The sequence below is a fragment of the Ixodes scapularis genome, unplaced genomic scaffold, assembly GCF_016920785.2.
Source record: "Ixodes scapularis isolate PalLabHiFi unplaced genomic scaffold, ASM1692078v2 PGA_scaffold7__128_contigs__length_106722199, whole genome shotgun sequence".
Lineage (NCBI taxonomy): Eukaryota > Metazoa > Arthropoda > Arachnida > Ixodida > Ixodidae > Ixodes > Ixodes scapularis.
This window is the reverse complement of record NW_024609882.1, coordinates 38,581,209-38,864,280: the sequence shown is the minus strand read 5'-3', so window position 1 is coordinate 38,864,280 and position 283,072 is coordinate 38,581,209. Positions and strand designations below refer to the sequence as shown.

At 45.3% G+C, this 283,072-nt stretch overlaps 9 protein-coding genes across 20 annotated transcripts; 2 read left to right on the top strand and 7 right to left on the bottom strand.

Annotated features, from left to right (window-relative positions):
• Nucleotides 1-7,166: 7,166 nt before the first annotated feature.
• Nucleotides 7,167-25,862, bottom strand: LOC115319537 (alpha-tocopherol transfer protein-like). The gene is made up of 6 exons (XM_040218175.3): nucleotides 25,843-25,862; nucleotides 16,727-16,850; nucleotides 15,470-15,565; nucleotides 11,965-12,158; nucleotides 10,492-10,602; nucleotides 7,167-7,370 (listed from the first exon to the last, which is right to left on the bottom strand). The coding sequence occupies exons 1-6, from the start codon at nucleotides 25,846-25,848 to the stop codon at nucleotides 7,167-7,169; spliced, it is 735 nt and encodes a 244-aa protein (XP_040074109.1). The 5' UTR covers nucleotides 25,849-25,862.
• Nucleotides 25,863-63,837: 37,975 nt separating this feature from the next.
• Nucleotides 63,838-86,648, bottom strand: LOC8028398 (alpha-tocopherol transfer protein-like). The gene is made up of 6 exons (XM_042286545.1): nucleotides 86,466-86,648; nucleotides 75,552-75,675; nucleotides 74,358-74,453; nucleotides 68,504-68,697; nucleotides 66,803-66,913; nucleotides 63,838-64,041 (listed from the first exon to the last, which is right to left on the bottom strand). The coding sequence occupies exons 2-6, from the start codon at nucleotides 75,655-75,657 to the stop codon at nucleotides 63,838-63,840; spliced, it is 711 nt and encodes a 236-aa protein (XP_042142479.1). The 5' UTR covers nucleotides 75,658-75,675; nucleotides 86,466-86,648.
• On the bottom strand, nucleotides 84,230-85,225 carry LOC121833113. The gene has a single exon (XM_042286211.1). It carries the CDS (start codon nucleotides 85,223-85,225, stop codon nucleotides 84,230-84,232), a length of 996 nt encoding a protein of 331 aa, XP_042142145.1.
• A 7,343-nt stretch (nucleotides 86,649-93,991) lies between the features above and the next one.
• Nucleotides 93,992-125,916, top strand: LOC115319534 (alpha-tocopherol transfer protein-like). Of its 4 annotated transcripts, none has more exons than XM_042286542.1 (7): nucleotides 93,992-94,361; nucleotides 108,859-108,960; nucleotides 111,504-111,639; nucleotides 113,332-113,583; nucleotides 116,526-116,719; nucleotides 123,738-123,848; nucleotides 125,595-125,916. In XM_042286542.1, the coding sequence occupies exons 3-7, from the start codon at nucleotides 111,534-111,536 to the stop codon at nucleotides 125,826-125,828; spliced, it is 897 nt and encodes a 298-aa protein (XP_042142476.1). In that variant the 5' UTR covers nucleotides 93,992-94,361; nucleotides 108,859-108,960; nucleotides 111,504-111,533; the 3' UTR covers nucleotides 125,829-125,916. The 4 variants fall into 4 exon arrangements, with proteins under 4 accessions (XP_042142476.1, XP_042142478.1, XP_029835424.3 ...); XM_042286544.1 differs by lacking the exon at nucleotides 108,859-108,960 and adding an exon at nucleotides 118,165-118,252 and having other exon boundaries at nucleotides 125,595-125,734; XM_029979564.3 differs by lacking the exon at nucleotides 108,859-108,960.
• A 4,916-nt stretch (nucleotides 125,917-130,832) lies between these two features.
• Nucleotides 130,833-146,817, bottom strand: LOC115319540 (alpha-tocopherol transfer protein-like). 2 transcript variants are annotated; one of them, XM_042286541.1, is made up of 5 exons: nucleotides 146,712-146,817; nucleotides 145,517-145,612; nucleotides 141,639-141,832; nucleotides 139,933-140,043; nucleotides 130,833-131,036 (listed from the first exon to the last, which is right to left on the bottom strand). In XM_042286541.1, exons 1-5 carry the CDS (start codon nucleotides 146,815-146,817, stop codon nucleotides 130,833-130,835), a joined length of 711 nt encoding a protein of 236 aa, XP_042142475.1. The 2 variants fall into 2 exon arrangements, 1 of the variants encoding a protein (XP_042142475.1); XR_006076642.1 differs by lacking the exons at nucleotides 141,639-141,832; nucleotides 146,712-146,817 and having other exon boundaries at nucleotides 130,918-131,036; nucleotides 145,361-145,571.
• An 11,942-nt stretch (nucleotides 146,818-158,759) lies between these two features.
• Nucleotides 158,760-183,890, top strand: LOC8027330 (alpha-tocopherol transfer protein-like). Its single transcript, XM_040218099.2, has 6 exons — nucleotides 158,760-159,116; nucleotides 169,257-169,392; nucleotides 171,519-171,770; nucleotides 174,688-174,881; nucleotides 181,708-181,818; nucleotides 183,572-183,890. Exons 2-6 carry the CDS (start codon nucleotides 169,287-169,289, stop codon nucleotides 183,803-183,805), a joined length of 897 nt encoding a protein of 298 aa, XP_040074033.2. The 5' UTR covers nucleotides 158,760-159,116; nucleotides 169,257-169,286; the 3' UTR covers nucleotides 183,806-183,890.
• An 11,343-nt stretch (nucleotides 183,891-195,233) lies between these two features.
• On the bottom strand, nucleotides 195,234-231,943 carry LOC8027329 (alpha-tocopherol transfer protein-like). 3 transcript variants are annotated; one of them, XM_040218187.3, is made up of 6 exons: nucleotides 231,457-231,943; nucleotides 213,157-213,292; nucleotides 211,358-211,609; nucleotides 199,484-199,677; nucleotides 198,193-198,303; nucleotides 195,234-195,552 (listed from the first exon to the last, which is right to left on the bottom strand). In XM_040218187.3, exons 1-6 carry the CDS (start codon nucleotides 231,565-231,567, stop codon nucleotides 195,382-195,384), a joined length of 975 nt encoding a protein of 324 aa, XP_040074121.1. In that variant the 5' UTR covers nucleotides 231,568-231,943; the 3' UTR covers nucleotides 195,234-195,381. The 3 variants fall into 3 exon arrangements, with proteins under 3 accessions (XP_040074121.1, XP_029835418.2, XP_040074128.1); XM_029979558.3 differs by lacking the exon at nucleotides 231,457-231,943 and adding an exon at nucleotides 224,689-224,826; XM_040218194.3 differs by lacking the exon at nucleotides 198,193-198,303.
• Nucleotides 231,944-232,065: 122 nt separating this feature from the next.
• Nucleotides 232,066-243,581, bottom strand: LOC120846439 (alpha-tocopherol transfer protein-like). Of its 2 annotated transcripts, XM_040218204.3 has the most exons (5): nucleotides 243,416-243,581; nucleotides 242,337-242,588; nucleotides 234,269-234,462; nucleotides 233,626-233,736; nucleotides 232,066-232,499 (listed from the first exon to the last, which is right to left on the bottom strand). In XM_040218204.3, exons 1-5 carry the CDS (start codon nucleotides 243,564-243,566, stop codon nucleotides 232,317-232,319), a joined length of 891 nt encoding a protein of 296 aa, XP_040074138.1. In that variant the 5' UTR covers nucleotides 243,567-243,581; the 3' UTR covers nucleotides 232,066-232,316. The 2 variants fall into 2 exon arrangements, with proteins under 2 accessions (XP_040074138.1, XP_040074142.1); XM_040218208.3 differs by lacking the exon at nucleotides 233,626-233,736.
• Nucleotides 243,582-253,812: 10,231 nt separating this feature from the next.
• LOC8027332 (alpha-tocopherol transfer protein-like) lies at nucleotides 253,813-282,298 on the bottom strand. 5 transcript variants are annotated; one of them, XM_040218219.2, is made up of 6 exons: nucleotides 282,231-282,298; nucleotides 266,008-266,143; nucleotides 265,036-265,287; nucleotides 264,291-264,484; nucleotides 254,183-254,293; nucleotides 253,813-254,118 (listed from the first exon to the last, which is right to left on the bottom strand). In XM_040218219.2, exons 2-6 carry the CDS (start codon nucleotides 266,111-266,113, stop codon nucleotides 253,912-253,914), a joined length of 870 nt encoding a protein of 289 aa, XP_040074153.1. In that variant the 5' UTR covers nucleotides 266,114-266,143; nucleotides 282,231-282,298; the 3' UTR covers nucleotides 253,813-253,911. The 5 variants fall into 5 exon arrangements, with proteins under 5 accessions (XP_040074153.1, XP_040074147.1, XP_040074152.1 ...); XM_040218213.2 differs by lacking the exon at nucleotides 282,231-282,298 and adding an exon at nucleotides 279,403-279,512; XM_040218218.3 differs by lacking the exon at nucleotides 282,231-282,298 and adding an exon at nucleotides 277,629-277,763.
• Between the last annotated feature and the right edge of the window lie 774 nt (nucleotides 282,299-283,072).

Here is a 283,072-nt window from a genome sequence, read left to right as displayed (position 1 = left end):
TGAACGAATGGAGATATCAACTAGACTACAAAGGTTGCCGCCCGGCGTCGCTAGGAGCACGGTTACCATGGCAACCTTCCAGGCCCAAAATGGAGATCACTATCAGCGCTTCTGACGTCGTGCATCTAGATAATTTTGCGTCGTGTCGCTACTCTGGCAGCTACGCTGCCATATAGAGTGGTTCTACCTAGGACCAAACTCAGTATCAAGAAAAAGAAGAAAAAAAGAGTAGGGGGTTCTGAGTTGCCATCCCATCTTTCTTCTTAAAAAAAGGAAAAAGAAGAAAACCACACATTCTCCTCCTGACATTAATGAAAACGGCACCATCAGCACTACGTAGGACCAACTCAGTATCAAGAAAAAGAAGAAAAAAAAGAGTAGGGGGTTCTGAGTTGCCATCCCATCTGTCTTCTTAAAAAAAGGAAAAAGAAGAAAACCACACATTCTCCTCCTGACATTAATGAAAACGGCACCATCAGTACTACCTATGACCAAAATCAGTATCATCAGCACCACCCGAGCTTCGCCCCAATCAACATCATTCACCACGTGGAGATGCGGTAATTTTTTCGCTAGAACCTCTCCGAGGCCCGTAAATCACCTGAAGGAGAAACGCGGACGCTGTCAATTGCCGCTCGACTTTGCTATGACGTCTGAACTTCGAGGAGGAGCGAGCTTTTGGAGGTGTTTTTGGCGGATTCCGTATCCGAGCCAGAGTCGAAAAAAAAAAAAAAACCGTATCTCCACGTGGTGAATGATGTCGATTGGGGCGAAGCTCTGGTGGTGGTTGTCTGCGTAGACGCTGAGCCGCAGCATGCCGAGCCTTTCGTTCGTTTTGATCCATGTCACGCTGCGGTCAAATGCTCAAATGCGTATATAACCACGTTCCATACCACACATTCTCTTTCTGACATGGATGATAACGAACGAAAGGCTCGTCATGCTGCGGCTCACCGTCTACGCAGACAAGCACCACCAGGGGTGCTATGTTGCGCTTTTTGGAGTCCCAGGAGACTTGGAAGAAGGAAGTGACGTCAACGACTAGAGCAAACGCAGATTGGATGTTGGCAGAAGAAAACAAAATCAACATACAATCTGCATTTCCTGCGTTTTTGACGTCACTTCCTTCTTCCAAGTCTCCTGGGAGTCCAAAAGGAGCAAAATGGCACCCCAGAGCTTCGCCCCAATTAACATAATTCACCACGTGGAGATGCAGTTTTTTGTTTGTTTTTTTTTGCCCTACACGAGCACGGGAGCACGTGCTCACGTGCTCGTGAGCACGAGCACCCGACGCCGGACATCGGACGGACATACGGACATGGCTAGCCCCTAAGGAGCTTCGCCCCTAAAGAAAGCAAACATGGCGACCGACAAGCGCCGAAGCGATGCGTACGGGCGACGAGTCCTGTTCCTACTCGGTTGCAGGTGTGTGAACGGCGCTTTAACAGTACAGGTTGGTGGCGCGGTGCAGATTCATCAACAGTCGCGACGAATGCAAGCACAGCATTTATAACAAAAATGTCCGAAATTCTTCGAAATCATCCGCCTAATCTTTGACGTTTGCGGGCTTTCCCGGGTTTGGCAGGACTTGTAAACCCAGAGAGCCGAATCTGACGAAGTTTATGGCCTGGCATTAATAAAATAGACTGTCTCTTCAACCTGTGCGTGCTTCATATCATTTTGATGCGAAACGCTCGGTATTCCCGGTGCAGATGACAGGGTTTGGCAAAATTCTCGTGAGTCAATACGTCACATGTTTCGCGCGTCAAGCTCTACGTTTGAACAGGCCGATTTCGCGAAATCTCGGTTTCGCTAAACTGTGGCGAGTTGAAAATATGCATCGTGTGAATAAGTCTTCATACACTCCGTAGAATGCACTGAGGTTGGGATAGGACTAAAATTGTGACCTCACGCCATCTGGCGCTGTGACGTCACGTGGCACAGCGACGTCCATGACGTCACGTCACATCGTGACCTCATGCGGTCAGAGCAACACTGGCAACGAATATCTGTCGAGAGTTCCCATACAAGGTGATATATTCGTCTGAAAAAACCTTAAGCGTAAAGTTCAAGACCCATTCGTTCAACTCTGACAATTTCAGAGACGCTAGAATTTGCGGGAATAGCAGGCATAGTAAAAGATCATATTCAGTATTGAATTATCTGAGGGATTACCTTTCTCGAAGTGTCCGAGTGCAGCACACACGCCGATCCTGTCGTAAATATTTCCAGCCAAGCGTAGTGCGGTGAAGCCACTCCGCTGCGATACTCGACGACACCTCTAGCACATACTTATCGCACGGTCTTCAGGTGCCGCGAGAAGCCTCACTGGGAATAATCGAAGCAACGTTATTGTATTGAAGTTAGAACGCATCTAGGAAAAGTCAGACATTGACAGCTCTACGATCGGACGCGCTGTCCTTCGCAGTTTCACCAACAGGTAGCTTCCTCAAACAGATCACGTTTAGAAGCGTAGGACGCCAAGTGCCTTGCATATGAAGATATCCTTCCCTCCCTCGGGGATAAGTAATGGACGACTCCAACGTCTATGTGCTTGAGAGGTTGTGGTTGGCGGTATCGCGTGACGCTCGACAGTCGCAGACAGGCGCGTGCTCCCGATGTTGTTTTTGTTTGACATCTAGCGTTCGCGATACAAGCATGGCCTCCAAGATTTATGGCACGCATAGCTCCTCCCCGTCCTCTCCAAATGCTCGGCTTCCCAGCAAAAGGTGCATTTAGCAGCGCGAAATGCTCCTCTTGCTCTGCGAGGTTGGGGCCACACCAACATAACAACTGTAAACTTTGTGCACGCGACAAAGAAAAAAACAAACGAAAAAATGGAAAAAAGAACACTTTGCAAAATATTTATAGGTCAGTAGCGGCGTGGCATCTGGACTCGGGTGTAAAGAGCTGGCGCGCGCTGGCTTATTCTACTTTACAACTTTCCCGGTTTTAAGAAAACAACCCTAGGACTTCAAACAACCACTTTCTCGGAAAAGTAATGTGTCAATTGCGATGTGAAGCAACAAATAATTATAATAATAATAATAATAATAATACATACATACATACATACATACATACATACATAATACATACATACATACATACATACATACACACATACATACATACATGCATACGTACATACGTACATAGATTCTATTGACTCAGTGGGACTATTAAAGACGGATATGTTTACGGGCACATCAAAGCCACAGCGAAGGGCTTGTGGGATGACTCCCTAAACAAATGAGAAAAGTCAGCTTAAATGCTAAGGTAACGACATTACATTCCAAATGAGAACTCAAATATAATAGAACTCTCCCCACCCCCTTTCTCCGCCCATTCCCCTCCCCCTTTTTCGATTGTAGCTCAGAATACTAATTACGACAAGAAACAGCCTACGGAAGCAATTTACAAATGAATGTAACAATGTAAATAAAATTAACACTTACAAACGCGAGTCCAAAATAAATTGTAACACAAAGCACTGAAAACGAAAAATTAAATTGGAAAAGGAGAGGTAAGATTCAGAATCTGCGGTAGCTATAGCAACTAGCACATCAGGATCGCCATAAACACACACGGAGCAGGCACTGAGTATTATCAAGGTTAAGGTACTAGAGTTCTTTTTTCTAGAGTCTTCAGTGATGTGATTTCATAAATATACTCTGGGAGGGCGTCGAAGACACATGGAACATAAAATTCCCGCGAGCGTTTACCATACCGGGTAAAACAACGTGGCACTACAAAACAAAAAATGTGCGGAACGAATGTAGTGGTGTTTTGTAATCACTGCTCCAAGAATTCCGAAGGAGCACGGTCTCATTAAAAAGTGAGTGGAAATTCAGGAGTTGAAGGCTTTCAAAAGTGTCGGCAGTGGCAGAAAGAGGCGTATTGTAGAGGATGGTGGTCACTACGTCTTTTAATAAAGTGCTAACTTTTGCCTGCCAGCGGCCTGAACAAATACCAAACACTGTAATGCCGTACCGAAGCACACTGTAGGCAAGCCCGTGGACTATCAAAAACCGAACATAGACGGGCATAGACGCCCGTGTGTATAGAGCATGCAAGATACAGTTTGTAGTTTACCGCATAAGAAGGACATATGAGTGTTCCAGGACATGTCGAAATCAAAATGAACACCCAAATATTTCACGTGTTTAACAGAATTGATCGGGTCACAGTTACATGGATGGCAGCTTGACGAGTGGAGTAGAAACCTGAAAGTAGCGTGGTATCTTTTAAGGGGATTGTGGAAGCAAACAAGCTTTGTTTTGGAGCTGTTGATGTCAAGAAGATTATCCGCAAACCAGTCCATTAGATAGGTGACATTCATCTGGAGACGGTTGACTGCACAAGGGAAAATAATATGACGTGATGTAAGAAAGAAGAGAGCTCCTAAATTTCCCAATTAAGACAAATTGAGGACGATTGGTTAGAAAATTAGAAAATAATATAATAATAATTTTACTTCACGTCTTCATTGCAATAATAAAGAGAGCGGGTCTGTCAAAAGCCAATAGTAGTTTGTGGGACTGGACCCGGCAGTGGCGTAGAAAATACCAAAGCTATTTACATGAAAAAAAAAATTATTATTTGAAATACAAGAAAGAAGAAAAAATTAATGAAATCTGAAGGAATAAGAATACAAGCGTAGAAAACCGAACACCAAGAAGGATCTGTTACAAAAAAAGACAACTATAACACTGAAAGACCAACTATAACACTATAACACTGAAGAATACAAATAGAGAAAACTGCACATCATCTAGAATGTCTTTCAGAGCTACAAAGACAGGGTCAATCAAAACAGCAAAAACGCGACAAAAAGAAAAATAGCGTTTGACAGCCACTTGAAGGAGTTAATGTATAGGACAAAAATGAAAATATGAAAATTCAGCATATTGTTTTTAGTTGTCTCTGTAATGGCGTTTCGAGTTCAGCTGTCAAAAAGGATTAAGGTAAGCCATTAAAAAGCGAGGCACATAAAACGAGCGTAATCGTTTTCCGTACTTGGTATAAACACGAGGCACGATAAAGCGTTCACCTTATCTTAGAATACGCTGAGAAACGCGGGGGTCTTAAAGGTGCTAATTCAGTAATGCTTCATAATGACACTTAATTGTTTTAAATAAGAGCTGCAAAACGCGGTAGGCGCAAAGATAAAGATTCTTCACTCGGGGTATTAAGAGGAGCGAAAGCTAGTCCCTTTAGAATTCCCTTTGCTATACTATCAATTTTGTTCTGCCAAATCATCAAACAGTTCGCATAGACTGTGATACCGTAACGTAAAACACTGTAGGCTAAAGAGTTGACCAACATATTTTGAACAGAAAATGGAAGAAATGATTTTGCAGAATATACCATATATGATACACTTCGCGGAGCCTTTTAGCAACATGGCTAAGATGCGAGTTCCAGGATAAGTCACCATCAAAATATAACCCGAAGTATTTGCCTGCGTAAACATATTCAATAGGGGAGCAGCTGCAGCAAGTACAGTTTGATATGTGGAGCACAAATGAAAAATCAAAGCATTTGCGTTTTAATGAACTGCAGAAACACATAAGTTTTGTTTTTCAAAGTTGATTTTTATAAGACTTGTTTGAAACCAGTCCATTACCTTCGTAGCATTAACTTGTAAGATATTAAGTGCAATGCGCAAATTTATATGGCGGGAAAGTAACAACGTATCACCTGCGTATCATCTGCGAAAACTGGCGTGGTCTTGCGTCTGAAATGTGAAACCAAAGAAAGGGTATTGAACGCACACCGTTGGAGTTGCGAATAATACCTATGCCTTTAAACGCGTTGCGGCAACTCGATAGCAGTTGTCGCGATCCTAAGTAACCTTTCCCACGTAAAGATGAACCGAGCAGAAGGCGTACGGAATACCCTTGGTGTAAAATTCTGCGTTTGCGCAAATTTCTCATGCGTGATCGGAACTTAGGCATGTGGAGAGTATCATAATTCGCAAGAACATGCCTAATATGTCAGCCATCTTAGGGAAATTCCAAACGCTTATTCCGAGCAGTTTGTAGCAAAATTGTACGGCAACCTCAAGTGACATGGCTTCTGCAACGAACAGAAACTCGAAGCATGACGTTAATTTCATAAATGGATCGTTTAAGTAGCGACAAGTTAAAGTTTGATCAGTAAATCCTCGAGTTATCCGGCATGTGCTATTTATTTACTGAGCGTTCAATAGCTACGCAAGATTTTATTTCCACGTCAAAATACGCTGAAGAATGGTGGTAAAACATGATAAAATATTCGCAACCGATATACGCGTAAAAGTCTCAGTGTCCACTTTTCTGTAACCCGCCCGAAGACTTGCGTGCATCCCCTGATGTCAAGCGATGGCTGCCATTGGTGTCGTTACCAGCGTAATCAGCAATTCAGCTTTCTGTAATGGAAATTAGCGCTATCCAGCGCCGCTTTCTTGCTGCACTATGGCCAGGATCGTGGCGATCAGGAGCAGTACGCAGCTATTACGTGAGCAGCGATACATATCAAGGGATGCATTTAAAGACTCCGTAAACACACCAGTTGGTTTTCTATGCACCATATAAGATAACAGTGCCGTAGACGCTTCGGCATTTATTTATTGGATAAATTGGGGGATGTCTTTTTTGTTTATTCCTTTTTCAAGTATTGGTATTTTTTGCTCATCTGCTTCGGTCTGACGATAAAAAACAGTGAGTATAGATGGCGAAAAGATGTGACGAGAAACAAAGATTGCAGGTCCAGGGGGTGAGGGTTTTGACAGAAACAATCCCAGCAGGAGGAAATATTTCCGTATATTGGTGTTTTTTGGTTTTAACCCTTTTTTTTAATTTTTGACACCAAACGGTTTTTTAACGGTGTTTTTCGGTTAAAACCGATTTTCCATTTTTGCCACCCCCGGATGTCTATGGGTGTTTCAGGTTAAAGCCGAAAAGTTTACTACTTACACATGAAGGAAGCTGATCCCCCATATATTCGACTGTAATATCTAGATGAATGGACAGTAGCGATCGAAAGGTATAAAAATTACAAAGCCAGTGAAAGACAAAAAAAAATGGTGTCCACATCTTTATTTTCTCAATCAACTTTAATTTTATCACTCTCACACACGTTCAGAGATTTTTTTCTTGTAGTATTCAAGGGAACTGACTCGTTTAGAGTCCAGTCGACTCTTTCTGCGCTTTCTCCTCCCGGTAGCCATGTTTGCCGAGCTCCACAAAAAATGGATCGGTGCTAAGCAAGGCCCGCTCAAACTTGTCGTAGTCGTAGTTGTCCAGGGTGCCACCGTATTCTTCGGGCAGTAGTTCGCGGGGAACGAGTTCATGAAGCTGGTCGTAGTCGCGTCCAATAAACTGAATCTGAAATGAAAGGATACGACCCTTCATATCTAAAATCAGACCTACAGAAAAAAGAAATTACGGCTCAGAAAAAAGGGTTGCATTTTTCAATATCCTCCCAATGTCGAGTCAACTTGCCTCCTGTGTTTTGCAGTTTGTAACATGAATAAATGGCTAATGATGGCAAGGCCCTATGTCGTGCTACATTTTTGGCCTCACCTAAAAAGTGTCAACGCAGGACACAGATTGGAGACGAGGGCTGTGTTCAGCGTTCGGCTAAAGCGCGTGCCCTCATTAGGGAGTTTTAGTATGGTGCCTGGATCGCGTCTTCGACTGGCGTGTTTAGCGTCCTATCCCGCCCATACATCAAAAGTGGTCCCCAAGTGGCAACAAATGACGTCACAGAAGCCGGAGTGTCATGCTGTTGCCTGTCGCGATCCTGGCGGTTGGCTGTAGAAATACTGGCGGAAAGCTCGAGCGAACGCGAGTGTCGCTGTCGTCACGGCGTCCCAGGGGTCCCAACTTCCGGCTGCTATAGCTTCCGTGAACTGTCACAGTGGAGAGCGACCTGCAGCAGAACAGGCGTCTGCCATTTATACCACAACTGTTGGGACGCCGCCAGGGTTGCGACCGGCGACAGCATGACACTTCTATGTCGTCATCAGGCGGAAATCGAGGGACCACTTTTTTGGCCGCGGTAAACACACCAGTCGGAGACGCGTTCCAGGCACCATAGTTTTAGGAAACCACTTTTGTACGTCTGACATGGTACGATGGGCCCTCCGGTATGAACTCGCATGCGCTACAGCAGAAAGCTGGCATATGCAGACTTCGTATCGGAGGGTCCATCGTACTGCATCTGAAGTGCAAACACTCTTATATTAAACTCTCTACTGATTGAATATGAGTCCCATACCGAACGCTGACCCAGCCGAGTCCTGTAGCACTAGTGTTGAAGGCATTACAGAAAAAAAAGTAACAAAATTCGTTACTGGTTACTTGTAAATAATCGGAACACGTAACAGACCTACATGAGCTCAAAATAAAAATAAAGCGTTACCGTTACCAATAATAACGTAAGGCACGTTACATTTGTTCGTTACTTTTTATTTGCGATTTCAAACGTTTCACTGTTCAGACGTTGCTGATGTGCTCAGCGCCATATTTGTAGAAAGTGGTAGGGTTTGCGTGGAAAAAAGAGACGGAAAATAATGAAGGTACGTGGGATGAGAGCAAGAACCTATACAACTTTGCCCCTCGAAACATGAAAAAAAAAATTGAAGCGTAATTATTTAAGCATTAGGAAAGAAGAGGTGACGGTTAATGTAACTAGGTTATTCGTTACTCGAAATAAGTAACACATGCTATTCGGTACTGCTTTGAAAAAAAGCAAGAAGAACGTTACTGCAACACCGGAAACTAACGCGATACCGGTAAAGCCGTTACTTGAAACGCGTTACTACCAACAGTGTGCACCATTCGTGGTCAATCCGTGTCAGCGTTGACTTCCTTTAGGTGACACCGGAAATTATCGCTACGGCCGTGCTGTCTCAGAGGTGTTCAAGGAAGTCGCGAGTTGAGGGTTAACAGGTCATGGTATTGCGACTGAGCTCAGACTCCGAAGAGAAACGATAAAAGTGGGTACGTACGTGTAAACAATTTTCGTCTCTGCTGCCATATCTCTAAAATGCTCTACGCGTGCTCACTGGACGCCGAAGTACCATCGGAGGTAGAAAGTTGACGCGTGAGGCAGAGTTTCTACCCAATTCTTGAGCAAAAACTGCAAGAAATCTTTAATCGCCAATTTATGAAGAACTATTGTTCACAGGGTTTCCCCGACAGAACATCACAATGTTTGTTTCACCGCGAAACTAAACTACGCGACGTCGAACAGTCAGCTTTCACCCAAATATAGCATTAACGTTCTGGACCATGTGCAAAAGTTTCAGGACCAACCTTTATCTTGTTCAAAGGTTGTAGGGGATTTTCAGAAACTTTCAATGAAAAAGTAGTATTCAACGAAGCCCACGAATATATGAGGATGCATGGCGTCAGCTACCGGGAACGGCCCCCATTTTCCCATTTATACTTTCAGAAAATTACTTAGATTGTGATTCAGAAAGTGCTTTGTTCTGAAACATTGACATCTCCATATTGTGAATAACCATTCAGCCCTGATTTGTTATGGAACCTCTCAGCCCTTCACACCCCTTCAGCCCATCAAACCCCTAAGCATTTAAAGAAATATTCAGACTCTTCAGCCTCTCAGACTCCTTCACGTAAACTGAAGACCAAGTATTGACATACCTTTCCATCATGCCGAGATGAATCACGACTCATTCAAGGTCATTAACAGACCTGAAGTGTGGCTTGATGGTTGCATTTTTCACCCGTTCTTTGGAAGGCTGGACGTTTCACGTATGAGCAGAACTGATAATGGTCATATCCAGATGAATGATTGAGACACGTAATGCGACCCCCCAGGAGGGTGGAAGGAAAGAAAACTAGGCACTCAAGCGCTTGGAACGACGACAAAGAGAAGGCGGTGCGGTGCGAGCGTAGAAAGTAGCGTCAAATACGCCAGTGCACGAAGCCCGTGTCTCGAGCGGCCCTTGGAAGCCAATGGCGGCGCAGCACTGAAATGAACGGCCATCGGGAGCGAATGGCGGCGGAACACCCGCTCGTGGCACATGTCTCGCGCGTTTCCACTAAAATGGTTGGCGTTACTCGTAAGCGTGAATATTATCAATGGACGTTAAGCTCTCCTCTTATTCGTTGTCTGCCGCTCAACCTTTTCAATTTCAACGGCCGCTTCTCGTGGCGAACTGCCAGGGTTTGTCAGTATAGAGGAGGCTATGGCAGCAGAAACTGTTCTAAAACAAAAGCCTAAAACAAATGGCATCTTGCACGCGCGTTCGTCAACGCTTTATTTTGATTATTTACTTCTAATCTTTTATATGGCGAAGACGCGTGTGTGCGGCGCGTGCGGCGGTGCGAGCGTAAAGTTTTTAGTCACTGCACATGAAAAATCCAAGGAACCCTAGTCATATACAGCATCGCTGTAAAATTATGTACGAGGCTCGGTACGCCGTGTCGCCAACATGTCTTGCGTCGGCAGACAGTTGTCTCCAAAAATCCTTACCCTTTTGATGATCTTCGCGTTCAGAAACAACTTGACGACTGCGTACATGAGCTGAAATACTTGAGGATTGTTCACGATGTAGATACCCTTGATCCTGAGTGGGTAGCATTCCTGTAATATGAATGGCGACAATTTGATTAAGACTTGTTTGAAGTTGCCTGTAGTTTCGTTTGTCATTCTTGCGTTCATGTCAATCAAAACACTCCGTTTCCCCCTCTTCTCTTTTCTTTCTTTCTCGGCTATGTGCAATGAGGACAAAGAACCTAGAATATCTCAGAACCAGTGAGATATCTGCGGCATAACTTCATTATGAAATATATTAAAATCCTTCAATCATCATTTTCATGACTACCACACTTTGGTTTGAAGAAAACTGGAACATGCCGTCACGTGGAGTGAAACACGAAACAAGCTTTAATGCTATGAACTACTTTTTTACGGGAATACACCTCACAGCGCGATAGAATCTCAGTGAATCGAAGAGCATAAACATACGTTCAGACCTAGAAAACAGTTGTCACGTTGGTATATTGAGCAAGGCGAAATATATTATGATTGGTGCCACAGCACAGACTCTTCCTTTTTAGGCGCAATCATATTTGCAGCGTCGTCATTGGCGGAGCTCCCTTCCTAGATAGCAGCGATTGGCTCTTCTAAGAGCTTCTTGGGAAAGTAGTGTTTCAAATTGCTTATAGTGAGGAGAGTACATGTAATGGGGAGGGGGGGGGGGGGGCTCCGTTTCACTTTAAATTCGATCGCAGCCGGTGCTATAGGATCCGAATTAGCCAATGAAGCAGTACCAGAAGTGCATCGTCACTGTCCTCGTGGTATACACTCTAAAAAAGGTTTGTGCGTCTACTTTCACGCACAGCACTTGGAGAGACTGCGTTTTTTGGTCTAAACATATGTTTCGGCATTGTCATTCACTAAGCTGCCTCCGTAAGTTGCGGTGATTGGCTCTTCAAGTGTTGTGCGGGAAAGCAGACTCACGGGCTTTTTTTAGAGTGTATATGTGCGTTTGCTATCACGGACTGATTAAATCACGCACAGCAAATGCGCCGTGATCCTGCGCTTTGCATGTGTGTGATTGGTTGAGCCAGTGATGGCAAATCTATGAAGACGACAGGTGTCGCGGCGAGACACTCTTGGTGCTGTTTGATTGGCTCCATCGGATCTGCGGTTGTACTTGGAGAGATACGTAGTTAAAGGTGGACCTCAGCGCCTATCACACGGGCGAAAAATGTTGAGTCACTGAGCAGTGGACGCATGTGCAGCGTTTCATATACCGCGCAATAGAGCTACAGCGCATGCTCAGGAGGCGTTTCGCTGCCCTGCAGACAAAGACGGCAGCGCCCAGAAGGCGATATTCGGAGAGGTCTACACATAGTTGAGCGTGCGTTCATCGGTAACGTGGCCGTATTTACAGCGTACGGCGTTAGAATCCCCAAAGAAAAGTAGGCTACGAAGATATACCTGGCCCAGCTTGATAGTCTTCCTGATTTCCTTCGGCGTGTAGTGGAGAAGGTGAGAAAAGTTGAGTCCCACCAGGTCAACCACCGCCACGACGCCTGCAATTTGGAATCGCTGATCCAGCAGACAGTATTCCGCTCCAACGATGACAGCTCTAAAGAACTCGTTTAGTGAGCATACACCTGGGTTCCAGACACCTGCAAGGTCACGGAGGAAACACGTTTTGATTGCGGTGCGTGTTCCTGTAGAATGCGGGAAGTTAGTTAGCTCCAATGGGCGTCTGGTGTCTCGGCTGTAGGGAAGAAATTTAACCAGTGCGGTACGACAGCTAGCCTGGGGCCTTTAACGTGCATCACGCAATATAATGATACACGACCGCACGCCTTTACGATGCTCATTCAGGTCGAAACGAGCAGGGTTTGAGATTGAACACAGGCCCTGGGTTCCTCAGCGCGAGCTTTCTCTCACCATGCTCTGAACTGCGGTGCTTTAACAGACTCGGTGACCGATCCCCCAAGACGGTTTGACGGTAGGGTATGTTGATAATTTTATTTTTAATGCTGCAAATGCCAATGTGGGGGCATGTGGCTTTGTCAAGCTGGTCTTGTGACCACTTTTTCCACAAGCCTCCAGTATTATGTAGTCTGTATTTGATGCAAATAAAAATCAACAACAACAACAACAAAAGAGAATGTTCGAATGGGGAGTGGTGATTAGCGAGGAGGTGGAACTAGACAGGACGCCTTGTCCAGCTTGGTTTCCACGGAGCTCAGTGTTTAGTTAATACAAGGCGTGTGACCTGGATTCGTTTAGTCATCTTCCTCCATCAAATGCGGGGCTCAGATTGAGCACGAAGTTTGCGTCAGCGTTAGGGTGGGTCTCATGTTCACTGAGTGCATTACTGGTTGAACGCGAGTTTTGAGCCGAACGTTGACGTAGAGTCTGACTACGTCAGCTAAGCCTTTTGTCAGAAACACGAGAACAAATAACATGCTGTACTTCCAATGGCTTTAGTTCTAAACTTAGCCCATAAGGACGTCACGGTTGGGTCTCCTGCCATATACAGTCTCTTTTTACAAGAACACGGTATTACCGTAAAATACCGAGCAAGCACCCCCTGCAAATTGAAAGATTATCCAATCAAAACAGAGAAGGGTCCCTTAGTCGGTTTGGGAATAACATTTAAGATTGCGGCCACCAAAATATTAAATTTTCATAAAATAGGAGGGGGCGCTTACACGAGGCGGGGGGGGGGGGGGGAGAGAGAGAGAGGAACATGCTCGGTATTTTACGGTAGTCAACTTGGTGACACAAGTGCATCTCCTTGCCCTTTTGTGTATATTCTGCTTAGTCGAATTTCCAAATCGGTCAAACGTGTTCGCTGGATTTTTTTTTTAATATATATATATATTTTGGAAGGGGGTGCTAAACGGGATTTTTATCTTTGAACATGCTGGGAAAAATCATCTAAAAATACCCGGACTACGACGAAGAAAACACACGACCGAACAATGCTGTACAGCATTATCCTCTCGTGTTAGTTCTCCTTTGTAGTCCGCGTGTTCTGAGCTGTGTATCTACATAATCAGGAGTTTCCCCAAGAAATAATATTAGGGGGAGTGTCTGAATTTCCAGGGGTCTGGAGCGGGGGGGAGTAGGCACAAGGAAGCAAATTTTTTTTTTCCACTTCTTTTTTCAGCGTGTGTACACAGATGCAAGCGTGCTGCTCCGCAGAGGTTTTCGAACTCTACATTCAAAGTCACAGTTTAAACATTTAATGAAGAATGCGTAGTTTCCTTAAGAAAGTACAACCTAGAGCAAGAAGCAGCGTCAGAAAATATCAGTCACGGTATCACTCCTGTGATACCGCAATGAATGTCAATAACGAATATATATTCAACGGGCAAACCTCTCTTCTGTTCTCCTTCACGGCAATTGGAGGAGGAGCCGAGAGCTATAAGCAGCGCGGAGGAGAGGCGACGAAACGGCTATTGCTGCGATGCCACTCTGACGTTAGCTCCATATTGGGCAGGAGATCAAACTATATGGGGCGCTTTATCGAGCTTGTTGTCCCCGCAGCCCGGTGTTTAACACGGCATAATAGAGAAATTGAACCTCGCCTAGCACGATCTATAAGCACGTGCGCGTCGCTTTGACCAGTGCTTTGGTCGCATGAGGAACGGCCTTCGAATCGTCATCATCGATTTCTCGGATCGAAAACAAACAAGAAAATGCGGTTTGTTGTCACCACAGTGGAAGCGAACTGCTACAGGCGTGACTGTTCGATCTCCTCCCCGATAGGAACCACTTTGAGCTAGCGCGCTCAAGAAAACGAATGTTTCGTGCAAAATACATATTACTTTTTTTTCTTTTATTTTTTTAGTGAATGATTTTTTTAGGGGCTGCCTTCAGACAAACAAGGGGGGGGGGGGGGGGGGTACACCCCCTGGGGGTGGGTAGGGGAATTACTGCACATTATGTATACCGTCAAACAACTGGCCCAGTACAACACCTTATTACTTTTTTTTAACATTCCAAACCGGTGTGATGCATATCGGATTTCTTTTTTTTTTCTTGCTTTTAGTTGATTTTTCTATTTTTCAAAACTGGAAACGAGTTCTGTTGTATAACCTATTTTTAGACACACACAAATAAAAACGACCCGTAATAGATGTATGATAGTTGACGAAACTTCGGAATTTCAGCCAAGAATCCACAGCCGAAGTCATAATTTACGTGTGAACAGTTCCTAGTTGCCCATTTTTTATTTCTTTATTTACGTCTCATTATTGTCATTTGGCATTAGAGGAAATGTAACAAAGATAATACAGGTCTTGAAGCATTCTAATTTTAACGCACGCAAAAACGTGTCCATTGATTGGATGGTCAGCAGGGGGTATGACGGAATGCGGTTTTCATTTCGCGCAGTTTCTTCAACGGCAATATTGTAATTGGAGGCAGTTTATAGCTAACTTTTACCTGCCATGACAAAATTGTAATCTCTGAAGCTGAACTGCCGAATACTAGAAAAACATAGTCGATTTCACAAGTTTCCGTTTTAAAAGTTTATCACATTGTTATACCTACACTAGAAATATGCCACCTGAACAAAAATAACATACGTAAGCAAAAAGAGGAGGAATAGAGACATATAACGATCAGAAAACCACAATGAAGGCACACCATGTTTAACCGATAGATTTGGCAGCTGAGTCACGTATTTATTCGCTGCTCGCGTAAAACCCCCAACTTGTGGAATCAAAAACTGTATGCACCACTCTTCTATATTTTCTTCGCTTCACACTTTGCTAATTGAAGGCCATAAACTTTTCCCGTGGAGTCTCTGACTTACCCAGCTTGAAAAGGATTATTCGTCTCCCCAGAGAATCAGGTTTCTTGAGAACAGTCAGCAGCTTGTGTTGGCGGAATATCGCATCAAACATGATGAGTGATGGCAGTAGATTATCGAAAATGTCCGTGTATTCCAACCGGACGCGGAAATACTTACGGATGATCTCGAAGGCTTCTTCCACGCGGTACTTGCGGCCGCGCAGGAACTTCACCAGGAACTCTTCGTCCAGGGGGCACTGCAGCGCCGGCTCCTCTGCCAAGAATGTATACACGGAGAGCAAATGAAGGAGAAAAGGAGATGAGAGCGTGCGGTGGATGTCAGAGCGCTGAGCTCTGATTATAATGATAGTGGATAGAAGGAAAGTCAAACTGCTCCTGTGTCTCCCGCGATCTCCCTCCAATTAATGAGAGCGAAAACCTCGTCTGCTCTTGGCGTAGGGTTTGGCATTCGCGCCGCCTGACCATCCGAGCGCCACCATCTTGGCGCGCATCTCTTTTGGCGCGGTTATTGCCGTGTGCCGCCGTATTTAGAGTGCACGCGGTTTTGTTTCCGTAACCAAAACCTCTGTTTATCGCCGATATCGCCAGCTATCCTATCGCCAGCGTTAATACGTCATGAAAGATCGCATCAGCGCGGCATTCGCAGATTTTCGCTCTTCGTGACTTATGGTACGCTGCTCAGTGACGCGCGTACCATCGTTTTAACGCCGCCTTGGCGGTTTTCTTTAACTGCCACAAGTCTCGCGAGCCGTCTCATTCTCAAATAGCGCTGAAGGGTCGCCCCAAACCGGTGCTACCGAAAGAGAGAGAAGTTCAAATAGGCCGTTCAGGGCCCCAGGATTTCCTCTCCTGATGGTAATTCACGCGGAAATTTCAAATATACGTCCCCCTTTGAACTGAAGCTAACACAAACTTTTGTCGACACGCTAGAGAAAATTATTAGTCTTGTAAGAAGTCCCATATTATTGTGTCTTGGCACTGCTTATCGTCGAAGCGGTAAATGTCTTACGTTTGGTCAAAGTAAGACCCTCCTTTGAGACCTCATGCGTATCGTTCTTGCCACATTTCTTCTCTAACGGGTGTGTACCAACACCTCCTACGGGTAGTAGGGCCGTAAGGAAGATTTTTCAGCTTCTCATTAAAAACGACAACGCGATGCACATATTGTTCGCGAGCCCTGCGACAGCGTTCTGCAAGGACTGGTGTTCGGTTATAGAGAACACTTGTTCAATTTATTGAGAACACGCGATCGGTTAGTGAGAACACGTGTTCTGTTAGTGAGTCGCAGCGCTCATACCCAAACTGTGTACCACGATGGCCCCTTGGAGGGGACGCCAATTTAGTCAGCCCTATTGCTTTGTTATCAAGGACTAGGGATGTTAAGCTGTGCACCGTCTTCGTCCTCTCCACTTACCCCCAACAAGCGTCCGTAATCGTGCCACAGCGTCCCTCCTCCCTTGCGGCGTTTCCCCAAGCTCTTGTTTAGCCACGAGCTTCAGGTCGGGGGGAAGCCCTTCCATGATGGAAATGGGCAGGCTCTGTAAATGTCAAAACTATGTGAAAATATTGAGCGAGACATAAGGCAGGAATACGAAAAATTCAAAAGCTCAATTGAGAGGGAGTTCCGAGTACAACTAAAAGAGGTGAAAGTAGGCATGGACTCCATTATCAAGACGTTTGAAGATTTGAGGGACCAACTGAACACCCCAATGAAGAAAATAGGGAGCTTAAGGCAGACAGCAATGAAGTTTGATCAGAATGCAAATAACTACATCAGCGAGTCATAGAATATGAAATTCTGCTTTAAATGGCGAACCCTAAAGCCGCAATCGAAACATCGAAATTAGAGGGAGCCCACCCCAACAAAATGAAAGCATTCTAGAAATTGTTAAAAACGCAAGAGCGGCCATTGACGTGCCACTACGGGAAACCTATGTCGAAGTGCGCCACCGAGTGCCTGTTCCGAACGGCACGCCCAAGAACATTATTGCGCATTTCACGTGCAAAAACAGGCAGGATTGTTTCCTAGGACATGCCAGGAAACGGCGAATCACTTGCGATGGCACTGGCATGAGGTCGGGGGCTTCGGTTTTTGTGAACGAACTTCTCTTCACCGCTCTAAAAACATTGCTATGAATAACTGTTGCCAAGAAAAAAAAATGAAACTGGAAGTCTTTCTGGGTGTGAAACGGTAACATTTTTGCACGCAAGGCCGGGAAAACGCCAACTCTGAAGGTGACATGTGTTGATGACGTTTGCAACATAACGGCAACTATTATTTTTTATTGCCTGTTTTTCTTTTCTTCCTTGTGAAGTTTTTTTTAGTAAAGTACATGCGAAACAGTAGAATATCACGATTTCGAGCAGACCTATCGCCTCCAACTATCCTGCCAGTCACGAATCTCTCTTCTGCACCTTAACCCTCGTTCCGCTAACAAGAAAGAAGATGAGATAACATACTTTCTGAACCAATGTACTTCTTCTATTGGTGTTATAATGCTGAATGAAACATGGTTTAACAAATATAGCACGATGATTAGCCTCCACGGGTACAGGAATTGTTTCATTAACCGGCCGTACCGGCGAGGAGGCGGCGGTACCATTTATGTTAAAAATGGTCGCAGATAGAATGATTCCTAAATTTTTCAGGTAACCGATGATTATGAAACATTAACACTGATAAACTACTCTTAAATCGTATCTGTGGTATACAGGGCTTCTAACGGGAATGTCTCGCATCTTATAAATTCCCTCGAAATGTATTTGGAATATGTCAGTAGAAACAACTTTCGCCTCATTTGTGGTTCACTCCGCTTGTTTCATGAATCTAATAAAGTCACCAACACGCGTTTCGCCGACTAATTCTTCCTGTCTTGATCTACTAATTTCAAGTACTGAAACTATCATCTCTCACGCTGGTACTATCATATCAGATATCAGCGATCATTGTCCTGTTTTTATGTTTACTTAAGTGAAAATGAGAAAAAAAAAATAAATAACCGTCCAGAAAAAGCCAGTTACCGTACAGTGCGTAACTGATAACTGAGGGCTTGAAATTCTTCGAAAATGAGATCGTACACAACTGGTCCTCTTTATTTGTCATTCCTGATCCAGATATTGCATACTCTAATTTTATTACAGGGTTTACACAAACCTACGCCGTGCGTTTCCCTTTCAGAAAGATTAAACAGTCGAAAAAAAAAAGCAGAAAACCTTGTCTCACGACAGTACATACGAAATTGATAGAAGGCAAATATAAGCTCTATCACGCTTTTTTGCACACGCGGTCATTCGAAAAACTATCAATATTAAAAAAGTAAAGAGACAAGGAAAAATTTGAATATATTATCAGCAACAATTTTCTGACATCACACGAAAAAAAACTCGACGCCACCTGGAAACTGATAAACGATGTCCTGGGCCGTGGTCGGAAAAGCACGTCGATCAAACATATAATGCTATAGATGGTCATGAACTATCAGAAGCGGCGCTCGCTGACTGTTTTAAGTCATTCAACAAACATTGATGTGCCGTCGAGTGAATTTCCGTTTATAGAGTCATCTCTGAACACGTCCCCTGATAGCGTTTTCCTAAAACACACAAACGAATCAGCGGGTAAAGCGAATGTGTGTGTGAGTCACGTGATACCAAGTCATGTGACGTTCTTTTCCCAATATAAATTGAGCGAATAAATTCGCGTCCGGTCGCGTGTCAATTTTCCCGCTAAATTTACGAGGAAAACCGAATTTGTCTGTGGGTCACGTGACATCAAAACATGTGACGTCATTTTTTCACTCTAAATCTAGCGGAGAAATTCGCGGCCGGTCACGTGTCAATTTTCCCGCTAAATTTAGCGTGAAAACTGATTTAGTGTGTAGGTCACCTGACATCAAGTCATGTCACGTCATTTTCCTTGCTACGTTTTGCGGGAAAATTCGCGGTTACGCTTTTTGTAACTTCACTTCATCTCAAAACCTAGCCAATAAACGTTTCACGTTAAAATATTAGCTTAATGTCCTATCCGGAAAATGAGGTAACGGCTGTAGCCTTGGTGTTCTCCGATTATGTACGTAGTTAGGTGACACGGAAGGCGAAGCACTCGTGAAGATGCGCAAACCATTTTGCCCTCGTGAACATCAAACCTTGGGTTTGAATCTAATACAACAACAACAACAACAACAACAATAATAATAATAATAATAATAATAATAATAATAATAATAATAATAATAATAATAATAATAATAATAATAATTTTATTGCACAAATATAAATACAATATATACAAATGCGGGTCCGTCAAAAGCCAATAGCGGCTTGTGGGACTGGACCCGGCAGCGGCGTAGAAAATACCAAAACTATTCACATGAAAGCCAAACAAAAGCCATGAATTAATTGAAATGCAAAAAGGAAAAAAAAAATATTGAAGAATCTGAAAAAAAAAATAAGAATACAAGCGAAGAAAACCGAACACCAAGAAGGATCTCTTAAAAAGAAACAAGGTCACTATAACACTGAAAGAACAACTATAACACTACAATACTGAATGATACAAATAAAGAAAACCGTACATCATCTAGAATGTCTTAGAGCTACAAAGACAAGGTCAATCAAAAAAGCAAAAACACGACAAAAAAAGGTATTTAACAGTCACTTGAAGGCGCTAATGTAGGGGCAAAAATAAGTATTTAAAAGTTTAGCATATTGTTTTTAGCTGTCTCTTTAACTGACGTTTTGAGTTCAACTCTAGAAAGGAATCGGGTAGGGCATTAAAAAGTTCAGGCACATAAAACGAGCGTAATCGTTTTCCATACTTGGTATAAACACGAGGAATGATAAAGCGTTCACAGTTCCTTAGAATACGCTCGGAAACACGGGGGGTCTTAAAGGTGGTAATCCAATAATGCTTCATAATGACACTTCTTTTAAAAAGAGCTGAAAAACGCGGCAAGCACAAAGATAAAAACAGTTCGTCACTTGGAGTATCGAGAGGAGCGTAAGCTACGCCCCTCAGAATTCCCCTCAATATGCTATCAATTTTATTTTGCCAAATCATCGAACAGTTTGCGTAGACTGTGATACCGTAACGTAAAACACCATAGGCTAAAGAGTTGACCACCATCTTTCGAACAGAAAAAGGAAGAAAGGACTTTGTGGAATATAACATGCATGATACACTTCGGAGCCTTTTAGCAACATAGCTAAGATGCGAGTTCCAGGACATGTCACTATCAAAATATAACCCCAAGTATTTCGCTGTGAAAACATATTCAATAGGTGAGCAGCTGCAGCTAGCACACTTTGACGTGTGGAGCACAAATGGAAAATCAAGGCATTTATGTTTCAATGGACTGCAGAAACACATCAGTTTTGTTTTTTGAACGTTAATTTTGATAAGATTCGTTTGAAACCAGTCCATTACCTTTGTAGCGTTAACTTGTAACAGGTTAAGTGCACTGCGCAAATTTATATGGCGGGAAAGTAACAAAGTATCATCTGCGTATTGAAAGATGTCACCACCTGACATCGCCTTAGCAAGATCGTTCACATACAGATTAAACAGTAGAGGGGACAACACAGAACCTTGAGGAACTCCGGCTTTAAGAAATACTTTGGCGCTCTGGGTATTGTTAACAGAAACCCGCTGTGTCCGGTTCGTCAGAAAGTCTTCAAGTATATTAAAGAAAGGACCCCTAAACCCGTAGTCAAATAACTTTTTGATTAATATTTTGTGACTAATGGAATCGAACGCCTTAGAAACATCTAAAAAAAGAGCGCAGGCATATTTGTTGTTTTCCAAAGTGTCGTGTAGCTTATCCACAAAATCTTCGAGAAGTGAATCCGTGCCACGTCCCGGGATAAAACCGTGCTGAGACGGCGAAAAAAGATCAAACTTTTCCAGGAACGCCGTCATTGCTTTTAAAATGTGCTTCTCAAGTATCAAAGATAAACACGAGAGAATAGATATTGGTCTGTAACTTTCTACGCTATCATGCTTTCCTCCTTTGTAAAGCGGTCTGACATTGGCACTTTTTAGCCCAACTGGAATGACCCCTGAGCCGATAGTCCCATTCATTACGTAAAGCAGAATACGAGACAAAACGTCGAAATTTCGCCGTAAGTCGCTGATGCGAATATTATCTGCTCCGGGAGCCTTGTTAAGCTTAAAACTAAATACAAGATTACGCAGGTCCTGTGGTGTCATGCTTGGCAAGAACGCTGAGGCCGAGCAAGAGCGGTTCAAGTTAATAGGAGTGATATTTTCGTCGTTTGACACACCTGACACGGAAGCAAAGAAGCAATTAAAAGTGCCAGTAACCGATTGTAAGTCGGTTCCGAAATGCTTGGTAATTGCGTCATCTATCGAAGACTTGTTTGAAACTCCTTTAACCTCATTTACCAAAGCCCAGGTTTTATAAATATCAAAACGTGATCTATAAAACTTATTTTGAAAGTGCTGACGTTTTTTGCAGCGAATTATGGCGTTTACACGATTTCTACAACTTTGGTATTGCAAACGCAATTCTTTATCGTTCGGGAAACGGCGACATCGTGCCCATAACATATCTTTCTCTTTGATCGCAGATAAGACGTCTGTGGTAAGCCAAGGTTGATTCTGCCTGCGTTTTCTTACAGTTATTGTTTTTACGCTCATTGATTTGAAATCCGAAAAAATATCAATTAGCTTAAGATACGCATCCTGGTGATTAAAATTTTCAATAAGTATATTCCAATTATAAGAAGAAATTAATCTATCAAACTGACGGGAATCCACGATTGTTGTTTCTTTTTGCTGTTGTATAGGTTTTTCTGAAATACCACAAAAGTTAATGCGACACGCTACGAAGTAATGGTCCGCCAATTTTCGCAAGATTACTGCCGATGTTACAGGTATACCAGAGTTTCTAACGTTTATATGATCAAGGCAAGACGAAACCAATTTATCGGACAGGTGTTCCTCTCGTGTCGGTACATTTATTATGCATTCGATGCCGTAGTTAGCGAGAATATTTAAATAGTCACATACGAATGATCTTGAAGGCTTCATTACGTCAATATTTAGGTCACCCACGATGCAAAGTTTACTGGTAGACGCTATACTTTCTAAATTAGTATTTAACTCCTCTAGAAATTTGTTCACATTTTCTGAAGGTGGCCTATAAACCGAAAATAGAAATATTTCGAAATTATTTTTATTTAACTTCAGCGAGAGACACTCGGCATGATTAAAAGAGACCGCTAAATCTACTACTGACCATGTTTTGTTTACATACACTGCTATTCCTCCTCCCCTCCCTGCGTCACGCGTCAAAAAGAAGCTGTCAAATCCCGGTAAAGAAAACTGATCCTGTGAAACGAAAACCTCCCGAACATTTATTTCGGTTAAAACGAAAACGTCGACAGAATTCTCGACTGCTCGAGCAATCAACTGAAATTCATCCCAATATTTTCTAATGCTTCTTAGGTTAACATGAAGTACAGTGAGCGCACTAGCACTAGGCGGGAAAAGGTCAAGAAACGAAGGAAAGCCAGAAAGTAGTACTGGGTTTTCCATTATCATACTATTTTTTGTAAATCCCTAGTGCTAGAGATGCGCACTGCCGTCGAGTTTTCGTCCTTTTTTGCAAAGATAGTAGCGTTCTTTACCCAAACAAATTTGTAGGATTTGTCCCTGCCTTTGGTTCTGGCTTGCCAGAACAGGTCCTTGTTTGTTCTTGTCAAGTTGTCGTTGAAATAAATCTTTGAACGGAACTCTGACCGAGGTAGCGTTGCCAACTTCTTACGCGCATTCATCCAGCGGTCCTTCGTGGGAACCGAGGTGAACTGAACCAGTATGGGAGGGGCCCCCTCGCGCCTAGAGCGCAAGCGGTGACAGACTACCACATCGGCGGGGTTAAAATCCGCGATGTTCAGTTTGTGTGCAAGGTCGGTGATGGTGGCCCCCAAGTCTTCCTCATTCACGTAAGAAATACCATGTATTTCCATATTGCATCGTCGGCTATACTGTTCCGTCGAGTTTATGTTTGTTTGTAGTTGATCGATCATAACGGTTTGCTCAGACACGGTGGCCTGTAGTGCTCCAACTTCGGTTCTCAGTAGTTTAACTTCTTTATCATTTTCTGTCACAAGTTTCATGGTAGATTCATACTTCTTCACAGATTCTTGGAGGCTCCTGATTGTTTCTTTCATCGCATCTACTGATGGCTTCATGTAATAATAATAATGGCTTCATAATAATAATAATAATAATAATAATAATAATAATAATGGCATCAGATTATGAAACAAATATAAGGCATTGCATAATTACTGAGCTAAATAAAAATACACACAACCACAGGGTTCTTGCATCTACCAACCAAGAATGTAGCCAAAAAGTTAAAAATGCAGCGATAATATGTGAATTTTAGATATTTTTTTTTTAAGTTCTAAACATTGAGACACCCAAAGGCTACTTTCATGGAATCGACACGATGGGATGTTTCTCCACACACTCTGTAACTTTTGTATTAAAGGGTTGGTCGCACAATTTAATATTAAAAATGTTAGCTAATTATTCTGTAATAATTAGCCAGTTCGCACATCAAAAACGTTAATTGACTCGCTCACAACCGGAATGTGAAAATTACTGTTATGAGTCGACACGTGTGGCGTACACCAGCTTTTTCTAAGTCTTGACACAGAGTAACTGAAACACCCTGTATAGTGCGATCTTTTTTACTTTTTCAGTCGAAGACTTCTTGCCTTTTTTCGCATTTCTTTTTTTGCGCCTTAGATCTTTTTGACAGAAATATATCGCTGAAAACAAATCGCTAGCTTACCATTTCCTGAACGTTCCCTTTCACTGCATTCTGGGTATAACCGGAACGTTCGCGATCTATGCAAATAGCAGATACCGCACTTCCGCGGCGTAGTATCCTGAGCTGGCAGCGAGACGGCAAGCTCGGACGGTCTGATGCGGAGCCAACTCCAGAGGCAACAACAAAACACGTAAGCAAGGTCGGCTCGGATAAACGAGCAAAACACGTGGCTGAACGAGTGATGAATGTGTAATCGGCGCAACCGGCGGCGTTCGACGCTGCCTGACCGCCTAGACGCCAAAATGGAACATGATGCCGTATTTCTTGACGTAGGGGCCGGACCAGGATGAATCACGCGCTGGCTCCCGGCAGCCCTCGCACGAGAAGCGCGGCGAATACGAGCAGTCCGGAGAACAAGTCGTCTGCTTCTTGCGCAAGAGTTACGGTGACGTCAGAAAGACGACGAGCTCTGATTGGCTCTGACTGAAGGATAGCGGGTAGACCTCAAAGCAAGCAAACCAATAAGAGTTCGGCGTTCTGACGTCACCACAACCGATTCAAAAGAAGCAGACGAGCTTACGGTCCGCATAGCAGACGACGGGAGCACAACTCCGTGTAGTGTCACGCTTGAAATATCGGACTGGGTCGTCGAGAAGCTAGCTGATTGAGGGAATTCATTTTTAGCCGTGTGTCTACGACACGAGGAAGCTTGAGTACCGTGACAGGGACAGGAAAGGGAATGCTTGGGAGGCCATCCGTGAGCGTTGCTGTCTCCCCACAGGTGAGCTATTCCGTTGCTCTGCACATCTCGTCTGTGCTTATCGCGGTGCAGTGTTCCGCTCCTGCAGCAGGCGCGATCATGTTTTGTAACTTGTTTTAAAAGGGAAGCATTGAAAGCCCTTCCCTGACTTACCGTGTTTGTCATGGCGGTTGTGGCCGGATAAAACGAGACAAGGGCAAAGACGGGCAACGGAGTTTCTTGGTTAGGGATAATGCCTCGTGGTAGCTGAGGGCAGGGTGAGCGGGGGCAGCGGCTTTGCGCGATCCATTTGTATTTATATAGATTGAAAACATGTAATGTGCCCCCCCCCCCCCCCCCCCCCAAGGAAAAAAAAAGTGTAGAGACGAGGAAAAGCTTGCGCGTAAGCGGCGACGGGCAGACGACGAGCGAGCCCGGCTTGGACGTGCACCGACAGTGCTTTCGCACCTTAGTGGAGCATTTAACTCATTGCCCTAATCTAGACAATTTGTTTCGATTTTTGGTCGGAGGCTACCAGAAATAATGGAAGAGGTTGCTTGACCGCTACGCGCGCGAAACAAGGGCCCTGGAACTCACCAAGCGAAGCGGCAGCGGGTTCGTCGCCAGGCGAACGTGGGAATTCTTGCAGGCCATATAATTTTATAAAACAATTGTAACCGTTCTACAAAGTGAGCTTTTGACACATTGTCAAGCCATGGTTTAAGGAACGTAAGCGTTGAAACAGACACAAAATGTATAACTTTAGTTACACATTTTGATCACAGTCATGTGATCCCAGCCCCTACCACTGGCAGCAGTGGCGGCGCGGAAACCAGCAGCAATCTAAGACGTGTCTTGCTTCACTGCAGGAAGGGAAAAGCAAACAGAATCACCTGGTAACGACATCAGCTGAGTCAGCGACCGGCAGCCCGCACTGTCATCATCTGGACTACCGAATCGCTGTGTCGCCCACCTGGAGCCCATACGTACCGTCATCTGGATTGTCGCCACTCCTTCAGCTGGCGCTCTCGACTAGATCAACACCGCCCCTACCACTGGCGCTCTCGTCGCTGGGCCAAGTTATATAAAGACGCAACCGGGCTCGGACACTTCACCATAGAGTAATATACACAAGGTAAAGAGCGGACACTGCCATAGGCCCCAGCGGCCCAGATAGACCTGTGACAGGTAGCGCTCCTAGCGGGCGGTATTAAGCATGATCTAATTCCGTTTCCGGTCAAGTGAGTTTCGGTTTCGGTTTGGGCGTTTCTGCTCCGGTTCTCCGGTACCCCTCTCTCTTTCCTCCCCGCCTCGCTCGGCTCTCGGGACTCCCGAAGCCGCTGCTTTTTTTTTTTTTAATACTGACGCATTTTTGCTTTATTTTTTACGATATAGTCCGTGCAAAATGTGTCAAACAATATTTTACTTCACAAAGCAGAAGTATATATATTTCTTGTTCTTTTTTTATTGTACAGCATTGAAGTTACACAATCACCGCATTGACTCCTGACTGGTGGAGCATTTTGCGGTCAACAACAGTAAGTGGTTCGAACACATTTTATTGGACCACATTCATGTATACAAGATCTACTTCAGGAGCTCTGTATGTTTTATACGAAAGAGATCGATACTCACAAAAATAAATGAATATGAAGGACTTCAGCATATCGTACACTTCGTAATAGATTCTTAGCGGAACCAAGTTAACAAAACCTTTCCACGGAGAACATGCTGTATGATACATTCACTTTCACGCCGACTCGGGTACGGGAAGTACGGGTACGGGAAGGAAGTGCAAAAATAAATAAGACATCGCTATCATTACCAGTCATAAAAGTATAATAACAGTGCGAAGCACACGCCGGATAGTACAAATTCCCGATTTCCGGCAAATATAAAAAAAACACCAATTTGCATAGCCTCAAACTCACTGCGGGCGAGCCATTACCAAACAATGAGAACTCTATTTGAAATCCGACAAGATTCAACGTCCCTAAACATCCCCCGAAATTGTTCAGAAAAGAAATATGGCTTCAGAAAAAAGCGGCTAAAAAACTATGGACAGTGGATACAAAAGTGGATACATTTTCTTTCAAATATTTTTAGCCTCTATACACAATTTTCTGTCGAAATTTTGTAGAAAGTGGACAAATATTTTTGTTAGGGAGCCGTGATACACATTCGCTGGAAAAAGGGGAAACAAATGTTTGGAGAGCAAGCTGCAGCGCCCACTTAATAAGCGCCTTTTGTTTTTGGTTTGGCAACCGCCTCTGTTAATACACTATTAACAGTTAAACCTGTCTCGTTGCTTACTAGCCACCGAAGAGAGCAACCGAACTTTGTCCAAATTCCGGTTAAGAAATCAAACATGTCAACACAAGCGTAATCTGCAAAACAATTTTAAAAACCTTTTGTGGTACTCCTCTGGGCAAAGGATAAAACCACCCAGACCTCAAAGTGTGCTATACAAGGCGGCACACACTCCTCGAACATGTGTCACACTGAAGTGATTTTCTAGTTGCTGAATGAAATGAAAGGCAGCCTGTGATGGTACTACTAAGTCTCCGAAGAATTTTCCAGGCACGTGGTATGCTTTAGGAACAAGACAGTATTGGTGAGGCTTGTTCAAGTTGTTAGACTCATCCGATAGCAGCTGAGAACAGCCATAGCTGTAAGTTGTCTGTTCAAGCAAAAGCTTTATCAAATAGCCCCAAACGTAATAAAAAAGTGGACGAGTCATCAATTATGTTAGACCTGATGTCTGATGCCAGCTCAGAAATATTCTCTAGTGGCGGGAAGTTATCAATTGGAAGACATTCCACAATGTCTGAAATTAAACTTTCATGGTGCGAAGATATTTGCAACTCCTTTAGAAGGTCAGCCTTGTCATCATCTGCGTTTTCATTGTCCGACAGTTTGAACAGTTTCTTTATCGAGAGGTGTTTTAGTCCTGAGGTGAACTGATGCACATTTGGGTTTGCGTTGCAGCCCAGCATTTGTCGTATATAGCTCCAAAAACGTTCTCAAGTGTGTCTTGCTGCAGGCGTCGTGTAAGTAAGTCATGGCTGCTTGAAAGCAGTAGTGTAAGTCATGGCTGCTTGAAAGCTCATCCCAGAGCATGAGGACACTTTTTATAGTAACTTGCCACCCAATGATGGCTTATGGCTGCCTCCTACTTTGGAACTGCCATGCTGAAATCCATCCGAGTTACTGGTGGAGAAAATCAAGTATTTCAGATTCTCCCTTCAGAATGGCATGACGCAACTTCTGCCCTGTCTTCTTGAATTTTTTAGCTATTTAGACAATCAAAAAGTATGCATATCCTATCACAGAAATAGGCTGTAACCATGGCTGCCTCAGGAAGTTCCTTGGCATAAACAAGGGATATGATTGCAAGAAAGAGTGAGGCACTCAGTACCTATGGGGCACAATTTTCTTCCATGTTACAGAAAGGTTCTTGAAACAATGTGTCTCTCAGTAAGTTTCGGAGCCAATTGCAAGCTCATCTCATGAATAGAACAATAAAGTTCAACAATTGAAGACCACTCAATGACTTCATTTCCAATGCAAAGTTTGTGGGCTTGGAGATTTCTCTTGGTTTTTTTAGGGAAGGTGCGAAACATCAAAGACAAAGTAAACGTGTTCGTTGTCAACTTCAAAAAATGGCTTATCAACACACACACCAAGCTTACGTTTGAAGCCCCCTAACCACAGACCACAGCCTTTACTGTGAAGCAAACAGTCTTAAGCTCCCGAATGAGAGAAATGAGGAGACTGCGTTAAACAGAAGACGATGTTGGAGTGTGCACAACAGTGTATGCAAGGGGCTAAACGCACCTCCTGGAACTTTCAGACAGCATAACAACCACGGCTCTATCTGCAATGTTAGAGGTTCGTTCAATACCGCCATCTGTAAACCCATGGACAATGCCGTGTGCAGGGTCGTTAGTTAAATTTTTTTTTCTTAAACAATCTCATCGAAAATCAACATGCACACACGTTCAAGTGCAGCCAGACAGCCCGGCAGAAACAACAGCGCGAGAAGCTCGAACCGATCGGCTCCACGAATTCACGCCGAGCATGCGAGACGCGGGCGGTCATGCGTCACCTTGATTGATGCAAAGTCGACCGAACATGATGTAGCAGAAAGCACAGATGGACGGCACGCATGGCACAGACGAATGACGCAGGGACGAGCAGAGGCCATGCAGAATGATGCAGAGGCGACAGCGTGCAGGCAGGCAGGCCATGGCAGGCGCCATTCATCACGTGGTTTTGTGACGTATTTGATTTAAACTATTTAGTCGTTTTAAATACTTTAAATAATTTTAAAGCATTGCTATTTAAAAAATAAATACTTTTCACAGAAAGAGTTTTAATTAATTTTAACCAAATTGCAGAAAAGCGCCACGTAGCGGAGGGTATTAAACGCACTATCTGGGCCGCGAATCGGCTCCTGTGTCCTCTCTTTACGTTTACTATATTACTCTATGACTTCACTAGCAGCGGTGGCGGCGCGGAAACCAGCAGCAATCTAAGACGTGTCTTGCTTCACTGCAGGTCAGTTTTTCGCCTGTTTCTTACAACACAAAATTACTCTCTTTGCTATTGCTGCTGCTGCTGCCAAAGTGTGATTCGAAGTGTGGTTTGAGTGCGATTATGGGTCTGGATGAACAGTGTGCTGTGTGCAATGAAGTTTTCGCTATGTCAGATCGGCCAATCACGTGCAGTGATTGTGGATCTGGATACCACACTGGAAAATGCGCAGGGATCACAAAGAACACTGTTAAAACAAAGGGCAAACGTTATTGCAAAGCGTGGCGTTGTGCGACATGCCGACGTTCTAAGTCACAGTCAACACTATCTCAAAAACCAGCCGATGAACCGGAAGTGCAGGATATACGGATATGGCTGAAAACTATCAACGACAAGCTGGATCAGCTACTTCCTCTAAAGGAAACGGTTGAGAGTATGGAGGATTCCATTCAGTTCATGAGTGAAAAGTTCGATGACCTTAAACGAACGGAAAATAACCAGCGGGATGTCCTGGATCTAAAACGGAGAGAAGAAATGATTGAGAGGCGGGAGGGTGAAACTGCCGAAACTAAGCAGCGAAGTCGATAATCTTGGGTGGATGAGCCGACGGCTGAATCTTGAATTTCATGGAATTCAACGAACGGCAAGGAAAGACTTGCTAGGAAAAATAAATGAAATAGCAGCGCATATCGAACTTCCACAACTTGTGGAAAGTGACATTGTAGCAATTCACCGTCTGCCGTCTCGGAAGGATAAGATACCGGTCGTAATCTGTCGTTTCGCGACGCAAGCTAAACGGTGGCAGGACAAAAATAAAATCCGCAGTTCCAGTGATCATTCATACGTACTGGAAAATCTTAACACAAAGAACGCGTGATTTGTTGTTTGAGAAAAAAAACTGGGCCAAGGTAAATAACTTCAAATATGTGTGGTACAGCAACGGAAGGGTTCTTGTGCGCAAGATTGGCGGGGAACGACCACTGGTGATCTCTTCTGTTTACGACCTTGAGAAGCTGTAATTAAAAAGGGACAAAGAAAAAACTAGTAAACATGAGGTGTACGCACAATGAATCCTACGTGCTGCCGCACAATTTCGAGAAATATGTAGGTAAAGCGTATTTAAAATCTTTCAAATCTTTTCATTTGAACGTAAGGTCAGTGAAAAATAAGGAATCGGATATCTTTCTTTTCTTTGAACAGTTAGGTCAGGAATTTGACGTAATAATGTTAACCGAAACATGGTCCACGGATGAAACAAATATTTTCCGTCTTCCTTCATACGATACTTTTTATTTAAATCGCAGTAGCGGTCGAGGTGGTGGCATATGTACTGTCGTGAGCAAAAGTCTGGATAACACGGGAGCGCCGACCGAATTGCATCGCCGCGCTCCCTGTCGGCGCGGACCCTGGTGCCGAAACCCGCGCAATGCGCACGCGCGTCCTTTCTTATCTGCTGGCCCACTCGTTCGCTCGCTTCAACGCGATGCGCTCCTGAGCGATTAAATGGGCGCTAGGTGCCGCCCCGGGAACCAAGATTCCGAGAGCCTCGCTCACCGCTCGGGACGAGCTCGCGTGGTCCGCGGCCACGCGCCGTTCGCGCATATCTTTCCCGCGACTCGGCGACGCGTTAAAAACTGTCGCTTCCCTTCATTCGTTATTTTTAAGCTTCCCCCTATATTTGCCCCGGCTACGATGCAAACAGCTGCTGCTCAATTTATTATGCACACGTTGTAAAGGGTCAAAAAGTCAAGAAAACAACGAGAAAAAAAAACAACAAAAAAACATGGTACTGGCGACAAATTCTCAGCATGGTTTTCACGAAGTGACCTTAAAATGTTCAGTTTGACATCAGCTGTGATGACTTGTACCGGAAGTCATAAAATGAAGCGGCTATGCAACGATTTCCGGACAATGGCAAAATAATTATAGGAGTTGTTCTCCGACACTTCTAAAGTAAAGAACAGAAAAGTGATTTAGTCTGTGTGCCCTAATTATAATTTTAAACAATAGCAAAGATTCAAGTTTCCGGCACCCCTCAACTCTCTAAATGACGTGCTCAGTGACGTCGACGTGAGGATGCACCGGATTCCGTGCGCTCTCCTCAAGGCTGTTTACTCTTTCTCTCTCGACTGCTCTTCGTGAGGCGTTGAGCTGCAGCGATCCCCGCGTCACCGTCACGGCGCGTTTCCCATGGCGCCGAGCACGGCTGCAGAGGGGGAAATATTTCCACTTCTGCTTTGCGATTACACAATAGAATTGCAAAATTTTGCAGGAAGGTGATGCTCTTTCGATTCTTTCTGACGCTATCAACAATATAAAAATGACAAGTCACCCAAACTGAACCAGCGCCTCTTTTTCTTTCCGTTTTCTTTCTTGTTTTTTTCTTGGGAGGGGGGTTGAATAGATATTTATTTGGCGTTTTCTTTTTGCTCGTCATTCACCACTTTACCGCGCGTGCATGATCACTCGGAAGGAAGCCCAAGGCTGCCTCGAGTACGCGAATACAAGTTCTACCATTCATTGCGGCTGCATCAACATAAGCGACAGTTTTTAACGCGTCGCCGAGTCGCGGGAAAGATGTGCGCGAACGGCGCGTGCCACGGAGCACGCGAGCTCGTCCCGAGCGGTGAGCGAGGCTTTCGGAATCTTGGTTCCCGGGCGGCACCTAGCGCCCATTTAATCGCTCAAGAGCGCATCGCGTTGAAGCGAGCGAACGAGTGGGCCAGCAGATAAGAAAGGACGCGCGTGCGCATTGCGCGGGTCTCGGCACCAGGCGCCCCGCCGCCAGGGAGCGCGGCGATGCAACTCGGTCGGCGCTCCCGTGTTATCTAGACTTTTGCTCACGACAGTATATTAGTGAAAAAGGCTTCGAATTGTGCACTAATACAAACTTTGTGCCATTACAAGTGATTACGAGTTTCTGGCACTCGAATTGCAAAATACGACACTTGCTGTTTGTTATCGCCCCCTGAACGGTGCTGTTCCACAATACGCGAACAACTTACATTAGGGGGAGATTATACGCAGCCAGCGGGACCTTCGCAGCGACTTAGGCTTCGACGGCCCGCGGCTGAGCCCTGCTTCTTCCCGGTCGGCGGGCCCCCCCTTTGATGACTTGCAGCTGCGAGCCAGACGCTCTGGCGGCGGAGGGGGCCCGCTGAAGAGGAGCCGGGGGGAAGTGGGGAGACAGGTTTCGGGACGGGACGGCTTAGGCGAGTGTCTGTGTGTGTGGGGGGATATGAGTGCGTGGGTCAGTGGAACGAAGGAACTCGAAGGGACAAGATCGCGGCGACGCCAACCTGAACAATGACTGTATATACGTGTATTTTTGTAATCGAGTTAATGTAATATAGTTGTTTTTGTTTATTTGTGAATTCCTTTTAATCAGTATAGAACCGCTCACAGCTTCTGTCACAGGTGCTATCACGCCCTTCTTAGATTACTTGGAAACATTTTTTTTTGTTATGTGAATAAAAATAATTTCGATATGATTTGTGGATCAGATGTCAACATAAACATGCTAGCAAATGACTCTTCAAAAATGAGGCTGGATGTTTTGTTGAATTACCATGGTCTTCTTAACGTGATCAATCTTCCTACAAGAGTAACACACAATTCAGCATCTCTAATTGATAATTTGTTTACAAATATAAGCTCGGACCGAACTAAATCGGGAGTATTTGCCTATAACTTAAGTGACCATTTACCTATATTTGTATGCACAAAAGTACATGCACGTAGAAAAATTGAAGAGTTGACACGCTTAATCCGACAAATTAAGAAAAAAAAATCTCAGCACATTTTGTGAAAAAATTGCCGAGGTTTCTTGGGATTCCGTTTTCAGATCAAATAATGGAAACGACGCTTATAAAGAATTTCTTAATATCTTGAAGCCCATATATGCATCTAGTTTCCCCCTCGTACATGTAAAACAAAATACAAAAACACGAAAGCCCTGGGTAACTGCGGAGCTTTCAGCAAGAATAAGAAAGAAAAACATTCTATTCAACGTTTTTATTAAGACTAAAGATCCAAAAACGCTTTAGGAGTTCAAGTCATATCGAAACCGCTTAGATATAGATTTAAAAAAAGCGAGGCGTGATCATTTTTCAACTTTATTGGTTCTGCTTCTGGGTGTATTGATCAGATGTGGAGAAGACTGAATTCTGTTTTGAATTATAAGACTTCCCGTGACTCTCTCCATAAGATGAAACTAAATGGTATTGAAGTATCCGGTAAACCGCTTGCAGATGGATTTAATAATTATTTTGTAAACGTTGTGGATCAACTGACGTTTGCGGGCATCTTCCAGCTCCGAATCCCACAAACCCTGTCTCCGGATGAATATGACACTTCAATGCTTCGCTCTCGGCAAAAGGGTTTATTCACTCACTCATTGCCTTGGGGGGTTTCGGGATCGGGGGACGGTCATCAGCGAGGCCGGGGGAGAGTCCGCTGCCACAGCAGCTTCTCCGAGTCCCAGCGGTGGTCGTCCACACCGCGTCATGGGGACGCCGTCGTCCAGGGTCGCTGTCCGGTTCGTTTGTCGAGTCCGCCACTTGACGTAGTGCCCGCACTCCCTGCGCCAGCGTCCAGCGCCGTCCGAGCTCGCCTCCATGACCGGTCCCCTGTGAAGTCGGCAGCTCCAAGCCCTCTTCCTTTGTCTCCGTTCCCCTCTTAAGACCTTGCCAAGTCCTTGTCCCGCCGACCGTCCAATCAAGAACCTTGCTGCGAGCCGACCCTCCGACGTCAGCGCTGGGTGAGGGGGCGCTTGCCCCGTTCCTCCCGGAGAGCTCGGAGGTTCCGGGACAGGACGGCGACGGGAAACGGGAAGGTCACGGGGAACGAAGGAGCGCCCGACAGTACGGCGGCAGGGAGCGGCAAGGTCACGGAGAGCGGAGGAGCCAGGGAGAGGGTCCCCACACGTTAAACACCGACCTTAGACATGTTTCACACAATGATAGCTCACTTTTTCTTGAACCGGTAAGTGAAGGGGAAGTCGTCAATATATTTAGAAATTTAAAAAATAGTAATGCTGAAGATATTGATAGTATGCAGGTAAAGCCATTTAAACATGCTCTTTTCTCTCTTGCACCATGCATAGCGCATATTTTTAATCTTTGCCTTAGTCAGGCGATCTTTCCGATAAAAATGCAGGTTGCTCGGGTCACAGTGCTTTCTAAGAAAGGTGACAGTAATGACATGGGAAACTACAGACCAGTATCAATTCTACCAGTACTTTCAAAGGCATTCGAAAAAGTTATTCTTAAACGCTTTAATAAATTTGAAACAAAACATCACCTGCTAATTGACTCCCAGTATTGTTTTCGTACAAACCTCAGTACAGAGCTTGCTCTACTTGCGCAGAAAGAGCACGTTCTCTCCGAATTAGAAAAAGGAAATCTAGTCTTAGGTCTGTTTATAGACTTCACAAAAGCCTTCGACCATATTAATCACGAACTTCTCATAAAAAAACTAGAGCGATATGGTATTCGGGGAATAGCAGCATCTCTTATTCGATCCTATTTACAACATCGTAGCCAAATCGTTTGCTTGGGTGACTCTCTTGCAGACCCTCTACAAGTTTCTTATGGCGTACCACAGGGCAGCATTTTGGGCCCCTTTCTTTTCAATATGTACGTAACTGATATCGTAAGTATTTCTTCTAGTGCCAAATTTATTAATTATGCGGACGATACCAGCATACTTTTAGCCGGAAAATTACCCGATGAAATAATTGACCTTGCGAATTCGACTCTACTTAGGCTAGAAGACTGGACAAAAGGTAATGGTTTAAAAATAAATGTTGAAAAGACGAAATCAGTTATATTTCGTGGTAAAAACAAGAATATAATCATAAACGAAACAATTACCTTAAAATCTGCTCCTGTCGAGATTGTGCCCCTTTTCAAGACATTAGGCGACATATTTCAGGAAACATTGTCTCGGGACAACCATATAAATTCAGTGATGATTAAACTCTCGCAAATCCTCGGCGTGACATATCGGAATAGGTATATACTCCCACGTAACATTATGATCTTAATATATAATTCACTATTTTCTGCGAGACTCAACTATTGTCATTTAGTCTGAGCTTCGTCCACGCAAGAAAATGTTCTGAAAATACATACATTACAAAAAAGGTTACTGAGAATCATCGTCATCATCATCATTTATTTTCCTTGAGGGCCCCAGGGGGCATTATACAAGGGAGTGAACACAATAAAAACATCAACAAAAATAGTTAATAAAAAACACGCTGTAACCTATACTTGTATTTCAGAAAGAAAGAGGTTAACGGCTGCAGCAAACTTGTTAGTGTCTGTCATGTTTACAATAAGGTCAGGTAATGAGTTCCAATCGTCAATAGCAGATGATAAAGTCGACATTTTATAAGAGACAGATGACGAAGTAATTGAGCGAAGTTTACATGAGTGGTCAAAACGAGGGAAAATACGGTAGGGAGGTGATAGTAGAGAATCTTTTAGATGGTTGTTGTGGTAAAAGATTTTGTGAAGAAGAGTGAGACGTGACACCCTTCGACGTAAAGAAAGTAAGTCAAGGTTAACTGATTTGCGTAATCCGGATATGCTAGTGTATGGGGAATAGTCAGAGTAAATAAAACGAAGACCTCTGTTTTGAACGGATTCAAGGTTGTTAGTTAGATATGATTGCCATGGTGACCATATGGATGAAGCAAATTCAAGTTTAGATCTGACCAAGGTCGTATAAGCTAGTAGTTTTACTGAAGGTGTAGCTAGTCTGAGGTTACGGCGAAGAAATCCGAGAGTACGGTTAGCATCGGCAGTGACAGCATTTATGTGAGTAGTCCATGACAGATCAGAGGTCAGGTGAACGCCTAGGTATTTATATGAGGAACAGGTAGCTACTGGGATAGTGGAAAGGTGATAAGAAAAGGATGAAACATGTGAACTGCGGGTGAATGATAGAGATTTACATTTATTAAAGTTTAAAGTCATTTGCCATTTGTGGCACCACTGAGTTATAAGTGCGAGGTCATTCTGCAAAATTTGATTATCGTGGTTTGAATTAATAGGTCTATAAATTACACAGTCGTCGGCGAACAGACGTATTGAAGAGGAGATGTTGAGGTAGAGATCATTAATGTATATTAAAAATAGAAGGGGGCCAAGAACGGTTCCCTGGGGGACGCCGGAGGTTACAGTGCAGGTGGTAGATTTGGTGTTGTTAATAGATGAATACTGTGTGCGATTTGTAAGGAATTCGGAGATCCATTTGACGACTGAGGGATGGATATTAATATTTCTAAGTTTCTGTAAGAGACGTTGATGAGGGACCCTGTCAAATGCCTTGGAGAAATCAATAAATATGGCGTCAGTTTACTTATTAGAATCAAAGTTCGAGTAAACGTCAGTAAGAAAAGCTGTTAGTTGCGTTTCGCATGAGTATGACTTTCGAAAGCCGTGCTGATGCTCGAAAAGAAGGTTGTGGGAGTCTAGAAAGTTTATTATGTTAGAATAGAGTATATGCTCTAAGAGTTTAGACGACACACTGGTGAGCGAGATGGGGCGATAGTTGTTGATTAGTTGGCGATCACCTGCTTTGTAAACGGGGATGACGTTAGCGATTTTCCAATCGCATGGAATTTCAGAAAGTTGAAGAGACTGCGAGAAAATGTCGCAGAGGAAAGTTGAAGAGACGTGTTTAGTATTTATTAATATTTTCGAGTTTATTTGGTCGTCGCCAGAGCTAGAAGACACCTTCAGCTGATCAATGGCCTTTAGTACACCAGAGTGGTCGATCATGATAGGATTCATAGGAGGATGAAGGGGTTGGCACAAGTTGGGCACACTTGACAAGTCTTCATTGGTAAAGATCGAGCTAAAAAATTTGTTAGTTTCAAGAGCACTATGTTCGTCAGAAAGTGGAAGGCCGTACTCGGCAACGAATTGTAATGGAAGAGAGAGTGCTGGGTTAATTACTTTCCAAAACTTTTTAGGTTTATTGGTTAAAGTGTTGGGGAGGTCATGAGTATAAAATTTTGATTTGGCATCATGAATCGCGGATTTGTAGGCCCTAGCGCATTCGTGATAGGCGTTCCAAGATGCGTTAGTGTTATGAGCCTTTGCCCTCGTATAAGCTCTTTTTTTCCTGTTGGAGTGACAATGAACTGTTTTATCGTACCAAAGGTTAGTGTTATCGGATATAATTCGAGTGAGTGGAACGAAACGTTTGATTAGGGATGTTAGTCTATCTTTGAAAAGAATCCAGCTTTCATTGACCGTCCTTTCTGCGAAGTTAACTGAGAATATGTGATAAAATTCTTCGAGGTTGGTGTTGATAGATGCGTAGTCGGCTCTCGCGTAATCGTGAATGAATTTGCAATAACGTGACTTCTTAGGAGTAGTGATGGAGAATTTTAGCTCAATGACGAGATGGTCGCTAATGCTGGGTAAGTATGTGACGTTGCTGAAGAGTGAAAGGTCATTGCTTAAACATAGGTCAAGTACGTTGCTGCAGCGATTGGTAATTCTAGTGGGTCGAGTGATAACATTAGATAGGCTAAAATCTAAACAAAGGTCAATAAACTCTTGAGAAAATGCACAGTTAGAACAAATAGTAGACCAGTCAATATTTGGGTAATTGAAATCACCAAAAAGGGTAACTAAAGCGTTAGGATATTTACATGCGAGTTCAGAAAGGAATTTATACAACTCAATAACAAAATCTCTTTTATTATCCGGGGGCCTGTAACACACACCCATTATTACGGAAGGCGTTGTGCAAAGATACACCCAAACAACTTCTAGGTCAGTGGTAAGCGGTATTAGCCGAGATGGTATATGGTCTTTTATGGCGAAAAGTACGCCCCCTCCTTTTCTAGTTTTTCTATCAGACCTATACACTCGAAAGTTTAGGTGCGAAGGAAATAGCTCAACGTTAGATATATCAGGGCTTAGCCACGTCTCTGTAAGTACAACAAAAGCGGCATTACACGTTTCAATTACTGAAATTATTTCGTCTCTCTTTGGTATTAGGCTTCTAATGTTAGTAAATAGGATAGAATGACTTGAAGATTTGTTAGTGATAACATGGTGCTTTGCCGGTCGACTCCTAGAGGGCGACGAGAAGAAGCGCTGGCGTGGCTATGTGTCTTTTTCTTTAACGGCGCCAAGAGCGGCATCGAATACGTAGCACTTATCATTTATAAAAAAGTTTATCATGACGCAGTCTGTAGGGGGTGCCTTTTGGCCTTGCAAAATCAAGAAGGTGACGGCGTGCGAGCCGTACAGAAATTGGGAAGTCTTCGCTGATGGCTACGCGAGTTTCTTTAAGCTTGTGGGCTGATGAAAGAACGCTATCTTTATCTTTAAACGAAGAAAACTTTACTATTATTGGGCGACATTTCTGAGGGTCAAATGCTCCTAGGCGATGCGCCCTTTCAATCCTAGATGATTCAACTTGCACGTTTAGTTTTTCGGAGCACAAGCTAGTGACCAAGCACTCTGACTGAGCCCACGTTTCCTTGTCTGCGTCGGTGATGCCAAAAAATAAAAGATTACAGCGACGGGATCGGCCCTCTGCATCATCCCAACGTGTTTTTAGCTGAGATAGTTCGTTTAAGGCTGCAGTAAGCTGGGGTTCAGTAGTTGCGGCGCTACTAGTATCCTTCTGCTTTAGTGCGTCGAGTTCACTCGCGAGTTTGTTAAGTCGCTCTTCAAGTGTTGAAACTGTCTGTTCACTTTGTTTTTGTTTTTCTTTTAGGAGGTTTACTTCTTGTTGAAGTATAGCATGACTGTTCTTAAGTTTATCGACTGTTTCTTGTAAGCTAAGTAATTGTTCTTCTTGGGGTTTTGACATGGGACCAGGGTTCCGCTCAACATCACCAGACAACAACAGCAGCAGAACTCTAAAAGACTCAATACAAGCTTCGGGGCATGGAAGCATAACAAGGCAAACATTGTCTGATTTAAAACAATGGCAAGGTTTTTGTTTACTAACCTGCGGGAGGACGAAAAACATAAGCAACTTCATGGCTGCAGAGCCTCCATGCCCACTGGCGCGCTGTCGCAAGGGGAGCTCCTTTATAGCTGCCGCTGTCGATGTCCCTGCTGATGACGTGGTGTGAACGAGGTTCTCGATGAACTTGATACCAAGACAGGACGGTGCTGTCGACCAGTGATTGGCAGGTTAAAGATTGTCGTCCGGATGCCGGAAGAAAACCGCGCCGTCATCGTGACTCCAGTTAGTTGGGGACCCACGCGCCGACACGCTCAGGAACTGCGGGAGGACGAAAAACATAAGCAACTTCATGGCTGCAGAGCCTCCATGCCCACTCAATGGTAGAAAAGGTGCCTAATCATTATCGCACACGATCCCTATTTACAAAATATAATGCAATGCCTATAACAAGAATGTATGATTTCCGCCTCTGTAAGCAATATAAACAAGAAACAAGAAATAACTTTGCCTTTTAAGTACACAACACGCGAAAAAATGAGCCTTGGAAAATAGACACCTGTAGAACGAGATACGGCTTAGAAATGATACAAAACCAATTCCCAAGATTATTAAATAAATTATACCATAAAAATATTCAGCCAGAACATATTTCTATTAAAGAACTGCGTAGCTTTTTCAAAATGCTTTAAACCCTTATACTGAAAAACAGAGGGGGGGGGGGGGGTAGGTGATTTGTTTCCAGGAACTTCTATTGTTTCATTTTTTGTTGATCTTTTTTTGTGTGTGTGTGAATCAAACGACTTGTCACTATATGATAATTTTATATCTATGATGTACACTTTATTATATTTTGTGTGTAAGCAGATTCACCATTGCGTGTCCATTTTTATTTGTATTTCTAATATGTATAGATTATTATCTTTCTTTTGTATTTTTATCTTTTTGTGTGAAAAGATTTGTCACAATGTTTCCACTTTTATTTCTATAGTTTATTATCTTATCTTGCCCCGACTCTGCCAGTATGGGGGCCTTCAGCTTTGTCAAGCTGTCGATGTGACAGTTTTTTCTGCAGGCCTCCTGCATCATGTATTTTTGGTGCAAAATAAAACATTATTATTATTATTATTATTTTCACGGGAATTTATATATTGGCCAGACCAGAGATGCGATGCATTTACGTTGCACGCTGCAGGCCGCGCCTGTGTGCAACGTGGCTGAGACAGGCAGGCTTTTTAGTGAGTGAGCTCTCCAGCACTGCTGAGAGTTTTGTTTCGAGTGTGTAAAGAAGATAAATATGAAAACGGTCCTTCTTCATTGCCTTCTTTATATGTTCACCCGGCATCGCCCCACACAACCAAAATATTGAACAAAACAATTGGGAAAATAGTTCCCATGGCTTGAAGCAAGCTTGGCACGGTCTGCAGAATAATTTGTAGCATTGTGATGTTAAATGATGAACACATTTAATGCTAGCTAGGTCCCTATAAATTGGTCACACGCGAACCTTTTTGATGGTTTGCACTTGTCAGACCGCATGTCTCCTGATTGAAGCATATGGTAGCATGTTTTGCAGAAATGCCTCAGTGGTACTTATAGCTAGGGCTCCGTGTTTAAAATACCCGCCGGAAATATTTTGGTCAATCCGGATTTATACGATAAACTCAGAATATTTATGTGTCAATGACACTCCCCCCACGCCGCCCCCCCCCCCCCCCCCGATAAAAAAGTAAGACTTTTTTTGTTCTGTTCTTTGTTTACAGTTTGATCAGCACAGAGCCAATGGTCCTGTGAAAATTCCACCATAATTATCTTTTAAATCTTGGACCGTTGTCAAAAGGGTTTTTTTCCGCTTGTCTCTTCAAGGTTGATTCAGGGCAACAGGTCGTTCGTTGTACATTCGGGTCACGACAAAAGCCACTCTTTTGGCTTCTAGTAGTCTTGGGTAAGTTACTTTTAAAAAGTAATTCGTTACAGTTACAGTCACTTTCAGAAAAAGTAGCGAAGTTACCGTTACAGTTACCGCAACAAAAGAGTAACTCGTTACAGTTACAGTTACTTTTAAAAAGTAAAAGCGTTACTTTTCAGTTACTTTTCTATAGCACAAAAAATGAGAAAAAACTAGAAAATGCCCCTCACAACGTTTTATTGCATAAAATTAAAAAAAGTATGCTTTTTACTTCATATTGTAACTTAGCAGCAGTTGCTTCTTGAAGTTAGTGTTTGAAAGTTTCCACGCCAGAGTAGTGGCGCAAATCAAAATACGAAACATCCGCAGTGCGGAGTAGTGGCGCTAATGAAAATACGAGACATGCGCAGTGCCCTCCACGGGTATTGTTGTTTCACGTTTGATTCACCCGATTAAAAAGCGTTCGCACAGACAAAAGAAAAACCACAACATAGATAGTGCTTCAAGACACTAAGATGTAAGTGTTCGGTCACAAAGTACAAGCGCGTGCTTAAAGATTACTAGATATTTTTTCATCAAATCTACATGTGGTTATATTAGAAAGAACGTATTCACAACGTTGTGCAAGGCCAACTTGACACTCGAAATGTCGGAATAGACGGTTTGAAAAGTGCAAGGAATGGCTAAATTGCACTCTTTCAGTGATATATTATTCATAAAACACTGGAAAGTAACGACAAAAGTAACGTCGTTACTTTCATCGTTACCTCAGAAAAAAATCATAGAACTACAGTTACAAGTTACATTTTTTAAAAGTAACTCGTTACAGTTACAAGTCACCAAAAAAGTAACAAAGTTACAGTAACGCGTAACTATTCAAGACTGGTTTCCAGTTTGGGCTATGCGATTTGTGATTTAGAGAAAGGAAAGGGTATATTGTAGTAACAGTGAAAGCTATGGACCATAAGGATTGTATAAAATTAGGAGAGGGGCAGTTCAAACTTTCTATTACCTCCTTAACCACTCCACCTCGCGTGGCCGCGGGCTAGATTGATGAAATAGGATGGGATGACTACGAGCTTCCTAGCGACTACCTCCAGTAGTTTATTGATTTTAAGATATCGGCGTCTATCAAATCGCCGCTTGTGTGTGTCTTTTGTCGTGGATAAATTAGTCTTACCAATGGCAATGGCACCAGTGCCAAATTCAGCTGAAAATATTTCACTTCATACAAGCGCGTTTTTATTTTTTATCTGGCGTACGTTTACATTCGGATATTATTTATATATTTATTTTTAATAGGAAGCCCAGCGAAATTAAACTAAATTTTGGAAAGTTAGGAATAAAAAAATATAAACTCCGATTCTTCGGCAAAAATATATAAGGTGCACGAAGCGGCTCGTAATTTCTTGAAAATATAGAAGAAGTGAAAGTTCCGTGACAGATCGCAATCAAAATAAAGTCCTAGGTATTTCGTACTGTTCACATATACAATTGGCGCACATTCGCAAGAAACACAGTCTGACGTATGAAGAAAAATTGGCTTGTCTAAAAAAGTCCGTATTAGTGGACTTCGAAAACACACTAGTTGTGTTTTTTCGCGTTTACTCTAATGACATTGGCTGAAAAACAGTCCATGAGCCGTAATACATCTGCCTGTAGTAGATCAACACCCTCATAGTAGCGTACATGACTCGACAACAGGACAGTATCGTCCGCGTATTGAAATACTGTGCAGAAGTTGACCGCCTTCGGAAGATCATTGACATAGATGTTAAAACAAGAGGCGATAGTATCGAGCCCTGTGGAACACCGACCTTTAGGGACATTTTCAAACTCCGTGCTCCACATTTTGTAACGAGCTGTGTACGACTTGACAGAAAGTTTTCTAGCAGTGTATAAAAAGGGCCTCTGAAGCCGTGGCTGAACAGCTTATTTAAAAGTTATATATGTAAATAATAATAATAATAATAATAATAATCAATCAATCAATCAATCAATCAATGTTTTTATTGAAGTGCCCAGGAACAACCTAGCGGTCTTGGTACGGGCGCACTCAGGAAACATGAAAAACATAACAGTACACAGAACATACAAACAGTAAACAATAAAAACACCTAAAACAGATCACTTATGTCACATAAACTCTCTACGGTATACCACCACGATAGCGAAAGAAAAGGAAAGCGAGAGTATAAAATTTGGTTCTCAGCTACTTAATCAAATGCAAAAAATGGTGAGCAAAAGTTAGGTGAGGACCTTTAGCGCTCTGATGAACTCCGGTGTGTTATTGTTAAATATATCAATAGTGTCGGTAAAAGATGAATTGTAGGTGTGCCCAATCTTGACACGGGGTTGTGAAGATTAGTTATGCGAGAATCGTAGAAACGATGCATTTTGCCGTGCAGTTTTTACGGGAATATTTCAACATACATTTGAGATCAATGACGTGCAGTCAGTGATGCCATGAATAAGTTTGTACAGAAATAGGATATCGGCATGTTCTCTCCTACGTTGCAGAGTGGCAAATGCCAAGCTATGTTGGACTGGGACTTCTGGATCATCGTTTGACGTAGACGCATTGCACGACGAGAAACGATGTCTGTAGATACGTAAAAACTTATTCTGAACATGTTCGATCCTATCCGAGTTTGTCGCGCAAATTCCGTTCAATACAACAGAGGCATACTCGACGTCTGGTCGACATAAAGCACTGTACAGTGTGACAAAAGTACTAGGGTTATTAAACTCTTTAGTAATGCGGCACGTAATACCAAGCATGCGTAAAGCTGAGCTCACAATGTGGTCAACATGACTCAAAAAGCGTAATGTTCTATCAAATACAACTCCAAGGTCTTTGATTTCATTCACACGTGCCAAAAGAACTGACTGAATGTCATAAGAGAATATAATATTATGTGTCTTCCGGGTGTAGGACATGACTTTAGTTTTAGAACTGTTTAGTTTTAGGGCATTCTGACTGCACCAGTTTTCGAAAGCATATACATCATTTTGTACCACAACACAGTCGCGTTTGTCTCATACCCCCATAAACATCTTAATGTCATCTGCATATTGTAGAAAGGATGAGTGACGGATCACAGCCAAAACATCATTCACAAAAACTGAAAACAGAAGGGGGCCGAGAACGAAACCTTGAGGTACACCCGTCGTAACCTGATAAACAGCAGACGAATTACCATTCGAGCTGACAAAACACATTCTATCACGCAAGTAACTTTTGAGCAATAAAAGTAACGAACTGTGGGCATCAAGCTTTGATAGCTTTGCTAGCAACATGTCGCGATTTAGAAGATCCGACACTTTGCTTAAGACAACGTAAATTACATCAAGTTGGCCTCTATTAGAGACGACCTGAGCAGCAGTTGACATGAAACAAGTGAGGTTAGTCGTGCACATGGTTGAGCGACCCGCCATAAAACCATGTTGGCTAGGGATGAGAGAATGTTTGAGCTTAAACGACAATATTTTGTGCAAAGCTGTTTCGAAGAGTTTTGAAAATGTACAAACAAGATATATAGGCCTGTAATTTGAGACGCTTGTTCTTGAACCGGACTTATGTAAGGGTACAACAAGTGCTGTATTCCACAAGACGGGAAACACTTAAGTTTTTACGCAGTTGTTGAAAATGTGCACCAAAATAGGGATAAATATTGCACTATAGGCCTTCAATATGACCGACGGAATGCCGTCATGGCCAGAGGACAAAGTCGGCTCCATCATATTTACACACTCATGTAATAGCTCTTCATCAAAAAACGCAATACAGGTTGCATTACTAGAGGCAGCTGGCGCGGCGTTAATGGGAGAGTTCGGTTGATGCCTAAATACGGACTGAAAATGGTGGTCAAAAATTTCGCAAACATTTGTGGTCGAGTTTTCCTGTGAGTTCAGCAATGTGGTCTCCCTCCAACATTTTGTCTTTGATCGAGCCCGAACATATTTCCAAAATTTCATGGGATTCTGAGTTAAATGCAACTCAACAGAATTAACGCACGTCTGACGATCACGCCTCATAACTTCCTTGCATGAAGACCTTAATCGCCTAAATTCTGACTTTCATCCAGGGAGACTGTTCTTTTTAAATTTTCGGTGAGCGTGCACCTTCTTATTCATTAATTTGCGTAATTCATGTGAGAATCAAAAGGGAAACATAGAACCTGCGGTTCTTCGTAACAGGATAAACTGGTGCATCCCTTCTCGAACGATGCGTGTGAACTCATGAACCTGTTCATCAACATCAATGCATCGAATGATCGATGACCAATCGTAATCAGCAAAATGGTTATATAAACCTACGTAATCTCCAGCGGAAAAATTGTGACTAGACACATTAGAATGGCTCCGTAAACAACGCTTCATGCCCTCTCGAAGAGCTACCACGATCTCCAGAGGGGGGTGATATCTGTCAGGTGGAACTAAACTTGAGACACACTCAGTTATACACCGACACGCGAGCCTGACGTCACGGAGGTGCGGCGGCGCTGCGATCGCACGGGAGCCGGGGGGTGTGGGCAAAAGCGCGCACGTTTCGCATGGGCGTCATAGCATTTCAGCATGCCGCGAAGCTGTGTTTCCGTTAATTGCACCGAAATGTACAAGAAAAGCAGCGGAATGACTTTCCACAAGTTCCCGGCAGACTTTGAAAGGCATAGAAGGCGGATAATATCGGTGGATCGAAAAGAATGGTCGCCTCGCGAGAACGACCGTTTGTGCGGCGAACACTTTCTTGAAGGCAAGTGCGGCTTCCCTTTCAATCTCCGTCCCGAGGTTTGCATATGTGCAGGGAAACCGTTGTCTGATCGATACCACCCGGATTTTGTTCCCATGGTGTTCGCGCACAAAGCACCGGCCAAGCGCTCGTCGGAGGCTCGCTACGCCGGTGCTACCAAGCAGAAGGGAATCGGCGACAGAACGGCAGTGTTGTAGGCGTTACCGAAAAAAGTAACGAAGTACGTTACTCGTTACTTGCAAATAAAAGGTACGCGTTACTGAGCTATGTTACCTCAAAATAAAAAGAACGCGTTACCGCTACCGATAAAAAGTAACGCACCTTACTTCTGCGTTACTTTTTTGAAATTATGATTTAACACATTTTTCGGTTTTAAAGATACAGGTTATATATCAAGAAACATTATGTTTATACAGAAACTGAACATAATTACTTTATCTCTTTTTACGGTTTCACCTAAATGCTTACCAGATAAAACGCAAAGAGAAACATGGCTTGACGCCTGAAACACGGAAAAAATTTAAGTGTAATTTCTTTAAGACTTGGGAAGTAGTAACGAGTAACGTAACTACGTTACTTGATATAGTAACATAAGTACGTTACCCGTTACTGTGTCGAAAACGTAACGGGTGGGTTACTACGTTACTGAAAAAAGTAACGCGTTACCAACAACGCCGTTACTTGTAACCTGTTACCGCCAAGACTGCAGAACGGACAAAGCGTTACTGCTTGTCATGCCTTGTAGTCACGAGGGTAGGAAAAATATCATACCTTGATTTGAAGACGCTGTGTGTATTTAATCAATTAATGAATACACACACTTCCGCAGACCGACAGTCTGCTGATCCCGCCGGCAGTGCGGAGACCGACACGAAGTAATAGTAGACCTCGAGAGACTTCTACGCCTGCACAGTGTCCGCCATGAACTGCCTTGGCGAAAAATCTAAATAAACAACGACGTGAGCCGTCGACTTCCGTGGCGGCAACTTTACGTCGAAAGTCCAGCAGGCCTTGTTTACGGCGTACGGATCCTCGTAGGCAACGCGGTCCACGCACAGTTTGTTTCGATACTGCTGCCGTTCAGGCTCGGGCAACGAGCTCAAATAGTCGGGTATAGCATACGACATACGTTGTGAGAAAATATGACGCAGAAATAAAGATACAAGTGTCCCTACAACGTCAACAATGAGCGCACGCCATAGAACGCAATGGCGAAAACACGGAGAGCCGGGCTGCTTTTGCCCACATAGCTACCGCGCATGCGCGGCCTTCCGGCCGTGTTGGTAAACAGAGCCGCTCCGCGTGTTGGTCTATACGTATACCATCTAAATCTGAGAAACACAAATCAAGAATGTTTCCCTGGCAATTGGGGATACAATTGTGTTGCTTTAAATTCGTAAATGATGCAAAGTAAGAACGTAGATTTCTGAGCAAGGTAGTAATTATTAGAAGACGCTGTGGCTGTTTCACAGCTTATATTGAGGACATTAAAATCACCAAGAACAATAAATTTGAAATTGTCTAGGGCACCACTGGTATAAGTGGTGCCCTAGACCTATAAACCGAAAATAGAAATATTTCAAAATTGTTCTTATTTAACTTCACCGAGAGACACTCGGCATGTTTAAGGAGACCACTAAATTGACTACTGACCATGTTTTGTTTACATACACGGCTATTTCTCTTCCTCTCGCTGCGTCACGCCTCAAAAGAAGCAGTCAAATGCTGGCAAAGAAAACGGATCCTGTAAAACAAGAACCTCCTGAACATTTATTAAGTTAACACAAAAACGTCGACAGTGTTCTCAACTGCTCCAGCAATACTGAAATTAATCCCAACATTTTCTAATGACTCCAAAACTTCCTCGAGGAGACGGAGCAATTCCCACATAACATGATTGGCTTCCGCCGACACTTTAGTACTCAAGACGTCCTCCTCCAACTAAAAGAGGACGTATTCGACAAGACCACCCGGGACACCCAGAGACACATATTGGCACTGGAACTCAAAGGAGCGTTTGATAACGTGCTTCACGATGGGATCCTCTCTACCCTCAACGACACCGACGACGGCGAGCACGCCTACAACTACATTCGATCCTTCTTGACCGGATGCACAGCACAATCAAGATAGGTGACTTGGAGTCGGATACTTTCCAGACCAGTGACAGGGGTACCCCACAAGGGCCAGTCATCTCTCCACTCCTCTTTAATCTCACTCTTTTCCACCTACCGCATAAACTGCAACACATCCCAAATCTCAAGGTCGGCTTCTACGCAGACGACATTACCTTATGAACCCTCAAACCGGACTCCCTGGGCAAGCTCCAAGATACACTCCAGGAAGCCGCGGACATCATTACCAAACATGTGCACACCATGGGCCTCAGATGTGCACCTCATGAGACAGAACTACTCTTTATGAAGAGAGGCAACTCTTAAGACCCGACAGTCTAACAACTCTACCTCGCCATAGAAGGCCAAAATATATACCCGATAGACAAGCCAGTCCGACACCTGGGTTTCCACACACAAGCCAGCAACAAATGGACTCATCAAATCCACCTGCTCAAGCAACAATTGGATGAACTAGGCCATATGATTCAAAGAGTGACCACTGGACATAGAGGAATGAGAGGAGCAGACACCCTTCGCCTGGTGCAAGCCTTCGCCATATCCCGCATAGTCTACGTGGCCCCTACAGATGAATCCCCTCAAAACGGAACAAGCCCGATTGGAAACTACCATCCGAAAAGTCACCAAAACGGCCCTACATCTTCCAGCCTTGTCATCTACGCAGAGAATCATGCAGATGGGCACCCACAACACAATCACAGGATTGGTTGAGGACCGCCGCGTCAACCAACTCTTCATACTCGGCAAAACATCTCCAGGAAAGGCCATCCTCTCCGAACTCAATCTCACCCCAATCCATGTTGAAAAAGAGTCTAGGAAAACACCACCCACTTGGAGGTCCCTTATCGACGTCCGCCCACTTCCCAAGAACATGCACCCCACGCAGCACAAGCAAAGGGAAGGAGCACATGCAAAAGCGCTCAACAAGATGCTTCAAAACAAAACCCCTGACAGCGTAGCATACACAGACGCAGCCCTAGTTAGCGCCGGTGAAGTGGTAGCCGTGGCATGCAATGATCAAGATGCCCCACAAGTTACAGCTCTACACACAACTATAGGAGACGAACTCACGATAGGAGAGCAGGTGGCTATTGCTCTGGCCATTACCCAGCACCCAGGTTACATAATCACGGAGTCTCAAGACGCCTGCCGGGCATACCTATGGGATCTCATTTGCCCGGAGGCACACCAGATCCTCGACACCCACCAACCACGTAAAGGGAAGCGCACCATCAGCATCATCCGGAGTCCGTCCCATGCTGAGACCGAAGTGAGGGGTAAAGCCCGAGCCCATCACTTGGCACGCGAAGAAGCTGACGCCCGTGCCATGGTTTCAGGGGACGAACACGCAGGGCAGCAACCGGACCCACCCACCCCACTCAACACCTACAAGAACATCATCGCTTACTATCGGGAGCAACGGCGCACTCTACCACCACCTCATCATGGACCTGACAAAGGGGAACAGGTCTTCAAGTGGCTCCTGCTCCAAACCAATACTTGCCCAACGCCATCCAGGCTCAACCTGCTTTACCCCCAGCTCTACCCCTCACCCACATGCCCAACTGTCAACAGGACCGAGGAACCATCTACCAGATGGTCCTGGCATGCCCGAAACATCCAAAATTACAAGACGCAGCGCGGCTTCAACACCGCCTCAACTCCCGGGAGACGGCTATCAGCCTCGGACGCGGAAGAGCAGCGCCAGCTGGTTATCCTAGCCGATGAGGCGAGCAAGGCCAATGGAACCCCGGACATAAGGATCACCCCAGAGTGAACACCCGAAGTCATCCTCGATGACCTCAATAAAGTATATTTTCTGTTTATCTCTCTCTCTCTTAGGTTAACATCTACTACAGTGAGCGCACTGGCAGTAGGCGGAAGAAGGTCAAGAAACGAAGGAAAGTCAGAAAGTACTACTGGATTTTCAGTTATCATACTAGTTTTTGTAAATCCCTAGTGCTAAAGATGCGCACTGTCGTCGAGTTTTCGTCCCTTTTCGAAAAGATAGTAGCGTTCTTTATCCACACAAATTTGAAGGATTTGTCCCTGCCTTTGGTTCTGGCTTGCCAGAACAGGTCCTTGTTTGTTCTTGTCAAGTTGTCATTGAAACAAATATTCGACCGAGTTTCTGACCGAGGCAGCGTAACCAACTTCTTACGTGCATTCATCCAGCGGTCCTTCTTGGGAACCGGGGTGAACTGAATCAAAATGGGAAGGGCCCCCTTGCGCCTAGAGCGCGAACGGTGACAAACTACACTCTAAGAAAAAAATCGAGGAAAAAAACGTAGCAACGGCGCGTCTTCCTCCCTTCTACTGACGCGCCCCCAAGCGGAGACGAGAAAAGGGGAAGAACGAAACGTTTTTCTCCTCCAGGCAGACGGGAGAAAGTTTTCGCCCTCCCGACTCATCTTCTTTCGGTTTCGTTTTTCGAGCAGGTCGCGCACGTTGTTTAACAAATAGCTGTTGAGTTGATTGAGCTTCAGCGGCAGCGAAGGTCGCCTGTAATTCCGTCTTCTAGTCTAAACGTACAGAGCATTTCGGTTGCATTGACGTTTTTATCACTAATTTTATCAAACGAGCAAACGAAGCCGCTATAAACAGCGAAGTTCCGGAGCAGTGGCAGCAGCGCCACGAACACTGGGTAAGATGGCCGTCTCCGGATCGCGCAGGGGGGTAAAGGTGGGTGAGGAGGAGTGGCAAATACCGTGCGCCGACATCCTGGGTCCCGAGTGAACGAACGCAAAAGAGAGCGACAGAACACGAGAGAAAGAAAGCAACGTTGCCATGGTAACGCGAAGAGTGAAAACTCTTAGCAATATAAACAGTGATAATTTAATGTTGTAAACTAAATTATGAGCTATTCTAACGCTTATAAAAAGCAATAAACTCATTACGCTGCATTAACTTCCCTTCTGTCGAAATCTCGGAAATCTGGTGGTTGCGCAGTTTCGTATTCCTCAACCGCGCCCAGCCGCGCCCCACTGGCGAAGCCGGGTATATGGTTTAGTTTAGCGTTAACGCGAGGCCGTACATCTGCGCGCTTTTCAAAAAGAAAGCTTCGAAAGGAACGTGAATATCTTTCCACCGGTAAGTTCGTGAATTGTTGAAGTTCACGAAACTGCTCTGATGATGTAACCGTGTTTGGGACCCAGAAGGTCTGCCTGCATGATCCGCCGCTTGCGGCAGCCAGAATGTATGGGAAAATGGCGGACCTTTTCCTCTAGAGTTAGTATGTATGATCTCTATGGGATCGCGGGACTCACGCGGCACGGAACTACAGTAGTGGCGAAACCACGCGGAACTGTGTCGACGTTTTCGACGTTATGGAAATCGCAGGAACTGCGTCCAAGACAGGCAGGTTTTGCTGCCGGCTGCCTGGGTGCCTTCCGTGCTGAGTTCTGTTCTGTTTTCCGATGCCGAGTGCAACCGGCGTTCAACGTGGTTCTGTATTTGTGCGTGTCAACAACATAGCAGCAACATCGTGGTGGCAGTGTTGTGGGTTGTGAACAGAAGACTGGAATTATTTCCGATGTGACTGTGTGTTCGCGTATCAGTGGTGTAACAACAAGATGAGATCGTAAACCGTCGGGCATTGATGCCGCTGGTTGGGCCGCGATCGGAGGGGGCGGAGTGTCGCAGGTTGACATTCCGCTTTACAGTAAAAAGTTTAATACCACTTGAGGGATTAGGTGCAGTCGATCGACGTGCGGATAGTCATGTTGGAACGCTGGTCTGAACAGTAAGCTCCTATCGTACAGTGGTCAATGTGACTGTCGGTTGTCTCGTCCCCGAGGGCGATTGCGCTCTGTGGAAAGGACAACACTACGAAATCTGGACAGAAAGTACGTATATTTACACTGGGGAATTTTAGCATTAAAAAACAATAGTAGGTAAAACCGAAAATAAAAAAGCTACCCTTTATTTTCCTGTTTAAATATACTACGGTTCCTGGAGAAACTGCCAGCCAAGTGGCGCACTGGGTTGAGCGCTACAACTTTTCGAGCTCGTTACGGCGTAGCTCCGTACACTTAACACCTGCCGCAAGTCGCGGCTTTGACTGCATTCAAATTGATCGAAAAGCGATTTCTCAGCCCATGAATAATCACTTCCAGCTAAGTGAATATCCGCTCTACGGAGATTAATTCAAGACGGCAATTGCAGCTTTGCGCGAACAGCACAAATAGAAAAACAAACACTACAAGAGAAATGCAGGCTACGTGCCGTGCGGGGAACGGCACGTCGTACCCTGCGGGGAAACAAACTCATGGCTTCGAACGGCATTGGAGCGGCTTGATTTATTGGCTTTCAAATAATTACGGCATGATCGAGCGTTTGCGTTTTAATAAGAGATTCATCCCCTGAGCCATTCAAAATATTCTCAGAGGTATGACATTGCTGAAAAAAATCAACATGCTGGGAATATTTTTTATTGCCCATTCAGTCACCGAGAAATTCCGTACGTTCAAACGACCAGTATAAAAGACGGAAACGCAGAGTACAGGTGTAGGGGGAGGAAGTGGCCGAGTGGGCTAACGCGTCTGAGCTCGGAGCGTGGAGCGTGGAGCGAAAGCTTCCGCTGGGAACCTCCTGGGTTCGATCCCCGCCGCCGTTTCGATCTGGATGAGTTTCGTACCGGCACGCGTTCGTGTGATCCCCCCGGAGTGGCGGAGTTGCCACTCCGGAGTTGGAATGATTTCGGAATAATTCCGCATTTTCACGACCCCGGAATGGAATGGAATGGGAATGGGATGGCGGCAATGCCGAGGGGAATGGAATGGGAATGAAATTAGGTGCCTTTTGCCCGGAATGAAATGGAATGGGCACAATTCTTCTTTTTTTTTTTTTCAGTGTTTACGGTCAGCTGAACTGAGCCAGTCAGCGAGTCAATTGCTCAGAAATCAAATGAGCGGGAAACTGCTAGCCCGCGTTCGGAGTTTTGTTCGGAGTCTGACTGTACGCATGGGGGCACTTTACGTACGGAGGCTGTACGACTGTACTTATGGGAGTACAAGGCTGTCAAACTGCAAGCTGCAATGTGCTTTATTCTGAAATCCTTTTTTTTTTCCTGGGGAAACGCGGAAAGGGGCGAAAAAAAGGGGGGGGGGGGTGTCACCTTAAAGGGGCACTGACACATCAAAATCATATTTTTTTTTATTATCCGAAACGATTGAAAACGATGCCGGGACATTACCCTCAAAATTTGAGATTTGGGAATTCAGTATTCGTGAAGTAAAAAAACAATTTCCAAATGCCGAATTCGAAGTTCCCGCGCGATCGGCGCCGGTGCCTTGACGTCAAAAATCGCGGAGACCTGAGAGTCGACTTCCTTTCACCTCTCCCTGCTGTTGCCATGGCGACCCAAAGCGAGGAGGAAAGGAGCGAGCGCCCGGCGTTGCGGCGGACCGGTTTTGAGCGGTGTCGCCTGTTTTCCGTTGGAGGATACAAATCCAGGAGACGGCACCACAACGAACTCCCGATTTTTGGTATTTCAAAAAGAAGGGCCGTAGTGCGTTCGCAATTGCGTTAAAAAACATGTTTTAGGATTGCCGTAATTAAATGTTATGGAGATGTCGCCTACAAAGCTTCTAAATTTCCTGATTTTTGACGTCACCGATCAAAAGAAGCGAGGAGGCGAGACGCGGGAAAATTAAACGCCAAAAATAAAAAGGCGCGCGCGCGCGCGGGAAAATTTTTTTTCGCGATGCGGTTTTTTTTGCGTGTCTATGACTGCAACGTGCATCGTTTTAGACAATAAAAATAAATACGACCTTTGGGGTGTCAGTGCCCCTTTAACGAGGGATCCGCGCGCCGCACTTCGACCAGCAAAGAGTCGCATGCGGCTCGCGAGCCGCGGTTTGGCCACCCCTGGATACGGTCCCTCGTGCTGCGCCGCAGAGGTTGCATTTTGTCAGAGGATGTGTTCTTGTCCCTGTGCATGGTGTCGCTTCCAGCAGTGTACTAGTCGTGTTGCTGTGCAGGTATTTAAAGAATACAGTAATATAGCTTATTTCTGCGCTCTTATCAAACAAACACGCTGGCCGTACGTGTATGTCCTAGAAGACAAATGCCAAAAAGTTTGCCAAAAAAATTAGTGTATTTAAGTTTTGCTGTTTGTTACGAGCTACCTGGTCGCGAGACTGATGTTTTAAACAAGCATCGACATATCAAGGGGCTTTCTCGATGTTTGCAGTACATTTTCAATAAACACTTTCTGCCACCAGCGGTCCGCTTTGTAAAAATCGGTGGTTTTTTGAGGAATTTAGCTTTTTTTTTTTTTTTTGGCAATTGTTTCTGCATTTGATAATGTCAGCTTTATGCCGCTTATGCCGGCAACAAAATGTAGCTGTCAAGTGCCAATTTTTACGTTTAGGAATTGAAGGAATGGAATGCAACGATTCAGCCATTCCAGGAGTGGGAATGGGCTCAGTGTCTCCATTCCTAGGAATTGAAAGGAATTGAATTATCGAAAACTCTAATTCCCCGGAATGGAATTGGAATAGAATGGGGGTGCCCATTCCGCAACACTGATCACTACTGCGTGATACACGTTAAAAACCCCAGGTTAGCGGTTGTACTGCAGTGGCTAAATTTCTCATCTACAGCTAAGAGACCGATTACCCGTTGAGGCGCATCTCCATCGAGGCTGTATGAACATAAAGAGCAAACCAATTTTTTACACGTGTAGTGTTCCGGTTAGTGTGGTGTGCCGTTGTACTGATGTTTGTATGTGCCATGTATGTGTATGTGCTCAATGTATGTTCACCTGATGTTTGTACTATGAGTAATAGTAGAGGATCCCCAGGCGCAATAGTGGCCTGAGGAAATACAAGTATCTTTTGTAGAATATGAATTGGGCGGTACCTAGCGCCACCTAGCCTAGCTACTTGCAATTACTCTGCTTGACCCTGCCATCTGGTGGCCAGCGATTTAACCTTCTTTCACGCTACTCGATGAGCAGCGGCTTCGAGTTTGTTCTTTCGAGAGCGGCTTTTGCTTTCGCGGATTGAGTTTTCCATTTTCGTGATGTGCGGTTGACGAAGGAATTGTGACTCGAGGAACATCAAATGTAAAAACTGTGAGTGCGGAAGCAAGCTGGTGGATGTTGATCGTAATGTAGAAAACCCGAGACTGTGGTAAAAGCAAGGAAACGGAGTCGAAGAAGAAAGACAGGGGAAAAGAACGTCTCAAACTCCCCCCACAGGGACAGAGCTGAGTTTGAGACGTTCTTTTCCTTTGTCTTTCTTCTTCGACTCCGTTTCCCTGCTTTTACCACAGTCTCGGGTTTTCTACATTATGACCAAAGGTAAGACGCAAAGTGCGCGAAGTAACTGGGTATCGGTTGTCTCCGTTTAACATCGCAGTGCTGTCGACGAGACAACTGAGTAACTGCTTTCGAAACGCAAGTTTCTGTACCTGTGGGGGGAATCTGGCTTCGGAAATAAACACAGTTCCCGAAAAGCTCGTGTTACGCTTTTATTTGCTGCTCCTCTCGTCCCGTACAAGAGACGTAGCGTTCTCGTTAAGCGTTATTGAGCTCGATTTGCTCGATTCGGGGCCGCCATATTGAGATGCAGGCGACGGAGGAACTAGTTGCTCCCCTGCTTCAGGGACGAAAGTTTCTCCCTTTCTAAAGGAACATAGGTTACAAGACCGTTCCTTCCCTAAGGGAGGACTATCCATACCCTTTTTTCTAAGAGTGTACCACCTCGGCGGGGTTAAAATCCGCGATGTTTAGTCTGTGTGCAAGGTCGCTGACGGCGGCCCCCAAGTCTTCCTAATTCGCGTAAGAAATGCCATGTATTTCTATATTGCACCGTGGGCAATACTGTTCCGTCGAGTTGATGTTGGTTTGTAGTTGCTTGATTATAACGGTTTGCTCAGACACGGTGGCCGGGAGTGCTCCAACTTTGGCTCTCAGTAGTTTAACTTCTTTATCATTTTCTGTTACAAGTTTCATGGTAGATTCATACTTCTTCACCGACTTTTGAAGGCTTCTAATTGTTTCTTTTATCGCATCTACTGATGGCTTTAGGAAAAAGAGCTCTTCTACCTTGGCAGAAAGATCTGGGAGTCGATCAGGCGTTTGCCTTCAGTGAATGGAGTATTTCGACCTTGGTGTTTATTTCGTCTAGTGCCGTAGGGCCAATTTCGCTAACAGTTGGTGTCAAAAGTTCTCTGGAACCTCCGGCACTCATCTTGCATTCACGATTCCTGCACGTACGGCAGTTCCATTTTTCGCGTGGCGGAGCAAATTGATTTGAAAATTCTGTCCGCAATTCCGGAGCATGCCTCAAGGTGGTAAACATAATTGCAGGAATTGCATTTCAAGAAACTTCCATCACTCGGCACTGATTTAAAGCACACAGTACAATCAGTGTCGTCTCACTCAGATACGACTTGTTCAGTTGCAATATTTAAAAACACAAACATAAAGATACAACGATTCAAACGCACTTGTTGCAGTGGACGGCAAAGTTGAAAATGCAAACCAATAAAGCATGGTTACAAATACAGATTCTCTCCTGCCAAAAACGACACAGTTAGTACCGAGGCGATGACGGACCGCCGACTGCGCCGATGAAGCCGTGGGAGCAGTTCTTGTAGTGACGGATTCGGTTTCCCGGATGACGGTTCACCACGTGGCAGCAACAGCGTAGTCGCCGAAAAGCTGCGTCAGGTCCACTTTTTCTGGTGTTGTCCGGGTGCGAAGGTGACGCACCCGAAGACCAGGACACGCGGAACTGCTTTGCCCAGCCGAAAACGACACAGCTAGTACCGAGCCGATGGTGGGCCACCGACTGCGCCGAAGGAAGCTTTGACGACCAAGCTGTCGTACAGATTAGTTTAATTAAGTAAAGGAAAGGTTACATGGTCGGACGTGTAGTCTCTCGAACATCGGGCTGGCACGTGAATGAGGTCGATGATGTATCTCGCGATGTGGATGCTCTCATCACATCTCCCTCTTTTTGCACATTCGTACAACTGGCTTGACTGTACGGCCTGATCTTGTGGTGGCGTGCCTTGATTGGTTCTGCACTGATAGAGTATTTCAACTTGAGGCCTTCGGGTCTTGTGTTAGGCTTGAAACACATGTTCGTGGAGGTTCCCATTCTGCTTGTGTTGAACGAATAAAGGAAGTGTTTCGTCGGTATTGTCCACTTCTTGTTCGAACCCAGTAAGACCTAGGCGTGGATGCACTCTTTACGATAACTCCGGGAGTCCAGTGGCGATTGTCCTCCCACATCCGAACTTTGTCACTTCCGTCTTCGGTACACTTCTTCAGTATATTCTTGACAACTTGCACGGCACGTTCAGCCAAGCCGTTGGATTTCGGATACCTCGGGCCGGAAGTAACCTCGGGCAGGAAGTAACGTGGTCAAATCTCCACTTGCTCTTGAAGTTTTGGAATTCGCGTGCAACGAAGCATGTTCCATTGTCAGATTCAACAATCCTTGGGATGCCGTGAGTTGAAAACCATCGCTTCAGAGATGTGATGACTTCACTTGATGAGGCATTTCGTAACACACTGTAGTCAATGAAGCCAGAGTAACTGCCCACGATAGCTATGTTTGTCTTCCCCTTGAAGTCAAACAGGTCAATAGCAACCCTTTCCTTGAAAGCTTGGAACGTCGCCTTCCATCATCAGAGATTCGCTCGGTTATTTCCTCCGTTTGGACTCACAGATGGGACAGGGAAGAACCAGGTGTTTGATATCTTCTGACATGCCCGGCCAGTAGATTGATTCTCTTGCTCGTTTCAGACAGCTAGAAATTCCCAGGTGTCGGTTACGAACCTGTTCCAGGACTCTCTTGCGCCATGTCTTTGGTATGACGATTCTCTCGCTTCGACAGAATCGTCATACCAATTTAGCGTACGGCATGCCTGCCGTCCACTAGATTTATTCACTTTTGAAAACTACATATGTTGCTTCTCACCATCTTTAAAATATGGGAATTCCGAAAGTATTGGAATCACGTAAACGTAGGGGTAGCCAGTGCGCAGCACGACAAATATCGTCTAATGGGGAGGTGGCGCCCTGGGCGGTGGTTGCGTGAAGCAGGCGCAACTGCGCCAACGTATAGGGAAGTCAGTTATTGGGCAGGAGTTAACAGTATAAAGGAGGCTAGGGGTGTGTATTTGTAATAGAACCCTATGCTAAGACACACACATGCTTTACGTCTGGAAAAAGTCTGTCTTCGGACAAGCTGGGTAGGTTCCCTCTTTTGCTAGAAAGGCAATGTTTATCCGAACTCAAACAATAATGTGGGGTTAAAAAGGCCAAAAAATGGTTCTGTTAGTTTTACTAGATGCTGCCCAGATTGAATTATTAACGTCCACTAGAACTACAAAATGCGCACGCATTTTCTTTTACAACCGCGTGGCTGTACTTGTGTCACTCTTGCTTCAATATGGTTGCTTGAAGTAAGTTAAGATTCAAACTTAACATCGATCCATGGCCCCTTTAGTCTCGCAGTGCTTGCAGCTTTCATTGTGGTGCTCACGTTTTGGTGTAATAAAGCGCGTAATCTCTTATACTCCAGGCGAATCGTTTTTTCCTCTACATTGACATCCATTTTAATTTTACTGCGTTCCAACTTGGATAATTGTGCGAACTGTACCGGCATGCGGGCTCGGTATCGCTACTGCGTGATGCACGTTAAAAGCCACAGACCAGCAGTGGTATTGCACTGTCTAAATATCTCATCTACAGCGGAGACGCAAGACGCCCACTCAGACGGACACGCCACTGTCTAAACATAGACACGACACACTTATAGTGGCCCCAATGAGTTAATAAAGTGTCTGAGTGGGGCACGTGACAATAGACCGCCGGAGTGAACACCTGTAGTGCGATGACCTTTTTCGTCAGTGCACCTTTCGTCGTTTTTTAAGTTCATTCGAAATAAAGTACAGAGTCTAACAGAAAACGGATGTAGTTCGGACCTCGGATGTCCAATGCTTTTAACTTCACTCGCAGCGCAAATAAAATAAGCCTTTCCCTCCCCCATCTCCATGTCAAGTGTTCGCAGCAACCCTTCGTTGCCCATTCACGATCTGGGTTACACGTTATCTTTGGCGACTTGATTCCGTTCACCGAGACTCCGATGCGTAGTGAACACACCCACTGACTGCCTTTCAAAAATTGTAAGCACGTCTTTGATCATGTCTCATACAATTTGAAGACCCACAGAATGTCTTGCAAATAAGCTGGGCACACGACGTGTGAGTGTGACCTCATAAGATCACATGACGTCACCGTTACGTGAACTCATGGCGTAACGTGGCACTGTTAAGATGACATGACAACCGAACTTGAGGTCAAGTCACGTGACTGCAAGGTGTGACGTAAATCAAAGAGTAACATGAAATCACGTTGTCATGTGACGTCAGGGTAATGCGCGACACTCTGACGTCGAACTCATGTAAGCGCTATACCTCCTACGAGTCTATATTGCTCATATGACCTTGACATCTGTGTCGGTCGAGCGTAACGCTGGAGCGTAAGGTGTCGCTTTTATCACAATACCCAGCTTCATAACGCATTCTGTGTTGAAAAGGACAAGAGGCCATAAACCACGGGCGTAAATAATAAATAATATTGTTGTGTGTAAGTTTATGCAGCCGGAAGTTAGTCAGCCACAATGGGCGTCTAGAATGTCAGCTGTAGATGAGAAATTTAGCCAGTGCAGTACAACCGCTAGCCTGGTGCCTTTGACGTCCATCAAGCAGTAGCGATGCACGGGTGCGCTAGCTCACTCGGCCACCGATCCCCCTGCTAATACCGTGCATGGGCACAGATTCCTAAATTATCTTTTGGATAGCCCCGCCTGGGCCCTGGAAACGACACTGTTCACTTGCTCTGTCCATGTACAGTCCTCGGCAAGTATAACACCTAAATATTTATAATATGGTTCCATTCTAATGTTTTCATTCTTAATGGACTACTGATGAGTCAATTTATTATGCTTTATTGTGAAGCACACATGAACACACATCATATTGTTACAACACTATGATTCAATTCTTTTAAGATCTCTCATAAGCTATGTAGAATCGGTTTTACCAGACACCGCACAGTCACAATCATCGGCAAATAGACGTATTTTCGATTCGATTCTTCGGGAAATATCACTAATATAAATGAAAAAGAGAAGCGGTCCTAACACAGACCATTTTATCACGCCAGATGTGCTTCACCAAGGGACTGCGGGATAGTACGACCGTCCCACAGCACGTAGTGCACAGCCCCCTGCTGCGTACTTGAAAATGGTGGGCGACACACGGCATGGCAACGGCGCTCACGCCGGATTGGCTGCCCTGCCAAGGACGCTGTGTCATCACACATAGCAACCCGAGGTTGCTGAGCCGGCCAGCCGGCCGGCGTTGCGTGTGTATCACTGGGACGCGTTTCAAACTACTCCAGCCCCCCCCCCCCCCCCCCCCCTTCCCCTCCTCGTTCACGCCGTTACGCGGCGACGTTGCGCGTGTATCACAGGGGCGCGTGAACGGGAAGAGGGGGGGGGGGGGTTAAAACGCGCCACAGTGATATACGCGCAATTCCCACTGCCGGCAGGCGCAGCGCCCGCGCGTTGCTATGTGTCAGGGCTGCGCAGAGATACTCCAAAAAGTGTTCGGGAATACAAGTACTGAGATACATGTGTTTTAAGGCCCAAAATACAGATACTGAAATACATTGGTCTTTCATGCAACGGGATATCCCTAAGATACATCTGTAAAGCCGGCGAAAAAGTATTCCGGAAGACAGATGCAGACACTTATAGAAATGCATTTGTTCCTGAACGGTGCTAGGTGGGGAGGATGTAGTTCGTGGCGAATACGAATGGTAATTTATGCTTTTGCTCTTTTTTTGTGTCATTTTATGCTGTTCCTGTTACCTCGAAATCTTTATTTATCATTAACGCCGCTAAAGAAAACATGTCACCCCCTTTGAACCACATAGTTACAGAAGGGTAAACACTGTTTGACATGCTTGACAAACTGTCGTATTATAAGCTTCTCAGTTATTCATAGTGTGGGCAGACTGGACAACTGAACCGTGCTTTTTCTTCGCTCAACTGCTTTACAGCGCTCTCTCTGCTAAATGGGAAAGAGTGGAGGGCTTTGTGAGAGCTGATTTTGTTATTCTTGCCCATAACCTTTTTTAAATCACAGTTGTTTTTTTTTAATGTCGGTGGCTGAGATGAATTATGTCATAGGGCGTGTTCATATCAAAACTTGCGAAGCAATTTGCACCAAACAGATGTTTTTTTTATCTTTTAACTTCATCTAAAAAAGGACAGCAAATATAACGAGATACCTAAGTGTGGCAAAGTATTGCTATAGAAGCGATACATGTTAAATGTATTTCACTACTGAAATACAAACAACGCTTTTCAAGTGCACCTCTATACGGAGATACAGATACTCAAAAGTATGTCTAAGATACTATCGCGATACATTTGCGTCGCGATATTGCCCAGCGCTGTTATGTGTGACATCGCAGCGTCCTCCTCGAGGAGCAGCCTATCCCGTGTGTCGTGTGTCGCCCGTCGTTCACAAATACGCCTGCCCCTATATGATTGGTAAGAAGACAGCCTTCTCGAGGCTTCATATCAGCAGTGATGCAGGAAGCTTGAGCTATAATATAGAGGAAACAGCTAGGTCACGAATTCTGACTTTTAGCTCTTCAATGAAAGACTCACCCAAGTCACGTGGTTCCCAAGGTTGTCTTGATTGCTTTGTTGGCAAAAATCAAAAGTTATTACTTTAGGGATCATATCCCCAGCTTCGAGAGATTCGACGACACAGTCGGTAAAGGTGCGGATTCGACGCCAGGCCACGCCAATTTTTCTGCAAAAACTGGCGTGGTCTTGCGTCTGAAATGTGGAACCAAACAAAGGGTATTTAACGCACACCGTTGGAGTTGCGAATAATATCTATGCTTTTAAACGCGTTGCGGCAACTCGATAGTTGTTGTCGCGATCCTAAGTAACCTTTTCCACGTAAAGATGAACCGAGCAGGAGGCGTACGGAATACCTTTGGTGTAAAATTCTGCGTGTGCGCGAATTTCTCATGTGTAATCGGAACTTAGGCGTGTGGAGAGTATCATAATTCGCAAGGACATGCCTAATATGTCAGCCATCTTAGGGACATTTCAAACGCTTATTCCGAGCAGTTTGTAGCAAAATTTTACGGCAACCTCAAGTGACATGGCTTCTGCAACGAACAGAAACGTTAATTTCATAAATGGATCGTTTAAGTAGCGACAAGTTAAAGTTTGGTCAGTACATCCGCGAGCTATCCGGCATGTGCCTTTTATTTACTGAGCGTTCAATAGCTTCGCAAGATTTTATTTCGATGGCCAAATACGCCGAAGAATAGTGGTAAAACATGATAAAATATTCGCAACCATTATACGCGTAGAAGTCTCAGTGTCCACTTTTTTGTAACCCGCCTGAAGACTTGCATACATCCCCTGATGACAAGCGATGGCTCCCATTGGTGTCGTTACCAGCTTAATCAGCAATTCAGCTTTCTGTAATGGAAATTAGCGCTATCCAGCGCCGCTTTATTGCTGCACTATCGCCAGGATCGTGGCGATCAGCAGCAGTACACAGCTGTTATGTCAGCAGCGATACATCAAGGGATGCATTTAAAAACTCCGTAAACACACCTGTTGGTTTCCTATGCACCTTATAAGATAAAAGTGCCGTAGACGCTTCGGTGTTTATTTATTGGATAAATTGGGGGATGTAGTTTGTGTTTATTCCTTTTTCAAGTATTGGTATTTTTTGCTGATCTGCTTCGGACGGACGCTAAAACAGTGAGTTGAGATGGCGAAAAGATGTGACGAGAAACTAAGATTGCAGGTCTAGGGGATGAGGGCTTTGACAAGAACAGTCCTCGCTGGAGGAAACATTTCCATATATTGGTGTTTTAGAGCGCACCTCTTAGGGACCCGTTTCCGGCTTGAGCGGCGTCGCCGTCGGCGTCGCCGTAGTCGTAACCGCGAGGTCACGTGACCCCCGAAGTCACGTGACCCCCCTTGAGGTACCGTGACCGCCTGAGGCCACGTGACCCCCTAAGGTCACGTGACCCCTGAGGTTACGTGACCCCCCGAGGCCACGTGATCCCCCGGAAGTCACGTGATCCCCCGGAAGTCACATGACTCCCTGAGGTCACGTGACCCCCTTCCCCCGTGGTCACGTGACCCTCTGAAGTCACACGACCCCCTGAGGTCACGTGACCTCAAGGAGTCACCCATCCCTCAGTACGCTTCCATCCTCCTTCTCAAGAGCTGCGCTCCAACCGGCGTTACAGGTAATTGTAAACAGCTTTCATTTTTTTGGTTCTAACCAATTTTTTTTTTGACAGCAAACGGCTGTTTAATGGTGTTTTTCGGTTAAAACCGATTTTCAATTTTTGCCACCCCCGGACGTGTCTTAGGTTAACTTAGGTTAAAGCCGAAAAATTTCCTACTTACACTTAAAGGAAACTGATCCCCCATATATTTGACTATAATATGTAGATGAATGAACAGTAGTGATCGAAAGGTATAAAGATTACAAAGCCAGTGAAAGACAAAACAAAAACAAAAACTGGTGTCCACATTTTTATTTCCTCAATCAACTTTAATTCTATCCTTTTCGCACACGTTCAGAGATTTTTGTTTTTCTTGCAGTATTTAAGGGAACTGACTCGTTTAGAGCCCAGTCGACTCTTTCTGCGCTTTCCCCTCCCGGTAGCCATGTTTGCCGAGCTCCACAAAAAATGTCCCGGTGTTAAGCAAGGCCCGCTCAAACTCGTCGTAGTCGTAGTTGCCCAGGGTACCACCGTATTCTTCGGGCAGCAGTTCGCGGGGAACGAATTTATGAAGCTGGTCGTAGTCGCGTCCAATAAAGTGAACCTGAAATGAAAAAAATACGACCCTTCATATCTAAATCAGATCTACAGGAAAAAAAAAAAATGACGGCATAGAAAAAAGGGTTGCATTTTTCAATATCCTCCCAATGTCGAGTCAGCTTGCGTCCTGAGTTCGGCAGTTTGTAATATGAATAAATGCCTAATAATGGCAAGGCCCCATGCCGTGATATATGTTTGGCCTCACCTAAAAAGTGTCAACGCAGGACACAGGTTAGAGACGATTACTGTGTCATCGTTCGGCTAGAGCATGCGCCCTCACTAGGGAGTGTCAGGGAACCGCTTTTGTTCATCCGACATGCTACGATGGGCCCTCCGGTAAGAACTGAGCATGCGCTACAGCAGAAAGCTGGCATATGCACAGTTCGTATCGGAGGGTCCATGATACCGTACTTGACGTGCAAAAACTGTTCCATTAAACTCTCTACTGACTGAGTATGAGTCCCATACCGAACGCTGACCCAGCCGAGCCCTGTAGTACTAGTGTTGAAGGCATTACAGTAAACAAAAGTAACCAAATTCGTTACTGGTTACTTGTAAATAATGAGAACACGTAACAGACCTACATGAGCTCTAAATAAAAAGAAAGCGCTACCGTTACCAATAATAACGTAAGGCACGTTGCATGTTTTCGTTACTTTTTATTTACGATTTCAAAAGTTTTACTGCTCCAACGTTGCTGATGTGCTTAGCGCCATATTTGTAGAAAGTGGTAGGGTTTGCGTGGAAAAAAGAGATGCAAAATAATGAAGGCATGTGGGATGAGAGCCAGAACCTATACAACTTTGCCCCTAGAAACACGAAAAACAAAATTGAAGCGTAATTATTTAAGCATTGGAAAGAAGAGGTAACGGGCAATATAACTAGGTTATCCGTTACTCGAAATGAGTAACATATGTTATTCGGTACTGCTTTGAAAAATGCCAGAAAAACATTGCTACGGCACCGGAAACTAACGCGATACCGGTAAAGCCGTTACTTGAAACGCGTTACCACCAACACTGCGCACCACTCGTGGTCAATCCGTGTCAGCGTTGAGTTCCTTTAGATGAGCCCGACAATTCATCGCTAGGGCCGTGCTGTCTCAGAGGTGTTAAAAAAAGTCGCGAATAGAGGGTTAACAGCTCATGGTATCGCGACTGAGCTCAGACTCCGAAGAAAAACGACAAAAGTGGGTACGTACGCGTAAGCAATTTTCGTCTCTGCTGCCATGTCTCTAAAAATGCTCAAGGTAAACACCCTCAACGTGCTCGTTGCCTTCTGAACTGCTTTCTCTACGCGTGTTCACTGGACGCCGAAGTACCATTGGAGGCAGAAAGCTGGCGTCTGAGGCGCACTTTCTACCCAATTCTTGAGCAAAAACTCCAGGAATTCTTTAATCGCCAATTTATGAAGAACTATTGTACACAGGGTTTTCCCGACAGAACATCACAATGTTTTTCTTTCACCGCGAATTTAAACTACGCAACGTCGAACAGTCAGCATACGTCCAAATATAGCATTAACGTTCTGGACCATGTGCAAAAGTTTCAGGGCCAACCTTTATCTTATTCAAAAAGTTATTGGGAATTTTTAGAAACTTTCAATAAAAAAATAGTGGCCGACGAAGCCCACGAATATATGAGGACGGATGGCGTCAACTACCGGTAACGGCTCCCATTTTCCCATTTAAAGTTTCAGAAAATTACTTAGATTGTGAATCAGAAAGTGCTTTGTTCTGAAACATTGACATCTTCCTATTGTAAATAACCATTCAGCCCTGGTTTGTTATGGACCCTCTCAGCCCTTCACACCCCTTCAGCCCATCAAACCCCTCAGCATTTCAAAAATATTCAGACCCTTTAGCGTCTCAGACCGCTTCACATAAACTGAAGACCAAGTATGTGACAAACCCTTCCTTCCATGTCGAGAAGAATCACGACTCATTCGAGATCATTAACAGGCCTGAGGTGTGGCATGGTGGTTGTACTTTTTACCCGTTCTTTGGAAGGCTGGACGTTTCATGTATGAGCAGAACTGATAATAATCATATCCAGATGAATGATTGAGACACTTAATGCGTCACCCCAAGGTGGGCAGAACAAAAGGAAACTAGAACAAATGGAAACGCTTGGAACGACGCCAAAGATAGGGCGGTGGGGTGCGAGCATAGTAAGTAGCGTCAAATACACTAGTGCACGAGGCCCGTGTCTTGAGCGGCCCTTGGAAGCAAATGGCGGCGCAGCACTGAAATGAACGGCCCTTGGAAGCGCATGGCGGCGGAACATCCGCTCGTGGCAGATGTCTCGCGCGTTTCCACAACAATGGTTGGCGGTACTTGTAAACGCGAATATTATCAATGGACTTTAAGCTCTCCTCTTATCCGTTGTTCTGCCGCTCAACCTGTTCAATTTCAACGGCCGCTTCTCGTGGCGAACTGCCAGGCTTTGTCATCATAGAGGAGGCTATGGCAGCAAAAACTGTTCCAAAACATAAGCCTAAAACATGTGGCATCTTGCACGCGCGTTCATCAACACTTCATTTTGGTTATTCACTTCTAATCTTTTATATGGGGAAGACCCGTGTGTGCGGCGCGTGCGGCGGTGCGAGCGTAGAGTTTTAGTCAGTGCACGCGAAAAATGCAAGGAACCCTAGCCATTTACAGCATCGCTGTAGAATTATGCACGCAGCTGGTTTGTACGAGGCTCAATACGCCATGACGCCAACGTGTCTTGCGTCAGCAGACAGTTGTGTGCAAAAATCCTTACCCTTTTGATGATCTTCGCGTTCAGAAACAACTTGACGACTGCGTACAGGAGCTGAAATACTTCAGGATTGTTCACTAAGTAGATACCCTTGATCCTGAGTGGGTAGCATTCCTGTAATATGAATGGCGACAATTTGATTAAGACTTGTTTGAGGTTGTCATTAGTTTCGTTTGTCATTGCGTTCATGTCAATCGAGACACTCAGTTTCTTCCTCTTCTCTTTTTTTTTTTCTTTCTCGGTTAAGTGCAATGAGGACGTCGACGAAGAACCTAGAATATTTCAGAACCAGTGAGATATCTGCGGCATACCTTCGTTATGAAATATATTAGAATCCTTCAATCATCATTTTCATGACTACCACACTTTGGTTTGAAGAAAACTGCAACATAACGTCACGTGGAGTGAAACAAGCTATAATGCTATGAACTACTTTTTTACGGGAATACACCTCTCTGCGCGATAGAATCTCAGTGAATCGAGGAGCATAAGCCTAGTAAGCAGCTTGCACGTTGACATATTTAGCAAGGCGAAATATATTATGATGGTGCCACAGCGCAGACTCTTCCTTTTTAGGCCTAATCATATTCGCAGCCTCGTCATTGGCGGAGCTCCCGATAGCAGCGACTGGCTCTTCTAAGAGCTTCGTGGGGAAGTAGCGTTTTAAAATGCTTATATACTTCGTTTCATTTTAGGTCCGAGCGCGGTCGATGTAATAAGTCGAAGGGCCAATAAAAAAGCGAAAAAGGCAAACGTCATGGCGTGTTCTCTGCCCCTAAGAGGACCAGCCGTTGTTCGCCGTCTCTCTGTGCGTGCTCGTCCGCCGGCTAGTCCTATCAAGCGAAAGGAGCACGTCATGACGTTGCGCTTTTTCCGCCGTTTGATGGGCCCTTCCGCTCATAACATCGGCCGCGCTCGGACCTAAGGTGAAACGGACTAATAAATCGCAGCAAATGCGCCGTGATCCTGCCCTTTGTTTGTCTGTGATTGGTTGAGCCAGTGATGGCAATTCCACGAAGACGACAGGCAAATTCACGAAGACGACAGGTACCGTGACGAGACACTCTTGGTGTTGTTTGATTGGCTCCATCGGATCAGCAGTTGTACTCGGAGAGATACGTAGTTAAAGGTAGACCTCAGCACCTACACTCTAAAAAAGTCTGTGCGTCTACTTTCACGCACGAAACTCGGAGAGCCAATCACCGCAACTTACGGAGTCAGCTCAGCGAATCACGATGCCCAAATATATGTTAGACCAAAAAACGCAGTCTCAGTTGTTACATTAAGCAATGCAAAACGTCACGCTTGCATTGCTTAATGTCACAACTCGGACTGCGTTTTTGGGTCTAAACATATGTTTCGCCGTTGTCATTCGCTGAGCTGTATGCTTCCGTAAGTTGCGCTCATTGGTTCTCCGAGTGTTGTGCGTGAAAGTAGACGCACAGACTTTTTTTAGAGTGTATCACCCGGGCGAAAAATGTTGAGTCACCGAGCGTTGGACACATGTGCAGCGTCTCATATACCGCGCAATAGAGCTACAGCGCATGCTCAGAAGGCGTTTCGCTGCCCTGCAGACAAAGACGGCAGCGCTCAGAAGGCGATATTTGGAGAGGTTTATACATAGTTGAGCGTGCGTTCATCGGTAACATGGCCGTACTACAGCGTACGGCGTTATAATCCTCAAAGTAGGCTATGAAGATACACCTGGCCCAGCTTGACAGTCTTCCTGAGTTCCTTCGGCGTGTAGTGGAGAAGGTGAGAAAAGTTGAGTCCCTCCAGGTCAACCACCGCCACGACGCCTGCAATTTGGAATCGCTGATCCAGCAGACAGTATTCCGCTCCAACGATGACAGCTCTATAGAACTCGTTTAGTGAGCATACACTTGGGTTCCAGACACCTGCAAGGTCACGGAGGAAACACGTTTTGATTGCGGTGCGTGTTCGTGCAGACAGCCGGAAGTTAGTTAGCTCCAATGGGTGTCTGGTGTCTCGGCTGTAGGGAAGAAATTTGACGAGTGCGGTACGACAGCTAGCCTGGGGCTTTTAACGTGCATCACGGTATATAATAATACACGACCGCACGCCTTTACGACGCTCATTCAGGTCAAAACGAGCATGGTTTGTGATTGAACACAGGCCCTGGGTTCCTCCAGCGCGAGCTTTCTCTCACCAGGCTCTGAACTGAGGTGCTTGAACAGATTCGGTGACCGATCCCCCAAGACGGTTTCGGTATAAGAGAATGTTCAAATGAAAAGCGGTGATTGGCGAGGAGGTGGAATTAGAGAGGACGCCTTGTCCAGCTTGGCTTCCACGGAGCTCAGTGTTGAGTCAATACAAAGCGTATGAACTGGATTCGTTTTGTCGTTCATTTTTTTGTCATTTTTAGTTTTGTCGTGCATTCGTTTTGTTCGTTTTTGAAATTGCTCAGGAATCACCTGCTGTAAAGGGGGTCAGGACCTCCGTCAAGCTGCTGCAGCAGCTTTTTGTCTTGGTACCCCGTTTCAGGGATGAAACAAAATAAAAATTTATTATTATTATTATTATTATTATTATCTTCCGCCATCAAATGTGGGGCTCAAATTGAGCACGAAGTTTGCCTCAACGTTAGGCTGGGTCTCATTTTCACTGAGTGCATTACTGGTTGAACGAGAGTTTGACAAGGTGCCTAGCGATCGGGAAAACCGGGAAAATCGAGAATTGTCAAGAAAATTTTAATTACCGAGAAAAATCAGGAAATTGTCGGGGATATTGTTAAAAATCGAGCCCAGTCAGGTAAAACCAGCGGAAACGCCATCGAGTGCCCAGAGCAAAGACTTGAGGACTTGGGTGCAGAAAAATAGGCAATAATTTCTGCTTAGAGTGGAGCGTAGGCTCTGCTCACCCGATGTAGAGTGCTACCCGATGCAAAGAGAACAGCCGACAAACCCAGCCCAAGCCTTGGATTGGATTGGATTGGATCTAGGGCGCAGAACTAGGCTAAATCCAGTTAGAGCTACTAGATTTAGTAATAATTGAGAAAGCCGCAGAACCCAATCCATTCCAAGCCGAAAGTATCCGAAAGTGTCCATTTGGCGGCCATGCTGCCATTCGGTTGTTAACAATGCGTTTGTGGTCTTGCGTCACGTTGTCATCGTGTTCTGGAAGTGGTCTCTTCACTGACGATGTCGGCAGCAAGAAAGGGCCCATTTAATCCGGACTGAACGAACCCCAATATTTTGGAACATGAAAGTTGGATTAAGCCCGTGCCAAATAATCCTCGCACTGCTCAATGCTCAGTGCCTTGTTGTAATGATCTTATATACTTAACCGCCTCTACAGTGGTCAGGGAATTTCACCTGAAATTGTCAGGGAAAACCTGGAAAAGTCAGAGAATTCCAAAACAATAATTTGCCAGACACCCTGGTTTGAGCCGACTGTTGACGTAGAGTTTGACTAGGTCAGCGAAGCCTTTTGTCGAAAACACGAGAACAAATAACATGCTGTACTCCCTATGGGCTTAGTTCGAAACTTAGCCCATAAAAACGTCACGGTTGGGCCTCCTGGCATATACAGACTTTTTTTTACAAGAACACGGTATGACCGTAAAATACCGAGCAAGCGCCCTCTCCAAATTCAGAGATTATCCAATCAAAACAGGGAAGGGTCCCTTACTCGGTTTGGGAATAACATTTAAGATTGCGGACACCAAAATATTAAATTTTCATAAAATGGGAGGGGGCGCTTGAGGCTCATGCTCGGTATTTTACGGTAGTCAACTTGGTGACACAGGTGCATCTCCTTGCCCTTCGGTGTAAATTCCGCTTAGTCGATTTTCCAAATCGGTCAAACGTGTTTGCTGGATTTTTTTTTTTTTTTTTTTTGAGGAGGTGCTAAAAGGAGTTTTTATCTTTGAACATGCTGGAGAAAATCAGCTCAGAAAACCCGGACAACGACGAAGAACAAACACGACCGAACAATGCTGTACAGCATTATCCTGTCGTGCTAGTTCTTTTTTGTAGTTCGCGTGTTCTGAGGTGTGTTTTCACATAATGAGGAGTTTCCCAAGAAATGAAATTAGGGGGAGTGTCTGAATTTCCAGGGGTCTGGAAAGGGGGGGGGGGGTGGGCACAAGGAGGCAAGTTTTTTTCCACTTCCTTTTTCAGCGTGTGTACACAGATGCAAGTGTGTTACTCGACAGAGGTTTTCGAGCTCTACATTCAACGTCACAGTTTAAACATTTAATGAAGAATGCGTAGTTTGTTTAAGAAAGTACAAAGTAGAGTAAGAAGCAGCGTCAGGAAATATCCGTCAGGGTATCACTCTCCTTCACGGTAATAGGAGGAGGAGCCGAGAGCTAAGCAGCGCGGAGGAGAGGCGACGAAACGGCTAGTGCTCCGATGCCACTCTGTCGTTATCTACATATTGGGCAGAAGATCGAACTACAGTGAGCGCTTTATCGAGCTTGTTGTCCTCGCAGCCCGGTGTTTAACACAGCATAACAGAGAAATTGAACCTCGCCTAGCACGATGTAGGCACGTGCGCGTCGCATTGACCAGTGCTTTGATCGCATGAGGAAAGGTCATTGAATCGTAATCTTCGATTTCTTGGATAAAAAAGTAACAAGAAAATGCGGTTTGTTGTCACCACAGCGGAAGCGTACTGCTGCAGGCGTGACTGTTCCATCTCCTTCCCAACAGGGACCGCTTTGAGCTAGCGCGCTCAAGAAAATAAATGGTTGGTGCAAAATAAATATTACTCTATTTTTCCTTTTTTTTTAGCGAATGATTTTTTGGGGGCTGCCTTCAGACAAACAAGGGGGGGGGGGGGGGAAGGGGTAGGAAAATTACTGCAAATCATGTCTAACGTCAAGCAACTGGTCCCAGTTCACCACCTTATTACTTTTTACTTTTTTTTTAACATTCCAAATTGGTATAATACCATATCGGACTGTCTTCTATTTTCTTTTCTTTTTTTTGGGGGGGGGGGGGGGGGGAGGGGGGTTTTTTGGTTGATTTTTGTATTTTCAAAAATGGAAACAAGTTTGGGTTCTTGTAGAATCTATTTGTGGACACACAGAAATAAAAACGAGCCGTAATAAATGGACGATACTTGATGAAACTTCGGAATTTCAGCCAAGAATTTGCAGCCGAAGTCATAATTTACGTCTGAACAGTTCCTAGTTGCCCATTCTTTATTTATTTTTTTTTATTTACGCCCCATCTTGCCATTTGGCATTAGAGGAAATGTAACAAAAATAATACAGGCCGCGAAGCGTTCTAATTTTAACGCACGCAAAAACGTGTCCATTGATTGGATGGTGAGCAGGGGGTATGACGGAATGCGGTTTTCATTTCGCACAGTTTCTTCAACAGCAATACTGTATTTGCAGGCAGTTTACAAGCTAACTTTTACCTGCTACGAAAAACATGTAATCTCTAAAGCTGAGCTGCCGAATTCTAGAACAACATAGTCGATTTCCAGAAGTTTCCGTTTTAAAAGTTTATCACATTGTTATACCTACCCTAGAAATAATCACCTGAACAAAAATGACATAGGTAAGCCAAAGAGGCGGAATAGAGACATATAACGATCAGAAAACCGCAATGAGTGCACAACCGATCCTTTTGGCAGCTGAATCACGTATTTATTTGCTGCTCGCGTATTAGCCCCGAGAGCGAACACAAGCGTCGCTGCGGTCGCCGCGCCCTGATTGGGTGAGGTGTACCGTGACGTCAGGGGGGGGACTCCGCTCCGCGATCTCGCATCGGCTCGCTTCCCAGCGCCGGTTTCCTGGTTTGGCGTTGTGTGCCGCAAGCTCTTCGAGGAGTTGGACTTCATTTACCCGGTGTACAAGACGTCGGGTTAGGCCGATATTGACGTGCCTCCGTACATTTTATAAGTTTGCTTGTCCCTTTTACTTTTAAAATTGGGTTACAAATCCCGAAAGCAATCGGCGGAGGCAATTCCGCCAATGAACCTCCCCGTCCGTCCACACGACACAAGGCAATCTTGCGAGGGGTCGGTGAAGCGGAGGCGCAAGTATTTCAGACGATGGAATTCTGTTCCTTGCATGTTCATGATTTAGGACGATATTACATCCTGCTTTCAAGGCATTTGAAGTGGCATTTAGATCATGGGCCTTTGGGTGGTCGGCAAATTAGCTCGCGACTCCGACTTTGCGCTGCCACTCTGCATGCGCTGGTTCGCAGATCTTTTAAAGGCCCCGTGTCCGATTAGCTTTGAAGTACTCGTGGAACAGGGCTGTTTTACATAAATGTAGTTTCTTTATGAATTATTTATATATATATACGTATGCAGGCATATTTCTTAGAAGATGCCTAATTACTGGAAATTATTTTGTATGGTAGCAGCAAAAACGGCCGAATCGCGCCCAGTTGCCTGTATGATATGTATTGAACTGCCCAAAATATGCACAGCAATAGTGCCGTAATTTAGAATGTTTATACTTTTTTCCGGAAATTCTTTATTCAAGTCTTGGGTATCCGGAAAATACACCGTTTAGTCTGAATCGTCATTTACAATTAAAAGAGACACTGCTGCATGTTCCCAAAAGCTTCCTCAGCCTCCAAACTCCCTACACCTGGACCCTATGACAACAGAGAAAAACAGGAGTAAAAGCAAGCATTCGAACGTTTGTCCAGTGGTAGATGCAGCACTAGTAGCAGAAAATGTGGAACCTGTGAAGTGCGACAGTTCTCTTGAGAAAAGCTTCTGGTATTTTAGCTTTAGGACAATTCGATTTAAGTAAAATATCAATTTTAGAGCCCAAGGGACTAATAACGAGCTAGACACCTTCGCTTACGTTTGTTATACTTTAGTTGACAGTTGATATACCCTCAACTAATCGCCGAAGCAAGATTGCCGAAGCAGCTTTTCTGCTTCGGCGATCATGTTTAAAAACGAAGATACAAAAAAATAGTATACACAACCTGCCACTTCATTCAGACCATCAGGAGCATTTATTGTGCGAGATGTAAATCTACAGTGATGTTCCTGCAATTGTGGCCATACTTTATTTTCATATGCGTTGCCGCCCTGTCAACCATGCTTAAAATGTTGCTTGAAGTTTCGTTTGTAGCTACAGGCCATACCTCAATAAAGGCACATAAAAAAATTTACACTTCCTGCGAAAAACACGCCTAAAAAAATAAATAGAAACGAGCGCGCCGACAGCTAGCGTCGTCACAGCCTCCACAGGGCGAGCGGGGCGAGCCGGGGAAAAATTCTCTCCTCGCAGTGACGTCACCCCGGTTCGCCGTAAGGGGGCGCCACGCGAACTTTTCGGGGCTAATAGCCCTCAACTTGTGGAATCAAAAACTGTATGCACCGCTCCTCTATATTTTCTTCGCTTCACACTTTGCTGATTCAAGGCAATAAACTTTTCCCGTGGAGTCTGACTTACCCAGCTTGAAAAGGGTTATTCGCCTCCCCTGAGGATCGGGTTTCTTGAGAAGAGTCAGCAGCTTGTGTTGGCGGAATATCGCATCAAACATGATGCGTGATGGCAGTAGATTATCGAAAATGTCCGTGTATTCCAACCGGACCCGGAAATACTTGCGGATGATCTCGAAGGCTTCTTCCACGCGGTACTTGCGGCCGCGCAGGAACTTCACCAGGAACTCTTCGTCCAGGGGGCACTGCAGCGCCGGCTCCTCTGTCAGGAATGTATACACGGAGAGCAAATGAAGGAGAAAAGGAGATGAGAGCGTGCGGTGGATGTCAGAGCGCTGAGCTCTGATTGTAATGATAGTGAATAGAAGGAAAGTCAAACTGCTCTTGTGTCTTCCGCTGTCTCCCTCCAATTACTGAGAGCGAAAACTTCGTCTACTCTTCGCGTAGGGTTTGGCATTCGCGCCGCCAGACGGTCCGAGCGCTACCATTTTGGCGTGCACCTCTTTTGGCGCGGTTATTGCCGTGTGCCGCCGTATTTAGAGTGCACGCGGTGTTGTTTCCGTAGCCAAAAGCTCTGTTTATCGCCGATATCGCCAGCTATCGTATCACCAGCGTTGATACGTCATGAAAGATCGCATCAGCGTGGCATTCGCTGATTTTCGCTCTTCGTGGCTTATGGTACGCTCCTCGGTGACGCGCGTACCATCGTTTCAACGCCGCCTTGGTGGTTTTCTCTAATTGCCACAAGCCTCGCGAGCCGTCTCATTCTCAAATAGCTCTAAAGGGTCACCGCAATCTGGGGCTACCGAAAGAGGGAGAAGTTCAAATTGTCCGTTCTGGGCTCCGGAATTTCCTCTCCTCATGGTAAATCATGTGGAAATACCAAATATACGACCTCCTTTGAACTGAAGCTAACACAAACTTTTGTCGTCACGCTAGAGAAAATGAATCATGCGTATTAGTCTTGTAAGAAGTCTCATATCCTTGCGTCTTGGCACTCGTTCTTGCCGCCTTTCTTCTCTAACGGGTGTGTACCAACACCTCCTACGGGTAGTAGGGCCGTAAGGAAGATTTTTCAGCTTTTCATTCAAGGCGACAACGCGATGCACATATTGTTCGCGAGCCCTGCGCCAGCGTTCTGCAGGGATTCGTGTTCGGTTATAGAGAACACCTGTTCAATTTATTGAGGACACGCGATCGGTTAGTGAGAACACGTGTTCAGTTAGTGAGTCGCAGCGCTCGTACCCAAGCTGTGTACCACGATGCCCCTTAGAGGGGACGCCAATTTAGTCAGCCCTTTTGCTTTGTTATCAAGGACTAGGGATGTTAAGCTGTGCACCGTTTCTTCCTCTTTACTTACCCTGGACAAGCGTCCGTAATCGTGCCACAGCATCCCTCCTCCTTTGCGGCGTTTCCCCAAGCTCTTGTTTAGCCACGAGCTTTAGGTCGGGGGGAAGCCCTTCCATGATGGAAGTTGGCAGGCTCTGTAAATGTCAAAACTCTGTGAAGATATTGAGCGAGACATAAGGCAGGAACACGAAAAATTTAAAAGCTCAATTGAGAGAAAGTTCAGAAAAGAACTATAAGAGGTGAATGTAGGCATGGAATCAATTATCAAGACATTTGAGGATACGAGGGACCAGCTGAACACCACAATGAAGGAAAATAAGGAGCTTAAAGGGGCCCTGCAATCATATTTAAGCGTCTACCTTTTCTGCGGTCTTCACGTCTCCTGAAGTTCGGGCTAGCCAGCGGGTACGGAGAGAGTAACTAAATATCAGTGGGTCATATTTTAACCGGACGACGCGGAAACCTCCTCCACCGACGAGGGCGACCCGCTGTACCGAAAGCGCGCAAAATATGACGTCTTTGGTCCCGGGCTTACTACTGGTCAGAGCCTCTAAAAGCTTCTATTTAGTCGAAATACAAAACATAAGTGGCGCGAACCGTATCAATTATTTATAAAAGTAGTCTTTTCTTCAGTAGTTTAGATCACAAAAGAAACGAATGCAGTTTGTAAAGTAAGGAAAAAAGAAATGACCTGCCGACATGCCCGCCACCAAGCGGTGGAAAAGGCGGCGCGTACTAGAAAGGAGTAGTGGGATTAGGCGCCGATACGGAAAGGTCCCGGACATACGCGGCGGCGCTGCGGTCGTATCGACAGGAGGATCCGACCGGCACCGAGCGTTCCGAAGGCCTTCGGTACCTTCGGCGAGAAGCTTTTTCTTGCGGTTTGGCCGTTTCGCGGTATGACAGCGCCAAATGGCTTCCATTCTGAACTGATCTTTACGTTGTGTTTGCTGTGGCTTATGGTCAATGAAGTGTCATGCCGAATTTGTGTCTAAACGCGCAGCAAATGCAATGAGAGCCCCTCTGGCTGCCCGCTGCATACAGCCTATCCGGAACATGCTTTAGTGGCGCCCTCTCGCGCCGTCGACACGGAGTGTGGCATCCGTGAGCGCTCGCGATTAGCCCACTACCCCTCCTCTAGTTCACGGCCACCCAAGCAACTAAGGACGTCATGAGGGAGGTTATTTTTTGCTTGTTTTTGTAATTTTAATTTGCCTATAACTTTTAAAATAAAGCGAATTTCGAGAAAAGAAAAGTTTCACTAAGTTACTACGTTCAGTGCGCTCAGGTTCGGTGCAAATTAAAAACCAATAAAAAAATCCTTGCAGGGCCCCTTTAAGGCAGATAACAATGAACTTTGATCAGAATTCTCATAACTACATGAGCGAGTCAGAGAATATGAAATTCTGCTTGTAAATGGCGAACAATACAGCCGCAATCGAAACATCGAAATTAGAGGGAGCCCACTCCAACAAAATGAAAGCGTTCTAGAAATTGTTAAAAACGCAAGAGTGGCCATTGACGTGCCACTACTGGAAACCGATCTGGAAGTGTGCCACCTGTTCCCAACGGCACGCCCAAGAACATTATTGTGCATTTCACGCGCAAAAACAGGCAGGATTATTTCCTAGGACATGCCAGGAAACGGCGAATCACTTGCGATGACACTGGCATGAGGTCGGAGGCTTCGGTTTTTGTGAGCCGAACTGCTCTTCCCCACTCTAAAACAAAATTGCTATGAATAACTGTTGCCAAGAATAAAGAATGAAACTGGAAGTCTCTCTGGGTGCGAAACGGTAACATATTTGCACGCAAGGCCGGGAAAACGCCAACTGTAAAGGTGACATATCTTGATGGCGTTTGCAACATAACGGCAACTATTCTTTTTTATTCCCGGTTTTCCTTTCTTCCTTGTGAAGTTTTTTGTTTAGAAAGTAGATCCCGAATCGGTGAAATATCCCGATTTTGTGCAGCCCTATCACCTCCAGCTATCCTGCCAGTCACGCATCTCTCTTCTGCACCTTAACCCTCGTTCCGTTAGTAAGAAAGAAGATGAGATACTCTCTGAACCAATGTACTTCTTCTTTTGATGTTATAATGCTGAACGAAACATGGTTTAATAATAATAGCAATACGATCAGCCTCCACGGATACAGAAATTGTTTCATTAACCAGCCGGACCGGCGAGAAGGCGGCGGTGCCATTTATGTTAAAAATGGTCGCAGATAGAATATGATTCATAAGGTTTTCATGGTAACCGATGGTTATAAAACATTCACACTGATAAACGACTCTTAAATCGTATCTGTGGTATACAGGGCTTCTAACGGGAATGTCTCGCATCTTATAAATTTCCTTGAACTGTATGTGGAGTATCTCAAGAGAAGCAACTTTCGCCTCATTTGTAGTCTACTCCGCTTGTTTCATGTATCTATTCCAGTCACCAACACGTGTTACGCCGACTACTTATTCCTGTCTTGATCTACAAATTGCAAATACTGAAACTATCATCTCTCACGCTGGCACTATCATATCAGATATCAGTGATCATTGTCCTGTTTATATGTTTACTCAAGTGGAAATGGAAAAAAATAATCGTCCTAAAAATAATCGTCCAGAAAAGGCCAGTTACCGTACAGTGCATATCTGATATGCACTGTACGGTAACTGAGGCCTTGAAACCCTTCGAAAATGAGAGCGTACACAACTGGTCCTCTTTGTCATTCCTGATCCAGATATTGCATACTCTAATTTTATTACAGGGTTTACACAAACATATATGCCGTGCGTTTCCTTCTCAGAAAGATTAAACGGTCGAAAAAAAGCAGAAAACCTTCGCTCACGACAGTACATAAGAAGTTGATAGAAGACAAATATAAGCGCTATCACGCTTTTTCGCACACAATATTAAAAAAGTACAAAAAGAAAAACAAAAAAAACAAGGAACAATTTGAACGCGGAAGTTAGAACTGCCAAGAAAATATATTATCGGCAACAATTTTCTCACTTCACACGAAAAAAACCCGACGCCACCTGGAAACTGATGGACAATGTCCTGGGCCGTGGTCGGAAAGGCACGTCGATCAAACATATAATGCTATAGTATAGATGGTCATGAACTATCAGAAGCTGCGCTCGCTGATTGTTTTAAGGCATTCAACAAACATTGATGTACCGTCCAGTGAATTTCCGTTTATGGAGACATTTCTGGAACACGTCCCCTGGTAGCCTTATCCTAAACCCACGAACGAATCAGCGGGTAAAACGAATTTGTGCGTGGGTCATGTGACATCAAGCCATGTGACGTTTTTTCCCCAATCTAAATTCAGCGGGTAAACTCGCGTCCGGTCACGTGCCAATTTCCCCGCTAAATTTAGCGGGAAAACTGATTTAGTGTGTAGATCACCTGACATCAAGTCATGTCACGTCATTTTCCTTGCTAGTTTTGCGGGGAAATTCGCGGTTACGCTTTTCGTACCTTCACTTCATCTTAAAACCTAGCCAATAAACGTTTCACGTTAAAATATTAGCTTATTGTCCTATCCGTTAAATGAGGTAACGGCTGTAGCTTTGGTGTTCTCAGATTATGTATGTAGTTAGGCGACACAGAAGGGCGAAGCACTCGTAATGATGCGCAAACCATTTTGCCCTCGTGAACATCAAACCTTGGGTTTGAATCACATACAACAACAACAACAATAATAATAATAATAATAATAATAATAACATAATAATAATAATAATAATGTTTATTTACGCGTGTAGTTCACTTCATAGTGAGGCGGGTCTGTCCAGAAGGACAAGACCCTACAGTTTGTGAAAAAAAGAGCGTCCGTAAGCTTCCACATACGCAAGCTTCCAAGCTCAACATACATCACAATATAAACGATGATGGTCACACAAACACATGCACATACACAGCACAGTTAAAAACTTGCGCTTTTAGATCGGAGCATTTGCTTCAGTTTGTTTAGTGAGTCCACAGTGTAAACATCGTCCGGTAGGCTATTAAATATATAGGGAACATAAAAATTCCGAATTTTTTTTCCGTATTTTGTCACTACAAAAGGCATTTCATAGCGCTCGGTGTGTCGAAGCGATCTAGATACGACATGAGGTACTCTGAAATTATCACACCAAAAGTGTTTCAATACAACGGTCTGAACCAATAAGGAGTGGAACAATGGCAAGCCCAAGACTGCTGTGATCTCTCCTTCAGTTTACGATATGGAACCATAAACCATGCTTTTAAATATTCCTTTTAAGACTGAGTTTATTTTTCGACCCCATCGTCCCGGGGCTGTGACCAAAAATAGTTATTCCGTAACGCAAAACACTGTATGCCAAAGCGTGAGCTATTGACTTTTTCGTTGAATAAGGTATTAAAGATCTGGTATTGTACAGTAAACAAGATACATTTCTCAGTCGTTTACAAAGTTTTGACAGATGAGAATTCCACGACAAATCACTTTCGAATTGAATTCCTAAATATTTAACTTGATCTACATAAGATGTGGGACAACTGCAAGATGTACAAAGAGAGGTATGCATATATATAGGATGATTGGGCGTTAACATCTTAAGAGGATTACGAAAGCAGACTAGCTGAGCTTTAGATGCATTTATCGTAAGACAATTCGTCTTACACCAGTCATTCAGTTGACAAGTGTCCTCTTGGAGTAATGCGATGGCTACAGGATAATCAAGATGTTTTGAAAGCAACACTGTGTCATCCGCATATTGGAACAATTTACATGTTTAAACTCAGACGTATCGTTCACAAAAATGTTAAAAAGAAGAGGTGACAAAAGAGAACCTTGGAAACCCCAGCCTTTAAGGTAACTCGGGAGCTTCGACTATTACCTATAGAAACTAGCTGTGTCCTCTCAGTTAAAAAATTCCGGAGAAGAGAAAGGAATGGGCCGCGGAATCCAATGTTTCGCAATTTTGTTAGCAAAATATTGTGACTCACTAAATCGAACGCCTTTGCTATATCAATAAAGAGTGCGCAAGCAATCTGATGCCTCTCGAAGGCTAGGTGCATTTCATCTGCAAAAACTTCCAAAAATGGCTGTGTCCCACGTCCGTTGACAAACCCGTATTGACTGGGCGACAGAATATTAAAGTGATCAAGAAAGGCCGTCATAGTTTGAAAAATATGTTTTTTTAAGATTTGAACAATACAGGGCAAAATGGCAATTGGTCGATAATTGTCAAGTTTTTTATGCTCTCCCCCCTTGAATACGGGCTTTACTAGCGCACTTTTCAAATCAACCGGGATCATCCCGGAGGAAATGAAACAATTTAACATCTGAAGGAGCACAAGTTTTATAGAATCATAATTTCGGCGCAGATCATTTGCACTGACACCATCGATACCGGGCGCCTTGTTAGTTTTGAAACTAAAAAGCTAAGTGCGTAGATCAAGTTCGAACATTTCGGGAAGGAATGCCGAGGAAACATTTGAATCAAGAAAATCTGCTGTGAACATAGTATCATCCCGAGCTACCCCAGAAAATGTAGCGAAAAACTTATTGAAATCCTCTACTAGTTTTGTTGTATTGTTACCAAACACTTTCTCTAGGGAGGCATCTATCGATCTCTTTACACCCGTGCCTCGTAATTGATTTATCAAACTCCAAGTCATTGAAATATTTGACCTTGCTTTAAAAAATGTATCTCGAAAGTATTTTCTTTTTGCTGATCGAATAAGCGCGGTTACACGGTTTCGCATACTACGGAATTCTTTTTTCAAGTTTGTATTGGTCGGAGATGGCCGACATCTAGCCCAAAGAACATCTTTACAGCGGATAGCTGACAAAATGTCACTCGTTAACCATTCTTGTTCGCTACGACGCCGCCTCGGAGTGACAACCTTTTTAGATTTGTCCTTGAAGTAGTCAAATATATCTCTAAACCTACAGTACACTTCATCAAAGTCTTGAATAGAGAGTAAACTATTCCAATCATAGGTTTTAACCAAGTTATAAAATCTAATTTTATCAGTTATTTCCAGTGTTTTTGTTATCGCTATTGTTGATTTCATCGTGAGTTGGGATGCAACTTGACACGCCACAAAGTAGTGGTCGGCTAATTTTTGCTCTATTACGGCCGATTTTGCAACAACATTCGGAGCGCGTATGCTTATATTATCCAGACACGAGGCCACAAGGTGATTATCCAAGAGTTCTTCTCGAGTTGGAGCTAAAATCAGGTCCTCCAGACCAAAATGCGCTGAAAGATTCAGATAGTCACGTACAATAGACTTGGCGGGTTGAAGCGTATCAATGTTGAAATCACCTACTAAACAGATGTCGAGAGACTGAAAATTGCCAAGTGTATTTTTTAGTTATTCTAAAAATCTTAAAGGATTAACTGAAGGAGGTCTGTAAAAAGCTAATAAAATCAAGGACCACCTATCATTCCATAGCCTCATAGAGAAAGACTCGCAATGGCAAAACCCTACATCAAGTGTTTCAGTACACCACAACAGTGTTGCGGAATGGGCACCCCCATTCCATTCCGATTCCATTCCGGGGAACCAGAGTTTGCGATAATTCAATTCCTTTCAACTCCTAGGAATGGGGACACCGGACCCATTCTCACTCCTGGAATGACTGAATCGTTCAATTCCATTCCTCTGATTCCTAAACATAAAAATTGGAACTTGATAGCTACATTGTGTTGCCGGCATAAGCACCATAAAGCTGACATTATCCAACGGATAGACAATTGCAAAAAAATGCGAAATGCCTAAAAAAAAAAGCACTGATTTTACTAAGCGGGGCGCTGGTGGCAGAAAGTGTTTGTTTACACTGTACTGGAAACATTGAGAAAGCCCCTTGATATGACGATGCTTGTTTAAAACATTGGTCTTTCGACCACGTGGCCCGCAACAAACAGCAAAACTTAAATCCACTAACTTTTTTGCATTTGTCCTCTAGGACATACGCCGCCAACGTGTTTGTTTGATAAGACCATAAACATATCCAGTTCGTGCGTGGCGCAGAAATAAGCTATATTACTGTATTCTTCAAATACCTGCACAGCAATACGGCTAGTACGCTGCTGGAGGCGACTCCATGTACAGTGGCAAGAACACATCCTCTGACAAAGTGCAACCTCTACGGCGCAGCACGAGAGACTGTATGTACTATGTCACGAAACTGTCTTTGTGCAGGTCTAGTCAGTTCGGTCACGCGACAAGAGCGGTGGCGACAATCTACTTCACCTCACGATGGACCGCAACAGACAGCAAGAGAGCCATCGAAACCAATCCAGTGCCTTCTGTTCTTAGTGTCGCAGGTGTCGCATGACCCTGGGGCACAGCAACGCGCCGTGCGTGTAGTCCCCCTCACGGTGCTGGATTGCCTAGGGTGACTCGTAGCGTACGCAGCGGTCCATCACAAGGTGAAACACAGTAAGCAGAGACTAAAGTGAAAGGAAATGAGCGGGAATCCGGTAGCTTGCTTGTAACCCTAACCCACTTGAATGTAAAACATATAACACAGAAAACAAGCATCGGAACAAAGACCAAGTAAAAGGCGGACCTACACGTAAAAATGCAGTATAAAAAGACAAGCGTCGGAGCAAAGTGCAAAGGAAGAGGAAAGTGAATCTCGCTTTGTTTTAATGCCGAAGCAAACCTAGATTTCGCACTTCAAACGAGTGCGCGCGAATGAACGTGGAAGGCAACAGGCCGCCTGCTAAACAACGCTCCTCGAACTATAAGAAAACAATAACTGATCATCTTTCGGCGGCGCGCGAGTCAACGAGATATCAGAGCTCTGCGAGGTATGAGTCGTCCCCCGCTCCCAGGTCTCCGTCTGTGCGCGCGTGTATTCTCCATGCCTTCGTTACTTTTGCTTGGTGCTTGGTTTCTTGTTTCGCTCGCTCTCGTGTAACGCCAGTAAACCCCGTCGCCTGCGCGAAAGGCGCCACCGCCAGCCCCACCCCCCTCCCCCTCCCCCTCCCTCCCTTTCTGCTCTTTGCTTTGACGCTTTTTTTTTTGTATTGCATTTTTTGCGCATAAGTCTGTTAGAGCTCCAAGCGGGTTAGCTGTTTTCCGCCCCCTCATTTTATTTCTGAGAAACTGGCTCGCTGACTGGCACAAGTTCACTGACCGTAAACACTAAAACAAAAAATATACATATAGAAGAACCGGGCCCATTCCATTCCCATTCCATTCCGGGCAAAAGACATTTAATTCCATTCCCATTCTATTCCCCTCAACGTTTCCGCCATTCCATTCCCATTCCATTCCGGGTTCGCGAAAATTCGGAATGATTCCGGAATCATTACAACTCCGGAGCGGCAACTCCGCAACCCTGCACCACAAGTCCTTAGCAAATATCGCAATTCCTCCTCCTCGTCCAATCGGCCGTGTAAGAAAGAATGATTTATATCCCGGTATCCGGAACTCCCCACAGAAATCGTCTTTAACATTGATCTCTGTTAGCACAAAAACATCAAACAGTGGTGACATATTGTTTACAGTTATTACAAGCTGGTTCCAATATTTACGAATACTTCGAATATTTACATGTAAAAACCCAAGAGTACTATCACTAGCTGGTTCCGAGAAACGTTGAAATGAAGAAAAATCTGAACATTGACGAAACTGTACTTCCATTATTCGACGCAGTTGTTATCCACTGGTATTTTTAAGCCGTTTAGAAACAAAAAGAGTTACACAATCAATTCCAGGTCGGCCAACCGGTGGATGCGAACCAGTGACGAGGTTCCTAACTTTTTTGCAAATGGCTTCTTATTTTTCACCCTAGTGAATTGGTACTGCTTGAATCTTGCTTTCTCCCGTACCATCCAAAAGAGTTCCCTGTTCTTTCGCGTTAGGTTCTCGTTGAGGAAGAGTTTGGGCAACGAACCCTCTGCAGCCAGAGTCCTCAGCTTACCTCGTGTGGCGAGCCATTGTTCTCTTAGCGACACTGAAGCCAATTTAACCAAGATAACTGGAGGGCCGTCGCGCCGAGATGGCAGACGATGCACCGCCAGTATGTCCCTTGGCTGAAAGTTTTCGAGGCCTTGCTTGCCAGCCAACTCGCCCACAACGGAGACTAAGTTTTCACTTGGGGCATGAGGGAGTCCATGTATCTCAAGGTTTGAGAGACAACTGGTATCGTTCAGCTCTTCTTTCAGGTGCTCAATGGTCTGAGACTGCTCTGTCACCACGCTTCTTAGCAATGTCGTTTCCTTACGGAGCTCTGTTGTCGCGGTTGAGTTGGTAGTGGCTGTAAACAGCAGAGAGTCGTACCGAGCCGACAGAAAGTCTACGTCCTTCTGAACCTCCGTTACTGCGGATTTCAGGCTCTCGACTACCGGCTTCAATGTCAGGAGTTGATTCATCTGAGTTGGTAAGTCGAGGAGGGTGTCAACATTGGCCTTCAGCAAGGTGAGACACTCCAGTTTAGCTTCCAGCGACCGAAGATGTTCCGTACCAGCAGGAGACGCGCACTGTGACGAGCTGGCTTCACTTCGAGACTCATTCCCGCTATGTCGTTGTCGGCACACACGGCAGCGCCAGACCTCTCGTTTTCCAACACCCATGGCATCGAATGTACTTTCCGCAACACCGGAGCAAAGATTCCCTAGATGATACGATGTTCTACACTCGGCGCGGGACATGTGCCGACCATCGTTCACAATCTTCTCGTAGGGTGCCTGCATGTCTGTCTGTCTCAGGGTGAAGACATCCATTGTTGACCCGAATGTGACAGCGCGTGACGCTCTCGCGCACTCGGTGCTAGACTTGGGCTGTAAAATGGCGTCTATGCATTAGCCAAAGCTACGCGCTCGAGCTGAGTGACACCGTATTGCGTGCACTTCAAAATGCATAAAAAACGATTGGGCGGAAAAATGGCTGAGATGTCACCACTCAAGCAAAAGCGCGCGTGTGTATGAAGGCACTCTATCTTCTCGTGGCATTGAGCGCACTTGAGTGGAGAAGACATGGCACACGCGCAGGAGGGAAAGATGTGAAGTGCTGTACCCCCGTGGTCACGTGCGTCGCCTTGATGTGTTGGGCAGGCTTGCGCGAGATGCTTTGCTCACTGTGGAGATCGTCGTGCCAGGCAAGCTCGCGCACAACGGGCGTTAGCCGAGCCGGCCGAAGAGGCAAAGTCACTTAGGCCTACCCGGTGGAATGCTGTCAGTGAAGACGTTGGGGACCCGATCTTGAGCAAAGTCAGTTCCCACCACAGCGCAGAGGAATCGTCCGAGTCACAAAAAGCTCGTTGGCGTCGGATGTTCCGATCGAAAGCGATTACGAGTGAAAACTCGCAGAGCAGTAAAAAGGGGCGACGCTTCCTGGGGACTTCTTGATGATGATAAATAATAATAATGATAATAATAATAATTACATCAGATTATAAAACAAAATATAACGCATTCCATAATTACTGTGCAGAATAAAGATACACACAGCCACGGGGTTCTTGCATCTACCAACCAAGAATGAAGCCAAAAGGTAAAATGCAGCGAGAGTTTGTCAATTTTAAAGATTTTTTTTAAAGTCCTAAGCAATGAGACACCCAAAGTCTACCTTCATAGAATCCACACGATGGGATGTTTCTCCACAGACTCCGCCACTTTTGTATTAAAGGGTTGGTCGCACAATTTAATACTAAAAAAGTTAGCTAATTATTTTGTAATAATTAGCCAGTTCGCACATCAAAAAAAGTAAATTGACTCGCTCACAACGGGAATGTGAAAATTACTGTTATGAGTCGACACCTGTGGCGTACACCAGCTTTTTCTAAGTCTTGACGCAAAGTAGCCGAAGCACCCTGAATAGTGCGATCTTATTTCTCTTTTTCAGTCGCAAGACTTCTTGCCTTTTTTAGCTTTTGTTTTGCGCCTTAGATTTTTTCGACAGAAATATATCGCTGAAAGCCAATCGCTAGCTTACCGTTTCTTCAACGTTCCTCTTCACTGCACCCTGGGTATAACCGGAGCGTTCACGATCTGTTTAAATCGCAGACACCACACTTCCGTGGCGTTGTATCTCGAGCCGGCAGCGAGGCGGCAAGCTCTGACGGTGGAGCGGAGCCAACTCCAGAGGCAACAGACAAGACACGTAAACAAGGTCGGCGCGGATAAACTCGCACATCACGTGGCTGAACGAGTGATGAATGTAATCGGCGCGACCGGCGGCGTTCGACGCTGCCTGACCACCTAGACGCCAAAATGAACATGATGCCGAATTCCGCGACGTAGGGGCCGGACCAGGATGCATCACGCGCTGGCTCCCGGCAGCCCTCGCGCGAGAAGCGCGGCGAATACGAGCAGTCCGGAGAACTAGTCGTCTGCTTTTTGCGCAAGAGTTGCAGTGACGTCAGAAAGACGACGAGCTCTGATTGGCTGTGACTGAAGGATAGCGGGTAGACCTCAAAGCAAGCAAACCAATAAGAGTTCGGCGCTCTGACGTCACCACAACCATTCAAAAGAAGCAGACGAGCTTACGGTCCGCATAGCAGACGACGGGTGCAGAACTCCGTGTATGGCGTCACGCTTGAAATTTTGGACTGGGTCGTCGAGAAGCTAGCTGATTGAGGGAATTCATTTTTAGCCGTGTGTCTACGACACGAGGAAGCTTGAGTACCGTGACAGGGACAGGAAAGGGAATGCTTGGGAGGCCATCCGTGAGCGTTGCTGTCTCCCCCCAGCTGAGCTATTCCGTTGCTCTGCACATCTCGTCTGTGCTTATCGCGGTGCAGTGTTCCGCTCCTGCAGCAGGCGCGATCATGTTTTGTAATTTGTTTTAAAAGGGAAGCATTGAAAACCCTCCCCTGACTTACTATAGTTGTCATGGCGGTCGTGGCCGGATAAAACGAGACAAGGGCAAAGAGGTGCAACGGAGTTTCTTGGTTAGGGATAATGCCTCATGGTAGCTGAGGGCAGGGTGAGCGCGGGCAGTGGCTTTGCGCGATCCATTTGTATTTATATAGATTGAAACGATGTAATGTGCCCCCCCCCCCCCCCCCAAGAAAAAAGAAAGGTGTAGAGACGAGGAAAAGCTTGCGCGTAAGTGGCGACGGGCAGACGACGAGCGAGTCCGGCTTGGACGTGCACCGACAGTGCTTTCGCACCTTAGTGGAGCATTTGACACATCGCCCTAAACTAGACGGTGTTTCGATTTTTAGTCGGAGACTGCCAGAAACTGTGAAAGAGGTTGCTTGACCACTACACGCGCGAAACAAGGGCCCAGGAACTCACGAAGCGAAGCGGCAGTGGGTTCGTCGCCAGCAAACGTGGGAATTCTTGCAGGCCATATAATTTTATAAAAGACTGCAACCGTTCTACAAAGTGAGCCTTTGACACGTTGTCAAGCCATGGTTTAAGGAACGTAAGCGTTGAAACAGACACAAAATGTATAACTTTAGTTACACATTATGATCACAGTCATGTTCACGGGAATTCATATATTGGCCCGGCGAGAGATGCCATGCATTTGCGTTGCACGTTGCCGCGCCTGTGTGCAACGTGACTGAGACAGGCAGGCTTTTTAGTGAGCGAGCTCTCCAGCACTACTGAGAGTTTTGTTTTGAGTGTGTAACGAAGATGAATATAAAAAAGGCCCTCCTTCATTGCCTTCTTCATATGTTCACCCGGCATCGCCCCACACAACCAAAATATCTAACAAAACGATTGTGAAAATAGTTCCCATGGCTTGAAGCAAGCTTGGCACGCTGTGCAGAATAATTTGTAGCCTCGTGATGTTAATTTATGAACACACTTAAAGCTATCTATGTGTTTTCCCCTATCAATTGGACACACGCGAACCTTTCTGGTGGTTTGCATGTCCCCCGATGGAAGCATATGGCAGTATGTTTTGCAGTAATGCCTCAGGTGTAGTTTATAAACTTATAGTGTAGCTGTTATTTCGCAGTGATTCTGATATAAATGTTACACTAACCTGATGAAAATGTTCAAGAATGTTATGCTAATATAATAAAATGAAAGATGTTTGAAACACTTTTTTTATGTGAAAACCGTTTTGCCTGCTATGTGGAGCATGTTTCTGTTCCTGTAGAACGGCGTGCAACCTGGACAAGACAGCACTAGCCATGGACGCGGACGGTAATGTCGCGGCAAAGGACCTCTTTCATTTGATAGAGAGTGGCTCACCGCCTTCTGAGGACAACAATGGCATCGATTTGGAGCAGATGGAAGGGGGCCAATCACAGCTAAATAATACTTATGGTGATGAGCCCGCTCCGCGTGCGACAGTGTCGTCAAACGCACCGACAAGGGGTAAACAAGTGACGCATTTGAGCAACAGCTGCTCTGCCAGCTGGACAAAGAGAGACGGAAACTGACGCCTTTGCCGCATTGGTGTGTGCCTGGAAAGATTGTCCAGGCTTGCAGCAGCAAAGTGACAGGCCCGAATAATAGAGGTAATTGCAAAAGGTGACAACTAATTAATAAAAAAATGCTGCACTTACTTCCATTACTGTGTGTTTTTACAATAAAGCAGAAGGCTGCTGCGTTTTTTTAAAAATTATTTATGATTCTACTTTCCACAGAAATGCAATGACGTATGTGACTCATGTGATAAAATAATTTTATAACCAAATTATAAAAAAAATTTAAATAATATTTGCGTTACATTTTTAGCGCCCCAACACCTTGTGCCAAAAAAGTGGAAACACTACTATAATAGCACCGGGTCATTGACTTTTAATCCCACTAGACTCACGCGTGCTTCAAATTCCGCATGGCAATGAGTCCAAGGAGCTCGGCACACGGAATTCGAACCGCAGATACTGCGATAACTCGTGTTTGCAGACTGGCTTTTGGATGATGTATGAACAGTGCGGCTCCGGCTGAATAGCACCAAAACTGAAGTGAAAACTCACCTTTTTGCCAGAAATGCCTCAGAGCACTGGATAATACTACACACAATACAATGCGAAATAGTTCTTAGAAAAATCATCACAGATAACACAGAGTGATAATATTATTCGCATATATATATAACTATCTTTCGCAAGCTCTTGTGATAGTGATACTATCGAAGGTAACAAAAATGATCAAATGTTTGTGCAGACTCGGTGTCAGGCCCACGAACCAAAAGCCGGCAAATATATCAGAGACTTGAACTTCAAACGGCGGGCATCAAAGCAATGACTAGCTAGAAAAAAAAAAAAAAGAAGATATTTCAGGTCACTGAACGTACAAAAAACACTATTTTAATGCCCGAATAGGACCGGCATGTAAATAAAATTAATTCTCGTCAAAAGAAAAAAAATAACTTCGCGCCCATTATTAACGTTGATATAGCTAATTCTTGTATTAATTGCGATGCCAAAATTATAGAATATTATAATAAGGGTGATTAGGATTGTACTCGATTTCCGACTCAGCTCTTTTGTCTCACGTCTTCTCGGAGCGCGGGAAAAAAAAGAGACGCTTCGGAGTAATGGCCGGATAGAGAGTACACTCCTAATCATCGTTCTAATAGAATAGTTGCGGTAGAGCTCGCACAGACAACAATTGCCTCTTGCGGCATAAATAGGGGCAAAAAATATTTTTCCGACGACCATTTATTTTGTGACATGCCTGTCGTATCCAGGCAGAAAGAATGGCGTTTTTATGGGTTCTTTGTTCTTTAAGGACAGAAAGAACGTCACATAGAAGTAATGTAGCGCCCCCATTTTAATTCCAAGAAAAATGGCTGACACGGAATGTCTTTCACCGCTTAATCTCTGCAGCAGAAAAAAAAAAAAAAACTTGGAGACCAATAAACGAATCAGGCTCAAGAATATAGACCTCCAGCACACAAAATGAGACTGACACAAGTAGCCACGCAAACAACTTTTACACGCGCAAGTGGCTCTCAAATAGTTAACGAGACTAACACGTGCAGTGAAATATGCCAAAAAAGAGCAGTTTAGAGGAGGGAACCGGAAAATTGTCTTACGCTATGTTTGCGAGAAAAAAAATGGTAACAACGAGTCATGTATTAGCAACTTCTGACAACGTTTAGCTGCCGTGGCAGAGAGCCTTCTGCAGGCATGACATAGTCTGAGATCTCATCCCTCGTATCTATGGCTGCTTGAGCAGGGTGCTTGCAGGTCACTGCATTGCAAGTGCCACTTGGCGCTACAGTCTGCCTCCACCGACCTTTCTGCACTGTCCACCCCTGTGACCTGTCACTGTAATCATTAGGGCAGTATAAGAAGTTGTCAGCCATAAGAAAGTTTTAAAGACAGACAGCTACCTTTATCGTGTGAGTGACAAGCTCCGACTTCACCTTCTATTTTTCCAAGGAAAGAACGAAACCTGGAGACTAAAATGCAAGAAGCTTTATCAACGCATCGGCGCGCCCTGGAAAGACGGTAATTGAACACTTTTTTGTTGTCATCCAGATTTTTTTTCAGGGTACGGAAGCTTTAAGTACGTTCTCAATGGAAAAGCGGCGTCGCCGGCGACACACCAAAGGGCAGCCCGAGAGTGTTTGCTTTAAAGTGACACCTGATGGCACCTTCCCGGAAGAACGAGGCATCTGGGATTCGACCCTGTGCCCCTACATCGACTACAGTAAACGTGTAGCTAGCGTCTGCGACAGTGAGCAGGAGCACGGTATAAAATGCTTTATAATTATAAAAATCTGACCCACCGTTGTCTAGGCACTTGATAGAAAAGTGCTTCCCGTCAATGCTCCCGATGACTTTCGGGAAATTCCACTTGGCACAATACTCCTATCGTATCGTTTCCCACTTTGGGACGGTTGCTTTTTCAGTACAACAGGAGGCAGGCAGTCCCAGATGGCCGGCAAGGTCCCTCTCAGAATCCCTGAGACTGTCGAAGAGTGCATTCGGTAGCTCATGGCCAAATCCTGCCATGACTCTCCGGCAGCCAGAAATCTACGAAAAGTAATATCCACATATTAACCACAATCTGACGTTCTTTTCAGATGGAAGATTTTGTAACAAAAGTGCGGCATGTTTTGTAACACTCTATTGAAAACAGATTTAAGAAGTGTTGCGAAGCCAGTGAAGCTGTAAAATATTTTTCTTCCGTGCTGTTGAATGTGAATGTAGTACATTTACAAACGGAGCACAGCTTGTGGGAGGCCTTTTTGTATCCGCTCAAATTTATTTGCAAAGGAATGAACAGTGATTAGTATAAGGTATGAAAAGATATATAAAGTTTCGCAAAATTAAAGATTTTATTTAAAAGGCGAACAGACCGCATTTACATCAACGTAACCGAGAGCCTTTCTTCATGGGAGATTAGCCTCCTCTGCGTTGGTGCGTGGAGGACTCGATGAAACACAAGGCTCAACAGCCGATCGAATCATGCCTTGGTCACTCTGCATGAATAAAATGATAGGGCGGCCCCACACGAACAGGTATTCCTCAGCACACGCCTTAATGAACTACACTTTTGCGTACAGCTCTAGGCAGCATACCAGCTTAAACATACCATATCAGAGTTTCCTCCACATTGTTCTCTTTTATACAAAAACAACAGGAATTTCTCAGGGATCGCCGTTTGACTTAGCGCGGCAGCTTACACTGCAAGTATAAAGAGCCCTAAACATTTTTTACGAGGAACAAACCTGCCCATTCTCCTAGATTTCAATGCAGCAAGCTCGTGACACTGATGAAAGCGCTCTCGTAAGCCATCACAAAAACAAGACAGAAAAAACCTTCTTCATGACGTCCCTGGTCCTGGCTTGGGTGGACATTGGTAGAAGCGAAGCTACTGGCGAACCGGCTGCGGCTTGCTCTGATAACCGCTTCCCCTGCAGCCTCATGCGCGTCGACGGCTCGTTGTTTACTTCAGCCCACCACGTCGAAAGCCGGCATGAATTTACCGGGTCTCTCGGAGTTGGTGCTCAGAATCCTCGATAGAAGTGCGGAGCTTTAAGTATAGCGCAGGAGGACACTCCTCGTAAGCGCCCAGATCGCGCTGGCGAAGCCTCTCGACCACAACTTGACGGCGCTCAAGTTCTATGCAAGTTCGGGCGAGCCTCCCGTGGTCTCGCGAGGAGACATATTCGTACATTCGCTTCTTGGAAAATGTGCTGCCGGCGTCGTGCGTCGTCTGGTAGGATCCGCGGCGCATGGCCTCCGAGATCCTCAAGCAGGCGGGCTTCGGAATCCTGCGCGGGGGCGCCTGCGCCGCCTTTTCCACCGCTTGGAAGGGGGGGGGGGGGGGGGGGGGGGTATGTGGTCGGGTCATCGCGTGTTGTTTCTTTTTTTCGTACTTTCTAAACTGCATTCGTTTCTTTCATCATCTAAAATACTCAACAAGAACTACTTTCGTAAATAATTGAAACGATCCGCGCCACTAACATTTTGTATTTCAACAAAAAACAAGAAAGAAGAAAAGAAGCTTTTTAGCGGTTTTGGCCGGTCGTAAGGCAGGAGGCGAACGGAACCGACAACGTCACGATTTCATCACATGCCGCACCCGTTCGGCAACACGGGGCGTCCGCGCAAAAGGAGGATGTTTCCACATCTTCCGGTTATAATATGACGCACTGATATTTAGTGACTCACTCCGTGCCTGCAAGGTTGCCCGAACCACAAGAGATGTGGAATCCCCAAAAAAGACAGACGCTTAGATAGGATCGCAGGCCCCCTTTAAGGTAGTGCTAAGCATTGTTGTGGAAACGAAACGCGCAAGACACGTGCCATGGGGAGGCACTCACTTGATCGAATGACGTTTTAGCGAACGCCCACGTTTCATCGAATGACACTTTAGCGAATAGTCGGACGCCGCGAAGCGGCGTTTTCGGGTGGGCCAAGTGAGTTCATATTTTTGTAATGAGCTGCCGCAGACTGTCGCCGCGAAGCGGCGTAAAGCGCAGCGCGACGGATGGATTAACGCGCGCCCCCGTTATTCGCTAAAACGACCATTCGCTCAAATGTCGCCGTTCGCTAAAATGTCATTCGCTCTTGTGATATGGACCCCGTGCCATGAGCGGGTGCTCCGTCGCTATTCTCATTCAAGGGCCTCTAATTTCAGTGCTGCGCCGCAATTTGCTCCAAAGGGTCGCTCGACACAAGGGTCTCCTGCACTGGCGCATTTGACTTGCAAGAGAAACGCAAACACATCGAGGGCCTTTACGGGAGACGGACTGAAGGAAGTGAAGAGGCCACTTCCCTCAGCAGGGCTTTCACAACTGAGGTAATATACGTTGGCGACGGTACAAGGTCACGTGACGCCGCCACGTCTAACGGAGAAATTTTCCTCTTAAACTTAGAGGACAAATTGCTCCGCCACGACGACTTTATAGGAAGCAAGCCCGCAACTATACTGGCTTTAAACGTAAAATGCGAAGGCCGTCGGGCGAGGTTCGTTTAGATCTTCGCGCGCTCAGTCCCTTCGTCGTGTAGTTTCTTACCAGGACACAAGATGGCGCCGACAACGACCGTTATCGCGTTTGTTTGCCTCCTGCTGTCCTCGAGCGAACTCAAGCCGGTCCGGATTCCCTCTCCAACCGCTCTCGCAAACTCTTTTGCTTCGTTTCGCACTAGGATAAATCGCAGCGGATGCTACGAGACAACAATGTTCAGTCTAATGCAGTGGGACCGTCACGCGACCTTTGAGAGTGACGCAGCGACACCCGGGATGCGTAATCACGTCACACGTTCACTGCACTTCATTGGCTGGAATGGCTCGTAGCTTTCCGCCGGGGTCCATAGTAAGGGTGAAACGAAGCACGGGAAGCGAGAGAAAAACGCCTTGCTCAGGGCTGCAGCTGGACGCACTTTCACACTTCAAGCTTGGATCGCCACACGCGTTGCGGCGAAGGGGGTAATTGTCTTTCGTTTGTGTCTCCAAAAAGGTACGTGAGTCTGTATTTTTTTTTGTTTTTTTTTGTGGGGGGGATGGTCAAGGTTTGGTGTCAGTTTTCGCATTTGGTTGTGGATTCGGCGTGTAAACTTGCGAAGTTCGACATCCTTCCCTAACACGGATCGGAGTGGCGATGCATAGAGTTATTATAATGCAGGCTAGAGGCTCAACTGGCGCTAGTATCATGGGACTTCCGGCATCAAATTGTTCGTGACAGCAACCAGCCCCACCTTTGCGGCGCTTCTGTGCATTCCTATGGGAAAACGCGTTTGGATTTTGTCTTCTTGTCGGTTAATAAGATGAACTACATTTATTACTTGGGTTGTAGCGAAGAGTATAGGCAACCTCTTAACATTATGAATGTGAAATTGAATTAATTACAGTATGTTTTTCGATCATTGAGCGATGCTTATGTTCTCATTATTTAGGACCCAGTCCTATATATTTTACATCAAGTGTGTCAAGCCAAGCGGCGAATCTAACCAGAAATAAGATAATGCGGCCCTTGTTTAAGGAGCGCCAGCACACCGATGACGCTAATATAGAAAATCTGCAAGAGATATAGGTCACTAAAGACCCCTTTTACGAGGGGTCAAAACACGTGAAACAGCGGAAATGCACGCACTATACAATGTGTTTTTCCTTTTATTTGTGGGCTGAATTATTCGGGCGGTAAGTGTTTTCTGGCTTTTCCCATTTTAAAAGTTTCCGAGCAAACACATATGCGTTTTGAACTCTAGAGCAAACTTGACATTACGTAGGTACTGCTCCTCTAGTGTTAGTGCATAGTTATTGACATCTCCTTTGATTTTCGAGATGCTCTTCATTACTTTCGCACGTAAAAAAGCACCGATGCCGAGTTCGCGTTAACAGTGTTGGAAAGTGGGCATACATATATGTAGGAAGCTAATTTAGCACCGTTTGCCAAAAAACAAAACAAAAAAAATGACGCCGTAACCGACCAATATTTTCGACTACGTAACTGAGAAACGTTCCAAGCCATCTAAAGCGTGTCCATAGCCTGTCCCGAAAAATCATTTGCGGGGTATTTTTCACCGGAAACCTAAATTATACGCGCCTCGGAACGCTTATTCTCCACCTAAATTTAGTCTTGGCGGTTCGAACCACATGCCGAAGTCTCAGAACTGTCCGTCATCTTATTCAAAAGTTCGCACCGATTTTTTTTATTTGAATGGGAAGATGGCGGCCGAGGGAACTCTCGGGTGGAGGCACCAGTTATCGAAAGCAAGCGAGCACCAGTTATCGAAAACAAGCAAAAATGGGAAAAGCAAAAAAAAAAAAGAAACAAACAAACAGAAACAGTCTTTTTTTATTTTTCCAAAATCAATGAAAGTTTCAGAAAATCGCTTATAACTTATTAATAAGATAACGGTTAGTGCCGAAAGTTTGGTATCTCGTTCGGACCGCTAGCGCTTGATTTGGGCGGAGAATGAGCATCCAACAATGCGTAAATTAATTTTTCAATAAAAAGTTAGAAAAAAAAATTTATAGTTTTTTTTTGTTGTTGTTGTTTTATAGGGGGGGAGGGAGGGGGACATTTCTATAAACGCAAGGATTTGCCGTCATTTTATGCAATGTAAAACACCGTTTTCTTTTCCAAAGTTTAATATTGTTGCGTAGGGGTCGGACGACACTGTCCACGGATCAATTATCGTCGAACTTGAAGATAAAAAGTTTCGATGGCGAAACCAGTCAAACATGGGGTTCGGGAAATGTTCGGGATATAACCATATCTGCAATAATACTTAAGAACAAGCGAGCTGGTGATGAGTCATGGTAATAAAACCCGAGACTCAGGAACACAGAAGGGGACGAACACAACATGTCTGCATGGCATATTCTTTGTGTTCAGGGCGATGGCAGATACGTTATCGTCAGTCACGCGATCCACATGGCACGTCTCCTTGCTTCTTAGGCTGCCTTTATATCAAGGCCGCAAAAAGTGAGGGCGATGCACAGAGTAGATTGTCCGGCGGATAAGCGTTTATTTACGTCTGCCGGCAGCTGGCTCGCTGCCATCTCACGCGGTCATCCCACATTCTAAAAGAGCTGTGTACGTCCAGGATACTTCGAGCACTCTGCTATGGAATGTCGAAAAAATAAGTCTGCAAAAGATTTTTTTTTTTTTTTTTTTTTTTTTAATTTGTCAATTTTATTACATCTAGGATTTCGTTTTTTCGCAGTTTATTTCACCTCCAATTCGGAGGATGTTTTTCGGAGTTTATTTTTTGACGAAAATTGTGAGTTTATTTTTTTTTTTTTAATCCGGAGTTTGTCGGAGTTTATTTTTGTTTAATTCTGAATTCTTAGAAAGTCAGAGTTTAGTTTCGCAGTGTTGCCGGTTAAAAATAAATAAATAAATAATATTCGTGTGTAAGCGTATGTCAGATAAAACAAAATAAAACGCGCTTGTTTCAATTCATAGTTATTCAGCTGGATTTGGTGTTAGTGACATTACCGGGCAATCTTAATTTGTCCCGCGACACAAGAGGCACTCAAGTGTTGCTTCCATAAACGTCGATACCTTAATACCGATAAACTCCTGGGCCGGTTTGCTCGAAGCGCTAACCGCGGCTAAAGTTAGCCGCAGTACCTAGGAGAAGGATTTTGAAATCATGTGACTGGCTCGGTAGGGATGCGAGGGAAACATGGCTGTGCCCCAGTGAGTGAGCGCCGCTCGCTTTGGAAATATTATGTCGTTGTAGCTGCAATATCGGGCGCGTTAGTCAGCAACGAATGGTGCAGGAGGCTTTCGCTTTTCCATACCTCACTTAAATCGCAAAGTATGAGCAATGACTTCGCCTCATTTATTTTCTTTCGATTCTTTCGATTCTGGTCATTCCTAAGCCCAAAGAACGCGATAATTGTCGGCATGGCAACGTCTTTCAAAAGTTGATTGCCTTTACTCAATCGGCCGGGTATTGATAGCACACAAAAACAGACAGCGTCCCAATAGACCTTTTGCTGAATTTCCCAAGCACTGACGTGCATGCTACGAGTGTAGTTACACGCGTTGCAAGTGCTGGCGTCTGCAGTAATAATTGTTCTAAAGCAAAATGTACAAATTTCGCCTTGCACGCGCGTTCGTCAAAGCCTAAAGCGTGTTTCACATGCAGCGATTTTGGCCCTAGAGCGGCGCCGCTCAACCGCTGATGCTGGCCAGAGCGCCGCGACGGCAGAAATCGCGCCGCTCTAGGGCCAAAACCGCTGCATGTGAACCAGGCTTTATGATTATTTACTTGGAATCTTTTATAAGAGAAAGGCCATCACACACGGACCGTAGAACTGCACTTTCAGCGTTCTCCTCGGTGCCTGGGAAATTTAGAAAGAGATTTATTGGGACGCTGTCTGCTTTTGTGTGCTCAATACCCGGCCGATTGAGTCAAGGCAACGCGCTTTCCAAAGACGTTGCCATGCCGACAATTATCGCTTTCATTTAGGCTTCGGAATAGCCAGAATCGAAAGACTATCTAAAAAATGCGGCGAGGTCAATGCTGTTGCTTTGCGATTTAAGTGAGGTAAGGCAAAGCGAAAGCCTCCTGCACCATTCGTTGCTGACTAACGCGCCGGATACTGCAGCTACAACGACAGATTAGTTCCAAAGCGAGTGGCGCCCACCCACCGGGGCCCCGCCATGTTTCCCCGCATCCCTTCCCTACCGAGCCAGTCACGTGATTTCCAAATCCCTCTCCTAGGTACTGCGGCTAGCTTTAGCCGCGGTTAGCGCTCCGAGCAAACGGGCCGTGGAGGTAGTCGCTGGGGAGATCCTATTCGTCCCATCCTGTACCATCAACCTACCCGGCCGCGGCCGCGCGAGGTGCAGTGGGACAGGATATACTAGAGAAGTTCCACATTTTATGCAAAAAACTGTGGCTCCAGTCCACGCTGTGAAGGGGGTTGGACAGCGAAGCTGTAATTGTGACACCCACAACGATTACCCATTGCGACGTCGTTTGAAAAGCGTGGTGACTTCCTTACGTGATTTCTATGCTGTTGGGTACTTTTCCACTCGGAGTAGCTTCCGCAACCATAAAGGCCCGGTCCGACACTTGCGACCTCTTAGAACCGGGTGCCTTGGAACCTCTTGATATCTCTTACAACAAGAGGACACTGGCGCCATTTATTGGGTAGCAGTGTGAACTTGGCCGGTCCGGCATATTTTCTATTTCTCTCGCGCAATATCCTTTCTTTCTTGGCTCGAAAAACTTTAGTCAATGTTATAAGCGAGCCTTTCTTATTCGCGACTCCAGTGACCTATAGGGGGTGCCACCGACAAACAAACATGGCAGCTGAGTCCAGGTCGCGTCGGCTCGGCCGCACCGCCTGAATGGGTGGCGCATTCAATTTAACATATTTTCTTTTATTGAATGCCCAATTTTATGGGTATTTGAACGGAGACAGTTAAGTGTAGCCGGTGCGCATAAACTTGCCGAGCATAGTTTTGTTTTGCCGGTGTTTTTTGTTCTTTTCATGTCAAACTTTCGTTTCGGAGACTTCGATCAAAACCGAAACTATGGGCTCCGAAGAAACGGTAATAGACTCTAATTAGTTTTGATCATCTAAGGAAAGCGGCGAGGGCTACAAAATTGTTCCACCGTGAGTAATTTTTAGCTAACTCGCATGCCTCGACCATGCGAGTTATCTGTCCGCGAAATTGAGCTTTTGTGCCTGTCCGCGTTTCAAGAAACAGCTCGTCGTGTGCTCGGTCAAGAACACAGGCTGCAGGAAAATTACGAAAATTAAGCAAGCGCTTCTTGAGCCAAGGAGCATGTCAACTCGCTGGCGCTTCACTACCCAGGCAGCACACGATATTGGGCCAACATTGGAATTGATGGGACAAAGAATGGCCCAACAATGGCCCAACTGAGCCATGCGTTTACCAATATTGGAATTACCTGGGCCAATAATGGACTATCATAGCCAATGTTTTTCCAATATTGGTGATGCACTGGAATAAGCTGTCCAATATTGGACTGTGAAAGCCAATGGCTTGCCAATATTGGATAAATGCTGGCATAACCTGTCCAATATTGGACTGTCAAAGCCAATGGTTTTCCAATATTGGATATATGCTGGCATAAGTTATCCAATATTGGACTGCTAAAGCCAATGGCTTTCCAATATTGGATATATACTGGCATAACCTGTCCATTATTGGACTGTCAAAGTCAATGGTTTTCCAATATTGGATATATGCCGGCATAAGTTATCCAATATTGGACTGTCAAAGCCGGTAGGTTTCCGATATTGGATATACGCTGGCATAAACTGTACAATATTGGACTGTCAGGGCCAATGGCTTTCCAATATTGGATACATGCCAGCATTAGCTGTCCAATGTTGGACTGTTAGAGCCAATGGCTTTCCAATATCGGATGCATGCTGGCGTAAGCTGGTCAATATTCAACTGTCAAAGCCAACAGCTTTCCAAGATCAACTCATGCTGGCATAAGCTGGTCCAAAAGTGGACTGTAAAAGCCAATTTGGATTTCCAATTTGGAAGTATGCTGACTTGTGCAGGTCATATTGCACTGCCAAGGCCAAGGGCTTTCTAATATTGAATTTATGCTGTCATATGCTGTTCAATATTGGAGTGTTAAAGCCACAATTTCCAGTATTGGAAATACAGGGATGAAACTGGGCAAGTAGCTTTGGAGAAATTTCGGGAGCAGAAAAAAACTATTTTCATGAGCTACTTTTAGTTTTACGAGAGTCTATCGCGCTATAAAGTCATATATTAAACTCGAGTGAAGTCTCAAGAGGGTTGCTTCGACTGCCAGTGCACATGTCATCAGTGTAGGCAGAGCAACGACGTAGCAATCGCGACGCGAGAGCATACTGCGCCTCGGTCTGGCCGGCCGCGCTCGCTCTGCGGAAATGTGAGCGTGGGACTCTCGAGCCCCGTTAGCTTACTGATGCTGCAAGACGCTACTTTGTTGTCGCGAATCATTTGCCCTTCGAACGGTCGCGAAGCCGTTGCGCCCGGCGTACCCTACGCAGCATATTTCAGAAACCGCTCGCGCAGCATCGCAACCTTCTTACTGCGAGCGTCGGTGATTCATCGTGTGTTGAAAGTCGGACGATGTGCTGTTCGAGGTGTCTTTTATGTGCAACTCTTTCGTAAAAAAATTTGAAGTTTAAAAACGCGAACCTAACAGTGTACAAACAGTTTTAAATTTATTGATAAAAAATATATTTATATATTTATAGATATATTTGTGTACATCGTGCGCAAAAAATAGTCGCGCTTAGTTCTTCATTCTAAATTATAATGTAAGTTATACGACGCAAAACATACTGTCGTCACACTTGCCCCGTTTAGAACCACTTTTGGACTGGACAGTTTCTTTAGAAGTTCGAAAGCTGACCTTCAAAGAGCTGTCCTGTTAAATCGGTAATGACAGCAAGGTAGACGCTATGCGTGTTTAAGGCCAATCCTGTCTCCAGTTAGGGTCACGTGACTACTGTCTCAAAGCTGGCGATAAGGCAGAGCACGGAACCTGCCTAAAGCACACGGTCACGCATAACTTCTACTGCACTATCAACCTTGGGTAGAAGTGACAAATTCTCTCGCTCCGTTCATTGTTGAGATGCCCCTGAAGATAAGCCTTTGTAAGCGCACCCCACCCCCGTTCTGGCCTGCTTGCTTTGTACTCCTTCTCTCTTTTTTCTCTCTCTCCCTAAGCTGAAGGCGCGGTTGCTGTGCGTACTCGCCGGACTTGAATCCGCTCTCTGTGCGCGGGTAACGGCAGAAGTGTGATCATGTGGTTTGACGGATGACACATTACCCGTTGACAAACTCGGAATGCCTGCGTCGCAAGGACCGGACCTAGTTTCGCGCGTGATGCGGCCTGCGGGGTGCAGGCCCGCTGTGGATTTCGCTTCTGTGGTAAATGGTATCTCGTTCGAAAAGTCCTACCCGTGTCGATTTTTTCAAAGAGGCCCAAGACATTCTTGTGAACAGTTAAGTGTCCGGTTCGGCAAATGGCAGCGTGTGCTACATTGTGTTGAATCTTCACGGATCACTTCCTTGTAGTTTTTGTGTTTGAGTGGTTGTTCTGCAGTGCCCGTGTTGACATATAAGTCGGATTACATCTTTCAAGTCCAGTATTTTCAACGTAAGTGTGCTGCAACCTACTGGATGATCATTGTCCGTTCTTGTATGGGCAATCTTCCGGATAACCTCTAGAATTGGGCATTGCCTATCTCCTGGCAGCTGGGAGAATAATTTTCCCGCAATCTTACCGACAGTCGCCTGCCATTATCTGTCTGAAATAATGTCACAACCGCAGGTAGAATACTGACTTTTTTATTCTACCTGCGTTTCGCAAAAACACGTTTCGTTGCCACCTTTCTGGTTGACATTTACGTTTCATCGACATTCGTTACGCGAATTGCGCGCTGTAGGGGCATTTCGTCGCGCGTGTATTCCTGAGGCGCGTGCTCACCGAACCAGCTTACCCTTTCACGCCGCTTCATGCTAATCTGAAGCGGTTCATTGCAACAAAAAAAGAAAAGAAAACATATTTTGAGTTTTTTTATGAAACATCGCGTGTTGATGAAACGATCTGTCTATGAAATGTAGTTCGATGAACTGATTGCACCGCCAATGAGGGGCGACTAGTGGTAGAAGTTTGGCGAAACAATTCTGTCAGCTGCCGGGAGACTGGACACTACCCAAGAATTACCCCGGTTGTTGCTTGCTTTGCAGTCTTTTTAATTGTATCACAGCTGAGTAGTACCTCTTCACATATTACGAATTGCTGAGATTGTGCTTGTCTACAGAATAAGCTGTGTGTAATAAACTGTTAGGAGATTTCAAAACAATCCCTTGTGTCTGTTTACCTTCCTTTTTGCAAACAACTTGGCGAGGGCACTTGCAAAGAGCTGGGCGAGTGCAACGATGGCCAAAAATCAGCATGACGGCCAACATTGGATCGGGTCGCGCTTCCAGTGTTGTCCAATATTACGCCGGTCTTCGCCAATGTGGGAGCACCTTGGCTGGAACCATGGTTTAGCGATGGCCCAACATTGGCACCAATGATGGGGCCGACATCGGCTGGAACGATGGCTGAACATTGGCCCAACATTGGCACCGATCACTGGGCCAACATTGGGAAGGGTAACGCTTCCACTATTGTCCAATATTGAGGCCGGTCTTTGCCAATGTTAGGCCAATGTCGGACCGACATTGGTGTGCTGCCTGGGTAAGCAGCTGATACTCGTATTTCAATTTAGGTTTTAGTAGCAATCGAGAAGTCATTTTGACGAATATGCGGATTATGTATTATATTACGTACTATGGCCCCACTAAAGCGATATTAGTATATTCTTCGGGTTGAAATATGAACTTAGTTAACTAACTATTAGGTGAACTGCTGAATAAAAGTATATTTGACAGACAGAGAGATACTACTTAAACTTAGCCAAATGGTTCTAGCCGGTAGGACGGAGACGAATGCGGACAAACTGAGGAGAGTCTTCATCGGAGTTTCACTCGGACCTCTCTGCATTGAACTTGACTTCGAATCCTGAACGGATAAAATGAGTATTTTTTGTGGCCGGTCAACCTGAGCAATGTAGACGTATATTGCTGCTGGCTTTGACAGGGGTTATAATATAAATATTGGAGGGGCGCGATAGATCCTAATGACGTGACAGCTTCTAACTTTGCGAGACGCGTCCCCCACCCTTTGAAAGCAGATAATTTCCCTCATTAATCATATGCAGCGAGCAGGTTTTCCTGAATTAAGTAATAGCGAAATTGGCCCAACTCCTTCAACGTGGTCTTTTTCGGCGAAAAGCCGCCAAGATGAATAGCCAACGCACCGGCCGGCGTTAATGGCAAAATTAACTTGAAGCTAATCGAGCACAACCAAACTCAAGGAAAGCAGCTATCGAACCTTCCCATTCACTTGACTGTAACATTGGTGTTCCCTCCAGTGAAACACTTCGTCTGTCGACCTCAGTCCACTGTTCTACATCCTTATGAAGAAACCACTTATCAGATACCAAGCAGTCGTCACTTTGAACGTGATTAGAGACAGACGAGAAATCAAAACGTTTTTCCGTGATTCCTCCCCATCCAAAAAGATTGAAAGCACGCGACCGTGTGTTGTGGAGTAAACGGGCTTTCAAACACGTGATGGAAAGAAACAATCTACTGAGGCTTCACCACACTAATGAACACTCAGGCAAACTTAAGAAATTGTCGGACCTTCGTCAAATTACATTGCTCGCCCCCGCGCCGACAGCACGTGTCCGCGAAAGCCATCAGAGACGCGGCGGGGCGCGGAGCGACCTGGACCGACTGGTTCCCGGTTTTCCCGCTTGGCGGCGTCCGTTTTGCTGGAGTCGCGAATAGGTATTACGCACATTTGACCTCGAAAATCCCGCAAAACCTCCGCTCTTGTGAAATGCAGTTCCAGGGTCACCGCATAGATGGCGCCAGAGTGCCAGTCTGTTCTCTCGTCCTAAGAAATTTTAATATGTTTCAACAGGTCTCGTCTCCCTCGCTGATACTCGCTTACAATAGGGAGTATTCACTGGCGGCCATATCCGTGTGCGCTGCTGCTGAGCGCGTGCTAACGGCGAGCTTCCGCAGTCCTTTTAGAGCGTGCATTTAGCACCATCAAGGTTGCCGGTCTTAGCAGGCTATTAATGTGAGCTCGTTCTGAGCATGCGCTCTAAACATCGCCCTCAAATATGGCGTCCAGTGAATACCTCCTATAGTATGAACGGGCCTTAATCTTTACCGTGAAACACACGTGGGGAGAAGGAACTTGCTTCGCATTGTTCGCAGGCGCCATTATAATACATTATACGGTTTGCAGTTCACACGGGAGCCTCGAATGACGTCAACACCTTTCAAAGCAGCTGCAAACCTAATCTTCACCAGAACGCGTGGGAGGGTGTTCCTATTGTTCACGTGCGCCTTATCACCCATCACGTGGTTTTGATGCTTGTTTTGTGGTTTTCTTTATTGAAACGGATCCTGAACTGTATACTGTATGCCTGATTTCAAAGGTGATATGCTGTTTTGCCTTCAATTGTTTGCCGGGAGTTTTTTGCTTACAACGCCAACGACACAAAAAATTTCCTTGACTGGTAGAGGTATACAGCTTCGCTGTAATAGACGCTTTGCAGCAGCTATGCACGGACGCCGCCATAACTGACCTTCAGTTTTTGTTTCCTCTTATTTTGTTTATTTCACTTCATCTTTACCATAGCAGGCCAGGTTATTGCCACATTAGATTCAATTGTGTCCTTTTCTAAAGCATCGGCCTTTATAGAGGATCGTCCACTACCGTTTTAGTTGCTCGGCATCTCGGTAAAACAAGAGAAGGTCAGCAATGGCGGCTGTAATTTGGCGCGTGTGTAAAGCGTCTATATTTATGGTTCATAGCTTTTACCGCTACAGAAAACACAACCTCTATTTCCTTTAGAGCAGGGGTCTCCAAACTTCTTAAAGAAGGGGGCCGGGTTGGGGATCTGTCGCAGTCCGGGGGGACCGGAAAAAAAGAGAAATTATCAAATAGGAAACCTCAATAAACAATCCTAGATAAACGTTTCAACACACACAAAAAAAAAAAGTATTGTTAGAGTAACTTATTAAAGACATTACCCTGAGGTGGACGAATACGTATATTTCAATACTTCAATTTGAAATTTCTTATTTAGCTAGGTATGATCTTACACAAGAATTGTGACCAAGAATATTCACCAGGCATAAATCAAAACGCATGGAAAACTCGGCCCATTTGCCCGGTGCAAACACCAATGAGAATGATAACACTAATGCTGATAGTATGCAATAGTTGTGACAAAGGTCACTAAGCAGAATATACATGAGTATGAAAATAAATTTTAACATAGTTGCAGAGCTATGAAGCAGGGGACTAGGAATGGTGACACTGGTGATGAAGACTGCGGCCAGCCGCCGGAGGTTGGAAGACTTCACCGGGCCGGAAACGGCCCGCGGGCCGGGATTTGTAGACCCATGTTCTTAAGCCCAAATAATATGGTCCAAACTGGAAACCAAAACAGTGGTTTTTGTAGTGTCTCCAAAGTACGATGACCTCTTGAGCTGAATGAACCTTGACGAGATAAGCGGTAAGACCCCTATTGAATGGTCCCAGAATGGAAAGATAGCTGGGATGGCATTTTTCCAGGGCCATTGACTCTGTGCGCTGATCAAACCTAACACACCGATCTCACCAGCCATTTCGACTACGCCACCGCTGCCGCAATGCATCGAGGGAACTTTAGTTTTTGGGCATGTGCGACAACCTCGTTGGAGCTCTTCGCGTGAAGAGCACGAGACAGCACGAGCCCTCTCGTGCACTGCCTTCTGCCTTATGTGAACTAAAGTTATGGCGGAAAACAGGGAACCCTAATTATAACCAGACTTGTAAGTAACGCGTTCCTAGTAACAAGTTACTTATATTTTTTTTGTAACAAAGTAACGATCTAGTAACCATTTAAGAGAAGGAACGAGTAACGTATTTTGTTTAGTTCTTGATTAACTAACGAGTAAACGGTATGTAGTTACGTCTGGAAGGGAACGTTTGCAAGACGGGTACCAAACCTGGTTCTCAGCCCAGCTCGCGTCTGTAATTTTGCACGAAACGAGAAACGCTTGATAGACAACCAAAAACCCGTGCACAAGGTATGTCAGTACCCACAGTTATCCATGAATGAACACGTTAAAAATATTAACGACGTCATGCATTGGAAGCGGGTACTCCTTCATTAAAAACGACAGCGAGAAAATGACCCGTTACTTTCGAGCGGAAGTAGAGTGTTCCTTTTAAATCGCAGTAACGAGCTGCAACAGTTAACGTAGTTAGAAACTTGTCGAGCGGTGGACGAGCAACGTTATTTAGTATCTTTATTTCAGTAACGTGTTCATATCTAATGAATGAGGGTTTTCTGTTTTCGGGTTTATTATTTTGTTTTTTCGAATTGGAGGGTGTTTTTCTGATGTCATTTTTTTTCCCACCGGTTAATTTTTTTTCAACATTGATCTCCTGCGTGGGACAAAAGTACATGATTATCGGGGTTAATGATGTAGGGTAACAAGACACACAGTCATGAGACTTTCTAAACTAGAAGGAACATGCCCATCACCACCCGAGCATCTATATGGACGCTTTACACACGCGCCAAATTACAGCCGCCATTGCTGACCTTCTCTTGTCTTACGGAGATGCCGAGCAACTGAAACGGTAGTTGACGATCCTCTACAAAGGCCGATGCTTTAGAAAAGGACACAGTTGAATCTAATATGAAAATAACCTGACCTGCTATGGTAATGATGAAGTGAAATAAACGAAATAAAAGGAAACAAAAACTGAAGGTCAGTTATGGCGGCGTCCATGCACAGCTGCTGCAAAGCGTCTATAGAAAACGTTCCTGTCTCGATAAGCAAGCGAAACAGGGGAATGAAGGTGTTTATCGGGAAGAAAACAAATGCCTCGCTGACAGTTAAAAAAAAAAAAAGGGGGGAGGGGGAAGCCGATAGCGTTATTTATGACGTGACCCTGAAACAGCATTTCACTTGAGCGAAGGTTATGCGATATTTGCGTAATCAAATGTGTGTACAATGTAGAAAAAAAATGTTCGTTTATAAAATTTTTAAAAGTATCTAAAGCAAAGAAAAGAAGAATGGTCGGTGCATTGGTTTACTATGCTGCATAAACTTCCGTGTGAATACGGCTGCAGCTAAAGGAACGTCCACGGGCTTTTGCCGCATGACGATGCGGGTGCGCAAGAAGTGAATGATCGTGGCTTGGAGTCCGGTAGAGGCAAAAGTGCAGCCCCCCGGAGCGCCATCTCTGAGGCTCAACAGCACCCTCCAAGCCCGAATGCAAGCTCTCAACTACGAATGCGAAGAATATACTGACCACCTTGCCATTCAACATTGGCATGACCTTTGTAACAATTTGAACGGCCAACTTCACAGCCCCAGTGCGTGGAACCTTTTTCGCTCCCTCCTTGGGCAGGCCATACCTCGGCACACCCTCCAAAAACTGCTCCTGGCCCAACAGATGGAACCTTCCACCCTCATTGAGGATAATCGCAATACGTTCTACCTCCCCTTCCTCACACCCCAAACCCAGCGTTCAATACATTTCCGCCCTACTTGAAGACTTAGACACTGGAATTAACTCAGAGTTTTTTATCGGCGAACTCTGGCTTGCCATGTTTCAACTCAAACGTCGCACCGCCCCTGGACCGGTTGTGTCACATACACCATGCTCCGTAACCTTCCCGAAGCTAAAACCGACGAATTGCTGACACACATCAACCGTGTATGGGTAACCGGACGCCTCCCACATGAATGGAAAACGGCTCATGTCCTCATGCTTCCTAGACCCGGAAAGTCCACGACCCCTCCAACACACCTCCGCCCCATTTCAAAGACCTCATACATTGGAAAATTAATAGAAAAACTGATACTCAACCGCCTTGATTGGCACCTCGAAACGGGGAACCATCTTCCGCACTCCCTCGTCGGGTCTAGGAGGCACGTCTGCAAGCAAGACGTAGCCCTCCGCATCAGGTGTCTTGCACACCCGAACACCACTCAACTCCGCCCTATCGTCGGAGTCGACCTTACGAAGGCCTTCGATGACGTTACTCATGCCGCCATGCTCTACAACCTCCAACTTTTGGGTATACACCAGCCTTTGGATATAAACAAGCGTCGGTATATATTTATACTTTGTTTAATACTAGAAGGGACCATATTGACGATTTTTAACTTTTTTATACAGAGATGTTTTCCGACGGCCTGGGTGATTTGGCAAAATTCTCAATATTGTTACACATTCCTACCAAGCTTACTATTTCGTATAAAATAAATCAAAGAAATAAAAAAAACAAAAAAAATATAACGTTCGGCCTTTTCGCCTTACAACATCTCTTAAAACGTAGGTGACGTTAAGAGTGAACCGTCGGATTCGGTAGACCTTAGTGGTCATGGGCGTAGTCGGCGCGGTGAGCTGTAGCGGCGCTTTCTGGTTAGAGAGCGTTGAACCGCGTTGCGACTGGGACTTGTGATTCGTATGCCGCTTGCCAAGCTATACTCGTTGAATTGGTTGCCGCGCTACACACGAAACGCAGATGACCCGGTGACTCATAGCCGTTTCTCAACGCAACCCATTCAAACGCATTCAAACTCAACTTTGTGTACAGACGTTTTTTGTCGACACCTATTGTTGCCAATCGCGTAGCGAGCGGCGCTATCGCCCTGCGAAGAACAATATTGGTTGCGTATCGCGGTTGCGTACCTAGTGAGAGAGAACACCGTGACAGGCTTAACGCAGACACCATAAGCTTTACTTAGCGAAGACATGACTCAAGTATGGTCATAGCCTCCTGCATACTCCGCATGCCTGTCGGACGGAGGAAAATACAACGGGGGCCGCTCTCTAAGAAGTTGCGCGCCGCCGCCGTTGTTTCAGGGTGCCACCGTCGTTGGACAGCCTAGATTGAAGAGAGGGTGCATCTGAAACCTCGGGAAGCGTTTCCAATTTAATGACGGACACCTCCTGCGGCGATAGGACGTAAGTGCGCATGCGCTGCGTTTTTGCGTGCAAGGAGTAAAGCAGAAGGAAAGGCGAAGATGTTTGCAAACGATTAACTTTGTGGTCACCTACCCGTAGCTGCTATTACAAATGCAGCCCCTAAACCCCGTGACACCGTTCGAGCAATTGGAAACTCTCTGTAATGCAGGCTCTCTGGAATGGATGGATGGATGGATACAGCTAGACCATTTGAATCGGGCGGCGGCTTGCGCCACCATAGCTAAAGCTTCTCGCTCAAATCAGCTAATTTCTGATTAAATTCGGAATCCACGGAGAAGGGCGAAATAATCCCTTACCGCTACTAAGCACAGACCTTCATCTACCACTCTCCACGAAACTCCATTCTTCCCTCGACGTATGCAACTGACAAAGATTGAGGTTTTCGGCACCTCTCAACTCCTTCACCGTCCTCCGAGTCACGTGCGCTGTGACGTGAAAGGAGGACGTGCGGGGTTCCGGTGAAGCTCTCTCTAGAGCCATCAGTGAGCGGCGAGGACTCATCCGCTCGCGACCTCGTGACCACATGCTTGCGCAGCTAGATCAACATGGCGAAAGGATGAATGCGGCAACGTGATCGTCCGGGTCCGGCCATCCCCGCTCGGCTGTGCCTCCGTCTTCCTCCGGCTTCTGGCGGTTGTTCCAGCACCTCCTAGACAGCTTTCAAACCTGTGCGTCACGTGACATGACATCACGTCCGGGAGGCCTGCACGGGCGCTGATTGGATGCGAATGCCGCGTCAGCGTTCGCGTGTGGCTCGTTTCCTCTCATAGTCCCACACGAACGCTGACGCGGCACCCGCATCCAATCAGTGCCTGTGACGGAATCCCGGACGTGACGTCATGTTACGTAACGTGCAGGCTTGAAAGCTCTGTCGGAGGTGCTCGATGTTCGCGGTAGCAGATAGAGCTGACGGTTTTGTTGACCTCGGATAGATGGCGCCACTAAAATCCGTGTAATAAAATTTTTGTCGATGTTACCAAGTTTGTGGCGCATTTTTATTTATGCTGGAACGATAAGATTTATATAAAATTTTACTTTTATTCGGGCAGGTATTTGCACAACTTGCTATCTTTTTACAAGTCCCCCTTTGACGTCACGCCGCGTGGTTCTCCTGGCCGCCGCTCGAGGCTGCATGTCGTGAAATATTCTAATTTTTGCCTCCCGATTACGCGGCGGAGCAACATTTCGAAGGAAGATGTGTTTTCTTTTCTTTTGGAGAATATAAACAATACAAAAAGTAGAAGATTCAAATCCTTTCGACGTTAAAAACGTTGCACAGCTCCTTCAAGAGATGTTTATATATCTGTCATTCAGGGTGAGCGAATGCATTATGACTCCTTTCACTCCACTATGACGCGTTGAGCGCACCGCGGCTGCGATAGCAACCATGTCGCCGTAAGCAGTCACAAGCGGTGTTAACGCAATCGGTCACAGACCCAAACGTGCCACATATCTGAACTAAGACTTAACCAGCCTTTAGGTCGCAGTCACACTGCGTTCGCAAGAGACATAACGGGAGAATTACCCGCGGAGGCGCCTCAAAAATTGTCGAAGCATGTTTACATGTGTACGGCTCGAAGATGTCTGCAGAGAGATTTTGTATCATCAATGTGCGTGCACCTAATAAAAGAAGAAACACAAAGTCCGAGGACAGCTAAGTACTTCTTATGAGTTGTGAATGCGAAAGCATGAATGTCGTTCTTCCGCTCTCTTCATTAGTCTGCGGCGTTGTGGCCTAGACAGCCACGTGGCTATCCACGCCACGTGGCTGTCCACCGGCGAAACGTACGAAACGTACGTTCCGCCGGTGGACGGCCGAGCGCGCGCTCCCCAAGCAGCACGGATTTTGGCCAAGCAATGGCCAATGTCTGGCGATGGTCTTTTGGCCAGTGGCCAGAGAGTGCCCATCGATTGGCCGATGCTTGGCCGATGGCTGATGGCCAGTGGCCACTGGCCAATGGCCAGATAAAGGCCAGTCACCGGCTAGTCTCTGGCCACTGTCTGGCCACTTGGCCAAGGACCATTGCCAGCCATCGGCCGATGACTGGCCAACTCTGTGCTGCTTGGGTCGTGAAGTGACTGCGCCGCGCTGAGCTCAGCCGTGTACCCTGCCCGGAGTTTGCCCGGACGGGCTCTGGGAGCCTGGTTCCTTGAAGACGCGCGCCAGCCAATGGGAGCATAATCCATCAAAAATCGGCTTCACTTGGAAAGGGGGATTTTAGGTGCCGTTTGGCAAACGTTTGGCGTGGTTTCAAAGCTGATGACGTCGGATCGCTCCGTGGGACAGTTAATGCTTTCGCATTGAAACATGCATCAGAAGGCGTTTGCGGACTGTCTTTTGCACGATGTATTAGAAGCGTAACTGTGGTTTGGGCGCACTACAATATCAAATCAACTGGCGTGCCAGCGGCTTCGATGGTGTTGCGCACCAAGTACGAGACGTTTCAAAATATCGTATGGTGTAGTTTCTGGCGAAATCTAGCTGACGCTTACACAATTATGGGTTTGAATGATGATTTCAGAGCCGAGCAGGCAGCCCGCCCAGCTTGACCATGGAAAGAATTTCCCTCGACTTGGAGACGATTGCCAAGCGAGAGCTCGGTGAAACACCGCAAGTGAAAGAGGACGCCGTGGCTCAACTGCGGGCGCTTCTTTCCGGTAAGTGGAAACGGAATGACGTGGTAGGCTTCCGTTAAACGTACGCATAAAGATAATAAGGTCCGGTCATCGGAAAGCTTGAATTTATATTTTTCCCGAAGTTTTGGAAATAAAACGCTTCGAGAATAAGCAGTAATTAACGCGCAAGTATGAAGAAGGACAATAAAAGGGGCTGTATGATTGAGGACCAACTTGAGACCGCGAAGGCCTGGTATAAAAATTTAAGTGTATCAAATGATAATATTGGTGAAAGTAAAATTCAAATGAACCTATATTGATGCATAAGGCACTATGGGACTACGAACTTGGTTATTTATAAAGAAGTTATGGTGAAGGGACGGCGCATTCGGTAAAGCCCGTGAAGTAAGACAACGAGTCAATTTGGGCGCAGTGATTGGCGCCTCCGCATGTTTGCCACATCGCCTGGTTTATGGGGAGAGAGAAAGGAGAACAGGTCCGAGGCTCGGATAAATACACCTTACTGATTCAGCGAGTAGCTTTTAGCCGGCGCCCAGATTTGCATACGCTTGCCGGGCAAGAAAATCTGAAATCCGCCTAAAGGCTAGCGCGCGAATCACCTTAGTCAGCCGAGCCTCGACCCTTTCCACTCCTTTCCCTCCTCCGCCAACTAGGCAACTTGAAACCCCCACTCCCCCCGTCCTCTAAAAGGATTTGTGGAGTATAAATTAATATACAAATTTAATAGACTATATATCTAACTGAAAACTGGCAAACCCTTGACGCAACAACCTAATGTCCGTTCAAAAGGTTATAGCTAATTATTTGTTATTTAAACTTGGGGATCGCGTGATGTCCACACACCAGCACCAAAGTGGCGGTGCTCAGAGGCCGCATACGCAAACGTGTGTTCAGTGCTCGGCAAACTTGTCCGGAACACGTCAATGACATCTGATATCATGGACGTGCTATCCTGGCGACAACGGAAAAACTGATTCAGGACTCAGTGCTCAATAGAACAGTTCCATACGCCGTTTCATCTCAAGTATAGACGAAGCCAAGGCTACCAGCAGATAATACCAATTTAGACAGCGTTGAAACCGCACCATCATGGTGTCTGTCATGTGTCTGTACGTATTCTATCGTCGCTGAACCAATCATAAACGTAAAAGGACCAGTTACTTGCACTCTTGACGCTGCTTGATTCATCCCATCTCATATGCTCGTATTGTCGGCTGCGTCTTGAGTTAAGCTGAGACGAAATATAGGAGGGTAGGCTGCTCGCTCAAGACCTAAATCGCTGCTGGGCACGGGACAACGCAGCAGTTTTTCCTGCAATGCGTTCTACGCTTTTCAGCTCATGCAGTAGGAAGATCCATTGCTTTCTGATCGAATTATCCAATTACTGACTGTTCCGACAGTCACCTTGGCACCTTCGTGCGAAAAGGTGGCTGTAAGAGTAGATTGGCTTAACGTCAAAATAGTCGCAGTGTCCACGGTCCAGCGTGCGGCCTTTCCTGCTAGGGCTGTTTCATTCAGCGCTAGTTGAAGCTGCAGTTCTTAGACTGAGGTCAGGAAACCGCTCTCACGAGAATAGGCACCGTTGGCGTGTTCAAGATAAGTTTACCGAGCACTGTACATAACTGATTTTACTCGCCAGTGATCAGAGATCCATGCTCGAATTAATAGATTGGGCATTTCCGACACATACCTCACTCCATGCATCCTTGACAGAGGATCCGGTATTGCATTGCCCTTTGGACGAAGATTTCCTGGTGAAGTTCCTGCGTAGCCGGAAGTTCCACGTGAGGGAAACCCTGGATGTAATTCGGAGGTATTTCCGGGTCCGCCAGGAATACACCGACCTTTTCGACAATCTGCTGCCGTCACGCATCTTGTACGATGCGACACTGCACCAAAACCAGCTATTGACTGTTCCCAAGCAGCGTGATTCTTTGGGAAGGCTGATTGTCATTTTCAAGCTGGGTGAGTCGGATTCTCCACGAAGCAATTTTCGAACCTTTTGTTTACTAGTGCTGAATAGAGAGATCAAAATTTTATAAAACCAAGCCACCTACGCATGCATACGAACGGGGGCCAGGACAGATTATAAAAGATAGTCGACTCAGGGGTCCGGCGAGCTCAAGGCTTCCACTGCCCCGCCATGCAGCCTAACCTTAAATTGAATATAGCCAGCCTTCTGGTTTGTGGCTAAACGCGCTGTACGTTGGATCGCGGTTACAAAAATGGCTTAGAGTCGTACGACTTTGATCACCGCCGGATGGTTCGCCGATGACCTACAAGGGGCGCACCAAATTGATTTACACTTACCTTGTACAACCCCCCGCCCCCACAAAAAAAAAAAAGAGAAAAAAACGGAAAAAAAAAACGCATTTGCATTCCTGATTATGAATGGAGGAAACATTTTTTCTGCGCACCGGCGACATTACAAAGACAAGTTTGGTGCGTACAAAAAGGCACAGCATTCAGATGATCACACATAGATTAATTTAGAAGTTAGGATATAATACAGTAGTTTGTTCTCTACTTGTGCAATACAGAAGATTCATTTTCTTTATACCTGAGTAAGGTGTGCGGTAAGACTTGAGCGTTACAGCCGCCGAAACAATTATAATCGTGTGCAGCATATTTGCTTCTGCCCGATTTTTTTACGACTGCTCTTTTGTGCTCAACCGGGGGATGTGAGTTGAGGTTTAAGAAGTTACTTGTCCAGCATGTTTGGCGGTGTACAGTTGTTTCTACGCGTGCAGTGCTGTTTGGGCATGCATTAACATCTAGGATAGACAGTGTACCGTTTTGTTCGTTTTCACGTGATATTGGACTGACGGTTAAACGCTCTTCAAAGGCAAATGAAAGTGATTAACAAAGTCTTTACTTAAAATTACGTGAGTGTCGTCCACGTAACGCCTATAAAACCTTACTGGGTGCACATTCCGCTGTAGACCGGTTTCCTCATCCTGCTCCATGACAAGAGTCGCCACAGTCACTGACACTGAACAACCCATCGGACAACCTTTAATCTGGTGAAAATCAGTGTTAACGTTGGGGGGTCGATTGAAGTAGCCAAAACACAAACCAAATGTAGCCAAACGTGTGCAGTTGATATATTTTCGCGCCGAATATGTCGTCCCCGTATTTTTAAGAAAGAAATACATCATAAAAAGTGTACAAAATTAAACTCTTCAAAAAATGAAAATATTAGGGAAAATATTGCTGTGTGCAACCGCAATCAACGTGAATAAATGCTACCACATCTAGTGCAATTGAGGTTCATTTGCAGAAGAAGCTCGATGGGCACGTCAGAAGTTCAGGATGTTTTTTCCTGCAGCCTCAGTCCGAACTTCAGTCTCAGAATTGCCTCAAGGACGTCGAGCTTCATTATGTTTCGGTTTTATTAACGATATTTGATAGATCACGCGCTCGGAATCCGCGTTCTGTGTGAAAAGTGACAAGATCTTCAGAGCACCCTTTGAGAGGTAAGGAAAACGGCGTACGCTAGAAGGGCTCTTGTAAGCGGCAGCATCGTGTCAAACGCTTAGGCAGGTCGTATGCTCCAAGGTGCTTGAAACAGACTACGGGTAACGGATTACTGATTCGACCTCGTGAAAAAGACATCCAGAAAAGTGAGCTGGATGTCTCAACATGTCTGCGGGGCTCTTGGCTACGGTTTCTGAATTGATGGTATTGAGCCTCCGAATCACGGACGAAGCCTGGGCTGCGATTTTGTTTATCTTAGAGAAGCATCAGCTGATATTTCCGTTTACCTTACGTTTGTGGCCACGTGATGTGCTTCTCATTCAGAATCGTGATAACCATAATGTGCCAAGTTCTTTTTCGCTTATCTTTTTATTAAAGACCGTAGTAATGCCCCAAAATTATCTGTCGTATTTCTGCCTGTGTAGTAAACACAAAAAGATTAGTTGGCTAATAATGACTGATTTCGACGAAGCTAAGGATTTTGTTCATCTGAGTTTTCTGATTGGCCGCTCGTTCAGTATTGTGATGATCGGAAAGTGCCAGGTGGTTCTTAGTATTTTTTAAAGCCTGTCGTAACGACAGAAGTAATGTGTCATCTCTCTGCTTGTTTGTATAGACAAATATTCATTTGGCTACAAATGCGCCAGAATTTAACTTTAAAAAATGTAGCCAGGGAAGCCAGGGAGCCAAACTTAAATTTTTTTTTTGCCGCCAGACAGACTTGAGAGTAGCCAATTTGGCGCAAAATGGCCACCAACGGCAACACTGCTGGTGATAGATTTGTCAACTAAACCTATGAGGCTGGCTGAGGCAAAGCAGTAACAGCATGACAATGTCCTAGAGTGTTAACGATGGGCTTGAGAGGAGCTTGTCATCATTACTTAAGCGCGTTCGAGCTACTCTTACAACTAGAGGGCTGGGATCATTTTTAAACAAGGACACATGGGGGAAAAAAAGCATTACTTCATCCTCGTCAAGGTGGTGACCTGAAAGGTATCCCACGAACTCCTGAGAATTACGTACTATCAAATTGTTTGTTTCGCTTACGGGAGTGATGAGTTCTAAATATTTTGATAGGCTGTAAATGGTAGTAACATGGAATGAAACAATCAGGCGCAATGGACCCTCGGGTTTGGGAACTTTAGGAAGACACTAAACTTTAGAAGGAGATCCATCTGAAGAAAAAAGACGACGGTGGTTGGCGCCGGATAGGCGTTTCTTCTTTATCAGCCACGGAGGACATTGACGAGGGATATCTCAAATTTTGAAATGGGGTGCCGTGGCAACCTCACGAAATGCGCTGCGTCATCAAGAACCACCTTCACTGCGCTGTGATTTCGACTCCTCTAATAACCCTCAGGGGCTGGCAATGTCAATAAATCAAATGAACCAATTACGGTACCATTCTTCCTGCAATCTTTCTTTTTTAGGTGCCTGGAATCCGGCTGTCTGTTCACTGAACGAGTTCTTCAGATTGGTGCTTGTTGGGACAGATTGCAATCTTATGGATCCGACGAACCAAATCACAGGCATCGTAGGAGTTGTTGATCTGGATGGACTTCACATCTCTCACTTTCTTTACTTCACGCCATCGGAAATCAGAAGGACAGTCAAGATAATGCAGGTATAACTTTGACATTTACGTGTATTTGGAAACTTCACCCTTAAAATGATATGGTTCCATGTTTTCGGTATACAGGGTGCATGAGAATCCACCTTAAAAAAATCGTGTTGTGATTTTGACGAGTGACGTCTTAACAGTATTTATCAAGCTCGAAGGATATAAGATGAGCGGGTAGTCGTCACGGTAGTTGGTTAAGTGACATTTGTTAATCAGCTCTTTAATTATTTAATTTAGGGGTCGTGTTGCAATTGCGGTATTGACGGCCATTGGTAAAAGCTGCCATATCAGTTAAGTGGGAGAATTTGGAAACAATTATTATAAAAAAATTATTTGATACATCTTCACGTTTTTCACCAGGTTTAAAAATTGCGCGCAAAGAGTTAACTACACGCCCACGCCCTGCTCACAACGACGCTTAGAAGATTGACTTAGAAGTTTCAATCATATCGTCACTATCTCGGCAGCTTGTCTTTGGCAGACTTATGCTCGCTACTTGAAAAATGTAATAGATTACATTTACAAATTACCGAGCCTCAAATATAATGGATTACAGTTAGACATTACTTTTGCTTAAAAGTAACGGATTACTTTACTCGTTACGTTAAAAATACTTTCACGTTACTTTTTGCGTACACTTATCTCGGAAACTATAAAACAATTTTGATATTTTCGAAAATGTTCTCCAACACTAGTATTTATTCCTCATACGCCCGTATTATAGTAGTCTTTGTAAAAATAAAATATTGTATTTAAGAGAAAAAGTGTAGAGGCACTCCGTTCACCTGTAAGCTGACAAGGCATCGAAAGCTCCAACCACACTCGCCATCCCGTTAGCTTAAGGCCTCCGAAAATGATCCCTGGAATTGTGCTGACAAAGCTAGCGGTGCTCATGCTCAGTAACAGCGTCTGCCTCCGCTACGGGATTCGGAGCGAAACAAGCGATCTATCAAAGCTCCCTCTTGACTCGGGTGTTTCACCTGTTATTCACAGAATATAAAAACTTCGTTCTAACGTTACAATCTATAGCCAATGCAGAATGCAGGTGTCCCCGCTTATTTTGATGTGTCTCCGTAGATTAGAGTTTGTTCTTGCTGATTACAATATGTGTTTTTTTTTTTTTTTTGGCAAGCAGAAATATGCACTGAAACTTTAGGTTTCCGTTCTTCTTAATGCCCTGATTTCTGAACATCTCATTAAAAGATGGTCATGGAGACGACGGACACTCCATGACCAAAAACTCGATCAGTCAGAGAAAAAGTGGCGGTTACGGGTTATCAATCGTTCATCGGTACTCAATTTCATACCAATAGGGCACGAATATTGGCAATATTCGTGGAGGCCACGGGAGGGGAGGGCATGGAGAGCGAGAGAAGCGGTGTCTATCGGTCTCACAAAACAATAGAGGGTAACACCACTTTTACGGGTTTTCTCTTTCTCTGTGTCAGCACTCCCTAGATGGTCTAACCTCCTCCCCCTACTGTAAAGTGAGGAGTGGACTTGACCACCATTCCCAGACAAGTAAACCAAAAAAAGGTTTGTTCGTACCCGAGACTTGTGCCGGTTACTCAAAAGAAATTAATTACAATTACAATTACTTGACTTTAAATGTAACGGATTACCGTTAAAAATTACTTGCCGTAAAAGGTAATCGATTATTTACTTCGTTACTTTACTCGATCACTTTGCGTTACTCCAAAGAAACTCACAAAACACATTCAATGTTTACTGCGTGTTTTCGGGGCGGGATTTATTGCCTCATCAATAATAAAACCCGGATCAAATGCACTCAGTAGAATTTGTCACATAGGTTAAGGTTAATAACAGTAAGAGGTCGAACGTATAAAATAATAAATGACTTAAACTGGTGTTTGAGATAAATGGGTCCTGCATAATTGACCGAGACAGAGTTGCATCACATGAACATGCAATGAGTGCATTTGGGCAATACACTTTCTAATGCAGATGGAGGCCACACCACACCACTCAAAATAATCCTAGTTCAGTATCGGTGACCGCAAAAACTCTCCTTCCACGAGCTCGCACTGGCTGCTTCATGTTGCTAAAGGGCTATTTTTGCTATTTTAGGAGGTTTAGTAGTGAAATCAAAATATTTTATTTCCTTTCGGATCCGTTTCGAAGACTGCTGCTTGATGAATGTTGCTATCCGACCGAATGACTTCTTTTTTCTTGTTCACCTAATTTAAATATTTGCTCAAAGCCATGGCGGAATTGAGTAGGCCGTGAAGAAATTATCAAGAAGTATCAGTATCAGCACTCGTCCACGTCTCTCACACATTGAAAATAATAAACACGACTATTATTATTATTTGCACATAAGAAGGACATCCTTGACGGCGTGCAAGACTGAACAGAAAAGTGAGAACCATTACGCAAGTTCCTTGCCAGCCCGCTCCTGCCTCAACTTGAGTGTCCATGTCAGCCACTGCTTATTTGCTGCTTTCCTTTCCCTAAAGTTTCGGTCTAACTTCCCGCATGCACAGTCCGCTAACGATAACCACCTCCGACCCCAACTGGAACTTCCTTCAACATTCTATTTTTTGAGAATGCGGTTTGGAAGTCTCCCCTGCCTGCTCATTGTTTGCCTTTGAAAGTGACGAGGGTTTTTGGCCGATCTCCGTTTAAACTGACAATTTTTCTGTTACAATAAGCGGCCGGTGTCATATCGCCGAAGCATCTTCTGTTTACACGAACCCGCTTGTGGGAAGTCACTTGGCACAAAGCGCACAGCTGGTTGGACTGCAATACTGAGCTTTCACAACGTTCAGGCGTGAACAGGGGCCAGGCCCCACGCTGTTCTTTGTGTGTTTGTGGGGTGAGCGCGGTTAGGCGGAAACATCAATAAACGATCAAACACAAAAAGAAAACGCAGACAGCTGGTTATCTTTTGAGCCCGTTCTGATTTCGAGCTTCTCACAAGGTCCTTTCTCAAAGCATCCTTTTCGGTTCGGCCCGCCGCATTTGGTCCTATCTCGTTACATCAATCGCTTTTCATTCTCCAAGGAAAAAAAAGTGGGACATTTCTATGTGATGCTGTCACGGTTCGGTCACCGCATTTGCCCGAACCCCCAAGCTTCTTCAAGTCCGTTCCTCCCTCGTCCAAACCTGGCCTACACACGCGCGCTTGCATACACACGCACACGTGCTTTGCTCTCCCGGTTTGGCGAACGGTTGCTGGAATACGTTCGTTCTGCTCTTGAAACGTGCAGCGAAGGTCAGGACCCGCTCGTTGGGTTGTCCGGAAGTAGTCGCAGGCGCTGCACAATAAACCACCGAACCGCGTCTTTGTGTCAAAGCACGGCTTCTGTACCTCCCTTCTCCCGAGCCGCGGGAGGGTGCACTCGGAGTGTTGCTAGGAACACAGCGCTGTCGCGTTTTCATGAATTCTTTTTCTCCCCCTGGCTAGCACTTCCTTTGCCGGGAACTCGTATTGTGTGTGACCGAGTTAGAACCACAGCGGAGACTATTTACAATATGAAATATCTACATCCAATATAGACGCTTTCAGGCAGCTGTGCATGGGCGCCGCCATAACCGACCTTCAGTTTTTGTTTCCTCTTATTCCGTTCGATCCACTTCATCATTACCACAGCAGGACAGGTAATTGCCATTTCAGATCCTACCGTGTCCTTCTCCCCAGCATAGGCCCTTGTGGAGACTTGTCAACGCCCGCTTCAGTCGCTCGACATCTCGGTAAGACAAGAGAAGGTCGGCTATGGCGGCTGAATTTGGCTCGCGCTGAAAGCGTCTATACATCGCAGACCTGTCCCGTCGGTGTGTTCTGTCTCGAGCCGCCTTGCCCGCGTGTCGCTTCTTCTTTCTCTACCACCCCAGTTTGCTTGTCCGCTACACTTGCAACGGATTACTTCCATGTCTGCCGTACCCTCGAAAACGATGCTCTTAGCCTCGCGCCGGGCGCTTTTCAGCCATGCCTCAAGAGCATGCTAGAATACAGTAGCGCATATCAAAGACAAAGAGATTTGGACCCCCTCGCGCGAGGCTACATCGCATGTTACGCGAGCTGTGAATTTCCGAATCGAGGGGGTACGGACCCGCTTTTGATGTCTGTGCAGGTGGCGCGAGACGTCAAAGAAATCGGAAAGGGTGAAACGTGTAAAATACAAAAAACAAATAGACACGAAGAGCTTTCTCCTGTCTGGGAGAAGAAGAAAAACAGGATGGAAGGCGACGGAGAGCCTATTCGGCGTTGTCTTACTTGATCTTTGTCTTTCGTTTACTTGCACGTGCGTTGCCGGTTTTCTAGTGGTTCTAGTGACCGGTCATATAACAAATCGTGTTCTTTTCGGCTAATTCCCCCTTCCTGATGTTTTTTTTTATTTTCTCGAACTTGCTCTCGTTATGCCGCTAAATGATCTGCTTTTATTGCTCCTGTTACTGTAGTATGCTCATATTTTTAAAAAGTAACGAGCAATTAAATAATCTGTCACCAATATTTTGTAACGAAATTACATTACAAATTACTTCCGAAAAAAAGTAACGTGGTAGTTAAAATACGCCTTGAAAAAGTAGCGGATTACAAGTAATCCGTTACCTGTAACGGATGACTTTCCAAGTCTGGTCTTTGGTGGGTACACAGATGGCACAAGTGATGTTACTGAAACTACTACGTCACGTTTCTACGCGTCATTGCGGGCAATGTTTGCGGAGCGCTTCTTACGCGCTAATTTTTAAACGGGCTGAATAACGGGAAAATTTGTCACGTAATGTGTGAAAAAAGTAAATATTTTTTTAATACTTTTAATTGGTTTGTGCTCTAATCGTCCTTGCCGTAAATACTGCAATTGCAACATGATCCCTAAAATCCATCACTAAGAAGTTCATTAATCTGTTTTTATTGATTAGTGAACTTATTCTGACTATCATCCCCTCATCTAATGTCCGCGGAGCCTGATAAGCACGTGTTGAAGACGACAATCGTCTGACTCTCATCTTCAGCCGCCTCGGCGGCTCCGAGGCGAGAGCGCCGGCCTACGGATCCCCAGGTGGTGGGTTCGAATCCCGACCGAGGTGCCCGCAATATGGCGGAGGCTTATTGCGGAGGAGGCGCTGTGGAACCGAGCTTTCGGTTGCACGTCAAAAGATCCCCAGGCGGTCCAAATTAATCCTCAGTCCTCCGCTGGGGCGTGCCAGATGCCCGTCGTAGGTTTGGCACGTAAAACCCCCAAATTGGATTTAACCCTCATCTTCATTTGTTTTCAAATCTGTTAAATATAAAATTGAACACCCTTTAAAATGACAAGCCATGAAAAGTAACCCATAATCAGGTGATATAAAAATAATTAAAAAAACAACGACACACGCTGATTTGGCGCTGCCCTTGAATAAGGAAAGCCGAAGCTTTGCGGGAATATAACTTTATCTACAGATTATTTTTCTTGTTATTCCGGAACACAGCTTTCACATAACTGTCTGTGAGGCTTCTTTTTACTTTGGAAAGCACATTCTTCCCCTCGTGTACTTCCCTATTCAGAGTCTTGTCGTTTTCCAACAGTTCCGGGAACTCTCTTGTTTTCTGGCGGTTGGGGAATCCCACGCCCATTTTCTGTTTTCTTTCACATAACCCCCGCATAACTACCGACTTTTCTTCCAATATTGAAAATAAGAACCAGAAAAACGCGGAATCAGCGCTGAAACAAGGCGTACAGAAGAGCACTCTTGTAGGTATGTTCGATACTCGTGCCGTGAGGCAGGAATTAATCTTGCGACCGTCTCCGAGTGAAGGTGAAAGAGTTCTGTTTACTCCGCAACCTGGCAATACCAGTTACCCTTCGCTCTTCCATAGCCAGCCGAGAAGATGTGGTGTGGCGACATACTTGTGTCATACTCCGTTTCACGATAACTTGGCAAACTGTGGAGGCTACGGCCCCCGCGACCCAATAAGAGCGTCGGAGCGAGGCCCGTGTCACTGAGCTATTGGAGCGTGTATGTCACTGCGCCCAATGCGAGGACCGGAGGAACTGGCTGTCGTCTGCTGGCAAAGAGTCGTCCGCTGCGAAGCCAACAAAATATGGATGAAAGTCCAACGCCGCAATGTTGCCGTCCTCTAAAGTAGCGAGGTCTTCGGGATCAGTTCATGGTACTACCATACGCTCAATTTTCTGACGAACCTTTGGCCGGTGCTAAGGCCATGGCGAACTTCTGAGCGGAAGCAGTTGATTATCAGGGGTGCTATGTTGCGCTTTTTGGACTCCCAGGAGACTTGGCAGAAGGAAGTGACGTCAACGACTAGAGCAAACGCAGATTGGATGTTGACAGAAAAAAACAAAATCAACATCCAATCTGCATTTGCTGCGTTGTTGACGTCACTTCCTTCTCCCTAGTCTCATGGGAGTCCAAAACGTGCAACATAGCCCCCCTGGGCTGCCATCGTTCGAACATCGTTCAAAACCGACGTTGTTTTCTGAGTGCGTTTGATCCGAATGGATTATCGTTGAAAACTAACATGTCTTTGTCTTTCTTTCCTGTGGTGTCGATAGAGATGTGATCGTGCCAGTTCAATTGTCATTAAAAGAAAAAGAAGCCTAGAACTACATTTTGTCGCGGACGGCGCTGTTGCTGTGGCGGTGAAGAGGCGTCCGTAGCCTTGGCCATGGAGTACTGTCACGTGGCTTGCTCCGACGCCCTTATTGGGTCATGGGGGCCTCCACAGTTCACCGAGTTATCGTGACACAAAGTATAGTAACCGCCTTCTTCATTGAACAGAGAGTGATTCCTGGTTCAAAAATATATTTACATAAGACCACAAATTGCTTTTCTGTTTTATTTTATGTCGCAAACGCGAGCGTATAAGCACACTTCATTTGAGATCAAAAATATTCGAAAATAATACTGAAAAATAAAATAAAAATGTGATTGAGTTTTTAGTCGGAATGTAAAGGGAAGCGACTTGATTACCATAAAAACAAGAAAACGCATAACTGTTTAACCTACTCGGAACTTTCAGGAAGGCGTAAAGATATATTTGCTTTTTTAATTACAGGACTCCTACCCACTGCGGGTCAAAGCCGTCTACTTCATAAACAATCCTCCAGTTTTTCAGCTGATCTACGCTTTTGTGAGGGTGTTGCTTAAGCCGAAGCATCGTGAAAGAGTAAGCTTTGTCTTAGCGCCCATTTTTCTTAACGAGAAATCGTTGATGTTCCAGTGTACTGATGTATACTACCTGTCAAAAAGCAGCGCCATACAAACTTGTTTTGAAACGTAAGCCGTCTTTAAGAAAAATTTAATGTATTGAATTGATACTGTGGCAATTATCTTAGATAATAACGGAATATTTTACTTTTAACGTGAACTGTTTATAATTAAATTTGTGTTTCGAATTTACAAGTCGCGCATTCGTTTTTTTCCGCTATGCATTGAAATAATACCGAAGCAAATTTACCAGAGCTAACTTCTCAGTTTCCTCGCACAGCTCTAAAGAGGCCGAACGGAAGGCACTTGCTTCTCAATGGAAATTTTTCCAAACACATATCGACGGTATATTTGAACACTACCTTAAATTCTAGAGAAATTCCACCCTCCCCCCCCCCCCCCTCCAAACCCGAAAGATAGCCCACCCATATTTTTTAAATGATTTGCTATATATTTTTAAACACCGAAAGATAGCCCACTCCTAATAATAGCAGTGTTGGGAATTGGTGTCGATGATGGCCTCGGCGTAATTGCAGCTACTTATCTATGGCGGGATATAAGCGAACGTTGCTGATCTTTGCTCCGTTGCCCCTCGCCACCGTAACAGGTTTCGAAGGGACACATGACCTAACAATATAATTTTTTTTCAACCATTCTTGATTGTACAGCGAAAGTTAGCCTACTCCGTATTTCCCCCCGATTTTCTCTTGATTTTAGGTTGGCTACCTCTTGGGATATTACGGTCGATGTTCACTAATTTTTAATAAAAAGTAATGCCTTCACCTTCATGAGTAGTGAACAGATAGCAGGACTGACCTATGAGAAACACTCAAATGTTGTATTGGTGGATTCCACTCTAGAGCCTAATTTCGGTTGAAATCGTTAGAGTGAATGGTAATGGAGCAACATTGGAAGATATAGAAACCTGTGCAGAACCCTCGTCACTGCGATCTACGCAACCCGGTGTAATTGAATTCTCGACAACAGAAGGTGTCACTCCCTCCATTTCGAATTCTCAAAATAATGCAAGCCGTTTATTGTAACTGTATATATGTGAGAACTGTGAATCGTGGTGCTAACCGATGTAAATATCGAACACGAGGAATAGTATACGATTGCAGGATTTTACAGTAAATGCTAAGGCAATAGTCTTTTTTTGTTTAATTGTATCCATTTTGACTTCATGGAATCAACACGGAGTGTTACATTTTGGCGCCACAAAGAGCATTTACAAAAACCTCACATGGAACAGAAAAGCGCTTTTCTTGAAACCTGACAATGCCAGGCCACACAGAATACGTGCCACAAGCAAAGCAATTGAAAAAAAAAAAAGATTATCAGCACACACTTTTGTCCAGTATATACAGTTCAGACTTCTTTTAATTCAGGGAACACCTTTATGGATATATTTAGGCATTCAATGAAAAAGAGTCTGTGACGGTTGTTAGGATATTGTTGCAGAAAGAGTGTGTAGACATCTTCCATGACGGCTTCGCAAAACATTTTTATATTTGATGGAAATGTACTAAGTTATTCTGTGACGACATTAAAAAAAACAGTGCTTAGGTGTAATTGAAGGGCCTAATCTATTTTCTCCTTCTGTGTTTATCGTATTGAAATTTTTCCACCCAATCGCGAGCAGCGTTCATAGAGGCATTACTTGTCGTTGAACGCCTTTATATCTTTGGACGCTACTTCCTTTCAGACGCACGTCATTGGACGCGACTACGAGAAACTTCACAAGTTCGTCCCTCGTGAAGGGCTACCCACAGAATACGGTGGCCTCCTGGAAAGCTACGACTACGGCGAATTGGAAGCAACATATCGAAGCAAAGAAGACATTTTTGTGGACCTCAGTAGATACGGCTACCAGGAGCGGCAGGAGTTGAAGGAATCGGTTGGATTTGAACAAACCGATTGTCGGAGTGCTGTGAAGTGAGAATGTCAGAGGGCGCTTAACGTTTCCGGAAAAGAGAACCGTGTTCATTCGGAAAATAAAAATGTACTCAAAGTTTTTCGCACAGCTATACACGCTGTGAAGCATCTCTGCATGGGCGCCGAAATTACCGAAACTTAGTTTTTGTTTCCTCTCATTACGCTTAATTCACTTGATCATTGACAGTTTATTGCCATGTTAGGTTCCACTTCCTTCTCCCTAGCATAGCCCATTGTGGAGATCGTCAACGCCCACTTCAGTGGCTCAGCATCTCGGTAATGCAAGAGAAGGTCAGCAATGGCGGCCGTAATCTGGCGCGTGCATTAAGCGTTTGGAGTTACTGACAAGGTGACAACGGCATGAAGGAGCTTCAGTTGTCCGGCCTCCAGAGTGAACTTCATTTCTCCGATGTCGGTTCAGCGTCTTGTGCACCTCAAGCGCGAGCGCAGCCAAGGTACAGCGGAAGGCACGGAGCGAATGTTGGTGGCCGGAGTTTCGAAAGACTCGCCCTGCTGTTATGAGAGTGACCATAATCGCGGTGAACAAACTGTAGCAGTCAGAAATCTGTGAACTGGAGACATATTCCAAGGCCCATGTCGCGTGTTTCTTCCAAGGTGGTGAACTTCTACGTACTGATTAGTGAACTTTGCACGCATTTGCAGACATTCGAAAGGTATGGCTTCCACAATACTCCCAGAAGCGTTTAAACACGCCTCTTTTGAAACTTCGCGATTTAGCCTCGTGTAGCAAAAGGGATTTCTGCAGGCACGACACTTTGACACTGGTCTGACTATGGGTACGGCTCCTTGCTTTCGAGTTTTATTGTTCGTCATAATCTAAAAATGTTTAACAGATATTTTTTGGGGGAGGGAGGGAGGGGAGGGGAGGAAAGGGGGGCGCTAAATTTCGAGTTTATTAGGGATTGGAGTTTATTTGGTTATTTTCCCAATTCCCCGAATTCTGGAGAAGTTTTCATTGTCTCCTATTTTAAAAACATAAAAATATACAATATTCGGGAGTGAACCTGAGCTGAGTTTAAAAAAAACGCGCTTGCATTAAGAATATTTCTTCAGTTAGAGAGGCGCTGGAGCCCTTGGCATGATCCGTAGTAATTTGTCAATGGTAAAACTTATAAACGAGTGTTGCTTCGTTGATATCTTAAAATCGCTAAACTGCTGGTGGTAGTCGCTGGGAAGCACGTTTTTGAACACATCCTACTCCTTCACCCTACCCTGTGGTTGCGCGGAGTGGAGTGGTAAATTGATCTAGACCAGGGGCGGCCAGGCTGACCCGGCCTAAGAGCCGCAAACGAAACCACGAAAGTTCTAAGGGGGGGGGGGGGGGGGTGAACGAACTTAACTTTTGTTCAGAGTCTGACTCTGCGTATGGGGGCACAAGTCTGCACGACTGTACGTATGGGGGTACAAGGCTGCCAAACTGAGAGCCGTGCTTTATTCTGAAATCCTTTCTTTGTTTTCCTGGGGAAACGCAGAAAGGCGCGGGGGGGGGGGGGGGGGGGGGGTCACCGAGGGATCTGCGAGCCGCACTTGGCCCAGCAAAGAGCCGCATGCGGCTCGCGAGCCGCCGTTTGGCAACCCCTGATCTAGACGATTCAACAACCGTTTCCCCTACTATGAAATCTGTGGTTTATTGCTTTCTCCGTTACAAATACACAGCAATCATCATGCACTTTGTATACATATATCTATACATCATTCAATGATCACTTTTACTGGACCGGGCACCACGCCCAGTAATTTAAATTGGGCGTTTGCAAGCCAACCGGGTACGGGCATTCGGCCTTTCAACGAACTCCCGACTCTCCTGAGCTAAATAAATTATTTATTAATTTAATAAATTTAATTAAACCCGCCCTTGCTGAAAGAAACACAAATAGTGTGGTCCAAACTGGAAACAGGAACAGTTTTTTTTTTTTTTATTCTGATTTAGAATTACAATTACCTCTGGTCCTGAGGGAACTTTTACGAGATAAATGGTAAGAACCTTTTGTCAAATGATCCAGAAGAGGTGAAAACAAAAATGGAGTGGCACTTTACAAATTTGGGTGTGTGTATGTTTATACAGCCTAGGGCCTAGTCTGCCTCAACGGGCGACTTATCTCCGAGCTGTAGAGGAGCAATTTAGCCAGTGCAGCACAACCGCTAGCCTGAGTCTTCAACGATCACCACACAGTAGTGATACACGACCGCACGCCGGTACAATGATAATCCAGATCGAAAGGGGCAGGGGCGGGGGATTGAACCCAAGATCAGCGCGAGCTTTCGCTCCACGTGCTCCGAGCTTGTGTACGCCAGCCCACTAGGGCACTGATTCCCCCTGGCACTTTCTAATTTCTAACCTAATTTTTTATGAACGTTTTTTTTTCTTCATGCATTAGGATATCGAAACTCGAAGTTAATCGGATAAATCCAAATTCGCAGAAATTTTGCCGGCGACTGTTTTTCGGATTTTTTTTTTTTTTTGTATTTATCTGAAAATACAAAATCCTACCTATCGACGATGGATGAATTATTTGATGCGTACAACTGATCCCACTAGATTGAGCACCGACTTGCACCACCCAGCTTGATGTTTTAAATGTAATCCTCCTACACCTGATCCTGGCCCCCGAGATTTTTATCACGCTTGCTGCGCTCCTCAGGCCATTGCATTCGCACGGTAGAAACTTCTACTGCTGGGCGCTTGGTGGCTCTCGCAACCAAACCGAAGAAAGAAATAGCCGCGAATTATCACCATTATCGTCGGTCTACGGAACTTATGAAGAAACAGCGCGAAATGTGGTCCTCGCCTCTCGACGCAACAGACAGATCTTTGGGAAGGAAGAAGTTTGGTCAAGATTTGAAGGTTCATTTTTTTGAAGCGTGAAAAGTGTAGAATAAATTCCCACGATGTTGTCTTCAAACAAACTGCGTGTCTTACCATTTTGGTATAAAATAAGAAGTCGGCTCAATCAAAATAAGGAAGTCGAGTCAAAGTATAGTTTCTCACTAAATAGTGATAGTGAAAGGCAAGTTCCCCGTATGCCATGAAGGCGCATGGTGTCACATCCAGCGATGATAAGACGGTATTGCACAGATGCATTATTAAAATAAATGGTGATGATAATTTAAATGGAGCTTGTGGACGAGTGTGAGGGGTTAGGCTTGCAGCGGTCTTCGCGACGGTGGTCATCGTGGGGCCGCCATGGGCTGCTGACTTCTAGCAGGCCGGGCTCGAGCGCCCGGTGAGGGCTTCCTGCGTGCGCGGCTTGTAGACAAGCCGCCCGAATTTCGGCAACGGAGGGGGTTCAGTATCTTAAATACAAAAACTCAAAGGACAAGGACAGACCAGCGATACGAACAACCTGTACTGGCTGGGCGGCGGTCTTCGCGAAAGCAGGCCCTGAAGTCTTCCAGCTTTCGGTTGAGCTGGTAACCGAGCAGTGCGACCATCCTGTCGATCGAAAACATGGTGTATGCCGCTGGTCTTGCTGGCTCCTTTACAATTGAAAAAGCATGTCTTACACCCACCTGGCTTCCTCGTCTTTCGATCTTGCGTTCTGTGGTATCATCCAGCGAAACAGCGCAAATACTGGAGCAGCAAATGAAAATTACAAATCAACAGAGATCGTCATACCTCTACTCTATTTTGATGATAAGAACAATGCAGACGCATGCTTTGTGCTGCGGCCTCACACTTGACAGCGCGCTTTGAGCCGATTCTGTTTCCCTTTGTAGTTTGGTTCTAAGCGCAGCATGCGGACATCTAGAGAACTGACTCGGCTCGCCTTTTCTGCTAGGCAGCCGAGCGTTTGACAAACCGGAGCAGAGTGCGCGAAAAATCTCGTAGGCCATGACCTGATACACAGACTACGTTAGGCCTTTCAATAGCAATACTACTGAAAATTACGGTCAGTGTAACGTAATGCTTATTCGCAACGGGGTATGCGCGCCGTCCGCCTAGCTGATCGAAAGGATATTAATAAGGTAATTAATATTTATACTTCTCTTGACTTATGCCCTTAGTCAGACATTCTCCGCTTGGGCACCTCCACTTTGCCATGGTCTATTTTTCCCTCGCTGCCCTTGAACCCCGATTCCATTACTAAATCAATCTCGCTTTCGGCAACTGCTAAGGAAACCCTTTAAAAGAGTGGTCATCAACCATCGATGTTTCGCGGACCCCTTGTGGGTTGGCAGACACTATGCTGGACCCCGTTCGTGGTGAAGGGAAAAGAAAGGTGCAGGTTAAATATAATAATGATTCATTAATTAATATGACTAAATATGACGTTAATTTCATGAATGGATCGTTTAAGCAGCGACAAGTTAAAGTTTGGTCAGTACATCTGCAAGTTATCCGGCATGTGCCATTTATTTACTGCACCATATGCACCATATAAGATAACAGTGGCGTAGATGCTTCGGCGTTTATTTATTGAACAAATTGGGGGATGTCTTTTGTGTTTATTTCTTTTTCAAGTATTGATATTTTTTGCTGATCTATTTCGGACAGACGCTAAAAACAGTGAGTATAGATGGCGAAAATATGTGACGAGAAACTAAGATTGCAGCTGGGTCTAGGTGTGAGGGTTTTGACAGAAACAGTCCTTTCTGGAGGAAACATATCCATATATTGGTGTTTTTTTTTGGTTTTAACCAATTTTTTCTTTGTATTTCTGACACCAAACGGTTATTTCACGGTGTTTTTAGGTTAAAACCGATTTTCAATTTTCGCCATCCCCTGACGTCTATTGGTGTTTTAGGTTAAAGCCGAAAAGTTTGCTACCTACACATAAAGGAAACTGATCCTTCAAATATTCGACTATATTATGTAGATGAATGCACAGTAGTAATCGAAGGGTATAAAGATTATAAAGCCAGTGAAAGACAAAACAAAAACAAAAACTGGTGTCCACATTTTGATTTCGTCAATTAACTTTAATTCTATCCCTTTCCAACACGTTCAGACATTTGTTTATTGCAGTATTCAAGGGAACTGACTCGTTTATAGTTCAGTCGACTCTTTCTGCGCTCTCTGCTCCCGGTAGCCATGTTTGCCGAGCTCCACAAAAAATGTATCGGTGCTAAGCAAGGCCCGCTCAAGCTCGTCGTAGTCGTAGTTGTCCAGGGTACCACCGTATTCTTCGGGCAGCAGTTCGCGGGGGACAAGTTTATGAAGCTGGTCGTAGTCGCGTCCAATAAAGTGAACCTGAAATGAAAAAATACGACCCTTCATATCTAAATCAGATCTACAGGAAAAAAAAATGACGGCATAGAAGAAAGTTTGCATTTTTCAATATCCTCCTAATGTCGAGTTAGCTTGCCTCCTGAGTTCGGCATTTTGTAATATGAATAAATGCCTAATAATGGCAAGGTCCCATGCCGTGATAAATTTTTGGCCTCACCTAAAAAATGTCAACGCAGGACACAGGTTAGAGACGAGTGCTGCGTCAGCGTTCGGCTACAGCATGTGCCCTCACTGGGGAGTTTCAGGGAACCGCTTTTGTACATCCGACATGCTACGATGGGCCCTCCGGTAGGAACTGCGCATGCGCTACAGCAGAAAGCTGGCATATGCACAGTTCGTATCGGAGGGTCCATCGTCCCGTACCTGACGTGCAAAAACTGTTCCATTAAACTCTCTACTGATTGAGTATGAGTGCCATACCGAACGCTGACCCAGCCGAGCCCTGTAGTACTAACTAGTGTTGAAGGCATTACAGTAAACAAAAGTAACCAAATTCGTTACTGGTTACTTGTAAATAACGGGAACACGTAACAGACATATATGAGCTCGAAATAAAAAGAAAGCGCTACCGTTACCAATAATAACGGAAGGCACGTTGCATTTTTTCGTTACTTTTATTTACGATTTCAAAAGTTTTACTGCTCAGACGTTGCTGATGTGCTTAGTGCCATATTTGTACAAAGCGGTAGGGTTTGCGTAGAAAAAAGAGATGCAAAATAATGAAGGCATGTGGGATGAGAGCCAGGACCTATGCAACTTTGCCCCTAGAAACATGAAAAACAAAATTGAAGCGTAATTATTTAAGCATTGGGAAGAAGAGGTAACGGGCAATATAACTAGGTTATCCGTTACTCGAAATGAGTAACATATGTTATTGGTACTGCTTTGAAAAATGCCAGAAAAACATTGCAACGGCACCGGAAACTAACGCGATACCGGTAAAGCCGTTACTTGAAACGCGTTACCACCAACACTGCGCACCACTCGTGGTCAATCCCGGATCCGTGACAGCGTTGACTTGCTTTAGGTGACCCCGACAATTCACCGCTAGGGCCGTGCTGTCTCAGATGTGTTAAGAAAAGTCGCGAATAGAGGGTTAACAGCTCATGGTATCGCGACTGAGCTCAGACTCCGAAGAAAAACGATAAAAGTGGGTACGTACGCGTAAACAATTTTCGTCTCTGCTGCCATGTCTCTAGGAATGCTCAAGTTAAACACCCACAACGCGCTCGTTGCGTTCTGAGCTGCTTTCTCTATGCGTGCTCACTGGACGCCGAAGTACCATTGGAGGCAGAAAGCTGGCGTCTGAGCTGCAGTTTCTACCCAATTCTTGAGCAAAAACTGCAGGAATTCTTTAATCGCCAATTCATGAAGAACTATTGTACACAGGGTTTTCCCGACAGAACATCACAATGTTTTTCTTTAACCGCGAATTTAAACTACGCAACGTCGAACAGTCAGCATTCGCCCAAATATAGCATTAACGTTCTGGACCATGTGCAAAAGTTTCAGGGCCAACCTTTATCTTGTTCAAAAGTTATAGGGAATTTTCAGAAACTTTCAATGAAAAAATAGTGGCCGACGAAGCTTACGAATATATGATGATGAATGGCGTCAACCACCCGGGAACGGCTCCCATTTTCCCATTTAAAGTTTCAGAAAATTACTTAGATTGTGAATCAGAGAGTGCTTTGTCCTGTGGGCACCCTGGCGGCTCCCCAGCCAAGTTGCCCGACTGCGAGGCAAAGGTGCCGAAGTTTTCCCGCGTGGCGGCGACGTCACGCCAGCCACGCGCACATCGGATGCGCCGCCTTGATAAGGCAGATCAGAGGCGGCGCACGGAGAGTCGCTGCCTGGACTCAGGCGCCGCTGGTAACCATGTTAATCGTCTCGTCCATGTCCCATTAAATGTAGTTTCTTGTTGTTGAAACCGTTGGCTCCGTGTTGTTCCTCCGGGTCGGGTATGCAGCAAGGCAAACCGACCACAATGGCGCCCAACCGTGGTATGCTACCCACTCGCAGGAATTTCACGGGGCTTGGTTTCTTCTTTCGGTAAGCCTTTTTCATATCCCCCGTGTTTCCTATCGTTGTTTCGTGCTTCCGTCACGTCCACGTTTGTTGTATTGGCGTGTTTGTGACCGCGTCTTTGTGAACGCGGCAATCGTTTTGCGCGCTTGTGTTGGGTTTTTGGGGGCGTTTCCTTTTTTTTGTGCTTGCAGGAATGCTCACGCGGGAGCAGGAAGCCGCGATGGCCGCAGCAGCACAAATGAACCTGCTCACGAAGGTCACGGAGATGTGCGACTCCGTGATGCAGCGCCTGGCCCACACGCCTGGCCAGCAGGAGACCCCACCGCGAGAGCCCAGACCACACTTGACTGTTCCGGTCTACATGGGGTAGGACGACGTCAAGTCCGTGGCAGACTTCCTGGGCGAGCTGCAGACGTACCACCTTGCCTCCGGTGCCTCAGAAGCCTTCATCGTGGACCGGATTGTCCCGCTGGCATTACAAGCCAGCGCCAGGTGCTGGTTGGGGTCACAGACCCCCTTCACCAGCCTGGCGGACTTCCAGACAAGGCTTCGAGAAGAGTTCCTGCCTGCAGGCTACGCGACGCAGATTCTCCGAGAGCTCGAGGCAAGGACGCAGCACCCGGATGAAAGTCTGGTCCGGTACGTTCGGGTCATGCAAGAGCTCTTCAAGAGGGCGGACCCGAAGTCACCGGAGTCGGGCAGAGTAGCTCGGGTCAGAAGACAGTGTCACCCAAGGTACCACGTCTACCTGATCAACCGCACCTTTGAGACCCTTGAAGAGCTAGCCCGGGGCGCCCGCCTCATCGAGGAAGCTCTTCATGCCGAGCGGAACTACGTGCCGCCGCCACCAGTCAAGTACGCGCTCGAACCGGCATGCGCATGGCGGGGCCCCGAGGCCTCCACGCAAGTGGACTGTCCGAACGAGACCTCCCTTCCCCACCACGTCAACCAGGAGAGTTGGCGTGGCATGCATGGTGAACTCCCGTGCGGGATAAGCGTGTGTTCGCCTAACTCTCCCCGAGAGGTCCCCGGAGGTCACAGCGAGGCCCGGGAGGGTTTCGGGCGGGGGTCGCCACGACAGGTGGGAGGTCGTTGGCCGTGCCCTATCGCAAGCTGGGGCCCAACGGAGATCACCACCCAAGCGAACCATCTTCATTAGTCTGCTCCTGCAAGTGCTGGCGAAAACTGGCACGGTGCGGTCGCAAACCCGCAGCCCAGCAGCATTGACCCCCGCCGCAACGGAACAAGCCCTCCCCACAACAGCCAGTCGCAAGCCTGGTGGAGGCCCTCCCATAGTGGCTCCTTATCCGATCACTGGAGGCGGTCCGACGGGCACCTCGGTGTCGGTGGCCTAAGCAGGCAACTGTCGTCGGACTGCTGCTACGAGTGCGAGCAGCCCGGCCATCACCGAAAGCAGTGTCCAAGGCTTCTGGACACTACAAACAAGAGGTGGCACGAGACGGCGGCAAAGGGCCGGAACCAAAACAACCAGGGAAACTACTACGGCCGGCGACGCTGAAACCAGACAGCCACTCGCCGACGGCCGGTGCAGTCCCTGGGAGCGGTCAGGCCGCGGTACAGATTCCATCCGTATGTCGAATCCAGCCCGAGCCTAACATCATTGAACCGCGCATGACAATATCACTGCTCGATTTTCCCATTGCCGCACTTTTGGATTCTGGGGCCGCTATCTCGCTCATAGGGGATTTCGTTTTCGAACTCTGCAAAGCAAAAAAGATAAGCCTCCGGGAGTGCGAAACCCGTTTGCAGCTAGCTTCTGGTACAGCGATAACAGCTGGAGGAGCCGTGAGGCTGCACATTCGGTTTAATGGAAAGAAGCGACGTCAGCGATTTCTTTATATGCCGGGACTTGTGGTACCTGTGATCTTGGGCCGAGATTTCATTACAGGCGAAAGCATGACACTCGACTTTTCTGGTGGTGGATACCGGCTGGGACAACAACCGGAGCTGACTCCGTTTACCAAAAGGGAGGACTGCATCCCTAACTCGACCACTGCAGCCCACTTCACCACGGTGCCAGACGTCTTGCCTGCCGGCGTTCGAGAATCGTTGCGAAAGTGCCCCGCAAGCAGCCAGCAGAAGCAGGAGCTGCAAGCCGTCCTGGAGTCTTTCTCACCGATGTTCACGGAAACACCTGGAAAGACTGACATTCTGCTGCACCGTATTGAAACCGGTGACGCGCCGCCTCGGAGGTGCAACCCTCGACCGATCAGCGTCCACAAAAGGGCACTCCTTGATGCGGCGCTCGAGGAAATGATCGACACCGGTTCAGTACGTGAGTCGAAGAGCCCCTGGGCATTCCCCGTTGTTCTCGCCCCGAAAAAAGACGGAACAGCCAGACTCTGTGTGGATTACAGGCGGCTTAACGATGTGTCCGTACGAGACAGCTACCCTTTCCCCAGCATTTCCTCCGTGATGTACGCGCTCGGTAACGCGACCGTGTTTACAACGCTGGATTGCAGTCGCGGGTTCCTTCAGATCGAGATTCACCCATCAGACGTCCCAAAAACAGCTTTCATCTGCCACAGAGGGTTGTTCGAGTTCACCCGACTGCCGTTTGGCTTGTCTAACTCTCCAGCCAGTTTTCAACGCCTGATGGATGTTGTACTTGGGAACTCGAAGCACGAATTTGCCATGGCATACATGGATGACGTGGTTGTTTTCTCGAGAACTATTGAAGACCATGTCGAGCACCTTCGCATTGTACTTGAGCGAATGCGTAATGCTGGGCTCACGATTCATCCCAGAAAGGTTCAGTTAGCCGCGCCCAAGATTAACCTCCTTGGATTCGTTGTGGATAACGGCACGCTCCGCCCCAACGAAGATAAGTTGCGCGCGCTAACGGAATACCCAAGCCCACATGACGTAAAGAGCCTACAAAGATACCTCGGAATGATTGCGTTCTACAGGGATTTCATTCCACACTGTTCCGAGATATCGCAGCCGCTCAATCACCTTCTAAAAAAAGGCGTCAAGTGGTGTTGGGCCGAACAACAACAATGCGCATTCGCAGCCCTTTCAAGAGCCGTGACTGACAACGCTTGTTTACAGCTCCCAGACTTGAACAAGCCGTTCGTTCTGCAGACAGATGCAAGCGACTGTGGCCTGGGTGCTGTCTTGCTGCAGCAGTACGGCGGTGTGCTTCGGCCAGTTGCTTTCACGAGCCACACGCTAACTCCAGCCGAGCGCAACTACAGTGTCGCAGAACGTGAATGTCTCGCCATTATTCATGCTTTGAAGCGCTTCGATATGTACCTAGATGGCGCAACGTTCCAGATTCAATCTGATCACTTAGCGCTATCATGGCTAAGGGGACTTAAGAATCCAGCTGGACGTCTTGCTCGTTGGGCGCTTACGCTACAACAGTACGACTACTCCATTGTGTACCGCCCGGGGTCAACTAACAAAGTTGCTGATGCGCTTTCTCGTGCTCCACTTCCCGAGGAACACTCGCAGGATACCCATGGCTTGGTGACCGTCGCGGCCACGACACGAGGATCCCCAGATTAACGGTGGGGTACATTGGTGAGCCGCGAGGAGCTTCGCAAGGCGCAGCTGGATGACGGACTCTGCCAACGCGTGTCCGCTTGGCTGGCAGCAAGAGGTCCAGTCGACCGCCCAAGTGACGAGGAGTTCGACTCCTACTTGATGAGCGACGACGGCCTCCTGCTGCGCTACATCCCCCAGGCCGACGACGATCCGGATGGCTCGGCATTCCGGACCGTGATACCCCGCAAGCTACGTAAGCTTTTCATCCGATACATGCATGACTCTGCCTTGGCAGGACACAGCAGTGGGAGCAAGACTTACGAAAAGTTATCCCAAATTGCTACCTGGCCAGGCATGAGGCAGGATGTGCTCCGATACGCTCGTAGCTGCTCGGTGTGCCAGAAGGCAAAACCACGTGGTGGCCAGCCCCCCGGTCTAATGCAACCAATCGCGAGTCAGAGCCCTTGGCAGATTTGCTGCTGTGACGTCATGGGCCCCTTCCCACGTAGTACCCGGGGTAATCAGTACTTATTCGTGGTAACCGACCACTTCACGAAGTGGGTCGAGTTATTCCCTTTGCGGAAGCTGGATTCGCAAAAAATCTGGGAGTGTCTACTCGAAACATTCGCTAGGTTTGGCTTTCCTGCACAGCTTGTAAGCGATAATGCCTCCTATCTCACGAGTAAGGTGTTTGTGGACGCATGCGCGGTACTGGGAATCAAGCACAAAAGAACTTCCCCGTACCACCCGCAAGCAAACATCACGGAAAGGGTAAATCGAAACCTTAAGATGATGCTAGTGGCCTACACCGAGCGCCACAAGGACTGGGACGCGAAACTGCCCGAGCTGGCATTCGCAACCCGTACAACCACTAATCGGTCAACGGGTCTCACTCCTGCCCAATTAAATTTCGGCAAGGAGCTCGCATTCCCGCTTTCTAACAGCCTCCTTTCTACAGAGTCTGGAGGAAGGCCTCGCCCCTACGTGAAGTTCGCAGAGGACCTGCGAAAGCGTTTCTCCGATAACCTTCGAGAGGCCAGAGAAAATCTAGACGTCGCCCGGGTACAGCAGGCTGAACAGTACAACCGGGGGCGACGTGACTTGCAGTTCGAGGTGGGAGATATTGTGCTCCGGCGCACTCACCCACTGAGTGACGCCGCTCGAGGCTTCGCAGCCTCCCTCGCCAACAGGTGGGAAGGTCCGTTTCGCGTGCGTGAAAAGTGCTCGCCACTCACTTACAAACTAGTTAACTGTGAGTCTAGTGAGGAAACCGGACCTGTTCATGTCACCGACCTTAAACGATTTTTTCAAGCAGAAGACGAAGATTTCTCGCAGGACCGGAACGACACTGACGGCCGTCCCGTTCCGGAAACCCCCTTGTCTCCACCGAGGCGGCGGTATAACCTGCGACGTCGGTGACACCAAAGAGAGAGGAACCCTTTTTTTTTTTTTGGTCTCCTTGGCCTCTCTCGCATTTTGGGGGTAGTTGTCTACTTCCACGGATCTGCCCCCTTTTCAAGAGAGGGGGGAGAAGATTGTGTGCCCACCTCAGATCCGTTATTTCAAACTTTCTGGAAGGGGTGCGAAGATGACGTTAGGCTCAACCCTCAACTGAGCTCCATGTCGTCTGCTTCCTTGTTTTTCTGTGGAGCTGGCTCATGGACACCACCGTCACCACAGCCGCCATCGGAATGACACGGCGGCCGGTCTCATGGTGGACCGGGCCACCAAGGACGTCGGCGCGCCAGGGGCAGCCCAGAGAACCATGGACCACGTGCAGAGCAGCCACCTGCTGGAGGCCTGGTCCAGAACAAGCTCAAGCGACAAGCTGGAGCTGACCGAGCCGCCGCGCTCGTCAGCAGCCGCCGCGCTCGTCCAGCAGGCGCCGGCCGGACTTACAACGTCAGTCCGCCCAACAGCGCCATCCACCCCCTGACGCCCACAACGTCTTCCGTCATCGACATGCCGGACGAAGCTTGAGGGGGGGGGGGGGGAAGTGTGGGCACCCTGGCGGCTCCCCAGCCAAGTTGCCCGACTGCGAGGCAAAGGTGCCGAAGTTTTCCCGCGTGGCGGCGACGTCACGCCAGCCACGCGCACATCGGATGCGCCGCCTTGATAAGGCAGATCAGAGGCGGCGCACGGAGAGTCGCTGCCTGGACTCAGGCGCCGCTGGTAACCATGTTAATCGTCTCGTCCATGTCCCATTAAATGTAGTTTCTTGTTGTTGAAACCGTTGGCTCCGTGTTGTTCCTCCGGGTCGGGTATGCAGCAAGGCAAACCGACCACAGTTCTGAAACATTGACATCTTCCTATTGTAAATAACCATTCAGCCCTGGTTTGCTATGGACCCTCTCAGCCCTTCACACCCCTTCAGCCCATCAAACCCCTCAGCATTTCTAAAACATTCAGAACCTTTAGCGTCTCAAACCGCTTCACAAAATTTGAAGACCAAGTATGTGACAAACCCTTCCTTCCATGTCGAGAAGAATCACGACTCATTCGAGGTCATTAACAGGCCTGAAGTGTGGCATGGTGGTTGTACTTTTTACCCGTTCTTTGCAAGGCTGGACGTTTCATGTATGAGCAGAACTGATAATAATCATATCCAGATGAATGATTGAGACACTTAATGCGTCACCCCAAGGTGGGCAGAGCAAAAGGAAACTAGAACAAAAGGAAACGCTTCGAACGACGCCAAAGATAGGGCGGTGGGGTGCGAGCATAGTAAGTAGGTCAAATACACTAGTGCACGAGGCCCTTGTCTTGAGCGGCCCTTGGAAGCAAATGGCGGCGCAGCACTGAAATGAACGGCCCTTGGAAGCGCATGGCGGCGGAACATCCGCTCGTGGCAGATGTCTCGCGCGTTTCCCCAACAATGGTTGGCGGTACTTGTAAGCTCGAATATTATCAATGGACTTTAAACTCTCCTCTTATCCGTTGTTCTGCCGCTCAACCTGTTCAATTTCAACGGCCGCTTGTCGTGACGAACTGCCAGGCTTTGTCAGCATAGAGGAGGCTATGGCAGCAAAAACTGTTCCAAAACATAAGCCTAAAACATATGGCATCTTGCACGCGCGTTCATCAACACTTCATTTTGGTTATTCACTTCTAATCTTTTATATGGGGAAGACCCGTGTGTGCGGCGCGTGCGGCGGTGCGAGCGTAGAGTTTTAGTCACTTCACGCGAAAAATCCAAGGAACCCTAGCCATTTACAGCATCGCTGTAGAATTATGCACGCAGCTGGTTTGTACGAGGCTCAATACGCCATGACGCCAACGTGTCTTGCGTCAGCAGACAGTTGTGTGCAAAAATCCTTACCCTTTTGATGATCTTCGCGTTCAGAAACAACTTGACGACTGCGTACAGGAGCTGAAATACTTCAGGATTGTTCACTAAGTAGATACCCTTGATCCTGAGTGGGTAGCATTCCTGTAATATGAATGGCGACAATTTGATTAAGACTTGTTTGAGGTTGTCATTAGTTTCGTTTGTCATTGCGTTCATGCCAATCGAGACACACAGTTTCTTCCTCTTCTCTTTTTTTTTTTTCTTTCTCGGTTATGTGCAATGAGGACGTCGACGAAGAACCTAGAATATTTCAGAACCAGTGAGATATCTGCGGCATACCTTCGTTATGAAATATATTAGAATCCTTCAATCACCATTTTCATGACTACCACATTTTGGTTTGAAGAAAACTGCAACATGCCGTCACGTGGAGTGAAACAAGCTATAATGCTTTGAACTACTTTTTTACGGGAATACACCTCTCTGCGCGATAGAATCACAGTGAATCGAGGAGCATAAGCCTAGAAAGCAGCTTGCACGTTGACATATTTAGCAAGGCGAAATATATTATGATCGGTGCCACAGCGCAGACTCTTCCTTTTTAGGCCTAATCATATCCGCAACCTCGTCATTGGCGGAGCTCCCTTCCTAGATAGCAGCGACTGGCTCTTCTAAGAGCTTCGTGGGGAAGTAGCGTTTCAAAATGCTAATATACTTCGTTTCATTTTAGGTCCGAGCGCGGTCGATGTTATAAGTCGAAGGGCCAATAAAAAAGCGAAAAATGCAAACGTCATTGCGTGTTCTCTGCCCCTAAGAGGACCAGCCGTTGTCCGCCGTCTCTCTGTGCGTGCTCGTCCGCCGGCTAGTCCTATCAAGCGAAAGGAGCACGTCATGACGTTGCGCTTTTTCCGCCGTTTGATGGGCCCTTCCGCTCATAACATCGGCCGCGCTCGGATTTAAGGTGAAACGAAGTATAGTGAGGAGAGTACTTATAATGGGGGTGGGAGGGGGGGGGCTCCGTTTCACTTTAAATTCGATCGCAGCCGGCGCTATAGGATCCGAATTAGCCAATCAAGCAGTACCAGAAGTGCATCGTCACTGTTCTGATGGTTTATATGTGCGTTTGCTATCACGGACTAATAAATCACAACAAATGCGCCGTGATCCTGCGCTTTGTTTGTCTGTGATTGGTTGAGCCAGTGATGGCAAATCCACGAAGACGGCAGGCAAATCCACGAAGACGACAGGTACCGTGACGAGACACTCTTGGTGTTGTTTGATTGACTCCATCGGATCAGCCGTTGTACTCCGTTACATTAAGCAATGCAAAACGTCACGCTTGCATTGCTTAATGTCACAACTCGGACTGCGTTTTTTGGTCTGAACATATGTTTCGCCGTTGTCATTCGCTGAGCTGCCTGCTTCCGTAAGTTGCGCTGATTGGTTCTCCGAGTGTTGTGCGTGAAAGTAGACGCACAGACTTTTTTTAGACTGTATCACCCGGGCGAAAAATGTGAGTCACCGAGCGTTGGACACATGTGCAGTGTCTCATAACGCGCAATAGAGCTACAGCGCATGCTCAGAAGGCGTTTCGCTGCCCTGCAGACAGAGACGGCAGCGCTCAGAAGACGATATTTGGAGAGGTCTATACATAGTTGAGCGTTCGTTCATCGGTAACATGGCCGTATCTACAGCGTACGGCGTTTTAATCGTCAAAGTAGGCTATGAAGATACACCTGGCCCAGCTTGACAGTCTTCCTGAGTTCCTTCGGCGTGTAGTGGAGAAGGTGAGAAAAGTTGAGTCCCTCCAGGTCAACCACCGCCACGACGCCTGCAATTTGGAATCGCTGATCCAGCAGACAGTATTCCGCTCCAACGACGACAGCTCTAAAGAACTCGTTTAGTGAGCATACACTTGGGTTCCAGACACCTGCAAGGTCACGGAGGAAACACGTTCTGATTGCGGTGCGTGTTCGTGTAGACAGCCGGAAGTTAGTTAGCTCCAATGGGTGTCTGGTGTCTCGGCTGTAGGGAAGAAATTTTACGAGTGCGGTACGACAGCTAGCCTGGGGCCTTTAACGTGCATCACGGTATATAATGATACACGACCGCACGCTTTTACGACGCTCATTCAGGTCGAAACGAGCATGGTTTGTGATTAAACACAGGCCCTGTTTTCCTCCAGCGCGAGCTTTCTCTCACCAGGCTCTGAACTGAGGTGCTTGAACAGATTCGGTGACCGATCCCCCAAGACGGTTTCGGCATAAGAGAATGTTCAAATGGAAAGCGGTGATTCGCGAGGAGGTGGAATTAGAGAGGACGGCTTGTCCAGCTTGGCTTCCACGGAGCTCAGTGTTTAGTCAATACAAAGCGTATGAACTGGATTCGTTTTGTCGTTCATTTTTTGTCATTTTTAGTTTTGTCGTGCATTCGTTTTGTTCGTTTTTGAAATTGCTCAGGAATCAGCTGCTGTAAAGGGGGCCAGGACCTCCGTCAAGCTGCTGCAGCAGCTTTTTGTCTTGGTCCCCCATTTCAGGGATGAAACAAAATAAAAATGTATTATTATTATTATTATTATTATCTTCCGCCATCAAATGTGGGGCTCAGATTGAGCACGAAGTTTGCGTCAACGTTAGGCTGGGTCTCATTTTCACTGAGTGCATTACTGGTTGAACGCGAGTTTGACAAGGTGCCTAGCGATCGGGAAAATCGGGAAAATCGAGAATTGTCAAGAAAATTTTAATTACCGAGAAAAATCAGGGAATTGTCGGGGATATTGTTAAAAATCGAGCCCAGTCAGGTAAAACCAGCCGGAAACGCCATCGAGTGCCCAGAGCAAAGACTTGAGGACTTGGGTGCAGAAAAATAGGCAATAATTTCTGCTTAGAGCGGAGCGTAGGCTCTGCTCACCCGATGTAGAGTGCTACCCGATGCAAAGAGAACAGCCGACAAATCCAGCCCAAGCCTTGGATCGGATTGGATCTAGGGCGCAGAACTAGGCTAAATCCAGTTAGAGCTACTAGATTTAGTAATAATTGAGAAAGCCGCAGAACCCAATCCATTCCAAGCCGAAAGTATCCGAAAGTGTTCATTTGTGCCATTCGGTTGTTAAGAATGCGTTTGTGGTCTTGCGTCACGTCGTCATCGTATTCTGGAAGTGGTCTCTTCACTGACGATGTCGGCAGCAAGAAAGGGCCCATTTAATCCGGACTGAACGAAACCCAATATTTTGGAACATGAAAGTTGGATTGAGCCCGTGCAAAATAATCCTCGCAGTGCTCAATGCTCAGTGCCTTGTTGTAATGATCTTATATACTTAACCGCCTCTACAGTGGTCAGGGAATTTCACCTGAAATTGTCAGGGAAAACCTGGAAAAGTCAGAGAATTTCAAAACAATAATTTGCCAGACACCCTGGTTTGAGCCGACTGTTGACGTAGAGTTTGACTAGGTCAGCGAAGCCTTTTGTCGGAAACACGAGAACAAATAACATGCTGTACCCCCTATGGGCTTAGTTCGAAACTTAGCTTATAAAAACGTCACGGTTGGGCCTCCTGGCATATACAGACTTCTTTTTACAAGAACACGGTATGACCGTAAAATACCGAGCAAGCGCCCTCTCCAAATTCAGAAATTATCCAATCAAAACAGGAAAGGGTCCCTTACTCGGTTTGGGAATAACATTTGAGATTGCGAACACCAAAATATTAAATTTTCATAAAATAGGAGGGTGCGCTTAGACGAGGGCGGGGGGGGGGGGGGGGGGGGGGGGAGAGAGAGAGAGAGGAACATGCTCGGTATTTTACGGTAGTCAACTTGGTGACACAGGTGCATCTCCTTGCCCTTTTGTGTAAATTCTGCTTAGTCAAATTTCCAAATCAGTCAAACCTGTTCGCTGGATTTTTTTTTTTTTTTTTGGAAGGGGGTGCTAAAAGGGATTTTTATCTTTGAATATGCTAGGGAAAATCAGCTCAGAAAACTTGGACTACGACGAAGAACAAACACGACCGAACAATGCTGTACAGCATTATCCTGTCGTGCTAGTTCTTTTTTTGTAGTACGCGTGTTCTGAACTGTGTTTCCACATAATCGGGAGTTTCCTCAAGAAATGAAATTAGGGGGAGTGTCTGAATTTCCAGGGGTCTGGAAGGGGGGGGGGGGGGGGAAGTAGGCACAAGGAGGCAAGTTTTTTTCCACTTCCTTTTCCACTTCCTGCGCTGGTTCGCAGATTTTTCAAAGGCCCCGTGTCCGATTAGCTTTGAAGCACTCGTGGAACAGGGCTGTTTTACATAAATGTAGTTTCTTTATGAATTAATTATATATATATACATATGCAGGCATATTTCTTAGAAGATGCCTCATACTGGAGATTATTTTGTATGGTAGCAGCAAAAACGGCCGAATCACCCCAGTTGCCTGTATGATATGTATTGAACTGCCCAAGATATGCACAGCAATAGTGCCGTAATTTAGAATGTTTATACTTTTTTCCGGAAATTCTTTATTCAAGTCTTGGGTATCCGGAAAATACACCGTTTAGTCTGAATCGTCATTTTCAATTAAAAGAGACACTGCTGCAGGTCGCCAAAAGCTTCCTCAGCCTCCAAACTCCCTACAGCTGGACCCTATGACAACAGAGGAAAACAGGAGTAAAAGCAAGCATTCGAACGTTTGTCCAGTGGTAGATGCAGCACTAGTAGCAGAAAATGTGGAACCTGTGAAGTGCGACAGTCCGCGTGAGAAAAGCTTCTGGTATTTTAGCTTTAGGACAATTCGATTTAAGTAAAATATAAATTTTAAAGCCCAAGGGACTAATAACGAGCTAGACACCTTCGCTTACGTTTGTTATACATTAGTTGACAGTTGATATACCCTCAACTAATCGCAGAAGCAAGATCGCCGAAGCAGCTTTTCTGCTTCGGCGATCTTGTTTAAAAACAAAGATACAAAAAAAATAGTATACTCAACCTGCCACTTCATTCAGACCATCAGGAGCATTTATTGTGCGAGATGTAAATCTACAGTGATGTTCCTGCAATTGTGGCCATACTTTACTTTCATATACCAGCTGTGATTCATGCGTTGTCGCCCTGTCAACCATGCTTAAAATGTTGCTTGAAGTCTCGTTTGTAGCTACAGGCCATACCTCAATAAAGGCACATAAAAAAAAATTTACACTTCCTGCGAAAAACACGCTAAAAAAAATAAATAGAAACGAGCGCGCCGACAGCTAGCGTCGTCACAGCCTCCACAGGGCGAGCGGGGCGAGCCGGGGAAAAATTCTCTCCTCGCCGTGACGTCACCCCGGTTCGCCGTAAGGGGGCGCCACGCGAACTTCTCGGGGCTAATAGCCCTCAACTTGTGGAATCAAAAACTGTATGCACCGCTCCTCTATATTTTCTTCGCTTCACACTTTGCTGATTCAAGGCAATAAACTTTTCCCTTGGAGTCTGACTTACCCAGCTTGAAAAGGGTTATTCGCCTCCCCTGAGGATCGGGTTTCTTGAGAAGAGTCAGCAGCTTGTGTCGGCGGAATATCGCATCAAACATGATGCGTGATGGCAGTAGATTATCGAAAATGTCCGTGTATTCCAAACGGACCCGGAAATACTTGCGGATGATCTTGAAGGCTTCTTCCACGCGGTACTTGCGGCCGCGCAGGAACTTCACCAGGAACTCTTCGTCCAGGGGGCACTGCAGCGCCGGCTCCTCTGTCCAGAATGTATACACGGAGAGCAAATGAAGGAGAAAAGGAGATGAGAGTGTGCGGTGGATGTCAGAGCGCTGAGCTCTGATTATAATGATAGTGGATAGAAGGAAAGTCAAAATGCTCTTGTGTCTCCCACTGTCTCCCTCCAATTAATGAGAGCGAAAACCTCGTCTGCTCTTGGCGTAGGGTTCGGCATTCGCGCCGCCAGACGGTCCGCGTGCCACCATCTTGGCGTGCATCTCTTTTGGCGCGGTTATTGCCGTGTGCCGCCGTATTTAGAGTGCACGCGGTGTTGTTTCCGTAGCCAAAATCTCTGTTTATTACCGATTTCGCCAGCTATCGTATCGCAAGCGCTAATACGTCATGAAAGATCGCATCAGCGTGGCATTCGCTGATTTTCGCTCTTCGTGGCTTATGGTACGCTGCTCGTTAACGCGCGTACCATCGTTTTAACGCCGCCTTGGCGATTTTCTCTAATTGCCACAAGCCTCGCGAGCCGTCTCATTCTCAAATAGCTCTAAAGGGTCACCGCAATCTGGTGCTACCGAAAGAGGGAGAAGTTCAAATAGGCCGTTCTGGGCTCCGGAGTTTCCTCCCCCGATGGTAAATCATGTGGAAATACCAAATATACGACCTCCTTTGAACTGAAGCTAACACAAACTTTTGTCGTCACGCTAGAGAAAATCAATCATGCCTTTTAGTTTTGTAAGAAGTCCCATATCCTTGCGTCTTGGCACTCGTTCTTGCCGCCTTTCTTCTTTAACGTGTGTGTACCAACACCTCCTACGGGTAGTAGGGCCGTAAGGAAGATTTTTCAGCTTTTCATTCAAGACGACAACGCGATGCACATATTGTTCGCGAGCCCTGCGCCAGCGTTCTGCAGGGATTCGTGTTCGGTTATAGAGAACACGTGTTCAATTTATTGAGGACACGCGATCGGTTAGTGAGAACACGTGTTCAGTTAGTGAGCCGCAGCGCTCGCACCCAAACTGTGTATCACGATGGCCCCTTAGAGGGGACGCCAATTTAGTCAGCCCTTTTGCTTTGTTATCAAGGACTAGGGATGTTAAGCTGTGCACCGTTTCTTCATCTTTACTTACCCTGGACAAGCGTCCGTAATCGTGCCACAGCATCCCTCCTCCTTTGCGGCGTTTCCCCAAGCTCTTGTTTAGCCACGAGCTTCAGGTCGGGGGGAAGCCCTTCCATGATGGAAGTTGGCAGGCTCTGTAAATGTCAAAACTCTGTGAAGATATTGAGCGAGACATAAGGCAGGAACACGAAAAATTGAAAAGCTCAATTGAGAGAAAGTTCCGAAAAGAACTATAAGAGGTGAATGTAGGCATGGAATCAATTATCAAGACGTTTGAGGATACGAGGGACCAGCTGAACACCACAATGAAGGAAAATAAGGAGCTTAAAGGGGCCCTGCAATCATATTTAAGCGTCTACCTTTTTTGCGGTTTTCACGTCTCTTGAAGTTCGGGCAAGCCAGCGGGCACGGAGAGAGTAACTAAATATCAGTGTGTCATATTTTAACCGGACGATGCGGAAACCTCCTCCACCGACGAGGGCGACCCGCTGTACCGAAAGCGCGCAAAATATGACGTCTTTGGTCCCGGGCTTACTACTGGCGCTGCGGTCGTACCGACAGGAGGATCCGACCGGCACCGAGCGTTCCGAAGGCCTTCGGGACCTTCGGCGAGAAGCTTTTTCTTGCGGTTTGGCCGTTTCGCGGTATGACAGCGCCAAATGGCTTCCATTCTGAACTGATCTTTACCCCGTGTTTGCTGTGGCTTGTGGCCAATGAAGTGTCATGCCGAATTTGTGTCTAAACGCGCAGCAAATGCAATGAGAGCCGCTCTGGCTTCCCGCTGCATACAGTCTATCCGGAATATGCTTTAGAGGCGCCCCCACGCGCCGTCGACACGGAGTGTGGTAGCCGTGAGCGCTCGCGATGAGCCCACTACCCCTCCTCTAGTTCACGGCCACTCAAGCAACCAAGGACGTCATGAGGGAGGTTATTTTTTGCTTGTTTTTGTAACTTTAATTAGCCTATACCTTTTAAAATAAAGCGAATTTCGAGAAAAGAAAAGTTTCACTAAGTTACTACGTTCAGTGCGCTCAGGTTCGGTGCAAATTAAAAACCAGTAAAAAAGACCTTGCAGGGCCCCTTTAAGGCAGATAACAATGAACTTTGATCAGAATGCTAATAACTACATGAGCGAGTCAGAGAATATGAAATTCTGCTTGTAAATGGCGAACAATACAGCCGCAATCGAAACATCGAAATTAGAGGGAGCCCACTCTAACAAGATGAAAGCGTTCTAGAAATTATTAAAAACGCAAGAGTGGCTATGGTGCCACTACTGGAAACCGATCTCGAAGTGTGCCACCTGTTCCCAACGGCACGCCCAAGAACATTATTGTGTATTTCACGCGCAAAAACAGGCAGGAATATTTCCTAGGACATGCCAGGAAACGGCGAATCACTTGCGATGACACTGGCATGAGGTCGGAGGCTTCGGTTTTTGTGAGCCGAACTTCTCTTCCCCACTCTAAAAAAAAAATTGCTATGAATAACTGTCGCCAAGAATAAAGAATGAAACTGGAAGTCTCTCTGGGTGCGAAACGGTAACATATTTGCACGCAAGGCCGGGAAAACGCCAACTGTAAAGGTGACATATCTTGATGGCGTTTGCAACATAACGGCAACTATTCTTTTTTATTGCCTGTTTTCTTCTCTTCCTTGTGAAGTTTTTTGTTTAGAAAGTAAATTCCGAATCGGTGAAATATCCCGATTTTGTGCAGCCCTATCACCTCCAGCTATCCTGCCAGTCACGCATCTCTCTTCTGCACCTTAACCCTCGTTCCGTTAGTAAGAAAGAAGATGAGATACTCTCTGAACCAATGTACTTCTTCTTTTGATGTTATAATGCTGAACGAAACATGGTTTAATAATAATAGCAATACGATCAGCCTCCACGGATACAGAAATTGTTTCATTAACCAGCCGGACCGGCGAGGAGGCGGCGGCGCCATTTATGTTAAAAATGGTCGCAGATAGAATATGATTCATAAGGTTTTCATGGTAACCGATGGTTATAAAACATTCACACTGATAAACGACTCTTATATCGTATCTGTGGTATACAGGGCTTCTAACGGGAATGTCTCGCATCTTATAAATTTCCTTGAACTGTATTTGGAGTATCTCAGTAGAAACAACTTTCGCCCCATTTGTAGTCCACTCCGCTTGTTTCATGAATCTAATCAAGTCACCAACACGCGTTACGCCGACTACTTATTCCTTTCTTGATCTACTAATTGCAAATACTGAAACTATCGTCTCTCACGCTGGCACTATCATATCCTATATCAGCGATCATTGTCCTGTTTTTATATTTACTCAAGTGGAAATGGAAAAAAAAAAATCGTCCAGAAAAGGCCAGTTACCGTACAGTGCATATCTGATATGCACTGTACGGTAACTGAGGCCTTGAAACCCTTCGAAAATGAGAGCGTACACAACTGGTCCTCTTTGTCATTCCTGATCCAGATATTGCATACTTTAATTTTATTACAGGGTTTACACAAACATATATGCCGTGCGTTTCCTTCTCAGAAAGATTAAACGGTCGAAAAAAAGCAGAAAACCTTCGCTCACGACAGTACATAGGAAGTTGATAGAAGACAAATATAAGCGCTATCACGATTTTTCGCACACAATATTAAAAAAGTACAAAAAAAAAAACAAAAAAAAGGAACAATTTGAACGTGGAAGTTAGAACTGCCAAGAAACTATATTATCGGCAACAATTTTCTGACATCACACGAAAAAAACCCGACGCCACCTGGAAACTGATGGACAATGTTCTGGGCCGTGGTCGGAAAGGCACGTCGATCAAACATATAATGCTATAGATGGTCATGAACTATCAGGAGTGGCGCTCGCTGATTGTTTTAAGTCATTCAACAAACATTGATGTACCGTCGAGTGAATTTCCGTTTATGGAGACATCTCTGAACACGTCCCCTGGTAGCCTTATCCTAAACCCACGAAGGAATCAGCGGGTAAAGCGAATTTGTGTGGCTCACGTGACATCAAGCCATGTGACGTTTTTTCCCCAATCTAAATTCAGCGGGTAAACTCGCGTCCGGTCACGTGCCAATTTCCCCGCTAAATTTAGCGGGAAAACTGATTTAGTGTGTAGATCACCTGACATCATGTCATGTGACGTCATTTTCCTTGCTACGTTTTGCGGGGAAATTCGCGGTTACGCTTTCCGTACCTTCACTTCATCTCAAAACCTAGCCAATAAACGTTTCACGCTAAAATATTAGCTTATTGTCCTATCCGGTAAATGAGGTAACGGCTGTAGCTTTGGTGTTCTCAGATTATGTATGTAGTTAGGCGACACAGAAGGCGAAGCACTCGTTAAGATGCGCAAACCATTCTGCCCTCATGAACATCAAACTTTGGGTTTGAATCAACTACAACAACAACAACAACAATAATAATAATAATAATAATAATAATAATAATAATAATAATAATAATAATAATAATAATAATAATAATAATAATAATAATAATAATAATTACATCAGATTATAAAACAAAATTTAACGCATTCCATAATTACTGTGCAGAATAAAGATACACACAGCCACGGGGTTCTTGTATCTACCAACCAAGAATGAAGCCAAAAAGTTAAAATGTAGCGATAATATGTCATTTTTTAAAGATTTTTTTTAAGTCCTAAGCAATGAGACACCCAAAGTCTACCTTCATAGAATTCACACGATGGGATGTTTCTCCACAGACTCCGCCACTTTTGTATTAAAGACAAAGATGAAAGAGCGTGTTGGTGAAAATACGGGAGTCAAAGAAAGAATAAAAACACTTAATGACAAGGACAGACAGCACAGTTCATTCATTGAAAGAACTGTGCTGTCTGTCCTTGTCATTAAGTGTTTTTATTCTTTCTTTGACTCCTTGTATTAAAGAGTTGGTCGCACAATTTAATATTAAAAAGGTTAGCTAATTATTTTGTAATAATTAGCCAGTTCGCACATCAAAAAAAGTAAATTGACTCGCTCACAACGGGAATGTGAAAATTACTGTTATGAGTCGACACCTGTGGCGTACACCAGCTTTTTCTAAGTCTTGACACAGAGTAACTGAAACACCCTGTATAGTGCGATCTTTTTTACTTTTTCAGTCGAAGACTTCTTGCCTTTTTTAGCTTTTTTTTTTTTTGCGCCTTAGATTTTTTCCACAGAAATATATCGCTGAAAGCCAATCGCTAGCTTACCATCTCCTCAACGTTCCTCTTCACTGCACCCTGGGTTTAACCGGAGCGTTCACGATCTGTTCAAATCGCAGACACCACACTTCCGCGGCGTTGTATCTCGAGCCGGCAGCGAGACGGCAAGCTCTGACGGTGGAGCGGAGCCAACTCCAGAGGCAACAGACAAAACACGTAAACAAGGTCGGCGCGGATGAACTTGCACAACACGTGACTGAACGATTGATGAATGTAATCGGCGCGACCGGCGGCGTTCGACGCTGCCTGACCAGCTTGACGCCAAAATGGGACATGATGCCGTATTCCGCGACGTAGGGGCCGGACCAGGATGCATCACGCGCTGGCTCCCGGCAGCCCTCGCGCGAGAAGCGCGGCGAATACGAGCAGTCCGGAGAACAAGTCGTCTGCTTCTTGCACAAGAGTTGTGGTGACGTCAGAAAGACGACGAGCTCTGATTGGCTGTGACTGAAGGATAGCGGGTAGACCTCAAAGCAAGCAAACCAATAAGAGTTCGGCGCTCTGACGTCACCACAACCATTCAAAAGAAGCAGACGAGCTTACGGTCCGCATAGCATGACGGGAGCACAACTCCGTGTATAGCGTCACGCTTGAAATATCGGACTGGGTCGTCGAGAAGCTAGCTGATTGAGGGAATTCATTTTTAGCCGTGTGTCTACGACACGAGGAAGCTTGAGTACCGTGACAGGGACAGGAAAGGGAATGCTTGAGAGGCCATCCGTGAGCGTTGCGGTCTCTCCCCACAGGTGAGCTATTTCGCTGCTCTGCACATCTCGTCTGTGCTTATCGCGGTGCTGTGTTCCGCTCCTGCAGCAGGCGCGATCATGTTTTGTAATTTGTTTTAAAAGGGAAGCATTGAAAACCCTCCCCTGACTTACTATAGTTGTCATGGCGGTCGTGGCCGGATAAAACGAGACAAGGGCAAAGACGGGCAACGGAGTTTCTTGGTTAGGGATAATGCCTCATGGTAGCTGAGGGCAGGGTGAGCGCGGGCAGCGGCTTTGCGCGATCCATTTGTATTTATATAGATTGAAACGATGTAATGTGCCCCCCCCCCCCCCCCCCCCCCCAAGAAAAAAAAAAGGAGTAGAGACGAGGAAAAGCTTGCGCGTAAGCGGCGACGGGCAGACGACGAGCGAGTCCGGGTTGGACGTGCACCGACAGTGCTTTCGCACCTTAGTGGAGCATTTGACACATTGCCCTAAACTAAACAATTTGTTTTGATTTTTAGTCGGAGACTGCCAGAAACTGTGAAAGAGGTTGCGTGACCGCTACACGCGCGAAACAAGGGCCCAGGAACTCACGAAGCGAAGCGGCAGTGGGTTCGTCGCCAGGCAAACGTGGGAATTCTTGCAGGCCATATCATTTTATAAAAGACTGTTACCGTTCTACAAAGTGAGCCTTTGACACGTTGTCAAGCCAATGGTTTAAGGAACGTAAGCGCTGAAACAGACACAAAATGTATAACTTTAGTTACGCATTATGATCACAGTCATGTTCACGGGAATTCATATATTGGCCCGACGAGAGATGCCATGCATTTGCGTTGCACGTTGCCGCGCCTGTGTGCAACGTGGCTGAGACAGGCAGGCTTTTTAGTGAGCGAGCTCTCCAGCACTGCTGAGAGTTTTGTTTTGAGTGTGTAACGAAGATGAATATAAAAACGGCCCTCCTTCATTGCCTTCTTCATATGTTCACCCGGCATCGCCCCACACAACCAAAATTTCTAACAAAACGATTGTGAAAATAGTTCCCATGGCTTGAAGCAAGCTTGGCACGCTGTGCAGAATAATTTGTAGCCTCGTGATGTTAATTTATGAACACATTTAAAGCTATCTAGGTGTTTTCCCCTATCAATTGGACACACGCGAACCTTTCTGGTGGTTTGCATGTCTCCCGATGGAAGCATATGGCAGTATGTTTTGCAGAAATGCCTCAGTTGTACTTTATAAACTTATAGTGTAGCTGTTATTTCGCAGTGATTCTGATATAAATGTGACACTAACCTGATGGAAATGTTCAAGAATGTTATGCTAATATAATAAAATGAAAGATGTTTGAAACATTTTGTTTATGTGAAAACCGTTTTGCTTGCTATGTGGAGCATGTTTCTGTTCCTGTAGAACGGCGTGCAACCTGGACAAGACAGCACTAGCCATGGACGCGGACGGTAATGTCGCGGCAAAGAACCTCTTTCATTTGATGGAGAGTGGCTCACCGCCTTCTGAGGACAACAATGGCATCGATTTGGAGCAGATGGAAGGGGGCCAATCACAGCTCAATAATACTTATGGTGATGAGCCGGCTCCGCGTGCGACAGTGTCGTCAAACGCACCGACAAGGGGTAAAAAAGTGACGCATTTGAGCAACAACTGCTTTGCCAGCTGGACAAAGAGAGACGGAAACTGACGCCTTTGCCGCATTGGTGTGCGCCTGGAAAGATTGTCCAGGCTTGCAGCAGCAAAGTGAGAGGCCCGAATAATAGAGGTAATTGCAAAAGATGACAACTAATTAATCGACAAATGCTGCGATTACTTCCATTACTGTGTGTTTTTACAATAAAGCAGAAGGCTGCTGCGTTTTTTTAAAAATTATTTATGATTCTACTTTGCACAGAAATGCAATGACATATGTGACTCATGTGATAAAATAATTTTATAACCAAATTATAAAAAAAATTAAAATAATATTTGCGTTACATTTTTAGCGCCCCAACACCTTGTGCCAAAAAAGTGGAAACACTACTATAATAGCACCGGGTCATTGACCTTTAATCTCACTAGACTCATACGTGCTTCAAATTCAGCATTGCAATGAGTTCAATGAGCTTGGCACACGGAATTCGAACCGCAGATACTGCGATAACTCGTGACTGGCTTTTGGATGATGTATGAACAGTACGACTCCGGCTTAATAGCACCAAAACTGAAGTGAAAACTCACCTTTTTTGCCAGAAATGCCTCAGAGCACTGGATAATACTACACACAATACAATGCGAAATAGTTCTTAGAAAAATCATCACAGATAACACAGAGTGATAATATTATTCGTATATATATATATATATATATATAACTATCTTTCGCAAGCTCTTGTGATAGTGACACTATCAAAGGTAACAAAAATGATCAAATGTTGGTGCAGACTCGGTTTCAGACCCACGAACCAAAAGCCGGAAAATATATCAGAGACTTGAACTTCAAACGGCGGGCATCAAAGCAATGACTAGCTGAAAAAAAAAAAGAAGATATTTCAGGTCACTGAACGTACAAAAAACACTATTTTAATGCCCGAATAGGACCGGCATGTAAATAAGATTAATTCTCGTCAAAAGACGCGCCCATTATTGGCTAACTTCGCGCCCATTATTGACGTTGATATAGCTAATTCTTGTATTAATTGCGATGCCAAAATTATACAATATTATAATAATAAGGGTGATTAGGATTGTACTTGATTTCCGACTCAGCTCTTTTGTCTCACGTCTTCTCGGAGCGCGGGAAAAAAAAGAGACGCTTCGGAGTAATGGCGGATATAGAGTACACTCCTAATCATCATTCTCATAGAATAGTTGCGGTGGAGCTCGTGCAGACAACAATTGCCTCTTGCGGCATAAATATGGGGCAAAAAATATTTTTCCGACGACCATTTATTTTGTGACATGCCTGTCGTATCCAGGCAGTAAGAATGGCGTTTTTATGGGTTCCTTGTTCTTTAATGACAGAAAGAACGTCACATAGAAGTAATGTAGCGCCCCCATTTTAATTACAAGAAAAATGGCTGACATGGAATGTCTTTCACCTCTGCAGCAAATCTCTGCAGCAGAAAAAAAAAAAAAACTTGGAGAACAATAAACGAATCAGGCTCAAGAATATAGACTGACACAAGTAGCCACGCAAACAACTTTTACACGCACAAGTGGCACTCAAATAGTTAACAAGACTAACACGTGGAGTGAAATATGCCAAAAAAAGAGCAGTTTAGAGGAGGGAAGCGGAAAATTGTCTTACGCTATGTTTCCGAAAAAAAAAATGGTAACAGAGGGTCACGTATTAGCAACTTCTGACAACGTCCAGCTGCCGTGGCAGAGAGCCTTCTGCAAGCATGACATAGTCTGAGATCTCATCCCTCGTATCTATGGCTGCTTGAGCAGGGTGCTTTCAGGTCGCTGCATTGCCAGTCCCATTCTGCGCTACAGTCTGCCTCCACCGAACTTTCTGCACTGCCCACCCCTGTGACCTGTCACCGTAACCATTAGGACAGTATTAAAAGTTGTCAGCCATAGGAAAGTTATGGAGACAGACGGCTACCTTTCTCATGAGTGACAAGCTCGACTTCACCTTCGATTCTTCCAAGGAAAGAACGCCACCTGGAGACTAAAATGAAAGAATCTTTATCGACGCATCGGCGCGCCCTGGAAAGACGATAATTGAACTTTTTTGTTGTCATCTAGATTTCTTCCAGTGTAGGGAAGCATTAAGTACGTTCTCAATGGAAAAGCGGCGTCGCCGGCTACACACCAAAGGGCAGCCCGAGAGGGTTTGCTTTAAAGTGACGCCTGATGGCACCTTTCCTGAAGAAAGAGGCATCTGACATGCGTCCCTGTACTCCTACATCGACTAGAGTAAACCTGTAGCTAGCGTCTGCGACAGTGAGCAGGAGCACGGAATAAAACGCTTTATAATTATAAAAATCGGACCCACTGTTGTCTAGGCACTTTATAGAAAAGTGCTTCCCCGTCAGTGCTCTCGATGGCTTTCGGGAAATTCCACTTGGCACAATACTCCTATCGTATCGTTTCCCACTTAGGGACGGCTGGCTTTTTCAGTACAACAGGAGGCAGGCAGTCCCAGATGGCCGGCAAGGTCCCTCTCAGAATCCCTGAGACTGTCGAGGAGTGCATTCGGTAGCTCATGGCCAAATCCTGCAATGATTCTCCGGTAGCCAGGAATCTACGAAAAGTAATATGCTCATATTAACCACAATCTGACGTTCTTTTCAGATGGAAGATTTTGTAACAAAAGTGGGACATGTTTTGTAACACTGTATTGAAAACAGATTTAAGGAATGTTGCGAAGCCAGTGAAGCTGTAAAATATATTTTTCTTCCGTGCTGTTGAATGTGAATGTAGTATATTTACAAACGGAGCACAGCTTGTGGGAGGCGTTTTTGTATCCGTTCAAATTTATTTGCAAAGGAATGAACAGTGATTAGTATAACGCATGAAAAAATATACAAAAGTTTGGCAAAATAAAAAATTTTATTTAAAAGGCGGACAGACCGCATTTACATCAACGTAACTGAGAGCCTTTCTCCATGGGAGATTAGCCTCCTGTGCGTTGGTGCGTGGAGGACTCGATGAAAGACAAGACTCAACAGCAGATCGAATCATGCCTTGGTCACTCTGCATGAATAAAATGATACCGCGGCCCCACACGAACCGGTATTCCTCAGCACACGCCAATAAACTACACTTTTGCGTACAGCCCTAGGTAGCATACCAGCTTAAACATACCATATCGGAGTTTCCTCCGATATGGTGTGTCGCCGTTTCGCGTTCTGTTTAATACGAAAACGAGAGGAATTTCTCAGGGATCGCCGTTTGACTTAGCGCAGCAGCTTACACTGCAACTATGAAGAGCCCTAAACATTTTTTTACGATTAACAAACCTGCCCATTCTGCTAGATTTCAATTTAGCAAGCTCATGACACTGGTGAAAGCGCTCTGGTAAGCCATCACAACAACAAGACAAAAAAAAAAAAAAAAACTTCTTTATGACGTCCCGGGTCCTGGCTTGGGCGGACAATGGTAGAGGCGGAGCTACTGGCGAATCGGCTGCGGCTTGCTCTGACGGCCGCTTCCCCTGCAGCCTCATGCGCGTCGACGGCTCGTTGTTTACTTTAGCCCTCCACCGCGAGAGCCGCCATGAATTTACCAGGTCTCTCGGAGTTGGAGATCAGAATCCTCGATAAAAGTGCGGAGCTCGGAGTAGTACCGTACGAGGACACTCCTCGTAAGCGCCCAGATCGCGCTGGCGAAGCATCTCGACCACGACCTCCTGTGGTCTCGCGAGGAGACATATTTGTACATTCGCTTCTTGCAAAATATGCTGCCGGCGTCGTGCGTCGTCTGGAAGGATCCGCGGGGCATGGCCTCCGAGATCCTCAAGCAGGCGCGCTTCGAAATCCTGTGCGGGGGCGCCTGCGCCGCCTCTTCCACCGCTTGGGGGGGGGGGGGGGGGGGGGGGGGGGGGGGGGTATGTGGTCGGGTCATCGCGCGTTGTCTCTTGTTTCCGTACTTTCTAAACTGCATTCGTTTCTTTCATCATGTAAAATACTCAAGAAAAACTACTTTCATAAATAATTGAAATGGTTCGCGTAACTAAAGTTTTTTATTTCAACAAAAAGCAAAAAAAGAAGAAAAGGAGCTTTTAGCGCTTTTGTCCGGTCGTAAGGCAGGAGCCGAACGGAACCGACAACGTCACGATTTCATCACATGCCGCGCGCGTTCAGCACCACGGGGCGTCCCCGTAAAAGAAGGAGGTTTCCACACCTTTTGGTTATAATATGACGCACTGATATTTAGTGACTCACCCCGTGCATGCCGGGTTGCCCGAACAACAAGAGATGTGGAATCCCCAAAAAAGACAGTCGCTTAGATAGGATTGCAGGGCCCCTTTAAGGTAGTGCTAACCATTGTTGTGGAAACGAAACGCTCAAGACACGACCCATGAGCGGGTGCTCCGTCGCCATTCTCATTCAAGGGCCTCTAATTTCAGTGCTGCGCCGCAATTTGCTTCAAAGGATCGCTCTAGACAAGGGCCTCCTGCACTGGCGCATTTGACTCTACTTGCAAGAGAAACGCAAACACATCGAGGGCCTTTACGGGAGACGGACTGAGGGAAGTGAAGGGGCCACTTCCCTCAGCAGGGCTTTCACAACTGAGGTAATATACGTCGGCGACACGACGGTACAATGTCACGTGACGCCGCCACGTCTAACGGAGAAATTTTCCTCTTAAACTTAGAGGACAAATTGCTCCGCCACGACGACCCTGCAGGAAGCATTCCCGCAACCCGCCACTTCGCCGATAATGGCATTAGACGTAAAATGCGAAGGCCGTCAGGCGAGGTTCGTTTAGATCTTCGCGCGCTCAGTTTCTTCGTCGTGTAGTTTCTTACCAGGACACAAGATGGCGCCGACGACGACCGTTATCGCTAGGGAGGCTCAAGTGAGGGTGGGTGCAACTGCTAGATCGGCGATCACGGGACATGGACGCCATTTAATTGCTAAATTTTGCTGGGAGTCTATGGGGCAAAGGGTCGTTTTCTTTCCTAACTCAGGTCTTAAAAGCCCATTAAGGTGCTTGAATAATTTACGCAAGGTATAAATGATTACTTTTCCATAGCCACCAGTTTTGTTGCGATAGGTGAAGTATTTTTTTAACGCGAAAAATGGTAAATTCCGCCATCTTGGACGTTGCTGCTTGTCTGGCAACTTTGCTTTCTCCGCTCGACGTTTGCAATTCTCGGAGCGAGAAGGAAGCGAGAGAGGCTGCGCCAAGGCGCTCGTTGCTTGCAATGGGAGGCGAGAGGAGGAAAGGCGCATGGAGCAACACAGTTGCAACAGAGCGGGCGCCTGCTCTCGTGCAGGCAACACTGGCGCATATCCTTTCTCGAATCCTCTCCCTCAGGCGCCGCCATTAAATTGCAAACGCTCTCCAGGTTTTGAGTTGCGCCCACCCTCACTACAGCCTCCCTAGTTATCGCGTTTGTTTGCCTCCAGCTGTCCTCGAGCGAACTCAAGGCCGTTCCGGATCCCCTCTCCAACCGCTCTCGCAAACTTTTTTGCTTCGTTTCGCACTAGGATAAATCGCAGCGGATGCTACGAGACAGCAAAGTTCAGTCTAATGCTGTGGGACCGTCACGCGACCTTTGAGAGTGACGCAGCGACGCCCGGAATGTGTAATCACGTCACACGTTCACAGCACTTGATTAGCTGGAATGGCTCGTAGCTTTCCGCCGCGGTCCATAGTAAGGGTGAAACGAAGCACGTGAAGCGAGAGCAAAACACCTTGCTCAGGGGCTGCAGCTGGACGCACTTTCACTTTTCAAGCTTGGATCGCCACACGCGTTGCGGCGAAGAGGGAATTGTCTTTCGTTTGTGTCTCCAAAAAGGTACGTGAGTCTGCATTTTTTCTTTTTTTAGGAAATGGGCATGGTTCGGTGTCAGTTTTTGCATTTGGTGGTGGATTCGGCGTGCAAACTTGCGAAGTTCGACATCCTTCACTAACACGATCGGAGTGGCGATGGATAGAATTATTATAATGCAGGCTAGAGGTTCAACTGGCGCTACAATCTCAAAAAAAAGGGTATAAAAGGATGCATCGTTACACTCTTTGTCCCATATAATACAGCCCAAAACTTCAATTTGACGTACAGCGCCCTACAGTCGAACAGACGGCCCCATATTTTACGAGGGGCTTGATGGCCGTGTGGTACAACTTATTAAAATAGCTAATGTATGTGTTACTGACTAAAAAAAAAATAATAATAATCGGGGTTTTCTTGGCCCAAGTGTAAAAACTCGCTGTTTTCTTTCTGTGGTCTTTGATACGTACTTTAGATATTTAAAATATTATGTCGCACAGTTATCAAGCCCCTCGTAAAATTAGGGGCCGTCTGTTTCACTATAGGGCTCAGTACGCCGAAATCAAGTTTTGGGGTGTATTATATGGGACAAAGGGTGTAAAACTACACCCTTTTACACCCTTTTTTCTTGAGAGTGTAGTATCATGGGACTTCCGGTTTCAAATTGTTCGAGACAGCAACCAGCCCACCTTTGCGGCGCTCCTGTGCATTCCTTTGGGAAAACGCGCGTGCATTTTGTTTCCTCGCCGGTTAATAACAGGAACTACCTTTCTTACTTGGGTTGTAGCGAAGAGTATACGCAACATTTTAACATTATGACAGTCAAATTGATTTAATTACAGTATGTTTCTCGATCATTGAGCGATGCTTAAGTTCTCATTATTCAGGGTCCTGTCCAATATGTTCCACATCAAGTGTGTCAAGCCAAGCAGCGAATCTAACCAGAAATAAGATAATGCGCAGGCCTTCTTTAAGGAGTGCCAGCATACCGATGACGCTAATATAGAGAATCTGCGAGAGATATAGGCCACTAAAGACCCCATTTTTCGAGGGGTTAAAACGCGTGAAACAGCGGAAATGCACGCACTATAATGTGTGTTTTTCCTTTTATTTGTGGACTGAATTATGCAGGTGGTAAGAGTTTTCTAGATTTTCCCATTTTAAAAGTTTCCGAGCACACACATAAGCGTTTTGAACGCTAGAGCAAACTTACATTAAGTAGGTACTGCTCCCCCGGTGTTTGTGCATAGTTCTTGACCTCACCTTTGATTTTTCAAGATGCTCTTCATTACTTTCGCACGTAAAAAAGTACCGATGCCGAGTTCACATTAACAGTATTGGATAGTGGGGATTTAGGCTATGTGCTGTTTGTGGTCACAACAGAATAAAGATTATTATATATGTAAGAAACTAATTTAGCACCGTTTGAAAAAAACAAAAAAACGACGCCGTAACCGACCAATATTTTCGTCTACGTGACTGAGAAACGTTCCAAGCTATCTAAAGTGTATCCATAGTCTGTCCCGAAAAATCGTTTACAGGGTATTTTTCACCGGAAACCTAAATTATACGCATCTTGGAACGCTCATTCTGCACCTAAATTTTGTGCTGGCGGTTCGAACCAGTTGCCAAAGTCTCAGAACTATCCGTCATCTTATTCAAAACTTCGAACCGATTCTTTATTTGAATGGGAAAATGGCGGCCGAGGGAACTCTCGGATGGAGGCACCAGTTGACATATCCTTTGTGTCCACGGCCATGGCAGATACGCTATCGTCATTCACTCGATCCTCGTGGCACGTCTCGTTGCTTCTTGGGTTGCCTTTATATCAAGGCCGCAAAAAGTGAGGGCGATGCACAGAGTAGATTGTCCGGCGGATAAGCGTTTATTTACGTCTGCCGGCAGTTGGCTCGCTGCCATCTCACGCAGTCATCCCACATTCTAAAACAGCTGTGTACATCCAGGATACTTCGAGCGCTCTGCTACGGAACGTCGAAGATATCAGTCTTCAAAAGATTTTGTTTTTTTAATCTGTCAACTGCATTATATCTAGGATTTCGTGTTTTTGGAATTCATTTTTTCACAAATTCGGAGGATGTTTTTCGGAGTTTATTTTTTGATGAAAATTCGGAGTTTATTTTTGACAAAAATCCGGAGTTTGTCGGAGCTTATTTTTTGACAAAAAATCCGGACTTTGTCGGACTTTATTTTTGTTTAACTCTGAATTCTTAGAAAGTCAGAGTTTAGTTTCGCAGTGTTTCCGGTTAAAAATAAATAAATAATATTCGTGTGTAAGCGTTTTTCAGATAAAACAAAATAAAACGCGCTTGTTTCAATTCATATTTATTCAGCTGAATTTGGTGTTGCTGACATTACCGGGCAATCGTAATTTGGCCCGCGACACAAGAGGCACACAAATGTTGCTTCGATAAACGTCGATACCTTAAAATCGATTAACTCCTAGGCCCGTTTGCTCGAAGCACTGACCGCAGCTAAAGTTAGCCGCAGTACCTAGGAGAGCGATTTTGAAATCAGGTCACTGGCTCGGTAGGGATGCGGGGAAACATGGCGGTGCCCCGGTGAGTGAGCGCCGTTCGCTTTGAAACTAATATGTCATTGTAACTGCAATATCGGGCGCGTTAGTCAGCAACGAATGGTGCAGGGGCTTTCGCTTTACCTTACATCACTTAAATCGCAAAGCATGAGCAATGACCTCGCCCCATTTTTTAGATAGTCTTTCGGTTGTGGCCATTCCTAAGCCTAAATGAAGGCGATAATTGTCGGCATGGCAACGTCTTTGGAAAGTAGATTGCCTTGACTCAATCAGCCGGGTATTGATAGCACACAAAAGCAGACAGCGTCCCAATAGACCTTTTGTTGAATTTCCCAAGCACCGAGGTGCATGTTACGAGTGTAGTTACACCCGTTGCACGTGCTGCCGTCTGCAGTAGTAATTGTTGTAGAGCAAAACGTCTAAAACAAATTTTGCCTTGCACGCGCGTTCGTCAAAGCCTTATGATTATTTACTTCGAATCTTTTATAAGAGAATGGCCAGCGCGCGCGGACCGTAGAACTGCACTTTCAGCGTTCTCCTCGGTGCTTGGGAAATTTAGAAAAATATTTATTGGGACGCTGTCTGCTTTTGCGTGCTATCAATACACGACCGATTGAGTCAAGGCAATGCGCTCTCCAAAGACGTTGCCATGCTGATAATTATCTCGTTCATTTAGGCTTCGGAATAGCCAGAATCGAAAGACTATCTAAAAAATGCGGCGAGGTCAATGCTGTTGCTTTGCGATTTAAGTGATGTAAGGCAAAGCGAAAGCCTCCTGCACCACTCGTTCCTGACTAACGCGCCCGATATTGCAGCTACAACGACAGATTAGTTCCAAAGCGAGTGGCGCCCACTCACCGGGGCCCCGCCATGTTTCCCCGCATCCCATCCCTACCGAGCCAGTCACGTGATTTCTAAATCTTTCTCCTAGGTACTGCGGCTAACATTAGCCGCGGTTAGCGCTTTGGGCAAACGGGCCCTCGAGGAAGTCGCTGGGGAGATACTATTCGCCCCTTCCTGTTCCATCAACCTACCCCGCGGCCGCGCGAGGTGGAGTGCGACAGGATGTAATAGAGAAGTTCCCCGTTTTATGCAGAAAAATGTGGCTCCAATCCACGCTGTGAAGGTGGTTGGACAGCGAAGCTGTAAATGACACCCACAACGACTACCCATTGCGACGTCACTTGAACAACGTGGTGACGTCCCTACGTGATTTCTATACTGTTGGGTACTTTTCCACTCGGAGTAGCTTAGGCAACCATAAAGGCCCGTTCCGACAATCGCGACCTCTTAGAACCGGGTGCCTTGGAACCTCTTAATATCTCTTAGGCCCGCTTCAGACGGAGCAATTTCACCCAGCAACTTGACGTCGCAACACCAGCAACAGGGGCCGTTCGCGTTCACACGCAGCAACCGAATTGATTTTTATTTCACCGATTTGGTTTTTATATCACTATTTAGTCGCCCAGCTAAGCGCTAAAAACCCGTTCTTATATGTTTGAACAGCGTTGAGAATACTAACTAATTTTTCTGAAAATATTTATTTCCAAAAACGATCCATTTCAAACCAGAACTAAGTCTTCAGCTGTCATCATCACCACCACAGGGGTGTCACGTGAAGACATCGCGTCCCTGATTGGCTGCAGCCGCTTCAAACGTCTTCGAATTGCTTCGAGTTGCTCGCTTGTTCGAGCCGGACCCGATCTCAGCAATTCGCTTCGATCTAGGGAAAGCTAGGGAACGACCCGCCAGCAACCTCAAAATTGCTGGAAAAGTTGCCCCGTCTGAAGCGGGCCTTACAACGAGAGGACACACTGGCGCCATTTATTGGGTAGCAGTGCAAACTTGGCGGTCCGGCATATTTTCTATTTCTCTCGCGCCTTATCCTTTCTTTTTTGGCTCGAAAAACTTTAGTCAACGTTATAAACGAGCCTTTCTTATAAGTATTACGCACATTTGCCCTTGGAAATCCCGCAAAACCTTCGCTCTTGTGAAATGCAGTTCCAGAGCCACCGCATAGATGGCGCCAGAGTGCCAGTCTGTTCTCTCGTCTTAAGAAATTTTAAAAGGTTTCAACAGGTCTCATCTCCCTCGGTGATACTCGGTCGCAAGAGTGTGAACGGACCTTAATCCTTACCGGGAAACACGCGTGGAGAAGGAACGTGCTTCGCATTGTTCGCAGGCGCCGTTATCCTCCATTATGCGGTTTGCACTTCACACGAGGGCTTCGAATGACGTCAACCCCTTTCGAAGCAGCTGCAAACCTAATCTTTACCGGAACGCGTGGGAGGGTGTTCCTATTGTTCACACGCGCCTTATCATCCATCATGTGGTTTTTATGCATCTTTTGTGGTTTTCTTTATTGGAACGGATACTGAGCTGTATGCTGTATGTCTGATTTCAAAGGAGATACGCGGTTTTGCCTTCAATTCTTTGCCGGGAGTTTTTTGCTTACAACGCCAACGACACAAAAATTTCCTTGCCTGGTAGAGGTATACAGCTTCGCTAAAACATTTATGGTTCATAGCTTTCACTGTTACAGAAAACACAACCTCTACTTCCTTCAGAGCTGGGGTCTCCAAACGTCTTGAAGAAGGGGGCCGGATTCGGGATCTGTCGCAGTCCGGGGGACCAGAAAAAAAGAGTAATTATCAAATAGGAAACGTCAATAAACAATCAAAGATAAACATTTCAACGCAAAAAAAAAATTGTTAGTGTAAGTATTAAAAACAGTACCCTAAGGTGGACGAATATGTATATTTCAATACTTCAATTTGAAATTTCTTATTTAGCTAGGTATGATCTTACACAAGAATTGTGAACAAGTATATTCACCAGGCATAAACCAAACCGCATGGAAAATTCGGTCCATTCGCCCGGTGCAAAGACTAATGAGAACAATAACACTAATGCTGATAATATGCAATAGTTGTGACAAAGGTCACCAAGCAGAATGTACATGAGGAGGCAAATAAATTTTAACATAGCTACAGAGCCATGAAGCAGGGGACTAGGAATGGTGACACTGGTGATGAAGACTGCGGCCAGCCGCCGGACGGTCGGAAGGCTTCACCCGGCCGGATACGGCCCGCGGGCCGGGATCTGTAGACCCATGTTTTTAAGCACAAATAATATGGTCCAAACTGGAAACCAAAACAGTGGTATTTGTGGTGACCCCAAAGTACGATGACCTCTTGAGCTGAATGAACCTTGACGAGATACGCGGTAAGACCCCTTTTGAATGGTCCCAGAATTCAAAGGTAACAGGGATGGCATTTTTCCAGGACCATTGACTCTGTGCGCTGATCAAACCTAACACACCGATCTCACCAGCCATTTCGACTACGCCACCGCTGCCGCAATGCATCGAGGGAACTTTAGTCTTTGGGCACGTGCGACAACCTCGCAGGAGCTCTTCGCGTGAAGAGCACGAGACGGCACGATCCCTCTCGTGCACTGCCTTCTGCCTCATGTGAACTAAAGTTATGGCGGCGTCACGCATGCGCCGAATGCTTAGTGAGAATGGTCTATTGTAAAAAAACCGTATTTTAATTACTTTTTTTTTTGAGGGGGCGGGGGGGTGGAGGGGGGGGGGGGGGGTCGGGACATCAGTATACGAAATTTATCAGATAAATCTTTATTGACCAAAATTTTACCGGCGGAGGAATTTCAAAGTTTTTCAAATTTATCAGAAAACAGGGAACCCTAATTATAACCAGACCTGTAGCTAACGCGTTCCTATAACGAGTTACTTATATTTTTTGTAACGAAATAACAATATGGTAGCCATACAAGAGAAGGAACGAGTAACGTATTTTATTTAGTTCGTGATTAACTAACGAGTAAACGGTATTTAGTTACGTCTGGAAGGGAACGTTTGCAAGACGGGTACCAAACCTGGTTCTCAGCCCAGCTCGCGTCTGTAATTTTGCACGACACGAAAAACGCTAGATCGACAACCAAAAACACGTGCACAAGGTATGCCAGTACCCACAGTTAACCCTGGATGAACGCATTAAAAATATTAACGACGTCATGTATTGGAAGCGTGTACTGCTTCATCAAAAACGACAGCGAGAAAATGACCCGTTACATTCTAGCGGAAGTAGAGTGTTCCTTTTGAATCGCAGTAACGAGTCGCAACAGTTAACGTAGTTAGGAACTTGTCGAGCGGTAGACGAGCAACGTTATTTAGTAAATTTATTTCAGTAACGTGTTCATATCTGATGAATGAGGGTTCTCTGTTTTCGAGTTTATTATTTTGTTTTTCAAATTGGATAGTGTGGTTTCTGGTGTCATTTTCCCCCCCACCGGTTCAGTGTTTTTCAACATTGATCTCCTACGTCGGACAAAACTAGATGATTATCGGGGTTTAGGGTGTAGGGGAACAAGACACGCAGTCATGAGACTTTCTAAACTACAAGGAACATGCTTGTCACCACCCGAGCATCTATAAATAAAACGTTCCTGTCTCGATAAGAAAGCAAAACAGAGGAATGAAGGTGCTTATCGGGTGTTTTCCGACTGCCTGGGTGATTTGGCAAAATGCTCAATATTTTTACACATTCCTATCAAGCTTAATATTTCGTATAAAATAAATCAAAGAAATAAAAAAAAACTAACCTTAGGCCTTTCCGCCTTGCAACATCTCTTAAAACGTAGGTGACATTAACAGTGAACCGTCGGTTTCGGTAGACCTTAGTGGTCACGGGCGTAGTCGGCGCGTTGAGCTCTAGTGGCGCTTTCTGGATTGAGAGCGTTGAACCGCGTTTCCGACTGGGGCTTCTGATTCGTATGCCGCTTGCAAAGCTACTCCTTGAATTGGTTGCCGCGCTTCACACGAAACGCGGATGACCCGGTGACTCATAGCCGTCTCTTGACGCAACGCATTCAAACGCATTCAAACGCAACTTTGTGTACAGACGTTGTTTTTCGTCGACACCGTTTATTGTCAATCGCGTAGCGAGCGGCGCTATCGCCCTGCGAAGAACAATATTAGATGCGTATCGCGGTTGCGTACCTTGTGAGAGAGAACACCATGACAGGCTTAACGCGGACACCGCAAGCTTTACTAACCCAAGACATGACTCAAGTATGGTCATAGCCTCCTGCGTACTCCGCATGCCTGTCGGAAGGAGGAAAATACAACTGGGGCCGCTCTCTGAGAAGTTGCGCGCCGCCGCCGTTGCTTCAGGGTGGGGCACCACCTTCGTTGGACAGCCTAGATTGAAGAGAGGGATCATCTCAAACCTCGGGAAGCGTTTTCAATTTAATGGCGGACACCTCCTGCGGCGATAGGTCGTAGGTGCGCATGCGCTGCGTTTTCGCGTGCGAGGAGATAAAGCAGAAGGAAAGTCGAAGACGTTTGCAAACGATCACCTTTGTGGTCACCTGCCCGCAGCTGCTATTACAAACGCAGCCCGTAAACCCCGTGACGCCGTTCGAGCAATTGGAAGCTCTCTGTAATTCAGGCTCTCTAGAATGGATGGATGGATGGATACATGTAGACCGTTTGAATCGTGCGGCGGCTCGCGCTTACCGTAGCTAAAGCTTCTCGCTCAAACTAGCTAATTTCTGATTAAATTCGCAATCCACGGAGAAGGGCAATATAATCCCTTACAGCTACTAAACACAGGCCTTCATCTACCACTCTCCACGAAACTTCATTCTTCCCTCGACGTATGCAACTGACAAAGATTGAGGTTTTCGGCACCTCTCAACTCCTTCACCATCTTCTAAGTCACGTGCGCTGTGACGTGAAAGGAGGACGTGCGGGGTTCCGGTGAAGCTCTCTCTAGAGCCATCAGTGAGCAGCGAGAACTCATCCGCTCTCGACCACGTGACCACATGCTTGCGCAGCTAGATCAACATGGCGACAGGAGGAATGTGGCAACGTGCTTGTCCGGGTCCGGCCATCCCCGCTCGGCTGTGCCTCCGTCCCCCTCCGGCTTCTGGCGGTTGTTCCAGCACCTCCTAGGCAGCTTTCAAGCCTGTGCGTCACGTGACATGACGTCACGTCCGAGAGGCCTGCACGGGCGCTGATTGGATGCAAATGCCGCGTCAGCGTTCGCGTGTCGCTCGTTTCCTCTCATAGTCCCACGTGAACGCTGACGCGGCACTCGCATCCAATCAGTGCCTGTGCCGGAATCCCGGACGTGACGTCATGTCACGTAACGCGCAGGCTTCAAAGCTCTGTCGGAGGTACTGGCTGTTCGCGGTAGCGGATAGAGCTGACGGTTTTGTTGACCTCGGATAGATGGCGCCACTAAAACTTCGTGTAATAAAAGTTTTGTCGATGTTACCAAGTTTTTGGCGCCTCTATATTTATGCTGGAACGACAAGATTTATAAAAAAAATTACTTTTATCGGGCATATATTCGCACAACTTGCTATCTTTTTACAAGTACCCCTTTGACGTCACGCCGCGTGGTTCTCCTGGCCGCCGCTCGAGGCTGCATATCGTAAAATATTCTCATTTTTGCCTCACGATTACGCGGCGCAATCGCAACATTTCGAAGGAAAGAGATGTGTTTTCTTTTCTTTTGGACAAGATAAACAATATAAAAAGTAGAAGATGCAAATCCTTTCGACGTTAGAAACGTTGCACAGCACCTTCAAGAGTTGTTATATTCCTGTCATTCAGGGTGAGCGAATGCGTTAGGACTCCTTGCGCTCCACTATGACGCGTTGAGCGCACCGCGGCTGCGATAGCAACCATGTCTTCGTAAGCAGTCACAAGCGGTATTAACGCAATTGGTCACAAACTCAAACGCGCCACATATCTGAACTAAGACTTAACCAGGCTTTAGGCTGCAGGCGCACTGCGTTCGCAGCAGACATAACGGCAGAATTACCCGCGGAGACGCCTCAGAAATGGTCGAAGCATGTTTACATCTGTATGGCTCGGAGATGTCTACAGAGAGATTTTGTATCATCAATGTGCGCGCCCCTAATAAAAGAAGAAAAACAAAGTCCGAAGACAGCTAAGTACTTTCTATGAGTTGTGAATACGAAAGCATGAATGTCGTTCTTCCGCTCTCTTCATTCTTCTGCGGCGTAGTGGCCTAGACAGCCACGTGGCTATCCACGCCACGTGGCTGTCCACCGTCGAAACGTACGAAACGTACGTTCCGCTGGTGGACGGCCGAGCGCGCGCTCGTGAAGTGACTGCGCCGCGCTGAGCTCAGCCGTGTACCCTCCCCGGAGCTTGCCCGCACGGGCTCTGGGAGCCTGGTTCCTTGAAGACGCGCGTTACCCCGTGGCAGCATAATCCATCAGAAATCAGCTTCACTTGGAAAAGGGGATTTTAGGTGCCGTTTCGCAAACGTTTGGCGTGGTTTCAAAGCTGATGACGTCGGATCGCTCCATGGGACCCAGTTAATGCTTTCGCATTAAAAACATGTCTCAGAAAGCGTTTGCGGACTGTCTTTTGTTCGATGTATTAGAAGCGTGAGTAGGGTTTTGGTACACTACAGTATCAAATCAACTGGCGTGCCAGCGGCTTCGATTGTACTGCGTACCAAGTACGAGACGTTTCAAAATATCGTATGGTATATTTTATGGCGAAATCTAGCTGACGCTTACACAATTGTGGGTTTGAATGATTCTTTCAGAGCCGATCAGGCAGCCCACCCAGCTTGACCATGGAAAGAATTTCCCCCGACTTGGAGATGATTGCCAAGCGAGAGCTCGGTGAAACACCACAAGTGAAAGAAGAAGCCGTGGCTCAACTGCGGGCGCTTCTTTCCGGTAAATGGGAACGCAATGACGTGGTGGACTTACGTTAAACGTATACATAAAGATAATAAGGTCTGGTCATCGGAAAGCTTGAATTTATATATCTCACGAAGTTTTTGGAAATGAAACGCTTCGAGAATAAGCAGTAATTATCACGCAAGTAGGAAGAAGGAGGATAAAATGGGCTGTATGAATGAGGAGCAACTTGAGACCGCTAAGGCCTGGTATAAAAATTTAAGTGTATAAGATAATAATATTGGGGAAAGTAAAATTCAAATGAACCTGTAATGATGCATAAGGCACTATGGGACTACGAACTTGGTTATTTATAAAGAAGTTATGGTGAAGGGACGGCGCATTCGGTAAAGCCCGTGAAGTAAGACAACGAGTCAATTTGGGCGCAGTGATTAGCGCCTCCGCATGTTTGCCACATCGCCTGGTTTACGGGGAGAGAGAGAGGAGAACAGGTCCGAGGCTCGGATAAATACACCTTACTCATTCAGCGAGAAGCTTTTAGCCGGCGCCCAGATTTGCATACGCTTGCCGGGCAACAAAATCTGAAATCCGCCTAAAGGCTAGCGCGCGAATCACCTTAGTCAGCCGAGCCTCGACCACCTCCGCTCCTTTCCCTCCTCCGTCAACCAGGCAACTTAAACCCCCCTCTCCTCTAAAAGGATTTGGGGAGTATAAATGAATATCCAAATTTAATAGACTATATGTCTAACCGAAGACAGGCGTACCCTTGGCGCAACAACCTAATGTCCGTGCGAAAGGTTAGAGCTTATTATTTATTATTTAAACTGGCGGATCGCGTGATGTCCACACAGCAGCACCAAAGTGGTGGTGCTCAAAGGCCGCATATGCAAACGTGTGTTCAGTGCTCGGCAAACTTGTCCGGAACACGTCAACGACATCTGATTTCATGGACGTGCTATCCTGGCGGCAGCGGAAAAACTGATCCACGACTCAGCGCTCAATAGAACAGTTCCATACGTCGTTTCATTTCAAGTATAGACGAAGCGAAGGCTACGAGCAAATAAGACCAATTTAGAGAGCGTCAAAACCGCACCATCATGGTGTTTGTCATGTGTCGGTACGTATTCTATCGTCGCTGAACCAATCATAAACGTAAAAGGACCAGTGACTTGCACTCTTGACGTTGCTTGATTCATCCCATGCCATTTCCTCGTAGCGTCGGCTGCATCTTGACTTAAGCTGAGACGAAGTATGGGAGGGTAGGCTGCTTGCTCAAGACCGAAATCGCTGTTGGGCACGGGACAACGCAGCAGTTTTTCCTTCGATGCGTTATACGATTTTCAGCTTATTCAGTAGGAAGACTCATTGCTTTCTGATCGAATTATTCAATTACTGACTGTTCCGACAGTCACCTTTGCACCTTCGTGCGAAAAGGTGGCTGTAACAATAGATTGGCTGAACGTCAAAATAGCCGCAGTGTCCACGGTCCAGCGTGCCCTGAGGGGGGGGGGGGGGAGGGGGGGGGAGGGGAGGGGAGGAGAGGGAGGGGAGAGGAGGGGAGGCATATTAAAGGTTGAGATTGGGAGAAAAACGTTATTGCAAGAACTGCTATTTTAAAGCGTTAACGTACTACGTGCGTGCTGTAATCAGTAACAAGAAAAAATAATTCTATTCACGAGTCTTGACAAAAAACGTGTTTGTGGGCAAGAACAGTACTCTCAATTTTACTGGGTAAATATTTTAAAGTAACTACTTTTTTTTTTAATATATTTGTAACAAGTTGGTATAGTTTCCGCTTGCTTCAACTCCCTCTGTGCCAATTTCAAAATTATGCACTCCTGCAAAAAAGGGGCATGATTCCTTAATGGGACAAAAAGACGGGACGGCCGAAACGGACCTCAAAAACGGGACTGTCCCGGCCAAAACGGGACGTCTGGTCACCCTACTACTAAGGCTGTTTCATTCAGCGCTAGTTCAAGCTGTAGTTCTTAGACTGAGGTCAGGAAAGCGCTCTCACGAGAATAGGTACCGTTGGCGTGTTGAGGATAAGTTTGGCGAGTGCTGTACATAAGTGATTTTGCTCGCCAGTGATAAGAGATCCATGTACGAGTTAATAGATTGGGCATTTCCGACACATACCTCACTCCATGCACCCTTGACAGAGGATCCGGTATTGCATTGCCCCTTGGACGAAGATTTCCTGGTGAAGTTCCTGCGTAGCCGGAAGTTCCACGTGAGGGAAACCCTGGATATAATTCGGAGGTATTTCCGGGTCCGCCAGGAATACACCGACCTTTTCGACGATCTGCTGCCGTCACGCATCTTGTACGATGCGACACTGCACCAAAACAAGCTATTGACTGTTCCCAAGGAGCGTGATTCTTTGGGAAGGCTGATTGTCATTGTCAAGCTGGGTGAGTCGGATTCTCCACGAAACAACTTTCGAACCTTTCGGTTAGTAGTGCTCAATAGAGAGATCAAATTTTATAAAACCAAGCCACCTACGCATGCCTACGAACGGGGGGTTATAAAAGATAACAGGACAGGTTATAAAAGATAGGTGACTCAGGGGTCCGGCGAGCTCAAGGCTTCCACTGCCACGCCGTGCAGCCTAACGTTGAATTGAATGTAGCTAGCCTTCTAATTTGAGATTAAACGCGTTGTACGTTGGATCGCGGTTACGAAAATGGCTCAAAGCCGTACGACTTTGATCACCGCCGGATGGTTCATCGATGACCAACAAGGGGCGCACTAAATTGATTTACCTTGTAGAACCCCCCTCCCCCCCCCCCCCCCCCCAAAAAAAAAGAAAGAAAGAAAAACGCATTTGCATCCCTAATTATGAATGGAGGGAACATTTGGTCTGCGCACCGCGACATCACAAAAATACGTTTGGTGCGTAAAAAAAGGCACAGCATTCAAATTGTCACACACAGATTAATCTAGGAGTTAGGATATAATACTTGTGAAATACAGAAGATTCCTTTTCTTTATACCTGAGTAAGGTGTGCGGTAATTAGGCTTGAGCGTTACAGCCACCGAAACAAATATAATTGTTTGCAGAATATTTGCTCCTGCCCGATTTTTTGACGACTGCTCTTTTGTGCTCAACCGGGTGATTAAGTTGAGATTTAAGAAGTTACTTGTCCAGCATGTTTTGCGCTGTACAGCTGTTTCTACGTGTGCAATGCTGTTTCGGCATGCATTAACATCTAGGATAGACAGTGTACCGTTTCGTTCTTTTTCACGTGAGATTGTATTCACGGTTAAGCGCTCTTCAAAGTGAAATGAAAGTGATTAACACTGTCTTTATTTAAAATTACGTGAGTGTCGTCCACGTAATGCCTATAAAACCTTACTGGGTGCACATTCCGCTGTAGACCGGTTTCCTCATCCTGCACCATGACAAGAGTCGCCACAGTCACTGACACCAAACTACCCATTGGACAACCCTGAATCTCGTGAAGATCAGTGTTGCCATTGGGGGGTCGATTGAAGTAGCCAAAGCACAAACCAAATGTATCCAAACGTGTGCAGTTTATTTATTTTCGCGCCGAATGTGTCGTCACCGTATTTTTAAAAAAGAAATACATCATAAAAAGTGTACAAAATTAAACTCTACAAGAAATGGGAATATTAGGGAAAATATTGCTCTGTGCAACCGCAATCGACACGAATAAAAGCTACCGCATCTAGTGCAATTGAGGTTCATTGGCTAAAGAAGCGCGATGGGCAAGTCAAAAGTTGAGGATGTTTTTTCCTGCAGCCCCAGCCCGACCTTCAGCCTCAGAATTGCCTCACGGACGTCGAGCTTCATTACGTTTCGGCTTTGTTAACGATATTTGAGATATCACACGCTCGGAATCCGCGTTCTATATGGAAAGTGATAAGATTTTTAGAGCACCCTTTGAGAGGTAAGGAAAAGGGTGTACGCCAGAAGGGCCCTTGTAAGCGGCGGCATCGTGTCAAACGCTTAGGCAGGTCGTATGCTCCGAGGTGCTTGAAACAGACTACAGGTAACGGATTACTAATTTGAGTTCGTGAGAAAAAGGTCCAGAAAAGTGAGCTGGATGTCTCAATATGTCTGCGCGGCTCTTGGTTACGGTTTCTGGATTGATGGTATTGAGCCTCCGAACCGCGGACGAAGCCTGGGTTGCGGTTTTTTTTATCTTAGCGAAGCATCAGCTGATGCTCCTGTTTACCTTACGTTTGTGGCCACGTGGTGGGCTTCTCATTCAGTATCGTGATAACCATAATGTGCCAAGTTTCTTTTTCTTGTCTTTTTGAAAGCCCGTAGTAATGCCCAAAAATTATCTGTCGTATTTCTAACTGTGTAGTAAACACAAAAAAGATTAGTTGACTAATAATGACTGATTTCGACGAAGCTAAGGATTTTGTTCATCTCAGTTTTCTGATCGGCTACTCGTTCAGTATTGTGATGATCGGAAAGTGCCAGGTGGTTCTTGGTATTCTTTTAAAGCCTATCGTAATGACAGAAGTAATGTCTCATCTCTCTGTCTGTTTGTATACACAAATATTGATTTGGCTACAAATGCGCCAGAATTTAAGTTAAAAAAATGTAGCCAGGGAAGCCAGGGAGCGAAACTTAATTTTTTTTTTTTTTTGCCGCCAGACAGACTTGAGAGTAGCCAATTTGGCGCAAAACAGCCCCCAACGGCAACACTGCTGGTGATAAATTTGTCAACTAAACCTATGACACTGACTGAGGCAAAGCAGTAACAGCGTAACAATGTCCTAGAGTGTTAACGATGGACTTGAGTGGAGCTAGCGCGTTTGAGCTACTCTTTCAACCAGAGGAATGGGACCATTTGTAAACAAGTAGACATCGAAAAAAAAGCATTATTTCATCCTCGTCAAGGTGCTGACCTGAAACGTATTCCACGAACTCCTGGGAATTACGTACTATCAAATTGTTTGTTTCGCTTACGGGAGTGATCAGTTCTAAATATTTTGATAGGCTGTAAATGGGAGTAACAATGAATGAAACAATCGAGCGCAATGGACCCTCGGGTTTGGGAACTTTAGGAAGACACTAAACGTTAGGAGGAGATCCATCAGAAGAAAAAAGACGACGGTGGTTGGCACTGGATAGGTGTTTCTTCTTTTTCAGTCACGGGGGTTATCGACAAGGGATATCTCAGATTTTGAAGTGGGGTCCCGTGGCAACCTCACGAAATGCGCTGTGTCATCAAGAACCACCTTCACTGCGCTGTGATTTCCACTCCTCTAATAACCCTCACGGGCTGGCAGTGTCAATAAATAAAATGAACCAAATACGTTAACATTCTGGCTCCAAACATTTCTTTCTAGGTGCCTGGAATCCGGCTGTCTGTTCACTGAACGAGCTCTTCAGATTGGTGCTTGTTGGGACAGAATGCAATCTTATGGTTCCGACGAACCAAATCACAGGCGTCGTAGGAGTTGTTGATCTGGATGGACTTCACATCTCTCACTTTCTTTACTTCACGCCATCGGAAATCAGGAGGGCAGTCAAGATAATGCAGGTATAACTTTGACATTTACGTGTACTTGAAAAGTTCACCCTTAAAATGATATGGTTCCATGTTTTCGGTATACAGGGTGAATGAGTTTTAACTCGAATCCACCTTAAAGAAAAAACGTGTTGAGATTTTGATGAGTGACGTCTTAACCATGTGTTTATCAAGCTCGAAGGATATTAGATGAGGGGATAGTCGTCACGGTAGTTGGTTAAGTGTCATTTGTTAATCAGCTAGCTTTTTGAATTATTTAGTTTAGGGGTCGTAATGCAATTACAGTATTGACGGCCATTGCTAATAGCTGCCATACCAGTAAATTAGGAGAATTTGGAAAACAATTAATATTAAAAAGTTATTTGATACATATTCACGTTTTTCACCAGATTTAAAAATTGCGCGCAAAGAGTTAACTGCACGCCCTGCTCTCAATGATGCTTAGAAGATTGACTTAGAAGTTTCAATCATATCGTCACTATCTCGGCAGCTTGTCTTTGGCAGTCTTGTGCTCGCTACTTGAAAAATGTAATAGGTTATAATTACAAATTACCGAGCCTCAAATATAATGAATTACAGTTTGTGGGAACCATGGGGTTTCTTATATTCCTATCCAGGCCTAGCTTCGAGCAGGCCGTGGGAGCCGTCGTCACCAATGGCGTCGGCCTCCCGGACACAAGGAACCGAGGCCGAATTCCCCGAAGGGGCCGGCGCTCCCTTGCCCATTTTGGGTGAATGTGCCACTGGCGCACCCTTGAGAGTTATAATGGACGCGACTGCTAGCGGCCTCCCCGGACGCGTCCATTCTCCGAGGCTACATAAGCTGGCCCCGAACGTGGGCCAGGGGCTCTCGTCGGCGGAGGCCCTGGCTCTACGGAGCTCCGTTTTTCTTTGTGGGCCTCCGACTTCCCGTGAATCTGTCTAATCCGGCAGCGCGGGAAACCGACCGAGTGATACTGGCAATTGAGCCAGCGCCCAGACTTTTCATTGTCTAAGAGCGAAGCGTGTTTTCATTGCAGTCAATAAACACGTCTTTATTCGGACCCAAGGAACCTTCTGTGTTTCTAAGTGGTACCCCCAAAGGGAAAACCCACAAGTTACAATTTACTTTTGCTCAAAATTAACGGATTAGTTTACTCGTTACGTTAAAATTACTTTCACGTTACTTTTTCCGTACACTTAACCAGAAAATTATAAAACGATTTTGATATTTTGCAAAAATGTTCTGCAACACTACATTTTATTTCTCTTATGCCCATATTATAGTAGTCTTTGTAAAAATAAAATATTGTATTTAAGAGAAAGAGTATAGGTGCTCTTTGTTCACCTGTAAGCTGACAAGACACCGAAAGCTGCAACCACACCCGCCATCCCGTTAGCTTAAGGCCTCCGAAAATGATCCCTGCAATTGTGCAGATAAAGCTAGCGGTGCTCATGCTCAGTAACAGAGTCTGCCTCCATCTACGAGATTTGGAGCTAAAAAAGCAATGTATGAAAGCTCCTTCTTGACGCGGGTGTTTCATCTGTTATTCACAGAAAATAAAAACTTCGTTCTAACGTTACAATCTATAGCCAATGCAGAATGTAGGTGTCCCAGCTTACCTTGATGTGTCTCCGTAGATTAGAGTTTGTTCTTGCTGATTACAGTATGTGTTTTTTCGGCAAGCAGAAGTATGCACTGAAACTTTAGGTTTCCGTTCTCCTTAATGCCCTGAATTTTGAACATCTCATTAGATAGTTGGCCATGGAGACGACGGACACTCCATGACCGAAAACTCGACCAGTCAGAGAAAAAATGGCGGTTACGGGTTATCAATCGTTCATCGGTTCTCAATTTCATACCAATATGGCACGAATATTGGCAATATTCGTGGAGGCCACGGGAGGGGAGGGCATGGAGAGCGAGAGAAGCGGTGACCATCGGTCTCACAAAACAATAGAGGATCACACCTCTTTTACGCCTTCTCTCTTTCTCTGTGTCAGCACTCCCTAGATGGTGTAACCTCCTCCCCCTACTGTAAAGTGAGGGGGAGGAGGACCACCATTCCCAGATAATTAAACCAAAAGAAGTATCATCCGTACCCCAGACTTCTGCCCGTTACTCAAAAGAAATCAATTACCATTACAATTACTTGACTTTAAATGTAACTGATTACCGTTAAAAATTACTTGCCGTAAAAGGTAATCGATTATTTACTTCGTTACTTTACTCGATTACTTTTGCGTTACTCCAAAGAAACTCACAAAAAACATTCAATGTTTACTGTGTGTTTTCGGGGCGGCATTTATTGCCTCATCAATAATAAAACCCGGATCAAATGCACTCAGTAGAATTTGTCACATAGGTTAAGGTTAATAACATTAAGAGGTCAAACGTATAAAATAATAAATGACTTAAACTGGTGTTTGAGATAAATGGGTCCAGCATGTAACCGACCGAGACAGAGTTGCATCGCATGAACATACAACGTTTGCATTTGGGCAATACACTTCCTAATGCTGGTGGAGACCGCAGACACCACTCAAAATAATCCTAGTTCAGTATCCGTGAACTGCAAAAAACTCTCCTTCCACGAGCCAGCACTGGCTGCTTCATGCCGCTAAAGGGCTTTGTTGCTATTTTAGGAGGTTTAGTTGTGAGATCAAAATGTTTTACTTCCTTTCGGATACGTCTCGAAGACTGCTGCTTGATGAATGTTGCTATCCGACCGAATGACTTCTTTTTTCTTGTTCACCTAATTTAAATATTAATGCTCAAAGCCATGGCGGAATCGCGTATGCCGTGAAGAAATTATCAAAAAGTATCAGTATCAGCACTCGCCCACGTCTCTCACACATTTAAAAATAATAATAATTACTATTATTATTATTTGCACATAACAAGGACATCCTTGACGGCGTGCAAAACTGAACAGAAAGGTGAGAACCATTAGGCAAGCGCCCTGCCAGCCCGCTCCTGCCTCAACTCGAGTGTCCATGTCAGCCACTGCTTATTCGCTGCTTTCCTTTCCCCAAAGTTTCGGTCTAACTTCCCGCATGCACAGTCCGCTAAGATAACCACCACCGACCCCCAACTGGAACTTCCTTCAACATTCTAATTTTTGAGAATGCGGTTTGGAAGTCTCCACTGCCTGCTCATTGTTTGCCGTCGAACGTGACGAGGGTATTTGGCCGATCTCCGTTTAAACTGACAATTTTTCTGTTACAATAAGCGGCCTGTGTCATATCGCCGACGCATGTTCCACTTACACGAACCCGCTAGTGGGAAGTCACTTGGCACAAAGCGCACAGCTGGTTGGACTGCAATATTGAGCTTTTACAACGTTAAGCCGTGAACGGAGGCCAGGCCCCACGCTGTTCTGTGTGTGTTTGCGGGGTGATCGCCCTTAGGTGGAAACATCAATAAACGATCAAACACGAAAATAAAACGCAGACAGCTGGTTATCTTTCGAGCCCGTTCTGATTTCGAGCTGCTCACAAGGTCCTTTCTCGAAGCATCCTTCTCGGTTCGGCCTGCCGCATTTGGTCCTCTCTTGTTGAATCCATCGCTTTTCATCCTCCAAGGAAAAAAAAAATTGGGACATTTCTATGTGAAGGTGTCACGGTTTGGTCACCGCATTTGCCCGAACAAGCTTCTTCAAGTCCGTTCCTTCCTCATCCCATCTCACGCGCGCTAACATACACACGCACATGTGCTTCGGTCCCCCCGTTTGGTTAACGATTGCTGGTATACGTTCTTTCTGCTCTTGAAACGTGCAGCGAAGGTCAGGACCCGCTCGTTGAGTTGTCCGGAAGTGGTCGCAGACGCTGGACAATAAAACACCGAACCCCGTCTTTGTGTCAAAGCACGGCTTCTGCACCTCCCTTCTCCCGAGCCGCGGGAGGGTGCACTCGGAGTGTTGCTAGGAACACAGCGCTGTCCCGTTTTCCATGAATTCCTTTTCTCTCCCTGGCTAGCACTTCCTTCGCCTGAAACCCGCATCTTGTGTGACCGAGTTAGAAGCGCAGATATAGTTGCATCGCCCTTCTTCCACCATACATTTTCTTTTCGCCGGATGGTGGGAAAGTAACGAGTATTTTTGAGTAATTCGTTACCCGGAAAGTAATGAAGTTACTTTAGAGTTACAATTTCAGAAATGTAATAGATTGATTACTAAATTACAAAAAAAGTAACGGATTACAAGTAGTCCCGTTACTCGCAACGGATTACTTCCATGTCTGCCCTACCCTCGAAAACGATGCTCTTAGCCTCGCGCCGGGCGCTTTTTGAGCCATACCTCAAGAGCATGCTAGAATACTGTAACACATATCAAAGGCAAAGAGAATTGGACCCCCTCGCGCGAGGCTACATCGTATGTTACGCGAGCTGTGAACTTGCGAATCGAGGGGGACCCGCTTTTGATGTCTGTGCAGGTGGCGGGAGACGTCGAAGAAATTGGAAAGGGTGAAACGTGTAAAAGACAAAAAACAAATAAACACGAAGAGCTTTCTCCTGTCTGGGAGAAGAAGAAAAACACGATGGAAGACGACGGAGAGCCTATTCGACGTTGTCTTACTTGATCTTTGTCTTTCTTTTACTTGTACGTGCGTGGCCCGTTTTTCTAGTGGTTCTAGTGACCGGTAATATAACAAATCGTGTTGTTTTCGGCTATTTTCCCCTTCCTGATGTTTTCTATTTTCTTGAACTTGCTCTCGTTATGCCGCTGAATGTTCTTGTATTGCTCCAGTTACTGTAGTATACTCACATTTTTTAAAAAAATAACGAGGAATTAAAGTAATCCTTTACCGACATTTTGTAACGAAATTACATTACAAATTACTTCCGAAAAAAAGTAACGTGACAATTACAATATTCCTTAAAAAAGTAACGGATTACAAGTAATTCGTTACCTTTAGCGGATTTCTTCCCAAGTATGGTCTTTGGTGGGGGGTACGCATACGGCACAAGTGATGTTGCCGAAACTGCTACGTCACTTTTCTACGCGTGATTGCGGGCAGTGTTGGCGGAGCGCTTCTTGCGCGCTAATTTTTAATCGGGCTGAATTACGTGAAAATTTGTCACGTAATATCTAAACAAAATACAATATCTTTTTTTAAATACTTTTAATTGGTCTGTGCTCTAATCGTCGTTGCCGTCAATACTGCAGTTGCAACATTATCCATAAAATCAATCAGTAAGAAGTTATTAACCCGTTTTTATTGATTAGTCAACTTATCGTGATTATCATCCCCTCATCTAATGTCCGCCGAGCCTGATAAGCACGTGTTGAAGACGACAATCGTCTAACTCTCATCTTCACTCCTTTTTAAACCTGTTCAATAAAAAATTGAACACCCTTTATATCGACAAGCCATGGGAATCAAGCCCCAATCAAGTGGTGTAGTAATAATAAAATAAATTATTAAACAAAAAAAAAAAAAACGAAAGATGCTGGTTTGGCGTTGTCCTTGAATAAGGAAAGCTGAAGCTTCGCAGAGGTATAACTTATCTACAGTTTATTTGTCTTGTTATTCCGGAACACAGCTTCCACATAACTCTCTGTGAGGCTTCTTTTTACTTTTAAAAGCACATTCTTCGCCTCACGTACTTCCCTATTCAGAACCTTGTCGTTTTCCAACAGTTCCGGGAACGCTCTTGTTTTCTGTTGGCAGCGCTGATCCCACGGCTCTTTCCTGTTTTCTTTTATAAACCCCCCATAACTACCGACTTTTCTTCCAATATTTCTTCCAGTATTGAAAATAAGCGCCAGAAAAACGCGGAATCAGCGCTGAAACAAGACGTACAGAAGAGCATTCTTGTAGGTATGTTCGATACTCGTGCCGTGAGGCAGAAAATAATCTTGCGACCGTCTCCGAGTGGAGGTGAAAGAGTTCTGTTTACTCCGCAACTTGGCAATACCCAGTTAACCTTCGCTCTTCCATAGCCAGCCGAGAAGATCTGGTGTGGCGACATACTTGTGTCATACTCCGTTTCACGATAACTTGGCGAACTGTGGAGGCTACGGCCCCCGTGACCCAATAAGAGCGTCGGAGCGAGGCCCGTGTCACCGAGCCACGGGAGCGTGTATGTCACTGCACCCAATGCGAGGACCGGAGTAACTGGCTGTCGTCTGCTGGCAAAGAGTCATCTGCTGCGAAGCAAACCAACTTTGGATGAACGTCCACCGCCGCAATGTTGCCGTCCTCTAAAGTAGCGAGGTCTTCGGGATCAGTTCATGGTACTACCATACGCTCAATTTTCTGACGAACCTTTGGCGGGTGCCAAGGCCAGGGCGAAGTTCTAAACGGAAGCGGTCGATTACAGGGCTGCCATCGTACAAACATCGTTGAAAACCCACGTTGTTTTCTGAAAAGGTTTGATCCGTATTGATTATCGTTGAAAACTAACATGTCATTGTCTTTCTTTCCTGTGGTGTCGATAGAGATGTGATCGTGCCAGTTCAATTGTCATTAAAATAAAAAGAAGCCTAGAACTACATTTTGTCGCGGACGGCGCTGTTGCTGTGGTGGCGAGGAGGCGTCCATAGCCTTGGCCATGAAGTACTGCCACGTGGCTTGCTCCGACGCCCTTATTGGGTCGTGGGGTCCTCCACAGTTCACCAAGTTATCGTGACACGAAGTATAGTAGCCGCCTTCTTCATTGAACAGAGAGTGATTCCTGGTTCAAAAACATATTTCAATAAAACCACGAATTTGCTTTTCTGTTTTATTTTATGTCGCAAACGCGAGCGTATATGCATACTTCATTTGAGATCAAAACCACAAGAAAACGCATAACTGGTAACCTACTCGGAACTTTCAGGAAGGCTTAAAGATATACGTGCTTTTTTAATTACAGGACTCCTACCCATTGCGGGTCAAAGGCGTCTACGTCATAAACAATCCTCCAGTTTTTCAGCTGATCTACGCTTGTGTGAGGGTGTTGCTTAAGCAGAAGCATCGGGAAAGAGTAAGCTTCGTCTTAACGCCCATTTTTCTTAACGAAAAATAGTTGATATCCCAGTGTACTGATGTATACTACCTGACAAAAGCAGCGCCATACAAACTTGCTTTGAAACGTAAGCCGCCTTTAAGAAAAAAAATAATATATTGACTTGGTAATGTGGCAGCTATCTTAGATAATAACGGAATACTTTACTTTTAACGTGAACTGTTTATAATTAAATTTGTGTTTCGAATTTACAAGTCGCGCATTCGTTTTTTTCCGCTATGCATTGAAATAATACCGAAGAAAATTTACCCAGAGCTAACTTCTCAGTTTCCTCGCACAGCTCTAAAGAGGCCGAACGGAAGGCACTTACTTGCTTCTCAATGGAAATTTTTCCAAAGACATATCGACGGTATATTTGAACACTACCTTAAATTCTAGAAAAATTCCCCCCCCCCCCCGAAAGATAGCCCACCCATATTTTTTAATTGATTTGCTATATATTTGTAAACACCGAAAGATAGCCCACTCCTACTAATAGCAGTGTTGGGAATTGGTATCGATGATGGCCTCGGCGTAACTGCAGCTACTTATATATGGCGGGATATAAGCGTACGTTGCTGACTGGGAAGCACAGTCATCTTTGCTTCGTCGCCCCTCGCCACCATAACAAGTTTCGAAGGGACACATGACCTAATAATATAATTTTTTTGAACCATTCTTGATTGTACAGCGAAAGTTAGCCCACTCCGTATTTTCCCCTGATTTGCTCTTGATTTTAGGTTGGCTATCTCTCGGGATATTACGGTCGATGTTCACTAATGTTTAATAAAAAGTAATGCCTTCACCTTCATGAGCAGTGAACCGATTACAGGAGCGACCTCTGAGAAGCACTGAAATGTTGTATTGGTGGATTCCACTCCAGAGCCTGATTGCGTTTCAAATCGTTAGAGTGAATGGTTATGGAGCAACATTGGAAGATATAGAAACCCGTGCAGAACCCTCGTCACTGCGATATACGCAACGCGTTGTAATTGATTCTCGACAACAGAAGGTGTCACTCCCTCCAGTAGGAATTCCCAAAATAGTGCAAGCTGTTTATTGTAACTGTATGTATGTGAGAACTGTGAATCGTCGTGCTAGACAATGAAAATATCGAACACGAAGATTAGTATACGATGCAGGCTTGTACCGTAAATGTTAAGGCAACAGTCTTTTTTTGTTTAATTGTGTCCATTTTGACTTCATGGAATGAACTCAGAGTGTTACATTTTGGCGCTACAAACAGCAATTACAAAAACCTCACGTGGAACAGAAAGGCGCTTTTCTTGAAACCTGACAATGCCAGGCCACGCACAATACGTGCCGCAAGCAAAGCAATTGAAAATAAAATGTGATTATCAGCACACACTTCCTTTTACCATACACAGTTCAGACTTCTTTTAATTCAGGGAACTCCTTTATGGACATCACTTGGCATTCAAGAAAAAGAGTCTGTGACAGCTGCTGGGATATTGTTGCAGAAAGAGTGTGTAGACAATTTCCGTGACGGCTTCACAAAATATTTTTATATTTGATGGAAGTGTACTAAGTTATTCTGTGACTACATAAAAAAAAACAAAAAAACATTGTTTATATGTAATTGAAATGCCTAATCTATTTCGCTTTCTGTGTCTATCGTATTGAAATTTTTCCACCTAATCGTGAGCAACGTTCATGGTGGCATTACTTGTCTCTGAACGCTTTTATATCTTTGGACGCTACTTCCTTTCAGTTGCACGTCATTGGACGCGACTACGAGAGACTTCATCAATTCGTTCCTCGTGAAGGTCTACCCACAGAATACGGTGGCCTCCTGGAAAGCTACGACTACGGCGAATTGGAAGCAACATATCGAAGCAAAGAAGACATTTTTGTGGACCTCGGTAGATACGGCTACCAGGAGCGACAGGAGTTCAAGGAATCGGTTGAATCTGAACAAACCGATCGTCGGAGTGCTGTGAAGTGAAAATGCCAGAGGGCGCTTAACGTTTGCAGAAAAGAGAACCGTGTTCATTCGGAAAATAAAAATGTACTTAAAGTTTTTCGCACAGCTATACACGCTTCGCAGCATCTCTGCATGGGCGCCGTCATTACCGAAATTCAGTTTTTGTTTCCTCTCATTACGCTTACTTCACTTGATCATTACAGCAGCAGGACAGTTTATTGCCATGTTAGGTTCCACTGTGTCCTTCTCCCTAGCATAGGCCATTGTGGAGATTCGTCAACGCCCGCTTCAGTGGCTCAGCATTTCAGTAATGCAAGAGAAGCTCAGCAATGGCGGCTGTAATCTGGCGCGTGCGTTAAGCGTTTGTAGTTGCTGACAAGGTGACAACGCCTTGAAGGAGCTTCAGTTGTCCCGCTTCCAGCGTGAACTTCATTTCTCCGATGTCGGTTCAGCGTCTTGTGCACCTCAAGCGCGAGCGCAGCCAATGTACAGCGGAAGGCACGGAGCGAATGTTGGAGGCCGGAGTTTCGAAAGGCTTGCCCTGCTGTTATGAGAGTGACCATAATCGCGTTGAACAAACTGTAGCAGTCAGAAATCCGTGAACTAGATCGACATATTCCAAGGCCCATATTGCGTATTTCTTCCAAGGTGGTGAACTTCTACGTGCTGATTAGTGAACTTTGCACGCATGGTATACAGATTTGTAGACATTCGAAAGGTATGACTTCCACAATACTCTCAGAAGTGTTAAAACACTCCCTTTATTAAACTTCGAGATTTAGCCTCGTGTAATAATAATTAATTGGTTTGTGTGTGTGTTTATACAGCCTAGAACTTGGTCTGCCTCACAGGGGCGACGAGTCTCCCAGCTGTAGATGAGAAATTTAGCCAGCGCGGTACAGCCGCTAGCCTGGGGTCTTTAACGTGCGTCACGCAGTAGTGATACACGACCGCACGCCGGTACGATGCTCATCCAGATCGAAACGGGCAGGGGTGGGGCTCGAACCCAGGATCCCTGGGTTCTGCAGCGCGAGCTTTCGCTCCACGTGCTCCGAGCTGGTGTGCGCTAGACCACTCGGCCACCGATCCCCTTAGCCTCGTGTAGCAAAAGGGATTTCTGCATTCACGACACTTTGACACTGGTCTGCCTATGGGAACGGTTCCTTGTTTTCGAGTTTTATTGTTCGTTGTAATCTAAAAATGTTTAACGGATGTTTCTTTTTTTTTTTTTTGGGGGGGGGGGGGGGGAGGGAGGGGGATTGGGGGAGGGGAGGGAAGGGGAGGGAAGGGGAAGGGAGCGCTAAACTTCGAGTTTATTAGAGATTGGAGTTTATTTTGTTGTTTTCCCAATTCCCCGAATTCTGGAGAAGTTTTCATTGTCTCCTATTTTAAAAACATAAAAATATACAATATTCGGGTGTGAACCTGTGCTGAATTAAAAAAAAAAAAAAACGCGCTTGCATTAAAATATTTTTTCAGTTAGAGAGGCGCTGGAGTCCTTGGTGTGATCAGTAGTAATTTGTCAATGGTAACTTATAAACAAGTCTCGCTTCGTTGATACCTTAAAATCACTAAACTGATGGGGGTAGTCGCTGGGAGGCACGTTTTTGATCCCATTTTACTCATTCACCCTACCCTGTGGTTGCGCGGAGTGCAGTGGTAAATTGATCTAGACGATTCAACAACCTTTTCCCCTTCTGTGAAATTTGTGGTTTATTGCTTTCTCTGTTGCAAATTCCCAGCAATCATCATGCACTTTGTATATATATACAAGACCTATGTCATTACTATCTCCCTTTGCTAAGGTCTATGAAATTGTTTTATTTGAGCGCATTTCAAACTTTTTTAAGCATAAGATAAGTCCTTCACAACACGGCTTCATGCGTGGAAGGTCGGTGAGACAAATCTGGTGTCTTTTTTTTAATTTTGTTTCTCCTACTGTGTGTCAACGTGGACAGGTCGACGTTGTATATTCTGATCTCTCTAAGGCTTTTGACCTACTAGACCATTCGCTCCTTGCACACAAACTAGAATCATACGGCGTGAGTACCTCCCTTTGTTCCCTGTTTCTAGAGTATTTGTCTAATAGACACAATTTTGTTCGTGTTCTTGGACATCACTCCCGGCCTTACGTTTCTTCTTCGGCTGTGCCGCAAGGCTCCATACTTGGGCCAATCTTTTTCAATATTTTTATTAATGATTTGAGCTCAATTGTTCGCAATTCGGTCGTCCAGCAATATGCAGAGGTTTTCAAGTTGTTTAGGCAGATCATATCCTTGGAAGACTGTGAAAAACTTATGGAGGTTGTTAGGCGTGTGTGCAGTTGGTGTCGTCAGAACATGCTAACGCTCAATCCTTCTAAAACCGTTGTTATGTCTTTGTCTAGAAAGGTAGAGAAGATTAACTTTTGTTACCAGATTGGCAATGATCCTCTGCGAAGAGTCGAGGGCACGCGTGATCTTGGTGTATACATAGACTCTTCGTTATACTTTACTGTACATGTCAACAACCTTATAAATGGTTCTTTGCGTAAGCTCGGAGTAATTTCTAGAATCGCGCGTGAGTTCTCCACATCAACCTGTGTTTTTAGGTTATATTTTTCGTTAATCCGGACCAAGTTGGAGTTTTCCTCTGTAGTCTGGAATTCTATTAGTTCTACGAGCTAAGAGATGATTGAAAATGTCCAAAAGCGTTTTAGAGCGCAGCTCTTAGGGGCCCGTTCCCGGCTTGAGCGGCGTCGGCGTCGGCGTAACCAAGGTCACCCCAAGGTCACGCAACCCCCCCAAGGTCATCTTAAGGTCACGTGGCCCCCAAGGTCACCCCAAGGTCACCTGACCCCCAGAGGTCACGTGACACCCAAAGCCACGTGACCACCACCAGGGTCACGTGACCACACCCAGGGTCACGTGACCCCCCGCCGAGGTCACGTGACCTCCCCGATGACGTCATCGTCACTGATGACGTCACCGGCATCCGCATCGTCATCGTCATCGTCACTGATGACGTCATCAGTGACGTCACTGATGACCTCACCGGCATCCGCATCGTCATCATCACTGATGACGTCATCAGTTACGTCACTGATGACGTCACCGGCATTCGCATCGTCATCGTCATCATCACGGATTACGTCATCAGTGACGTCACTGATGACGTCACCGACATCCGCATCGTCATCGTCATCATCGCTGATGACGTCATCGGAGTCCGCATCGTCATCGTCACTGATGACGTCATCAGTGACGTCACGGGTGACCTCACCGGCATCCGCATCGGCATCGTCATCATCACTGATGACGTCACCAGTGACGTCACTGGTGACGTCACCGGCATCCGCATTGTCATTGTCATCATCACGGATGACGTCATCAGTGACGTCACTGATGACATCATCGGCATCGTCACGTGACCCCCCAAGGTCACTTCACCCCCCAGTACCCTTCCCTCCTCCTCCTCAAGAGCTGCGCTCTAATTCGGTGTTACAGGGAGTTGTAAACGGCTTTCACTTTTTTTCGAATTGTTTACGATCGTTTCATTGGTCGTACTGTTTATTATTCTTATGCGAGACTCTTGGAACGATGCAAATGCCCTATCTTGAGTTCCAGACGGCGTGAGCGCGATCTTGTTTTCTTGTATAAATGTATTCATGGATTAATTGATTGCCCAGATCTCAGATCTGCCATGAATATTCACGTTCCCAGTCGAGTTTTGCGGGTTTCTCCAACTTTCCATGTTAATCACATCATCCCAACTAGTCTCATGATCCGTATTCAACACTTCTACAATACCCTCAGGGAAGCAGATATTGATGTTTTCAACCCAAATTTCGTAGCTTTTAAGACTTTTGTAACTAACCTGTGAACATTTTGTTGCGCATCATTACCAAGGCATCAAGCTGTTCATGAGCACAGAAAATAAACAAATGAATGAAATGAATGAATGAATGAATGAATGAATATATGTATCATCCAATGATCACTTTTACTGGACCGGGCACCACGTCCAATAATTTAAATTGGGTGTTTGCAAGCCAACCGGGTACGGGCATTCGGCCTTTCAGCGAACTCCCGACTCTCCTGAGCTAAATAAATTATTTAATAATTTAATAAATTTAATTAAACCCGCCCTTTCTTAAAGAAACACAAATAGTGTAGTCCAAACTGGAAACAGGAACAGGTTTTTTTTTTTTTTTTTATCCTGACCTAGAATTACAATTGCCTGTGGTCCTGAGGGAACTTTGACGAGATAAATGATAAGAACGTTTTGTCAAATGATCCAGAAAAGATGAAAAAAAAAATGCTGGAGTGGCACTTTATAAATTTGGGTGTATGTTTATACAGCCTAGAGCCTAGTCTGCCTCAACGGGCGACTTATCTCCCACCTGTAGATGAAAAATTTAGCCAGTGCAGCACAACTGCTAGCCTGGGGTCTCAACGTGCACCACGCAGTAGTGATACACGACCGCAAACCGGTACGATGCTCAGCCACATCGAAACGGGCACGGGTGGGGGATTGAACCCAAGATCAGCGCGAGCTTTCGCTCCACGTGCTCCGAGCTTGTGTACGCCAGCCCACTAGGGCACTGATTCCCCCTGGCACTTTCTAATTTCTAACCTAATTTTTTATGAACGTTTTTTTTTCTTCATGCATTAGGATATCGAAACTCGAAGTTAATCGGATAAATCCAAATTCGCAGAAATTTTGCCGGCGACTGTTTTTCGGATTTTTTTTTTTGTACTTTATCTGAAAATACAAAATCCTAAATATCGACGATGGATGAATTATTTCATGCGTACAACTGATCCCACTAGATTGAGAACCGACTTGCGCCACCCAGCTTGATGTTTTTAAATGTAATCCTCCTACACCTGATCATGGCCCCCGAGATTTTTATCGCGTTTGCTGCGCTCCTCAGGCCATTGCATTCGCACGGTAGGAACTGTTACTGCTGGGCGCTTGGTGGCTCTCGCAACCAAACCGAAGAAAGAAATAGCTGCGAATTATCACCATTATCGTCGGTCTACGGAACTTAGGAAGGAACAGCGCGAAATGTGGTCCTCGCCTCTCGGCGCAACACACAAATCTTTGGGAAGGAAGAAGTTTGGTCGAGATTTGAAGGTTCATTTTTTTGAAGCGTGAAAGGTGTAGAATAAATGCCCACGATGTTGTTTTCAAACAAACTGCGCATCTTACCATTTCGGTATAAAATAGCAAGTCGGCTCAATCAAAATCAGGAAGTCGAGTCAAAATATAGTTTCTCACTAAATAGCGATAATGAAAGTGATTTAGTTCGGCTCAGGAGAGCCGCGGCACCGCAGAAAGGCAAGTCCCCCGTATGCCATGAAGGCCCATGGCGTCGCATCCAGCGATGATGAGATGGTATTGCACAGATGCATTATTAAAATAAATGGCAATGATAATTTAAATGGAGCTTGTGGACGAGCGTGAGGGGTTGATGTTGCGGTTGAAGAGGATGAAGAGTGTTAGGCTTGCAGAGGTCTTCGCGACGGTGGTCATCGTGGGGCATGGGCTGCTGACTTCTAGCAGGCCGATCTCGAGCGCCCGGCGAGGGCGTCCTACGTGCGCGGCTTGTAGACAAGCCGCCCGAATTTTCGGCAACGCAAGGAGTCCAGTATCTTAAATAGAAAAACGCAAAGGACAAGGAGAGACCAACGATACGAACATCATGTACTGGCTGGGTGGCGGTCTTCGCGAATGCGGGCTCTGAAGTCTTCCGGGCTTTCGGTTGACCTAATAACCGAGCAGTGCGACCATCCTGTTGATCGAAAACATGGTGTATGCCGCTGGTCCTGCTGGCTCCTTTACAATGGGAAAAACATGTCTTACACCCAGCTGGCTTCCTCGTCTTTAGATCTTGATTTCTGAGTTATCATCCAGTGAAACAGCGCAAATACCGGAGCAGCAAATAAAAATGAAAAAAAAAAAACAGATATCGTCTTACTTCTACTCTATTTTGATAATAAGAACAAGGAAGCTGCATGCGTCATGCTGCGGCCTCACACTTGACAGCGCGCTTTGAGGCGATTCTGTTTCCCTTTGTAGTTTGGTTCTAAGCACAGCATGCGGACATCTATAGAACTGACTCGGCTCGCTTTTTCTGCTGGGCAGCCGAGCGTTTGACAAGCCGGAGCAGAGTGCGCGAAAAATCTCGTGGGCCATGACCTGATACGCAGACTACGTTAGGCCTTTCAATAGTAATACTGCTGAAAATTATGATCAGTGTAACGTAATGCTTATTCGCAACGGGGTATGCGCGCCGTCCGCCCAGCTGATCGAAAGGATATTAATAAGGTAATTAATATTTATACTTCTCTTGACTTATGCCCTTAGTCAGACATTCTCCGCTTGGGCACCTCCACTTTGCCATGGTCTATTTATCCCTCTCTGCCCATGAACCCCGATTCCACCACTAAATCAATCTCGCTTTCGGCAACTGCTAAGTGAACCCTTTAAAGCAGTGGTTCTCAACCATCGATGTTTCGTGGACCCCTTGTGGGTCGGCGGACATGATGGGGGACCCCGTTCGTGGTGAAGGGAAGGGAAATGTGCAGGTTAAATATAATAATGATTTAATGAATGGATGTGACTAAGGGCTAGTGTGAACTAGAGTTTTCTTATTGACATACACAAGAGAAAACTCGCCCGAGAACTGAAACATTTCTTCTCAAGCTGAAAGAAGACAACTTTTATTGCCGGGCTTTACTGATGAGGCAGTGTCTGGCGGAACCCCTCTTGAGAACCGCTGCTTTAAAGTACGAAGTGTTCAGCCTTTTTCCTCCCCTCGACAAGGCTCCACACACTGTATCTATATATCCGGATATTTTGCTATGTGCTTCTTAGTTTGCCCATCTCCCACCCTGGCATCATACAATGAAGTGCCTCTAATATCGTCAAATGCACATACTTCCTCATGAAATATCCGTCCTGTGTTATCTACACGTAATGAAGCCCATCTAGTCCGCGGTCTTGCATCTTATATTTACTTTTTTGTGGCGTAAAGAGATATTTTCTTACCTGTATTTTCTAAAATGCATCCCTACCAGACATGTACAAATTACTCTAAAAAGGTAGTTAAGTTACTGAGTATCGACGCCAAAAAGTAATTGGAGTAGAGTAGAAATTACGCATTTGTAATAGTAATTGAGTTAACTACTAACTACTGTAAAAAAAGTAGCGAGTTACTTTGAAGTTACTTTCGAAGTTTCTTTTCATATTTTGTCGTAGCGAAATGAATAGCTGTTTTGATCCGTAAAACACCCTGCGAGCCTAAAATAAATGCAGTCATTTTATGGCTTGCATTGTCATAAAATAGTTTATTCGCTCGTAGAAGCAATTGACTTTCAAAGTTCTTGATTGGAGAGTTTTCCCCTTTTTTTCCCTAAAAACATTTCCAGCCAGAGCTAAAAACGCGTTCCACCAACGCGCTCGATAGAAGGGCAGCGTTAAATTTCAGAAACAGGCTGTGCAGGGTGGGGTAAGCCAGTGTCGGCATCTTAGGTGTCTATGACGAAAAATGTGAGGTTTGCCTCGGCTAGAGGGTCGCTTATAACTAGCTCTCCTACTTTTTCTTTCCCAAGTTTTGATTATTATGACTGGCCCCTCTTTATTCCCACGACGTTCGGAGAGTACGCTGGGCAAGTACACTTGACCGTTAAGTGTTCAAGTCTCACGCCACGACGATGAGATCATCCGAGTGACTGCGCGTCTCGTTGCAGTGCTAGTGCTACGTGGAGTGCCTTCATGTTCGCTGCGGGACATGAAGGCACCTTAGTGCTACGCTACTGAAAAAGATTATTTTGGTTTAACAGAACATGAAACGAAATATAGTTCGCCGCTGACGCCGGGTCTAACAAAAGGATCTCCCAAGGGTGACTTGCAATCCTCGTAGCCGACTACGGTATCCTGACGCGCCTGACACGCCTTACAAGTACATCGTTTTCAACAAAGAGGAGGTCTCCCTGGCGTGGAAAGTCGGAAGGACGCGAAGGATAACGTGAACAAGCATCGTCGCTCGTACAGTCGCAGCTGGAAGTGGGAACGAGCTCCCATGAACGAATTATCCGTGTCTGCGTTTGTGCGCGGGGGAGTCCGGCTTTGCAAGCGAGTATGCGCTGACGACGAGGCGACCATGGGAACAGGCGTCCAGCTGCGAGGTCATTCCTTTGGTGCCTCTCGTGGAACCCCCAAACCGCTTCCGGGAGAACTCACTAAAGGCAGACAACATGAAAACAACAACAACCCTCGGAGTGTCCCCGTTTTTCACGGTTGCAGCTGGAGGCGCGGCGCCTGCGTGCATTACCGGGTTAGGTCAATACCCGACCAAGGCTTGTTAAGCATCTCTTCCTGCGTTCGTGCGCGCCGGTGTTATGTTTTGGCTGCTCGTCGCCACCTTGTCCCAAGGACGCCTGTGATGCAGTTTTACGGCTGCCTGCCAAGTATAAATGCGTGGGAACGGAATGTGAGGGGGCCTCTTGTTCGGGAATGCCACTTCATCTGCCGGCGTCTTATTTATTTCTGCGCTCAAACTTTTGTGATGAGCAAAATTAGCAGTAGATTTCGAAAGTAGTTAGTAATTTGAGTAGAAGTTATTCGAAAAACGTAGTTAAATTAAACTACTAATTACCCAAATAAAGTTGGAATTGAAAGTTACCAAGTTACTCGGAAAAGTAGTTAAACTACTGTAGTTTGAGTAGAGTAGTTGAACTACGTCCAAGTTTGGTCCCTACTTCCAGCCAAAGATTTTTATCTGAGATTTATAAGTTGCCTTCTCCATCTTATGTCAAAACTCCTTGTGCACAAATATTAAAAAAAATAAAATAAAACCTCCAAGTGCCAATCGTTTCGCATTTCTTTCCCCTCAGTTTTGCAAGCAAAGCCACTGGCCGCCGCCATGTCCCTGGTCGTTCGGACAAGCCCGTGCAATTTCAAGCTTGTCAAAGCTATCTTCACGCGTAGGCTGCAAGTTCCTGCACTCATGGGGCATATTGTCGGGGCGCCATGTTTGCAATGGTCATTATGCGAACTGTATCTAATAAGAGCTTTCCTGCGTTCGAATGAAGACCATTGCATATCACCTTCGGTGTTTTGTCATATGTTCCTTAAGCTATCTATACCAACATCGTGTAGCTTAACTTCCAACTTTGATCGGGAATCCTGTTTTATTTCGAGAATTGCATTTCCGAATTATCAAACTTTCACAAGGCTTTATTTTTAAAGCGGTATCTTTATAGGCCAAACCTCGCCCAGGGTCACGTCCTCGTCCTCAAGCTCATGCTCTCATGGTTGTGTCCTCAGGGTCGTGTCCTCAAGGTCCTGTCCTCAAAGTCGTGTCTTCAAGGTGACGTAACGCCTCTGGCTAAAGCGATTGTGGCTGAATCATAAGTGCCTGTTGCGCCAGCTCAGCTTGCGCGCGAGAGAGAAGGAGAGAAAGAGAAGAGGGGAGGCAGAGAAACAGGGGGAGAGGAGAAGTTGAAGAGAGAGAGAGAGAGAAAGAGCGAGCGAGGTATGGAGGGAGGGAGCACCGGTTGCCCCAAACTCCGTTCGCTCGCGCACGCGCGCGCGAGAGAGAGAGAAAGCGAAGGAGGGAGGCAAGGAGGGAGGGAGGGGGGAAGGGAGAAAGCAAAATAGACCAGCGATGTTCAAGGACGCGTTATCAAGATCACGCAACGCGTGAGTGAGTGAGTGATATACACCATCTGCGATGCACAGGTTAGTCGCTTGGTCATGCTCATGTAAAATGGCCCTGTTTTGCGTGAATAGTGACTGTGAGTATGAGTGAGTGATTGAGTGAGTGAGAGAGGTATTGAGTTAGTCTATTAGAGAGCGAGTGAGTGAGTGAGCGAGCGGAGTGAGTGATATACACCCCCGGCAATGCGCAGGTTAGTGGCTTGTCCATACACATGTCAGATGGCCCTTTTTGAATAAATGTGAGTGTGAGTGAGGAAGTCAGTGAGCGAGTTGACCATGCTCATGAAGATGGCCCTGGTTTGCGTAAATCGCGATAGTGACTGGGATTGGGTTTTAGTTTCGTGGTGAATTCTGGAGGTGACTGTGATGACTCTTTTATACATAAATTTGAGTGTGAGTGGATTGAGCGATATGAACCCACTACGATGCGTAGATTACCCACTTGGCCATGCTCCCGTAAGAGGGCCCTGCATTGCATAAAGCATTATTGTAAGTGGGAGTGAATTCTAGATTCGGGTTGAATTCTGATGGTGACTGTGATGACTGTTTTGAATAAATCGTGACTAAGAGTTTGGGCGGGCGGGCGGGCGGGCGGGCGGGCGGGCGGGCGGGCGGACGGGCGGGCGGGCGGGCGGGCGGGCGGGCGAGCGAGCGAGTGAGTGAGTGAGTGAGTGAGTGAGTGATATACACCCACTGCGATTCGCAGGTTAGTCGCTTGGCAATTCTAATGTGAGCTGCCCTGTTTTTAATAAATCGTGATTGTGAGTACGAGCGAGTTTTAGTTTCGCTTTGAATTTTGATTGTGACTCTCTGTGATGACCCTACTTTGAATTAATTGTGTGAGTTAGGTAATGAGTGATGCGCAGGTTAGTCGCTTTGCCATGCTCATGTAAGATGGTCCTGTCTTGCATAAATCGTGATTGTGAGTGCAAGTGAGTTTTATATTCGCGTTGAATTCTTGTGGTGACTGTGTGATAACACTCTTTTGAATAAATCGTGAGTGTAAGTAAGTGAGTGAGTGAGTGTGCGAGTGAGTGAGTGAGTGAGTGAATGAATGGGTGAGTGGGTGAGTAAGTGAGTGAGCGAGCGAGCGAGCGAGTGAGTGAGTGAGTGAGTGAGTGAGTCGCTTTGTGAACGAGCGATAGAGCGAGCGAGTGGGTAAATGTGTGAATGAGTTAGATGACCGTGATGAGGCTGCGAGTGTGATGAGAGCACTGAGCTGTGGTGTGTGATGAGCGGTCTGAGCTACGAGTGTGATGACCGCGATGAGCTGTGTGATGATCGTGATGAGTTTTGAGTGTGATTAAACGTGAGTGTGATGATCTCTAAGTGCGATAACGAAAGAGAGCGTGTTTTTGTCTCGTCTTTACTCATGATGGTGAGCCGCTTTTTTGCATAAATTGTGATTGTGACTGGAAGTGAGGTTTAGTTTCGCGTTGAATTCTGATTGTGACTTTTTTGATGGCCCTGTTTTGAATAAGTCGTGATTGTGAGTGTGAGTGAGTCTTGATGAAGGAAACTGAAGTGATCGCGAGTGTTTGTAAGGTCAGCTGATAATGCCGACCTATGCTCATGGATATTAACGCCGTAGTGTCGAATGTCCCGCGTTGCTTGCCGGAGAGCTACTCGAGCAGAGGTGTAGATTTCAATACTGCATCAGATTCGTCTGAGACCCTTGATCAGTCAGCGAGAACACGAGTTCCAACCCAACGATGACGCAGCAGATTTCCATTTAATTCGCTTCAATTGGTGCTACGGAAACCTGCGGGTAAATATTTATTTTCTTACGAGACAATGTAGAGCATTGCGCAGGCTAGTCGCTTCGCCAGGCTCTTTTAAGCGCACTCGGATGATTTATTCACTCCAGTCGATTCTTTCCCTGGCTGTCTTTACTGGTAGCCGTAGCTGCCAAGCTCCACAAAAAAGTTTTCTTGGCTTAGCAACTTCCTTTCAAGATCGTCGTAGTCGTATTTTTCCAGGGTGCCGTCGTATTCTTCGGGCAGTCGTTCGCGAGGAATGAGCTTATGAAGCTTCTGGTAGTCGCGCCCAATGATGTGTATCTGAAAAAAGATGACGACCCAAAATGTGAGATCTGCAGTTGAGAGAAACTGGGTAAGAAGAGGAAACAAAAGCGCTGAGGGTCACCAGAACGGCGAGATCTGACTGGAATGATTAGTGGGTAGACCTAAAGCTAGCTGCCTCTGTCTCCGACTGCATTTGTGTAGCGCATTAGAACGCGTAACGCCGGCATCCGGCGTTCCCGTTCGAACGGGTTCGAACAGTGCAGCCGAGACAAAGGCAGCTAGCTTTAGGTCTACCCACTAAGCGGTCCAATCAGAGCTCGCCGTTCTGGTGTCCCCGCGCGCTCTCGTCTCCTACACTCCCCCTCAGCTTCTTCCCACATAGCCTCTGACAGTTCAAGAAAGGCAGAGCGTGCCTCAATATTTTCAAGCTTCTTGCTTCATGATTCGGTTGCGGCTTTCCTTATCGAACATTTCCGCAATCATATCAGCTGCAGAACGATAGGAACATTATCGGGGCTCGTCACGTAATGCGTTTCTTAAGAGGCCAGTGAGTATATGCGGAGCACAGGTTCGTCTGCTTTCTTAGCAGGGGTTGTGGTGTCGTCAGAACGACGCCGAGGTCTGACTGGCTCTGTTTGAAGCATAGTGGGTAGACCTCAAGGCAGGTTGCTTCGAGGTCTACCCACTATTCTTCAATGAAAGCCGATCATAGCTCGGCGTTTTTCCGGCGTCACCGCAACTCCTGCGCAAAAAGCTTGCTCTCCGTAAAGCCTTTAAAATCTGTTCGATAAAATTGGAAACGAAAGGAAGGCACCGGTTTTATCCCCAATTAGCTTTGTTAGAGGAAACCGCGAGTCAAATATCTTAAAGCAACTGGGATTTCTTTTTTTTTTTTGTGTTTTTTTTTACAACAGTAAGGCCCCCTTCAGACAGAGCAATTTCACCCAGCAACTTGACGTCGCAACACCACCAACACGGGCCGCCCGCGTTCACACGCAGCAACCGAATCGCTCCGACTTGCCATCATCATCATTAAATTTGATTTTTCTTTCACTATTTAGACGCCCAGCTACGCGCTAAAAACGCGTTCTTATATCTTTGAACGGCGTTGAGAATACTAACTAATTTTTCTGAAACTGTTTATTTCCGAAAACGATCCATTTCAAACCAGAAATAAGTCTTTAGCTGTCATCATCACCACTACAGGGCTGTCATGTGAAAATATCGCGTCTTTGATTGGCTGCAGCCGCTTCAACCGTCTTCGAATTGCTCCGAGTTGCTCGCTTGTTCGAGCCGGACCCGATCTCAGCAATTCGCGTCGATCTAGAGAAAGCTAGGGAACAACCCGCCAGCAACCTCAAAATTGCTGGAAAAGTTGCCCCGTCTGAAGCGGGCCTTAGAGCTTATTGTACAAAATTTCGAATTCACGCCTCGTCGCACGGCTAAAACGGTGGGAAAAGAGAAGATGAGAGTGGCCGAAGATGTCTGTACACCGAGCTCTGGTTGGAAAGATTAGCCAGCCGTTATCTCTATACGCACTCTTCGAACGCACTCAGACGCCAAGCGCCGGCGTACGGTGGTTATGCTCGAACGCTTTCAAACAGTGAATAGAGGGAAAGAAAGTTAATTTTTCCTCTACCCACCAACCATTCCAACCAAAGCTCGGAGCTCTGGCGCCCCCACGCGCTCGTATCCTCCTCTCCCTTGTTTTTGCCCGTATATTTAGTGGGCTAGAACCTGACTTCACCACGCTGTGAAACTTTTTTAAAGCGCAGCTCTTAGGCACCCGTTTCCAGCTTGAGCGGCGTCGGCGTTGGCGTCGGCGTCGGCATCGCCGTTGGCGTAACCGCGCGGTGGATTATGGGAAATGTCCCATAATGCACCACTCGAGCCCCTCCCCCGAGGTCACGTGACCCCCCCCGAGTTTACGAGACCCCCCTGAGGTCACGTGTTCCCCCCTGAGGTCATGTGACCCCCCCTCGAGGTCACGTGACCGCTTGAGGCCACGTGACCCCCTAAGGTCACGTGACCCCCCTGGAGTCACGTGAACCCCCTGAGGTCACGTTACCCCTGAAGTCACGTGACTCCCTGAGGTCACGTAGCCGCCTGAGGTCACGTGACTCCCTGAGGTCACGTAGCCGCCTGAGGTCACGTGACCCCCTTGACGTCATCCGACCTCCCATGAGGTCACGTGACCTTAAGGAGTCACCTCTCCCTCAGTACGCTTCCATCCTCCTCCTCAAGAGCTGCGCTCCAACCGGCGTTACAGGGAATTGTAAACGGCTTTCATTTTTTTCTGCAAGCACAAGTAGTTTTTACTTGTGCTTGCAGAAAAGAAAAATCCTGGCGATGTAAGTTATAGGCTGCAAAGGTACGTGCTCGGCACCAACGCCCCTACAATTATAGCCCATGTGACGTAAGTGAAAGCCGCGTATATTTCAGTTTCAAAAATATTACTTCTAGAAAGTATATAGCAAACGATAGAAAATCAGGTTGTTATCTTAGTTCCCGCGGACTGTAGAGATTCAATACACCCAATTTCTAATAAACATATTGTGGAAGTTTTTTGGTAGAAGTATGAACGGAGCTGATTTTTGTGGCGCTGTCACGTAGCAGCTCAATGGGATGCTTCAAATATTCTTCGTCGCTCTAAATGAGCGCCGCGAAGCTCCTTACCCTCCTCTGAAGCTTAGGCTTCAGCACCAACTTGACGAGAGCGTACAAGAGCTGAAAGACTGGAGGGTTGTTTACGACGTAGATACCCCTGAGGCGCACGGGGTAGCATTCCTGCAATTAAAAAGACAAATATATCTTGGAGCCTATCTGCTATAGCCCTTTTCATTGAACGCCTTTTGTGTGCGGCCATCTATTTCCACTGGTCTATGGAAGGCGTTCTGGGCGTGCGCAGTAGCTCTTGCTTGGAACAAGAAACCAAGTGGTAATAATGAACCAACATCGCGTTCGACCACAGTTGCATCCGGTGTCCCCCAAGGTAGTGTCCTCGGGCCTTTATTCTTTCTAATCTATAATGGTGATCTCTCTTCTGCTTTAGAATCCCCAACTAGACATTTCGCAGACGATTGCGTTATTAATAGGAAAGAGGAAAAACACTACACACAACATTTACAATATCCTTCTAGACGATATCGGTGCAATATCTTCATTTTGCTTCTTGTAGCAAATCCACATTAACACTTGCAAATGTAAAACAAAAGTCAGTAACTAAATCCTCTACCTAAACGGTTAGATAGTACTCATTACTAACACAACAACTGGAGCATCATTGTACAAGTATGCCATATTATTTAAAGACCATTATAAACAGTTCTATAATTGCTGAGTCTGATCTGCATTTCACTGCACTATTGAAGCGCGAGATTATTAAACTGTTTTTTTTTTTTTTTTGCACGATTTTGTGTTGTCTTGGCACCGTCGTCAGTTTTGTTATTATCACTTTAATGACACTATCTTTATCGACCGAAATCCGGTTTTGCTTTTTTGTGTTGTTGCGCCTTCTTTAGTGGTGAAGGACAAGATGTGTATTCTTAATGTGGTTTTCATTTAATAATATCTACCCATGAGGCAAATAAAATAAAATGAACAGTGGATCCTGATTCTTTTCGTCGGTCACAGTCGTAGTTGTTTTTTTATTAATAATTTTGATAAATTGAACCATCATGGAATCAATGTAGTTCACAACATGTGTGCTGTATGGTAACCAAGAAAATAAATTCGTGGTTTTCAGTCATGTTATCTTTAAATCGAAAAATGCTTCACCCATTCAACAAAAGTGTCATCAGCTTCCACATGTGTTCCTGAGATTACAAACCTGCGTTGGTGTACGATATCAGTATAGTATGCATACTATTAATTAGGAGCAATGTTACGGGGGTTGGCTTTTAGACACTTTACGCACGTCTTGCAGTTGTTGCAATCGCCGAATAAATGTAAACCTTTGCAGTTGTACCTGAACTAGCTTGAACACCCTTCTGATTTCCGACGGTGTGTAGTGAAGAAGGTGAGTGAGGTGAAGTTCTTCCATGTCCACCAATGCCACGACACCTGCGATTTGAAACGCCTGGTTCAGCAGGGTCCATTCTGCTGAAACAACGACCGCTCTGAGGAACTCGACGAGCGGGCAAACGTCCGGGTTCCAAACACCTGAAAGGAAAGAGAGACATGAATATACTGATGTACTCTCGACAAAGGTTGTGCGAGAATGAATCGCCTGGCTTAAAATTTACAGGATGCAATGTAGTCGAGGTAGCACTTGATAGTGTTTTAACAAGCTGATCTTCGAAATGCCTCCGCGCCTACTAGATGTTTCTGCTATTACGTAGTTTCCACCTTACTGCGCATTGCCGTTCCTGCACAGCCTCCGCTAAGAAAGGAAATAATGGGGGGGGGGGGGGGGGGGGGGGGGGGGGACTAAAAGAGGAAAGCGTTAGCGCACAATTTTCACCATTCCACTCCGGCCTTCAGCGCGGCCTTACGCAAGTGGTCGCGCGCCCTCTGACGTCAAGCCAAATTCTACGCCCCGTTGCTGACAATCTCTTCCACGGCCATGCTGCGGTGCGACCACAAACCACACGGTCAAGTAAAGTTCATTCAGGGTTTTCATTAAAAGATATCACTATAAAAAATGAATGGAGCTCGTTTTGGCCCGACCACTCTCACTGTGTTGCTCTGTGGAAGATGCTGGGGGGGGGGGGGGGGGGGATATTGGAAATACGGGGGCCGATTATAGCTCGACGATACTTGACAACGTAAACAATCTGCGTTTTGACCTTCACCGTTCCCTTTCATCTTTTGAAAGAGTCACCGTGAAACCCGAAATTGCATAGCGTTTCTTTTTTTTCTTTTTTTTATAACGTATTGGACCACTGCTTTTAAGTCTCTGCTACCCCACGGCACATCAGACATATAAATTTAAAATTTAGCAGGCACCTGGCGTCACGTTACCAGATTACATGACGCACATCGCTGTGTCAAGTTGCTGCTCCACTTTATAGTCTCACGTCACTTAGAGCCAATTTCACCGCTAAATTTAGTGGGAAAGTGCATCGACGGATAAACGGACGGACGGGCGAACTTTTGAGATTAGGGAGATTCGTTTAAAGACCTTTCAGAACTAGGCTGAGAATGGCAGAGGTAAGCACTCTGCTGCCTTCTCCTTGCCTTCGGCGGGTGAGCTGAACCAGCTGCACTGCGAAAGACCCAGAAACCAGCAGTGGCTTTGCTCATCCTACCTGCTTCATGCCGTTGGACATTCGTACTTTGAGGAAGTTGTTTTTTGAACATGTTCAGCCAAGTTGGGTTTGGTATTATGTGATCGTTCATAAAAATCCGGAAGATTGTCCCCCTCGAAGACGAGGATGGAAACGTCAACTGCGCAAAAACGTCAAGACGCGCTTACGTTGTGTCGTGTTTAAGCGCGAAACACATGTACGACGAAAACCTTCCGATCCGACGTGCGGACTGCCGGAATGACCTTGGAGGGAGAGGGTTTTCGAAGCATCGGAGAGCGTTGAAAACCCTCGCCTCCGACCGTCGTATTGCGCGGTCGGACGTCGGATCGGACGGTTTCGTCGTACATGTGTTTCGCGCTTTAGAGTGCGGTGCCGGGGACGCGTCTTGGACGTGTGTGTTTACCGTCTTCCCCCGCCCGCAAATCCAAAACGGTCCCAAAGTTACGAAAAAAGACGTCAGAGATGCCGGCGTGTCATCTTGTTGGATGTCGTAATCATGATGGTTGGCGCTACGATTCCCGGAAAGAAGGTACGAGAAAACGCGAGTGTCACTGTCGTTGGAGAGCCCCAAACTCATTTCTGTCGAAGTTTACGTGAACTGTGTCCAGATGGAGAGCGGCTTGCCATAGAACCGGCGTCTGGTCCATCCGCCACCGCTGCGATGGCACCACCTGGCCGCCAGGGTCACGGTCAAGATGATGCTTCTATGACCGCATCAGGCAGAAATCGAGGGAGTACTTTCTAGCGATGTTGTCCACGTTCCTCCAAAGCAGGAACTACAGCTCGTTTCTCGTTCCTTCTCTATCTGGGAACGAGGTACCCATTACAAGTTCCAGCGGCTAGAAAAAAATGCGTTCCAATAACTCCATAAGCCCGTGCTGTCGCCCATGGGCTTATGGAAGATAGCTTATGCGGTGTGCTCATTGAAAAGGGAAATGCGGAAACACGAGGAGGAAGACGGGGGGGGGGGGGGGGGGTATCACAGCAGGGACCTCTGCCCTGTGCTCAGACTCACAACCAGGTTTTGCTTCCCTTTCTGAGACAGTCCGGAATTCCCCATGACCTCGACTTTGACTAAGCTCCCCTTCGTTCACGTCTCCGGCCTCCGCTGAAGATAAGCACCGCAGAGCGGAATACGGAGAGAAAAGCCAGCAGGCGTCACAAACTACGTCACAAAGGGAAGCTGCTTTTTCTAAAGCGCTTGATAGCTTACTCGCCCGCGGTTAGGGAGACATGAAGGCACCCTACACTCTAAGAAAGGAGGGGAGTTCGAGGGAGTTAGACGGCGTGACAACACCCACAGCGTGCGCTAGCACCCCTTCGGAAGGAATATCCTCTCTCAAATAGAAGGAGCGAGCAAGGGGAAAGAGAACGGGGTGCTAGAAGAGTCCCCTGGGGATTCGAAAGGATAATGGGAAGGGGAAGCCTTCCCTCGGGCCAGGCTTCCTTTGCTTTAAGGGAACGTGGATGACTAGCCTTGTGAAAGTTAAATCCGATCCTGGAGTTTATGCTTTTACTTTACTTCTTTTTTCTTTTTTGCTTCACAGATTCTTTGAAATTGCTGACGTTCCCTTTTTGTTCGTTTTTCTCTTTTACGTTTTCCTATTTACTTCCAAGTTCAAAAAGTTACCTGACTGTTTCATAGAGGGCGCTGGCGGGCAGCTCAACGTAGAGTGCCTTCATACACACGCGCGCCTTTGCTTGAGTGGTGACATCTCAGCCATTTTTCCGCTCAATTGTTTTTCATGCCTTTTGAAGTGCGCGTAATCCGGTGTCACTCAGCTCGAGCGCGTAGCTTTGGCTAATGCACAGACGCCATTTTACCGCCCAAGTCATGCAGCGAGTGCGCGAGAGCGTCAAGCGCTGGCACATTCAGTGCAACAATGGATGTCTTCACCCTGAGACAGACAGACATGCAGGCACCCTAGGTCAACGTAGAGTTGCTGTATAGGTCCCTACGGGAGCCAGAGTTGCGCGTTCATGCATGGCATGTGGATACAGCTCCTCACGTGACTGAATTCGGCGAATAGCAGCGCCGCGCGTTCGAGGCGCGCTCAAAAGCCAGGGAACGTACGCCGGGGCGCGTGCAACGTCTACTTTGCTGCACGACACTTGATACGGCTCCTCACCTGATCGGATCTCTGCGAATAGCGGCGAGGGCGGCACGCGGCACGTGGAATCAAACGCGCAACTCTGGCTCCTGTAGGGAGCCTATAGGAACTCTAGATCGACAGACCGACACACCATGCCGTGGCTTACATTTTGCGAGATCGAGTTTTTACAAGCTTACGGTTGAGCATGTAACCTTCAAAGGAGGTTTAGATTGGTCTTGTTTACGCTTCTGATACAAATGTCTTTGTCGCTGGTCTCATCCGGTAAGATAGAGGACACAAACCAATGTGAGACAATCTGGGTAGCTAAAACGAAAATAAAAATATCTCGCCATTAATTTGTTTAGCGGTGGGAGACACTGAAAGTTGCATTCCGGTGACAACCAATTTAGTCAGCTGCACGCGCTGGCGACCGAAAAACTTTTAACTTAGGAAATATATAGCAAAAAAGATAAAATCGTGGAGAAAGCGTGAAGACAGCATTTATTCTAGATTTGAAGTTCCGCGGGCACGACGTTTTTGCGAACTCTCGAAGCTTACTCGATATTAATTTATGCCGCGTTTTATATCTCGTACAAATAAATTGTGAAATAAAAAGCCCGCGACCATACTCATTCAGAGCACAACTTTTCACAAAGTTTTTGTTACACAGCGCCCTACCTCGCCCAACCGAAGTTATTAGTGCTGAGGAGTCAGGACATCGTCAGAATTTTTTAGTTGGTATGATGACCCTCTCTGTTCGCGTTAGGATATTTTAGGGTAAAAACTTCTGGGAGCCATCCTTTTTTTAATTTTGTCAGTTTGAGAAGTTTCTTGACTGCTTCATGTACGGCGCTGGCGCACTGCCTGGTGGGCCGAGATGCCATTCCGTAAATTACATTTTGTGTGTTCCAGTTTCGACAAGCTTACGGCCCTGGCGTAAACTGCGAGTGGATTTTAGGTCGTTTTCGTTTATTATGTCCTTGTTATACGAGGGTTCCGACCGAATAGAGGTAACATTACAACGTGAGACAGGCTGGGCGGTGGATCGAAAACAAGAATATTTAAAGGGGCGATGGAATGGTTTTAATGCTGAAGGGATTCGCAGCTTGTAATTTTTGTATCGTTTATCTTAAAAAAAAAAGATAGAAATCACGTCTATTTTTTAAAATAAATATCGCGATTCCGTTTCGTAAAATGCAAAGCAAAAAACGGTAATATCTCGGGTCTTTAAACCACGCGCGGCGGCTGGAGTGACGGATATTTGGGTACATCTGGGTGAGTTTTCGCGACGCCATCTGCATGAGGCGCACAAAACCATTCTCTATGATGCTGTGGTGAAAGAATGCGAACACACACACGTTCAGACACAAAAGGGACGATGAAAGGGGGCTCGACCTTAAAAAGACTATTTACAGAACCCAGACACACGGGTTAAACCTGTGCTCCTGCTTTTATGCGAATGACTTTGGTGTAGATAGGTGTGTCTATTTCCGCTTTCAAGTCCAACAGGATGGCGCCATTACACGCGGGTACGAAGGAGTGCAAAAGGGTCATCTTGAAAAATCAGTTTGTTGGAACAGTGTCGTGTATGAAATATCTCTAGCTTGCGGGTCTACGTATGTAGGTCAAACATAAAGACGCATTAACGACAGATTAAATGAGCATAAAAGGAATGCCAAGACCCATACAATGACCTCTGAAATAGCTAAACGTGTTCGTGAGCAACTCTGAAGTTGTGGTTGGGGCCCTTTTTAGGGAATAAAATGTACAAAATGCAAAACATGACCTTTTTTTTTTTTTTCTTTTTTGTTTGCAGGGTTGTGTTTTTATACTTTGCTTCACGATTCCGGGGTCTGTAAGGGATTGTCTCTCTAAGTTTTCGATGTGTTACGGTTAGAAAATTGGCTTACAACGTGTTGTACTAGGTTTAGGGTTTCATGACGCAAGTTATCGGGAAGGGGCGCGGCATGGGCAGCACAGGGAGGGCGCTCCTGAACGATAAAAGGTGGCCTGCATGCGGACATTCCCCAATAGAAACAAAGCTCCCGAGCCCCGCAAGTTCACTTTTCCCCTCTTCTCTGGCGTTCATGTCCGCCCATCGTCTTTTCTGCGTCCCGATCAATATTATAACGTTAACAGAACGCCCTTCCACGTTTCGCGTTAGTGCGATGACCGGCTATTCACATGCTTGTTTTACAGCAATCTAGGAATCCCACGCATTCATCGAAGTTCGAAACACATGCTCCAAAAATAAAACAAAAACAGCACCGTGATTAAGTCTAACAAATTCAGTTTATGTTTTCGGGTGTTTGCTGCAATGCACTCTATTTGACATGTCACAAACTCAAAGGTATGTACATATCTTCTGTGAGGAGGTCTAGGCAATCAAAAGTTGTTCTGGATTGAAACTGTTCCTACTGTAGACGGATAGTTTTGCCATCGCAGTGCGGAAGCTAACGTGGGATCTTAACGTTCATCATGCAATAATAATAAATTTTGCCATGAAACGATACTGAATTTAAAGATTAAGCACTTCAAAAAAGAATGCTGACAGAAGTATGTGAACTTCATGCTCTCATGCAATGCCTCTGAACTGTGCGTTTTTTTTTTGTTTTGTTTTTTTGTATAGTTTTAAAAGCACAAGCGAACTCCTCTTGCAGTCGCTCCTACGCAAAGCTTGCTGACGCAGTTTCGGGAAACCACGACATTGATATACCACGGGTATGCCTTCTGAACTGTCGTGAGTGATATTTGAATGGGGTTCATGTGTTGGACTCGAGCACTGCGTTGGCACTGCACTTAGGCTTAACTGCAATTGATGCCTTGCGGGACATTCAAATTTTGGCTAGAGCTCAATCACTGCAGTGACCGCCGGAACAGCCAAATGTACGAAGTGGGGAGTGCGTACGGAGTGCGGAGTGCGGCGCGTGCACCGTTCATTGACAACCGCTGCGCATTGCTGTAATGATCATTCGCGGCACATCATCTGCAAGAAATACATAGGGCAGGCGAGCTGGTTGGAAAAGAACATGCTGTATTTGTAAACCCTGGGACGGAGAGAATTGAAAAAAAAAATAGACAACACAGCTCATTGCCTCAAACTTGTGGCCGCTTTTTCTGTTCAAAGTGCAAGAGCAAGTTGTTTTTATTAAATATTTTCTGCGACTACTCGTGCGCGGCCAGAAGTGCTAACAAGTGTTTGATAGGTTATAAACTGGAGGTATCTGACGATAGTGGAGAACAGTTTTATTGTCCCTTTATCGCACTCCTGTACGATGATAATCCGAATCCAATGGGGCAGTGGCCGGGATCTAAATCAGTAATTCTACAAAAATTCACAACCTTTTTTTCCATTACATAAGCAATATTACGACTTAAAGTGAGAAGCTAAAAATAATTTTAAAAACTTCCATAAATATTCGTTTCTCGAAGCGAGAGTTTTTTTTTTTTTTTGTTTTCTTTTATACACAAGACGTGGATACAGGACGTCAGAACAAGTCTGGTCAATGTTTTATTCATTGCTCTGCTCTCCCATAAAAGCACGATGGAGAATACAGAGCGCGGCCTAAAGAAGACGAAGTAATTACGAAAACTAACGTCAAGGTGATCTCTCCTGAGGCTCGAAAATGTTTTCGCTGAAGCTTTCCCAGCGTACGCTCACAATGGAGGCAGGTGCGCCAGCACCCGGCCGCTCCTCTATAATCCCTTACGTCCTCCAACCCGATTTCGCTAAGCTAGGGGAAGGACGGACTCGACAGGTTTGTTGTTCCCTTCTGCCCTTGGATGGGCATTGACTTTCCTCTAAAGTCCGGTTCAAAGCCGTGTCATCCCGTACCCTTATGGCGTCACCGGCGACGTAATACGGCTACGGGTGTTGTAAAAAAAAAAAAAAAAATTATAAAAAAAAATGCAACAACTAGAGGTTCAGGGCGAGGGAAAAGTACGCTGGGGAGGGGGAAGCAGGCGGAATGGTGGATAGAAGGAATGTTCTTTCCTCTCCGCTCCAGCAATCCGTCTGCTTCCTCCTCCCGTCCTACCTTCAACGGCGTGCACCAGTGTCACTTGTTCGTGACTTCCAAGACATCTACAAAAATTGTCGTTGTTGGTGGCAGTCGAACAGAGAAAGGAGTGCGCCAAGCGTTTTTAGAATCGGCCCTCAAGGTGTTCGTCAACGAGACTGATGATTCAGGTAAGATGTGGCGCTTCATATTTCTCTTAGTACAAATTGCTTAGAGCGCACTGCTTCCGTCAAATTATATTTAAGGCCATCGGAATAGTCTGCTGTCGACTGGTGTTATAATCGAATAATTCGTGCTAGAAAACAAAAGTCGCATAGTCAATGGCTTGCCGAAATTGGCGAGCTCATGTTGTAAGCAGAAATATTCTCGGAATATTTATTTAAGTTCCAAAATGTTAAATACCGAAATATTGACATAGATATTGGCTTGTCTAGAAAATTCTTGCCTAAATAAAATACTACAAAATGAAAGAGCTCTCAGGGGAAATTCAGTAAACCATTCATGTATTAGTGTTTCAAAGCATCTCAATCGCTTGGTTACTAGTAGGGCTAAACGTCGGTAAAAAAACATGTTAGCACGATTAAATATTTTCTCTTATTCACTTAACTAATTGATTAATCGGTTTCGTTTATTACCATGAATAATAGACTAAAAAAGTCAAAACGGGATATTTTGCTTTCGCTGAATATTGTTATAAACGGCGCGATATACAATTCAGGACTTTAAATCAACCTTGATGTGTAGTTGAAATCAGCCAAAAGGCATCCACACTCCCAATTTATTACTCCAGCCGCGGAGGCAAAGAGGTTCCTTCATATTCTCCGGCAATAGCGAACTGCTTTGATTATGCGCTAAACGGACTCTCGCCAGGCGCTGAACGTTACTGGGACACGTATAACTTCCACTTGCATTACGGCGAAGACGTGTTTATCGTTGGTGATCTGTTCAGGACTTTGAGGGAATGAGAAGAGATTGTTGTTTTATTCACTAGGTAGTAGGGTCCTTGTTTTATCTATGCTTAACATCTACTATATTCAATCTTTTTACGCTTCTTCAGATTTATACTAATTATTTCCAAGAACAATATTAATTTCAGACAATCATTTTTGTTTCCACAGATTCCCAACAAATTTGAGCAGCGCAGTGATAAGGTGCCTTATGAAAGCCTCACTGTATTTTTCGAGTCAAAGTCCTAGCAGATCCTTGAACTGACATGGAGAAGGTGGGCTCACGAAGGACGCCTCGCTATTCCTCAGACATGCGCAGCTGGAGCAGAATATAGCTAAAGCAACCGATCAAGAAAACCTACCCATCACAAAAATGCAGCGAAACTCGAGTCGATGTCCTCACAGAATACGCGGTGGGTTAATCACTTTGATCTACAGAGCTCTTCAAGCGAATGACGCAGCTCATAACACTGTTTAAATCGAAAACGCGATCTGCGCAGGACCATATTTTCCTTTTCCTGTGCGTACCTGGCGGGGTTCCTTTCGAGTCCTGACAAATTACGAAGTTAAACTGGCCCAGTTTTCTAGCTTAGTACATGACCAAGTCGTGTGCGACGTTTCGAGAATTGGCGTTGCACTAATTGGGTCCAAATTGAGCTAAATTCATATTCGAATTATATGCATCCCCTAAACATGTGCCCGCTTCGTACTAGGCACATGAAGGTCATATGTATGTTAAAATAATTTAAACACTACCTGTTCACTTCATCTTGTGATATGTGAGCATTTGGTGAAAGGCCTCAACAGTCCATGCAAAGTTAATGGCTGCGAACATCGAAATCATTACGTGACATTAAAAGAAAAATTATGCACTCACACAGCATACGGAAGCAGGCAATCTCTGATTATTATATCTAAATATGAAAAATAATAGAACGTATAATCATGACCCATGTTTGCATACTTTTTTTAAGTGCGGTACTTTATTATATTGCAGGTTCCAGGAGAAAGATAAACTCATCTGACGGTCCTATTCTCTACAGAGGACGCCTTCTATTCTGCAGCTGTCCAAGTCCAGGTAGAGGACCTGTCGGTGGATGTTGGCGACGTCATACATGGCTTCAGCCTCATAATCTATTGAACTTTGGATATTCAATATGCAACGGGGATCAAGTCCACCTTGGCTCTCTTCAAACGTACGATCGGGCTGAAAGAAACACCACTGGAAAAGGTTGCCCTGAAGCTTCTTGGCAGGCTACAAGCTTTTAGTAATTATTTTTTAAGCTTTTGACCTGTATCAAGTTTTTGATTTTACAATAAAAACGTGGTTGACAATATTGTTGGCTGACATGACTGGCAGGAATTTTTTTCAAATGTCTGGATTGTGTGTTTCTAGAAGTTTTCAGTTAAATTTTGATGCCGGCACGTTGCCGTGGGTATTATTCTCTTATCCCTGAAACCTCCTCGAAGTGCCTCCTTAAGGAACTTGACACGCAAAGAATTCAGAACTCTCTCGTATGACAGCTGGCCTTAGGAATCATCGCCCCTCCAGCACACCTGAACAAGCCAGTTAGCTGAGTTTCGGGGTCTGAAAAAGTGCCTTCACTATTTGGAGCTCCGCGAGACCCATGGTGTAAAAAAGCGACCCCAAAAGTGGGGAGTCGCGGAAAACCTCGAAGGTTGTGTATAGTGTCTGACAACACTCGCCATTAGGGGGATCACGCGAGTCTCTAGGTATAAAAACGGGCACCACAAAGCACCCAATTCAGGGGCGATCAAGTGATTCCCTGAGAGTTGTAAGCGGTACTAAATAATGCCTGGATTTACGGGTGTCACATGAGTACCTGGGTGTCACAAAAGGCGCCAAAAAGCACCCTATTTAGAAGGGATTCGTTGACTCCCTGAGAGTTGAAAATGGTTTCATATAATTCCTCTACTTAGCAGTGTAATATAAGTACCCGAATGTAACAGAGGGCGCCTAACAGCACCCGAAGTAAGGGGTGTCGTTTGAGGCCCGTGGACTTTGAGGGGGGTGCTAAGTGATCCCGTATATCTGGGGAGTACTTGAATTCCCCAACTTGAGAGGATACCGCAAACACCCCAGGGGAGTCACATATGGGACACGGTCTAACTCCCCTGAGGGGAGTACCCGCATACACCCTTTTTTCTTAGAGTGTACCCGCGATACGACTTCCAGTGGCTGAAAGTTAATAGAACAAAAAAAAAATAAAAAATAAAACGCATGAACGGCTCTAAAGTCTGGATACTTGTTACACTGGGTCTTCAAGCCGACGTCGTAGGCAATTATTTGTGTACAAAGCTGCTTCATTTTGGGGTGGCAGAAGAAATTTTAGGGGAGGCGCCCGCCACCCCTCGCATCCCCTTGGCGCCGTCCCTGGTGCTCGGAGACAGATCTCTATGGGAGTTTCCCAATTGAGTGTTTTAGTAACGTTGGTGCAGGGGTTCACTCTTTGGACTTTAGAATTTGTTCCCAACTGATTCGAAGCAGTTTCATGGTGTCAAATGAATGCTTTAGAAGCTCGCTCCAGTCCCCGCGCTCCAGCAGGGTACAAATGATTGGCATATTCTGTTTTTTAGACTGCTCGCTCGACTGGCAAGCCTGCCCGCCACTGACGTCACGGCACTGAAAAGTGCGGGTATATTTGAATGTTGGTTTTTGCATCATTTTCATTTGCCGATTTCGCAATAACTATTGTGAATTTCGCGATACTAAATAGCATACCGGAATGGGTAAAGGCCGGGGAGTCAGAAAATATAGTTAGTTGAGGTAGCTCAAAAAATCGCCGGAGTACCCCTTTTAAGGCAGCGCACGACTAGTCACATATAAGCACAATAAAGTGATTTTTCTTTTATTCAAGCTCGCAGTTTTGCAGCCTCTAATGCTAACTTGTGCGTGATGAAAACACAGGCCCTTTTGGTTTTCCCGAGCCATGGCTGCGGAATATGCGTTCTATAGTTTTTTTTTTGTTTTTCTTTATTTACACATACTTTTAGCTGACAGCTTGGCTGCTGCCAGCTGCCAAGGCAGGAGGAGGCATTGACAATTGAATTACTCATAACAAGCAATTTATAACAATACAAAAAATAAATACCAAACAGTGACTAAACAGTTGATGAACTTGAAAAGTAACAGTAAAGCGCTGTCGAAACCTCTTGAATAGTTGAGGCACTCGTAATGTGAGCTGGAAGACTGTTCCATTCGTCAATTGTGCGCGTGAAAAATATTTTTTAAAACATTCGGTACAACAGTAGGGTACGACAATCGTGTTTGTATATTTGCGACTTGTATGACGTCAGGAATTAAATTGCATAAATTTGTTAAACAAGAGGCGAGAGGACTCATGGAGAATTGTATTTAAGAGCTTGCGTGGATTAATCCGGAGACGAATCGACAAAAAGGTGTTTTTAGATTGATGATTAGTATAAAGCGTTTAAGTATCACTCACTTATCGCTTTTTGCCTGCACTACGAATTGAAGGTAAAGCAACTGGTTCATTGAGCCTCTCACTTACCCAGCTTACAACAGGCTATCAGCCTCCCCTGAGGGTCGGGTTGCTTGAGAATGGAGATGAGTTTGTTTTGGCGGAATATCGCATCGAACAAGATACGTGATGGCAGTAGATTATCGTAGACGTCGGTGTATTCTCGCCGGACGTGGAAGTACTTCCGGATTACTTCCAAGGTTTCCTTGACGCGGTACTTTCGGCAACGCAGGAACTTCACCAAGAACTCCTCGTCCAGGGGGCATTTCAGCGCCAGGTCCTCTGTCATGGATGCACGGAGTGCAGTATATTTTATCACAACTTAACCTACCGGTATCTCACCCGGACCAGCGGAGACAAACATTACTGATTTGTACAGATTTACAAGTTCGGTCTCTAGGCGCCGCCATTTTGGTGCTGGTGTGTGCACATCGCCCGGTTTCCAAGCCAGCGTGGTAGTGGCCATACCTTTAGCATTGAGCGGCAGCTTGCTCCGCTTAGAGACTAAAAACAGGCTAAAAATAGTCCTGCTAGTTTTTTTCGGGAGCGATTTTCCTGACACAAGAGGGGTTTTGGTGCAAGTGAATGCTCAATGCTAGGTGCTTCCCCGCCCCTAACATTAGAGAATACACGAAAATAATAAAACACATAAGGACGAACACAGACACACATAATTGCCCTAACATTGTCGCAGATTGTGTCCTAAGTTCCATCTCTATTTAAATCACATAGCCGCCGAATTTGAGTACAGATCCACACCTCCCAATAATTTTCTACCAATCTCGGTCCAACTCTTCGTGATTGCAATCTTTTTATCCTCCGTTCTCCCATTCTTGCCAGAAACACTTTTGCCCCCCCTTTAAAAAGCCTGATCCTTGTACCTTGCATTTAGAAACTTTACGTTCTATTGTTGAATTCTCGCTTTAATAAGTAATATATATCTTCAAACTTTACACTATACGCCTTAGTTTCCAACAATCCTGTCATAGCTTCAAACAGCAACAGCTCTCAAATGAGGTGTCAAACAAACGATATTTTTCTAGTTTCCATTGCGCAACGCCCTTGGCTCAAACGTGACATCGGTGTTTTATTTTCTTGTATTTCGTTCCCACCACATACCAACATCTGTAAAATTTTACTGCTTGGGTTGGTGACCGGTATATATATTCTCACACAATACAAATAATTATTATTGCAGCCCTTCAACATCAAGAGAAAAACCAGTGAAGCGAGCAATTGCTTGTTCGTGCTATTTTTTGGGCGCTTCTTATATTATGATTACTGCTGATTTCTTTGGCATTTATTCGTCTCACATATTCTTGGTGGGTTTCTTGCTCATTTCTGAAAGCGACAGGCAGCTCAGTCTGCAGGAATTTAAGCCTTATCAGTTCCGCTCGCTTTGTCCATTCTTTGTTAAAATTGCAAGCACATTATTCTTACATATTTAACGCGCCCATTGTGAATGCTGTATTTCAGTCAATGTTAAGATAAAGTTCATTTATGTTTTTCAATCAGTGTTTAGAAGTTCGGTCTAGTGAATTTTTATGTGCTGCAAAAGATAACTAGCCTTTTTTTATCTGCAATCGTTTTCATGTGTTTCCTAAATGCTGACAATGATAACCTGTTCACGCTCTTTCTCCTGGCCTGAAAGCTTAATTAAACTTCTCACCTAATGCACAGCACGACTCTGCTGAACGACGCTGTCGACACCATGACTCGTTTCCAAAACCGCATAGACCCTTCGTATCCCCTCATACTCCCATTGTACATTAAGAGCTGAATTTATTTGTCCGGTCTTAAAATTGTTTTACAATTTTGTTTCCATTTACCGGCGAGGAGTGTCCGCAATTGAGCCACAGCGTCCCTCTTGACTTTCGGCGTTTCACCAAGCTCTTGCCTGGCTGTGAGCATCAGGTCGGGGGAAAATCTCTCCATGGTCCAACTTGACGCGCTCTCTGCCCGCCTCTGTTGAAAAGTCAAGCGGGAGTGTCAGAATTAGCTTTTCTTTTAAATACTGACATACAACAAAAAGTGCTCGGCATTTTGCGATTAGTGCGTTATATACTTATACAAGGATTGTTTTGACGTCAGATCGGCTGCCATTACGGCGTCCCTGCTGCTCTGTGCGTAGCTTGTTCGGTGCGCATTTGGAATTAACGAATTTATTTTTTCGGGGCGAGAACAACTAGGAATGACCTTAAACATGAAGTGAGGACATCGCGTGCAAACCTACTTCCTGTCACAATTTTTTTTCTTCCTTTTTTATAATGCAGACCAAGGCACAATGCCTTACTGAGGATAATTAAGGCTTTGCTTGGACGACAACTAGCGTGATAAGGCACTTTTAAAAGCCATGCGTTCGCGCGGATGCCTTCGTCACCACTGGAAATATTTGTGAGACGAAGCTTTGTGCGCAACACCTTAAAGGGTTACTTCGCTAGAAAACTTAACCAAACAAACGACTGGTATCGCTTTAATGGCACGAAATATTCCATCAAAGGAAGCTGCGTACTCCACTAAAACCGATTTTAAAAATACGAACAGCCGCTTCTTGGTGGGCAGCAAGCGAGGTGACTTTTAGTCAATTAACACTGCTGCAGCACACTCGGTTGGTTGTACCGCGTACCGCAGCGCCCTTCTGGCGTCACGTCCCGGCCGGATGCTATCCGCAGTACCCTTTATAACGCGCGTACCGCCCGTTATGAAGGGTTCAGCCGTTTGTAACGAACTGTACCCAAGCTACTGCCCGTTACAAACGGGTGGTAACTTGCACCACCTAGCCTTAGTCTACGAAGACGGCTGATGATCAGTGTTGCCATCCTTTCAGCAGGTAGTTTCGGTTTTGCCGTGAATGCCAGAAACCACATTTTTAGCCATGATATTTATAAAACGACACACAATATCGTACAAATTATGCCTTGTAGTTCAAGGACTCTGCTTTAGCTGAAAACAGTCGTAATCCCATATTAAATATATTACCAGAGTTGCCCTTTAATGCCGCCGATTTTTGGTAGACTTCGATTTGGCTGAAAATTTAGACCGCATCAATAATCCTTTTCCAAGTGATAACCAAAATATTTTATAAAAATAAAAATTTTCCGTTAGGTTATTGAATTTTCAAGTAACGCCGACCGGGGAAGGTTCCAGGAGGCGACTCTCTACTTTTACCTACCCACGTACGTCACGGGTGGGTAGGCGGCCGAGCGACTCGGGCAGACGCGAAGTGGCTTTCCGAGCTCCAGCGATCGAGATTATTTTTTCGCATCTTCAAGGTTGAAAGTTTCTTCGCAATCGGTGGCGATCTGTGCTCCACAATAGATTCTAGAAAAAGTTCCGGGAAAAAGCTTCTTTTTTAGCCTCGTTTTCCTGCACGCGAGAAACAAAATGCGTTCCGCGGCAGCAATGGAGGCCAGCCATGTCAATGTGCTTTTCCGCGAGCTGTGTGCCGAGAGAACTAGTGTCACGTGAAACATTTTCAATTTTGCTCGCAATACTATATAGCCGCGTGCTGTGAGTTGAGTATCCTTCAGCAGCTGGAACAGCTTCAAGAGCGGCAAGCGCAAACTCAAGCCGGCTTTGACCACTACGACATCCGTCCAAAGAAGAGCGCTAATAATATCGGGAAAAATAATACATAATCTCAATCTATTGTCGACATTTTGCAGTCACATTTGTTACTCACAATTGGTTCAGTGATTTTTTATTATTTTTATAAACACTACATTTGTTTAGGACGTCGAATCTAGCTCGGGCTACTCTCGGAGTTCCACTCACGCGGCCGATATGTTGAAGACGAGAAGTGACACGTCTAAACAAAGTTTAAGTCTGAATTTTGACGCGACTTTCGACATATTTCTTTTCCTGTCTACTATTACAGAGGTTTATGGAGCAGGTGTTGAGCTCCAGATAGAGCCTTTGCCTGGTTTGTCAAATGGTTGGTGTGCAATATTCTCTGCAGAAGAAGTGATGAAAACGTCTTTAGTTTATTCTATTGCGGAGAAATTCTATATAGGGCTGAAATTTTTTCTTTTTAAAGCCATGAAAATATTAATGTCGTTGAGGGAAGGCATGCAATTTTACAGCTAATGTAGAGTGTGGTAAACCAAACTTAATTAAATCTTATATAGAATTACTGCCTTCCCATGTGCTCTCGTGGATGGGTGTCTGAACACGTTGCATTCTACTCTAAAAGTAAAAAAAATAAATACGGGTACATATTCTTGTAGTAACTTTTGTTAACATATTTTGAATTAAAAGTTGTATGATGTCTTTCTGTACCTTACGCATTATTGTATATTGAAGCAAATATCATTTATTTGAAGATGAACAGTGTATTTGTGTATTTTATACGCAATCCATTGCACCTTGATGTTTGGCTTGGTGGTTGCAGAGTTCTTTTAATTGTCATTTTAGCACGATCTTCATGACCAGTAACCTGCCATCTGATCTACACGAGTGCAGTTCATTCCACTCTATACCTTTCATTGTTTACGAGATTCACAGTCTAGTGATAGATCCCAGCCCAGCACGCACATGTTGGTCACTTTGGAAGGCGAGCAATGTACGCACCACACGCACGAACGCTCAAGATGGCATCGACCAGAAGCGCTTTGTTAGAAATGGTCTATAGATCTTTCGCTAAATTGCTTAAACACCAAGGAGCATATTCATGCCACAAGAGTAGTTACAGTGCTGGCGCCTGCAACAGTAACTTTTCTAAAGAAAACTTAAAACAAATGGCACGTTCCTTCAGGTTATGCAAGCGTGGGGGGCTTCTTTACCCACATTCCGAGCATTTTCCGTGGTGCTTTGGCAATTTGTCAAAGAATGTATTGCGTGACTTTTCGACCTTTCTTCGCCAGCCATTTTCTAATAGAAAGAAAAATACTAGCGATATCATGAAACTAGCGAGCCGCGGTTTGAGAGTACCGAGTTGCAAAAACTGTTTTATCAAAATTCCAATAGCTCCTGTTTTTTTTCTACTTTCTCATAGTTTAGCACGTAGGATAAGGTCACACTTTGTGCAAATATAGATAAATATGAACTTCACACAGCACGAACGCCCAGGTTTTCTCGCTGTTAGACGCGAGAAAGGCGGGCGCGAGCGTACCCGATTGCCGGCCGCGCGCCTCGCTTCCCACCCGTGACGTCACGCTTGGGTGGCGAAAAACACTGTGGAAAAACTAGGAAGAACGATGTTTCGGTTTCGGCAGCAAATAAAATATCACCTTTTTAATTAACTAGAGTGAATCTGGGAGAACGAGATAGCATTTCGGAATCAGGAAGCCATCCGCATTCATATGGTGCCTTTGGATTAGGTAGCTCGAAAAAGCGGCGGAGTTCCCCTGGGAAATAAATTTTTTTTATTGTCTTCGCTTCGGCTGGAAATTGGCAGACCCCATCAATAACCCTTCCTCAACTATTATCCGAAATATTCTATAAAAATAAAGTTTTTCCTTTGAGTTATTGAATTTTCAAGTTACGCCGGCCGCGGGGTTTCCAGGAGGCGACTCTCTCCTGGCAACAATAAAAATTCCTACTTTTCCCTACCCATAGAGGAGGTGGAGAAAACTTTTATTGATTGCAAAATATATTTTTAGTATAGGTGGGGCCCTTAGTCCAGGGCTACTGTGCTTTCTGCCGCAGCTTTCACCCTTTGGCCCGAAAACCAGCGATTACTGGCTGTCGGGGGAGGCAAAAGCGCATCGTGCTTCGAGTTGAGTATCCTCCTGCAGCTGGAACCGCTGTGAGAGCGGGAAGTGCTGACTCAAGCCGGCTGTAACCACCACAACAGTCGTCCAAAGAGGTGCGCTAATAATATCAGGAATAATAATGCACATTCTAGTACCATAGTCGACAATTGTCGAAGTCACATTTGTTGTTCACAATTGCTCAAATGATTTTTTTTTTATAAACACTTTATTTGTTTTTTTACATCGAATCTAGGGCAACTCTCGGAGTTCCATTCACGAGGGCGATCTGTTGAAGACGAGAAGTGAAACTCCTAAAAAAGTTCAAGTCTGCGTTACTTTCGGCACATTGGTATTCGTGTCTGGTGTTACATAGGCATAGGAAGCAGGTGTTGAGCTCCATTAACATACGATAGAGCCATTTCCTGGTTTGTAAAATGGTTGGCATAAAATATTTTCTCTCAGAAGGGGTGGTGAAAACGTCGTGTTTTTTATTCTATTGCGAAAAACTGTTATATAGTGCTGACAAGTTTTTAAAAATTTAAGAATATAAATGTCCTTGAGAAGAGGCATGCAAATTTACAGATTATGAAGGCTGTTCAAAACCAGAACTTTATAAAAACAAATTTTATATCAGATTACACTCTTCCCTATGTGCCCTCGGGGATAAGTGTTTGATGAGCATGTTGCATTCTACGGTAACAGTAAGAGGGAAAAGAAATATGGGTACAACTTTTTGGGAGGCAACTTTTGTTAAACTATTTTTAATTAAAATGTTCTAACACGTTTCCGTACTTTACGCAATATGTCAAGCAAATATTCTTAATTTAAAGATGAATAGAAAGTGTGTGTATTTTAAACGCCTTTCATTGCACTTTGCTGCATGGCTTGGTGGTTGCGGAGTTTTTAATTCTTTTTTTAGCACAATCTTCATGAACAGAAATTTTCTTACACAAATGCAGTTCATTCCATTCCATACATTTCCATGTTTACGAGAGTCACAGCCCACATTAGTTAGGTCTGCGCCCAGAACGCGTATCTTCATCGCTTTGGAAGGCGAGCAAAATACGCACTACAAGTACGAACGCGGAAAATGGCACCGACCAGGAGCGCTTTTCCAGAATGATCTATCAATATTTCGCTAAATTACTTAAGCAACAAGGAGCATACGTATGCAACAAGGGAATTTATGTGCTGGTAACTTTTCTTAGAAAATTCTAAAATAAATCGCACGATTCTTTACGTAAGTCGAACGTGTGGGGCACCTGCCACGTTTCGAGCATTCTTCGTGGTGCTTAGGTAATTTGTCAAAAAATGTATTGCTTGAGGTGTCTGCATTTATTTTCCAAAGTAACTGCCAGCTTCTGATGGAAGGAGAACGGAGTTGCTAGCAATTTCGCGGAACTAGCGAGCCGCGGATTGAGCGTAGCGAGTTGCAAAAACGGCTTTCTCGAAATCCCAATTTTTCCGTTTTATTTACTTTCCCATAGTTCAGCACGTAGGCGAAGGTCAGTCACACTTTGAGCAAATAAGCTTTTTTTATCAACTGCAGATAGCGCGAACACCCAGGTTTTCTCGCTGTTAAGGCCTGTCCAAACAGGATACTACAAAACTCACGACTCCGGCAAATCGTGCCGCGCTCTGCCGCGATCCGCTTCCGGCCGTCGGAGGGAAATTTCCCTCCGTCAATTCTTCCCGGGGGGAAACTTCCCTCCGTCAAATCTCCCCCTCGCTTCCTCCACGGCGGCCTTGCTCTGCTCATCACGTGGGTCCGGAGAGCCACTCACACGCTTTGTTGGCTGTCGGTCAATCGCTCAAGGGCTCCGCTCAGAATACGGAACCGCATCGGACGCCATCACGACGAAAGTGAATCTCGACAAGGAAAGCAGATCCGAGGCGGGCGAAACGCGCCCTTCGACGCAGGAATGTCCCAAATCCACCTGAAGCCGGACCTCCTTGGCCTTCTAGCCGAGGCGACGGCGGTACGCGAGGGCGTTGGCGAGGTGAGACAGATACAGGTGGCGTGTGACGTCAACCTGACGAGGAGAGCAGTCGTGATCGTAAAAATTTTCACGACTCCTGCAAACATTTTCACGACTCCGACAAATCGTAAAAATAGAAGCGTCCGCTTCCATTTTCACGATTTGTCGGAGTCGTGCGTTTTGTAGTGTCCTGTTTGGACACCCCTTTAGACGCGAGAAAAACGGACACCAGCGTGCCCGATTTCCGGCCGCGCGCCTCGCTGCCCGCTGGTGATGTCATGTTTGGGTGGCGGAGGAGACTGGGGAAAAACTAGGGAGAGCGATGTTTCGGTTTCGTCCGCGAACAAAATATCACTTTTCTAATTAACTAGTATGAATCTGGGGAACGAGATAGCATTTCAGAATCAGGAAGCCATCCGTATTCAGATGGTGCCTTTGAATTAGGTAGCTCAAAAACTCGACGGAGTTCCCTTTTAAGGCAGCTGGCCCGAGTCAGCAGCCTTGATTGGATTTGCGTGCTTAATTTGGACGCGCGCGCGTGCAAAAGGCCACTTTTAAAAATCCCTCCATGCAACACTGCGCGCGTTGCACGCTGGGAATCGGTTGACCACGGAGCTGAGTGGCATGGTTTCGGTTTTGATCAGACAGCCGCTGGCTGTACTTCTGCAGCGAAGCACGTGAACTTCTTCCAAGCCTGCATAACTTTTCTTCACGCGTATAGGAATATGCTTGCACAACAGGGCACCAACAGGAACGTTGCTGTCCATCGTTCTACAATTGCCTACCTTTGCCCAAAATCTGGCACATGGGGGACCACAAAAACATTGCCAAGTGTTTCTTTGTTTGTATCTCTCGGCGACGCCTACATTATTATACACTTGTAGGAAGTTGCAGCACGAAAACGCAACCAGCGTGTTCCGTCACAACACGATGATCATGAAAAAACCTGAAACTGAAACCAAAACTAAGTGGCCGACTGGTACCCATAATTTAATTCGTTCCACCGTGCCCCCAAGGGCGTTTCGATTCCGGAAAAGATTTTTTGTACGCTGTTTGATGTAGTACCGCGCTCGCGTCAGCAACTTCGCCTGCGTTAACATGAATGTTACCACAGCTCATAAAATCGAAAGAAGACCAATCACACGAGCACAGCCCTGCCCCTTTCTTTTTTAGCCAATCATGATCGCCCACACTCAATTCGATTATCTATGGTGACGTTCATGTCGAAGCAGGCATCTACACCGTTTCGCACTCGGTATATACCGACGTCAACGGAGAGTTGTCATTCCGGAAAAACAACCCTCGTTTGATGCCGGAGGATCACGTGTGTTTAATAAACCTTTTTTTAGTAACGAGCGCCGTCTGGGGACTTGTCTGCGAACTACAATAGAAGAGTAGCCCAACATACCTCCGCCCGTCAAAACACATTGGCATCGTGCCGTTGTATCGGTTTTCAGTGCTTTTTGTACCCGTACTACCGATACTAAAAAAACGAAGCGTCAAAATAGACTGAATAGGCGCGAAGATAGAATGTTGCTGTCGCCCTGCGAAAATGGCGACGACGGGAGTGTACGCATGCGCAGAAGCTCACTAGACAAAGGTCTATTTATATCGCGCAGCAAAGTAAAGCAACTTTTAGTGGCCGATAAGGCCGCTTATCGCTTGAGTTCGCCAGCCACGAAACACCGACTGGAAACAGCTCCGGTGAGCTGTGACCCAAAACAGTGACGCAAATTGTAACATAAGACGTGATCCTCCGGCGTCAAACGAGGGTTATCCTTCTGGTGGGCATCGTGCGTTTGGTTTCGGTATCGTCACATTTCCATAACAAAATATAGCTGTGAATAACTGGAACTGCATGCTCGATCCAGGATTTCTAGAAAACTGGACTGGCCTTCAATATGGATTGCTTCAATTTTCAGAATATAAACATGCACCCTAAAACGTTTAATTAAAAGAGTCATTAGCGACTTTTGTTAATTAGTCATCTTTGATTTCCATTTTTTCCTGTACAAAATATCCTCCAGGCTCGTATGCATTATTGAATTCCCAAATACACGTAAGGTACGTTCCTGAAAAACAAAGATTTGAAGCGCACTTACGAGTTGTCCAACGTTCCCTAGTGCAACTGTCCAAGTATGCCCACCGATGTACACAGCCCCTTTAGACTGGTTTCGCAGCGCTACTTGGCGACGTACTAACGTGATATGGCAGCGAGCCAACCGTCAACCGACGTGAATAAGCGTTCAGAAGCAAAACAATCTAATCGGTGCATCGCCCTCGTTTGTTTTTTTCCGTCTTGATGTGGAGGCCACTCCAGAGCAACCCCCTTCCCCCTCCCCCTCCAAACAAAGTCGGCGCCCCCTCCCCCTTCTCGGAGGCCAATTTGACATGGGTGGACCCCCCAGTGTACAAGAAAGAATGGGAGAATAGTATCTTTTCAGATCCCCCCCCCCCCCCCCCCCCCCCCCCCCCCGCAACGAAGTTCTGGATCCGCCCCTGACTCGATTCCTTCCTCTAACCAGTGTTGGAGGTAACGCGTTACTAGTAACGACGTTACTGGTAACGCGTTACATTTTTAGCTAACGCAGTAACGTAATCGTTAGTATTTTGAATGACTAACGAGTAAAGTATTTCCGTTACTTCTTTTATGGTATCGGCTGTCAAAATTCGTTACTCGTTACTCGTTACTTGTGACCAAAACTGGTGAAATCCTGCACGAGCCTATCCCAAAATCCTGCACCAGCTTATCGCCGCACGGAACCAGCATCCGTCACAGTAAAGTAAAAAAACAAACAAAAAAAAACTCACTTCTCGGAGGCGAAAAAAACCTTCGGCTACCAGCTAATTCCGTTCATCCTCCTTTTTTTTTTTTTTTTTCATAGTGTCACCACCCACAAGGCTTGAACGAACGACTGCGTTACAGCCTCCTCCCCTCCCTCCTCTTCCCCCCCCCCCCCTGCTTTGTGCAGCAGAAGTGGACGGCGGGGGGGGGGGGGGGGGGTAGGGGGAGCCGTGGGGAGACATCCGTTTACGACAGTGGAAAACTAGTGGCGAAGCAATTTTGCTCATTTCTCTAGTCTGAAAGAAAAAACAAAAAAAAAAACGAAAAAAAAAAAACCTTTGTGGAATATTTTTACCCTCGCTCTCCCCCTCGCTGCCAAAAAGTTCCTGACCCACTTCTGTACACAGAAGGATCTTTCGCTTGATTAGTCTTTAATTCCCTAAGGTCATGATAAAAAAAAATTTAACAAAAAAGTTTTAAACCTGGAAAGAAAACTTCCAAACACGAAACCTTTTTTTTTTTTTTTTCACAGAAAAATTAAGAGCTACTGCTGGTAAGAGGCAGCAAGTGATTATAGCCAGTGTGCTGGTAACCGGTGTCCTGTTCCAGATAGTGAAGTAAATCAGTCTCTGATAATAGTATGGACCGGACTGTTACTAAAACTGGCGTACAGATAAAAGGCGTTGGTTGGCTGGTTGTGTTCCAGCAGTCCTCGTTCGCATGCTGTAGTTTATAAAAGCCGTTTGACTAAGATCTCCGACTCATTCTGCGCGTGAGATGGGCATTTATAATGAAAGTCCGTCGCCATGGCCAGCAGGTCTGAATGAAATGTATCAACTAAAGGAGACAGAATCAGGTAATTTACAGTTTCAATGCCTAATCTGCATGCCGAAAATTAAGCTGTTTCGCGCATCAAAACACTATGAAACCACTCTGTAAATTTTTATCTTTATCCACGCTTGTTAAGGAGGCTTATCATACATCTCTGCCAAACATATGTGCTCGAACAGAAAAGTAACGTAAAAGTAACGTAAGATTAACGTTCGTTATTTTTGAAAAGTAACGGTATATCGTTACGCTTGTAAAAGAGTAGCTCGATAACGCGTTACTTCTTACCAAACTAACGAGTAACGCTATTTCGTTACTTTTTTTCGGTAACGGGCACAACACTGCTCTAAACGGACATCTAGCGCACCTGTAGTTCGCGCGCCCTCTGTGCGAATTTCCGGTTGTCTTCTTTCCTTTTGCTTTTCTTAGGGAACATTACTGGGTGGCCGGCACGCCAACAAAGCAGAGCTAAAAGAACACGGAAGACGCTAATCTTACGCTACAGCTGACCAAACGTAAGCTTGTGTCGTTGTTTGCTTTTTATAAAGCCTTAAACGGGGACTGAAGCGACTGCACCATCTCATAAGCACGCCGGAATTCAATTTACTATGTCTGTTGCCAATAAAGGTAACGTTGTGAGCTTGATTTTGCTTAGTCGTCAGTTTTGAAAACCAAAACCAAATTACAGACCTTTGCCTTCCTCTATAACGCGAAATTAGAGCGCTGCTCTCGAGGTATTTTGATTTTCAATCAAAATAGCAATGTATATTTATATGTGTGTGTGTGTGCAGACAAAAGTAGGGTACGCAGACGCAGTAACCGTTAGAGGATAAAAAGAAAATCTAATTTAATGGCAAAAAAAGTCGCGCACACAGAAAAAGATCAAAGTGCCGATAAAAAAAAGGTTGTATTAGTTTACAAGATCAATCAAGGGTAAACACAAAAACACTAAATACTCGAAGAGTGGACTTAAAAATGGCGCACTAAAAGTCAGTCTTAAATACAAGGCCTTACAAAACTAAATTGTTAAATGGAATAGATAATTAAAAAATAAAAATAGGAAAGGGGCCTTGCGTCCGTCGACGTTTCGACGGTGACACTGTCTTCTTCAGGACGTCCTGAAGAAGACAGTGCCGCTCTACGCACGGAAACGGGCTCCTAAGAGCTGCGCTCTAAAAAAAGAAAGTAAACAAAGTCGAATCATTGGTTCGGTGCATGTAGCGCGCACCGGACAAGAATGCAGAAGCTGCGCTGCTTTCTTTAGCTAAGCGGCTATGGAATCATTCCATAAAACTGCCTCTGCAACAAGGAGCGAAAGCAATGTACGGTGCGAGCGGGAACCGCTGCGTTCTCAAGGTTGTGTTTGCAATAAACGCACATCACATAAATAAAATTGAAAGAAAAGTCACACAAACAAAAACAAAATCTGTTGGACGTCAGCAAAAGGAAGCAACAAACCGCGCTTCCAAAGCTATACGTGCTTCGCGTAGCAACTCAAACGAAAAGATCGGCGAAACGACGCAGACGAATAATTTAACGCATCACACGAGACTATACCAACACATTCCCACTTCATCACAAGGCCGTGCGATAAGATGAATCACATTCCCTTGCTTCTGCGCTGGTGCATCCACATGAAGTCCATAGGTTTGTCAGATACCTTTGCCGTACAAAGCAACAGTAGTGAAATGGCTACCCAAACCATGCATGCGCGAGCCGGCCGCGATCGGCGTCTGCTCTCGGCGGGATCAGGCGGATCTGCCTCACCCTTCCGGAAGTAGGACAATTTGACTCCACGAGCACCGAGTCCAAGAACGGAGCTCTAGAGTTTGACTCGAGCCACGAGCACAGGAAGTGCGCGTGGCCCGTTTAGTGGAAGCAGTCAGTCAAGTCATGACCCGAGTCGCTACTTAGCGCACCGATTTCAGTGGTGGGAAAAGCCCATAGCAGCTATCGCTGTAAAACATTGCTTTTTTACAACCGATATTCACCCCAGCGGACTACACGCTGGGTGCGGGCGATGGAGCGGAAAATGGTGAACTTCAAAGCTTTCGGCCCGCAGCCGGCAGCACTCACCTCCCTGACGCGTGAACAGAGGACAGCTCTTCTCCGCTGCGCGCGCAGCAGTCCAGGCTCTAAGATTCAAAGTGCGTTGAGCTATCTCCACATACATCGGCCACAGCCACTGGATCCTCTCTTCGAGGATCGAGTGGTCGTGTTGTTGCATTCGCGTTAATCAGGGCCGAGTGAGAGAGAGAGAGAGAGAGAGATGCGAGAGAAACCATGATTGCGTCTTGTTGTCCTTCGGCGGTTCGTTCGAGTACAGCGAGGCGCAGGTTGTTGTTGAAACGCTTTATTTACTTGGCAATGAAATGAGCCGCCGTCTGGCTTGAGAGAGAGCGAGAAAGAGAGAAAGATGGCGTTAAAGAAAGGGGAAAACTTCCGTCACCGTGACTGTAGTCATCTAAGACGGCGGCGTGGGGAGAGGGAGATTGAACAAGGGAAGGCTCGCTGCCAGGGCGGACGTGAAATCCGCCCTTCTGCCATCTTGAGACCACTTCAGACACTACGACGAGGTAGTGGATCGCGGGAAGTTCGAATATGATAGTGGTGTGCGGTCCTTCAATTTTTCTTCCGCCCCCCCCCCCCCCCCCCCTTCCTGCCCGCTAAAAAGGTTATTTACGGTTGTAATATGCCTCTTTGATTTGTGGCCCCCGTACAGGCAGATTAACATCTGCAGTTGGGACAATCCAAAAAGTTATATATATATATATATATATATATATATTCGCTTCGTAGTTACTACTACCGTAATGCGAACTTCACGCTAAAAAACTATTAGTTTCAATTTACTTTACCTTGCATTTGGTAGGGAAAGTTCTCGTTTTCGGTTATTTTACAAAACCTCTCATAATTCTCGCTTACGTAGAAACAAGAAAAAAAAGCTACTAATACCGCCCTTAAGCTTATTTATATCTTTGCGTTTCGACTATCAAAACCAGATTGGTATACCATCGTGTAAAACAGCAACTTTGCACAGTTCGTTCAGAGGCCTGTTTCTCTTGCTTAGGAAGAGCGCTGTAGCATCCGCGTGACGCGACCACAAAATAGTAGCCTCCACTAGCGTTTTTGAGGCGCGACTATCTAACGTTGTCCATGACCGCATAGTAGCGTCTCTCAACGCTCCTCGCGTCTGTCCATGCGGATTAATACGGCCTTTGAAATGATGCAACTCGACGAAAAACGGAAACCGGGCCTGAAGCTATTATATTTCGCTCGCAAGGGGCGCTGCTCAAAACTTGAGAGGTACGGGTCTATCCCCCGAATTAAGCGTTCCTGAACGCACCTTCCAGCGTCTGTTACAACTTTATCTGATGGCGCTGCTTTCAAACTGCCTTAAAAAGGCCAGCATTTTAATATTTTATTAACGGCTAATTATTTGCCTTTTTTGAATGTCCCATTGTTGTTTCTTAGTTGTATCTTTCATGTCTCGTCTCACCAATGCCGTCGTGACGCTGAGGTTTTTTTTGTTTTGTTTTGCTTTTAATGAAAAGAGAAACATTAAATGAAGCGACCATTTGTCGTATCTCGTAGCTTGTCCGGGACAGTTATTGCAATGCAGCGATGCATCATCCATGGGGAACGCTAGACATGATCACTTTGCTTAGTACATGCGCTCTTGTGCGACGTTATAGCCTGGGACCGTGCCCTGCGCCTATCGTTCTTCAAGGTCTCTATACTTTGTGTCAGCTTAAGTCCAGACGCAACCGACCCTACGAGGTAATGGGACGAATCAAGCAGTGTTACAAGCGCATGTCACTGGGACTTTCCTATTTATGATCGGTGCAGCGATGTACAACACGTATAGAAACACGAAGAACTCAATGATGGCGCGGTTTTGACGCTGTCTGATTCATTCCACTAGGGCAACTCTCTGAGGTCATGCCATTGCGGTGGCGCTGCTGTCGGTACTGCGCATGCGCAGATCCATAGCAGCACAGAGTTGGCCAAGCATTGGCCACTGTCTGGCAATGGTCCTTTGGCCAGTAACCAGACAGTGGCCAGAGGTTGGCCGATGACTGGCTTTCCTCTGGCCATTGGCCAATGGCCACTGGCCATCAGGCATCGGAGAGCATTGGCGAATCAATGCGGCCGCTCTTTGGCCACTGGCCACAAGATCATCCCCAGCCATCGGCCATGGCTTGTCCAAAATATGTGCTGCTTGGGCATATGCTTCGCCGCAAGGGAATCTGGTTTCTGCCTAAGCGCGGGGTCCACAGTTGGTGTGGCCACTGCGCCATTTGAGACATCTGAGACAGTGTACGAGATGTAGATATTATGCGATGACCGTAATGACAATATAATTAAAAAGAGAGGAGATTTGGGATTTTGTTATGTCTGACCTGCGAGGGAAGAAAGTACTTTTGTGGTCCGGTTAGAACTACTGTCAATAAAACACAACAAACCACAATATCACAGCTGGTATTATGGGACGTTATATGACATTTTGTCTTGCTGGCCATAAGCCGTCAAGGATAGTGAACACTCGTAGTATTGAGCAAAGACGTTAAGTAATGCACCTTTTATTGCACGAAAACAAAAATCACGATGGCGTCTATCGGTAGGCGTAGGTCATTTTTTATCGGTAGGCATAGGCTAATCTATCGGTAGGCATAGGTTAATTTTTTTTCGATCACAACATTACACAGCAGCCACTGCACCATAATAAAGGCAATACTTTAAATTAGTTTGTTGTTGGGCGAGTTGGTCAACGTTTGGATACATGGTTTTGCGCAAAAAAGACGGACACAAGAGAGAGAAAGAAACACGAGCGCAACTTACAACTGTATTGAGGAAACCTTTATAAAACATACAGCTATATCGTCAACTTCAATGCGTCCACGCATGCGTCGTGTCACTATCACGCGCTCGTCACAGAAGCTTATCAAGGAAGCGTTTCTCAGCATTATACAAACTTATCGAGGTATCGCTCACACATAGATCGCCTTTCCTTTTGATAAAGAAGGCTTACAACAGCTCACGTGCTTCTTGTCCCTTACTTCCGCCCAAAATTACAGTATCAGAAACACGTGGCTCACACTTAGAGTTTCTGCAGTGTGCAGGCAAATGCGCACCGTCATTAGTCTTTAAATTTTGAGCATGCTCCCTGAGACGGTCGGTGGCACACCTTCCCGTTTGCCCCACGCATGTCTTCCCACACGTGAGCGGGATTTCATAGACGACCTCTGTTTTGCAGGCAACAAATGGCCTGGCATGCTTTGTGCTGGATCCTCGCTTCTGTCTGCTTTCTCCAGTAATGCGGGGGCAGAGTTGGCCGAGTTTTGTCGGAGCTGTAAACACAATCGGCACCCCATGTCTGTTCGCAACCTCCTTGAGGTTATGCGAGAGTTTGTGCACGTATGGTACCGCTTCAGGCTTCACATTCCTCAGTGTTGGCTGCATCCTTTTTCCAGCAGTGTGTCCCTTCACTCTTTGCAGGATGGCTTCCGCCACACTTCTCAAGACCGAATCAGGGAAGCCCGCTGACAATAGTCGAGCCAATTGGTTTCTAAAGCTTGCCTGTATCCTGTGTCGTGTGCTCACAGGATAAAGTCCGCCCTCAGAAAGTCGTGTGCTCACAGGATACAGACAAGCTTTAGGAACCAATTGGCTCGACTATTGTCAGCGGGCTTCCCAACGCGCCGCGTCCGAAAGCAAGGAATCACGCAGTACCGCTACGGCGCGCGTGATGCAAGCAAAACGAACATTTTCACATTCCGGGTATCACGTGACATTCACGTGCTACTCAATGGCGCCACCTAGCATGGTTCTCGGCGCCAATTCCTGAAGAAGCTGAATGACCGTCCAGATCGCGAAGGCGCTGTAATGGAGAGAGGTAACACTGAGCATTTACAGGTCCACAATACCCACAGCGCCTGTGATTTCAGCTGTCTCGTCCCGCAGGCAGCATTCACCTATCACAACAGCGACCCTGAAGACTTCGTTCAAATTACACACGTTGGGACTCCAGGCACCTAGAAGACCAACCTCAAAAAAATCCGGACCTCCTGTATCTTAATCTCAACAGCATTTCTCGGTCCACCCAAAACTTTACATGGTTGTTTTACCGCTACTTTTAACTGCGCACAGCCAAAACGCTAATTTTCCGCCCTATTTTAGCACTAGTGGGTTGTAGCACTAGTGCCCCACCACTAATGTGGCACGAGCTTTCCACTAACGTTTCAGAACTAACCGTTATGTTATTAAAAGGTTAGAGCGATTTTCTTCAATTTTCCTATATGAAAATGACGGTTGAATATTGAAGTTTAAAGAATGAACAGTCCTCGAATATATAGGACGCAATAACGCCAGTTACTAAGAACTTGCCCCATTGTCTCATTAAAATTTTTAGAATATCAGTTATTACTTTCGAATCAATTGACGGTTAGTTCTGGAACTTTGGCGTCTGGTTCCGACCGCTAGCGTTACATTTGGCCGGAGAATAAGCGGTTTGGTGCATTGTTTATTTTGTTTTGGTGAAAACAACCCTGTATATTAAAAGAGGGAAAGGGGGGCACGTTTTTGGAAATATTTTAAAGCGTCGAATGCCTTTTAGCGGAATACCCTAACCAGACACTTTTCCCGCCCACAACCCCAGAGTGGAAGTGCGCCCGACGCGCCATCGCCACGGCGTTAACAGAGCTAAATTTGTGTATAGATTTAGTTTAAGAGCGCAGCTCTTAGGCGCCCGTTTGCGGCTTGAGCGGCGTCGCCGTCGCCGTCGGCGGAACAGCCCGTTACATTATGGGACGTTTTCTATAATGGCGTCACACGTGACGTCACGTGTGACGTCACAAGGGCAGCATTTTGATGCTAAATTTGGCGGCACATTTTTTCGCTAAATTTAGGGGGAAATTTTCCCGCTAAATTTTGCGGGAAAGTTTCTCCGCTACATTTAGCGGGAAAGCTTTACCCTCGTGACTTTATATGTGAAGTCACGTGTGACGTCACGAGGGTAAGATTTTCCTGCTAAATTTCGAGGAAAAAGTTCCCGCCAAATTTATCGAGAAACTTTTACAGTCGTGACGTCACACCTGACCCTCCCCTCCGTACCCTCCTCTCCTCCTCTTCAAGAGCTGGGCTCTAATGCGGCATTACAGATAATTGTAAACGTCTAATATTTTTGTTGCTATTTTGCATTTTCTTATTTATTTTATTTTCCGGCCCTCGAGACGGCCGACCAATTAGCCACAACATTTAGAGACCCTGCATTCACTGCATTCAAAAAACATTAATCGAATAAAAATGAAGCACTTAGAATATGCAAGGAGCAGAAGTACATAAAGTCGTCCGTATTTGTTTTTTTTTTGTAAAATTATGGAAGGATAAGTTTAATTAGTGAAAAACATAAAAACAAACTACATTTTTATGCTTCGCGTGTAGTACACGACAAATGATTAACCGGCCACTGCGGTTTTTATTTCGACAAAATGAAGCGGATAATATGTCAGTAAATTTTGCTTACTTTTTGTTCCACCGGTGTTTCAGTCGTGGTAAACGTGCATGTGATGATGTCGCAAAAATAAAAAAGAAAATCTTAGCGTAAAAAAAAAATATATATATATTTTCCGTTATTTTTTTTACTTGAGGGAGCTTAAATTTGTCTACAATGAATTCACCCTGTACTTTATGTTCACCACGATTGTCATATGGGATCATATGTATCTACGTTGCACCTGGGATCATTTTCTTCTACGCTCGCTTTCAGTGCTGCAGAACGAAGGGCTACGAATGCGTGCTTACTAGCCATAATGAAGTATAGTATGTTCACAGAAATGTCCAGTACTCCGATGATGATAGCAAGGAAAGTGGGCAGACTGAGTATCGGAAAGGTTCCAACTCGTCAGGCAGAAATGCTTTTTTTTCTCCTCGCCCTACCAACCGTCGGCGGTGACAAAAAAAAAAAGAAAAGCTCTTGGGGGGGGGGGGTGGATTGAGCGCACCCCCCCCCCCCCCCCCCCCCCCGTCGGTCTGTGCGCCACTGCCAGGAGGGATTGTAAATGTAGGTCCAAATTGCCGAAGCTACTTTTCAAGCTGTCTCATAATTCCCACCTGACCCCTGTCAGCCTCAAAACTACACATTCATATGCGAGGTGATCCTAACGGCGGATCAAGACAAATTTAGTCAATAAACCGGTAAATGCTTCAAAATCCGTATTTCATATCCTACAGAAGGTAAGAACCGAAAAAGCGAAGGTCTTGCGGCGTTCTCACACCTAAGGGTCTGAGAGCCGGAAATAATATCCGCAAGAAACCATAAGTCAATCCCAGTTTCGTTATTCCAAGGGTTGATAGTGATTGTTTCCTTGGCGCATATCAGCATGACATTCACTTCACGTTTAACGTAGCTTCATTTTATTCACTTCGCATGGCGGGATTGAAGTAATTACATGAATTTCAAATTCATCAATAACCACACACTCATCCGAATTCAGCAAACGTCAATTGTCCATGCATACTCGTAAAACAAACTAACCAATACCCCTGTCAGACGGGCACCTAAAAGGACCTTTACGCCAAAGGACCTTTAATGTAAATGTCATTTAGGCAGTACCACACGGCAACTCAAATGGCATTTAGCGTAAAGGTCCTTTTCGTGAACCTGAGTTCCTGCAACTCCTTCAGGACTGCTAAAGGCAGCGGTCTAAACTAGAGAAGCGAATTGAACTAACAGATCGAACCGATATCTAAAATTAATGCGTTTGCACTTTTATTATTAAAAAAGAGCGCGTTTCACGTATATTGTGTACAAACCTCAATCGACTAATACTTTTCTGTACTCACGGCTCCAGCTATGGCCTCGTCGTCGCCTGCTCGGCCAGCTCGCGTCGTCCGCTTCGGCACTTCGGTTTTCCTCCTCTCGATTTTCCTCACAACCATAGTTATAGCTTTCATTTCTCTACTTTATAATTTATCATCCTTTAAGAGTGTATTTCTAACTGGTACCGTGTATATTTAATATTTCTGTACATATATATTTCTCTATCTCACTCTCGCATGGTGCGATATGTCGAACTATCAGGAGCGTCCACGATTAGGAAGGGGTCGCCGCGCTTTCATTGGAGCGTTGACTCGACCTGGGCGCTGATACGACTTTGGGAGGATTGGCTAAAGGAGCTCCGACGCTTGCGATAAAACTCAAGCACGAACACGACACCCAGCCGAACAGGGCAGGGCAAAAGCGTAGCAGAAGCACGGAAAGGAACGTGAGCTCCGAGCAACGAGCACTAGAACTGAGTGAGCGCGGGACGGGGACGCTCAGGGTTACCGCTAATTGCCCCCCCCCCCCCCTAAAAAAAAAACAAAAAAAAACAACACTTGGGTTGAAAATTGACTTTGTGGTAATCACTGGACTGGACTTGTCATTTCGTCTCTGTTAATATATTGTTTGCTAAAGAAAAAAAAAAAAAAAAAAAGATCTATATTGCCAAAATATTATTTTTGTGGAGTGAACACGATTTGTGCATTTGAACCGAGCTACGAGGCTTCAATCGCTGTAAACATCGTCTAAATGATATTTACTTGCACGGTCTTGTACGGCAGAATGTAAAGATAGTCTTAAAATCCTAAAGACCTTTCGCGTAAAGGTCCTTTTAGGTGCCCGTCTGGTATAATCCTACTTCGTCCGGATCCAGCCGACGTGTTTATGCTTCCTGTCCCCGGTAGCCGTACTCGCTGAGCTCCACAAAAAACTCCTCCATGCTTCGTAAGCCCCTTTCGAATGCGTCGAAGTCGTAATTGTTCAGGGTGCCACCGTACTCTTCGGGCAGTCGTTCACGGGGAATGAGCTCATAAAGCTTCTCGTAGTCACGTCCGATAAAGTGAATCTGTAAAAAAAGGCATGATCAAGACACATATCTCACACTCGCACCCAGAAACGCCGTCGAGGTCTATTGGAGAAACTGAAATACTACGTTCCACCTATTAGTATACATACATTGGACCGTAAAGCCGTTGTCACACTGCTCATGTATACATAATTAGAAAGTACGCCGAAGTCGCCGCTGTCGCTACGCAGGCCTTGGCCTATTACATTCACGCGTCTTGCTTCATGATTAATTTTTCGGCGTTCTTATATTTTTATTTCTTATCTGCGGATGGATGATAAGATGCTCAGTACTTCAATATTCGCCACACCTTGCGTTTAAGATGTACATACGTAAGTGGACGTCCAGAGAAGCCATCGAGGCCTATTCGAAAAACCTGCAATAACAGACACGAGGGCCGATCCTTCGACAGTCCTCCCCAACTCAAGACTTACGACTGTCCTTTTTTGACTGCAATATTAGGCAATGATTTGAGGAGATTAGCGTCGCCGAAAGAATATATTATCTTCTTCTCAACAGCTGGCGCGCGGTAAGATAATAGATAGCTTGCATAACTAAGTGGTCCATGATTTATTTTAGACAGTAAAAGAAAGCCAATCTCCAAGGACTGTTCAAATGGTATATAGACAGAGCAAATAAACTAAATTAAAACCGTGGAGAGATTGGCAGCCATGGCTATAAATATTTGCACAGTCTTCATTTGGGTACCTATTATAGACTCCAAGGGTGGTAGCACCATCAAAAAGAAAAGAAAAACTTCAATAAAAAACGAATCGTGTGCATACCGTGCGCTTCTGGAGGTACTGCTGCCGAGTTTTGGCAAAAGTACAAACACAAAAAAAAAAAAAAAGTGGTTCCCAAATCAGGTGATTGGAGCTACGAACCGCGTTTGAGATCTGTTATGTGGGCGATATGTGGCGTTTTGTCGAACGCTGCGCTAATTTTAAATGCCAGGACGGTTTACTCGAGCATGGAAAGAACTGCTTTTCGTTGAAGGGTCTTGCTAGCTAATCCTGCCAATGTCCATATATAGAAAAAAATTGTGAGTAGCAGCAGAGGCTTTATTCGGCGTTTCGAGCAGAGCCTGCTCTTTTTCAAGGCCCCGGAATCACACATTTCTTCTTACCCTGTCCACGAGCTTCTGTTTCAAGAACAGCTTTGCAATGGAGTAGATGACCTCGAATATGGGAGGATTGTTTACGATGTATATTGCTTTCAAGCGCATTGGGTAGCAGTCCTGTAAAACAAAGCAAGTTATCGGCGAGGACATAAAATTAAAGGAGCCGCTTGGTGTTCACCGAACACAATGCCTGTGAACTGGATCCTCTATGTTTATACCGGCCTCGATTACTAGGCGCAGTTTGGGAAGAAGTGCTGCGTCAGCATTCTGCTTGTTCTCCTCCATGACTATACACGAGCACCATCTAAACACCGAGGCGGCATTCAGTTAAGTCACTCGAGCAACTGCGTCAGGAACACACACCCAAAGAAATGTTTTGTTGTTGTTGTCTTTTTGGGTTTAGTTCTCAACTGAGCTGCTAGGGGCGCGACGGTTGTATCCACTCTTCAATAGTGTGAACGAACCGTTGAGTGGCTAATGAAAGTAATCACACGTTCGAAGAAATATATTTTCTGCAATCATGACTTCTATTACATTTCCCGGTCTAGTTTAATTGTGCTGGATTTTTATGTTGATGCTTTCATGTACGACTCTTTTGAGTACAGATACTGAGTTTGAAGATATCTGTAAAGGAAACGACACACTGTACCTGACAAAGCTGAATTGACGTCTTGATCACGGAGGGTGTGTAGTGGCGAACGTGTTCGAAACCGAGTCCCTTTAGGTCCACAATGCCTACAACGCCTGCGATCTGAGTTCTTTCGTCCAGTAGGCAATATTCGCCGACCACAACACCGGTCCTGAAGACCTCGTTCAAACTGCACACCTCGGGATTCCAGGCGCCTGGAAGATCAATTGCAAAACCTGTCCTCGGTCCGGGCATTAAGTGAACTCCTCTTTACGAATAAAAAATAATCTGGCTGTGGTCCGTGCGCTGTTGGCATTTAAATGATTTCGGTGCTAGCATTTGAGCAACATAAAAGTTGATACCAATAATTGATTATTAGTAACAAACTTTTTCTTAAGGATTGTAAGCTTTCAATGGGTTCATAAAGCTAAAGAGTCCCACTAGCTGAATATGTTTAACGAGCGACATTATACAGTGATTTTTATTGTGCTTCAGCACGGAATGGCCCAAAGGGATTTAAAACTTTTTCGTAAAACACTTTTTGGTGATGTATGAAACTAGAGCAGCTGAAACGAATTAGCTTGAAATATGGGAACTGTGGGCGGCAAATACTGGAGGAAAACTTTTTTTGAGCGTGGTGATGGAGTTCGGCACCATGACAGAACAGCACACGACAAAACAGCACACGACAAAACAGCACGGTCAAAACCGCACGCGTCAAAACAGCACAGCGTCAAAACAGCACGGCGACAAAACAGCACGCGTCAACATAGCACGCGACAAAACAGCACAGCGTCAAAACGGCGCAGCGACAGAAGAGCACGTGCCAAAACAGCGCGGTGTCAAAACAGCACAGCGTCAAAACAGCACAGCGACAAAACAGCACAACGTCAAAAGGGCACAGCGACAAAACGAAAGGCGTCGAAACAGCACTGCGACAAAACAGGACATTGACAATATAGCTAGGGTTTGGCATTTTCGGTTTTTATTATTTCTAAATTCGGTGTACATTTTTCGGTTTTTATTCCAAACAGAAATTTTCGGTTTTTGCGGTGAATATTTGTAGACTCATAAACTTCTCGGTTCTTTTCGGTTTAGTGACGAAAACCAGTATACTGACGAGAATGCAGTATTAAAGCGTTTGTTTAAAATGTATGGTGAGTAAACCAGGTAGGTTGCTGTCTGTGGCAGCCGACGTGACCTGTTCTGCAAGGCGCGCTGGGACCCTATCGTGATCTGACATTATCGTCGTGTGCTCGTATTTGTACGTACACTGGACGTACATGAGCTTTACTACCACTTCGGTTCGAGAGGCAAATATCAAAATCCAGAAATGTGCAAGCATTGTACTTAGTGCGTTTTTTCCCCATTTTCACGACTGCGAGGGGTGGCAAATTCGCGCCGACCACAGAAACGACAATAAAACAATCGTATGCATGCCCTCCTCTAGTAGACGGAAGCTAGGGGTGTTAAAAATGTGCGGCATTTACGGACGTTCTTGATTTTCATTGTTCAGTTCATGATTAAACTCTTTTTTTTTTTTTTTGAACAAAGAATGCGCCACACAAATTCATATCAGGTAAAAAACTCAGATATCGTCCTGAAGACCCCTGGGCCCCCGGTGCTTTTGTTGAACGTTGAACCGATCTCGGAGACAAGCTGGAAACTGCGAAAGGAAGTGGCATATGGTCAGTAATGAGTCCTACCATAACCCCCCCCCCCCCCCCCCCCCTTTGCCTCTCCGAACTCCCTCGAAAATACTGACCTTTTTCAGTTAAAACCGAATTTGAAAAAAATAATTCGGCGTACTTTTACCGGTTTTATTCGGTTTAAGCCGAAAACGCTGAACCCTATGTAGTTAAAAAAAAATGTATGTCTCAAAGTAGGCACTGTAAAGAAATGGAGGGTCTAGGCCAATTTGTCGAAAGCCAACTCGTCGAGGGCCAATTTGTCAAATCCGTTTTTTTTGGGAGCAAGTTCGGAGTGGCACATGAAGGCTCGATGGGCGCATGAAGGCTCCCTGGGCGGTACCGAAGCCTTTGCTTGTGCGTATTCTGGCGATTTCTCGAGCAGTTCTGCTAATTATGACGCGCAAGTTTGCTGGCAATGTCGTCAGCAACAAAAAAAAAAAGGAATTAATCGGACGGGATAATGTTGTCGTCAATTGTTAAAAAATAAAACAAAACAAAAAAACAACAGAAAGCGTCTGCGGCAACAGTGTGCTCAGCCTATACTGTACGGCAGCAGCATTGAGGCTGTGGCATGTTTCTGCTTCTGCGGTTTCCCCTCGATCGAGGCCTTTGTCGGAAATAATCTGTGAATTTAATTCAAAACGACTTCTCGCCTGCAAGCTGCAGCCGCGTGTTTCCTGGACATATTATTCACGGCGAATGAACCGCGCAGAATCGGCGCCAATGGTATACCTTGAATACGCTCGACATTAAAGTCACCTAATCTTACCGGCTCTATCAATGCATCTGTAATCGGCGCATCTCCCGCTTTTTTATTTTTTTTTCTGAAGGGGGGGGGGGGGGCGGGGGGGGGGGGGGGTTAGGCTTAGGTGGTAATTACGAAACGACGAGTACTGCGAAACCTTACCGGACCGCCGTAAACCAGACGGGTCATAACTTGAACTTATGGGTTTCTTTTCCCCAATAACTTTTCCGCTTTCGCTGGTCTTACAAAAAAGACCAGACAACGCGGCCAACATCGACGCGAAAATATCACCTCTAGCTACCCAATATCTTCAAGTATGCCCCCATCCTTTACAACCTAGCGCCAAAAAAATGAAAGGGTCAAGGAGGTTCGAAATTATTTGTGCAGAGAGAGTGAAGAGCGCGCTCGAAGTTGCTACATGCGTGCTGTTTTGTCGCTGTGCTGTTTTGAAGCCGTGCTGTTTTGGCACATGCTCTTTTGTCGCTGTGCCGTTTTGACGCTGTGCTGTTTTGTCGCGTGCTATTTTTACGCGTGCTGTTTTGTCGCCGTGCTGTTTTGACACTGTGCTATTTTGACGCGTGCTGTTTTGACCGTGCTGTTTTGTCGCGTGCTGTTTTGTCGTGTGCTGTTCTGTCGCGTTCCCATGGAGTTCATATTGCTTCAAGATAGCTTGGAGGACTTAGGTCAATTCCTTCATTTGTTCGTCAAAATCGTTCAAGCAATTTATATCAACAAAAGCAATGAACACTAATTATGTGCTAATTAATGAATTATTTGGACAAACAACTTCCTTACAACAAGAATCCAGACTGTGAGATTTGGTAAGGCTATACTTCTTATTCTTTATAAGTTATTTCGGGAGTACCCCAGGGAACCGCGCTGGGCCCGTGGCTCTTCTTTATTTAGATTAATGATATTGGTAGCCAACTTATAAGCAGTGTTCATTTGTTTGCCGGCAATGTTCTTATTTATGGCGCTATTAACAATGAGGCTAATTTTAATGCTTTGCAAGGCCACCTATGTTTGATTGAGATGTGGCGTGCGAAGTGGCTCATGTCTATTAATCACCTTAAATAAAAATATGTTTTTTTTCTAAATCGCGTAATCAACCGACTTACGCTTGTCAATTTGCTATTCTTTCACTAACTAACGTTTCTTCTAATTAATAATATTGTGGTGTTCATTTAAGTTCCGACCTGCCATGGAAGTCTCACATGTAATACGTCGCTCCAAGCACAAATGAAACCTTAGTAATCATAAGAGGCCATTTTTATCAAACTTCGCCACACGTCAAACAGATGTCGTACTGAATTCTCGTTAAATACAAACTTAAATATGCCTCTACCATCTGGAGCCACCATCAGACTTATCTCTCCGACATGTTTGAGTCAATTAAAAACCGCGGAACTTGCTTTATTCTATACGACTATTCAACCTCAAGCATTTCAATATTGAAACACTCAATCTCATAACGCCCTTTTAAGGACAGGCACGCTATAGACAGGCAATCTTTTTTTCGTGATTTGTTTTACAGACATTGGACTGATCCTGAGTTCTTTCTCACCAGCTAATCAGGGGATTCACGGACCTGTCACCAGCTAATCAGAGGATTCACGGACCCTTCCCAAAGATGACAGCGCCTCTACCGGCTTGACTCATCAAGGCGACGAACCCCGTGACCAAGCTACGTGTCAACCTCATCACCACGACCAAACACAAATAATTAAAGAAGAAGGCGTCGCAAGGAACACCGCGGGATTCACGCCCTTCACTCTAGCGCTCATATCGTCAATATCGTTACAGGTGAGCGTAAAGGCTCCGATGCTCGATTTCCTTCTCTTTTTTTAAGTGACTGTGAGTCTCCACATTGCAACCCTGCATTAGCTCTTTTTCGTTGTGCTGGGTGTCGAGCTCGCATCGGCTATTTTGTACTTAAGAAGAAAACGTCCTCGACTCAACATACAAGGATACTACATCTGCCTGTCAAAACTATGTTCTAGTTTGTGAAACTGTTCATGGCAGCTATAGCAATATTCACGGTTTTGGCTTCCGCCGGAGGCATTGAGGAAAACTCAGGCCCTGCACCCACAGAAAACATTTATAAGCAGCAGCAAGCGGTGAAGGCCCTGATTGCAGTATCCAAACAACATCAGCAAGAAAATTCTTTAAAGTTAGATCAAGTCAACAGCGGCATCGCTGCCCTCGGAGCCTGGGTCTCTAGTCTTGAAGTCCAAGTACATGAAATTTCTGAAATTCAGAATAAATGAAGTACCATAGAATCAACAGTGAACAGAATCAAGTCCTACTCGATATCCTTTTGTGATCATCTGACTGAAATGAGCAGTGTTGTTGACGACATGGCGAACAGAATGAGGCGAAACAATTTAATATTAAAAGGACTGGAAGAACTGGAAAACGGGAAGTGGGATTACCAAAAGCATTGTTACTGGCTTTGCACAAGAAAAAATGGGAATTGTTTGGGGAGAAATTGAAAGGACTCATGGTTTGGGTCGAAAACAATCGAAAACAAATCGACCCATAATCGTAAAATTTTTTCGTTTCCAAAATCAAAAATTTTCTCGGAATCATTTCAAGATAAAAAATGTAACACCGCGAAATCGAATCTTTGAAGATTTTTCTGATAAGGTCCACCTTGCGCAGCAGAAGTTCTAGAAATTTGACGAACATTTTAGAGAAGGCGGAACGAAATACAAAGTTAATTTTAACAGGCACATGGCGATACACAGTCGTATATTTATGACCCAGATAGTGATTCCGTTGTTTTACTTCGCACGCGCCGAGATTGCAGCACGCAGGATGACTTACACATTGTAAACCACAAGTCCCCGAATCGCACTGTTCGTGCTAATTTTTCTTTTATTGCTGCAAACATTCGAAGTTCTTCATCTTAACAAGATGAACTTGAAAACATCACTTCATCTAGCAAGCCTGACGATATTACTGGCCAGAAATATGGCAAACTCCTGATATAACAAATGACCAACTCATTTAAATTGATCATAAAATAATATTTGAAAAGAAATAAACCTGGCTAGGTACAGTGGTATGATCATTGCGACCAAAAGAGCTGTATCACGGTTTCCAATTGCATGCTTATCCGATATTGAAGTGCTATGAATTCGTATCAAGTTGTTTTTTTCGCTTTGTCTTAGTCGGTGTTTGTTACCTCCCGCAGCATATCCATCGCACATAATTCAATATTTCTTTGTATCACGCATTGGAACTGTAACCAGAAATTTTCCCAATGATCATTGCTTTTTTGTTGGCGATGCTACCTATTCCGAAATAAACTGGTCGACACTAACGCCCCGTCCCGACTGTGCAAATTTTCCCCGGTGTATTGAGCTCCTTTCTTCAATTAGTGTATTTGTTATTTACCAGATGATTACCACAGCAACCCGTCATACTGCTATACCGGATTTATTCCTCACCTCTGATCCAGAATGTGTGACGTCTATCACTATTATGATAAGTAAAGTGACCACACTCTGATTCATGTTCAAACGTCACAGAAACCTAACCGCCCCACAAATATTCCTGAAGAAATGTTTGTGTTTTCGCGTGCCAATATCGATGGGATAACGTCGGCAATAATGAACTTCTAAATGTATTACATGTCATCCCATAGCGAGAGATCCGCAAGTCAAAGCTAGCTCCTTATTAAAAACACGTTTGTTGACTTACCTCACACATTTGTGCCAAACACTGCTGGAACATCTGACTGTGTATCTTCCTGGTTTTCCAATAATTTTAAACGTATGTTGAATTAAGAAAAGAGTATACTTATACGCGAATGGAGCTGACTACTTGGCTGCTTGGTCATCATATCGCTCCTGTGCAAATGCGAAGTAAAAAAAAGTGAAATTAGACTTTTTTTTCCTGTCACCTTACATAAAATTCTTTCAATGAACCCCAAGAGGTTCTGGAAAATAATATATCCAAACAGACTATAAATATATTTTTTTAACGATCAATGTGAAATGCTTTGTGGTGATTAGGCTGCCAATTCGTTAAATTCATTCTTTTCCAGCGTCTTTACGCCTGAAATCTTTCCACTCCTCTCCTACTTTCCGTCTTATCAGAAAATATGTATGCCTCCTAATTTATTTTGTTCCGAAGGGATCCAATGACTCGTCTTCAAACAGCACCACTGCATATGGCGGTATATCGGCCAAACTTCTAAAGCTCTCAGAGCACTTACCATCAAAACTATTCAGCGCTCTTTTCCAACAAGTCTGAACTCTGCTGACGTACCATCTGACAGGAGACAAATAAAATGTATCGAACTACAGACTTATTTCACTCACCAGTTTACCCTCAGAGCTTATGAAACATGACATCCTTTCTAAAATTCCCTTAAACTAGGATCAATAGAATTTGGTTTCCCAACCAACAGGGTTCAGGTTGCAAGTAGCGCTCTGTGGTGTGTGTCTCTCCTACTCATCCGTCGTTTTTAGCGCTTTTAACCCCTAAACATGTTCAACCAACTAGCCCAAATCCAAACCCTTCTGCAATATCTACCAAGCGCACATTTAATCGGATATGTTTTTTTTTCATGACGTAAAAAACTATAGTACCTCAGACTTCAGAAACATATTTTGACATTGCGTAGATTAAATTTCTCCTCGAACCAGTAATCCATGGGAAGTACAGCAATTCCGGTCATATATAAAATCTTTCCTGTTTATTCCCTTCATATCTTCCATTACAGATTCGAATGACTTACCAGACGATATATTTTCTAACACAAACCACGTTGAATTGAACGAAATTTCCGAGCATCTATGTCATAGACTGTCGCGAATTTCTTTAAATTCAAGGTGGTCTCTGTTAGAAAATATCTCGTCACACTATAGACTCTATTGTGTGATTAGTCTAAAGTTGAAAATTATAATTGTATAAATGTCGGGCTGGTTGTGCCTCTTGGGTATATAGCGCCTATGATTAAAGAACTAGTTTGGTCATATTGTTCTATTTAACGAATGTGATTACCGTCCACCCTCTCATGTAATGCGTCCCCAAAAGACGCCCGTTAGGTAAATAAATAAAATGAAATGATATATCTCCCTTCGACGTGACCATTGTCATAAGCTTGAATTTCCTTTTGCCAGAACTAACACTTGTAAAACTGCACCCCTCATTTCGTGAATAAATAGGTAAAATGCAATACCGAAATTTCTTGTGACAATAATTTATATTCCCTTACTTTCAACAGAGCTCACACTACATGCGTTTTCCCACTAGAATGTTGCAAATAATAATTGAAGGCGAACAGCGTTTGATAAGTTGTTCTCTACTTTTGTATTAAAGTGTCTCATGTGTGTATATTACCCCTTATTTAATACTAATGCCCCACTGGGGCCCTTAAGCCATAATAATTGAAATTAACTGGAATCGACAGGCTCCACCAAAGCAAGTTTCTGACTTTAATACGCAAAATAATAAAGGAGCATAGGGTATGACTGTCCGCAGCGATTTCTAGATAATTCGTGCTTATACGAGACTATGGTTCCATCCGTGGTTGTATGATATCTAGGCGGCAATCCATTTCTTATGTTCTATGTAAATGCGTTTGATGTCCGTGTACTCGTTCCTTTCAAAACTGTATTGCATATACATCTATGAGACTCACCCGACTTGAGGACACCTACTAGCCTTCCCAGATGATCTCGTTCTTCGAGCAGCGTAAGCACTTTGCTTTGGCGAACTATAGCGTCGAACATAACCTTAGATGGCAACAAATCCTGGAAGATGTCTTGGTGTAGTTCTCGAACGCGGAAGTACTTCTGGATCGTGCCGAATGCTTCCTCCACGCAGTGTTTCCGGGCACGCAGGAACTTAACCAGGAAGGCGTCATCAGACGGACACCTGAGGTCCGACTGAGCTGCCAAATGAAATGGACATAGCGGTTCACTGGTACAATCCTTTGGTGCGAGAACTTTCTAAACGCTATTGACAAATATTATAAATGCCATCGAAAGCTGTCTGAAGCAACTTCAGACTACTGTTGTCTGTGGCAATTTTCGAAGGAGAAAACATCGCACTTTTTCGACTTCCAGCTCGAGCGAGCTGCTATTTGCACCACCCTAAAAGGCGACGTAAAAGTACGCTTAATCTGCAAGGCAGACGATCCCCATATTTTCCTCGTCTCTCAGGTCTTTATTCCATACGACTTCATCAACTCAAAGAGTGCTCTTGCATAATTAAGCGTAGTAATTCTGCATTTTAGGTTAGGCAGTTTTTGTTTCATGTTTTATCGCCATGAGTGATGACGCATAAGAGTCCCATCCGGAAACAATATTAGAAAAAGCTTGAACTAGAAAAGAGCACGCCAGCTTGGCCTTTTCTTAACAGGACAACCACTAATATTAGACCTTCCATCACTTTAAGGCATTCTAACTATAACAACTTAAACTTGCATAATCATATTTCAGTTTGACATCAAGTTCGTCGTGAGAAATATATCTTAAGTTTTGGTACAACTGTGATATATGCACTGTATTTAAAGACGTTTACTTTAGTTGTTGAGTTAGTTACTCACACCTGATGGCCGTCTTATTAAAACCAGTCAGTCATTTATAAATGAACACCTTGAACTGACTTAAATTTAATTTAGTACTTCATGTGGCTTATGTATCCTCGTAAGCAGACCCGACATAATGTCGGTGTTTCACAGGTGCATTCTTTGTGGCATTCGTTTCCTCAATTTACCATGGATGAGCTTTCGCAATTCCAAAACTGTGTCCCTCCTCAGCTGCGGCGTTTCTCCGAGCTCTTCATAGGCGATGGCTTCAAAGTCAAGTTGCATTCTCCCTGCAGCAGAGGCATCCACCGACGCTGACGTAAGACGCTGACGCTGCATCAGCCTCGGTCTCCGCTCTGTGAACAATAATTGTTACTTCTCATTACAGTAAATCCCTCGAGAAGTTGCCGCACTTCGTAACAACTACAGTGCACCCTCCATAACAGTAACACTACAAATGTCGTAACACTAGAGAAATTCAGCTAACTCCCGAAAGCAAAGGTCAGCACGAGGACTCGCTCGAAAATAAAAGGGTGAGGCTTCCACGTGCAGCCTGGTTGGGCAACGCCACGGTCGGCGATTTTTTTTGTTTCTTGGGAGATTATTGTAGAATGGTTGTTGTTACCATAACAGGGTCTTCTGTCAGGCATCTTACCGGCACTACCGGCACTACCGGTACGATACGCCGTGAGCGAACTGGGATCCCGGAACACAACCGGTACAGAAAGATTCCGTAGTCTCGCGAAAACGCTTCCAGCAATAGAAAGTAACTCTGCAAGCAGGATGGCTTCAGTGGAACCAGTAAGTATCGCCAGACGCAAATGCTTTTCTGTTGCCGACGATATCCTCCTACTAAAAAAAAGTCGTAAAATCAAATCCCTTTCTTCTAGAAGAATGGGCTTAGCGTTCTCCGAGGTGGTAGCCAGGAGTCTCATAATCAATTTACAAGCGCTATAAAAAACGCTTGGACCTGCTTAGGACTTAGTTCATCAGGGTGGACAACGCTGCAGTTCAAAATGAAGTATTCCCTTTCAATTTCTGCATTTTTGTCTTTACATTCCTGCGTCATCCGAAAATGCCATGGGAGCGATTTTGATGACCCCCTATCAAGCATTTCATGTAGCTCTCTAAGAACTAAGTTTGATCCTCGCACAATGCATATGGAAGGCTCGAGTCGACTAGCGGCTTCGAGAAATTTCGGTTTGGTGCATCTGACTCCAATGGTTCTGGACTAGGTGCCACACTGTCTAATGACGTACCGAAATCAGCAGATAATTTATATATAGCACTATGTATATACATGTTTTTTTCTATTCTTTCAGATTTGATTAAAAAAAATCGTGAAAGCTACAGTTATGCGGCTTTTGCAAATGAGTTACACGCCCAGGGGGGGCAGAGTATAGGGAGATATCGCAACTATCATTCGGCTAATTAAGTAAACTTTTTTAATTAACTTTCTAATTAGTGCAAATACACATATAGTTACAATTAGAAACTTGTTGAGCATCATCGAAAACCAGTCAATGAACTCTTTTTAGAGGAAAATAAAGCCAGGGCAGGCATTTTACGGCGTTCTGTGAAAACGCTCCATTTGGATGCGTTTCTAGATTTCGGTTTCTTATCGGAGCGTATCTACGATCCCGTGGTCCTGCTCCCCAGTGGCTGAAACTCGCAACACACGTGCTCCCTACTTTCCCCCATTCTACGAGGGAGGTAAGGAGGTGGCTTTGCGCCGCGACCACCGGGGGGCAGGACCGCGGGCGCAAAGATGCGCCACGATAAGAAACCGAAATCTCGAAACGCGTCCAAATAAAGCGTTTTTACAGAACGCCGTAAAATGCTGCCCCGGAGTTATATCTTTTTAAAAAAGTTGATTTAGTGGTTTTTGATGATGCTTAGCAAGTTTGTAATTGGAACTATGTGTCTGTTTGCACTAATTATAAAGTCAATTAACAAAATTTACTTAATTAGCTTACTGATAGTTTCACTATCTTCTTGTACTATGTCTCCCTGGCCGTTTAACTCACCTGTACAAACAACATAAATGTAGCTTTCACGGCTTTTTTTTAACAAATGTGAAAGAGTAACAAAAAGACACCCCTGTATATATATATATATACACACAGGGTGGTTTCACGAAAAGTGGAAAAATTCGATATTGCAAAAACTAGGCATCGCAAAAAAGAAAAAAAAAAAAAGCTTGTGTCGTTTTGGTCGTGTGCCAGGGGCCCATTTAGAAATGTCATTAATGTTGGGGATAATTAAGTTGTTAATTGTTTTTGCATAATTAACTTTTTAAATATTGTGTTTAAGGGCACAGTTTACATTGGAAAATTGCTCAGAAGCATCGAAAAGCACTAAATCAACAAATTGCTGAACGATAGAAGGCACGCGCAGCATTTCACGGCTTTCTGAAAAACGTCACAAATTCAACGGGTTTTTAAGTTTCGGTTTGCAACCGGAGCGCTTCTCGACCCCGATGGCACCGCGCCCCGTGAAGAAATAGTGCAACCAGCCTCTGCTGCGTTGCACTAGTGAAGCGTGACTTGTCCGCTTCATTTCATAGAAAATCTTATACATTTGGTGTAAACGTGCCGACAAGAAGAAATGTGCACTTATCGTTCGTGTCTGTTCAACCGTCAAAATGGGGTTAAATTCTGCAGTTGCATTTTACTGGAGGTATGCACCTGAGTTTGGGCATTGAACTGTACCAGGCTAAGCCATTATCTTAGTTGTCTGCTTCGTTAGCTTACTCAGAATACAATTTTATTACTTTGGTTTCTTATTGTTAATGCAACAATTTTTTTAATACGAGAAAATTTATGGGGCAAGACGCCACAATATTGCCGTCAACAGGGTCAGAAAAGTATTTCGCGGGTTCAATGTTGTTTGTTTAGTTGTAGCTTTCTTCTTATCGCCTAGGATAGTAGGGACGCAAAAAGCAACAGCCAAGGCTTAATGGTGCAAACATAACACGAAGAAAGCTCCAGAAAGTGCGCATGCGCAGCGGTATTCCCGCCGCAGCAAAAGACTTCGGTAATCAAAGGATGTACTCCAAAAGCGTGCCAGAAAATTCAACGAATGTGCAAAGGAAACTTATTTATAAAAGTGAGTTGGGATTCAAGCAAGTTCCTTCAGAACAAAAAATACAAAAATCCCAAACAGGGAGAAGCCCCTCCTGGGGCTCACGTACAATGATGAGCAGATGATAGTTACCCCTTACTATGAATCAAATGAAAGCGAGGAGGAAGATCGTTCGGGGTGAAGGAGATCATCTGCAGACTATTTGTTTACCGAATAAGCCGGTGAAGCAGAAGCATTGTGAAAACAGCGCGACAAGCACCAAATGTGACTGGCAATGCATGATGAGCAAAACTAGTATGAAGCAAACAGATCCCGTTTTTTGTGGATCCAGTGTACGGCGTGCAAAAATGTGGGTTCACGAAGACTTCGCAGGCGTGTGTGTCTGTGTTAAAACTATTGTCAAAGGGATGCCCCGTCCGGCGCTAAGTAGAGGTCCCGATGGTCTTCGTCGTTCGAGGCTCTTGAGTGTCGACTGGAAGTGAGCGACCAGGGCCCGCTGGAAGGGGAAAATGAAAGGTGCCGGGGAAGTGAGCCAATCTTCCAGTGGTGAAGTGACTCACTGCACGGAGTATATTTCAAATGTTTCGAGCGCAAGTATTCAGCTCTCATTCATTTCTAACGGGGTTTCTCATTTTGCCCTACTAGCTGCATCGCTTTGTTCTGGTGGTCGGTGTAAGACTAGATATCTGTGACCTTTTTAATAATAATGAACATTTTGTAGTTCCAGAAACTCGACTCTAGTTACTTTAAGTGACCCCAGTGCCAAGACGCCGAATAAGGTTTCCATGATATTTTTTTATCGATTCGTAAAAAAGGTAAGAAAAGAAACCTGAATTCGCAAATTTCTATTAATTTATTTATATATTTATTTATTTACACATACTGCTAACCTCTTTTTGGGAGTTGTGGCGGAAGGGATTAAAAGGCTATTCACACAAGAAGTTATAAAAAAGAAACCAGAAACACACCAAGAATTCTCATTAGAAATATACATGGAAATGTAACAAAAATTATATTCACGAAAAATAAAACAGGTGATGTCAAAATTACATTTGCTTCAAAAAGCATATTTCATTCCTTGATGGTACGTGGAAAAAAACGAAAATATAAAAGGGTTATTTAGACACGAAAATAAAAAAAGAACCATATTATAAATATTTCTCGTGGCACGAAAAAGTTGAGGAGTTTAATGTTGTGTAATGTTTATGATAACATCATCGTTTAACATAAAGTATAAAAATTTAATCTTAATTTACAACGCCTAGTTGGTAAAAAAAAATTGAGCGATTCCGTAAAGGGAAGCAACATATTTGTTTGTTTTTATAGGTTGTATAGGAAGCGCAATGCAAACCTCCGCAACTTCTTTAATTATCTTAGTAGCTGTGTGCGCATCCCAAACTTGGGAGGCATATTCTAGGGCAGGTTACTCCAGAGTTTTGTATACAGTGAGCTTTATATCGAAAGACCGGTGCTGAAGGGAGGCGGTAGAACCGATGAAGAAGGTGGGGTGGGATATTCTTGGTTCTAAAGTACAGCGTCGAGAAGCAGGTAGCACAAACGGTATCCGAGTTGTCCAAGTATGGTCACCACGCACACCAGCGCCAAGTAACACCTTATACCGAGCCAAAGTGCCATCGGTCCGCAAAATCCCTGGTGTAGATTGTAAGGAGAGGGGGGGGATTTGATTTTTTTTTTTTTTGCGGACATATAATAGATTCCCTTCCCTAAGTTGTGGCGGTCGAGCGTATTACATGTTTAAGGGGCCTTCCGTAGAACGGTACAAAGAGATCAGTCATTGCTTGTTTGTTTGGCTGTTCTAACCACGCAATGCGCACGTGGTATACCAAACGCAAATATATAAATTAGTTCTAAGGGCAGTTCCTGAATGCCCGGCCCTCGGAATGCATTGGGCTTACACGTTTCCGAATCTCTCATTCGCATACTTAGGTCTGGGTAGGGTTATCGCGGCCTTTTAGATCACTCTCTTACTTTTAACAAAACACTTGCGACATACATACAACCTGCCTCCCCCCCGCCCCCCCCCCCCCCCCAGCTTTCCCACGTGTCGGCGCGATAGTGATATGTTTTTTTTTATATTTTTCCTTTTATTAAATATTCAGTTGAAATCCAGCGCTTGTCCTCTCTACACCTTCCGTGCCTTATTATTATTATTATTTTTTTTTTGTGTGTGGTGAGGTAAGGCGGAGCAAAATAAGCTAAAAAAATATTAATCATTGGCCTCTGAGTCGCCCATTGAAAACCAAACGCACTTCGAGGAAAAGGTAATTGACGATATTTTTCGTATTCAGTTAGGTATTGCCGTAAACTCGGTGCAGCGTATTTACCGTTTGGGTCAGAAAAGGAGGGAAACACCCACCTGTAATCATGAAATTATGTAACTCGAAAGAAATATCAGCAATTTTTAATATCTGTTCAAAACTCAAGGGATCACCTATTTCAATAAGTGATGATTACTCTCGCGATACCATCACAAAACGTAAGAGTATCTGGGACAGCGCCAGAGAGTGAAAACAAAACGAATCCAAGGTGAAACTGGTAAAGGATAAACCGTGGATCGACCATGAACTCTTTTACTGGGACGAAAATACAAATATTTTGGCTCCGGTTTCAACGAAAATAGAGGTGCCTCTCTGGTCGCTCCGCTGTTCACTGGTTACTGCACTCCTGACATTGAAGTATATAATCAAGGCATTTTATCTCGTTTGCTTAACCTCGATAATCAAGTTTCAGGGCGCTGATAACATACCTAACGCATTTCTGAAACGATACGCCGAATGCTGTTCAAGGATTTTTTTTTTATTCAAGCGATCCTTGTCGAATGCAGCTGTGTCCCGTTCAGTGCGAAGCTCCAAAAATCGTCTCCCCTTACATATCGGGAGAAGCATTATTACTGAACAACTATAGGCTTATATCTGCTACCGTCATTGCTAGCTAAGACTTCGGAAAACATTGTGTTTAAGCATATAACTAGTTTTTTTTTTTTAAACTGACAATTTCTTCTTCCATCGTTAACATGGTTTTTGGAGCGCTCTTTCAACGATTACGCAGGTGGCTGAAACGACGCATGACATTGCAAAATGTTCTAGACCGAGAAGGACAAGCTGATATCATATTCACCGATTACTCGAAAGCGTTCGACCGGTTTTCTTAACCTGAAATGCTGTTAAAATTTGCCCATATTCTAAATAACTCAAAGATTACTTCCGGGTTTGAAGATTACTTAATGGCTTGTCGATTTTTGTTTTGTTTTTCTGGATAGAGTCAGTTCCAAGCGGGCTGACCTGTTGGGACCACTTTTATTTCTTATCTTCATTAATGACGTTGAGAGTTTCGGTGGTGGTGACATGAGATTTTATGCTGATGACTGTATTTTGTTTCAAGAAGTGAAAACCGTTAACGATCAGCAGTTCCTTAACCGCTCTCTTGAATGACTGTCCGAGTGAATCTCAGCCTGTCTCAGCACTCAATATTAAACACAATGTATACAGATGACCTTTTCTAGAAAAAGCTTCGCCACTTAGTTTTGCTTACCATGTTAAAGGAACTGTGCAACAAATTTAACGTTGAATGAATTGGCATCTTCTACTTTTGACATTGTTTATTTTGTCACAAAGGACAGCAAACACATCTCCTTCCTTCGAAATGTTGCGATTCCGCCGCTTAATTGCGGGGCAAAAATTATAATATTTCCCGACCTGCAGCCGCGAGCGGCGGCGATGAGAAGCACGCAACATGGCTTCAATGGGGGACTTGTAAAAAAATAGGAAGCTGTGCAAATACCTGTTCAATAAAATGCCATTTTTCTATAAATCTTGTTTCAACATAAATATAAAGGCGTCAAAAACCTGGTATCATCGACAAAACTTTGATTATACGGAGTTTTAGCGGCCCTATCTATACGGGGTCAACGAAACCGGCAGTTACCGCGCTACCGGGCAAGCACGTGGTCACGTGGTCGCGAGCGGGTGAGTTCTCGCTGCTCACTGACGGCTCTAGAGAGATCTTCACCGGAACCCCGCGCGTCCCCCATTGACGTCACAGCGCACGTGACTCGGAAGATGGTGAAGAGTTGAGAGGTGCCGAAAATCTCAATCTTTGTCAATTTTTAAAGTTATACCTAGGACATGCAGGCAAAGGCGGTTTCTTGTTATTTACTTCGGAGAGGTTAAGACACCAACACCCAAATTATTTAAGCAAAGCACTAAAATTGTTGCACAGCTCCTTTAATAATAATTCTCTGGAAATGAGCGCCATCTACAAGTATATATGAGTTCTTTTTTTCTTTTTTTGGCTGATTTAAAGTGGAATGTACAAGCCGACTGTGTTGTTTAGAAGGCTCACGGCAAACTTTGCTACTTGAAGCGTAATTTTGCGCCTCCCTTCAGTTGCTCGATGTTGCAGCTCTATCCGCCCCGCGATGTCGGCTTTGGCGAACCACTACCCCTCTTCGCTTTCAGAATTTTTCCTTATATCAGCTTTTATCACCTCCTCCCCTCCCCCCTACTAAACATGACCGTCCGGCCTCTGGCTATGACATACGCGTTAATATTTCCTCTTTCGCAAGCGTTCTCTCGCTTCTCTCTCTCTTAAAATGTAAAGCCACAAGCGCAGACTTACCCCTTCTTCAACGGTCCCTTGCACTGACTTGAGTATCCGCCATACTCACAACTCGTATGGAGTATGTGTTTGCACAGTGATTTCACTATGACTTATCGGGATATAGAAGCGAGCCAACTGCTGACAGACAGGAAAAAACTAACGTTTAGCTGACGAGCAATCTGCATCACCCTCGTTCTGAGTTGTCATGATACGAAAGCAACTCCAGAGTCAGGTGCAACAAAAGCTGCGAAGTGGCTGCGGCTATCAACACAGTCATGTTTATTCCATTTAATATCACGCAAGCATGACTGTCTTATTCAAATCGCTGAAACATAAATGTCGGGAAAAAATAACTGACAACGTAGACCGCATGAAATCTCTGTCAATTATTAATAAATTGCTTGCTCAGACATGTTTCTGAATCGTCTCTAATCCCACACTTTCCACCCGGTAATTACCCTAGCCTTTTTATTCCTAAGCCTCAATTAGCTTATCGTCGCATCTCACTCATCTCTAACCGCTCATTCACACTGGAAGCGGATCCGCGTTCGCAAAGCGGTTGCGAACGCGGTTGTATAAAGATCCAGTACAATTGCACGCGCACTTGATGTCATCGAGTGCGCGTTCAATGAGCGGTAAGCCTGACAATCGTGAACAGTTGAGATGACTAAGGGCATCCTTTTCTAAGGCTTCGTTTTGATTCGATTGGTTCTGTCGTATTCTATATTGATTATATATGGATCTTAATGACCTTTCATGTCCTATATATTCCTTTGGATCGTGTTGCCATCTGGTACATCGATAACCAGAGATGCTAGCTAGAGTGGCTTATTTATTTTACTGTTCTGTGGCTTCGACACACCGTAGCTCACTCGCTTGAAGTGACACTATATTTGCCACTCTTACAGGGGTATTGATCGCTGACAAAAATAATTTCGCGAGCGACTAAGTCCGTCACAGAGAATTTACCCCGGTATTTGGACCCGCATAACTATGTTACTCAACGCGGAAAGCTTAAACTCACGATTAATGTCACGCTAGTGGTTTTGATAAAACGCGAAAGTTTAAGAACATGATGTTACCTGGACCAAAAGGTTAGAAAAGATATATCTTTAAACCAATGCCGATATCTTGATCTAGTATACATCACACAAAAAAAAATGGCAATGGGGGTGCTTAAGCAAATCTGTCAGCGAAACATAAAAAAAAGAACACGTTCTCACCATTAAAGGGCAACTCTGTTCAATATTTTTGATTGTGGGGTTACAACTCTTTTGTGCAAAAGCAGCGTCACTGAATTACAAAGCATATTTTTTTCTCGGTATTTTGCGTACAGTCCTAAATATTACAGCTCAAAGTTTAGATTCGGTCGTCCACAGCAAAGCCGAAACTATCGGCTAGAGGGATGGCGACAGTGATTACCAGCCGTTAGCATCCATCTATCCATCCAGCCGCGACATAACGTAACAAGGGTGCTTCGCCAGTGTTCCTTCACTAAAAGTTAACTCACCTGCCGCCCGCTAACGGGCAGCTTGTCGCACCTTCAAAATCGGTGTTACTGGGGTACGCGGCTTCATTTTGACGTAATACCGTATTTTCTGGGCTATAGTTCGCACCCAGTACCTGGTCCGCAGAAGCAAATTCGAGGTAAAAAAAAATAAAAGTTTTTGTTTAGATAGTCCCCATAGTCCGCACCTGGTGTTTAGTTGACTCGAAATGTTTCTCATACACATGGCACACCTAGACAAATGTCTGCTTTCTTAGCTCAGAAAGAAGCTTGTATATACGTAAATCATCATTAACATGCTCTTTAATTCACAGAATCCGTCACGTCTGATCATAATGAACGATTTCAAAACAGAACATTCCTGTATAGTCCGCACGCGTAGATAGTCCGCACAACCTAAAATTTCAACTTTTAAACATGTATAGTCCGCGGACTATAGCCCGGAAAATACGGTATTTCGACTGAGATCACATTTTGTGCCACTAAAGCGATACCAGTCATTTCTATTGGTCTCATTTTCGACCGGAATTGCCTTTTAAAATAAGGTTTGCTTTCCTCCTTACTGACGAGTTTATATGTCAAAGTCGTCCGCAAAGCCATTTCTTTCACGATTATTGGGACCAAGAAGCGCTTGTCCTGTGTGCTTCTTCGTCTTTTCGTCCCGTCTTTTTTTGCGCTATTTTTAATATTAATGTCAATTACCAACTTGCCCGCCAGTCCAAGCTTTCCCAAGAAGACGTCGGACCGTTAGACAATTTAGTTTCTATGTTTTATTTTTTTTTTGGTCCGTGTAATGTTTTCAAACACTCATAAATACTATTCACATCCATGACCTAGTATTACAACCGAGTTTTAGCTCTCTGCAGTGTGTAATATATTTATCCGGGCCGAGAAACCAGGCTTCATTTTCTCTCATAAAGGAACTGCGCAGCGTTCTGGCAACGTCAATGTTTCTGGGACGTCCAGTCGTCTGCCAAAACTGGCACCGCACCAGCTGGCCCCCTTCTCGCGAGCTCGGGAAGAGGGCAATAAAACCTCACATATCCCGTCATACGGGGGACTCGGTGGTCTTTTGCAGAATCGTTTGTTGGTAAGGTGTCGCTAATGCACCGCGCCCGGAAGTGCCTTTTGCTAAATGTTTAGAAAATATTTTACCCCGTTCTGCAAATATAGTGCGCTATCGGCATTTGCAGTGTCTACAGATCCACAGCTCACCGTGCAAGTTCTAGGCACCAACCAGCAAGTAGAAATTATTCGGGTTGGAAAGCGAGCAAAGTACGCGATAGACGCGTGGCGCTCGAATCAAGGAGTCTTCTCATCATGGATATCCGTCACGTTCATTTTGATACGCACTTTGATTGGCGGGACGGAAAGACACCAGGACATATTTATTTGCTGAAAATAGATTTGTTTCTTCTTTTATGAACAGTAACCATTCAAGTGTTCTCATACTACAATATTCTGACGATCACTTCACGCAGAATCTCTCGATTCATTTTCCGAATGCTTTTCCCTGTAGCCGTATCTACCAAGCTCCACAAAATAGTTCTCTTGACTTCGCAAGCTTCTCTCGTAATCTTCGTAGTCGAAGGGTTCCAGGGTACCACCGTACTCCTCGGGTAGTCGGTCACGAGGAATAAGCTTATGCAGCTTCTCGTAGTCGCGTCCAATGAAGCGAAACTGAAAAAAAATGACGACCCAAGATTTAGTGACGGTGGGAGTGCTGGGCTGCGACATTCCTTACCCTTTTCAGAAGCTTGGGTTTGAGAAACAACTTCGCCACAGCGAACAAGAGCTCAAAGAGTGCAGGATTGTTTACAACGTAGACACCCTTCAACCGCAATGGGTAGCATTCCTGCAATCCAGATGGTAACGGTATTTTTAAATTGTTTTACAAGTTCCGGTTAAGTTGCAAGTTGCGGTTGAGACTCTCTAGTGCGCTTTCTTCCTTTTATTGCATTCACGGAACCTCGGTTTGCTCAAACGATCGTGAACCCTCGCCTTGAAGAGAGAAATGAGTGGATCCCGCAATTGTTTTCTCAGTCAGGTTTTAATTTATTTGTTTAATAATATATCTCACGTTTTTATCCCCGAAGTGATGATAAACGCTAGACCTTCACATGCCTGTTGTAAAATAATAAAAAAAGTAAAAAATAAAGTTAGGGCTTTAATTATAAAAACTGACAAGAAAAACATAGTTACAAAAAATGTTTTAATATGTACCACCATTTATACTCCGTCTCACTTTAAATGTAACCGCAGTCGACGCCATGATTCCATAGAGTCAAGAGGTTGTCTTTTTAAGTTTACTATCACCGGCAATCACGCAGAGAAAAAATTGCAGAATCGTGGCCTGATTGTGCTAAGTCGTCATGATAGCAAACGCGCAAGACGACGATCGCCTTGATGATGCACTTTTGGCGTTGCTTGATTGGCTCTGTCGGTTTGTGGCGTCGTCTGCCTTCAGGTGCGAAGTGAAACTGAGACGTCTTCGCTGTGGCACTGCCGTCGCGTTTCACCATGATCAGTGGCTCACCAAGGTATATGTACATGGGTAGCGAAGCTTCGGCCAAAAAGCGGTTCAAAACAAATCGCCAGCGACATCGACCTGGAGTGTCACGTGAAGGATGCGATTGAAGCGCGACTAGGAGAGGTGGGGACAAACATTATTAAAATTAATTAGTTTGTGACTAGAAGTATAATCATGGGTATTTTTAAACAAGCTAAATATAATTATTAGATAATATAAATCATATTTAACGCGCTACAAAATTCAAAACTGTCTTTGTTTTTGCTAATATTATGCATACTTCTTATTAGCGTCCTCTGTACGCCACTAGCAAAAAGGCCGACTAGCAATAGCGATATTTGCAGTTTTTTGTAGACCTCGTGGCGCGCGGAAAGGCAGTCTGCTGACGTCCGTCTGCTTGCTTGTGTTTGGGCCTCCACGTGCTCTTCGCTTTTAATTGTTTTAGCGGCAGTTAACACCGTTTCGGGAGTTTTGTTGTTTGCTCGGGCGTGATTAGCCCAGTTACCTGCGCGGGAACTCGGCTGTCGTGCGCTTGGATCTTGGACGCTACTGCGCCCAAGGGGCTCAACGTCTTTTGCGACGATGAGCACAGCGCGATACGCAAGGAAACGGTGCTCCGTGAAAATGTGTGAAAGCAACACCCGCACGGCTGGCATCTCGCTGCACCGGTTTTTCCTCGACTCTCGAAGGTGAGACTCCGCTACTGTCAGTGACATGCCTGCTGTGTGATGTATGCCCCTTGTTCGGTCTCCTCTTAACTCTTGTTAGTTTTACCTAAAACTATTAGGGTTGTCTGGATGTGCACAAGAAACTACACATGAAGGCGTAATATGTTATACTATAGGAATGTTTTAAGTTCGAAATTACTCTGACTTCGCAGCGTTGTATGCCGACATTATAAAAGTGCCCACGATATTAATATTTACCTGCACCGGCCTGGCTCTGAGGAGCCGACTGTCGTGATCATCGGCGTTGCTATCAGTGGTACAACACAGCTATATAATAGGGCATCTGTGCGTAAGACTCGTGTTTTTACTCTTCATGATATACACAGAGCAGTGATGTCATGCATTTGTTAAGGTCCTTGCACTGATTTGCTTTGGTTTGTGGATATTTTGGCTACATTTTCTTTTCGTAAGTATTCATGGCACCCTCATAGCACCCTCATAGCACCATGCCTTATCTGCAGGCGCGAAGCCTGGGTTCGGTTCTGCAACAACCGAAGTCTACAGGGGAAGACTCCATGGCAGCTACGAGACAGGGTAGTTTGCTCCTTACATTTCGAGGAGTCAGCTCTCCTGCGCCCTGGACACCTCCGTCACAATGCGTTACCAAATGTGCTTCCCACAAAAAGTAAGCAGACCAATAAACCTTCCGTGCACTTTGTGACTAAGCATGGTTATCCCGCTCTTAGAAAAATGGTTACCACGTGGGATTGAAATATTGCTTTTGTGGGCTCATAATATATTTATATTATTTGCAGGGACGACACATGGCGACATTTCCAGCAAAAGCTCTCCAGGTTCAGCAGTTTTGCATGGTGAGCTTTTTCACTGAAACTAACATAAAGTGGCAGCAACTGCCAGCACCACTGCATTACCTCATGGTCTTCATGACTTGAGCATTTTGCAAAAGAACTAGGTGAGATTAGCTGGGAAAAGCTGGTTGAACATGAACAGAGCTACTGCTAGAAGTTCATTTCAGGCCCGTTCATAACGACATGTTTTACTTGAGGTGACATAATCACCGTCACAAAGCATCTTTTGCCTTGCCGACACCCAGTCTTTCATAATAAAGCTGGCCATGAAAGAAAGTGATTTACATTTTGTGTTAAAATAGGCGAATTCACCATGAATTTGCAGAGGTGAGTGTGACACCCTCATTGAGCTGTACAGGCTTCGGCAGTTCAGACTCACGGAGCTTCTGTAGTCACCCTGACGACCAGTCTTCCGAAATGAAACTTTTGTGGGAACAAGGTGATTTTCTTTGTCGTGTGTTAGAATAGACACATAGGAAGGAACTCAACTACTATTCCATGGCCAACTTCACGCTAAATTTGCAGAGAGGATTTCGCCAGCCTCATCGAGCTGCACATACCCGGCCACTCAGACTGGTAGAGTTCTTGTAGTCACCCTGACAACCAGTCTTCTGAATTAAACCTGTCATAAAAGAAGGTGAATATACTTTGTATGCATTCAAATAGGGGAATAAGGGAGGACTTCCTCTTCTCCTTTGCTAAGTTCACATTAAATTTGCAGAGCGGATTTCTGTGGCTTCATTGGACCACACATACTCGTGCACCTTACTAGAGAACAGTCGACTAGGGGCCAATAATAAGTGGTGGCCGAATATTGCTTGTGCTATCTTTTTTATTCCCTTTTCTTTGTGAGCTTCCTTTCTCAAGTTGTAGAAACCGCGCAATTTGACGTAAAACAGGAAACAGGGAGTATACAGACAGGCGCAGTAAAAGTACACAGAGAGGCACTGTTTCTGCCAGCTTAAATGAACGACCAACTCGTCCAACTTTCCACTCTGTTGAACTTGCTTTCTTACTTGCAGTTTTTACAAAAGCTTTTCTTTCTTTCTTTCTTTCTTTTTTGCGGTTGATCACAGCTACGTTCTACGTCAAGATGCTGCTCCTGCTCAAGAGTCCAGCAGGGACGTGGCTGACATGGAGATTTTGGTTTCTTCACCGTCGCCTAGAGACTCTCTCTCTGGCTGTGCAGCTGGGCCTTCTCACAAATGTGAGTGCTTTCTATGATCAAACTTTTTTCTTTTGCAGTTTTTTTTTTTGTGAAGTTATAAAAGATCAGGCCGCAAAAATAAAAAGCCAAGGCTCGAAAAACACCAGGGGATACTAAACTTTATCTTGAGAGCAGATGACGCAAAGGGTCACATAACACCAGACCGACTAGCTGGCAGCTACAAATCGAAGTTTGTTCAAAGTTCACCACATTTTTGTTTCACGGTATTATCATTGTCAAGCACACAAAAAGACAAAAAAAAAAAGTTCCACACGCAGGTGTTAACACCGTCAAATCAAAACAGCTGAACCGGTTTCGCTGAATCATAAGTCTTCCCGCAATACCTCACGTAAGACAGTGTTTCTTAAAGTTATCGAAAAGCTGCCGTGGTCATATGTGTGTGATGCTGAGCCTGTCATGGTCCCCCGTCCTATCTGCCAAACTTTAGTCGCCTGTTGTTGTGCGAGCGCTTCACTGTTACAATGCCATGGGCATAAGTGAGGTATGGTCAAGCTTTAAGAAAATGCATTTCACAGTTTGGATGCCTATTCTGACTTGCATGTTTCTGTGTGCGCCCTTGTCTTTTTGGACTATCAGGTCTCTGGCCAACATGAAGCGCCTAGTCCAACATAAAGATGTACTGTTGCTTTCCTAAACTTGAATTGCATGTGTAGTTTGTCAAACTTGCGGTTCTTGTTTAAAGACACTTCAGATCATTGAGGAATGTTCTTGAGCGTGAATAGATTACACATTCAATAAATTGATGGCGAATGCAAGTTTTTCTTGGAGACCTAATCTGGGTCATTTGCCAAATTGCAGCACCCTGCAAAAGCCGCAGAATCGGCAACAAGAAGGTGAACGCCTGAGAGCCAAGGTGCGACAGCTTCAAGAGCGTAACAAGAGGCTTGCAAAGAAGGCTGCAACGACAACGTCAGATGAGGACTGTTGCCGAAGTCGTTGAGAGTGTCCACGTTCATGTGTCTCCTCGTGTCGCCGCACTCGTTGAAGCCCAGCTTAGAATGAGCAATGTGAGCCGGTTTGGCCAGAGATGGTGCAGCCACAACAAAGCCTTGGCTTTAGGCCTCTACTTTCATAGCCCCAAGGGCTATAAGTATTGCAGGCGACTGCTCAGGCTGCCATCAGTAAGGTCACTGCAGCTATGGCTTCAGCGTGTGCCACTAAAGATTGGATTTTACCCTGGCATTTTCGAGCTGATAAAGAGGCGGCCAGCTTCTTTTCCTCGAGCCGATCGGGCCTGCAGCATAGTCTTTGATGAAATGCACATCAAAAAAGAGCGTTCATACAACCCCTCGTCTGACAGGTTTGAAAGACTTAAAGAACATAGTGGACAGCAAGGCAAAAAACTGGCAAATAAGGTTCTCATGTTCATGGCGAAAGGAGTCGGAACACCGTAGAAGCAGCCGCTTGGCTATTTCTTTGCTCACAAAGGCACACCTTCAGATGTACTAAAAGATCTATTTTTCCAGTGCTACAGCGTCCTTGTGGACGCTGGCCTGGAGCCGGTAGCTGTTGTATGCGATGAACGGTGCCAGAACGTGTCTCTTTTTCAAGCATCGTAACTGCCGAAGAGCCTTACGTAGAGATCAATGGCAAGCCACTTTTTTCCCCTTTTCGATGCTCCGCACCTTTTGAAGTGACTAAGAAATATGTTATTTAAATACGACTAAAAAGTTGGTGATTACATAGTGAAAAGTTCCTACATCAAGGAAGCTTATGAAAAGAACCGTAAACTTGAGATCAGTTCTATGCCAAAGCTGAACGAGAAGCATTTTAATTTGACCTTCTTGTCAAAGATGTCGGTGAAGCTAGCAGCTCAAGTGTTTAGCAATCACTGCGCAGCTGCAATGTATGCCCTTGTCACTTCTTAGCGATTGCCAGCCACAGCTGTTCACACAGCGAGAATCGTTGAAAGAATCGACCGTCTCTTTGACAGCCTAAATAGCTCGCAGATATCTGCAACGGGTCTATCCATGAGAAGTTTCTGAAAGAGTGCATTCTGGTTTTTAAGAGCCTGCAAGTACTCGGATGTGGAAAGCAGCCGCACTGCATTCGTGGCTTCTGCTTAACAGTTAGGTCTCTACTGCTGCTCAGCAATCACCTCGCGGTTAATTGCGGTTTTTCCCACCTTTTAAACCGCCATCTGAACCAGGACACCCTTGAAAACACTTTTTCTGTTATACCTTCGAAATCAGGTGCAAACACGAACTCCACTTTCCGTCAATTTCAGGTTGCCTTCAGGCATCTTTTGATTAGCAACCTATTCAAACTGTCGGAAAAATCAAACTGTGCTGATGACATGTCTCTCCTTGCTACGTTCCCAGCAGGCCTTTTGGCACCTTCTCCTCGTCTTGCCTTAGGAAGCACAGTTTTTCTTACCACGGCAGACGATTCGCCTTCAAACTACCCTTTGGCAATAGAAGAGAACAACATGGTTTATTTTGCTGGGTGGCTGGCATCGAAATTCCTCAAGGTTCATTCCTGTGTAGGAACATCCCAGAAATATGAGTTGGGGACAGAGAATGCGTGTTTTTCTGAGGGAAATTAAGTGCTTTTGTATTTGAGTGTGAAAGTAACTGCCGACTCCCACTTTGGAATCCTCTCAGTTCCTTCTGCTTCTTTCATATTATTTGTTGAAGCTTGTGAGGAAGTCTTCGGGACATGTATCAACAACCTAACTTCAAAGGCAAACGTAGGGCGGACTCTTTGTGTCCTTTTTAACCAGAAGATTTCAAAGTCTCGGACTGTATGTGACGAAAGCGTTTATGATAATTTGTTTTCTCTGATTGCCAGAGTCATTCTGCACTGGTTCGCGCGGAAAAAAAAAATGCTGACTATTTGATACAGTAGCAAAGTGTAAAGCTAGGCAGCAATTGCGCAGACTACGTATGTGAGACCACCCAGAGTACTTTTTAAAGCAGTGCAGGCATGTTCTATTCAAGCCTTTCATTTTATTCGGTTTCTTGAGGAGTAATGTAGTCTTCTAACTTATTCACATATATAAAGTTTAAAGCTGTGAAGCAAAACTGGCTTATGAAGTGCAGCCTACCACAGGGCTGCAAGAGGGTTTACTCCATTTGGCTTCCTTGACCTGCACCAAACAATCGCTGCGTTGCAGTGTAGCAGCACCAGCAGATGCAAGTTAAGATATTTTCAGCATTATGGTACCTTGCCCAAGGAATGTGTAGAAAAGTGTAGCTTTTCTGTGTATTACAGTGGTGGCCTCAGTTGTCGTCGGAACACTGTGGAACCTCCGAGTTATTAGTGGCTGCCTAACAACTGCCAATGTCCTCACAACATCCAGCCGATTGTACAATCTCTCATGTTATAGCAGTGTGCCTTATGTACCGATCTACTAATTTTCTTCGACCATGACCTTTTGAAAATAGTTGATACCGATTGTATAATTCTAGTGAGTAATCTGAGTGAATGATTGTAAGTGAATAAAACAAATAAAACGCGACTGTTAAAGCGACGTTGGACTTGCATTCGAATTACTGTTGTGTATTTCATACGCTCAACACACTCCAGCAATTTGATTCACTCTTTTTTGTGACATTACATTATTTGCTTTAAGGTTTCTCACATATTTCCCAGGGGTCCAGAAGGAACAAAAACCAAAACACTGCGGCTGGAGTTTGACCACAGTGCAAAGACGATGGTGTGACGAAATGAAACTACTCTCATAGCAGGTCGGCTAACAAAGTCGGCTGCTGAAAAAAAACATTTCGAACAAAATATAAGAGCAAGGGCAAATAAGGGTGTAAACGATCCAGTATTCCAGTATAGAGTAAACACAAGGTGTAAACACCCTAAGAAAAACCCGAGACTGCAGGTAAAAAGAACGACATATACACTAAAAAGTATCAAACAAAGCTCAAACACGGAGCTATGTTTTAGACTTTTTAGTGTATATGTCGTTCATTTACCTGTGATCTCTGGAATTAGTTTTGTTTAATTTTCGCGCCAAACCGCACGCACACATGACGTCACGCTTTTTTTCCGGAAGTGTCGTCATTTCCGGTTGATTTTTTGTTCCGCCGGAAGTGTCCCCACGACTCATAGATGGCGCTAAAGCAGCTCCATGGGCCGCCATTTTTCGACATGTGGGCTTCTATGGAAGCTTCGCTACCCTTGTACATATACCTTGGGCTCACCGTGCACACCTCTCTCCGTAGATTGCAAAAATAGGTGCTTTAGGCGCTATGCGGGAGAGTAGATGCTCCGGATTTCGTAGAGTGTATTACTTTGTGGCGAATTCCACGTGTCGTTTTGGAACAATGGCCTAAATCACGACGCAGCAAGCGATCTGCGCGGTGCCTCTGCGCCTCCGACTCTGCCAGCGAAAGGCAACCTCTCAGCGGTTCGTGATGGCCGGGCCCCGGATGATGACGGAACGTCCAGTAAGTACAGTGCGGCCTGAAGCCGGACAGCCACTTCAGCGTTGCTGTCAACTATTCCTGCCAGATTTGTGCCTATATTAAATGCACTGTTCAAGATATTGTATTACAAATAGTTTTGGTAATTACAGTTCTCGGTATCTTGTACTTACTATCATAAATGCAATTTTTTCTATCTTTGAGAACATTTTGCGAAAATAGACAATCTTAAAAAAATCGCCGGGTGAATAGGTTTTGGTGATGATCCGTGAACATGTGCATGCTCAAGCGTGCGCGGGCACTCGCTCCACTTAGGAAGCGAGGTTTTGTAATTATGTGATGCACTGGGCCACACGTTTCACTGACGTCAATTTCGTAGGATATTGACGTGAATTTCCCAGGATGCTGACGTCAATTTCGGAGGACACTGACGTCAATTTGGGTGGATACTGACGTCAATTTCATTGCGTGTGACCGGCGTCTGGTGGCTCGCGGAAAATTCGGTAGCCACTTGATCTTGATATGCGAGCTTAAAAATTTGGTTCAGCATGCCTTTCATGAAGACAGCGATTGTATCAAAGCAGAAAACAAGCTACGAGGAGGATGAGTGCTCAAAACGCAGAGTCCTCCTAAAGTTACACGCCTTTTAAAACAGGCTTCAAAAGGTTAGTAAGCTAAGTATGGAGAAAAAATAGGGGAATCGACATATCGACAACCCCGAGAAAGACAACAGTGATTCTCCGTGTCCCTTTGTGCCTTAGGTTTTGAAGTTTAGACGTTTCTAAATGCAGTGTTTGGGTAAGCTACTTTAGGAAGGTTCAGCCTGTATCCTCTATGAGACCTCCTAGTTATGCACTAATTATTTTGTTTAATTCATCCTAAATTTATTTAACAAGAATTCGGGAAATGTATCGACTTAATAAAGCGATGCGTCACAAGTGCGCACTATAAAATCACAGTAAGATGTGATTTGCAGCACTGGGACTATAGGTGACAACATAGGTAACTAAAGGTAAAGTCAAACAAAAATAACATTTTGGTTGTTTAGAGCACTCCGGTGTCACTGAAGTGAATACAGAATGCGGAAGTATCTTGCAAAATAATTCAATCACAATTCGAAGTATTTGTACACTATACTCCGCGACTTTTCTTGGCAATGCAGTGGAAGGTAGAGGCCCGCGTCCCCTCTCCCATTTTGAGTGTACGCAGGCTCTCCTCCTCCCCCATTTCCGGGGAGAGGAGGAGAGCCCGCGCACACTCAAAATGGGAAAGGGGACGCGGGCCTGTACCTTCCACTGCATTGCCAAGAAAAGTTGTCGCGGAGTATAGTCAAGATATTTTAAAGTGAAAGTAACTTGAGTAGTACACTATATACTCTATGAAGCAGGTATTTAGTAATTTATCTTAAATACTTTGTCGAGTATCTTGTAGAACACTGATTCCGGCCTCATGAGCGAGCTGTATTTTCTCAAAAAACAACCAGACGGAATTCTTTGTTTAAAAAACAAAAACCTTATTTGACTCTTTTTTTTTTTTTTAATAAGCCTCGCAGGGCTGAAGATTGAGGGGCTATGCTACGCCAGTAATGCCTATACGACCGACTGTACGACCAGAATGAAATTGGGAAGATTCTTTCGCTACAATTATAGATACTTTAATAGTGTTAATGGAACAGCCATTTATGATTTCAAGGGGAGAGAGACGAAAAAAGCGATCAGGAATGCAACCCACTTCTATAGGGTGGAAACATGAGAATCCGTATCCCTCGAACACTCCTATGAAATCAGTACACAGCTGTAATACTTGGAACTAGAGCACAAAGAGAGATAGAGAAAACCAATGTGCTATGGTTGAGGGCGCAAACGCTCAAAAAGTACCAGCCCTAACGATGTACACGAAGACTATATACATCGCCGCACGGGGTGATGCATCTTCTTTTCTAGGACGTCGAGGCTTATTACTACGACGTTCGACTATAGGAAGGAGGAGATTTGGGCGACCCGAATCAAAGTCTGGAGTTGTCACCGCACCAAAACGACGAGGGGAAAAAAGAATCCGGGTTGATCCCGAACGCCCTGTGGCGGACGCGCGCTTCAAAGAACGTCGATCTCGGAGCGTGCCAAAACGACGAGTGGAATTCGCCATTAGAATCCCTCCAAAAACCCAAATCTTGAGGTTTACCTGAACTAGCTTGATTAGCTTTCTGATTTCCGATGGTGTGAAGTAAAGGAGGTGAGAAATCTTGAGCCCATCCAGATCTGCCACGCCCACGACGCCTGCAATTTGGGCCATCTGATTCAGCAGACCGCATTCTAGCACAACTATGCCTGCTCTGAAGTACTCGTTCAGCGGACAAACTTGCGGGTCCCAGGCACCTAAAAACATTGGAGTAAAATATAGTTGCTAAATAACAAAGTTGAAAGAAGATTAATTGCTAAAAATGAGAAAACATATAAAATTTCGCATGTATAGTACCGTATTTACTCGAGTAATAGCCGCAGTATTTATAAACAAGGCCCTTGCGTCTACTTTCCCGCAAAGCATATATACAGCCAATCATCGCGTTCCGCATAAATAACACAGCGAATAACTAGATCAAAAACACGAGTCTCCATAGAAATGCAATTTTTACAGATGGTATCTTCGCGCAAAGACGTTATCTCTGTCCGGTAAACAGCTGGAATCATGCTGTCAATCGCGGTGATTAGCAACCCGCGTGCTCCGCGGAAATGCGAACCCTTAGGTTTTCTTCATAAACAGTGCGGCTATTACTCGAGTAAAAACGCTAAGTAACCTATGAACATTAATATCAAGAGTGATGGATTTGTTTAACTGTTGTGTCCTAATCTCTTTAATTAGGTAGACGCTCTTTCCCTCTGATACTAATTCAACACAGAAAACTTGTTCCTTAGAGCACAAGACTTACCAAACTTTACTAAGAGAATCCGCCTTCCCAGAGAATCAGGTTTCTTGAGAATAGTCACCAGCTTTTTCTGGTGGAATATCGTATCAAACATGATGCGTGATGGCAGTAGGTTATCAAAGATGTCCGCGTGGTCCATCCGGACGCGGAAATACTTCCGGATGTTCTCGAACGCTTCTTCCACGCGGTACTTGCGGCCACGCAGGAACTTCACCAGAAACTCTTCGTCCAGGGGGCACTGCAGTTCCGGTTCCTCTGTAACGAACGTAACTAATGCAGTGTCGTTTGGGAGAATCGTAGTCTACTGGTAAATTCATGGGTCACTAAGCAAAGAACAGCAACATTAGCGATCTATAGACGTTTGCATGTTCGGCCTTTGATCGCGGTCATTTTGGTGCTAGAGTGTACAGTCGGCACTGAAAAAGTTTAGTAAAGACGAATGATTGCCCGGCCGGCGCAAGAGCGACCAGCGGCACTGCAGTCACGCAAACGCAAAGTTATAAAAATTCGCTGGCGAACGCCAATTCTGTGGCAAGGGCTAAATCGGCACACAGCATCAGCCGTTCTCAAAGCACGCTTTCGGAAGGCCGCTACCCTGCCTCGAGTTATTCTATGCATTTGTGGTGTGCTACGGATTCGTTACCATCAGGCATATATCCGAATAATCTATGCTGTCGACATTAATCAAGTCGCTAAAGCTAGGTTCTTTCGAGAATTAAGTCGTCCACATTATAGTTCTTGTATATTTTCAAGAATTGCTTTATACCACGAACGTTTCGGTCTTTAGTTGCTTGCTTTTCTCGTACTTCAGCCCATTTTTTCATCCTACATGTTCCTGATACTGATTAAAATGTTTATTGTGTAAAACCGGTCAAAGTTTAAACCAATTCTGCAATCCTGCTGAATCGACCGTGCAAGTTATTTACATCTCTTTAAAAAAAAATGTACACAGTTGTCTTCTTTTTATTTATTTACCGGCGAGACGTTTTCGCAGTTGTTCCACGGCGTTCCTCTTGACTTGCAGTGTTTCACCAAGCTCTCGCTGAGCTGCGATCTTCAAGTCGGAGGACATTCTGTCCATAATGAAATTGGGCAGGCTGCTTGGTCGCTTCTGAAAGTGAAGTCAAACGCAAGTGTCTACGCCTCAGCTACATTACGCCTCTCCGGAAATACGTGATGCCACCAACAGTCTTAACAAGCACTACGGCAATGCGATCCACGGCACCTGGAGTAGCCATGAATAAAAGCAGTGGCACGAGTTTGTTTATGTTTCTGTGATTTCAGAACTCAAAAAAGGAGGACGATAGCACAACAGGGTACATATCAAATTTGTGATTTGTTGACTGTCTTATGTGGGCTCTGAAGTCGCAAGGGGGAGAAAGAAGGAATGACGTCAATTCTAAGATGTACGGACATAGCCCCTTTATACTGACAAAGCCTGGCAGATCCCCACGAGAAGCGGCCGCCGAAAAGGAAAAGATGGAGCGGCGGACAACTGATGAGAGTTGAGTCATGTGAATGGCACCCCGCTGCGGCGAGACGCCGAAAGGCAGCGTCTCGCCACTGCCGCGAGATGCTGCGGCGAGACGCGAGAACCCGAAAGTGTGTTTCGGGTCCTCGCCGCTCGAAAAGCTGTGCGCTGACGTCCAGGTTCTCCGAGAAATGGCTCTTTGGTGCTCTGTGCTACCAGATCCTCGCGCTCCAAATTTGCGACCGGGCACTCTATGGCTCCGTCGTCGTACTGCCAAGCTTTGTGAGTACAGAGGAGGCTACGGTACGGAGTGTACGAGACGGCCCGCGCGTGCGTCCGAACGACCCCACAATTCCCCCCACCGCGCGGTGCAATGTGGGGCTGATGAGGAGCGGCCTTGTGAGATTCTTCGGAAGGGTTTATTCAGCAAGGACTGGCACACAAGTTCAACACAAGGTGCGCCGCGCGCGCCAATTTGGAAGGCTCCCTTCCATTGCTAAGTTGCGACGCTGACAAAGATGCTTGCGCGATCCTGTTTTGATCGCAAGTTTGGTTGGCACGCGCTCTTTTCTAAACGAAATGCTCTACGGATAGAATTCGAAAATGATGAGGACATGAGAGCGCGCAGGAGTGACAGAGTACCGAGCTCTGGTTGAAATGACTAGTGGGTAGCCGCAAAGCTATAGCTGTCATTGTCCCTGCTCCCTCTTCGAATGCATTTGAACGCGCACACCGAATGCGGAACGGAGGCACCGTCCGAACACGTTCGAAGTGGGAATAAAGGCACAGGCCCCCCAGTTATAGATTTGCAACCAAGTAATCATTCCAACCAGAGATTGACGTTCTCACGTCCACCGCGCTCTCTCGCCTCCTCATCTCTCTTGGTTTCTACCAGTATAGTGACTCCTAGGATGAGAATCGCAGGGAGGATCTTCGTCTATCCCACTTCCAGCGCGAGCATCCTACCCATGATAATGGTTCGGCGTCTGGAGATCCTCGAGCGTGCATGCGCATACAAAGCAGAGTTGAACCCAAGCGGCACGAATGTCGTATGAAGGACCACAGGACATCTTTAGAACATTAGAACACATAAGGACATTCACATAACTAAACGCGTCACCGACTGTAGGAAAGGAAACGAGCGCGTGCTGGAGGGCGGTAATTCGAAAGGGACGCACCGCCGTTTTCACCGTATCAGCGGGTACAGATAAACCATTGCGCTCGGGACAGAGCCATGGACAGCGTCATACACTAAGTATACCTATACGAAGAGTAGTATGAATAAGAGACACGAGTGTTTCAACCTCGTACATGTGCCATCCAGTGTGCTCCGATTAATTACTATTCACCTTCACTTTTGGGGGAACCCTTCTGCTCCACCGTACATTCAGCAGCAAGGTTACACGCAATAAACAGGGCACCGAGAGGCATCACTTGGCAACACGCACGTGGAATGAAAGCAACGTAGGAAGGAACCATTGCAGGTCTTTAAAAGTGTCATCACTTTGAACAACAAGGATATGCTCCAGAACGAACGACACCACGAACTGTAACTCACATGTGCTGCGTACACTGTAAAAAGTGATTGTAATATAACCGAAAATATCCGGAAATTTTCGGTCAAAATAAGGAAGTGCTTCTGTTAGATAAAAATACGGACAAGCTTATCGGTTAAAAAACAGCTTATGTTATACTTCAAGAACACAAGTTTTTGGTAAATGAACAGTTTAAAGATACTTGAATTACCAGTAAAAAAACAAAAGTTTGATGACACTAAAAAACGTCTTTTTTTTTTTTCGGAAATAAACATTCTACAAAACGTCCTGTTCTCTGTAAGAAAATAGAGCTTCTGTTTTCTCCGCATATTAATCACTTTTGTGAATAATCGAGGAAAACGAAGTCAGATTACTTCAAAAATACACAACTTTTATCATTCCTGAAAACTGATTATCATTAAATCAGTAAACGAAGTCACAGCTAAAAGAAATGATATTATGAATGATTCTCTTTTTTTTCGCGAGCCATGGTACTATGTGGTTCGAATGAAATGCGAACAGCGGAGCGCGTGGCCGTCCACGCATGCTTCACCACCTGGGCCCGTTTGCTCGAAGCCGGTTAACTTTAACCGCGGTTAAGCCCTTCCCTACTAGGTACCTACAAGTACCTAGCCAAGTTTGACGAGGGCTGGATGAGCGATGGCTCCGTGTTTTATTATGGAGTGGTAGCTGGTGTCACCTACTGGCTGTAGCGAATATACGTGGCTTCCGTGGAAAGGTTCCCTAAAAGGGAGGACCCAAAAAATGCGCGCTGACTCGTTTTCGCGACGCAGCGCGGCATACATTGGAGCTTATGAAACAATTTTTATTGCTCGTGGTACAAATAATCGGCAAGGTAAAACTTAATTAACCCTCGTTTGGAAATTTTCTAAATATTTGACTGTATGAAGTGAAGAAAAGCCTCGTTGAAATTTCCTTCCGAGTTCGAGAGAGGACGACGAAGTTGAGTCCTAGAAACGATGAGAAAGAAGTGAGCAGTGAAAGGCGGGCGGTACAAAGGCGGTACACCGACAGCGTGGTTGACCAGCATGTAAGAACTGAATATAACACCGTCATAAATTGAAAAACCTGTAACTCGGCTCCACTGAAAATTGACCTATTAGTAACTTACTAATAGGTCCGAACATCGAGAAGAACACTTCCAGCGTTCTTCTCGATGTTCGGGTAATGATTACCCGAACATCGAGAAGAACGCTGAAAGTGTAATTCTACGATCCGCGCGCGCTGGCCTTCCACTTATAAAAGATTTGAAGTAAATAATCATAATAAATCTTTGACGAACGCGCGTGCATGGCAAAATTTGTTTTAGGCGTTTTGCTTCAGAACAGTTATTACTGCAGACGCTAGCAGGTGCAGCGCGTGTAACTACACTCGTAGCATGCACCTCAGTGCTTTTTAAATTTAGCAAAAGGTCTATGGGAACGCTCTCTGCTTTTGTGTGCTATCAATACCCGGCCGATTGAGTCAAGGCAATCCACTCTCGTAAGACGTTGCCATGCCGAAAACTATCGCGTTCATTTAGGCTTAGGAATGGCCAGAGTCGAAAGTCTATCTAAAAAATGCGGCGAGGTCATTGCTCATGTTTTGCGTTTTAAGTGAGGTAAGGCAACGCGAAAACCTCCTGCACCATTCATTGCTGACTAACTCGCCCGCTACTGCAGCTACTACGACGTATTAGTTCCAAAGCGAGCGGCGCTCACTCACCGGGGCACCGCCATGTTTCCCCGCCGTCCTCACTCTGCCGGTCACGTGACCCAAAATTCCCCCTCGTAGGGAAATCCGGTTAACCGCGGTTAGTTAACCAGCTTCGAGCAAACGGGCCCTGGGCCCCTTTTCTCGAACGCGAACCGTGGTTTGAAGTTAACTATTGTCCCTAGAAGGGGGAATTCTAGGTCGCGTGACTGGAAGAGCAGGGGCGCCGAGGGAGGAGCAGTAGCTAGAAGCAAAATGGCCGTGGCGTCGCTTAATGAGGGCTAATAGTGCTGCTTGATTCTGCTGAGCATTCATTTCGATCCGGCTGTTATATTAATGACGCACCATCAACCTATTAGCACGTCAAGCAAAGCGATAGTTCAGAGGGACTACTAAACTAACCGACGGCAGCATTCCGCGAACGCATCACTCTTCAGCAGTCCGGGATCCAAGACATATGACGGTACATAAGCCTTGCAAGTGTTTTTATGGTGAGTAAAAAAAAATGTTTTGCGAACGAGTGTTGGTATATATTTATAATGAGACGTTTAATTTGTTACACTATGCACGCCAACTCGTGAGCAGTGATTACTTTACGGAGAAAGGGGGTTATCCTCAATAAAGTCTTCGTTCCGGGTGAACAGCTGAGACATTGTACTGTTTTTTTTTTTGCTCACAGTGTGCCGACAGTATGCCGACAGCATTGAGGTTTCTACATATTCCCGGTGGCCAGCAATTCAACGGTGACGAGAAGCTTAGCTTCTCGTCACCTGTGGATCGGTTGGGCAAACTAAAGACAGGGCAAACAGTTGAGATCAGCAGGAATCGCAGAGACGTGCGTCGCAAGGAACAAAAACGAGACTACAGCACCGGCGTTGCCAGACTGGAAGGAACACGGGAAAGTTATATGCGTTGTTTATGGCGAAACATATTGAAGGAAATGTTTCTTACATTTTCGCATATTCGTCGACAAACTCTAGCATAGTAGCTAAAATTTCTTCGTAGCATCGGAAGCAAATAAATTGGTCTTCAAGAATAACATTACTATATTTTGACTTAAAATACCATACTAGATCGATAACAACCAGCGGAAAAAGAGGATAAACAAAATGACTGGCTTGTTTCACCGATAGATGGCGCATCTTATTGCCCAATCAAAAAGAATTATTGTTGTTCTATATCCAGCCGTTTATTACAGTACCTAGGTACTTTTTCCTTTCTAGGCACCGTGGTTTACCAAAATGGGTTTACCATCGCTTCGAGAAAACCGGCCCTGGAGGCCTCCGGAAACTGATGAAGCTGCGGGGAAGAGAGCAGGGCGCTGCGAGGGTGTGCGTCCTACCCAGATGTGTTTCACCCTCGAACAGCGCAACCCAAGCTTCCACGCTGCGCCGTTTGGGGCCGGTGGTGCGCTGGAAGTTCGATCGCAGCCACTTACGTTGGCTCGGCACGAGCCACCCGAGGAAGCTCGCCGCTTGCAGCAGGAGCTGAGCCGGGACAGGCTGCTGCTTGCGCGCGCGTCCGTGGAGCATGACTACAGCGTCACGTTCTTTCCTAACTTGCAGAGCTTTTTTTTATGAATGTTTTAATACACATTTTTTTAATACGAGTTACTTTGCAGGAGCCATGCTCTCTCGCCTCCGCCTCGCCGTCATCTTGGTGCTTGTGCAGAAAAGATGCGACTGCCGGTCACTATTATTGAAGAGTGCGACTTCCTCAGCCTTAAATTCGGTGTTAGGAAGCTCATGCAATATAGCTTTGTTCTGTCGCGAACTGTTTAAACATTCGTGGAAGACGAAAACGCGTTTCCTATGCTTTCAGATAAAGCATCGATAGCTGGCAACCATGATTTGAAGCCAGAAGATGGTAAGTTTCGTTACTCTGAGACGTAGCTTATTTAGTGGTACTAGTCTCCTCCTTACATAAGAAAAGAAGGAAGTGGGTTTCTAAAACGCAGTGACGCATTTCCTTAAATGAAGTAATTTTCTTTCCTTGCGTAAGGTAAGGAAACACAGAAAGGAAAGGGCCCGTTGTTGAATTCGGAGGCCCGTCCTTCACGAGGACATCTGCATGGTTCCGATAACTGACCACAATCAAGCTCGACAGGTTTTCCATGCACGAGCGAACTGCTTTACCTTCTATTCCACGCTTCTTAAAGGGAAGCTACGGAGCTTCTTGAAAAAAATGAGTTAGAAGTGAATTCTAGTGTATTTTCACCTCGTGAACCTGAATAGCAAAACCATTTGCCGCGCAAGTGTTTTAAAACGCGAGAAAAACGCGAAAGACTGTCGCTGTCCGTGACGTCATCGATGGATCTTTTGGCTTCAGGCCTTTTTTCAAATTGCTCTTATTGCTCTCCGGCGCGTCGCATTGAAATATAATTGTGATATCTGCTATTCTAAAGGCCAAATGAATGCAATTCAAGCGTTTTTTCTCAAATGTAGAAGTGCCCCATCTTCCCTTTAAGGCCTGTTCACATATGCAGCGGAGCGCTACAAGCATAGCGCTGACCTCGAGCTAAGCGCGTGCTGATGCGAGCGTTCACCAGCTTTGTGTCGCACCGTCCAAACTGTTGCTCATGGCAGACGATAAGTAGCTGACGACACGTGAGGAGCGCTACATCAGCGCTTCGCTGCATGTGAGAACCGGCCTTTACACACGGGGTGATCATTTCATGGGCGTGCTGAATAAGACCCTGGCTGCTTGCCAAATGTGCTTGTCAGTAGGGAATTTTAGTAAACCGTTTCCGTGTTTCGCGTACCGCACTATCGGAGCCTTTGAATCATGCTTTCAAGCCTGCGCCTGGGGGATAACGTGACCGCGGGGCGCGCGCTTAAAAGCATGCTTAAAAGCATGCTTCAAAGGCTCCTGTAGTGTGGTACGCGGAACACGGTAACGGTGCTAAAAGTTTGCTAAAAGTCGCCAATGATAAAGTTACTGAATTTAATTAAAATGTTTGTTTAATGATGGAGCTGGGGGACCTGCATATTGGTGAATGTCGGCGCGGGAAGCTGATATATAACATTCGTCCGACTAATTGACTTCCCTTAGGCTACAGCAGCCGTCCTGGGTGTCCTCTTGTTCTTCTGTCTCGAATATCGCACAGTTTCTGCTATACTGGTCACAAAAAAAATCAAAACGCGTGTTAAAAAAATGTCTGACCTAAGCACTTCTTGTGAATTGTGAGTGCGAAAGCATGAACGTCGTTCTTCCGCTCCCTTAGTTCGCCTGCGGCGTAGTGGCATGGACGTGCATGGACATGCAGGTGGCGGCCGACGGTCGAGCGCGCACTCTCGTGAAGTGGCCGCGCAGCGCTTAGCTCAGCCGTGCAACCTCTACGGAGTTTGCCCGAGCGGGCTCTGCGGCCAGGCCCGCACCGCCGCACCTCGCCGGGCAGCTGCGTGTGCTGCGCCGTCATAGAGAGCGCTTCTCATGTGGTGGTTTTTGGAACTACGCCGCACGAAAGCCAATGGGAGCCTCGTTCCTTGAAACTATGACGCGCGCCAGCCAATGGGATCCAATCCATCAGATGTCCGCTATAGACGACAGACCTGGCTTCTGGACAGGGAAAGGTGTCGTTTGGCGCGGCTTCAAACCTGATGACATCGGTTCACTCCATGCGACAGTTAAAGGGGGGGGGGGGGGGTGCAACGATTTCCGGACTTTGGTCAAAAATTTGTGGAAGTTGCCCTCTGACACTTCCAAAGTAAAGAACAGAAACTTATTTTCGCCTGCGTGCCCTAGTTATGGCGCAAGAAAAAGATAAATATTGGCATTTCGGGCAACCCTCAACTTACTCCCAGTCTTCAGGGTCACACCTGGTACCTGGTCCCCCTCCTAGTGACGTCATTCGGAGTGCCGTGTAAGTTCCCGTGTGCTCTCTCGGAGGACGCTTCCTCTCCCTCTCTCCGCTGACATTGGCTGGTGTTAGGCTGCAGCTTAGAGCCGAGTGAGGTCACGTAATCTTCTCGCCGTAGTTCCTTCGGCTGTCACTTGCGGCTACAAGTGGGGGAAAAAGCTACACTTTTGCTTTGCAATTATGGAGCGAAATCCCGACATTTTTTAATGAAGGAGATGGTTTCTCTATCCTCTGGGACACGATAAACAACGTAAAAATGAAGAGATGCAAATTCTTTTAATCATAAAATCGTTGCACCCCCTCCCACTCTCCTTTTAATGCTTTCGCATTAATAGGAGAAACGCTCAAACTTACACAGACGCGCGCGCAAGCAGCTTGCTCCTGCTGCGAGAGGCGAGCTTCCTTGCGTGGCTCGTGCCGAGTTAACGAAAGTGACTGTGATGCAGAGCCGTATATGAAGAGAGTTTGGTCATTAATTGGTAAGAACAGGGCGAAAAAAAGGGCACGTCACTGGCCGAAATTGTTTCAATGAACTAGGGCGCGATGATTGACAGCTCTTGTGACCAACCACTAGCCACAAACAATCACAATTTCTAGGTAAGGATGAATGCAAGCATTTTATTTAAGCACGCTAGAGTTGCAATTTTCGACTGTTCGTAACCGAAAGGGCAACGTACGTGACGTTGTTGTCGTGGCGACATTCAGAACGCACCCAATACCTCTTTTGCTAGCACTCGCGGCCGCGGCCGCGGCGCTGCCACGGCCGCGTGGGAGTGGGCGATATAAACTGCGGATGAGTTCTGTAGGAGGTTTGACCCAAACCCTGAACGCGCAACCCACAATCGCAGTCCGGGCTCATGTTTCAGGCAATTTTTCTCGTCAATGTCACCTTTCCAGGCTCAGTAAACGCTCTCAGCAACTTGGACCTCTCATTTTTCCCCAACCTTTTGCAATTGTACATTCATGTTCTTTTAACCTCATCCAAATATATTAAAAAACCTGCGCCGCGCTTTTAAGGTCATCCCAGCTCATTCTTATTGCGCAAGTTCATTACGAGGGGAATATGCGGCGCTGGTGGCGGCGACGCTTTCGCCGCTCCATCCCGGCTCACGCCGGCCCCTGCTATTAACCAAACTCTCTCAATATACGGCTCTGCTGCGATGGGACTTCCAGCGCACCACCGGCACAGCGCCGGAGCTTGGGTTGTGCTGTTAGAGGGCCAAACACGTCAGACTAGGACGCACACCCTCGCAGTACTCTACTTCTCCACCCCGCAGTTTTATCAGTTTCCAGAGGCCTCCAAGAGGCGCAGCATCTGTCGACGGCCACGCGCTCCGCCGTTCGCATTTCATTCGAACCGATGGTACACAAAAATTGGGCAGCCCTGTGTCGATCTATAGACGCTTTACACACGCGCCAAATTACAGCCGCCATTGCTGACCTTCTCTTGTCTTACCGAGATGCCGAGCAACTGAAACGGTACTTGACGATCCTCTACAAAGGTCGATGCTTTAGAAAAGGACACAGTTGAATCTAATATGGCAATAAGCTGGCCTGCTATGGTAATGATGAAGTGAAATAAACGAAATAAGAGGAAACAAAAACTGAAGGTCAGTTATGGCGGCGTCCTTGCACAGCTGCTGCAAAGCGTCTATAGTACAGTAACTGCCATAGCTGCGACACGTCACGGCGAAGTCGTTGGTCATCCGCGTCACGTTCATGGAACGTAGGGTGCCCGAACACCGTACGGAACAAAATGGATATCTGACCATTTTGTTCCTAACGCTTTTATTTCTATCTTGTTCCGGAGCGCGTGAAAACGTGTCTCCCAGCACGAGCTCTTGGCATTCACATTGCTATACGTAGCTATACTATAACAACTTGTTTCCGTTTTCTTTTTTCAGAGAGCGCGTGCAGTGCGCATTGGCTACTATACTTCGTTCACCCTTAAGCTGAGACTGCAGCCAATGGCACAAGCACGAGAGCACGAGATCGCTGCTTTGAAAGAAGTTATTCCACAATCGAGTACTCGCGCTAGAAATGCACGTCTCAAAGCTAGGAGCACGGGTCAGCTCGCGCTTGTAGCAAATGACTACAGGCTCAGCTTATGGATGAACGCAGTATATAAAAAAAACCTAAGTATAAAACGGGTTGTTGACGCTGTGGCATAGCTCTGTGGTAACGGCACTCCGCACGCAGCGAACCCAGGTTCGTATCCCTTGGGCGGCGGGTGATCTTTTTCAAGTATTTGTCAACATCCACAACGGACACCCTGCACCCCACTACGCCAACTACAACATCGGCAACAACTACAACTACACTCTAAAAAACGGGGGAGGTAACATGAAAGACAAACCTATTTTGCTCCCTGTCGCCAACGGAGGACAAGGAACTTGCTCCCGTTCCTCCATTTCACCAAATTACGTGCAACGCCGTCTGGTGGCGTGTGAAAAATAGACGAGATCTCCTCCGTGTTCGCGGCGGCAGCAGCGATAGAACCGTATGAACTGCCCAATGTTTGAAACGACCACGTTTCGTGATATTTTTAAGTTTCCCAAGGGATTAGAGAGGAGTTTCATAAGCGACGGAAATGCCCAGACCTAACATTCTCAGAATAAAAAAAGGAAGTTCAGATGACAAACATTTTAGCGTTCGCGGTTTGCAATGTTCTACAGATACAAAAAATTTTCAAAATAATTTCTCACCTTGTGGCTTATTCGTAGTCCATTGGAATTCTCCCTAAGTCCGTGTTATTTACGGCAATACTGGGGCATTTTGATTAAATCGAACATATGTTTATAAAAGAGGTTATATCGATTACATGAATGCCATCTCTGCCCTGTTTTTTTTTTTTTTTTTTTGAGCTTGGTGGACGTTAGAATGGAGAATAATCGTCACGTTAATTGCATAATTAACTAAAAATTTTTCAGTCTTGAATTTTTACAGCCTTGAAAGAGATCAGCGTGAATTCTACCTGTTTAACATAATCCATGAGATTAATTATAACATTCAAATAACGGTTTCAATGAATTGATATCCTATGGCTTTTATTAATGCGCTGGATTAAGAGATATAAACTGTTCACTGTTAAAATTTCAAAGAAAGTTTAATTAGGAGTAATATTTGGTCAGCCTATACGTGTTTATGTGCCAAATGTAGCTGTCACCGGCGAAGTGGAAATCGAAAATAAATCTGCCATATATAGCAATCGGATGAACGTCGTATGAGTACATGAAGGGCGGTATTGGTTGGCCCGTCGCTTTACTGTTATTTGTTTGTATGTGGGAGTCTGTATCGTGTGTTCCGGCGTTTCCGTGTGTTTAGAGCATGAACAGCGAGGTAACTAAATTCAAGCGAAACAGTTCGCTGTAAAACTTTTCTCGCAACCTGAAAAAAAAAGCGAAAAATGTTTTGTTCACAAATTTTTAAAATCAAAACTTGTTATTCTTACAAATCTCTGTTATTTCTGAAAACAGAAACTGTCTTTGCACTAGCTTGAAGAACAATAATCCCGCTTTTTTTTCTAACAAAAACTCTAATAGAAGACCTGAAACTGTTCTTGTAATAGGCGGGGTAACAGAAATTCGGTCATTTTACAGAAGGGGCGAAAACCGAAAAGATGGTTTTTTAACGGGAAATTACACCAACAGAAAGACAAGGAAACAGATAACTTGTGGCAGGAGAGCTGCCAAGAAAATGGCGAGATAAATACCAGCGACACAGTTCGAGACATGTTTGTCCCCTTCTTCGCCCGTCGTCTCCGCTTTTTTTCAAGTAAGTATAACATCAACAAACTCACCAGTTTACCTACTCTTTTTTCAAGCCTTTTTTTTCTTTTATTGCAAAATTATTTCTTGCAGTGTATCTTTCATTTCTTGTTACTACAGTATTAAGTTCTCGTTCTGAAAACCATGGCTCCGTGAGGGTTTTAACGCGAGGTTTCGCCATTTCGTAAACAGTTAATTTTGAAAGAGATGTATTATATGTTGGTTCTCAAGAAATAAAGAAAGTGACTTACGGGACTTTTACCAATGATGTTTACTGCAGCACTCTAGCATTCACAATGTGCGCAGCGCTGCTTTGTGTCGTTTCTTGCAGCGTGATCTCGCGATGAACGTTACGTGAGATATCAGCGCGACAACCGACATTTAGAAGCGCTTAGCGACCGACAAGTATATCGAGAGCGTTGCCCCGTTTCTTGTCGTGTTGATATGACAAATCCCAAGGTAACAACAATAGCAACGAAGGTCAGAATACTGAGGATAACGGGACTTCCATTCCCACACGAGCCAAAGGGCATGAGGCGATGTTATTGAATCTACGGCAGCTGTCGGGTTTGAGGCTTTCGATGGTATGCCAGCCTGGACGTCACATTGTTCCAAACGCTGCAATCGGGATGTCGGGTAAAGATAAATAATCACCTGTATTTTGTTCAATTGACAGGGATATGTCAAGGATTCGCCCACCCAAGCATAACTCGTGCCGCGTCCGAGTCAATCCGCTTGCCTTCTTTGATTAACCAACTGTCAGTTGAATTGTTCTTGATATTTACTACGCTTACCTTACACATATTACAGGCATATCAACACAACCCTTCAAATATGTTTTATTTCGCAAGACAACTACGTACTGAAAGAAGTTTAGAATACGTGGTAACGCTCGAAGACAAGGACAAAAGGAGCTGAAGTGGACAGGACTGTGAGCAGGGTACTGTCCGCCTTTTGGCCTTGTCTTCGAGTGCTAGTGCGCATCCTCAAATTCAACATGAACTCGCCCAACAATCATCACCGAAAGAAGTACTAATATATTTTAGTCAATGGTAATCCAGAAGACACGCTTAAAGGCCGACGTACCAACCTCGGTTTTCTGCAGGGAAAATAATCATTTTGCGATTTCCCCTCCTAAGCTGCGAAGGGTTGCATGTTGGGGCAAGATAAAAAGTGGAAAGGCGGGTGAAAGTGGAAAATTCGAAGTGTACATTGGCCTTTAATAAAAAAACAGGGATCGAGCCAGATGCAAAGCGAGACTGCAACCATACGAAAACTCGCTCTCACGACATCGAGGCACAAAACGCGTGCCAAATTTCTCAGTGTTACGTGGTGTACGCACTTCCATTTTTTACGCGCAGGAAAGACAAAGAAATACATCAAAGTCGCCTTTGTTGTAGGTTTAAAATATTAGTCAGACTAATGCCGAAATGACGCGAGAGCTCAGAACGTCACCGCCGGGTGTCACATCCGGCAGGATCAACGGTTGAGCTATTCCCACACACACGCTGCGTAAATTTCGGCTCACAACTAGCACCGAAACAACCGAAACTTTTTAGGCACGCAACACATGACTCAATCAACACGTTGACACAATACCGACAACACCATCAACACTAAACATACCGCGATACACGAAACCAACGAAACACGAAACCACGGAATGGCTACCACTGCGACGGCAGCGTTGACGGTGGACGTCGAAATAATAAAGCCGCTTTCTTGGCATTTCACGGATATGACGTCACGGACGTTGAAATACGTTTAAGATATTTTGATGGTGAACGTCGAAATAGGCACTGACATTACTTATGATGTTTACCTTGTAGCATTAAACGTAGTTTTATATATATATATATATATATATATATATATATATATATATATATATATATATATTTTTTTTTTTATATTCCTGGTTTTGTGCTGTTCACACAGAATTCATCACCCCGAACGTGACATCCATTCCAAAATGCAGGCAGCATACGTTTTTCAAAACAAAACAAAAATTCGACGAAAACTTACCAGTTATCCAAAGTTCCCTAGCGCAAATGTCTGAGCGACGCAGAGAGCCCCTTCCGACTGCTTTTGCGTCGCAACTTGGCGACGAATTAACGTGAGAGGGCAGCGAGCCAACCGCCGACCGACGAGGCATTCAGAAGCAAAACAATTTACTCGATGCATCGCCCTCGTTTTTTTTTTTTTTTTGTTTTGTTCCGTCTTGATAAGGACGGTACGTCAGAGGCAACTAGACGTACCGCATTGCTCGCATTGTGATTGAGGATAACAGAAGCGCCATGGCTGCACACACCAAAGGATATACGGCGCTGGTTAAAAACTCGCTCCATCTATCGGCGGCAAAGCCGATAAATGGATTACTTTTGATAGCATGTCGCGTGTCTCCAAGCTCTGGATACCGGAACGTGTTGAAGACGAAACGAAATACTGACAATGTAGCACACATGAATTCTTTGTCTTTTACATTATTATCCTTGACTTGCTTGCCCGTGCATGCTATTTAATACCGGGTATTTCTAATTTATTCGCTTACTTATAGTGATTACCTGACTGTCCAATGATACGTCATGAAGGGCATGAATTTTGCTTTTATTAGCCCTTTTTTTTTGCTCATCAACACCTTTCCCATGTCCCTTCCACGTGTTAGTGAGAAAATAATGTACCTGTTCTGGAGTGAAATGTTGGAATTTTTTTTGCAGGAGCTCGCATGTCTAACTTAGAGCTTTTTTAGCAACGAATGGTCGTGTTTAACCCAAATTAATGCTCGCCGGGAAACACCGACAGCCTTACTCCCAGCCGAAGCTAACAGTTTCGTTATGTACAGTGCTCAGGGGGGCTATGCTCGGCAAATATTTAGTTTCTCCTAAAAAAAACGGAAGTGACGGAACTGATGATATCGCGTCTGATTGGTTACAGGCTCAAATGACGAAAGTTCCCTCTTTCGTCATTTGAGCCCCCCTGCTCACGTTATGCGAAGGTGGAGGGATAATATAATGTGATAATGAGGATTGGTGAGAAAGAGCCTTTATTGTTATCCGTGCGAGTTAAGTTTAGTCATTTTTTTCAACCTTACATTTGAAGTACTGGTTTCAGAACCGAATGCAATGCCTCATGCTAAGAGCAAATGAGATCAATCAGTCAGCGTCAAAAGCGCACTATCGCGCTGTTTGTCATCTTCCCTTCCATGGTTCCAGAGCCAATCATAAACTGAAAAGGCCAATTGACTTGCCCTGACACAGCTTGATTTGTACCATTAGCTGACACTGATAGTGTCTGCTGAGTTTGTACTTAAGCCGAAACGAAGTACGGCTCTTACTCTCCAAGAACGGCAAATACTGTATTTTTGTTTCGACTGTGGTCCCCGGGCTGTGTATGTTTAGAAGTTGAAACTTTATGCGATGAGAACTATCTAAGTTTCTGACTACTCAAAGTGCTGTGTTTAAATTTATTAAAAAAAAAGACAAAAAAAAAAAAAAAGAAGAAACGAGGACGGATTAGCCGTTATTTCGCGTTCTAGATAGTACTTCATTTTCGCCAGACGTGACACATTTCGTGAATGGCAGAGCTTGTTACTGAACATTCATATATATTTATATATGATATATACAGGCTTCTTTGTGTGCTAAGAAAGCAAATACTGCTTTTGTCTCTCTCTGTGTTTCTGTCTTTTGGTGTGTGTGTCTTTTGACTTTTGGTGTGTGTATGGGCTAGGCACCGGGTGCGGGCTATGCACCACTGCGGACTGTCTGAAGAAATATTTGTCAGTCTTGTGTTAATCGAGAGTAACAGAAATGGCTGGGACACTTCGAGGTGAAGTTGTTGGACATCGACGGTCGCGTTTACGCTCAAGGGGGTGCGTGAACAAAAGCGTCAAAAAACAATATAGATAAATATAGAATAGGCATATTTGTGTTCTATAAATATTAATATAGAATATATTGATAAATTTAGTATAGAACAGGGTAGATGGTCGTAACGCTCGCCCTGAACAAACGCTCACCGAGCAGCACTGTGCATGAAAATCATGCAATACAATACAATACAAGACAATGCAGAGCACACGTTCGTCTGCTTTTTTTGCGGGCGTTATGTTGACGCCAGAACGCCGAGCTGTGATTGGCTCGATTGGAAGGACATTGGGTGGACCTCAAGGCAGCTAGCATTAAGGTCTACCGACTATCCTTCCTATCAAAGCCAGTCAGATCTTCGTTTTCTCATGATCTCACCGCAACTCCTGATCGAAAAGTCAGACCAACTTGGGCTTCACATAGGCATGCATGTCTATCTTACCATTGTGTTCCGAAAGCTTCAGTTTCTTTTTTGTTCCGAAGCGCATGAAAGTGCGTCTGCCGGAACCGAGTATTCACAGTGCTACTGGCGCTACGACGGCATTTTGTTATCGGCTACTGGTTTTTGTTTAACCAGAGAGCTTGTTCAGGGGGCTTCAGGAACTACTGAAACCCTAAGGGTTGTTAGCTCTGAGGCGTAGCTCTGTTCTGACGCCTCCGCTTCGCAAGCAGCAGACCCAGATTCAATTCCCGCGGGCAGCGAGCGATCTTCTTCAAGGATTTGCCGACGACGGATACCCTGAGCCCTATTACGCCAACTAGAACATCAACAAGCCCTATTAAGCAAACTAGAACATAAGCTATACATCAACTACAACATCAACAACAGACGTCATTTCTAGTGGTGGGAAGGGCATATAACAGTTATCGCTGTAAAACAGTTTTTTTTTTTATCAATCGACATTCGACTTTGTGGGCTAGATACTTGGTGCGGGCGATAAAACGTCAAATGTTCAATTTCAGGGCTTTTAGGCTTCCAGCACTCACCTGGTTGACGCGTGAACCGAAGACAGCGGTTTGCCGCCGCCGTGCGTGCAGCGAAATCTAGGCACTCGGACTCATAGCGCGCCCAGCTTTCCGCGTATATCTCGGCTACCGCGACGAGATCCTATTTCCGAGTTTCGAGTGGCCGTGTATGCGCATTCGCGTCCTTCAGGGTGGAGAAAGATAGAGTGAGAGAGAGAGAGAGAGAGAAGGGTGTTTGAAGCTGCACTTTCCACTTGTCGTCCTTCACTTCATTCGGGTACAGCGCGGCGCAGGTTGTTGTTGACACGTTTTATTATCTTGAAAATGAAATGAGCCGCTGGCTTGCTTAAAGGGGCCCTGCAATGACCTTTTTACTAATTTTTAAATTGCACCGAACCTGAGCGCACTGAACATAGTAACTTAGTGAAACTTTTCTTTTCTCGAAATTCCCTTTATATTAGAAGTTATAGGCAAATTAAGATTACAAAAACAAGCAAAAAATAACCTCCCCATGACGTCCTTGGTTGCTTGAGAGTGGCCGTGAACTAGAGAAGAAGTTGTGGGCTCATCGAGCGCTCACGGCTGCCGCGCTCCGAGTCGACGGCGCGAGAGGGCGCCACTAAAGCATGTTCTCGATATGTTGTATGCAGCGGGCAGCCAGAGCGGCTCTCATTGCATTTGCTGCGCGATTAAAGGCTAATTCGGCATGACACTTCATTGGCCGCAAACGACAGCAAACACGGGGTAAAGATCAGTTCAGAATGGGAGCTACTTTGCGCTGCCACACCGCGAAACGGCCAAACCGCAAGACAAAGCTTCTTGCCGAAGGCCTTCGGAACGCTCGGAGCCGGTCGATGCTCCTG

Coding starts and splice junctions, on each gene's coding strand:
- LOC115319537 (XM_040218175.3), bottom strand. Junction 15,566..16,726: donor ATTACGGACGCTTGTTGGGG/GTAAGTGGAGAG, acceptor CATTCTTGGCAG/AGGAGCCGGCGCTGCAGTGC. Junction 7,371..10,491: donor ACGCGAAGATCATCAAAAGG/GTAAGGATTTTT, acceptor CTTTCATTTCAG/ATTCAGTTTATTGGACGCGA.
- LOC8028398 (XM_042286545.1), bottom strand. CDS start 75,657: ATGGAAGGGCTTCCCCCCGACCTAAAGCTCGTGGCTAAACAAGAGCTT. Junction 74,454..75,551: donor ATTACGGACGCTTGTCCAGG/GTAAGTAAAGAG, acceptor CATTCCTGACAG/AGGAGCCGGCGCTGCAGTGC. Junction 68,698..74,357: donor AGAAGCCTTCGAGATCATCC/GCAAGTATTTCC, acceptor GTGACCTTGCAG/GTGTCTGGAACCCAAGTGTA.
- LOC121833113 (XM_042286211.1), bottom strand. CDS start 85,225: ATGCAGGCACCCTACGAGAAGATTGTGAACGATGGTCGGCACATGTCC.
- LOC115319534 (XM_029979564.3), top strand. CDS start 111,534: ATGGAAAGAATTTCCCTCGACTTGGAGACGATTGCCAAGCGAGAGCTC. Junction 111,640..113,331: donor ACTGCGGGCGCTTCTTTCCG/GTAAGTGGAAAC, acceptor CATCCTTGACAG/AGGATCCGGTATTGCATTGC. Junction 113,584..116,525: donor GATTGTCATTTTCAAGCTGG/GTGAGTCGGATT, acceptor TTTCTTTTTTAG/GTGCCTGGAATCCGGCTGTC.
- LOC115319540 (XM_042286541.1), bottom strand. CDS start 146,817: ATGGAAGGGCTTCCCCCCGACCTGAAGCTCGTGGCTAAACAAGAGCTT. Junction 145,613..146,711: donor ATTACGGACGCTTGTCCAGG/GTAAGTAAAGAT, acceptor CATTCTGGACAG/AGGAGCCGGCGCTGCAGTGC. Junction 141,833..145,516: donor AGAAGCCTTCAAGATCATCC/GCAAGTATTTCC, acceptor GTGACCTTGCAG/GTGTCTGGAACCCAAGTGTA.
- LOC8027330 (XM_040218099.2), top strand. CDS start 169,287: ATGGAAAGAATTTCCCCCGACTTGGAGATGATTGCCAAGCGAGAGCTC. Junction 171,771..174,687: donor GATTGTCATTGTCAAGCTGG/GTGAGTCGGATT, acceptor ATTTCTTTCTAG/GTGCCTGGAATCCGGCTGTC. Junction 174,882..181,707: donor GGGCAGTCAAGATAATGCAG/GTATAACTTTGA, acceptor TTTTAATTACAG/GACTCCTACCCATTGCGGGT.
- LOC8027329 (XM_040218187.3), bottom strand. CDS start 231,567: ATGAAAGCTATAACTATGGTTGTGAGGAAAATCGAGAGGAGGAAAACC. Junction 198,304..199,483: donor GGGTGTTCAAGCTAGTTCAG/GTACAACTGCAA, acceptor TTTTAATTGCAG/GAATGCTACCCCGTGCGCCT. Junction 195,553..198,192: donor AGCCTAAGCTTCAGAGGAGG/GTAAGGAGCTTC, acceptor ATCTTTTTTCAG/ATACACATCATTGGGCGCGA.
- LOC120846439 (XM_040218204.3), bottom strand. CDS start 243,566: ATGCAGCGTCAGCGTCTTACGTCAGCGTCGGTGGATGCCTCTGCTGCA. Junction 233,737..234,268: donor CGTCAATTCAGCTTTGTCAG/GTACAGTGTGTC, acceptor TTTGTTTTACAG/GACTGCTACCCAATGCGCTT. Junction 232,500..233,625: donor AACAGAAGCTCGTGGACAGG/GTAAGAAGAAAT, acceptor CTTTTTTTACAG/ATTCACTTTATCGGACGTGA.
- LOC8027332 (XM_040218219.2), bottom strand. CDS start 266,113: ATGGACAGAATGTCCTCCGACTTGAAGATCGCAGCTCAGCGAGAGCTT. Junction 265,288..266,007: donor ACTGCGAAAACGTCTCGCCG/GTAAATAAATAA, acceptor CGTTCGTTACAG/AGGAACCGGAACTGCAGTGC. Junction 254,294..264,290: donor AGCTAATCAAGCTAGTTCAG/GTAAACCTCAAG, acceptor TCTGGATTGCAG/GAATGCTACCCATTGCGGTT.